Source organism: Lutra lutra, chromosome 12, assembly GCF_902655055.1.
Source record: "Lutra lutra chromosome 12, mLutLut1.2, whole genome shotgun sequence".
Classification (NCBI taxonomy): Eukaryota; Metazoa; Chordata; class Mammalia; order Carnivora; family Mustelidae; genus Lutra; species Lutra lutra.
Window position 1 is genome coordinate 20409301 of NC_062289.1, and position 288358 is coordinate 20697658.

Consider the following 288358-nt stretch of genomic DNA (forward strand, 5'->3'; position numbering starts at 1 on the left):
GAACTTCCATCCTAGTGGAGGAGAAGATGTAATAATCAACAAATATATTAAGTGAGGGATATGATAGGCTGAAAGGTGGTACACAACATTGGAAAGAGAGAAAAAGTAGAGTAAGGAAAGGGGCATTTGGTAGTGCCACAGGGAAGGTGGGGGGCAGTTAGAGTTTCAAGGTGAGACTCAGAAGTGAGTGATAGGTGAAGTGGGAGGAGATCTAAGGGAGAGGGTCCAAGCAGCTGCTATAGCAAAGGCCCTCCATGGTCTCTTGCCAATGGGTAAAGAGCAGCAAGAGGCCATGGTGACTGGGAATGAGCTGGAGGTTGAAGAGCAGTAAGAAGAGGTCAGAGAGGTAGTAGGAGGCAACACTGTTCAAGTTTCAAAGGCCATTATAAGAACTTTGCTGTATTTGGGGGAACAAATGGGAGCTCTTGGAGGGTGGTGAGCTTAAAGTTGTTCATAATCAGACTCAGCCAACAGCTAGGTGAGGCCAGACGCTCATGGGGGTTGGGGGGCACAGAACACCCGTTAGGCACCTGCTGCAAGAATCCTAGTGATGGCTGGTGGCCTGGCTCAGTGCCGGCAGACAGCGTGAGAAGAAGAGGGTAGATTCTTGGTATATATTAAAGGTAGAGCCAGAAGGATTTGTTGGTGGATGGGATGTAACATGGGAGAGGAGATGGAGTCAGTATGACTGTAAGGCTTTGGCCCTGAGAAACTGAAAGGATGGGGTTGCCCTTACTTGAACTGGAAAGACTTGTGAGAAGGATGGAGTTAGTTCCATTTTGGGAAGTTAGGGTTGAACCTTCTGCTAGCCCTTCAGGTAGAAATATGCTGTCCCAGGCAAAACCAGATCTAGCTTTCTGGATTCAGTGGAAAAACTAGATTCACTCTCTAATTATTTAAGCAAACCCAGAAACCCATAGATTTCTGATATTCTAGAAGGATGGTGATTTTCAATATCTGTTTACTTTCATTTATCTTTTAAATGACATTTCCATTGTATTGACCCAAACTCTGCATACATGGTGTGATTGTTTCTCATCTTGATGGACTCAGTTATTTGCTTCCAAATTATGAATTTTGTTTGGGGACACAAATGACCAATCAATACAAAATCTTTCAAAGTACCCCCTACATCATCGTTTCAACTGCAGGGTAACAACAGAGTTGAAGAAATCAATTTACTGTCAAATTGTACAGTTAGGTTCATAATTTTAGATATACTAAACTTATTTTATCTACCCAGCAAACATTTCCTGAGTAAATACTGTGAGCCTGGCAATGTGCTAAGTACCAGAGGGTCCAGAGATTTTTTTTTTTAATGCCATTTCTTGCTTTTAGATACCTGTATGAGGCAGCGGTGGGAGTGATGGAGGCAAGTTAAGAGGTTAGTGAATAGACTGAAATATTCAATAGAATATAACCAAATCCTGTAAAGTAAAGCTCTGGACAAGTGTTGGGGGGGCGCAGAAGTCATCTGTCTCCTTTGCTTGACATGCAAATTCCATCTCCAGTGTTTCAGACAATTCCTTGTTTACTAGGTCTGAGATTCAACACTTCCTCACTTCTGAGAGCATGAGAGGGGAGAAGGTCAGAGGGAGAAGCAGACTCCCCCACAGAGCAGGAAGCCCAATGTGGGACTCGATTCTGGGATCTGGGATCATGACCTGAGCCGAAGGCAGTTGCCCAACCGACTGAGCCACCCAGGCACCCCTCACTTCCTCACTTCTAACCCAGCAAGAGGTGCTGGTTAGGCTCAGAAACGACAAGCAGAAATGGGTTAACTGGTCACATATCCACAGCTTCTGGGTTACTGTCCCAGATAACAGTGTTTTAGCCCTTAAAAAGTGGATTTGAATTCACTCAAATTTGAATTCTGGCAGCGGACCGTGCTCTGTCTGGTGGGAGTAGGGAGGGAGTGGGCTTCCTCATTCCAACACAGGAGACATGTGGCTTGGGGTCCTCTTGTTTCCTTTTTTGGAAGCCGAGCTACTTCAAGTATCATATACATTCAATAAAGAGTGTGAAGTTAGCCCCCAAGATGCCATGTTTTATCAAATTAGGTCCAGTCTCCTTCATTTGCTTATGATAACTGAGTCACACAATGACCTGGGCTTTGCATTCAAACCACAGCTCCACAGCTTGGGACCAGGTGCTTGGGGGAGTCACTTACTTTTATGCACTGATTTCTTATTCTGTAAAAAGAGGATTTAGAATAGTAACGGGGCTGCTGTAACGATGATAAGAGATAATCTAGGCAAATCTTTGCACAAAGAAGGTGCTCAAAAAACGTTAGGCATTTCTCTCATCCGACTTTGATTCTCAACTTTACAATTCAAATTCTGATGAATCTGGAGTCGAAGGTGATGGTGTCAAACAAGAAGGTTGTCTAGAATCGTGTCGAAGTTCCCCACAAACCCAACATTTTATGATCCTAAGTAACTGTGTTGGGGAACCGGATGTCTGGAAATTTTATGAAATGTCCACTAGGTGGCGACATGTTGTCATATTTACCGTCCTCGCTGCATAAATTTGTAACTGGAATCCTGAGAGACTATGTTCACCTTACATATAATTAAGAATGTTGTTGCCACAAACAAAGATGGACTGGCTACAGTTATTATTTGAAGGGAAAATGCTCCACTAGTGGCTTCTTGTTTTAAAAAGAACATATTTTTAATTCATGTTTGAATTGATTATCCTTGTATCGTAAGAGGAATTTAATGTTAACTATTATACTCTAGGATTTACCTATTTCCTATTCTTAGGCTCTTATTTATTTGATCTTTAAGTGTTCTAACTTGTTGGCTGCCTGACAAAGGATGAAGAATTTGGATGTTTATCTCTGTGATTCAAAAAATTTCATTTGCATGCCCTTCTGTTCATTTGCCCTGACATTAGCAACTCAGAGAGACAAAGGGAGAAAAGTTTCTTCGCTTGTGGATTTTATGTTTAGATCCAAGTATTGATGCAGACCCAAAAAGTCAGCAACAGCACATGGGATTGACTGGGTGGTAAAACAGGCTGGCATTTTTCACAACTATCAAAGTAATCTCTCTAAAATGAACTTCCATTTTACTTTCTTTTGCTATTTCTTTGTCTCATGTTTAGTTGGAGAGGCAGAGGAAAGGAAGGGGCAAGGAAGAAGTTGGCGAATATAATCTCAGTGAGGCTTTGGAAGCAGCTATCAGTGAGAGAGGGGTGGGTAAACGGAAACAAGATTTTGTCAGTGAGGGAGAAAACATTCCCAGTGATGGGAACCGGCATCAAAGAACTCCATCCTGAGGACGGACTTCAGGTCTTATGTGCAACACAATTACACAACCAAACCATTATAAGGACACAATTTAGGAAATCCTTGTATGATGGAATGTTCTATTACTTTCAATAATGCATATTTGAATACATTCCCGAGTCCTTTGGGTGCCATGCACACTGGATCGCTTCCTTACATTTACTGTAAAGCCTTCAATGGATGGAGGATGGTTGATATTAACCAGGAAGATCCTGAATGAGTGCTGTCTGTGGGCGTTGCTTCTGAAATCCCCCTGCCTGGAATAAAATAATCATATATCCTTGATCTATACATACGCCAAGTCTTCTCTTTTTAATTGAAATAGTCATGAATTATCTGACTATTGCCTCAAGGAAATTAACCTCCAGCCTATTATCAAATTAGCATTCTCAAACTCAAATTTTTAAGCAACATTTACAATTGCTTGTTATGCCCAAGTTTTCGCGTCCGAGAGACCACCAAGGAGGCAAGCACCAATGCTATCACAAGAGGGTTTATCTGACAAGCTTAAGCTTGGGCCCAATTATACCCGGCACAGTGGAGTAGGGACTTGGAGCCTGAACCAGATTACAGTCAGTGTTTTTAAAGGCAGAGTAGGGGTGAACTTGGCGGTGGGTCAGGACGAAGGGGATTAGGGATGGCATAAGTCTCTAAGGAATTTTGGAAGCAAGGTCTCCAGGACCTTGAGGGGCTAGCTATTGTTGGGAGAAAGGTTATTTATTGCCAATAATAAAAATCTTCTCGTGAGACCCTTTAGATGTATATCAGTGGGCCATATACTTGGGAATGATTCTTGACACTACCTTGGCAGTTTAGAGATAAAGTTTCCTAAGGTAGACTTACAGGATCCTGGTTGGACCTGTTGGAGCAGGGTGTTGGTCAGGCTAGGATTGTCCTTAGCAAAACCTTAAGGTGAGGGCAGTTGAGTCCTCAGGGGTGAACCACTCTGTCTGTTTCAAGGACTTGTCAGTAGGTGAGGAATTTTAATGATTTTCTTCTGCCACTGTTTCCCACTTCAGCTAAACTTGAGGTGGGATGGCCTTAATTTTCTCGGCCTCCACATGCTTTTGCTGTTGTTAGTGATGGTGCTGCGATCCATGGTGGAAAAGGAGATATATTGATTACAATACATACTATTGAGGGAGAGTCATCGATCATAACCCTCCAGTTATATTGTAAGTCACTTGTGATAATATATTAATATTTTCTAATGGTATATAGTGGGGGTTTATCTGTTTGTTTGGCAAAGAGCACAGGGTCTGTACATGAATGGTTTAGAAGTTATTTAAAGTTGTAATTGGGGGCGCCTGGGTGGCTCAGTGGGTTAAAGCCTCGGCCTTCAGCTCAGGTCATGATCCCAGGGTCCTGGGATCAAGCCCTGCATAGGGCTCTCTGCTCAGCAGGGAGCTGTTTCCTCCTCTCTCTCTGCCTGCCTCTCTGCCTACTTGTGATCTCTGTCTGCCAAATAAATAAATAAAATTGTTTAAAAAATTAGGTTGTAATTTCAGAGAGCTGGAAACTTAGCCTTAGCGAGAACAAGGCATATCATTGTTCGTTAAACAAATATGTATTGACTTCCTGGGAAAGGCCTTAGGAATTCAGTGGTGATCCGAACAGACATTGTCTCTGCCCTCACGATTGCTCATAGATTCTAGTAGGAAAACAGACAATGAACAAACAATCGTAATACATTTAGCAATGTTGGGAAAGCAAGCTAGTGGAAATCGGAAATAAAAGTTTACCCATAGTACCCACCGGAATTTTACTCTACTAAATAAAGGGCTTGTGCATGTAAAACAAAACAAACAAACCCCACATTGTTTAATAACTAATTAATGACCGACCTTTCAAATCATCAGTGAACATGTGGCACTACCATCTTGTTGATAACCTTCAGGCCAGCACAGAATCTGCACAGAAATTCTTTATCTGATCCTCACCTAATGACTCCCAGAATTAAACCTTTCAGGTCCATTCTATTGGTAAACTCTAGGAGTCATGCTCGCTGCCTCTGGATACTGGCAGCTGGGGAGGGAACTCTCTAGAACTTGGAGACACTCTGCTCATGCTAGTGAATTGCACGATTATTAAGTATTACATTTTTTCCCAAACCTGTTTATGTCAGTTCTATTCTACATGTTGGTTTTGTAATTTATTTAAGTATTTTACAAACTGATGTAGTACCAAAAAAATGAGTAGTTTTTTTTTACGAAAAATAAGCTGAATGCTTTGAAAAGACTCAAGTGAGCTGCTTAAAAAAAAAAAAAAATGTAGGTGATGAGAGAACAGAAGGCAAGCAGAGGACAAAGGAGAAGCTGACATCCAGCAACCACCCGGGCCCCATGGGATATATATGGCATTCCTCAGGCACTCCTGGCTGCCCTAAAGGAAAAACAAATAGCTTGTCGAGATCACAATTCTGCGGGACCTGAGTCTCCCTCAGTTTACAGATGTCCTAGTGATTTACAAGGAAGAAGCTTTCTTATCAGTAGCCTGACTTCCAAAGACTTATAACTCAGTTCTTGAAGCCCTGGCCTCATCCCCCTCTCCATAAAATTGAGGGAGGCTGAGGCAGAGGGAAATGTAAATAAAGCCAAATTTCTTCTAAACCTAAAACTTATCGATAAGGGTCTGTGATAGCAGGAACGTGACATTCCTCTAGGATACTCCCAACTATCTTACTGTAATGCCTTACTAAAAGGAAAAGCAACCTTAACTTGACAATGGCAAGGCCTATGGTACACTGTAGGTCCTCTTTAGCGTAAGAGAGTTCTTTCAAACCCTCCCTTTTCCTTGCCTCCCCCAACCCCATAGTATATAATCAGCCACCCCTCACAACCACGGGGTGGCTACTCTTTCTGCCCCTGGGTCCTGTCCCCGTGCTTTAATAAACCACCATTTTGCACCAAGAATTCTTGGTCATCGGCTCCAGACTCTACCCCACTGAACCTCACTTATATTCTAAAACTTCGTCATTGGTAAGAAAACGTTTCCTCTCAAAAAAGGTATAGGTAAGAAAATTAATGCATCAGCAGCAACAGTTAAAGTCTAGAAGATCCTACACTGAGATTGTCTCAAAAGTCTGTTTAAGTCCTTGCTTTTCTTTAAAAGATCTGAATTTGCACATTTTAGACGATGCCCATTTGAGTGTATTTTTTTAGAGCTGAGATGTCCCAAATGATTCATCAGAGGTCAGCCACCTACCAAAGACTTGAGCCTTGCCTCACCTCAAAATATTGATGAATAAACATACACTTAACATTTTAAGTTGAAGTAAAATGTTTAAAGAATCTACATATTATTGTTTTGTGATTTTGCCACTTTAGGCAACTTGTTGGACCCCACTACCAATATTTTCACCAAAAAAATTCTTTAAAGAGTAGTCAAACATTTCCTGCCTCGATATCTTTACTCTTCTCACTCCTGAATGCTTTGAGTCAAGACTTCAGTGATCACTAGTGATTCCCCCCACAGCCCAACGCCCACAGCTAATGGCAGTCTCGCCTGTCTTCTGTTTCTCCCCAGTCCCTTCCCACTTCATCCCCATTTCCTGTTCAGTCCAAGTTCAGGCTCTTCCATTTTGCAGAAACCTCCCAGCTAGCCCACTGCCTCCAATCTGCTATATCCATTGCTGCCAGATTAGTCTTCCTAAACTACAGTCTTACTCAGGTTGTCCAGTTCATACTTGAAGATCTGTGGGACCGGGGCACCTGGGTGGCTCAGTGGGTTAAAGCCTCTGCCTTCGGCTCAGGTCATGATCCCAGGGTCCTGGGATCGAGCCCCACATCGGGCTCTCTGCTAGGCGGGGAGCCTGCTTCCCTTCCATTCTCTCTGCCTACTTGTGATCTCTCTCTCTCTCTCTCTGTCAAATAAATAAACAAAATCTTTAAAAAAAAAAAATCTGTGGGACCTGGTAGGAGTAGGTTTGATAAAGAGGGTGAGCAAGGGGGAGGATGATGGGAATGGGGGTGCATGGAGGGTTTCCTGAACCAAACTGTATGAACCATGTAGATCCTGTCAGCTGAATTCACAAAAATAATCCATACTGTTGTCAAGGGGGAGCCGGGAAAATTGTGCCACATATGAGTGCTGAGGGTAAGATTGAAGGGAAAAACCATAAGAGGAAATAGGATTAGAAGACAGAAAGATAGGGCTATATTATTGAGCACAGTCGTAGTAACAAGAAGGCCCTAAATGGCAAGAAGGAGTGTTGGGGCTGGCTTTCCCTGAACTGGTTGGCATGTGATTTGGGATTGGCGTTGAGTTGCGGAGCTGGGGCACCTTCCCAAGTCTTCTGCCTGTCAGTGGGCTATGTGACAGGACTGCTGACTGAGATGCTCTTCCCAACGCTGGCCAAATGATGAACCACGGATACATAGAGATCAGAGTACTCTTTCTCTTAGAAATTTGAACCTTGAGTGGAGAAAACCAAAAACATCCTTAGATGACTGACAGTAACATCAGTGCCTTGGAGAGGCTTCCAGGGGTTCCTGCTCCTAGATCCCTAGGAGAGCTCTCTGGGTTTCTCTTCTTCCTGAAACCTGGTTGTCCAGCTTTTCCTTTGACTCCATGATCTTTTCCCAATTCATTAATCCAGTCAGCTCTGCTTAGGGCACAGTTACTTTTTCATGCTACCTGATTCTCCAGCTTAAAGAATTATCCTGGCCAAAGACAATGGGGGTCTTGCTCTCCGAACATTCAGTGTTCACCTCTGATCTGGTGAATGATGTGTACATTCCTCACCATGGAGTTTTAGGCCTCCCAAATGTCACAGCAGTCTACTTCTTCAGTTTTAATTCTTACTATTTCCTTACTGACATCCTGCTCTCTAGTCAATAAATTACCACCTGGGGCAAATCACTCTAGTAAAGGCTGACCGTGAATCTTCACTCTTGGTACTCATGCCTCTGTGGAGGCCCTCCTGCATTGACCTTGGGCTTGATCTTGTGATTTTCTTGACGAAGGGGGCATTAGTAAATATGACAGAAGCAGAGGCTTGAAAAAAGCTTCTCCACTGGGACCTGCCCCTCTTAGAACATTGCTGCCACCATGTGACGAAACCGGGTCTAGAGTTTTAGAGGGTGAAAGCTGACCAGGAAAGAGGCCAGCTCTCCCAGCCCTCAGCAAGCCTCCAGCTGAAGTCCTAATGAGTGACCTAAAGAATTAAATCATGAGAATTGTTATTTGAAGCTACTAAATGTTCGGGTAGTTTGTCGGAGAACCGAGACAGAAATTGTTCCCATCTCCTTAATCAGAGCAGTAAGTTCATTAGACACATGTTTTATCCTCCAAGCTGTCTTCCAGGACCGGGTTGCCCACCTGTTTAACTGCCACAAAACATGGGTCTGGGCAGCATCCTGCCAGCTTCCTACAGCTGTTTCCCCCCTGCTCTTCCAGACCCTGCCATCAGCCTCCTTGCTGCTCTGCTAGCCCCTGCCTGCTGTCTGGGCACAAAGTCAATGCCCCATGTTTTTTCCCATTTTTTTTGCTATGGCAACACCTGCATAGCCAATTGTCTCTTGCAAAATATCACGATCATATTTTTTAAGGTAATACAACTTTTTTGTAAAAAGATGACTCTAAATGCCACCTTCTCCATGAACATTTCCTCCCATACCACATGTAGTTTCTCCTTTTTTGGAGATTTGCACAGTACTTTGAACCACTTTCATGGTACTTAAGATTTGCATCATATTCTCCTCTGCTTTGCATGGTCTTGTGGCATTTTAACAGATGTCAGGACACTCATCTCTGCAATCCCTATCTCGTACTCCCCAAAATGTGCTCCCCAGACCAGAAGCAACAGTGTCACCTGGGAATTCGTTAAAAATGCCCAACATCAGGCCCCACCCCCAAAATTACTGAATCAGAATCTGCATTTTTCCAACACCTCCAGATGATCTGAATGTATGTAGAAGTTTAAAAAGCGTTATTTTAATGCCGTCTTATGCAGCTGCACATTACAATAATTTGAGGACTTCAATGCTTGGGTACCACACCAGATGAATTTAATTCATTTACAGTCTGGGTTGAGACCCACTGTTCTAACATAGAATTGGCAGATGTAGCAAACAAAAATGCAGAACACCCAGTGAAATTAGAATTTCAGATCAATAGTAAAGAATTTTTTTGTATGTGTCTCAACTATTGCATGAGACATACTTATATGAAAAAAATCCTTGCTGTTGATCTGAAATTCTAATTTCACTGTGCATCCTAGATTTTATCTGGCAGCCCCACTTTAATGTTAGTCCAGAGCAGTGAGTGGTTTTCAAACATTAGACTCACTTGGAGGGATTCATCAACACAAAGTCCTAGGCCACAATGCTCAAAATTTAATTTCTGATTCAGTGGAGCTGGGATGAGGCACAAGAATTCGTATTTCTGATAAGTTTCTGGATGAAACCGTTGATCTGGGAACCACATTTAGAACCGTTATCTACCCTTGGATTTGTCTGAATGTGTGCTTTAAATGTGCACAAATCGGTGATTGAAAGCAAACTTCTGAGTAGAGACCATGGCTATCTTCATCAGCAATAGTGAACATGAAAATAAACCTTATAAGGGAGGTGGGAATTGTAGGAAGGCCAGGTGCATGGGCAGGAAAATAAGTTCCTCATTGGACATAATGAGTTTCAGGTATCTACAGGACCCCACTGTGTACCCGTTCTTCTAGGGGCAGTTAGAAGCTTGGCTTATCTCTGTCTAAGAATATGGCTCTAAACCAAAGCTCTCCCAAGAATGTAATGTGAGCCACAGACATAACTTACAGAATTTTTTGAGTTACAGAAAATGACTTAAAGAAACAGATGAATACATTTTCATAATAGATTTAATTCAACATGCCCAAAATCGCATTATTTTAATCTATAATCACTACAATTAATCAATGAGACCATTTACAGGATTTTTCCCCCCCACACTAAGTCTTTGAAATCTGGCGTGTGTTTTATGCTTGTGTCTCATTACAGTCAGGCTGGCCACATCCCAAATGCTTGGTAGACACACGTGGCTAGTGGCTGCCCTATTGCACAGCACTGCTTGGAACTATTGGCTGACGCTGAGCTTGAGGACAGGGTCCAACCTTGGAGTGATCAACAGGTCCAAGCACTTCACTCTTCCCTAACCAGAGGCTGGGGCTAGTTCTCAGGCCAATTGTACCCTGTGAGTTTTCCTTTTCCTGATTTCCTAGCCTTGCCCTTCCCCTCCTTTCTCCTGAGCCTTGGCTCAAGGGGAAACCACATGAATGGAAATCTCAATGTCAAAAATAAGTAGCCAGGCTTACGGCGACCTTGTCGCCCATCCAATGTAACGTAAAGTGCCTGAAATGTTGCACGAGTTCACTGAACCTTGGGTTTGGACCTGTTTTTCCATCACACGGGAGACTTAACCAGAGTCTCAGACCAAGAAGCCCTATTGAGGTCTTGTTTAGTCAATCTACTTTTAAAATCACAGGTGTCGGTGAGACTAACACTTTTCTAGGATAGCTTGAATCCCATAGCTTTCATTTTCAAAGAAATTGGCTTCATATAAATAACACAAGTAAAAGCAGAGAAAAGTCACCACAAAGTAATGGGCCGAAAGTCTTAAGTTCTTGGGTAAAAAATAAACAGGGTACAATTGAAACCCTCATTTATATTTTTTCACAGGTCGGTGGTATATTTATCTCTTATTTGAAATGTATTGATATAAATGTGTCAAACAGTTTAGTGTTTTTACATTTAAAAATCAAAAAGAAATTATTTATCAGATGCATTACTCTATAAGACAGAAAAAATATGTACAGATTGTATATTATTTCTATTTTCATAGCCAAGGAAGGTTCAGATAAGTCTCCATTGTAGGCCTGAAGCTTTGTGGAATCTGAAACTTGCTTACAAGTTAGTAGAGAAACAAATAGGCACGTAAGGCATTCTAAAACCATGATCACTGCTGTGATCTGGAATTATGTTTGAGGTCCTGAGACACGGGTTAAATTTAACTTAGATCATTAACTAGATGAATTTTCGGCTAGGATTTCAGCTGTAAACAATCTGACAGGGTGATTGGCAGCCTCTCATTATAGAGGCGTAGTGATTAATTAACACAGAGCTTAATTAATTTTGTAAGGCAAGAAACAGTATTTCTTTGCAGTGAAAATCAATATTTGAATATTTGGCGCCCCTTCTCTCAGTTAATTTCACTCAGATATTTAGCTCACTTTAAATTCTCAGTTCTTAGTTAATATCATATGCTCCTAACTATTAAGGTAATTGGGAATATTTATGATATTCTACCCAAAGCTATTTTTGGAAGAAGGTGAAATATAAATAAATATATTCTTTTATTCTTGTTTCAGTTTCAAAAGCATATTTCTTTTTTAAAATTTTTTAAATTTATTTATTTGACAACGATCACAAGTAGGCAGAGAGGCAGGCAGAGAGGAAGGGAAGCAGGCTCCCCGCTGAGCAGAGAGCCTAATGCGGGGCTTGATCCCAGGACCCTGAGATCATGACCTGAGCTGAAGGCAGAGGCTTTAGCCCACTGAGCCACCCAGGCGCCCCCAAAAACGTATTTCTATTACTATATTCATAAGGATGTTAAACTACATTGTTGAAGGCAAAGCTGAATATAGAAACTGTGGAAAAGTATCTTTCCTCCTGCCTTGCTTTTAGTCGGAATGACTTGAATGTCATGCTCAATGCCCATTTAAATCATTTCACCATTGTCAAAGCCTGAGAAGTATTTCCTTGAGTGCTGGAGTGAATCGTAGGGACTCCACAAAAAGGAGTTCATTCCTTTGCCATGTGACTTAGCAGTAATCTCCATTCTGCAAAGAAACCAAGAATGGGGTGTTGTCTTCAGCCTGGGAAAGTAGTTTACTGGGAGGGTCTGAGGAGAACCAGAGGCTGGAAACTAGAAGGGCTGGGATTGTCCCTCGTGTCTGGGAAAGAGATATGCCCACCAAGAAGTTCAAGGTGAAGACTGAGCTACATGGCAGTCTCAGGGACCATCCAAAGTCTGGGCTCAGGAAACAAAAGAAGAGGCTCACTTTCCTGAGGAAGGCAGTGATGTCTGTGGCGTTGACCAGCTGTATAGCACAGAGATGCAGAGAGAGATGAAACAAGGGGTAGGGGGTTGCCTCATGGGAAAAAGGACTTGAAGACATTCCTGGAGCGGGGGGGGGGGGGGGGGGGGGGAGGGGGGGGGAAGAAATTGCTACAAGGCCAGAAGCCCAGGGAAGTCTTGGTAGTGTCTTCTTTCTCTTTCTACTACACCAAGAACTGGTGCCAGCTTGAGGGACACTAGAAAGGCTGAGTGAAGTGAGCAGAAGGGCAATGACTCTGCTCTGAAAGGGCCAGAGAGGCCCATGGGAAACAGTATAAGACAACACATCCCAGGACTCACAGAGCAACAGAAACACACCTCAAACCCATGGCGCTGGAACTCTACATCTGTGAGAACTGTATTTGACTTCAGGTTGTGAAAAAACTTCTCCCCAAAGTAATGTAGTAGTTGTTTGGTTCAGCTAAGTTTTTAAGTAACTATCACTCCTTCAGAGTCTCTTTAAAGTCTTAGGGGTGCAGTGTCTCCTCAGGAGTCAAGTGTGGACGTGCCAAGGAACCCAAAAGCCAAGGGAGACTCAGTGCTGCAGGACAGGAGATGAGGCACCAGAGAGAAGATTATTCTTATTTCACTGTTCAAAATAATGAAAACACACAAGTAAGCTTTAAATGGTTAGGTACCAGTCATAGTGCTTAAAAGGTCAAGCTGACTTTCAATTGAATACTCTCATTGTCACCATGTCATGAAATTTACCAAAAAAACTGGCTCTTCAAAACTATGTAAATCTAGTTTTTTTTCCCAGCTGAGCAGTTTCGTCTCAATCTTTGCTACAAGCTCCTCCGGCTCTGTCGTCTCAATGTTTCTTCTCCGGATTCGTTCCCTTGATACTTCGTTCAGTTCTATATCTTTCCTGTGCCTTTAATAATTCATATATGCTCATTTTCTGTATTTAAGGAAACACAGTCTTGAATTCTAGATTCGTATATTCAACTACCTAATTGTCATCTCCCTCCGTTGGGTAGCTAACAGGCATGTTAGTTGTAAAAGTTTGAAAATAAAACACTCAACTCTCTGAAACTCCCTCTTTCTTCTATTAACCCAATTTCATAAATTAGTTTATTCAACAAATATCATTGAGTACATCTGATCTGCCAGATATTGCTTAAGATTAACCTATGAACAAAAAAAGAGGAGGCAGAAATGAAGCATCAAATAAAACACCCCAACGAATCCCCAGTGTGTTAGCGGGTAGGAAGTGTTTCTTAAAAATAAAAAAGGAAATTAAATCAGGGCGCACTGGAAAAAGGCCTGCATCGTTACACCAGGTGGCCAGGGAAATGTCACCAAGAAGGTGGCATCTGAGCAAAGACTAAAAGTTGGTAAGGGAGTTCGGCATCAGGAGCCTGTTTAAGAAAGAGAAAAGAGTGGGGCGCCTGGGTGACTCAGTGGGTTAAAGCCTCTGCCATCAGCTCAGGTTATGATCCCAGGGTCCTGGGATCAAGCCTCTAATCGAGCCCCTAATCAAGCCCGGCATCGAGCCCCACATCGAGGCTCTCTGCTCAGCAGGGAGCCTGCTTTCCTTCCTCTGCCTACTTGTGGTCTCTGTCTGTCAAATAAATAAATAAAGTCTTTAAATTAAAAAAAGAAAAGAAAAGAAAAGAGCAATTGGAGGTAATAACTTTTTTTTTCCAAGTAAAATTATTTTTTAAAGTTTTTATTTTTTTATTTTTTTATTTAAGTGAGAGAGAGAGAGAAAAAGCACAGAAGTAGAGTGGGAGGGAGAAGCAGACTCTGCACTGAGTGGAGAGCCCAATGTGGGGCTCGATCCCAGGACCCTGAGACCATGACTCCCAAGACTCCTGTAGTAGTCTTGTTACATTTTCCCTGACCTGAGTGCCAGCCATCTCCTGGTGGTACCAAGCCAGCTAGCAGTAGCATGCTATCTTCTGCTGACAGGGGCTACTTTTCTGTTTTTAGTCCCCCCCATTTGGACCAAAGATAAACAATGTTAGACCGCAGGGCATTCATCTTGGATATGCATCTTTTTACTGTTGCCTCAATTTTGCTGATCAGGAGGATGTCCTGAGTATGTTGCCTGTAGCTGGAGAAGGTTTAGTGTTTCCTGCTCTTTTTACTCCTGAATGAGTTATTCAAACCCATTGAGGGAGCATTTAAGAATATGAAAAAGATATATCAGCCATCTGCAACCCAGGTGATTACCAGAAGCAACCTGTCCATCGCTTCTTGTATTAGACTCTCAAACAGGGACCTAGATGATCATCTCAGGAAATGAAAATATGTACCGAAGGCTAGCTGGTCTTCGCTAGATACCTGGATGTTTTACTCATCCTTATAATACAGAGGGAAAGGACACTTATTACTCTAGCTATTACTAAGGCAGCGCAAACCAAGCTTATCACAGAAAGAAAGAATGTAACAATCAAAATTGATTAGGTCCAAAGGAATATACCCAACTGTGTGCTTTCAAAGGGAATTTTTAAAAGAAAGTAAAAGAACATCTAGTTATGCTAAGATAGCATAATTGTTTTAAAAAAGGTCTGTTTCAGCTGGTCAGATAGGTTCGTCCCCACAAGTCATTATGACTGGAGCTTTTCTGACTGGTCGGTGCCACGCCTCAATCAGTAGGCACATATTTTGAACATTACCCTTGCTTATGTTATGGTTTCTGTGTCCATTATGTGAAAGGAGTCTTAGAAAAAGATCTACCTGTTTAGACAGAGGTGTATATACAAGCAGACACTCATTTATTGTTCATAAATATTTGTTAAGTGCTTTACTGATGAACTCAGAACAATAATCCGGGTTTCATTTCCCACCATGATTTTTCCTTCTTTTCTTAGAAGAGAGGGACAAGAAAAATAAATTATTACCTGAACCTTTTGTATTTTACACATGATTTGCTCCCACCTCTCTGTTTTGTCTCCTATGAATCTCTTCGGGTCCAGCTGGACTGGTCTTCTTGATAGCTCACAAACCTGCCTGAACTTTTGCTTTCTTTGTGCCTTTGCCCGTGCCTGAGCTCAAAAGGCTCCTATGCTCTCCCACGTAACATGGTACTGATGTGGGAAACAAAGGCAAAAGAAAAATTTAATTTGCTTACTACCCATAGGCCACTGACAAGTCCTTGAAACAGGCAGAGTGACATTCCTCTAGAAGCTCAGCTGTCTTGATGTTAATACTTTGCTAAGGGCAAAAGGCAATCTTAACCCAACCCCCAGGATCCTGTAAATTTACTTTAACATATAAAAACTCCTTTGGAAAAATCTACTTTAACATATAAAAACTCCTTTGGAAACTTCCTTTATCTCTAACCCCCAAGATATCTGGTAGCAATCATCCCCCAAGCATATGGCCCACCCATATAGATCTGAAGGGTCTCATGACTAAGGTTTTATTAGATGACCTTTCCCTAATAGTAGCTAGCTCCCTCAAGGTCCTGGGTCCTCCCAAATCCTACTACCTATTGAGGAGTTCTCTGGGGCACTGACTAAAGTCAGTACTTTCTCTTTGTCATCTAGTACTGGTTAGATGTCCTACTAGTCAGTGATAGTTTTTTGTTTGGTAATATTTTAATTTACTATGTAATTGTATTTATAGTTATTTTCCTTTTTTTTTTTTTAAGATTTATTTATTTATTTATTTATTTATTTATTTATTTATTTGACAGAGAGAGAGAGATCAGAAGTAGGCAGAGAGGTAGGCAGAGAGAGAGGGGGAAGCAGGCTCCCCACTGAGCAGAGAGCCCGATGCGGGGCTCCATCCCAGGACCCTGAGATCATGACCCGAGCTAAAAGGGAGAGGCTTAACCTACTGAGCCACCCAGGCACTCCTATAGTTATTTTCCATGTGTGTATGTGACTTACCCATTTCGAGGGCAAACTCATTGAAATTTAAAATAATAACAATTGACCCCAACAAGGCAAGGTAGCTTGCATGCAGTGGACAGATGGTGATCCCGAGCTGGTGAGAGATATTTAGGTACAGTGAATTTTCTCTGGCTCAGAGTTTGATCTGTAAGACTCCAGGGGACCAGAGAGTTCATTTCTCTTAAGATCAAATGTCTTAATTTCCACCTTTGCATTCTCTTCATCAATCAACAAGTCCAGAAAGCCCAGGAAGACTGTAGGTATGAGGAGGGAGAAAAAACTTGAAAACCTTCCAACATCAGGTACTCCTTCCGGTGGGGATAGAGGGGTGCCATGGGAAGGGGAGAGAGAATAAGGGAAAGGCAGACAGAGGCATCACTAAAAAGGAATGGGAGCATGCCTCAAGAATGGTGCCATGCCTTCTTGATTTTGTGGCATAAAAAATGAAATATTTAATAACAAAATTCAACGTTTGAGTCATAAAGTGATTTAGCAGCACAGCTGTGCCAAGCAGAGTAATGGCCCCTCCAAGAGGTCCAGGCCCTAATCTCTGGGACCCGTGCATATGTAATCTTCCAAGGCACAACACACTTTGCAGATGGGATTAAGATAAAAATCTTAAAATGGAGGAGATTATCCTGGATTATCCAGTTGTATGCAATGTAATCCCAAGAGTTTTTGCAAGCGAAACAGGGAGAGTCGGAGTCAGAGAGAGATTATGTTGCTGGTTTTGAAGACAGAGAAAGGGGCCAAGAACCAAGAAATGCAGGCAGCCTCTAGAAAGGATGCAGAAAGCAAGAGAACAGATTCACAGCAACACAGCCTCCTGATGTATTGATTTTATTTTATTTTTTTAAAAAGACTTTATTTATTTGACAGACAGAGATCACAAGTAGGCAGAGAGGCAGGCAGAGGGTGGGAGAAAGCAGGCTCCCTGCCCAGGAGAGAACCAGATGAGGGGGTGGATCCCAGGACTCTGGGATCATGACCTGAGCCGAAGGCAGAGGCTTAACCCACTGAGCCACCCAGGCGCCCCTGAGGTATTGATTTTAGTTTAGTGAGCCCTGTATCGGACTTCTAACCCACAGAATTGTAGGATAATAAACGTGTGGTTTTTTTAAAGCAACCAAGTTCAAGGCGATTTGTTACCGCAGCCATGAAAAACTAAAACAATCTAACAAATGCAATATATGGAGCATTTTGAGGGAAGACCTAAGGGAGCTGCTCAGTGTCAGTGGGGGATCTCAAGGGAAGGTTTCCCGGCACATACCGGGGAAAGTGAGCAGGAATTTCCAGGTAAAGAAGAGGGGAAAGGACATTCTCGTTTATGGGGGGGGGGGGGCGGCAGTGGGTGAGGGTGTGCTTGAGTGGGGAACTAAGGCAAAATGGAATATAAAGTGAGAAGCAAGAGAGGGTTTGGAACAGTACAAGCCATTTCACCTGACTGGCAGACAATGTAGTGATCCGGCAAGAGAGGAAGCAGGAGGTATGGAGGTGGCGACTCTTCTGCTGGGGGCTGGGGGTGGGGGTGTGGTGGGAGGGTGGTTTAGGCTTTAAACCCAAGGTCATGAGGGGGTTTTAATGAATGGTAGTGGTGGTGGGGTGTGGGTGTGGGGGTGTGGATGTGTGTATTGGGAGAGGGGGAAGAGCTGAAATGACATGGTAGGATTTGCATTTAAAAATACATATTACAAAAAAACCCGTATTATATGCAATTTCCTTTTAACAAATAACCCCCAGACAGAAATAAAGAACAGTGATTTCAAATATGAGCCCCGGTCTGAATGCCACAAGGCAGAGGCTCTGAATGTGGGCACCTGATTTACGGTCAGATCCACTTTTAGCCAGGACAACAACGTGTAGTGTGCTCCAAGGGGCAGAATGCACCTGCTACTTTGTTCCCTGCCCCACCCCCCATCCTCCCTTTTTAGTGAACCCCCGACACAGGGTCAGGGTATTTATTCAGGGAGGGTGCTGAGGCGGGTTTGAGGTGCTCTAGTCCCTACAACCCAAGCCATTCCAAAAAATACATAATACTAAAATACCAATACATTTTTTGAAATGTGGATAACCATAGGTAAAATGTGAAGAAAAGCGGTTTTAGAATATATGGTATTTAAAATGATTTATGTATTTTTCTGACATAAAAATAGCAATCAAATGCTACAGCTATAAGAGAAATCCATAAATATTGATCTGCTTTTCCTCTATTTTCACCCTCTGAGACATCCCCCTGGAGTTTTAAATTTAAGGATGGTTTATGGATTTTCCTGAGCAACCCTATGCAGGTTGTTTTTTTATATTTCCGTATTCTCCCTAATTCTGAGTGGTTCCCTGCTCTCCCCCCCAGAAAGTTATTAAAATTATTGTGTTAACAGTACTTTTGCAGGACTATGAAATACAGTCAGTACTTGATACTGACCAGAATGATCAGTTTCCATTAAAGTCCTCTCTCTCCCTCCAGGAAAGTGCACAGAAGTCTTACCTTCACCTCTGATCTTCTCAGTTTCTCTGGGATATGGTGGGACTTAAATACAAAATGGAAAATGTTTAGTTTTCCAAAACGGAAAAGCACTTAAGTATTATTACTTTTAGTAACTTTGTCAAAAATGTTTAAAGAGTAGAAAATCTCTTCACTCCGTGTCCTGGATTACTCACTGGGGTATCCGTCCTGTGTTTACCTGGCAGAACTGGGACTAGTGGAGTAGGTTTCCCTCTCTGAGAAAGGTTAAGGTCTGAGAGAGAGGTGAGGGTCACGGAACGCAAGGCAGTATCCCAGATTCCAGCTCAGAAGGAGGAAATGTAGTGTTTAGGGGACCATGTTATGCTTATGCAAACACAAGCAATCGAAACCCACATAACAAAGGATTTCTTCAATGAATAACAAATAACAAAGCTGGATTTCTTCAATGTTTAATGTCATTATAAACACCCATGGCTAACTTTGGAACGTGATTTGTCTATAAATACACATATATCTATTATTAATAGACCCACAAGGATTAGTTAACCAAAATTTTTCTAAAGAAACATCAACTTTCACTTCTCCAGTTGGGTAGCAATCTACAAGCTCATCTGTTAGGAAAACAAACGAAGAGACAAAATATTTCTTTCCTTTTTTTTTTTTTTTTTAAATGGGGCTGGAAACACAGTAATCATAGGATTCCCAGGAAGATTCAGAATAGTCCTCAGATATTAGGGGGCCAAGGTTTCAGTTTTCTGTATCTGTTAAATGTGAGAGGGGCAGAGCCAATAATTAGTGAGGTTTTTATCCGCAGCCCCTATATGTTTTCGAACTTTCAAAGGCACACAGGACCCAACCCGAAAGAGCTCCCAGGAGCACTTTGTTCCCAGCTAGAACAATCTGAACAACATCATGCATAACATGATATTGAATTATAGCTCAAAGTATAAAATGAATGTATATGAATCCATGCTGATGTAATAAGTGATCAAATAGATAAATAAATGGGAGAACAGGAATAAATCCTCTTTACAGAAAAATTCCGATAATATACGCAGATACTCCCTCCCACACCCAGGTGGAATTTCATTGAGTTGAGTTGAACTTAGTGACTCCCATCCAAAGAAAAGAATATGGAAAAAAGAAAACCAGTAACTGTGCAGTGGAGAAAGCTGGCAAATAGTACTGTAACCAGGCGATAAAGATTAATGTCACCAGCAGTTAAGTCATGTTGCTTTCATGTACCCTGATAGGATGCTGTGAGGAGAAAGGCACTTTCCCATCATGGTCTTCTTCCACCAAACCCATAACCATAGTCTCGTCTTGAGGAAAGCAACAGACAAAACCAAAATGAGAGATATCCACAAGATAGCTTAATGGAATTCTTTAAAACGATCAAGAAAAGATCAAGACTTAAGAAACTGTTACAGACCAGAAGAGAGTAAAGAGACATGACAGTATGCAGCGCGGAACCCTGGATGGGATCCTGATACAGAAAGATATTTAGCGGAAAACTAGTGAAATCTGTAAAAGGTTGAATTTAGTTAATAGCAGGGGCCCAGTGTTAATTTCTTAATTTTGACAAATGTACTATGCACAGGTGCACATGCACACGTACAGAGACGTAGGACGGGGGGCACTGGCTGAAGGGTTTAGGGAACTCTGTACTATCTCTGCAACTTTTCCTTAGACCTAAAATTACTCCAAAATAAAAAGTTTTATTATAAACAACAAAGACAAAAGTTCATGAACTGAGAGCGCAAACAGAACCTTCTTCAAGATCAGCAACAACTGCCACCGACTGGAGCGCAGCGTTCAAGACCGGGGGCGGGGGGGGTGTGCAGGGAGTGCACCCCCGGGTGCGTGGAGCAGGGCGTGTGCGTCCCCGCCGGAGCGCGGGCTCCTCCCCGGAGTCGTCCAGGCGCCGGACTCTGCCCCGGGCGCACCCTGGGGGGCGGAGCCCAATGTGACGGCTGCGGAGCCACCCACGCCCGACGGAGCCGACCCGGGGCGGGAGGCGGGAGAGCGAGGCCGGGATCCCACGCTCGCTCAGCGCGCTCCAAGGTAGGCGAGCCCCGGCGACCCGCGAGCTCAGCCCCCGGGTGAGGGGGCGCCCGGGTCCCCGGAGCGGGTTCCCCCAGCACGGCGCCCTGACGGCAGAAACAGGCTCTCGGTGGGGAGGGGATTCCTCCCTGGATTCCTCTCTCCGCTCTGGGCGGGAAGTTTCCGATTCCCCGGGCGGGAAGTCTGTGCTCCTCTCGCAAGAGAAACAGTTGCCTTTCCCCGAGAAAGAACAACCTTCCTTTGGGCCGCAGCACATCTGGTTATTTATTTAGGTGACTGTTTTGCAGTCCCTTTGCCCGGGGTCCCCGAGAGTGAGAGGACCGGAAGACTTGATGTCACCTTGTGGCCGCTCTGACAGGTCACTGGGCCCTCAATTTTTAAGAGCACAAATGAATGAATAAAGGTGGTTGTCTTAACCTTCCTTCCTTCCTGCTGGCTTCTGCAGCGGCAGGTGCATGTAGCAAAAGGCGAACAGCCCACTGGCTGACAGTTTTCTACTGCCTTGGGATTTTAGAGCTGGAAGTTACAGAGCTCTTGGCAGGTGTGCAAAGAAGCTTTATTATCTGACTGAAGAATATAGTACAGGAGAGTGCAAGGATAGTTGTTAGACTGAGTGAAGACGTGGCTGTAAATTTTTCACCTTTTTTCAAAGAGGGGGAATATATATATGTAATGCATATAAAGATATCTATAAATACATATTATATGTGATATATAATATATAAATGCATTGTGTATATTAAATATATAATATATAGATATACAAATATATAAAAATATTATATATAAATATGTGAAACATATATAAACATATGTAAGTATATATTATATATATAAAATAAGGATCAGAAGAAGCAATAAGCCCCAAACATAACTGAGCTGGGTCTGTCTTCCATTATACTGTAGTTGTTTTATTTTAGGAATCAAAACTTTCTTTACTGTCTTGGTATATATAGACTAGATGAAATATCAAAGGGAGTTATTCTGCATTTGCAGTAAGGAAAAGATAATCTGCCCTTTTGATTTTACCTAATGATATTAAATATTCAGTTCTGCAGAAGTCTGGTTTTTCAGAAATATGATCTGAGCCAGAGTCTCAGGTACCCTGGCAGACACAGTTGGTGCTTTGTTTCCTGTTACTGGCCTGTCCCTTTCCCTCTCAGTACACTGAGAGTTTTAGAGCAAAGGTCCCTGACACAGAGCAATTTGTGCCTAAGGCAGGGTGTATACGCTGGTGGCTCCTCAGCTACTTACAGAAAGAATGAAAACAGCTTGTACTTCCTGCAAATTTCTTAAGGTTCCGATCTTTGTGATTTGCTATATAAATTCGGTAACTAAACAGGCACTAATGAAAAAAACTTTTGAAATAAATACAGACACTATTTCTGTTTTGTCATTCACCTATATGATTCCATGAATTAAGAACAGGCACGTTCTTTGCTAGCTGACTGATTTACAGTGTGCTGGACAGCAAGTGGGCTTAGGTGTCGTCCAAGTTCTAGCTGAAGCTGAAAAATTAGGCGTATATTTATTCATTTGGGATCAAGACTGAAAAAGGAAAGAACTATAAGTTTTGAACAGAATCTAAAAATCTTTCAAAGTCCTGGTTTCAAATGTTTTGAACTGAGATATTTATATCAAAATTATAGGCCATTTATGAATAGAAAATAAATTCATAATGGCAAAGTGTTACTATCAACTTAATAACATGTTTAGGTGAATTTGCATTTTACTAAGCATGAAAACAGCCAGCTACATGGGTTTAGAAAGCAAAAGCATGAGTGTGTGCACACTGAGTTTTAGAAAATATTTGGTGCACACGCGGATTTGTGGACCCTATCCACACGCTTGCTGAGTACCTGTTGGTTAGGGCACTTTGTTCTGAGTTCAAACTGGGAGGGCGGGGTGGATACAGCTTTGTGTAAATAAGTCACATCCCTGTCCTCCTGGAATTTGCACAATGCTGGACACCTCCAGGACATCTTCAGATCATAGATAAGAACCACATCAATAATCATCTATCAGTTTTGACAGTGATTAGAACTAGAGTATCTTCAAATCACATACTCTCTTTCACCATTTTAAATAGTCAACTCTAAAATTGTAAAGGAACTTACATATTATTCAGGTCCGTGTTTTTCTCCTTTGCTTGGATTGGGGAAGAATTTAGGAATCACGTGTTGCGGGTTAAATATTATGAAAAATAGAGATGTGAAGCCTGAAATAGCTAAATAGCAATTTCATGCAAATTAAATAAAAACTAAATTGTGGTAGTGGGTGCCAGTAATTTAGTATATAAATCAGTGAGTGAAAAACTTCAAATTGAGAAAATTCTACCCATCACATTATTTTTTCCCGTAAATTAGGAAACTATGACTACAATTATATTTTACCGCAGATGAAAAGATTTACTTTGTCCAAGGCATTCTTGCATATTGTTGTTGTTGTTGTTGTCATTGTTGCTGTTTTCAAAAAACAGCTTTTCTGGGGCACCTGGGTGGCTCAGTTGGTTTAGCGACTGGTTTCAGCTCAGGTCATCATCCCAGAGTCCTGGGATTGAGCTCCTCATCAGGCTCCCTGCTCAACGGGAAGCCTTCCCGCTTCTCCCACTCCCCTGCTTGTGTTCCCTCTCTCATTGTGTTTCTCTCTTTCTGTCAAATAAATAAAATCTTTGAAAAAAAATAGCTTTTTTTGGAGGTATAATTTACATACCACAAAATATATCCAAATGGACGATTTAGTGATTTTTTAGTAAGTTTCTGGAATTGTGCAACCATCACCACAATCCAGTTTTAAAGCATTCTCAGCATCCCCAAAAGACCCCACTTTCCTATTTGTCACCCCTAGACAACCACTAATCTACTTTCCTCTCTCTTTTTAGATTTGACTTTCTGGACATTGCACACAAATGGGATCAAACAATAGATGGTCTTTCGCATCTGGCTCCCTTTGCCTAGCCTAGAACAATGGTTTTGAGTTCATTCAGGATGTAGCATGCATGGATCAGTAGCTGGTTCCTTTTTCTTGCTAACTGCTATCCATTCCATTCTCTGGCTGGTCCACATTTTGTTCACCAGCTGGTGGATATTTCTGCATTTACATTTAAGTGGTAAGACAGATACTTTGGTCTGGCTTCCATGGTAGCATAATTCAAAAATAATTGATAGGAGCCAACCTCTTATTTATATTTGTGAAAAATATATTCCCGATATGGATTACTGCTATTTTCCATGATCTTTCTGTGATACTCCCACGAAAATAGTAAATAGTTAACCCTGTGCAAGTAGCAAAAGACATCAATTATTTGGGATTCTAGGTTGGACTTGGAAGATGTTTCGCTCTTGACATTCCTATTTGCAAAGAGAATTCGTATCTCCTTTGGTATATTTTCTTCACAAATAATGCGTTTAGAGTGGGTGAATTTTGATGATTGTTTGACCTAACAGTGAGGACTGAAGTATTCTCAAAAATCTGAGTGCTTCCTAATAACATATTTAAGTGGCACACTTAACGTAAAGCATGAGGCATGTATAGCCCTAAGCCTTAAAAAGTTGAAGGGAGTGCATATGAATTTATGTGCTTTTAGTTTTATTAGTCTATGGTTTCTATGACTGCTTTAAAAAAATGAAACAGATACAACTGTTTATTTACAAAATCAGGCACTAGGTTGTGTTCTTAGATGAGTGAAAATCTGAAACAGAAAAAAAAAATGCCACTTCGTTTTTCTCTAGGACCTTTTTAAGGAGCTAGAGCAAAATTGTAAATTATTCCAGGTTCCTATTAAGTGGTGGTGTTTTTCTGTGTTTCGTCCTGAGAATAAACCAAATTGGAACTTTCTAACATTGCAAGAACATTGACCTTTGAATTCCTTAGGAATCAGGAACCTTGAGCAACAGTTCCGTTAGAGTTGTTCCCTTGCCATTCACCCGGCTTTCTGCCAACTACGACAGTAAATGCATTCTTAGGAGGTTACGCTTGGCAACTTATGCTTAAAGATCCTCTTAGAAGGATTTCTCTGGTTGAGTAGAAACCCTTCGAGAAAAAGTTGGCAAATTCCGTGAAACTAAAGAGAAGACAATATGTCTCTTCACGCCTGCAAGTTACTGCTAGAAATTACACTTTCCTGCTGGGGAAAAAAGAGCATTAATATAACTTGAAGGTCTGTTTTATTGACAACTTAGAATGTGAAGGATTTTATTTTTAAAATTCTAAAATTTGAAAACAAGATAGTCTAGATTAAATAATGTAGTTTTCCAAAGCTGAATGTGCTCATTTGGAACTCAGTTTTTTCTGTTTGAAATATCAGAACAACTTGCTAAAATCCTGGGTGGGAACATTGTGCTTTTGATGGTCTGTGATTGGATGAATTAATCAGTCTCTATGGCTAATGTCTTTTTTTTTTTTCTAACCTGGTTAGGATTTAAAAATCTCTAGAACAGGTACATTTTTCTAGACTTCCACTGACAGTGTCATTCCAAATGTCTCTTAAGAGTCATATACCATTGACAGGAATCTGTCTCCATCATTCCCACTTTTATATGCTCTGAAATTGGCGGGGACACATTCCCCCTGTGTTGTGTCTATTCACAGGAGGAAGGCTGGATCAGCATTGAGGTCTGAGAGTCTTTGAATTATTTTGATGAGCTCACTCATTCATCACTCATGACGACATGATCTGTTATGAGAAGCTAGGTTTTACCCAGAGCCAGAAGCCATGCTCACACTGGTATCTTTCTGTGAGCTCTCAGATCTCGCATCTTGGGAGGATGCTGCCCTATGGGTACCCATCAGTATGACACCTTCCTGTCTGCTGGACAGGAAGACTGCCATCCTGGACAGACTTTGAAGTCACTGACCTAGTTGTCTCCCTGTAAATGGGCTGCGGTGAAGAGTGGAAACATGTTATGCGTCTAGAAAACAAGAAGAGGATGTGTAGATGAGATGAGGAGTTCTAGGTTCATGAATTCAATGTAAATCTTGTCATAGCAAATATTATTTACTTCCTGTATACTTCTATAGATTTCCTCCTACTTTTCCATGTTAGTCAATAATAAATGTAGTGAACTTTCTTAAGATGTTGAAGATTTCCCTGGGCCTCCTCTGTCACCATATTGAATGTCAGACTCCCCTGGCTCTTCTGGCCGGCAACAACGGTTCTGCTTTACCTTTTAACAATCCTCATTCCATCACTGTTTTATTTTGTTTTGTTTTGTTTTGCCATTTATATTGTTTGGGGTCAACACTTTGAAAAGGGAAACAAATCCAGCTAATTGTGGTTTCCAGTTAGTTCTGATAAAATCAGCGAAGGTCCTTGGCTTTTGAAATCTCAGTTGTTCTTTGCTTTCTCTAGGCTGCTGTTGCATGATTATTATTTTTAAAATAAAAGTACAGAAGTTCACCTTTTTTAGCACAGAGTTCTGTGAGTTTTGACAAATGGTTACAGTCAAGGAACCACCATCACCATCAGGATGTAGAGCAGTGATGGGGCACTGGGGTGGCTGAGTCAGTTAAGTGTCTGCCTTTGGCTTGGGTCATGATCTCAGGGTCATGATCTTGGGATTCTGGGATTGAACCCCATGTCAGGCTCCCGGCTCAGTGGGGAGTCTCCTTCTCCCTCTCACTCTGCCTCCACCCTTACCCTTCCATAGATTCGCTCTCTCTCTTTCTCAAATAAGTAAATAAAATCTTTTTAAAAAGTTATAGAACAATTATGTTCTATGTATTATTCCCCCCCAAAAAAAAAAATTCCCCTGTGTCCCCTTGGTAGTCAGTCCCTTCCCCACTTCCAGTCCCCAGGTAACCACTGATCTGTTTTCTGTGCCCATAATTTCGAATTATCTAAATCTCATACAAATGGAACTATGGTACGTAGCCTCTGGGATTTGACTCTTTTTGGCCGGGAAAATGCTCTGCTTCAGTACTTCATTCGTCTTACTGATGAGTAGGATTGGGCTGTGGAGGAATATTTGAATTTTTTCCAGTGTTTGGCAATTAGAGACACTTGGGTTTATGGAACATAGACCTTCATTTCGTTTTGGTAAATACCTAGAAGTGGGATTGCTGGGTTGTACAGTGAGTGCTTAACTTAATAGGAACCGGCCTTAGGGTTGTCCAGCGTGGCTGCCCATCCCCATCAGCTTCCCACAGGCATTCCCACTACTCTGCATCGTCGTTCATGCTCACTATTGTCTGTCTTTCCCCTCCCTTACTGGATAATTGTTTAAATGAAATAAATTATGTCAGAGCTAACATATTCCAGGATGAGTTTAGGAAGCTATAAGGACATTTTGTAGATTCCTGAGCTCTTTTACTCTTAAAATATTTTATAAAGTCACAAGAGAAATTTTCCAAAAGGGTACCTTCCTTTTAAATGTTACAAATGACTAAGATACATGCCATTGACATATGCAATTCTCTTCACTGACAAATCCTAGGTGGTTTTTTGAGTTGGTTGTTAACTGAGGTCAGTTGTTAACTGGAGGAATAGTTGATGGAGGGGGGTGGCAGGGGGTGGATAGTGAGGGGACAGCTGGGCTTAGGCTTTGACATTTTCAAACGATGTCCTATAAGCAGATGTCCTCAATGGGTTGTGGATGTCAATGTGATTATTTAATAGTCTTTGAATTCACGATGGGTCAGACATTCACAAGGCACTTTCTATGCACTGTCCCATTTAATCCTCATAGAACTCCATGACGAATTCAACAGTTGCATCTGAAATTTTCAGCTGGGGAAGCTGAAGCCTAGGAAGTCTGAAAATGGTTAGGAGGCCACCTGGCTAGTGAGAAGTAGAACAGCCTTATGGACGGCACCAACCAAGTCTGAGGCCACCATTTTTAAGCCATAAGGCCATACTGCTCTTGTCCACAGAATAAATCTGTTGGGACAAAAACATATGCTCATACTCCTGAAGGACACATGGGGAGCTTGCAGCAGGAGTCACTTGGCTGTTACTTAGTGACCTGACTACTAACCAAGCTCGGGCCCAAGAAAGTAGGCTTAGAAATCCACTCAGAATGCAGCAGAAGGCATGGTGGTAACCTGGAAAGAGCCAGTAGACTCGGGCTTGAGATCCACGACCATCATTAACCAGTGTTTAGCTTCATCTTGCATAGACTCATTTCCTCATCTGTAAAGTGGAAATAATAATGCCGAGTTCTTAGGGTGTATGTGAGGATTATTAAAAGTAGCTAAGCTTAGCATGCATGCAGTAGGTGCTCAGCAGACTCTGGTCCCTTCTCTCTAGTCTTCCCCCAAATGGGAATGGATTCATGTGATTTGTTCCTTTTATTTATTTATTTATTTATTATTTATTTATTTATTTATTTATTTTAAATTTTATTTTTATAAACATATAATATATTTTTATCTGCAGGGGTACAGGTCTGTGAATCGCCAGATTTACACACTTCACAGCACTCATCATAGCACATACCCTCCCCAATATCCATAACCCCACCCCCCCCAACCCCCCTCCCCCCATCAACCCTCAGTTTGTTTTGTGAGATTAAGAGTCACTTATGGTTTGTCTCCCTCCCAATCCCATCTTGTTTCATTTACTCTTCTCCTACCCCCTTAACCTCCCATGTTGCATCTCCTCTCCCTCATATCAGGGAGATCATATGATAGTTGTCTTTCTCCGATTGACTTATTTCGCTAAGCATGATACCCTCTAGTTCCATCCACGTCATTGCAAATGGCAAGATTTCATTTCTTTTGATGGCTGCATAGGATTCCATTGTGTATATATACCACATCTTCTTTATCCATTCGTCTGTTGATGGACATCTAGGTTCTTTCCATAGTTTGGCTATTGTAGACATTGTTGCTATAAACATTCGGGTGCACGTGCCCCTTCGGATCACTACGTTTGTATCTTTAGGGTAAATACCCAGCAGCGCAATTTCTGGGTCATAGGGTAGTTCTATTTTCAACATTTTGAGGAACCTCCATGCTGTTTTTCAGAGTGGTTGCACCAGCTTGCATTCCCACCAACAGTGTAGGAGGATTCCCCTTTCTCCACATCCTCGCCAGCATCTGTTATTTCCTGACTTGTTAATTTTAGCCATTCTGACTGGTGTGAGGTGATATCTCATTGTGGTTTTGATTTGTATTTCCTTGATGCCGAGTGATATGGAGCACTTTTTCATGTGTCTGTTGGCCATCTGGATGTCTTCTTTGCAGAAATGTCTGTTCACGTCCTCTGCCCATTTCTTGATTGGATTATTTGTTCTTTGGGTGTTGAGTTTGATAAGTTCTTTATAGATTTTGGACACTAGCCCTTTATCTGATATGTCGTTTGCAAATTACTTCTCCCATTCTGTCGGTTGTCTTTTGGTTTTGTTAACTGTTTCCTTTGCTGTGCAAAAGCTTTTGATCTTGATAAAATCCCAATAGTTCATTTTTGCCCTTGCTTCCCTTGTCTTTGGCGATGTTCCTAGGAAGATGTTGCTGCGGCTGAGGTCGAAGAGGTTGCTGCCTGTGTTCTCCTCAAGGATTTTGATGGATTCCTTTCTCACATTGAGATCCTTCATCCATTTTGAGTCTATTTTCGTATGTGGTGTAAGGAAATGATCCAATTTCATTTTTCTGCATGTGGCTGTCCAATTTTCCCAACACCATTTATTGAAGAGGCTGTCTTTTTTCCATTGGACATTCTTTCCTGCTTTGTTGAAGATGAGTTGACCATAGAGTTGAGGGTCCATTTCTGGGCTCTCTATTCTGTTCCGTTGATCTATGTGTCTGTTTTTGTGCCAGTACCATGCTGTTTGGATGATGACAGCTTTGTAATAGAGCTTGAGGTCCGGAATTGTGATACCACCGACTTTGGCTTTCTTTTTCAATATTCCTTTGGCTATTCGAGGTCTTTTCTGGTTCCATATAAATTTTAGGATTATTTGTTCCATTTCTTTGAAAAAAAATGGATGGTACTTTGATAGGAATTGCATTAAATGTGTAGATTGCTTTAGGTAGCATAGACATTTTCACAATATTTATTCTTCCAATCCAGGAGCATGGAACATTTTTCCATTTCTTTGTGTCTTCCTCAATTTCTTTCATGAGTACTTTATAGTTTTCTGTGTATAGATTCTTTGTCTCTTTGGTTAGGTTTATTCCTAGGTATCTTATAGTTTTGGGTGCAATTGTAAAAGGGATTGACTCCTTAATTTCTCTTTCTTCTGTCTTGTTGTTGGTGTAGAGAAATGCAACTGATTTCTGTGCATTGATTTTATATCCTGACAGTTTACTGAATTCCTGTACAAGTTCTAGCAGTTTTGGAATGGAGTCTTTTGGGTTTTCCACATATAGTATCATATCATCTGCAAAGAGTGTTAGTTTGACTTCTTCTTTGCTGATTTGGATGCCTTTAATTTCCTTTTGTTGTCTGATTGCTGAGGCTAGGACTTCTAGTACTATGTTGAATAGCAGTGGTGATAACGGACATCCCTGTCGTGTTCCTGACCTTAGCAGAAAAGCTTTCAGTTTTTCTCCATTGAGAATGATATTTGCGGTGGGTTTTTCATAGATGGCTTTGATAATATTGAGGTATGTGCCGTCTATCCCTACACTTTGAAGAGTTTGATCAGGAAGGGATGCTGTACTTTGTCAAATGCTTTCTCAGCATCTATGGAGAGTATCATATGGTTCTTGTTCTTTCTTTTATTAATGTGTTGTATCACATTGATTGATTTGCGGATGTTGAACCAACCTTGCAGCCCTGGAATAAATCCCACTTGGTCGTGGTGAATAATCCTTTTAATGTACTGTTGAATCCTATTGGCTAGTATTTTGGCGAGAATTTTTGCATCTGTGTTCATCAAGGATGTTGGTCTGTAGTTCTCTTTTTTGATGGGATCCTTGTCTGGTTTTGGGATCAAGGTGATGCTGGCCTCATAAAATGAGTGTGGAAGTTTTCCTTCCATTTCTATTTTTTGGAACAGTTTCAGGAGAATAGGAATTAGTTCTTCTTTAAATGTTTGGTAGAATTCCCCTGGGAAGCCATCTGGCCCCGGGCTTTTGTTTGTTTGGAGATTTTTGATGACTCTTTCAATCTCCTTACTGGTTATGGGTCTGTTGAGGCTTTCTATTTCTTCCTGGTTCAGTTGTGGTAGTTTATGTCTCTAGGAATGCATCCATTTCTTCCAGATTGTCAAATTTGTTGGCATAGAGTTGCTCATAGTATGTTCTTATAATTGTCTGTATTTCTTTGGTGTTCGTTGTGATCTCTCCTCTTTCATTCATGATTTTATTTATTTGGGTCCTTTCTCTTTTCTTTTTGATAAGTCTGGCCAGGGTTTTATCCATCTTATTAATTCTTTCAAAGTGTCAGCTCCTAGTTTTGTTGATTTGTTCTATTGTTTTTTTTGTTTCTATTTCATTGATTTCTGCTCTGATCTTTATGATTTCTCTTCTCCTGCTGGGTTTAGGGTTTCTTTTTGTTCTTTCTCCAGCTCCTTTAGGTGTAGGGTTAGGTTGTGTACCTGAGACCTTTCTTGTTTCTTGAGGAAGGCTTGTACCGCTATATATTTTCCTCTCAGGACTGCCTTTGTTGTGTCCCACAGATTTTGAACCATTGTGTTTTCATTATCATTTGTTTCCATGAATTTTTTCAATTCTTCTTTAATTTCCTGGTTGACCCATCCATTCTTTAGAAGGATTGTGTTTAGTCTCCATGTATTTGGGTTCTTTCCAAATTTCCTCTTGTGATTGAGTTCTAGCTTCAGAGCATTGTGGTCTGAAAATAAGCAGGGAATGATCCCAATCTTTTGATACCGGTTGAGACCTGATTTAGGATCGAGGATGTGATCTATTCTGGAGAATGTTCCATGTGCACTAGAGAAGAATGTGTATTCTGTTGCTTTGGGATGAAATGTTCTGAATATATCTGTGATGTCCATCTGGTCCAGTGTGTCATTTAAGGCCTTTATTTCCTTGTTGATCTTTTGTTTGGATGATCTGTCCATTTCCGTGAGGGGAGTGTTAGAGTCCCCTACTATTATTGTATTATTGTCGATGTGTATCTTTGATTTTGTTATTAATTGGTTTATATAGTTGGCTGCTCCCACGTTAGGGCCATAGATATTTAAAATCGTTAGATCTTCTTGTTGGACAGATCCTTTGAGTATGATATAGTGTCCTTCCTCATGTCTTATTATAGTCTTTGGCTTAAAATCTAATTGATCTGATATAAGGATTGCCACTCCTGCTTTCTTCTGATGTCCATTAGCATGGTAAATTCTTTTCTACCCCCTCACTTTAAATCTGGAGGTGTCTTCGGGTTTAAAATGAGTTTCTTGTAGGCAACATATAGATGGGTTTTGTTTTTTTATCCATTCTGATACCCTGTGTCTTTTGATTGGGGCATTTAGCCCATTAACATTCAGGGTAACTATTGAGAGATATGAGTTTAGTGCCATTGTATTGCCTGTAAGGTGACTGTTATTGTATATTATCTCTGTTCCTTTCTGATCTACTACTTTTAGGGTCTCTCTTGCTTAGAGGACCCCTTTCAATATTTCCTGTAGAGCTGGTTTGGTGTTTGCAAATTCTTTCAGGTTTTGTTTGTCCTGGAAGCTTTTAATCTCTCCTTCTATTTTCAATGATAGCCTAGCTGGCTATAGTATTCTTGGCTGCATGTTTTTCTCATTTAGTGCTCTGAATATATCATGCCAGCTCTTTCTGGCCTGCCAGGTCTCTGTGGATAAGTCTGCTGCCAATCTAATATTTTCACCATTGTACGTTACAGACTTCTTTTCCCGGGCTGCTTTCAGGATTTTCTCTTTGTCACTAAGACTTGTAAATTTTACTATTAGGTGACGGGGTGTGGACCTATTCTTATTGATTTTGAGGGGGGTTCTCCAAAACTCCTGGATTTTGATGCTTGTTCCCTTTGCCATATTGGGGAAATTCTCTCCAATAATTCTCTCCAATATACCTTCTGCTCCCCTTTCTTCTTCTTCTGGAATTCCAATTATTCTAATGTTGTTTCATCTTATCGTGTCACTTATCTCTCAAATTCTCCCCTCGTGGTCCAGTAGCTCTTTGTCCCTCTTTTGCTCAGCTTCTTTATTCTCTGTCATTTGGTCTTCTATATTGCTCATTCTTTCTTCTGCCTCATTTATCCTAGCAGTGAGAGCCTCCATTTTTGATTGCACCTCATTAATAGCTTTTTTGATTTCAACTTGGTTCGATTTTAGTTCTTTTATTTTTCCAGAAAGGGCTTTTATTTCTCCAGACAGGTTTTCTCTAATATCTTCCATGCCTTTTTCGAGCCCGGCTAGAACCTTGAGAATCGTCATTCTGAACTCTAGATCTGACATATTACCAATGTCTGTATTGATTAGGTCCCTAGCCTTTGGTACTGCCTCTTGTTCTTTTTTTTGTGGTGAATTTTTCCGCCTTGTCATTTTGCCCAGATAAGAGTATATGAAGGAGCAAGTAAAATACTAAAAGGGTGGCAACAACCCCAGGAAAATATGCTTTAACCAAATCAGAAGAGATCCCAAATCGTGAGGGGGGAGAAAGTGGATAAAAAGAGTTTCCGAAAGAAAAAAAAAAAGAAAAGAAAAGAAACAATTAAAAAAAAACGAATAAAGAAAAAATATAAAAAAGAAAAAATATATATATATATTAGATACACTAGTTTAAAAACGTTAAAAAAGAAAAGGGTAAAAGTTAAAAAAATTTGGCAGAAGAAGAGAAAAAAAATGAAAAAGAAAAAAAAATTAAATTAACTACAAGGCTAAAGAATCATGGGGAGAAAGCCATGAGCTCCGTGCTTTGCTTTGTCCTCCTCTGGAATTCCGTTGCTCTCCTTGGTATTGAAACTGCACCCCTTGGTAGGTGAACTTGGTCCCGGCTGGGTTTCTTGTTGATCTTCTGGGGGAGGGGCCTGTTGTAGTGATTCTCAAGCGTCTTTGCCGCAGGCGGAGTTGCACCGCCCTTACCCGGGGCTGGGCTGAGTAATCCGCTCGGGTTCGCTTTCGGGAGCTTTTGTTCCCTGAGAGCTTTCCGTAGAGTTCTGGAAGACGGGAATGAAGATGGCGGCCTCCCGGTGTCCAGCCCAGAGGAGCCGAGAGCCTGGGGTCCCACTCCTCAGTGCGCCCCCAGAGAACAGCACCCAATGTCTCCCGTCACCCTGGCCTCCGGCCGCACTCCGAGCTGACCGAGCCTGTGACCGGTTCAAGGTAACCCCGAGCTTAGAGCTCACTCCACGGCTCTGTCTCTGTAGCCGGCTTCCCCGTTCTAATACCTGTAAGCTCTGCGACACTCAGACACCCCCGATCCTTCTGTGACCCTGGGGGACCTGAGGCCACGCTAACCCCGCGTGGGCTTCACCCCGGTTAGGCCTCTGGAGCGATGTCCCTCAGCGGAACAGACTTTTAAATGTCCTGATTTTGTGCTCCGTTGCTCCGCCGCTCGCCAGAAGCCGGCCCCTCCCCCCGCGGTCTATCTTCCAGTCGCTTTGGATTCACTTCTCCGCCAGTTCTACCTTTCAGAAAGTGGTTGATTTTCTGTTTCTAGAATTTCTGTTCTTCTTCTCTTCTATCTCCCGCTGGATTTGTAGGTGTTTGCAATCTTTAAATAAGCTATCTAGCTGATCTCCCGCTACCCTAAGTAGTCTCAGCTGCTACTTCTCCGCCATCTTGACTCCTCCCCCTGATTTATTCCTTTTTGCAATCCAGTTGCTATACCTGGCACTGGGTGAAATCTTCAGCTGTTTTCAAAATTTCAAATTATGCCAATGAACAATGAAGATAGATTATGTCACGACAAAGACACCTCGATCTGAGGTCAGCCTATCTGGGTTCAGGTGGAGAGGTCAATTGATGACCTTGAAAAACTTGTATCACTGTTCTGTGACTTGGTTCCATTATCCCTACATACATGGATGGGTTTAGATATAGCTATAGATAACCTGGCGATTCGCAGACCTGTACCCCTGGGGATAAAAATTTATGTTTATAAAGCTGTAAAAAAAAAAAAAAAAAAAAAAGAAAGGATGAATCCCCAAGTTTTGTAGCAACATGGACGGGACTGGAAGAGATTATGCTGAGTGAAATAAGTCAAGCAGAGAGAGTCAATTATCATATGGTTTCACTTATTTGTGGAGCATAACAAATAGCATGGAGGACAAGGGGAGATGGAGAGGAGAAGGGAGTTGAGGGAAATTGGAAGGGGAGGTGAACCATGAGAGACTATGGACTCTGTAAAACGATCTGAGAATTTTGAAGGGGTGGGGGGTGGGAGGTTGGGGGCACCAGGTGGTGGGTATTGTAGAGGGCACGGATTGCATGGAGCACTGGGTGTGGTGCAAAAATAATGAATACTGTTATGCTGAAAAAAAATAAAAAAAAATTAGATATAGCTATAGATATATAGATAATAGGTATAATGGTACAGAATGTAATGGTAATTTTGACAATATATAGAAAACGATTTTTCGGTAAATGGCCCAGTATCTGTCAATCCCATTTATTTATATGCTGTGTGTGTGCCAGTATTTCAATTCTTTTTTCAAAATGGAATAATTTTTATTTCCTATCTAAGAGCTTTCTATAACATTGGCTATGTTGTAAATATCTGTTTGTATATAAATGAGTATCACAAATGAATAAAATTAATTCTACTTAAAAAATCTTAATTACTACTTGAAAACAATGTCATATTACTGGAGCTAAGAGTTCACAAGCATGTCTTCTGATACAGTGTGTGTCATTTTCAGGTAAAATGCATAGTCACCTGAGATTTAGCTGTCTGACACTGGATGTCACCATTGTGCTGTAGAATGTAGTTGCAGAACAGGTGTGCTATTTAATATTCAAGACACGGTCAGTCACTTCAAGGGTTTGGAGATCTGTTAATGTTCTTTCCCTCATATAACCTAATTACCCTGGTTCACTTTTCTTGCAACTTACTTTTTCAGCTTCTGATATCTAAGCTTTCTAGAAGAGTGACCAAGAATGATGATGAAATGATATTCAGTCTTGTTGGCTCAGAACTCAGAAACTGTGCTAACACTATTCAGGGCTCTTGGTTGCAAACCAGTCAGTTAAGTTCATTGACTCTGGAGAACTTCAGCTGAAAAGGAATTTCCTGGTTTGGAAATGGGAGAATCCCGTGTACTGGTACCTCAGCAAAGATTGGGGTTTCACAAGAGTAGGAGAGAGTCCTGGCATTGCCACTGGTTACTAGGTGCCTCCACTGGTGTTCCTGCCATCCAGACACAAGACAACTCCTTTGGCAAACTAGAAGTCTTAGCAAGTTTCAATATATTAGAAAAAACAAAAAATCCCTGGGACATTAAAAGAAAAAGAAAGTGGTAAGCTATACTCTGTAAACTACTGTTCTTAGAACAGGACTCTAAGCAAATTGCAGCCTCTTCTTTTGCTGCCCCCTTTGCTGGATCCCTCTTCTCCCAGGTGGCCACACAGCACCACGTCCTTTCATTCAAGTCTTTTGCTAAATGCCGCCTCTTCAGAATGGCCTTCCCTCACCACCCATCCAGAACCATCCAGAACAGCACCTCGTTTTACTCTGTTACCCTTCTCTATTTTTCTTCTTCACGCTAGTCCTCACCTCTCAGAACATTCCCTCTGTATTCACTGTTTTGGGTGATGTCTGTCTCCCCTTCGCACTAAAAGTCCCATGAAGGCAGGGTGTCTGGCGCCCCTCTGTGGTCCCAGCACCTAACATAGCTATATTCCGTAAATGGTCTATGGATGAATCAATCAAAGATTAAATAACAGAAGAAAATACCTTTGTTGGGAACCCTCCTGCACCATCGGTGGGAATGCAAGCTGGTGCAGCCACTCTGGAAAACAGCATGGAGGTTCCTCAAAAAGTTGAAAATAGAGCTACCTTACGACCCAGCAATCGCACTATCAAGTATTTATGCTAAAGGTACAAATGTAGTGATCCGAAGGGGCATGTGCACCTGAGTGTTTATAGCAGCAATGTCCACAATAGCCAAACTCGGGAAAGAACCTAGATGTCCATCAACAGATGAATGAATAATGAAGATGTGGCATAGATATACAATGGAATCCTATGCAGCCATCAAAAGAAATAAAATTTGCCATTTGCGACAATGTGGATGGAGCTAGAGGGTATTACGCTGAATGAAATAAGTCGATCAGAGAAAGACAATTATCATATGATCTCCCTGATATGAGGAAGTTGAGAGGCAATGTGGGGGGTTTGGGGGGTAGGGAAGGAAAAAATGGAACAAGATGGGATCGGGAGGGAGACAAACCATAAGAGACTCTTGATCTCACAAAACAAACTGAGGGTTGCTGGCGGTAGGGGGGTAGGGAGAGGGTGGTTGGGATATGGACATTGGGGAAGGTATGTGCAATGGTGAGTGCTGTGATATGTTAATAAAAAATTAAAAATTAAAGAAAAGAAAATACCTTTGTTAGAAGCCCTAGAATATAAACCATACCCGTATTCATTTCCTAGGATGGCTGTAATAAGGTACCACAGGCTAAGTGACTTACACATAGTAATTGGTTTCTTCCAGTTCTGGAGGCCAGAAGTCCGAGATCAAGGTGTGGGCAGGGTTGGGCTTTTCTGAGGCTGTAAGGAAGGGTCTGTTCCATGCTTTTCCTCCAGCTTCTTTGACTTGCTTGCCATTTGGGATGTTCCTAGGCAGGCAGAAGCATCACTTTGATCTCTACCTTCAACTTTACATGGCATTCGTCTGTGTGCATCTGTGTCCAAATATTTATAAAACACCAGTCATGTTGGATTAGGGGACCCACCTCCTCCAGGATGGCTTTATCTTAACTAATTACATCTGTAATGATCCTGTTTCCTAAAAAGATCACATTCTGAGATATGGGGGGGGTGTTTAGAACTTCAGCTTATGAATGGAGAGGGACCAAAATTCAACCCCGTAACAGTGCCTTGTATGTGTTTATAGTATAACGGATAAGCCATTCTTACGTCATTAAACAGAGGAGTACATTATCCTTGGTGCCCAAAGATGTGTTGGTTTTTTGCTCAGATTACAAATAATGTGTATGAATTGCTTTGTAAATCGGAAGCTATTCATTAGATGTTAGAATAATCAGTCGGGGATGTGGATGAATTATTGATGTGTTACTGGAAAAGATTTGTTAGTCTTAAAATTCCAGAAGCAGATTTTCCTTTATAAGCTAGCTCTGTCTGCAGACTGTTTAAAATATTACCTGGTTCTTCTCTACTATTCAGACCGCTTACCAGCAATAATTGTGGATAATGGATTCATATTTTATTTACATATTAGGCAAACAGATACACATCACTTATTATATGCTGTGCTCTGTCTTAGGTGCTGGGAAAATGTTAACTCACAAGCAATCCCATGTTGTTTGTTATTTCTATCATTATTAATCATTAATCTTATCTGAATTTAACTGATAAGGGATCTGAGGCACAGAGAGGTTAAGAAACTTGCCTGTGGTCACACAGCTCCGAGTGGCAGAGTCGGGCCATGAAACAAGGCAGTCTGGCTCCAAACCTTCTCATTTGTAGAATGTTCTTTCTTCACAGAGTCTCATGGAGAAATTCAGTGTGTGAAAGAACAAAGCAGAACTGCTTTGGTTCAAGTTGAGATGGCAAAGCCCTGTCTGCTTCGCACCGCCCCTTCCTTTGGGAGCCCTGTTGGCAAAGCCCTGATCCAGGAAATAACACCTCTTGGCATGATGCCACTTATAAGCTGTCTTCAATCCACTCTAGCATAAAACAAATACAATTCTCTTCTCACTTTAATTAACTGATTGTGTTTTATTTTGAAAATTTTATCTGCCTAATCTGCTTCTGGCAGAAATGAAATGCTAAGATGGATTTTCCCCAGGATGGTAAAGCCATATGGCAATTTGGACTTTGCTGGCTTAAGTTCCCCTTGGGTTTCTTTATACAAATCAAGGACTGTGATCACAAAAATTTCCTGAATCAAAGAGAGAAATGGAATTTGATTTCGTTTGAATACAGTGGGGTATAAACTTTGCAACCAGGTCGGCATAAACCGCCCCCTCTGTTACAGGCTGCGTGTCTTCTGTGGTTATTAATAATACAAAATAATAGAGTGACAGTATTAACCATTACCGTCCACTGAGTGCCTGCTGCAACCAAAAAACAAAAACTAAAACCCTAAGTTTTACAACTCTAGATGTTTTATCCCTATTTTACAGATATGGGTAAGTTGAGGCTAAAATCTTACGTTAACTTGTTTAAGATGGCCAAAACAGTGAGTAGAAGAGATACGATGTTTTGAGAAATACAAGTGACTAAGGAGCAGATTTTCTTGATATTAAGCATAAAAGGCACAGAAGAGAAAATGTTTAGGAAATACAACGTGGGTCCCGAGGTGATTTTCAAATTATGAAAGATTGTGAAATGCATTCTGAAGGTGATTCATTCCTGTGCTGAAATGTCTCTTACCATTTGTTAATGTATACGGTGTGTAACATACTAAAAAGAAAAAAAAAAAGAAGGCAAATCAATCAAATGGGCATGGGTGGGGTGGGTGAGGGGATGGAACTGGAGAACCAAACAGAATTCAGACCAAATTGATTGTTTTCCTCGCCTCCTTTTACCCCCAGATTTTGCTCCCACTCTCTGCCACCCCCTAACCCAAGGGTCAGCAAACTTTTTCTGTAAAGGGCTAGATAGTAAATATTTGAGACATAGCTTGCCGCGTATTTTCTCTGCTGCAACCTCTCAACTCTACTGTTCCAAAGCAAAAGCGGCATAAATGGATGTAAATGAGCGGCTCTGGTTATTGTAGAGCCAACCTTCATGTAGGAGCACAAAATGTGAACTTCATATAATTTTCATGCAGTGTGTGTTTTGATTTTGGTTTTGTGGATGGGCGCACACGTTCATGCTGGACCATTAAAAATCGTTAGAAACATTGTTAGTTCACAGGCTGTGCACATAGGTGGGTAGCCAGATGGGGCTCCCGTGGTTTGCTGACCACCACTCAAGCTTGACCGTCCCCCTCTGGTTTTCAGGCACATGGCTTCTTGTCTCTATGGGTGTTTCTTTTATTCCGGATTACATTTAAACGCTGTTTGGGACCAAGGACTTCATCCCGGAAGAGACTTCCTAGGATCAAGTAGCAGAGACACATGCAGGCACATTTTATAAAAGCAGACTTGCTGAATTGCAGCTGCCAAGTTGACTGCAGGCGACACAAAGAGAAGCCATTGTGGCTGTCTAGAAGGATTTATAATAAAATGGAAAATTCTTGGCGTCCTCTGTCAATTTCATTGAAGATTAAAAGATAAATGCAGGACTTAGAGTTATCTCAGTAGCTATCTAGTTTTAAAGTGATGTTAGCAAATATGAAAATTCTTTGCATGTTTTACCAGCCCAGGTCATTGCTAAATTTTATTTATTTATTTATTTTTTTTTTTTCTCACTAGGGAAGCCAGCTTTAATGTGATACAAACACCCTTGAACTTGTCCTAAAGACAAAGGCTTAAGTTTCAGCTCTGTTAGTTTTGCGGTGACATTGGGTAAGTTACCACCTACGGGAGTCCTGGTTGGCTTCCTTATCAGTAAGATGAGACGGATAACCCTACCTCGCAGGGCTTTTCATTTTATTTATTTTATCTTTTCAGTTCTTTACTATTTGTTACGGAAATTTCAAACAGAACCGGAATAGACAGGAGTCTTGTGAACCCTGCGTGCCCTTGATCCGCTTCAATGATTCCCTGCATTTCACTAAAGTTCTTTCATCTTTATCCCACCGCATTTTTTCTCTCTGCTAGGACATTCTATAATAATTCCAAATGTAATATTTTACTGTGTATGACTAAGGGAGAAGCTCTTTCTAAAGAATATCATAATTCTAATATCATACCTAATGAAATTACAATAATTCTTTAACATCATTTGTTACCCAGTCAGATTTAAAGTTTCCCCAGCTGTCTCAACAATGTCTTTATATAACTGGCTTATTTGAATCAAGAGCCAAAGAAGATTTCTGTCTTCCATTTGGTCATGTTTCTTAAGACCCTTCATTTATGGCAATTTTCCTTCTCTTCTTCCCATCTTTCTTCATGTCATTTGTGGAAGGAACTAGTTATTTGTCCCACAGATGTCACATAATTTGGAAGTGGCTAATTGCAACCTTCACCCTTGTAGAGCCTTGAACATTTTCGTCTTGTTCAGATACTTAACCATCCTTGGATACAGAGGCTTGATGAGGTTCAAGTTCACTTCTTCTTCTTTTTTAAAGCAAACTTTGTAGGTGATGCTTTCTACTTGTAGTTGTACCACACCTAGAGGACAAAATGTCTGGGTGTCTCTTTCTACTTGTGTCAACATTGATTAGTGAGGTTCCCCAGGTTAGTGCATTCTGCATCAGCCTCTCACCTAGTGATTTTAGCCCTGGTTGATGACTGTTGTTCAGATCCATTACCTCATAAGTGGTTGCAAAATGTATGTCTTCCATCAATCCACTTGGATTTATTAGCAAGAATTCTTTAGAAAGAAGAATCAACTGTCTGGTCACCTTGAAATATAATACACACAAGAAAGGCAAGACAAATGCTTGTTGGTGACCCCTCACTCCCTTTTTTGAGCTCATGTTCATATAATGGTGGCCTCTTTCCATTGAGTTGGATGATGATGGTTGCTGGTGGTGGTGGTTTTTCTCCTTCACTGTGACATCAGTAATTTCAAAAGCCTTTATATTTTTCAATCCTTCGTGGTCATTTCTCTGTCAGGTTGGTTTTTGTGTCTTATCTTAGTAGTATTTGATCACTTTTTGCCTTCTGGCAGAACAAGATATCTCGAGCTTACCTTGTACATTTCTTGTCCTGGACCTAAATCACTCAAGAAGCTGTGGTTTCCTTTTAATAGAAAATGGTGTACTGCGACGACAGTCTGGACACTGAGAGCATTACTTGCTTATATTTCTAAATTTTTGAGTTGCTGAACCTAGAATATGCATTTTTAAGGAAAGATGAATAATTATTTTCTACTCGTCATTTCAGTTTGAATTATAAGGTTTTTACAGAATATTTTTTGTTCTAACTGTAAGGACTTTTTCTTTATGTTCAGAATCTTGTTCTTAATGATGTTAAGACAGTGGCTTTATTCTAGATCATGCATTTCTGTGGGTGCATGCATGTGTATGCATGTACACATATCCTAGTTTCGAAGTAGCCACATCACTATTTCCATATTACTATAATACTAACAATATTATTAGTGAGTATAGCTTACGGTTGTTTTACAATTCTTTTTGTTCCTAGGGCATAGCACACCTGGGATAAGTAGTCCCTGGCATGTGTTTTAAAGTCACATCAAATAATTCATGTGGATATGTCACCAACTTGGTGTACAGATACAGTCATTTGTTTTATTTCTTATCTTGAAGAATTCCATTTTTTCTTTTTAATTTAATTTAATTTTATAATGAGGTAAAATAATTACATTGTTCAGTGTCACAAAAAACTTAGATCACAGATTTTCCCCTTCTATCCACATCTCCCTTCTTTTAGAAATTATGATGCTATAGATCCTTTATAAATACTTTTCTGTACCATTTTTTTAAATTGAATAATGCATCCTAGAGAAGATATTTAACCAGTCATCTTTTTGTGGGTATTTGTCTTTTCCCAACATTTTTCTATTTCAAATAATTCTCCAGTAAGTGACCTTTATAGGATATTGAGAGTTAGATAAAGTGATATATATATATATATATATATATATATATATTTGTTTATATACGTATATATGTGATGTGCACATATGATTTTGTTATAATATGTTGTTTTAGTTCCACAATCATTTATTAAGCACTTATGATGTGCTGGAATATAAAGAGGAATAAAATGTGGTCCCTGGCCTTGAGGTTTTACAGTCCAATATGATGTGGAATAAAAAGAAACATTTTATGTGTTTCCTTCTCAGATAATTTGATTTTTATGCTTCTAATCAATGAATGCTGGTACTGTTTTTATATTAAATTATATTTTTATATTATATATTTTATATTAATATTAACATATCAATATTATTAATAAATTATTAATTGTATTATATCATTGTATTATTATTTATATTATTAATAAATATTCTTAATAAAATATTAATATGTATTAATATTTTTACATTAAATTAATTATTTATGAACTATACAGCTATCAATAATTTATAATATTTCTACTATTTTAATTACAGTGCTAATATAGACTTCTTTTAGTTTATGAGCTTATTTTAGTTTATTTTAGTTCTTTTGGTTATCATATCATCAAAAAGAAGTTAGTTTTGTCTAACCCATTTATGTTTCCCCAGAGCCAGAATTCACAATGACAACAGTAACAAGGACCACAGAAGTCCCCCCAAGGGGTAAAAGAGAAGATAATTCTGCCTTGTATGAGTCCACATCAGCTCACGTTATTGAAGAAACTGAATATGTGAAAAAGGTATGCAGGTGCATGGGATCATATTAGTGTGATATGATTTTTTGAAATGCAATCTAATATGGATCCGTGGGCTTTGTTTCTCCCTCCATAGAACCTATGAGGTACATTTGGCAAAGGACAATCCCAATAGCTGAAATTTCAACACGTGTTTAGTAACTTCTCTAGAGGACACGAACCTTCGTTCCCCCACGTGGAGTAAACTTGAATAATGGGCGAGAAAGGTTCAGAACACCTGTCAGCACTTAATTTTTCCCACAACATTCACCACTGCACTTCCTACCATTTTATATCATTTCTCAGTTGTTTCATGAGTGTTGATACTGTGTTCCCAAGTAGATGTTTACAAGTCTTGCTGAGTTTCTCTCTCTCCTTAGCCACTTCCTTTTCACAGTTCTGGGTTGCTCTCCCCAGTGACCCATGGTGGCATGATACTTCATTAAAAATGTGAAATCTTATGAGAATCCAGGGATAATGGCTGACAAAAGTATATATTCTTAGGAACTGTTTCTTAGAACAGAGAGAAGCATTTGGACAGAGATAGTTGGTAACTTATTCAGATCAATTAATTCATCTTTGAGTGTTTTGCAATTCTAGAGGTCAGTAAGACATGGGGCTTATATTTCCTGCATAAATTTGTATCATCTCCTCTTAGCAATTATTCTATAGTAATTACTAAATAGTAATTATTCTCTAGTAATTACTAGCTAGTCATTATTTTGTAGTGATTACTAAATAGTAATTGTTTTATAGTAATTACTAAATAGTAAATTAGTACTAAATTACTACATAGGAAAAATAGAATTAAATAGTATTAAATACTAATTACTAAGTGGTAATTATTTTCTGGTATAATATTCACTTAGGTTATATTTTGGGTTTGACTAAGAAAGAATTATAAAGACCAAATGTTCATTTTCTGCAATCTAAACGATATTAGCCCAAATCCAACTCGGGTTGATGGCAGTTATTTAAATCTGAGATCAGTATTTATGTATTACATTCCAGATAAATCAGGTATACTATAGCTTATATAAAGAAAATAAGTATTTGGCATTAAATGCCTTTGAAAGAAAATAAATATTTTTTTCTTCTAGATCCGAGCTACTCTGGAAAAGATCCGAAACCAAGTTTTTAAAGATGAAGTAGGACATAAGCATACAAATGACAAACTAGAAACAAAGGTAATAAATTGATCAAAATGTACCACTTTCTTCCTTCATTAAATAAACATAATACAGTATAAACCTTATTTTAATAACTTTTCTAAGATATAATTATTAAATTATCCTTTGAAGCTTTGAATGATGAATGTTAAATATTGTCAGTATCTAAAGATGTTAATGGGCATGTGTATGAAATATTTAACCACAGATGTTATTAGTAGGCTCAGATTGGAATGACTAGACCCTACTTGAATATTTTATTTTAATTTTTTTTAAGATTTTATTTACTTATTTGAGAGAGAGAGAGAGAGAGATCACAGGTAGAGAGAGAGGCAGGCAGAGAGAGAGGGGGAAGCAGACTCCCTGCTGAGCAGAGAGCCCGACACAGGTCTCAATCCCAGGACCCTGAGATCATGACCTGAGCCGAAGGCAGAGGCTTAACCCACTGAGCCACCCAGGCGACTCAAGACCGTACTTGAATATTTTCAATGGAGCTTACTTATCTAAAGTATATGGGAAGTGTCAGCCTAGCCAGGATATATGGCAGTGAAGTTTCCCAAAGATAGATGGAGGTACAACCTTTTAGACTCATCTGGGTCACACCAGTGGACACAGAGTTGAAGCTGTTAGGATTTTAGGTCAATTGATCAGATTATTGATAAACTTAAATTTCTCTCTCCTCTTCAACTGGCCTTATATTCTTTACATCAAGCAATCTACATGTAGCCTTGTCTGGTTTATGCAGATTAGAGCTCATCTCAGCCAAGTGCACCTCATCAATGTCAATGTTGTCCTCTATATAGTATGGCCACCGAGAATGCAGCACATAGGATATGAGGCATAAACATTGTTCCCTTTATCATCCTCACCCGAACTGACACAACTAGCTCCAAATATTTTCTTATATTAAGTGCTCAGAAACTAGGGGAAAAAAAGTTAATGTTTGTGAATGGTAAGAAAGATACAAAATTCCATTTTGGTTCTATTGAGTTATTAGACCTCTAAGTGGAGGTTTCTAATGAGTCCTGCATGTCTGATTCTGGGGTTGAAGGGTCTGGGCTCGAAGGTTCAGGCTATAGGGCAGAGATTTGGGGAATAAGGATAGCGTTTAAAGTTCCAAAATTAGAGGAGATCACCAAACAAATGAGTGTCAGTAGAAATGACAGGGGCACCTGGGTGGCTCAGTCACCTGAGCATCTGTGACTCTTGGTTTTGGCTCAGGTCATCATCTTCTGGGTCCTAAGATTGAGACCCGCCTCTGCTCTGTGCCCAGTGGGGAGTCTGCTTGAGGATTCTCTCCCTCCGCCCCCCAACTCATGCGCACAGGAGCACTCTCTCTCTCTCTCTCTCTCAAAAATAAATAAGTAAATCTTAAAAACCAAAAGAAAGGACAGAATATTTGAGCACTGAGTTCTGAGATACCCAGTACTTAGGAGAAAGAAGAAGAATCACCATGCCAGGCTGCGGAAAGAAGCTATAGTGAATTAGAAGGAAAACCAGGAGAGACTGGAGTCACTGAAGACGAGTGAAAAAGGGTTTCAGAAACGGGAGGAGGAGCGACTGTGCGAAATGGTGCCTATGGGCCAAATAAGTTGAGGAGTGAACCTTGACCACTGCATACAACAATGGGGAGGTTGTTGGTGACCTTGATAGGAGGAGCTTCTTGGGAATAGAGATGAATTGTGCAGCTAGTGGGTCTGCCTTGGTCATCTCAAACCTCAGATGACTGGCAGACAAATAACAGCCTCCAAGTACCTGCCCCTTCCCCCACAATATCTGAACAACGTCCATGTAGGAATTTTGTGGTCATGATCTCGGGCTTTGCTGCTCTCCAGGTGTGGGCTGCAGTCCCTGATACTTCAGGGAGCTCTTTAGAAATGCAGCATCTGGGAAAGAAGAGCCCAAAGCAGATACTGTTTGGGGGGCAGGTGAAATTTACTGGAAAAAATTGTATAATTGCTTCTAATTCCACTCTCTGGAGATAATCATTATTAACATTTGCTAGGTACATCCTTCCGGGTTTTTTTTCCTATGCATGATTTTGCATATATGGCTATTTTTCTTTCTATAAAATGGTATTACTGGATATATTGTTTTATATCCTGCATATTTCATGTAGAATTATATTGTTCACATTTTCCCATGTCGACAAATATTCTTCTATGGCTTAAAAAAAAAAAAAAAAGAAAGAAAGAAATGCAACATCTAGAGCCCCACCCCAGACCTCTTGAATCAGAATCTGTGTTTTCACCAGATCTATCACCAAGTGACTCATAAGCACATTAAAGTTCAACATGCACTCATCCATGACCTTTGTAGCTATCTCTTGCTGCCAGCAACCCGCCTTCTACAAGTCTCTCCATCAAGCATTCTTTAACAAATTAAAAAACAAAATAACTTCTATATACAGAGAGTGAGAGTATATAGTAGGATCTGGAGTAGAGAAAATAAAACCCTGTTGGAATTATAGTGACTATATGATTTACATGCAGTATATTCTCTCTCTCTCTCTTTTTTTTTTTTTTTCTGTAAACGTAGTCCATTTTTTTGTAATGAAAAGAATTTTGGCTTTGTAAAACAAATTTGGATTCTAATTCTGGCTCTGGTAGTTATTTCAGGTATAACCTCAGGCTTGTTAGTGAAATACTCTCCTCTTCAATTTTCTCCTCTGTATAACAGGGGCATAGTGCCTTCTAGTGTTTTAAGTATTCAGACAAAGTGGTGTTTATCAAACATCTGAAAGATTATGTGGCACATGATAGATGCTTCCTAAAGAGAAGCTGTTATTTTTTAATTGTTTCACGTAGGGTATGTAGAATTGTGTAATTCCTTAGTCTGTCTTGAAATAATTTGGAAGAGCAGAAAGCATAAGACGGATACTCGAGTGGCTGTTTCATGAGCTCCCCACTTACTGCATAAACCTGGGCTCAGTACCTCACTTTTCATATCTGTAAAATGGATGTAGTTGAATTAGATAATTTCAGATTTCCTTTCCACTGCCACGTGTCCTTGATTCCAGATGAAAATTATCTTATGCTCTAAGTGTATTTTCAGTGGGCTAGAGTTTATACTGAGTTTATACTGGTAATAACATTCAGTTCTGACATCTCTGGAAATTTTATATGGGGTGATTACAGTGGAGCACCATTGAATGTTGAATATTACATATGGTAACTATTAAGCCTGCTTATATTAGCTTATAATACAATGTAATCAAAATGTACTTATGTCTGCAATTTAAATTAAAAAGGAAAAAAATTGGTCCAGTAGATATTATTTATCTCCTAAAAAGACTTAATGGTATATATAAATTATAGGAAATATAATAGTATAAAATATGTACCAATACCTTTTTTTTTAAAGATTTTATTTATTTATTTGACAAACAGAGATCACAGTAGGCAGAGAGGCAGCAGAAAGAGAGAGGGGGAAGCAGTTTCCCTCTGAGCAGAGAGCCCGATGTGGGGCTCTATCCCAGGACCCTGAGATCCTGGCTTTAACCCACTGAGCCACCAGGTGCCCCTACCTTTTTTTTTTTTTTTTTTGATATAATAATCTAATCAATTTTTGAGCAAATACAGAGGAAGCTACTTCATCTAGAATTCCCCATTGATATTTGAAATTCAAAATACAGTATTTTCCTTGTGTTGAGCTGAATCTTTTTTGGTATATGTAATAGTGAGTGATAATTAATTGTTGTCAAATTTGTAGAGGAAAGGAATAGTCAGATTGAGGATTTTCGTGTTTTTCATTTCAGCACTGTCGAAACATTGGAAATGGCTCTGATTCTGAAATGGACCCCTCTTGTGGCCATTTAGATCTGCTCATGGAAAGGATGAAAGGAAAGGAAGAGCAGCTCTTAGAAATGAACAAAGAAAATGAAATATTGAAAATCAAGGTATGGTTATCAGGAGAAATTTTTTTTTTTTTAGATTTTATTTATTTTTTATTTTGGGAGAGAATGAGGAGGGGCAAGAGGAAAGGGAGGACACACTCTCAAGCAGATTCCTTGCTGAACGTGGAACCTGATGTGGGACTTAATCTCACAACCCTGATACCACAACCTGAGCCAAAACCAGGAGTTGGATGCTTCACTGACTGAGCCACCCAGTTGCCCCATTAGGAGAAATTTCTAATTTTGGATTTTTGAGCCAATAAGATAGTTTCATGGATGTGTAAAAGCAGACAAACTTCCTTATACATCCACAGATACACACAGATGCTCATCTACATAGAGAAACATTTTCCATTTCATAAATTAAAATCTCACTGTTTTATTTTGGAGATGATGTTTACTATTGAAAAGATTTTACAAAAGTTCAGTGGATACAGTTTCAGTTGTGCAAGATGAATCCGTTCCAGAGATCTCTGTTGTGCCTACAGTTAATGCCATGTCTTACACTGAATAATGTGTTAGAAGGGTCAGTTAACTGTTCTTACTAAATAATTTTAAGTCTTTCATGTTTAATTAATATTAATGAGAGCACTCAACATCAAATGTCTCATCATTTTATTTAATTAATCTATTCTTGGATGCTTTATTTTTTGTTTGTTTGTTTGTTATGTAGGCAGTCCTGCAATGAATAGCTCTGTAGGTAAATCTTTGTGGCCATTCTTGATTATTTCTTTAGGTTAAGTCCTTTGAGAAATTCATGACACTTGCCCTTAATCTTCACATCTTGTCCCATGGCTAATTTAGGAAAATACATCTCTTAGTACTGTTGCGGATATCAATGATACAACGCAAATAAGTGTATAAGCTGAGAAGGCACTGTGCTGTCTTTGAAGGGTGCAGTTTATAAACGCAGGGCATTGACTCGGAGCTGTGGGTTGGCCTGGTCAGTCGTCGTGCAAATCCTTCTGCACAACAGTTTTCCTAAATAGGGCATTTCTCATTGTACCTTTTCCTCTTACCAGATCATTTCTCTGCTCTATGGTCTAGGAGGGTGCAAATGGTACAGTTACAACCTGTTTTCTACCCCTTATCAAACTGTTCTGTCCTTAACCCATTTTTGCTGTAAATGTCAAAACATTCATGACCTCTCTTCCCAGCTGGAAGCCTCCAGACAAGCAGGAGCAGCAGCTCTGAGAAACATGGCCCACAGGTTATTTGAAATCTACCAGACACAGTCTGAAGAAGTTAGAAAGAACCATGAGGCTGGTAAACACTTACTGGAGGTAGGGAGCTAGCCCCATGTCAATGGGAAAACAAACATGTAACCATTCTAGGAATACTAATATCTCATTAATTCTACATGGCTTCAGTGTTGTTGTAGCCCATCGGGTTTGTTTTGAATGAAACCCAAAATTCAAAAGGGTAATTTCAATCAAGGTGAATTATTAAATTTTTTTTTGGCTACTCAGCATTATAGAGCAAGAAAATATCTGTGTAAATTTAATAAAAGCAAGAGTTTGACAGTTGTTTTTCTGACCAAAGGTTAACAAACTTGAAAAGGAACAGCAATTGAAACAACATGTTGAAAATCTGAATCAAATTGCTGAAAAGCTTGAAGAAAAACATAAGCAAATCACAGAGCTGGAGAACCTTGTAGAGAGGATGGAAAAGGTGAGCTCCTGGGGATATAAAGGAATTTCTTCTGGATAGAGTTAGGGAGAGAATGAAAGAAAGTAATGCTAAAATAAATAAGATATATGTGTGTGTGTGTATATATATGTGTATACACATATACATGTGTATATACACATATATATGTGTATACACATATATATACACACACACACATATATATACATTTATAGTTATATCTATATATATTTATATATGTTATATATGTTATATGTATGTTATATGTGTTATTTATATAGCATATAAATATAATTTATAAATTTATATAATTAAATATATTTGTATAATTATATATATATTTTTTAAAGATTTTTAAAATTTATTTGACAGAGAGAGACACAGTGAGAGAGGGAACACAAGCAGGGGGAGTGGAAGAGGGAGAAGCCGACCCCCCACCAAGCAGGGAGCCTGATATGGGGCTCGATCCTAGGACCCTGGGATCATGACCTGAGCCAAAGGTGGACTCTTAATGACTGAGCCACCAAGAGCCCCATAATTATATATATTTTAGAGAGAAATTATGTATGCTAAAGCGAGCAGTGGGAGGGGAGGGGTGGGGCAGAAGGAGAGGGAGAGGGAGAATCTCAAGCAGGCCCTCTGCTGACTGTAGAACCCAACAGGGGGCTTGATTTCATGACCCTGAGATCATGATCTGAGCCAAAATCAAGAGCAGGATGCCCAACCAATGAGCCACCCGGGCACCCCTAGAATAAGTGAGATATTAATTGAAAGTAAGTATTCTTTGCAACTACTAAGACTGCAGGAAGTACTCAATAATGTTATTTCCTCCTCTTACACACTTAGAATGATCTGAATAGTCACTGATTGACTGCTCTACAAATACTGCGGTCATATCATCCTCTGTCACTTTCTCTAGTGCATGTCTGCCTTAGAAAGGGGAAGCGGATGAGGCTGCGAGTAGAAACAATGGGAACCATCACAAGCCCACCTATTACTAGCCATCATATAGTGGATCCCTGTAATCACAGCAGTCCTACGTATTAGAGTCAGGGACATAGTCATACAGTGGCTGCCCGAGTTCACTTTAGGGTTGTGAATACCTATGGCGCATTAGAACAGATATAATTCACATTAAGAAAAGCAATCCTGGGGGCACCTGGGTGGCTCTGTGGGTTGGGCCTCTGCCTTCAGCTCAGGTCATGATCTCAGGGTCCTGGGATGGAGCCCCCACATCAGGCTCCCTGCTCGGTGGGGAGCCTGCTTCCCCCTTTCTCTCTGCCTGCCTCTCTGCCTACTTGTGATCTCTCTTTCTCTGTCAAATAAATAAATATAATCTTAAAAAAAAAAAAAAGAAAGAAAAGAAAAGAAAAGACCTCCTGTAGGAATTAGAACTTCCATAAGAGACAATTTAGAGAAGAGTTGGGACAGAGCAAAAAATTCTTAAAAACTTCATGCAGTGTGCCTTTGAGGGGCTGACACTCCAAATATATGCAAAAGGTGAGCCCATCCATTAAATAACGCATCCCTTAGAATTTAGAATACAGACAAACCAAGGAATACTGGGGTTTTAGTGGCAAAACAAACTAATAGAGAACTGGGCTCTCTGAAACTGAATTTGGGGTAGATAAGAATATAGGCTTTGGAGGTGCCTGGATGCCTGGCTCATTCAATGGAGCAGAAGACTCTTATTCTCAGGGTTGTAAGTTCGAGCCTCACATTGGGTGTGGAGATTACTTAAAAATAAAATCTTAAAGAATATAGGCTTTGACTGCTGCCTGTCAATAAATTTTTATATTTATTATAGTAATTCCCTGATTTGCCTCTTCCCTTCTCAGCCTTATTCTGCTTTATGTCTCCTTGAGTTGATGCCATTTGAGAAATGTCACTTCAAAAGCGTCACATTTCAATATTCATGTTTCTTGCCAAAGGAATTTGGTTAATTTTTTACATATTTCCCAGTCACTTAATTTGTAACATTGAGTTTGGTTGAATTTGTAGAGCCAATGAAGATCCTATGAGGAAATTACAAAAATTAAATAAGCCCAAATTTAACTGAATCTAGTAATAATAATATATAGCTACCTCTATGTTGTGTATGTTGTGTGGTGGGTCACTGAATGTGTTACTGTCCCCAGAATCTCTGGGCTAGAATATCCTTAAGCAGCTGGTTTGCTGCAGTGCAGACAGTTTATAGTTAGGATATTTTGGACAAACTGTAACATTTGGATGACTACTTTGTAGTATTAGAATATTTATCCTGTAATAAATAGTTTCACAATCTCAGCACAAAGAACATTTGCCTTTAGGAAAGGAAGACAATTCCGGAATGCAAATAGGGCTGATTAACCAGCTTTCATTTGAATTTAGACTAGTGATCACCTCCAACCCAAACCCAGTAACAATAGGCCAGATTTAATAGCCAGCTGTGGAGTATCATTTCTATTTCTTAGAAATCCTGCGAAGTCTGTACTGAATGTGAGTTCATCTCAGAATTGTGGCTTACAGTCACTTGACTGTTTACTCAACAAATGCTCGAGTACCATGTACCAGTCAAAGCTAGAGGCTGGGTATCTGTTTGTGAATGGACCAGGTGTAGTGTCTTTGTGGAAATTGCAATGTAGGATATCTGGGTTCCGTGGTACTCCAGGAACTTCTCCTACTTCTTTTCATTCATTCTCCTAGGGAAGCAAACAACCATACTGAAGGTAGGGGAAAGTACCCCAGAATAAAGCTGACTGGCTTAGATACTGGTAAGCATTTTTGAGAAGAAATAGCTTAGCATTTATCTTTTTTGTGTGTTTTTTTTTTTTTTTTTGGCCTTTATTTTGATATTGACCCATAATGGTGGGCTGTCTCTAGGTGCTCTGTGACAAAGTAAGTGGATAGGATGCCCATGGTTCATGGCCATGCAGGAACCTTCCAGAATATTCTAGTTCAGTAATTTCCTGGAGTGGGGCTTATTGGAACCTCAGGGAGGTGGAGGTGGAGGTAGGTGGGAATGGATGGAAGGACACTGTGCAGGAGTTTTTTTAAAAGGGATGTTGCATCTGTAAAACAAACAAATTAAACTATAAGGAGCAAAACTTGGCAATACCTTCTTATTTTAGGGTAATACCAAGAATACTTTTAAGGCTGTGATGAATGTTTCCTCAGGTAGGGGGTGTGTATCAGAATGAGAGGAGGGGTAACTCTAGATTTCTGCCTTAGTAGGAGAAAGATAGAAGTTCAGAAAGAAAATGAAAATGAAAAGTGAACACCCACACAGAAGTTGATAAATATTGCCCTGGTAGTGGGTGGCCCCTGGAGAAGGATTCATTTTCTACTCACTTGAACAAACCACTGCTCCAGTAAATAGCCATTAGTGGTATGAGGTCTGGTAATGAACACATTACTTAAAACCTTCACCATCTGTCCCACTTTAATCAGGAATGCAGTGAAAATGAATTCCGTAAACACAGTGATAAGCCAGCAAAACCGCCCAATAAGAGCGTTTTAATACGGCATATGTTCCTTTTGCTAGCAGTGCAATTCTTTTGCTTCATATTTGTTTTCCAGTGTCATTGATTTAGCTCTATTAGAATTTTAGAGCTCAGAGGTGCTTTTGAGACCACCTAGTTTCCTCATCACCATTTTATAAATGAGGATAGTGGGAACCAGGAACGATTCCACTGTCCTCCAGTTACCGGTTCAACATGCTTTCCATGATGCCCCCATCTTCTCTGGCATCAGATAACAATGATATACTTGGTTCCTAAATCATTTAGAAGTTAACAAAAGGCAATTATTTAAATTGGTGTCTACTCCACTTTGATCACTAGGGGGAGGGAGCGCTTGAGCTCCCCAGAGGGGCAGTTTTGGGAAGAGTGTTTTGCCCACTGGGTGGTGCTGTGAACTCCTTTCCTTTCCCACAAGACGCTGTCCCTGAGAACAAGTGCCAGCACACACTGTGTGATTATCCGTGTTGTCAGAGAGGAAGCATTAAGAGTCCAGGCTCCGTGCTGAAACCTTGGCCAGAGTCAAATGTTTACTTGTCCAGTTGTCCAGTCTGCTTGAACCCTGGTTATGAAGATCCATTCATGGATAGTAAGTCCATTAGGAGGGATGTTAAACACCATTTTCCTCCCTACAAAGTCAAAATATATTACCAGTGATGTATTTCTTGGATGATCCAAGTATCATAATAAGCTTACAAGGCATACCCATGATCCCTCAAAAATAAGTTGAACACAGCTAGGGAACACAAGTTAGATTCCTATATGTGACAAGAATGCTAGAGAAAAAAATTGAAAGAATTTAATATAAACTTAAAAAATGATAGCACGTAAGACAGGAAGTGTTTGGCACCTTATATTATTATAAATTATTATAAATCTTAATATGTACAAGAGAAGCATTTGGGGCTTTCACATATAGTATCTCCAACCATCCCAACCGTTTCAATATAGGTAGCATTATCCCTATTTTAGGGATGTTCGAAAAGTCATGACTTTAAAAGACCATGACTTAAAAACATATAGAATGAATACATGTCAGATATTTTACTCAACTCATTCATTAATAAGGGAAGCAGTAAGATGGTAAAACCGGTTTAAATAGAAGATTTGGAGAAACTGGCTATGTATAGGCATTTTGAAAAAAGAAATATAGGATCAGATTACTAGATTAGATACAAAACTGGTTAATATTTTTGAAGGCAATCAAACTGTAACCTGTGGGATTATCTTTTCTACCAGGCAGAAATCTACAAATGAACATACAACTTCACAGAGTCAGGGCTCTAATCAAATCGTAAACAATAAAGTCAAACACAGACATTCTGCATGAGGATTGGTTATTCAACAGTGACCCAGTAGGACATTACATTCATAGATGATTTCGATTTCCAAGTTTTGGCTAATTTAACAAACATAAGGCCCAGAGAGGTTAAAGCCTTGGCAAAAATTATTACAGTCCCAGTTTCAAAACTAGGTCAGTCCATGTCCAAAGAGATTCCCATATTTTCGCTCTATAACACCGCATTTCGTAATTTACCCGCATAAATACTGCAGCAGGAGTGGTTTTAAACGGCATTGTAAACAGTGTCAAAACATCTCTTGCCATCAAATATTAAAAACAACAACAACAACAACCACCCACAATCATCCCAGCTTGGTTTTTCATGGATTACTATTTTTCTTTTAACTGGAAAGAATTTGGTTTAATAATGATATTTAGGTATTTTTTAGGTTTTCTCTTTCCGTGTCAAAATATCTCTTCTATTCTAACTAGGAAGTGACTTTATTACCTGTGGCCTTGCTCCTTCACTAAAAATTCATTTGCTACTTTTCTACTTTCTGGCAGATGCCATGTGAGCAGGTAGGGGAATAGTGTCCTTGGATACCAGCGACTTGGTCTCTGTGGAGGAAGCAGGTGGGAAGGAGGGAGAGCGGATGCCTAGAGAGATGAACTGCCAGTTTGGATCTGGGTGGGGTGGAGAGAGGCAGAGTTTGACTGAGCAAGATATACTTCTGTTGTTGGCTGGACAAGGAGAAAAACCTCTCCAGGCAAGTGAGGGGAGTGAGGACAGCTCGTCTTGACCTGTCACTGAGCTACTTGGAAACCACACAAGAGGATGCTGGCTGGGTCTCCCTGGGGTGGATGGTAACAGTGCCATCTGAAATGAGCTCTTTAGCTTAAAAATATTTCTAATATTATAAGAAGTGCTTTTTGCCAACAGTTTGCAAGAGTGACTTAGCAAACACACGCACACATGCACAGAAATAAATAAAATTGTATTTTATTTCCTTCTAGGAAAAGAAAACACTGCTAGAAAAAAAACTGTCTTTGGAAAACAAGCTGCTGCAACTGAAATCCAATGCTACGTATGCTAAAAGGTTTGCAAATCTCCCTCCTTACGAAAGCGGTTCCTGACACCTTTCCTCTCTGCTGTCTACTGGCCAGTGGACAGCAGGCTAGTACACTCCAAGGAGACAGGAGGGCTGAAAGAGCAGGACAAAGGAAGATTTCTTAATATGAACAGCCACATGCCTCCCCTCCCTCCCACTGGGCAGAGTTCCCTGGAGGTACTGGGGAACTAGGGCAAGGTCAATCCTCCTGAAGAATGAATGAGCCTGTCCCTTCCCTGTTGACGGGGGTGTTGAAGAGGATGCTTCATTCCCTCCTAATGCTTCTGATTTTGTTAAAGGGTCTCAGCTGTAGCCTGCAGCAAAGTGGCTAGCCCTCAAGCAGAACTGTCAGACCCTTTCACAGTGCTCCCCAACTTTGCAGAGTATGAAGGAACTACTCTGAATGCATTCTTAGTTCTTTGGATTTATTTCCGAATACTCGTAATTTACAAGCTGTTACAGTCCCGAGTACTTGGGGTACCACCCAAGTGTTGGATTACTTCACGGCACTTAGAAAAATTCTGTGGAACATCATGTAATGCTCATCACATATAAAATTTCCTCACTCCCCCCCCCTTCCCTTCCCTTCTCATTCTGAACCTGGTACTGTCGCTATAGGTCCTGATATAATGTTCAAAGTCAAGCCCATTTTGAGGTCTTATTGTATCCATCTGGAACTATTGCTTCCTAGGATATCAAGCACTCTGATGAGCCTCAGAAATTACAAATTCTTATTCTCACTTATTCAATCATATATACTCAGATATCCCTCTCTCTTGGTCTTTGATTTTTTTTTTTTCCTGTTTCTCTTTCCTTTCCAATGATCTCTCTTTCTCTTCTCATCTCTCAAAAGCTTCAGCTTTCTGTCTGGGTCATGTTCATGTAGTGGACCACATATGCCAAAGTCCAGACCTGGGCTGACCCCAACAATTGCATTTCCATATTCAGAACATGCTGGAATACCACTGATGTTCATTTACCCACATTCTTCCTTGTAAACAAACATATAGCCCCAGGAGGTGGCTTTCTAAGAGGGCATCTCTGTAGAAGATGAAGGAAGTACTGTGGACGACATCCATAGGTCTTCAGAATCACTTGCATATACTCCTAACTTAACTCTAAGTAAATCTGTGGATTATGTTTTGTTTTCTTTTTGTCTTTCTGAAAAACATCCTGTCCATGCAGCAGAACTACTGGCTGGTACAATATGCATTCCATCAAAAGCCCAGACAATCTGAGTCTGCTTTTTTTTCTTTAAAAGTGATTTTTATTGATAATAGGGTTTTTGTCAGTCTTTGAGCCAAAAACATAACCATTTTAAAAACCAAACTGAACTATTCTTTCTGTTCTATTATATATGAGCAGCTGTTATAGGGAATTCTCAGAAAGCTCTTAGGGAGGATTTAGAAATGTCTTAAGGGAAATGGATGTTTTGTGTTTCTAGAAAGGTGTTTGAACATCCAGGCTTATGTAATTTTCATAGATTGTAGGCATCACAAATATTATCTTACTTATTATTTGTCTGTGTGTAGAGGTATTCACTTTGTGAAGTGACAAGAAAATGGAATCAGTAGGAGTCAGGCTCTTTTGGTTAAAGCAATAGAGAGTTGGTTAAGCTACCATAAATAAGAAGATTCCTGGGTAGATGAAGATTGAACAGATATGGCCATAAAGAAGATGCATCTCCTGGGAAGGCAGGAGGACCACCCTTCAGCACCTAATGGGTTTTAAAAAAAACACACAATTTTGTTGTTCCTATTCAGTTATGTGTATTTGTACAGTTTCACTCCTCCTTGTTCCTTGTTTTTCCTGTGTGATTTATTAACTTTTCTCAGTGGTTTTCTCCAGCTGGCTTATATTCTTCATTTTCCTTTCCAATTGCAGAGGAAAGAGTCTATGGGCCTAATACTACTTCCTGTATTGGGCAGTTGGCTTGTGTTCGTCAGACTCCTACATCCTCATCAAACCAACGGCCTTTTGGCAGGCACCAATGCCCGGTCCTACAAGTGGACTTCCCTTACCCCCAAAATAACCTGGAGCTGCTCCTCTGAGCAGGGGGTTCTGGGTGACTAAATTTCCCTTGGGCAAGATGGCGGGTTTGAAAGGTGCCATTACTCTGCCATTTTGATGAAAAGATTTAATATGTTCTAACCTGGCATTTCTAATATTAAAAAGCATCTCTAAAAATGACTTTTTTTTTTAAAGATTTTATTTATTTATTTGACAGACAGAGATCACAAGTAGGCAGAGAGACAGGCAGAGAGAGAGAGAAGAGGAAGCAGGCTCCCTACAGAGCAGACAGCCCGATGCGGGGCTCAATCCCAGGACCCTGGGATCATGACCTGGGCCAAAGGCAGAGGCTTTAACCCACTGAGCCACCCAGGCACCCCTAAAAATGATGACTTTTAAGTGTTCTATAATTCAGGAGAAAATGACAGTTTTTTTGCATATGGATATGAATATATAATTATATTATGCTAATCTCCACAATTACTTTTAACGACAGTTAAGATACTTGGCAGAAGCATCTCATGAAAAACGAGGTTGACTCTGTATTTGTACTACCATCGCTACTAACCAACACATGTATTGTGCCTTGCTGTTTATGGAGTAACCCCAGGCACCTTATTGAATTTAATCCTTTCATCAACTTTTCGGGGAGGAAACTGAGCTTCTAGATGGTGAAGCGATTATACAGCCTTTCAGAAGTTGTAAGAGCTGGGAGTTTGGGCTCCAGAAATCTCACAGCAGTCTGTGCTCATTTGCTATAAAAGAGGTTTGACCTTCTTTGATTTCTGGAGACCTCCGGAGCTTTTCCTCAGACTGGTTTCCTAATTCCCTGAGTGTCTATGAGCAGAAGGCAGTTTCCCAGCTTGTCTCTCTGTCCTGTGATATCACGGACAAACACAAAGGTCCATTTTAGAGTTACTCTTTTGGAGAAACACAGGAGCTGTCCTTCAGAAAAATCCTTTTAAAAAGGATAGCCTGATGCCAGAAAACAATGAAGTCAAAGCCATTAGAACAGCGCAGAGCAGAGGGTAAGGTATGGTGTGGGTGAATAATGCTGCACTCTGATGGTGTAAGTTACCCAAAGATCATTGTTAGAGTATCCTGATGAATGGATAGAGAGAGAACCCTCCCTTAATTCAATTTCCTTTGACTAAGTGTTTGGCAGACATTGGTCATCAGAGTGATTGAGGGTAGGTTTCTTGCCAAGTACTTATGCTACGATCATCCCATGTTACTAAAGGCTAAGCCATTTGTTTTCCCATGTCTGCAAGTTAAAGATAGGATAGACTTTCTCTCTTGAGCATTAAGGAATCTCAGAGGAAGAATATCAGAAATGGTGCTCTGTGCCCTCTCCCTCAGTGCCGAATGGAGAGAGGATCCTCGATTCCCTTCCTCTGAATAGGGCCAAGATTTTCCTCTCTTGTTGATGGGGCTTTTCTTGTTCGCTCTCTTTGGCATTCCCAGACTACAGACGTTTTCAGCTCCAACTCTGGGGTACATGAGGCAAAAAGAAAACCCAGGGAACTCACCATTGTGTTGTGCCTTGGGTTCCAAGGTCCTGAACTGGTCTGCTTTCTCTCCACCTGTCAGAGCCTTCTTGTGTTTGTTTGCATATAATCTCTAGGTTTTTTAGTTGTACTCAATACGAAGGATAGGAAAAACACAGCTATGTCTTCCCAAAGTATAAGATTTTCAATTCTCTTCTGATTTCAGCATGTACTGTGTATTTATATGGAGACATTGGGAGGCAGAGCATGAATTAGACATCTGTTAGAAGAGCTCCGTGCCCTTTTCTATGCCTGACCTTTATAATGTTTTCTTCCTGCTGGTTTTGCTTTAGTACCTCTTTATTAAGACAGAGTTGCTTTAACAGAAAGATAAAGAGCAGAGACGAAGGGAGCTCAAGTGGTGATTTATTTCAGGATAGTCTCACATTTAAAGACCTTAAATGGGTGACTAGGTTCGTATTTATTGAACAATCCTAGGAGAGAACCTCTGTAACGTCTGTCAGTCCCCGTTCTAGTGTACTAATACAGATAAGTCTGACAGCCGTGTTTTCAAGAGTACTTCTAGAAATTATTTTCTTCCATCTTGAGACCTATTTCAGATTTCTGTTTTTCTACAGTGACTTCTATGGTCATACCATCACAGACTATGCGGGGAAATATCTAGAGCTCTGTATTTTGAGGAGCATAACATCTACCCACCCCATCTTTTTTTCTTTTTTTTTTTTTTTTAAGATTTTTTTATTTATTTGATGGAGAGAGACACAGCAAGAGAGGGCTCACAAGCAGGGAGAGTGGCAAAGTGAGAAGCAGGCTTCTTGCCGAGCAGGGAGCTTGATGAGGGGCTCGATCCCAGGACCCTGAGATCATGACCTGAGCTGAGCAGAAGGCAGAGGCTTAAGGACTGAGCCGGCCAGGCGCCCCCAATCCATCTTTCTAAAGCCACCTTTTTTTCGCCTCTGGTCTGAGTTCTGGGTCATCATAGGACACAACAAGACCATTAGGAATATTCATCTTTAACATTTTTATAAATTAAAACATTTTCTTATGGGCTCATGAACAGTCGATGAGTATTCAAAGCCAGCTTGCCTCTGCAAGGCATCCTGAGTTCTTTCTCCTTACCTCCCAGGGCAGTCCCAGTGTGGCTGCCCCCTCCCTACTGCTCTCCTCCTACTTTCTCTCCTCCCTGGGGCAGTCTCAGCACCAGCAGCTGTGGGCACACTTCTCTTTGCTTTCTCTGCTGTTCTGATCCGTACGTCCTCAACTCATCTTGTGTATGTGTGCGGGATCTCTAGTCCCTTTCTAATTTTCCTACGGGGGTATCTGTCATATCGATCGGTAGATGTATCCTTAGATATTCTGGGCACGATGCCTTTATTAATCATGTGAGCTACCGATGTTCTGAGGCTATCCAGTTCTCTCTTATTTGATGACTCCAGTCTTTCCCTTTGTGTTTAATACTGTTTTGAGTTCGATGTTAAAAAATCTTCACCTATTGCCCATTTGTGAGGATGTTCTTTTACATTATTTTCTGGAAGTCTGTTGGACTCCAGCTTTATTTACAATCTACATGGAATTTAATTCTCCTATGAGGTGAGTGTAGGATTAATTTTCATATTCTTTCTTTTAGATGAATGTAGAGTCGTCTCAGTACCATTTGTTGAAAGGGTCATCCTTTTTTATAACATTCTGCAGAATCATCTTTGATACAAATCAAGTCTGTTGGCCTATCCTTGTGATATATATGCATATGTACAATCAAAGTGGTACAGATAGAGCATAATTCGTTTAGTTAGTTCTATTTGATGACCATTTAGAGTGTTCTAATTTTTATGCTATGAACAATAATGAACTACATTTTACTTATATTCTGTGTAATTGCACAGTATTTTTATAGTATGACTTATTTCATTCCATAGGGTAAGTAAATAATAATGGTTATTGTTATACAATATATGTAGTTGTGCAAGAATTTCTATGGTTTCGTAGAGATTAATTTTTTTCTATAGTAAAACAAACCATTTTTAAAGCTCTGTCGTACAAAGCCAAAAGAGGGGAAAAAATTAAAAGACCTTCTTAAATATTGCAAGTTACCTGCAAATTACTTGGCTTTGAGAGAGAATATTACCTATGTTATTGAGCCAACTTTAGTGGTTCGGTGCTGGGCTACACAAAGCACGGGCTACGGTATTCACTGGCAACACCTGGGCGCCTATTGGAAATGCAGAATCTTAAGCCCCATCCCAGCCTCCTGGATCAGCTGTGCATTTTAACAAGATCCCTCATGACTTCATAAGACCCTCCAATGCATATTAAGTTTGAGAAGCAGTGTTTCAGTACATGATGTGAAACAAAATGAGACTCTCTTTTCTTTCCAATGAGAACATGTTCTGTAATGTCACATGAGTAGCCAAGGCCTTTGCAAAATTTGCAGAGACTATAAAAATCAGAATTGCAATTGCATTGGACGTTGCCTACTGATTCTAAAACCTTAATAGTTAAAGAAATATTAACACATTGTTCTGTAAAAAAGCTTATTTTCCAAAAGCATATTCTCTTACCTCCTTAAGCCCACAGTATATCCCTGCAAAGTAATACAAGTAGAATTGTTCTATCTGTTACATTGAGGCTGAGGAAGCTTGTGTGAATCCAGTCACAACGCTCCCAAGTTTGGGGAGCTTGCCACAATGCACGCCGCCTCAGAACTCCAGTAGTATTGGCAAGAAGAAAATCTTGGCCAATCAAAAGCTGTATAATCAATCCAGTTACCTAAAAGGAGTTCCGGGAAAGTATGAGTAATCTAAATTCAAACTTCATCTATCTTTTTTCACTGTGGTCAACGTGAGCTCCAACCATTAGCTAGTTTAATTTTTTTTAATAAAATAAATTAAAATTTATTTATATTTAAATATTAAATTTATTATTTATAAAACAAATTTATTTAATAAATTAAATTAAATTTTAATTTCATTTCCTTTTTTTTCTTTTTTTTAATGCCCTAGTTAGAGATAGTAGAATTACCCAAAGCAGGAAGCCAAAATAATAATAGTGATCATAATCATAAAAGACAAACACAGGCAATCCACAACATATATTAACTCTGTATCATTGAAAATTGTTTTCCCATTATATGTAAAATCTCTGTTCCTAGCCCCCCCCCATCCTGGCCCCACTATCCTTCTGTAATTACCTGGGCATTCTGTTGAGTGCTGGGGGTGTGGGTGCTTCTAGGCAAGATTGTTGAGTTCCGTGAGTGCTTTATCTGCTCAGTACAGTTTGACTCAAGCCTCTCCTGGAAGGAGGGAAGGCACAGCTGGGCTGGAGGGAGCTTTTGACATGAATGGGTATACTCATTCAAGACCTGTCTGAGCTCATCAGAGGCTGCTCTGTGCCTGTTGATCTTCCGCATCTTTTTTTTTTTTTTTTAAGATTTTATTTGTTTGACAGAGGGAGACACAGAGAGAGGGAACACAAGCAGGGGGAGTGGGAGAAGGAGAAGCAGGCTTCCTGCTGAGCAGGGAGCCAGATGCAGGGCTCGAGCCCAGGACCCTGGGACCATGACCTGAGCTGAAGGCAGATGCTTCACGACCGAGCCACCCAGGCGCCCCGATCTTCTGTGTCTTGCATGGCACATGGGGCCCCCAGCATCTCTCCCACTTGATGCCCAGTAACAGGGTCCTGTGTGGGGAGAGCCTGGCAGCCTGGATATAATCAACGGCTCCAGCACATCTTTATGTCTCTTTTTCCTTTTGTGTTTCCAGTTGCCACAATCTTCAAATGGAGATTTCCCTTCTCCAGGAGCAGATCTCGCATCTGCAGTTCGTGATTCATTCCCAACATCAGAACCTGCGCGGTGTCATCCAGGAGGTCAGATGAGTCAAGTGTGTTTCTCTGGTAGACAGTGTGTTTACAGGGAGAAGACTGGATACAGGCGTCTTGTCTGGACTTCACGAGCAGTGAGATTTTTCTCCCCACTGACATTTCCTTTTTATTCCTGTGCAACCTGACTCTGTTTTCAATGCCTTCTTCAGTCTGTATGCCAACACCTATAGTGTTCTCAATGAAGATATTTGGAAAATTGTATTTAACTGCTCTTTAGCTGTTTTAGTGATTTTTTTTTTTAAGTGTTCTGAGCCAGAGAATGTACACTGTTCTTTAGAAGATTTGGAGATTAGAAGATTCAGCCCTTTCTGAGGAAGCAATGATCTGTTTTTATAATCTCACAAACAGTACATTTACTTAGTAGGTGTGTGGGACAGCACTGTCGCCTGGCCATTCTTCTCTGGGACATCCTGGCAGGTGAAAGAGAGGAGGTCATGGTGGTGGCAGCCGGCTGGATGGTGGGTTGTAAACTCATATGATTTACTTCAAGAAATCTATTGATCTGGTTTGGGCTGTGTCCTTTAGACCTAAAATCAGATCTTCACTAATTTTTTTACTACTGAGTATTTGTTTCCAAAAGGAATCATTTCGAATAACTCCAATGCCTTCTTGATACAAATGTAACATTTGGCTAGGACCTCACCAAAAGGCCGGAGAATTGAGTCATGGCTCTTGGGAGCCAGGAAGGACTTAGAGCGCATCCCACATTCTCGTTTTGCAAAGGAGAAAATGGAGGCTCACAGTAGATTAATGACAGAGCTCGAAATGGCAGAATCAGTCTTAGAATCCACAGGTTTCCTCTCTTTCCACTATCTTCTGGTCATCACTTTACCTCCCCAGTTCGATGTTGCTTTTTAGCAGATGCTTTTCTTCCCCAGCAAAGCAGGCTCACCTCATTATGCCGCGGTTGACCAGATCTCTGCATTGGGGCGCTTCCCCATGCTGGGTGATGGCTCCAGCCTCTGCATCTGCTGTATGAAAGCATTCATTGCATGCTGAAAACATAGAAGGACGGCCAAGGCTGCTTTCCACAGGAGGCATGCCCGCTGAATTTGGTTTAAACAGGTTTTCCAAAGATTACAACATCTACTAGGACTGCCTGCATGCTCTCATCCCCAGGGGCCACTTTGCCCTGCTATTTTCTATAACCTGCTGAATCCGCCAATGCTTTGGAATTTAATTTTTTTGTTTGATGGATGTGAGTGGACTACAGAAACTTGTGCAGGTTCTGACTTAAGGAACATCCCTGTTGTCTGACAAGATTTTTCCAATTGTGTTTCCTTAGATGGAAGGATTAAAAAATAACTTAAAAGAACAAGATAAGAGAATTGAAAACCTGAAGGAAAAAGTTAACATCCTTGAAGCCCAGGTAAGGAGGGAATCTGTTGTATATTTCAGTGTGAATGTGAATGTGTGTGAATGGGTGTGTATGTGTATGTGTGTGTGCTCAGTGTACCTGTGAGCCTGTGTATGAATGTGTCTGCTGGTGTACCAGGGTGACGTGGTGTATCTGTAGGTGGGCGGGTGTGTGTGTCTGTGTGTGATCGTGCCTGAGTATCTATGTATGAGTGCACATGTGTCTGTGTGTGTCTATGAGTGTCTTTTTGTGAATGTGTGTGCCTGTGCATCTTCTATGCATAAGAAATTATAGATTTGTAGAGAGGTACTCCTAAAAATTATTGAAGTATTAAACATTATTTTATAATATTAAATTATTAATATTAAATAACTGTTAAAAGTTCACCCAAATTTTCCAGAATGCTTGCTCTCCTGGGAGGGTGGGGGCAGGTAAGAACATCTCTCCATGTGGACTTGAATTAGAAGCTGGGTCGAGACCATCTTGGGTGAATTCAGCTCTGGCCAGGTAGCTGGTTTTGCTGTCTTACGTCTTTGTTTCCTTCCCGCCCTGACTTGTCCTCTTTCCCCCTCTTTTACCACTCACCCCCATCATCGCTGGCACACTTTGCCTCAGGGCTCAACCCCTTTAAGAAGCCTCTTGTAATTTTCTTATTTTTCGATGTTTTGAAATGTAACATAACACTTCATAATTTACTGTGATAAGATGGACTTTTCTTCCTGCCCACTCCTTCCCCTCTACACTAGGGAAGCCCTTTACAGGCTTTCAGCTGTAGACCGAGGCTTGGCAGAGCCCCCCCCCCCCCCCAGGAAGTGCAGCGAAGCCCACTGAGGCTGCAGGGTCCGAGGACGCCACCGCCCCCTCCCCCTGGGCTCAAGACTCAGTTCTGGCCCCGCGGCCTCCATCAGAGACTCCCCACTGACCCCCTGGACCTGGTCGCCTTTCTACTTCATCCTGCAGTATTTTGACTTCCTGCTTGTCTCCCTGCCGCGTTGTCCTGTCCCGTGGAATCAGAGATGCTCTGACTGCCCCCAGACACCCCACCGTCCTTGGGGGCTTTTCTCGGCCGGGATAGACCACGCCCCCAGCACACGACCACACCTTTTCTCTCACCACCATGTTCTCAGCTTTCCCCAAACAGAAGGAACCAATCATCAAAACATAACGAGGTTGTAAATCGTTTTACGTCTTACATTTTGTAACCATAGCCATAGTGAGCCATTTCTCCCTTCCCAGAGGACCACCGTTGTCTCTGTTCTGGAGGGTGAGCCCTTTGAGCCTCCTTAGACGTTCACCTTCTTTAGCTTACACACAGCTGTTTGAGAAAGACAATGCTTGCAACTCTGTGCAGCAGAGATGGGGGAATGATTGGCTCAAAACTTGTGTCCACTCAAGTGCCCAGTAATAGCTGGTCATTTTAATGGAGGGGTTCAGATGATGGGATTCAGACCACATTAGAGCCTCTTCCTCCCCCAAAAAATGTCCCTATGGGGATTTCTTCACTGCTTTTTGTACTTAGTGCCTTTCTTTTGGTAGCAGATGTTACTTGATAAAATATTATTTTCATGTAACTAATATATATTCATTCATTCTGTACCAATTAGGAAATACGGATAAGCACATATAAAAAGAAAACCATGCAAACTTGTTGTCCGTGGGTAATCACTGTGCATAGTTGTGTCCATCTTTATTTCTGTGGGATTTGATTTGCCTGTTACATACCTATGTGTATGTATTAAAGATATAGACTATACTGGCATGATATTATGCCCATTTCATTGTATTTTTAAGCTTCACTCATTTGTTCACATCATCAATTTTGTTGTTAATTCTATAAGTACTTACTGAGTGGCTACTGTGACATGGAAGTTGGAACTGGCTAAGGTGGAGAAGTCGCTAAGTTTGGGAAAATAATATTGAACAAAAGAGACATGGACCCCGTACTGTGGAACTGACTGTCTAGAGGGGGAGAGAGATACATAAATGAACATGTAACTAGCAATATTATAGAAGCACTCGGCAGGGAAAGAAGATGATGACAGATAACACCTGGATCGAGGACTTAGCGTGGTGGGTGGGAAGAAGCTCTCTAAGGAAATGAATTTTAATCTGAGTTTAGTGAACAGTTGGGTGGTAGGGCTTGTCAGGAAGAGGGACAGAGAGCCATTAGGAGTGCTCCTAATCAAGTTGAATGAAATAGCATGGGATGACAATGGAAATGTAGGAAGGCACTAGATCATAAACTGTGCCAAAGAGTTGGGTTTTTTTTTCTATATATAACAATATAACAAGAAGTCTTTGCTTGCCAATCAGATTAGATTTATGTTATCTCTTAAAATAGCCACTGTATTGATATTCAGTAATTTAATGAACTCAGTCCTTATTATTGGACATTAGATTGTTTTTCAGTATTGCTTTTGTAAAAAACACTGAATTCAACATATTTATACAAACATCACTGATCATTTGATCACTGATACAAACATCACTGATCATTCCTGAAGATAAATTTTTAGAAGTGGAATTGGTAACTCAAAGTATATCCATTTTTCAGATTTTTGGTAATGTGTTCTCTGGCTCTCAGGGTTCTCTTGATTAGTCATCTCCCTCAGCAGCCACAGCCCCACCTGCAGCTGCCTCCACAGTCAATTTTTTGCACACTTTCAGTCCTTCAGTCCTGATATTTCTGGTCTGCTCATAGTCTGATATTTTTCCCTCTTCATCACTAAGGGATTGACATACATAGAAATCCTTTGTTATTATTTTAATAAAATTGAAGAAGGGAGAGATGACGAACACATGTGCTCAGATTCCCTTTCTGGACTGGGAATCTCATTTAAATCTAAGTTTATGTATAAATCAGGAAGTTTGGTGTGAGGTAGGGATCTAACTTCATAGTTGTCTCACTTTATTGAGAAGTCTGGCCTTTCTTCATGAATTTGAAGTGCCCGTTATCCTAGACTGAATTTTTATGTTGGAAATCTCTTCCAGTGGTGTATCTGCCTATTTGGGCTCCAGTGCCCTTACTGCTTTACACGTTGCACTTTGGTGGCACATTTTAATTGGAGAGATTGTTATCTGTCTCTGAGCTTTCCCTTCATTGTATTCTGGCTAGATATAATTAAGTGCCAGCTGTCATCACAGGATCAAGGTATCATGGTACTGCTGCTTTTAATCCAATTTTATGTCCTTTAGATGTGTCTGTTTGTTTATATCATTCCCAAAACAATTGTTACAGTCCTAAATAGGCTGCCAGCTTAACTCAGATTGCCCAGGTGCAATACATTACCCAATTGGTCTTTTGGTTAATAGCTAGACTGGAACAATGTTTTTATTATGTTGTTTTTATTGTGCTCTGTTTCTATATTTCCAAATGTAACAAATAATTGCTGATTAGCCACTCAGTGTTATATGTAAGAAAGCAACAGATTTGTTACCTTCATGGGAACTCCTTGGTTGGCTGCAGACTGGGCAGCGATGTGTAAACACCTCTCAATACTGTCTCAGATTCTCTGTACATAGCTTGATTCAAGCGTCTGTTTTTTTTTTTTAATGCTTTCTTTTATAAAAGAGTCTTCAAACAAAGCAGTATCTTATGAATGTCTTTATATTCTCAAAATTTCTTATCTTCAGTAGATAAATCTTTTCCTTCACAGCAAGGAGTTTGACAGTGACCCTTTCAGATTTAAAAAGTTCAAGCCGCATTAATTTAATTGATTCGTGAAATAGTTTTATGTGTTTAGGATATGCCAGGAAATGTTTCAAGTGCTGGGCGTATAGGTAATGCACAGAACAGACTGTCCCTGATCTCCTCTAGCTTATCCTTTAATTGAAGATACAGACAATAAACATAAGCAAGTAAATAAACAACTTAATTAGGGACAGACAAGGGCTCCGAAAAGTACAGAATGTGACAATGTGATAGTTATAGAGTAATGGTAGTCAGCAAGGGCATCTCTGAACCTGTGATATTTGACCAGGTACTTGAACTTAGTGAGTATTAGAGCCAAGGTTAACCTACTTCTGGTCTGGTCCTAATCGGTGCTTTATTATGAAGTTCTTAAATGATTTATGCAGGGATATACTATCTTGCACTGCAGATTTAAGACCACTGCCTATTTTGGAATCTATTAAATCACAGGCTAAATTGATTCCATTTATGGTAAATGGTTACCCAAGATTGAATGACCCATTTAAACACATCACCTATGTTTCTAAACCACACAGACAGCACCATCCATACCAAAAAACATTCATCTCTTTTTTAGGCATGCTACATGCTTCATTTTATTTAATCCTCAAAACTATACTGGGAGAAAGTTATTACTTATTGCATTTTGTAAGTGATTAAATTGAGTTCCAAAGAAGTTAAGAAACTTGTTCAAAATCACTTATTTGAATCTTACTGTCTTGAAAGCACATGCTCCCTTTCCCCCATCAACAACACAAAATCTATTTATTGGAGTGATTAAATAAGTGTGTGTTGGGGGGGTAAGTGTGTATGTGCATGTGCATAAAAACATGTGTGAAATAAGTGTGTGTATATGATATGTATTTAGAAATGAAGAGTTGTTAAATTTGTCTATATTTATTTTTGTCATTTTCATAGTCACTAAATTACAGTGTTTTCCATTTTCCAATTTCTTGAGTCATGGTAACAAATAGTTTTTTTCCTGTGGCTCTTTCTATCCTAGCAGGTTTTTTTTCCCTCTCCAGAAGGGAGATATAATCACTCAAATAACAATATCCTTTAAAACGACAATAGCAAAAATAACTTTAAGGCTTTTAAAACTTCTAAAAACTATCACTGGAACATTTCTGCCTAACTCTACCAAAATTATTTACTTTCTTTTCTATTTTTGCCATATCTTTATCGCCTTCATTTTCATCTCTAACTTTCCCTCTCACATCTCATGCATTTCTAGCTTCCTCACTAATGATCTGCTGATATGGAAATGCATCTTCAGAAATTCCTCCATTTTCTGAACATTGAAGATTATCTTGTTTTATATATTCACTGTGATCCCTAAAATTAAATTTAACAAGAATGTGTTGACAGAAAGGGTACAAAAATTAGGTTCTTTTGGAAAACCACATCAAGAAAATATCCTTGGATACAGTCATCATAATGGCAGACATATTCTGGTCAGTGATTTGTAGTTTTGTAAAGAAATGATGTAATAAAACTCAGATATGGCTGTTCTTTTTTTTTTAAGATTTTATTTACTTATTTGACAGAGATCACAAGTAGGCAGAGAGGCAGGCAGAGAGAGAGGGGGAAGCAGACTCCCTGCTGAGCAGACAGCCCAATGTGGGGTTCGATCCCAGGACCCCAAGATCATGACCCGAGCCGAAGGCAGTGGCTTAACCCACTGAGACACCCAGGCGCCCCAGATATGGCTGTTCTAATTAAAGGAAGTGCTATGAACGCCATGAATCAAAAATAAATACCTAAATCTAGCAGCTGAAATAAATCAGCAAGGAAGTTGAGATAAATGAACATAAAGACAGTCTAACATGATACCTCTTATGCTTCTGTATTATTTGATACTCAGCAACTTGAGAAGTTTATTTTGGAAAAACTCTCAATAGCCTTTAAATAATTGTCCAGCCTGGATTATTTTTTATCCCTGTATTCATTGTCATCATGATGTTGTGATTCCTATCCCTTCCTAACCTGTAGAGTACTGTACAGAGAGGAGTTTTTCTCAGCAACGTCCTTGGCCTGTGATACGTGCCTACACTTGTTAGGAGTGCATATTAGCTTGATCTGCACTGTACAAGGAACATAACATCTTCATCATCAATTTATGAAATCTGAAGTACATTTCCTATGTGAGACTTAAGTGCTTAACTCTTGAAACATCGCAGTGAAATGATCATTGTGTGTCAAGATTTTTGCTCCATTTTCGAGTTACTCTGCAGTACAAATGCTGAGGGATAAGAAGGGGCAAAATCCACATCTTGTCTCTGCTCTCCTTATTCCAGTCACCCTTCATCTTAGCGGTGCATTAGAATCACCGGCAGAGTCTTGGAAACTTTTTTTGTTAAGGTTTTATTTATTTTATTTTATTTATTTATTTATTTTTAAAGATTTTATTTATTTATTTGTCAGAGACAGAGGGAGAGAGAGTGAGCGAGCACAGGCAGACAGAGAGGCAGGCAGAAGCAGAGGGAGAAGCAGGCTCCCCGCCGAGCAAGGAGCCCGATGTGGGACTCGATCCCAGGACGCTGGGATCATGACCCAAGCCGAAGGCAGCTGCCCAACCAACTGAGCCACCCAGGTGTCCCTATTTATTTCATTTTAGAGAAAAGACGGTGTGGGGGGGAGGGGCAGAGGTGTCAAGCAGATTCTCAGCTGAGTGGAGAGCCAGAAGCAGGGCTCGATCCCACAATCCTACAATCGTGACCTGAGCTGAAACCAAGAGTCTGATGCTTAACTGACAGCTGCCCAGGCGCCCCATGAGTTTTGAAAACTCTTGAACCCAGACTACAACCAAGTTAAATAGATTCTCTGGTGTGAAACTCTAACATGAGTAGATTTTAAATCTCCCCATTAGAGGGATGCCTGGGTGGCTCAGACCTTTAAGCATCTGCCTTCAGCTTACGTCATGATCCCAGGGTTCTAGGATTAAGTCCCACATCAAGCTTCCTGCTCAGTGGGAAGCCTGCTTCTCCCTCCCCCTCTGCTGTTCCCCCTGCTTGCGCTCTCTCCCTCTCTCTCTCTGACAAATAAATAGATAAAATCTTAAAAAACAAATAAACAAACAAAAAACAGAAGTTTTGGGCTCCTGGTGGCTCAGGGGGTTAAAGCCTCTGCCTTCAGCTCAGATCATGATCTCAGGGTTCTGGGATCGAGCCCCGCATGGGGGCTCTCTGCTCAGCAGGGAGCCTGCTTCTCTCTCTCCCTCTCTGCCTGCCTCTCTGCTTTCTTGTGATCTTTGTCAAATAAATAAATAAAATCTTAAAAAAAAAAAAAGCTTTAAGTCTCCCCACATAATTCCAATATACAACCAACACTGAAAACGAGTACTTTAGTCCAATGGCTCTCAAACTTGAGCAGATGTCAGAACCTTCTGGTGAGCTTCTACAAACCCATCCCTTGACCACCTCGGGTTTCTCAGTAGATCTCGCTGGAGACTGAGGATCGGTAATTCTAGCCGATTCCCAGGTGATACTGATACTGTTGATATCCCAAGATCACACTTGAAGAACTGTTGCCTTAGTCTTTTCTCCTCTTCTTTTCTGCCTAGGCCATTTCACTTTGTCATCACGATCCAGGTGAAATCTCCTTGTGTATGAAAATGTGACAAATGATTCTTGTCACACTGATTTCTGTTATACCTTCTATTTGGTCATTAATTACCTAATGCCTATGGCCTCTCCTGACCTGCCTTTATTTATTCACATTTTTTATGTCCACGTGTTTATCACTCCCACTCTACCATGCGTCCTGTGTACTGGAGGGAGAGATGCACGTTTTCTTGTGCTTCTTCCCACTCACTCTGCTCCTGGCTTGGTGCCATAGACATGGCAGAGATGGATGGATGGATGGACGGTGGCAGTAGACTAGTTGTTGATTAATTTCCTGACAGTTTATTTTTTTTCTGTTTCATATTTATTAGATCTGAAATCCCTCTGGAAATCATTGAATCTCTATTCCTCCTGAGGCTCACCATTTACTTACTTGTAATATAAGGAGGCTGAGCTAATTCCTCTGGTTACAGAAAAATAACATCTTGCGGGGAAGAGAGCATGGGATTTGGAGGCAGGCCTGCATAAAGCCTGCACATTTCTACAGAATGGGTCATCAGAAACAAGTTAACCTGAACAATTTGAGATTTGCCGCCCTTATTTAATATGGCAAAGAGTAAAAGTTATCAAGGAAAAGTTGTATGGAAAGCACCTGGTAAAGGTCTTGACATTTGCTTGGCACTCATAACTGTTTCCATCAAAATGCATTTTGGTGTTGGCTTACTTCAAATCATCTGGTGGACTTTTAGGAAGTACCTTTTAAACTTCAATTATATGACAGTTTAACTCCTTAGTTTCCTACTAGGGATCGGAGCTGGTGTGTTACTGTTCTTTTTGAAGCCTTAGCTCTACCTGTTAGCTTCCCACCCAGCTACCTTCCAGCCCTAGCCCCTGCTACGCTGGTGTATCATTTAAACACCTCTGACCTGCAGTGTGGCCCACTGACATCCCTACCTTGGGAATGACCCTTTGCTGGTTTAAGTCTCATGTTCCTGATCTGTGAAATGAATGTGCTTGGTGTGGCCATGCTATAGGGGAAGCATTGGCTCTGGACTGGGAGGACCCGACTCTGAACCTGAGTTCTGCCATGAACAAGGTGTGGAACACTTAAGCTCTTTGGATCTCAGTTTTTAGCTATAAAAATTGTACTTGGACTAGAAAATCATTACTAACTGTCTTTAAGTCTTAAAATCTGGGCCATACACTGAGTTGAGAACAAACTGATACCTCATTTCAGAATCTGTGAAGTAGAGACTATGATTCTATCCTACAGATAAGGAAATTGGGCCCAGAGAGTTTAAGTAACTAAATGAGGTCACGTAGCTACTGAGTGGCTAGGATTTGTACTTGGGAACTTTAAACTCTTGCCTTCCTCATTATCAGCTATTGAATTGTCTCCTGGAATTATGAGAGTGCTCCCAGATTCAAAATATTTATGGTCATATGAGATTTGTTTCCTCCAACAACCAATACATGATAGACAAGATGTGTATCATTGATCACTAGTATAGAGATCAAGACTCTGAGGTTTCAGTGGGAGAATGGAGGCTAAAAATGCCATGAACTCTATAGTAAAGAACAGATGGTGTTATTTTCTTGGAGTTTATAATCAAGAGATTGCCCAAGACTGACAAATGTAATCAATATCATGGGTGTCTTTAACAAGGTTCTTTAACAAAGTATTTTATGAAGTTTTTTTTTTTTTTTTTTTTTTTTTTTTTGCATCTGTCTATGTGAAATAGAACATATTTCAGCTGTTAAATTTCGGAAGCTCACGTAGACTACTCCATTTTAATCTCTTGGAGAATTATGCACTTTTCAAGATGTGTTTGTAATTTCAGAGATCATAAGGGACTCTCAATTGGCTACATTCTGTGTTCTAATAGCGTTTCTGAAACAACAAGCTCAGTGCCAAGGAAGGACGTCGGTGGTGGGATGATCAGAAGCATTAAGCATGTGGCTAATGAATGTGCTACCTTTGTGATCTCTGTACATTTTTTTTTTTTCAACTGTAGAATAAAGAACTAAAAACCAAAGTGGCCCTTTGGTCTGAAACGCCTAGGACAACTGTATCTAAGTCTGTCTCTACAAGGTAAGGTTTTCCTTCCCCCATTGCCATCTGCCTTCACAGCTTCTGTTGGACATACATTCAAGAATGTTGACGTTTATCCCATTGGAGAAATATTCCAATCTATTAATACTTATGTAGTCGTTGGTTTACTGTGTTTCCCAGTTCTTGAGAAGAAGACCTGTGTTACTTGTTCATCATTGAACCCTCAAAGCCTAATATAGAAATACTTACTGAAAAAATGAGTGAATAAATTTAGATATCTTTTTTTTTAAAGATTTTATTTATTTATTTGACAGAGAGATCACAAGTAGGCAGAGAGGCAGGCAGAGAGAGAGGCTCCCCACTGAGCAAAGAGCCTGATGTGGGGCTCGATCCCAGGATGCTGAGATCATAACCTGAGCCGAAGGCAGAGGCTTAACCCACTGAGCCACCCAGGCGCCCGTAGATATCTTTTCTTGCTTTGTGCCATTTAACAAGCCTAGTCTTGGCTCCAACACTTTCTCTAAGCAGCGCACATCATTTCTTTTCTATTGTCCTTGTTTCTCCATTAACTCCTGTGCTCTGTAGCATCAATGCCCACGTCTGTATCTCAAACCAGGTAGATTATCAATGCTAAGAGGGCAGGAATAGTTCCTTTATTTCCCGCATTGCTAAGGGCAAATGTCTCAGTAACTACTTAATAATGACTGAATCAAGCAATGATAATGGCCCAGGACAGCAATCAAAATGATGGTTGAAACCATGAAACTCACTTTCTAGTGGTAAAATAACAAGTTAAAAAAAAGAAAAACGACGTCTGGGCTCCAATGTTATTTCCATAATATTCTATGAAATTATCACTTAAAAGAAAACATAGTCTGTAATTACATGAGTCATTTAAAAAGTGATTAAAAACTTCCTGTTCTAGCAGCTTTTGAATTCCCAGTCTAATCCCTCTAGGGCAAAAGCCTGTTTTCTGAAACTCTCCTGGTTGCAGTGCCTGAGGTAGAAAATCAGGCCTGCTGTGTTTAGCATCCGTCCAGGAAACCAGGTAGATCCATCTCCCTCTTCAGGATTCCCCGCAGGCCTGCTTCACTTTGCTAATGATATATGTAATTAGAGATGAGATGAAGCCATTCTGAATCGAGTCTTCTAGAATTGGGCTCCCAGATGTTAAGTTATCAACTGTTTGGCCACTGGCCCTGCAACTTCCAATAAAGAAAAGAAATTAAGCCCCAGGAAGATTAAAGGATGAAGTGAAATACCCATGATTCAGAAACAGTGAGAGAAGTATTCACTTCAGTGCGGGAAGAAATGGAGAGTCCAGAGTAGAAGAGTAAGCATGACTTTCCAAGGGAAAGGAAGGTGATTGCTTTTTTTGTTCCCTTACCAGATACCAGTCCCCTTGGGAGTGGTGAGGCATGGTGGCCATTCTCAGCTGTTCTGACCCTGTAGGGAATGCACCCAGAGTGCAGTAGAGGAGGGAGAAGCTGGTGGTTTCTATGCTGTAACTACTCCAGTACGGAATGCAGATACTCTAGCTGGTACAGAGGGAAGGTGCTGGAAAGAATGACTTCTACCGCCAATGCTTTAGCTATAGTAAATTAATTGTCAAAGTTCTTTTAGTTTTAGAGATTTTTTTTTCTTCCTGTGACTTGGTAGATCTCATCTTTGTAAGATGAAATATATCCAATCAGCTGCTTTGAGAATGTAAGCGGTAGCATTGTTTGGGAAGTCTGGGTTCTCCCGTAGGCAATGGAATTATAACTCAAGGGAAAGACTAGAGTAGAAAAGTAGCTGTTAAGGGGGGAAAAATCATGTACATTTAAAGAGTAATCCGGGCAAATCTCTTTAATCATCCATAAAATGTAGTTCTATATATCTAGTAAGTACTAAAAAGCAAGGTGTTTCCCTTGAGCATTAGAACATAGAGATACTTCTCGAACACCAAAAGAAGTGTTTGCTGGGGATTCAGGGTCATGTTCTTAGATAACAACAGCAGAACACACATAGAAGCATGCGTGTGTGTGTGTGTGTGTGTGTGTGTGTACATATATACATACATATATATTTTAAATACTAGACTCACATAGTTTAAGAGAGAAGCTCAGACTGAGAAGCCCACGGAACTAAAAATGTCCTGGAAGAAGGGTTGATTTACTTATTGTCTCCAAGTCACAGCAGTGCCTGTCTTCACTGTGTGGAATGGCAGATACAGGCTCTCGTTCTCTCTCCCCTCCCCTCCCTCTTCCTCACTCTTGTTCTCATACTGGGTAGTAGAGCGGTGGTGGAGACGGTAATGGTGGTGATATAGCACTTACATCACTAAAATTTAAAAGTGCTCAGTTTTGGTAATTGTATGGTCTTTTCTAAAGCGAATTGGAGACTGTCGACATGACGCCCTATGTGATGTTGATTAAGCTCCGGAAATGAGCTGACTGGCTGAAGATCTGAATGAGAAAGATTGCTTACGTGAGTCTTATTTATTCCTTGAAACAGAGCGTAAACTTTCATGTTGAAATGGCTCACTTCCAGCATTCAGTGGAATTTACTATACATCAACAGCTTTGCAGGAAGATGACATTCCAGAAAATCAAGCAAATGTATATTCAAGGGAAGGAACTCTTTCTTCAAAACTTACTAAATGGGTGAAGACACCAGGGGCTTTCGATGGAAGAGGAATTTTGCTTTAAACTTAAAAAAAGATCTGAATCTTTCTTGCAGATTTTTGCTGAAGGGAGTGGTTTAAGGTTGTCAACGATGACTTTCTGATAGTGGTTTTTATGTATAAAAATGGAAGAGTATATGTGTGTTTGAGTAAATGATACATTTTAAAGTTAGCTTTGGATAATAAAATTTCTCAACATGAATTTATAAATTCATCTCCTGACCCAGTGTTCATGGGAGAGTTACTCTCTACTGCATTATGGACAGGAGAAGGAGTAGGTTCTTTTTAGCGAATTCCCCAACCCACATAACCCTCCAAAGCTGAGAATCATGGCATCCCACCACACCTTAGAAAGCCATTGTTCTTCAATTGGGATTGAAAATTGGTTGCTGGAGACAACCCACAAATAAGTACAAAGAAATGGAGCTTGAGACTCTGGCTTCGTGACTAATTTTCTTTTCAAGATTCATTATATTATCTACGCAAATATTTGGAGGGAAGAATAGAAACACAATGCTGTCAGCTCATACCTCCATAAAAATGTGTATGTTCTGGGTTTAGAGTAACAGTGGCTCCTGTCTGCAGCCAGGAAGATGCTGAATTCATGAATTGGAATTAAATGTCCAGTGCTTTTGTGAAAGTGTATTTACATTTTGATACAGGCATTCATCACAGGTGAAGTTTGTAATTGCTATGAGGAAAACCAGACTCTGATTTGCAGAAATGCAAAAATGCTGACACTCAGAAGAGAAAACCCTTGAACTAAAGGAATAATGGGCAGCCTTAGCCCCCACTGAAGGGTGAATGACTTGTAAGCCTTTTGATCATCCTTTCAGACATATGTCTGTAAACATTTTCTCAGGGAAGATGCTGGAAGCCTTTCAATGTAGAATGTGAAATAGCAGTATTATCTATGAAATATTTAAAAATACATACAAGTGAGATAAAGTAATGTATTTATAAATTCATCAAAGTACTGTAATCCTTGAAATGTTGCATTACTATATGTGTGCAATTCATGCTTCACGTTTTCATTGCTTGCTGGTTTTTCAGGTGTAGTTATTAAGTAACATTTATGGCACAGTTCTTATACCAGGAACAATTCTAAGTACTTAACCTGTCTTAATTACTCCAATCTTCCCAACAGGCCTCATATTATTACCCCATCTTCCAAGGGTGGATCGTGTGAGGTCCAGGACTTTTCCCTGCTGCTAATGATGGAGCAAGGATTTGGACCTCTGACCTGGCTATCAGTAGTCCTTCTAGCTGCCCACAATGTGGTCCAAGGTATTGCCACACAATGGAAATACCTCTCTTTTTGCTACTTTTAACAAGCACAGCTTCCTTGTTCGCTGTATGCATTATCCCATGAATGACAGTCAGAAACAACCTTGACTCATAAAGTAAATATTTTGCTGCATTTAAGTTGGCCTTTCACCTGTTGGATTGCCCTCATGAGAACTTAGTTCAGAAAAATGTCCCTGCTAAAAATCTTCTAATTCTATATTTATCATCATGACCTATGCCACATGGAAGATTTTTTGGTAGTGTGTTTTCAGGCACATTTGTAGGGGCATTGGGGTCATGAACTCTGTCAAGTATTTGTGGTATGGTAAGCAAATTCACCTTTCACCTGAAGACCACTTTGGGTTCCTTTTATACTCTAATCACCATGCTGGATGGTAATAAATATGAGAGTTTGGAATGGATCCATATGACTGACCTAACAACTAGAATGATTCTCATTAGAATAATGTATTCTAGAGTCAAAAATGGGAAGACACTGTTGGATTTAATTTAGGTTTAACTCTGCTCACTTTTGAACATGGGAGTACAGTTGGATGTGATAGGACTGGTCATGGGTTCTCCATGTTCACCCTGGAATGGTCTTTGGATTTCCTAAGAATAAGAACAAACAGTTTCAGAAGCTTAAAAAATGTCTGGACTCTTCAAATACAAAAGTATCTTTTTAGTAACATCAGCAGTATCATTTATTTGTCATACGTGGATTATGTCCTATATCTTTATTGTTTTAGTCGTTATCATTTGGAATGTTTTTTGAATACATATTTCTGAGCAATAAAACAAATGATCACAGTGGGGAATAAAAAACATTAACCTAAAAGTAGTACCACACAAGATATACAGGAAAAGGAACACCAGTTCAGTTGTAGTCTAAATAATTGTACTAATAATTACACTAATCTATTTATTAAATAAGAAGGTCTGGGGTGGACCTGGAAGTGAATACAGGAAGGTGGGAGATAAAAAGAAACTTAGTTCCCTTTGATTATATATTGTTACAAATTATCATTAAGAAATGTTTAAGCAACAACAAAAAGAAATGTCTAAACAATTGGTATAATACATATATCTTTTGAATAATTGCTTATGGTATGCCTTACATATGGTAAAGAAATTGATACCATATTTTTCTTATTTCTTTTTACATTAAAACTATTATGCATAAGTGGATTAAGTCATTTTTATTTGATTGTTCATGACATTACAACCCCTCATAAATGAATTGTTTTTGCCAATGAATAGATGAAATTTAGATAGCTCCCTGAATTTTTCTCTTGATTTTCCCTGGATCCAAATTGATGGAAAAAGTAATCTATTAAGTTTTTATTCTGAATCTGAAAAAATAGCAGCATTATTATAAAATTACACACACTCGTCAAACATTTTCTTATTTCTTTATTTTGAAAATCTTCACCTCTCCTCTGAGCTGGGAATAATTATAGAATCCTCATCAATATTGAAGTAGGGACCCAGTCCATCAAGAACTGAAAATTCCCAGGGCACCTGGGTGGCTCAGTGGGTTAAAGCCTCTTCCTTCGGCTCGGGTCATGATCTCAGGGTCCTGGGATAGAGCCCCACATCGGGCTCTCTGCTCAGCAGGGAGCCTGCTTCCTCCTCTCTCTCTCTCTGCCTCCCTCTCTGCCTACTTGTGATCTCTATCTGTCAAATAAATACATAAAATCTTTAAAAAAAAAAAAAAGGACTGAAAATTCCTTCAACTAATGTCATCATTATCATTCTCCTCACTTCCTCCCTTTTTTACTTCCTCACTTCATTAATTTTTTTAGTGGGAAATACTAAAGATGCAATAAATATTTAAATAATCATATCTAATTGCTTTGTTATTATTAAAATATATACTTATAAGTGATAAAAATTGAACTAGAATGACAAAAAATTGGGATTTACCCTAGGCATGCAAGGTTGGTTTGTCACTTGAAAATCAATCAGTATAATTAACCATATACACATAACAAAGAATAAAAGCTATGTAATTGTATTAATAAGTGAAGGAAAGTATTTGACAAAATTCAGCATTCATTCATAATAAAAACTTAGCAATCTGGGAATAAGAAATTTTACCATTCTGATAAAGAGCATTTACAAAAAAGCCTTTGGTAAATATAACTAATGATGAAAAACTAATGGTAAGACGCTTGCTCTCACCACTTTTCTTAAACATTATATTGTAAGTACTAGCCATTGGAATATGTCAAAAAGAAAAGGGGAGAAAAGCACACAGATTGGAAAGGAAAAGTAAAACTGTCCATTGTTGTTGTTCATATAACTGTTGATGTAGAAAACGTCAATGAATCTGCCAAGCAGCTACTAGAACTAATAAGTAAAAACAACAAGGTCACAGATCACAAAGTTAAAATACAAAACTCAACATATTAACAGTTTGGGATTGGTGAAAACATAGACCGATATATAAGTGAACAGAAAGGAGAATCCATAAATAGACTCATCTACGTGATTGATTTTTGACCAAGGTTACAAGGCCATTGAAAGGAGGCAGGAAATTCTTCTAAATGGTGCTGAAGAAAATAGTACAGGTTTTGATGTGAAATAAAATTAGTATCAATTCTTATCTCACACAATATATAATAATTAACCTAAATGGACAATATGCTTAAATATAAAGCTAAAACTATAAAATTTCTAGGAGAAGATAAGGTAGGCAAGATACTTAAATAGTACACAAAGAGTACACGATAAAAGAAAAAAATTGATCATTGGACTTGATTAAAATTCAAATACTTTGCTCTTTGAAAGACACCACTAAACAAATTTTTAAAAAAACAACCTACAGAATGGGTGAAAATATGCACATGTATAGGATTTGTATTCCAAATATTTAAAAAACTTTTAAAACATAATGAGAAGACAAACCAATAAAAAATATTGGCAAAAATGTTTGGAAAGTCACTTCATAAAACAAGATAGGCAAATTACAAAGACACACATAAAAAGATGCTTAATCCATTAGTTATCAGGGGAATACAAATGAAAAGCTCTAAGAAATAAGCACAAAACCACCACTAGAATAGCTAAAATAAAAAGACTGGCCTTATGGAGTATGTGGAGCAACCAAATCATATGCTAAAGGTGGGAACGCAAAAATGGTATAAGTACTTCGGGAAATACGTAATTTCTTTAGAAGTTAAGTATACGCCTGCCATACGACTTAGCCACTCCATTCTTCGGGGTTTTTTTACCCAAGAGAAATAATAGCTTTTGTCCACGTAACAACATGTATCTGAATTTTCATAGCACCTTTTTTTGTAGTACCCAAAAAGTAAAAACAAAACATATCCATTAATCGGTGAGCAGGTAAACAAAATGTACATCTATGTGTTGGAATATAACTCAATAAAAAGAAACAAAAAGCACAAGCAAATATATACAACAGTGGATAAACTTCAAATCTTTAGACTTAGTGGAAGAATCTAGAGGAAAAAGAGAGCGGACATACTGTGTGTTTCCGCAGTGACAGCAAATCAGTATATGCCTGGGGACACAAGTAGAAAGATTGCATGGGAGTACAGAGAAACAGAGTAGACACGTTTGGTGTGTTGATATTGGCAATGTCATGGATGTGTTCCATGACAAAAACCAATACCTTGTACAATTTAAATATTTACTTCAATAAAGTAGTAAAAATATTAGTAAAAAGTAAGTAATAAAAAATTTAAGTTAATTATATAATTATATAATTAACATTAGATAATTATAATTATATATTAGATATATTATATTAGATATAGTAATATAGTAATATTAGATATTACTATATTATAATTAGATAATTATAATTATATAACATATAATTATAATTATATGTTATATAATATAATAATAATATATTATATATTTTATATAATATATAACATAATATATATTATATATAATGTATATATTAATATATTATTATACAATGTAATTATATAATAATATATAATTAATAACTATGTTATTCTTTAACCACCCCGTCAGGTTCTCACATAAGATTCATTCATTCTTTTTCTTTCAACAGATATTTATTGAGTGCCCTCTATTTGCCAGGCACTGTTCTAGATGCCAGGGCTACGACAGTAGAGAAAGAAGAGGACATGCATGTGTCAGGGACGAAAGAAAAAGGAAAAATCTCTACCTTCATGTAAATATATTATAGGGACAAAAGAACATAATAAAGTCCGAGACATCCTATGGACAGTAAAGAAAAATAAAGCAGAACACAGGAGTCGGGAGTTACCAGGGGGTTGCAATTTTAAACTGGGTGATAATTTTAAATGTAACTATGGATTGGTAATTTAAATAGGAGAGTCATTTTTTTTAAAGATTCTATTTATTTGTCAGAGAGAAAGCACAAACCGGGGGGAGCAGCAGGCAGAGAGAGAAGCAGACTCCCCGCTTGAGCAAGGCACCCATTTCGAGGCTCGATCCCTGTACCCTGGGATCATGACCTGAGCCAAAGGCAGATGATTAACAGACTGAGCCACCCAGGAGTCCCAGGATAGTTATTGTAAATAAAACCTCTCTCTTTAAAGATAACATTTAAGGGGCGCCTGGGTGGCTCAGTGGGTTAAGCCGCTGCCTTCGGCTCAGGTCATGATCTCAGGGTCCTGGGATCGAGTCCCACATTGGGCTCTCTGCTCAGCAAGAAGCCTGCTTCCCTCTCTCTCTCTCTGCCTGCCTCTCCGTCTACTTGTGATCTCTCTCTGTCAAATAAATAAATAAAATCTTTAAAAAAAAAAAATAAGATAACATTTAAGCAAAAACAGGAAGAAGGCTAGGAAAGTGACCAAAGGTCGTGTTATTTGGTGGAGGAGGGGTCCAGGAAGAAGCAAGCACAGGTGCACTGGCTCCAGAGGACAGGCAGACCAGGTGTCCCGGAATAGCCGGGACATCAGCGCAGCTGGACTGGCAGCTGGAGAATAAGTTCCAATATTGTCTAAATCATTTTCCATGCAACATGTTCTTTCACGTGTCCTTTGTATAAATCATTCCTCTTATTTGAATAATAAATTATCCTTCCAGTTCTTTGAATTCTGAGCAGTGGTAAGCTAATGAGTTTTAGGAATCCGTATCTCGGTTCTTGTTTGTCTATGTTTTCCTAACATACTGAGAAAGCCCGTGTTTTCTGGAAGGCACAGTGAAGGGAACACTCTCATGAGGTTCAGCCAAGTGGCCTTATTTTGACTTTACGCTCTTGGCCTAGAGGACTCATGAGGAAGTGCTCTTGGAGTCAAGGGAAGAGAAGAGGGTCCATGAAGTTAGGTAATATGTATTCATAATCTAATAACTAGCACGACTCCAAATCATTCCTTCTGCTGCTGCTTCTTTTTTTTTTTTTTTTTTTAATCAGTGAATGAGTCAGGATATAAATTTCTCTGGAGACTAAAGCAAACAGATTGAAGTTGTCTGCTGTTAATCAGGCTGCTGCTTTTTTTTTTTTTTTAATCTTTTTGGTAAAGAAGAGTCATTTTCTCAGAGACCTACACAAATAATTTCAAGCTTTGATAATTTCAACAATCTGATTATTATCACAAAACATTTCTAATACCTATACTATCACCTTAGTCAAATTCTAATTTGCCTGTTGGCTTTGTAAAGCATAAGTCACCTAAATGAGTTTCTAACAGAAGAACAATGCTCACATTCTTAGAATTATACTTTTATTTATTTTTAATTTTAATTTTAAATTTTTTCAGGTTTTTTTTTTCAAGATATTATTTATTTATTTGACAGAACACAAGTAGGCAGAGCGGCGGGGAGAGGGAGAGGGAGAAACAGGCTCTCTGCTGAGCAGGGAGCCCGATGTGGGCTCCATCCAAGGATCCTGGGATCGTGACCTCAGCCGAAGGCAGCTTTTTAATCAACTGAGCGACCCAGGTGCCCCTTTATTTTTTTTAAATATTTATTTATTTGAGAGAGAGAGATACCATGAGCATGGGAAGTGGCAGAGGGAGAGGGAAAGGGGAAGCAGATTCCCTGGTGAGCAGAACACGATGTGGGGCTCCAGGACCCTGGTCATGACCTGAGTCAAAACCAAGTGTGGACACTTAACCAACTGAGCCCCGCAGGCACCCCCAGAATTAGAATTTTATATTAGAAATGAAATTGTTCTTGGTATGAGAGAGTAAATAATCCAATACCTTACATACAGTTTTTTTTTTTTTAAGATTTTATTTATTTGACAGACACAGGGAAAGAGGGAACACAAGCAGGGGGAGTAGGAGAGGAAGAAGCAGGCTTCCCACGGAGCAGGGAGCCCCATGTGGGGATCAATTCATGTGATCATGACCTGATCGAAGGCAGACACTTAACAACTGAGTCACCCAGGCGCCCCTACATACAGTTTTTTAAAAGTTTCTCTTTTCCTCGTTAAAGACAATGAATGTCAAGATCAACTTTTTTCCCCCAACTCAAGATGGAGCATGCTATGACTATTTGAAAATCCTATAAGACCATTAGGAAAAGCAAGTCCTTAATGACTTGCCATAAATTATTTAAGATGAAGCCAGGGGTGGAGGGCAAAGTTTCTGCCTCTGTGAAACAGCATTATTGCTACCAGGGAGTCAAGTGGAAAGCATGGGGCCAAGGATTTATTTGCTTGCAGTGGGAGAGTTGTTTATCTTTAAATTAAAAACTCATCATTATCTTGGCAAGGACTATCTAACATATGGAATGAGAACAACACTGGGAACAAGGCAGCTTTTGCAAAGGAACATTTAAAAGGAAGCTGTATGGCCGTGGTCTTCAACTGGCCTTGAACATCAGTCCTTTCACCAGCCTGGGACTAAGGAAGTTACCATCACCAGCCTCAGCATTTTATGATGAGGAAGAAACAGGCTATAATATACCGAGGTGCTTATGCATCATAGAATACTTCAACATGTTAACTGCTAATTTTACACATGGATCCCTCAAAATTACTAGAACATTTTCCTTGCAAAACCCAGTCTTTAAAAAAATAATAAATGAAAAATTTTAGACAGATGGATAAAAATCACTTGACTAAATCCAAGTCACTTCTTATTTCCAAGTTCCTAAAGGATACCATTTTATTTTATTTTTAATTTTATTTATTTGACAGACAGAAATCACAAGTAGGCAGAGAGGCAGGCAGAGAGAGAGAGAGATGAAGGGAAGCAGGCTCCCTGCTGAGCAGAGAGCCCGATGCAGGGCTCGATCCCAGGACCCTGAGATCATAACCTGAGCTGAAGGCAGAGGCTTAACCCACTGAACCACCCAGGCGCTCCCTAAAGGATACCATTTTAAATGAGAAACAAGTTCCGTGTTGAAACCGATTTAACATTCAGCTTCAGCACAAAAATAAGTTTGCTTTGAGTCTACAAAATAATTGATAAAAATGCATTTTTATTATTGAAAAATGTGCAGAAACAATCACTGAATACAGTTCGCCACGACAGTATTCAAACCCAGACACCACAAAATCATTGGATGCTATGATTTCTGAAGCCACTAGAACTTTGGTACAACAAAATAATGATCTAATGGTATTTGTCAGGCACCACAGTCTACTCGGGGACACATAGAATAAAAAATCCATGTTGAAGGTTTTAATTTACATTCATGGCACTAGACAAAATAGACCCATGGAGACGACAGACAAAAAAATCCAAAGTGCTTAGCCTAAAAATGAGAATAATATCACTTAAAGGTAGACCGTTGGAATACAGTGAAGCACTTCAGTGTTATATTAGAACATTGTCTATATTTAACACATTAAGCAGGATAACTGATTTCTCTTAGGCAATTTCAGATGCAGTCGGTATCTTTTACAAGGCGATGGACACAAAAGCCCTACTTGTACAAGGAGGATTTGACCAAGATGTAATTAACATACTATCTAGAATGCAATTGGACTCCTTGGAAGAAATGCCAGATGACATATAAAATAAAATAGAACTCATATTTTTTCAATAACTTGAGATATGTTAAACATTTTTAATCAAATACAATGATCTCAAGCTGCTTAACCATTGATTGCTTCCAGCACCCACTACTAAAATTAGCGTTTCCTCCCTGCTATGTCATTTCTTCTCACAAGTGGTTTTAATTACTGTAATTTTTTATTATGCTTAGCTTATGATAATAGTGCCTGTTTATGAAATGGAACATAATTTACAAACCGATTTCTTAGATTCTTCTTGGAGCCTGACATGAACCCTCTGAGAAGTCACTATGCTATTCAATGACATGCTCATGGTCCCCAAATTGTTCTTTCTGGCCACTTTCCTTTCTATAATACTGAGCCTCCTCTTAAAGAGCATTTGGAAAAATAACCCGAGAATAAAAGAGTAAATATAAGAATATGTTAATACTTTACTAAGGACAGATACCATTTTGAGGTTCCAGCGGACATATGGACAAGAGCCATTGATTAAATAAAGGATCCATTAGGTGAAAGACAGACATGCCTGCTTCTACAAAATTTGCTAATGAGGCTTAAAGACTAAGTCAGCTGAGGGATATTAGCCATGATTTCCAAGACCTGTTGGAAAGAAAAAGAACCAGGAAACAAGTTCAAATGGCGCAATCCAAAGATGATTCCTTTCTATATTTTTTTCTTCAAAAGCTGACACCCTTTTAAATAACCCCACTATTTTGTTGCTAATGTTTTTGCTTGTTTTTTGTTCTTTCTCTGTGGGAAGCTAGAAAATATCCCAACCAACACACTATTGGTAAAAGGAGATCTGTAGAGAAGCATCTTTGAGATTCTTCTCCTTGAAAAATTAGTCAAAGAGCAATTTATGAGAAAATTAAATTCAAATTGAGCAAACAACATGTTTCAAAGTTTCCTACATTTTGATGCCACTAATGAAATACTTGGTGTTTAAGTGTGTTTATTAGCTTAGTTCTAAGGGCATGAACTTCCACTTGATAGATTAAAATGACAGATAAAATTTGCCTTGGATCGAGGTACAAAAACTCCTCTGGTTACTAATTCTTTTTCATTGTCTACCTAAAAATCAGACTCGAAGTACATGGTCTTCTCTGTGTCTCCACTATTTAAGAACACTCATCAGACAACATTGAATTCTAACCTCTCTGTATAGTTCTTCCTCAACAATGTCATCATGGTTAGATCTCCACCCAATAATTCTAAGGCAATACATTCCTAAAGTTCCGTAGATTTCTAACAATGATTTTTATCAGTCTTACTTTATGAGACAAATATCTTCATGGGTTTATAAAGCATTGAAACAACATTCATCTCAGATAAAACTCTATTTCTACTTGCCATGTTTAAGAACTCTGCACTCTCCCCAGAAATAAGTTTATATCATATTGGTCAAAGAGCAAGAAGAGAATATAGTTTTTGGTCAATTCTCAGACAGCTTTTTCAGATATAGACAGCATCTTGACATCTTTAGAGATCATAAAGTTTTCCCTAAAATATTCACATACACTAGCCTTTTTTTTTTTTTTTTAGTGCTTTAAAGCTTGGTGGTACAGAGTGAAAGACAACTTTTCCCTCCCTTTGGCTAACATCAGCTCTCAGATCTCTCTTTTAAAGAGTTAATATCTTAGGAAAACAGAAACTTCAATATTATTTTTTAGTTTAAGTTTGAGATTATGACTCCAAGATTCTTTGTTGATGAGAATTTTCCCTCAATGTTTTAGTATGGTACACACTGAGGAAAGTATATGTACCCTTCTTTTAAAGCGAACAGAGATACAGAACAGTGAATAATCTTGTGTCGTGGACACTGGTTCTGGGTTTCCAGTAGACCTATTCACTGTGACACATATTGCTTCTCTTTCTAGCTGATGAGTGTAAATATGAGCTTCATCAAACTTGTTGATTTCCAGGCAATTCAATTTACAGTTTATAGAATATTTTGGCTGTAATAATTTATTGTTTAATATAGTCATGTGCTTCTCTATGGTCAAGCTTCTCTCTCTTACAGAGGAGATAAGAAAGGTCTGATTAAAACTCTTGCCCAGTTCATTTTACCTGTACAGGTTGGCAGAGCATACGTATGCTAAAGCATAACAAAGACACCTACTGATACATCGAATGGCCCTTCTGGTGCGAAACAACAGATGAAATATTTACTTCAGAAAATGCTGGTTTTGAGTTTTTTGCAGTGTGTCGGTAATACTATGGAAATGATAGCAAATCAACTTGAGTGGTGACTTGCAAGAATTCTAAAACTTATGTAGAGACCCACAAGCTCAGTTCCTACCATTTTCTGCCAATTCGTGACTTGTGACCCTTGTCATATCAAGACAAACATGTTTTCTCAGCTATTTTTTTGGTACATTTTTCAAAGGATTTTTCTTTTTTTGTATCAAAAGGTAACCTCGTACCCACTCACAGTGGAGTTTCAAGCAATGCCCACTTCAACTCTGTGAGAGGCTTAGGAGACTAGGAGATGGTAGTAATTATCTCCAGATTCTAATAACATCCTGTCCCCTTGCTGAAGATACAGAGTGCCTTTAGCTGCATTAGTGTCTCGCTGAGGCCCTCCTCAAATAGGATATAATAGGAAATGAGCTGTGTGGCTGGAGACAAATTTGGTCATAGAGGTATTCGAGGCACTGTGTTAGAGCAATGTAAACATCAAACTAGTGTAAGCACTCCAGAAATGATTTCTATATCAGAGAGGAATTTCATGTACATTTTAAATATTTCCCCCCAATACAATATAGTTTACCAAAGCATTTGGGAGGTAACAAATAACAGGATACATCTTGGCTAAAAATTCATGCTGTTTTGGGCTAAAGGAGGTATGCCATTCTTTAAACCTGTCTGTATACTTCATGTTCCCAACTCAGCTTGAACCTGTAAAATGAATTCTACATAATAATTAATTCTGTAATAATAAGTAAAGGAATTTCTTGTAATGGTGACATAGAATTTGGGATCAGATGTCAAACTTGACAGAGAAAATATTTTCTCAGATCAAGTATTTATTTATTAGTAGAATACAACTTTAAATTAGTTTTCTTGTCTTCTTTAAATTTCATGCCTCTTAAGATTGTTGCCCAATAATTGTTATTTTTATAGGCAGAATTCTATAATTAAAGGCATCATCACTCTCTGCTGCATGCTACGGCTATCAAGTAACGATCTTAAAATAGACCCTGAAATAAATGCCTGTCAAATAACTAGCAATGACAGAATCTTGGCAAAAGTCAGTCAGTCAGTCATAGAACTGGAAAAAGAGCAGAAACAAAAAAATCCAAAATAGAATACCTTTAGGATTTCATAAAGGCTCAACATTTCCTTATCATGGGAATGCCAGAGACATCACAGTTTGAATCCAAAGGCGAGTTGATTAAATAGCCATAGAAGTTTACCAGATTTTGCCACAGCATTGATTAGAGTGTTTCTGCTCACTTTCCTTTCAGTCAAAATATCTCAGGTATTAGCTGAAAGCTTTTTATCCTCATGGCTCAGGCACTGAGGTCATGAAGCACATCACAGAGAAAAACAGCCTTGGAGGGAATACCCAAGTACGATGGAACTTAGAAGCTGGCATCATGCTTCCAAAGTCAGAGGAACTGAACAGTTCACACTGAGAATTTTGTAAGAACACTGTAGACAATCCCTTGGGTCTGTGTTCCTAATATGAATTCTATACCAGATGTAGACTATACAGAGAGGTTCAAGGGTAAGGGAGAATGGGACCTTGGGTTTTGGTTTTCTAATGTTTATAATTTAAAAATATGCCCAGAGTATGGAAAAATGAAGTTTAATTGGCAAAATTTCATAGAAAGAAGAACCATCTTATCAAAATTATATAGTCATGATAAAAAGAAAAATTGAAGCATGATGCCTTTGTTATTGATGAAACGGAAATATTTAAAGAACAATTTAATAGGAGTTGCTTATGCTTATCAAAAACAAAGATTAAGAAAACAATGTAATATCAGTTTAGGCACTGTAATAAGATCCAGCCAATGGAAAATACTTTTGTGATGATTTTTTAAAAAGAAAAGGCAGTTTTATATGAAAAAATAAAGCGATTAACCAAATTTTTGGAGAAAAGATACAGTTCCACTCCTGCCCTGTCCCCAAATATAGTTCAGATGTGGGTATTCTGCCTCAGGCAGATGAAAACAAATGTGAAATATATTGTAATATGTCACGAGGTATCATTAATTTTTATGTGATGAATGACATGAAAACTCAAGAGTGACCATAAAATCAATCCATCATCCTGAAGTTGTTGATCTACAAAGTGACACACCTATAATTTTTGCAATTGATTCAAAAGTCAGGGTGGGTGTGGAGAGTAGAAGTGTGATTTAGAGTTTCCAGTGCTTTTGTAAATTAAAAAGAAACCCACAATTATTTGTCACTTTTGTTTTCATATCACCAACATATTTTATCTAAAAACAATTAAGGCTAAATACTTTTTCTCGACTGCATTTTTAAAGACATATTTAATAAATGGCAATCTTTCATTTCCCCATGGGACCATTTACTAAGAAAAATGAAATGTGAAACTGAACACTGAACCGATTTCCAAAATTTTGTTGGAAAGGGAAACCTCTGGAGATTCTCTTAATCCCAACTGATAATGTCAAACTTCTAATTAGCTTGAGGGAAATTTGGCTAAATGATTCTTCCAGACTTCTGTAACAGACACATTTAATTTCATTTGTCCAAATGCCATATTTTCATACTTTCCTTTTTCTCTTAGGCCATCTCTCTTGTACTTTGTCATTCACAGTCCTGTTCTTGTCTATCAGCCATTTATTAAGAATAGAAAAATGACATTAATGCACAATCTCCCACATTTTAACAGAAGTCTGATTTACAATCTCATAACCTTACCAGTGCTTGAGTCACCCTAGGACAGCTTGTTGGATGGACATGGTAATGTCATTATTAGTTATCCATTTAGAATTGTTCATTGTATACCCATTTTTAGCTAATATGTTCCACGAATGCAAAACTAAAAGTACAAATCAAATTCTACTTAAGAAGTAAATCCAATCTTAAAAAAAAAATCGTCTTTCTATATTCTCCCTTTTGTGGCCTATTTCTTTCTCCCACGTGACATGGTCATTTTTGTTGTGATTTAAAACTCACTGATACCATCTTGAATACTTTCTTATATACTCATCTTCTTCACAAAAAAAAAAAAAAAAAAAAAAAAAAAAAAAAAAAAAAAAACACCAAAATTGTGCATCCATGACCGTGAGAGCACATTAGGAAATCTCTGATCTTGTTTGAATTCTTTTGAACACCGTTGACTATTCTGGTTTCTTAAAATAGATTTTTCTGGCAGAAAAAGAAAGACATGCCATTATGCATGGTCTACTCAAAAACAATTTTGTGGTTTGTTGCTGTTTTTTGGAAGTAATATTTGGGTGGGGTTTTTGATGATCAGTTCCTACAAAGTGTCTAGCAGCTGCATTTCTTCTCTGCTGGTTTTTCTCCATCTAGCTTTCCAGAGTCTCCACCATTGACTGTGTCGGGAACTTGCGTCTTCTCTACACACTGTTCCATTCGCTTCATGATTAAGTCCAGAAGGGTTTCCACAGCTTTCTCCACATTCTGGCCAGTTGCAGCACTCGTTTCAAAATATGGTATACTTGCATCGAAGAGGTGATGCGTTATTTTTGAGAGGAAGAAATCAGAAAAGACACAAGAAGATGTGCAAATGAGGAACACGGGCAAAAACATGGCTGGCTGAGAGATGATGAAATAATCATGGTTTTGCCCACAGAGTTGGAAAAAGCACCTTTTTCTCTCAGTGAGTAAAAATGGGTGGGCTGCTTTCTCATGTGGGTATAACAATTTTATGGACAAGGAAATAGGAGGTACTTGGGAATTTGAAGCTAGGGCATTATCACCATGTCACGAAAAAATTAAGAGGGTAGAAATACCTAAACTGGAGATAAATCTTACCATTGAGGTATCACTTCCTTTCCAATCAATTATCTGGAAATTTGACTTAGAAATTAAGCAGGCACTGAATAGGAGATGCATGTAAATAAACAGTCTGTATTTATATGGAATCAAAAGTTATACATTTTTAAAGCTCTCATGGAAAATTCTTCAGCAAAAAATTGGCAGGTATGATGAAACTCCTTTAAATTTAAAGTTGGGGGGGTGGTGCCTGGGGGGCTCAGATGGTTAGGCATCTGCCTTTGGCTCAGGTCATGATCTCAGGGTCCTAGGATCAAGCCCCCCCTCAGGCTTTCTGCACAGCAGGGAGCCTGCTTCTCCTCTCTCTCTGCCTGCTTCTCTGCCTACTTGTGATCTCTCTCTCTGTCAAATAAGTAAATAAAATCTTTAAAAAAATCTAAAGCCTGGGGGGTGCCTGGGTGGCTCAGTTGGTTAAGTGACTGCCTTTGGCTCAGGTCATGATCCTGGAGTCCCAGGATCGAGTCCCGCATTGGGCTCCCTGCTCAGTGGGGAGTCTGCTTCTCCCTCTGACCCTCCCCTCTTATTCTCTCTCTCTCTCTCTCTTTCTCTCTCATTCTCTTATTCTCTCTCCTTCAAATAAATAAAATCTTTAAAAAAAAAAATCCAAAAATGTAAAGACTATGTTGGAAGTCAACTTATCATTGTAGGGGGTTTTTAATTCTTTTTTTAATTTGCCATTTAGGCTCAGCTAGGATAAGGATTACAATATTGTGTCCTGGTCAGGTGTTATTTCTTAGAGTTTTAGAGCTATTAGTGGGAAGGCCGTAGACTATCGTGTTGAAGATCATGAGCTCTGATCTCAGACTGCCCGGGTTGAATTCAAGCTCTGCTACTTACTAGCTACCTGGCCTTCCATCAGTTACTTAATCCTTCTATGCCTGAATTCTTCATATATAAAATGGGATGATTCTAGATACCCTATGTATGCTTACGAGGGGTTAAATGAGTTAAAGTCTAGGGACAGTTGTTAGCACATACTAAGTATCCGGCAAATGTTAGCTGCTATTACTAGCAAGGACTTGATTTGAAAGATCACATACATTCCCCTGAATGATCTTTTTCATTCATGGGCCATTACTGATTCAAGGGGATTCCTCCCAGTATCAACCTCATGTTCCTGCTCCATTACTAAGCAGCAGTGGGCAAGGTCAGATGACACGTCTTTGTCAATGACTTACCCGTATTTGTCAGCCAGCTCCCGGGCTTGCCTTTCATTGACTTCCCTCTGGTCTGGCAGGTCTGCTTTGTTGCCAATTAATACTATATCTGGATTTTCACAATAAGCATTAGCTTGCAGTTGGCCTTAGAAAGAAAGCAGACGGACCCAGCACATTAGTTATAAACAAGTAATGTCGGATGATTGCTCGTACTCTGAAATCCTTTTCTTTTTTTCCTACTTCAAATTCCTAATTTAATTGTTCACCTCCAATTTGGCTGCTTGCTAGTTAGATCATATTAGCCAAGCTACTTAACTTCACTCAACTGCAGCTTCCTTGTCTATAAAACGAACAGAGATGACGCCTCAAAAATTGCACATTGTGAATATGCATAATGATGGCTATGAACGACCTATGATCACTTATCAGTGCCTTTGTGTACCTGGGGAAATGTTATCCAAGATGGACATACTGCTTCAGACTATTCATTCCTCAGATATAAGTAGAGATAATAGAACGGGAATTTTAAGTGCATAAAGTCTGCTCTTTCCTCTAAGAGGCTGCTCCTTTTTCTTTTTTAAAGTGGGCTCCACACCCAACATAGAGCCCAGTGCAGAGCTTGAACTCATGAACCTGACAAAAAGACTTGAGCTGAGATCAAGAGTCAGATGCTAAATTGACTGACATCCAGGCACCCCTAGGCAGCTACATTTCTATCTCCTGAAGTCCAAGGTGATGATCTATTAGAACAGAACATTTCTGAACCACCACAAATTCATGGAGAAACCATTTTTTAAAAAAAGATTATTATTATTATTTTTTTTGACACAGAGAGAGAGAAAGGTAGCTAGAGAGGGAACACAAGCAGGGGGAGTGGGAGAGGGAGAATCAGGCCTCCTGCCGAGCAGGGAGCCCAATGCTGGGCTTGATCCCAGGGCCCTACAATCATGACCTGAGCTGAAGGCAAATGTTTAGCAACTGAGCCATCCAGGCGTCCCTCATGTAGAAACAATTTTAAGACACATGGCTTGCTTTTCCTTTTCTCCAGGACACACTGTGCAAAAGAGAGAAGAAGGAGGGAGGGAGAATGGGAAGGAGGGAAGAAAAAAAGGAAGGACCGAAGAAGGGTTGAGGGAGGGAGGGAACAGGAAGGAAGAAAAGAAGGAAAGAAATGATAAGAAATCTGTGAACCTACGTTTCTGAAGTTACGAGGATTACTTTAGTTTCTCTCTCAAGGTGTGCTGTATGCAACTCTGCCGAGGAGGAAGACAAGGCTTACCTATAATACTGATTATTCGGGTGTTAAAAATTAAAGTGTCATGAGACATGCCAATTAATTATCTTAAATCCCAGTAGTATCCTTCTGGATTTTTTTTTTTAAATAAGGAAGAATTTTATATGCCTTGTAAAAGGATGAACAAATCATTCTCTGAAAGACTCTAATAATCTTATTATCTCTTTATCTCCTCAGAATCTAATAATACCACCAAAATTTAGAGAAAGAAATACAATAATAAAAGGAAATAGAGACAAATCCCAGGATAAACACTCAGTTGGAGAAGCAATGAAGGAAGTCAGAATTTGTGGTATTTGTCCCCATGGTAGCAACCATATTACTGAACTCACATTGAAAGCAGTTATAGGTATTTATTATAAATAATATATAATAGAAATGCATATTTTTGGAATATTCTGTGCCAGACACTAATCCCAGCTTGGGGTTACTGTAATGGAACAAAGCCAACAAAGTCTGCACTTTCATAGAGCTCACATTCTAGTGGCAAAGAGTCAAAAGGACAAGTAAACAAAGAAATACGTAATATAATGTCACATTGTGGCATGACAAAAGAGAACATAAAGTGTACTGAGGAGACACAAAGTAGCCAAACATACTAATTTACTTATTTTTTGAAGATTTTATTTATTTATTTAAGAGAGAGCACGAGCAGGGGGCAGGGGCAGAGGGAGACAGAGAAGTAGGCTTCCCACTGAGCCTGATGTGGAACTCGAACCCAGGACCCAGGATCATGACCTGAGCTGAAGGCTGATGTTTAACCAACTGAGCTGCCCAGGTGCCCTGAAGCATACTGGTTTAGACGGGTAGTCAGGGAAGGCTTCTTCCAAGAGATAAAGTTTGAACAAACCCTGGAAGGAGATGAGAGAACTATCACACTCCATAAATGGGAGAAGAGACATCAAGGCAGAGAAAGTTGGAATGTACCAAAGCCACAAAGTAGGGAATGTACTTTTTGTCCTGGGAAGAGCAGGAGAGACGTTTGGTGGGAGGCCAGTGAGCTGGGACAGAATAAGCATAAATTACACAGGAATCTAAGTCCTGATCACCAAGGCCTTACAGCAGAGTGAAGGATTCTGGATTGCATTCCAAGTGAGTTGGGAGGTCCCAGAAGGGCTTTGAGAAGGGGAGTAACATGATCCAGTGTTTTTTTTGTTTGTTTGTTTTGTTTTTTAAGATTTATTTATTTGGGGGGGGAGGGGCAGAAGGAGAGGGAATCTTAAGCAGACTCTCCACTGAGCGAGGAGCCTGACTTGGGGCTCAATCCCACGACCCCAAGTTTATGACCTGAGTTGAAATCAAGAGTCAGATGTCCAACTGACTGAGCCACCCAGGTGCCCCAATATTTATAAAAAAAATATCCCTCTGGCCACAGATAGCCCCAACAAATCTAGAAATGATAAACCATCACCAGTTCATAGAATTGCTTGTATATCCCATTAGGATTAAAATTCTTATTTGTAATAAAAATGCAAATGAAATATTTCCTTTAGTGCTACATCAATTTTTGGAAAAGAAGAATCAAATACTACTTTCCAAATACTATCGATCTGTCTTTAATAACTGATTAGGCTACTTTTACCTTATGTCTAAATTGTGCAGATTTTTCATTTCAAGTCTTCCTTACATCTGAATGGTTCCCCCCCCCCCCAAAATGTAACATTTCAGTGTGAATTGATCAACACACCGTACCTTATTTCATGTGGCTGGTCTGCTCTGGAGCAGTTTCCCACCCAATTAACCCATCCATTAATTCATCCATTAGTTAACCCGTGTGTAAAGGTATAATTTTTGGAGACAGCGAACCCCTCAGAAAACACTGCTGCTTTTCTCTGTCTCTTTTCTGGATTAGATGTGGCAACTCACATAGCTGTAACAAGTCCTTTAAGACTTTTTGGATAAGTGGAATTAATAGCCTTTCAATTGCAATAATAAAGACCTTGATACACACACACACACACACACACACACTCATAGGTGGTGCTATGCAGGGTTCTTCTAAGAGTGTCAAAGGAAAGTTCCATGCCAAACCACCTTTGATGAGCCACATACAGCCCATCACTTTGAAGGCGACACAGGAAATGCTAATCGCATGGATCCCAAGGTTAATCTGTGGAACCTAATCTGGTTCCATGTTGGAAGACAAAGCAGCAAATAGAGCTGTTGGGGCCCAAAGTGGACAACGAAAGTGACTTGGTCCCACTTACTCATCCAGTTTCTGACATTTAAGAAGCTCTGTTGACTGGTGAGGTCAAACATTAATAAGAAACCCATGGCATCTCTGAAAAATGCAGTGGTGAGGCTCCGGAATCTGCCAAGAAAACACAATGGACAGTTCTGGAAGTTAGCCCACAGCCATTATGAAAGCAGTATATACGACACTATTTTCCTTTGAAATGTGAAATCCCCATGGCATCCCATGGATTCTCCTACAGAATTAGAGAGTGAGCAGAAAGATGGCTGAAAGGTGAGGGAAAGGCATCTGGCTGTAGACCTTTCTTAGGACCACATCCTGGCTTTATGGCCTAGAGCATTTATGCACACAGTTTATAACATTCAATCACATGATGGCTTGCACACTCCCTTGGACTCTTTCTCTTGTTGGTTCACAGATTTCTTGTGGTCCATAATTGAAATGGAAGCTACTTTCAAATGGATACTTTAACTTATATTCTTCAATCTCCCTTGTCTGTGCCTAGAAGAAAGCTCAGCTCTTGGTAGCCTAAAAATGAATGCCTGTGATTACATGCAGAAAACCACAACTTTGGAAAACGGTGTGGAGATTCCTTAAGAAATTAAAAATAGAGCTACCCTATGACCCTGCAATTGTACTACTGGGAATTTACCCCAAAGATACAGATATAGTGAAAAGAAGGGCCATCTGTACCCCAATGTTCATAGCAGCAATGGCCACAGTCGCCAAACTGTGGAAGGAACCAAGATGCCCTTCAATGGATGAATGGATAAAGAAGATATGGTCCATGTATACAATGGAGTATTATGCCCCCATCAGAAAGGACGAATACCCAAATTTTGTATCAACATGGACAGGACTCGAGGAGATTATGCTGAGTGAAATAAGTTAAGCAGAGAGAGTCAATTATCATATGGTTTTGCTTATTTGTGGAGCATAAGAAGTAATACAGAGGACATGGGGAGATGGAGAGGAGAAGGGAGTTGGGGGAAATTGGAGGGGGAGACGAACCATGAGAGACTATGGACTCTGAAAAACAATCTGAGGGTTTGGGAGGGGAGGGGAGTGGGGGGTTGGGTGAGCCTGGTGGTAGGTATTAAGGAGGACACATATTGCATGGAGCACTGGGTGTGGTGCATAAACAATGAATTTTGGAACACACACACAAAATTAAATTTTTTTTAAAAAGTAAACCACAACTTGTTAGTAACTGGAACTGGGATTCTTTTGCAGGGAAAAAAACAACATTGGTGGGAAGATACTTTCATAAACACTGTGGGGATAAGGCTGAATTTTAGTCTGGCACCTATGTCTCATGAGGAAGAGGAAAAACACTGGAGAAAGGAGGAAGGAGAGGATGATTAGGGGAAACAAGACAAGGTCAGAGAGACGTAGTAGTTGGAGACAGAAAGCAAGAACATTCATCTCTACTGGAGGATTTTAAAGAATATACTCTGTCATGTGTTGTATAAAGACTTCTTCTCCTCTGCTCTAACCTCCTCCACCCCAAACTCTTCAGTAGAATTGAAGGTGTGCTGAGATCCACTCAATGGCAGGAATGGACAAAACCAGAGACCCCACATAGGCACCAGAGAAGGCTTGGGTTATGCTAATAACAGAAATGAATTTGGAAATGGGTTTTTAGAAAAGCACATAACTTTGAAATACAGACGATCACTTCCTATCCTCAATGTGCTCCTAATGTTTGGTCTTCCACTTTAGCCCATTTGTGGATTCTTTGGTTTCTGTGGCATTCTATTCTCAACCCCTTACTCTACGTATGTTCACTGAGTAATCTCATCTACTTCTCTGGCTCAGTTGTCACCTATATGTTGAATGAATATGTGTAGATTTGTCCTGTTCTTCATGCTGTGTCCAGTTGGAGGAAACTGAGGCATCTCTAACTTCACGAGTTTAAAACCAACCGGCCCCTCCTCCTGATCTCTTCTTCTCTCAGAGCATCACCATCATTGGGTTGACCACGGCTTCTCCTTCACCTGCTGTATACAATCACCAAGCATCTCCTGACCTTCTCATTTCTGTCCATCTACTCTAGTTTTGAGCCCATCCTCTTTCCTCTTAGTATCTTTAACAATCGTCTTAACAGGCTTCCTGTCTCCAGTTTTGCTTGGGACCCTCCCCTTCACTGATGCCTTCTTGCTGACTATATAAACTCTCTGATAAAAACATCTAAATGGTGATGCATGGCTGGATTGCTCTTAAGATAATGACTGACCTCTTCAATACACTGTCAGGCTCTGCGTGAACTGACCCTTGCTCGTCTATCCAGCTTTATCCCCTGAATACCCACAGGCATGCTGATCTTCTCTTAGTTCTTAGAAAGTTCACTCTCTCCCCTGGGCTCTCACACATGCTGTTCTTTCTGTGGGTAACCTGGCCTTCATGCTTCCTCTACCTCCTACCTCTTTAACCTGAATAAGACTCACTCACTCATACATTGTGTATGAGTATATATATCTAGTCTCAGAGGAAATAACACTTTCCCAAGCAGCCTTCCTACCACCCCCATCCAGGTTATAGGCTCCTCCTGGTGTACCTGCCCCTCACCTTTTGTTTTCCTAACACTGTCCTAAGACTTTATTGCAATTTGTTTGTTATCTGTTCAAATTCCACTCTAGACTGGTGAGCTCCAACAGGAAAGGAGTTATGTTTCTAATTTGTTATCCTTTATATTTTCATGGTCCTGAACATAGTATTTGCTTGCAAAATGTTTGTCAAATTAAGAGAAAGAAAAAAGAAAGAATAGCGAAGGATATACAATTATTAAAGATTTCAATGACTTTAGTAGAGAATGATTCTTTTAATACCAAAGCAAAGAGAATAGATATTTTAATGACTATTTCCAAATTTGATTTCTTTGGTAAGGCATTAATCATGATAATTATGAAGTACCAATAATTTTACTCAATTTTCTTCTTGTGGAATTGCCCCTACCTACCAGTTGCTGGAAGCTCACAGAGATTATAGCGCTTTTACTGAAGTTTTCTTTCTCTTTGGGGACTAGCTGTATTCACAAAATTGTCTCCCACTCAGCTACAATAGTGTGGCTAAGCCAAATGCTCTCTGTTCTCTCCCAAAAAGAGAGAGAGAGAAAGAGTGAGTGTGTGTATTTGTGGGACATATGTGTGTGTGTGTGTTTGTGTGTCTCATTTAAGGACAAGACCGTGTCCTATCCTCCTCTCATTGCCCATTGCACATGACGAAGTTTTTCTTTTATGTTAATGGTCTTTTTATTGGGGGTCAGGGGGAAAAGGCTAGCATTTATAACTTTAAATGGATATAAGTTGTAATTTTTCAAACAGCAGTGCTGAAGGTCGTGCCGAAGTCCACAACCACAGCCTACTTTCCTGGGTCCAAGTCATGGCACAAGAGGTTTTGAAAACAGAGTCCAAAGATGCTCCCTTGGTAAAGGTTTCTTTTTAAAAAATTTGTGTTATTGGTAACAGACTGATATGCATTTCACCGCAGTGCAATGCTGACAATGCTAAATCAACACACGCGGCATGGGATGAGTGTCATTGTCACCATGGGGGGGCATGGAAGTACAAGAGGGCCATTCTGTTTAGTGGGGCTACATTATTTTTAAAACATGCTTGTGTGGATCTCACAGGGTAAGCATTTCTGCATCCACAGCAACACAGACAGGACATTCTTTTTCTAGAACAGGCTCATATCCTAGACCATCCTGCTCAGCACCCTTGTTATTCCCCTTCTTCCCAAGGTGACTCCAGAGGAAAGGTAATTGATTTCCAGCTTTACTCAGCAATTTCATTCTGTCCAGTGAGTTAGTAGGGTGGGGAAAGCTGGGACCACATTTAAAAAAAAAAAAAAATACAGATCCCAGATTCACATTATTACTTTCTCCCTCACTAGGAACTAAGGCTATACCCTGTAGCCTTGAGGTTTGCATAAAGGGTTCAATTTTTAGCTCGTTCCCATGATACCAATTTAATCAATAACCATAATCTTATACAGGTTATACTGCCAGGTGTTTTTAGGCACAAGGCTGAGGTGTGAGAAACTTTATCTTGTTGCCTGGCTACACCTTGTATGTATACAGAATGCAAAATTATCAAGGGATGAATAACTTCAGTGTTACCAAGACTGTCCCTAGTTTTCCTCACTTCCCTCAGGGAGCAGCCTTTTTAGGGGGGCAGAGCAGAGAAGCCTACCATCCTGCTAGGCTGACATATCATGTGTGAGGACATATGGGAACCACATTTTCTCATATTACTTCTTCAAAAATGAATTAAATTGGTCTATAAAACATACATCTTTGTGACAACAAAACTGACATATGAACAGAAATTCTTGTGAGGAATGACTTCAGAAGAACTAGCAGTGTTGAAGAATGTGTGTAAATGGAATTCACAGTCAAAAGAGCTAACGGAGAGGGCCCGGCACCTCTCCTGGCGTTTACACTCACTGAAAGCGAGAACACTTTGGATGCATTTCAAAAACTTAAGTGTTTACAAGCATAAACATTCTAAGACATGTGATGCAGAATTTGGAGGTATGTGCTTTCTAAACATCTTCTCTGACAATCTACTGCCAATTTTTATTTAATCTGATATTGTAAAGCTTCACTAGCTTGTGGTCTTTAGTACTTTGAAACCTTGGATCTCAAAGAAACATCTTTTCATCAAATAATGCATCAGCACCTCCAGCTCTAACAAACAACCCTCTTGTCTGCTGAGCTTCTCTTGCCTTGGACATCGTACCAGAGAAGATGCTAGAAAACCGAGCACGGTCTCTGTCCCTGTAATGTTGACAATTTTGTTGGGGTAAGAAGGCCACAGGTACATCGAAGAACCACAGTTAGAGACAAAAACCGAAGATTTGCCTTCTTACAAGGTGGTACATAATTAACTGAGTAGGTTAAGGATGGTGGGATAGGTGTAGGAGTTCACAGAAAGAGGGAGTTTGTTCCAGATGGGCATTTAGAAAGGCCCCACAGAGGAGGTGGTCCATGAGCCAGGCCTCATGAAAGGAGAGGATTGCGAAAGGTAGGGAAGGAGGAAAACATTCCAGCCAGAAAGCGATGGCGTGGCACAAATCTTAGAAAATTAAGAGATACAGGACAGACAGTCTGTGCAGAAGAATGGCAAGAAATGGGAAAGGTCTTACCACCCTTTTTTCAATTCCCTCTCCAGGCTGTACTCGTAATCATGTTAACTTCCCACTTTAATTAAATTCTAGAGAAGGTTTTTTTCCCCCCATTAGAAAGTACAAAGACAACACAAAACAAGGATCTCCAGAGATAGCCAAAGATCTGATTTTTGAAATCTGTACCAAATCCGCAATGCTAGTTATTGTTAATTAACTATAAATAATTTATTTTTATTTCTTTGCATAAATGTCTATTTTGGAACAAGGAGAAGAGTTGTACAACATTTGCTTCTCAAGTCCACATAACAACATTCACTTGACAAGAAGTTTTTGTCAGCTGTTTGTAGCTAGAAACAAAGTAATTTACTATTACCGCTCTTGTCCGGCAGTGTCCCAGAGCTGAAGATGCACTTTAAATGCTTTCCCTGATGATCCATTTGGTCCTTGGGTGTTATAAACCTAAAAGATACAATTTCCATCAGTTCATATCGCTTTGGATTTTGTCAACATTCAAATTCTCTGGGTTCACTCAGCATGTTTTTTCTCAATTACTATAATCAAAGTTCATAGTGCAGAATAAATATTTGCTCTGTTTTTTCCAGAAGTATCACATATACTCTCACTTTTAAATGTCAAGTACAAGTATGATTTTCAACACAATTTAGGCATACTGCAAACTTAAATTAGACACCTTCTGTCATTTCCTCACGGAGGGAGCAAACATTAGATTTAGGACCCAAGTTCTAAGTTCGAGTATCAACCCTTCATTTCACTTCTTTTGAATCTTATTTTCTTACAGCAAACTGAGACCCACAATTTCTTCCTTCTTTACAGAGTTACTGCAAAAGAACATGACATAATGGACGTGAATGTACTTTTAAAATGGTAAAATGCTTTACTAATACCTGAATATCTTTTGCTGTGACGTGGGCTTCCAAAGTGACCTACCCAGGAAATGCACACAGAATTCCTCAATAAATTTTAACAAGATATTTCGAGTCTTCTTTTACTTGCCATTTTTTTTTAAATGCTCTTTTTCTTAATGTTTACATTTTCAAAATTATGGCCTTTTGGCTTCTAATTTAAGCGAAGCCTAACAACTTTAATACTTCATCAGCGCCCCAAAGTATGGTTTAATAGAAATGTTTATAGCGTGGTTTAGCATAAGCATGGTTTAGTAAAAATGTTCAAAGGGAAAACTTCGCAAGGACTTATCTACCTAGGTGAGTGGAGGCATTTCGGAGGGGTGAGTCACAGGAAAACACTGGAGGGGTTGCAAGCAAGGGTGCTAAGAAGACCCTAAAATATATTGATCTTCAGATGAGGTACAGGATGTATACGGAACCATGATTTAACTTCTCAACCGCGATTTCCCTTTCTTCCCCCCCAAGTCTCGAGCAAAGAGTAGATTTGAGACATCAACTAGAAGCCACAGCCATGTTGGCAATCAAGAATACCTTGGGTGGCAGTAAATCTGGCCCAGCTCATGTGTCTATGCTACGCGTCTCACATGTCACAATATCCTTACTCCTGTCATTAGCGTCTAGCATAGGAGAAGAAAGCAGTTGTAATTCTCACTTAAACTCCCTTATCTTGGAAAATAGCATGGACTGGTCTCACATTCTGTTCATAATAAGCTAGTGATTGATAGCTGAGTCTACACATAAATAAAAATGCAGCAAGCACTTACAAAGCTCATTTTCCAGCTATTTGCCAATCATTCTTTTAACTTCTCTCTGAAGAGCTGAGAAATGAACACTAGTTCTTATGGAGAAACTTAGATCAAGAGTTAAGGGTTTTGCAACCCGGATCATTCAAGTTTTGAAAGACTCCTAGAGAATTCATAGAAAACACGCCATATAAACCTGTAAATTATTTCTTTGTCCTATACGCTTTTGGAGACAGGTGATAGTGTCACTTCACATTTTTCTTGGCAAAATATTATTGATAGTTGACAACATTAAGAATATTCTCAATTGAATTAAAGTGACAGGTTATAAGTTCCCTGTGATAAAAGACAGACACCTTGTGGTGCAATAAACATAGGTTCTTAATTCTATTTTTTATGGGTGGAGGGGGGGAAGAGAAATCAGCAACAAAGTTAACATAACAGTATGGTTAAAAACTCACCACACGTTTTTCCCGAAAGTCTATTCCTACTGTTGTGATGAACTTGGGATTGAATTTATTGTCCGTGTATCGATAAAGAAATGTCGTCTTCCCCACGCCCGAATCTCCGAGGGCCAGGAGTTTGATCAGATAATCATAGTCCCCATCGGTCATAGTGATGGTCTTGGTGGGCCTGTGTAGGAGAGGAAAAATAGTAGGTTATGATAAAACTCAGTTTCCCTCTACCTTCCTTCAAAACACAACATAAATGTACATTTCAAGGTTAAAATAGTTGGATACTTCTATTTTGTCAAATTCTGAATTAACTTGCTCAAAGCAGCCTTGGGAGTAAGAGTACCTCCATTATTTCACTCAGTACATATCTTTTTACATCCTGTCAGTTCATATGGGACAAAAACTATCTGGAACCCACAATAGTCATTGCCACAATAGTAGTAGAAAGTAGCCATGGCTTTTAGTTTACAGCCAGTGCCCTTTGGGGCCAGGAAGAGGAGGATGTCACAAGAAACCAAAAAGCCGACCCAAGATGATGCAGGTAGGCTAGGGAAACATTGAAACTACATATGGGTAAGTGGAAGAGAAAAGCCGAGGGAAACATTTTGCATCTAATCATGTATAATGAGCTTTCTATTATGTGCATGCAAAATATTCCTTTTTAATTTAAAAAATTTAACAACTGAGATGACAACCTTTAAAAACATTGATTTGAAATCATTTCAAAAGCAGTGTCTAAAAATCTTCTGTTTTGAAATACCAAAGCCTCTGTTCTCCAATGGCAAATCTGTTGTATTTGGCAAACCTGCTGAATATTTTCCAGACCTTGAAAAAGGAGAAAAGCTAGTAAGAAACATGACTATGGTAATTCTGCTAGTATTTCTCCTGCCTGAAAGAATGCCATTCGCCATTTTTCCCATTGTGCTGACCTCTTATGCCTCAGTCTTAATTTCTTCTGTTGTTACAAGGACTATGGGTAAGGCCAGGGGCTAATGCCTAGAATTCCTGCACTGGTGATTACCTTTGAATTACACTATCACCTATAGAATATTTAATGAGGTTTCCACTCTGGAGGTCAGCAAAATGATTTGCCATTTGATAAAATTTTCTGGTTCGTGAGCTGTAGAAACAGGTTCATGATAGTCCCACGTAGAGGAAGGCCTGCAAAGAAGTTCTTAGAAAAGTATCTCTCCTATTATATGAAAGGGCAGAACATTTTTCCACTTCTACAGATCCAGAAAACATCATACTCCCCAGTTCTGGGGCAATTAAAATTAAATTTCAATAAGTTATCCCACAGATATATCTAAAAATTGCTAGATAAGGGGCGCCTGGGTGGCTCAGTGGGTTAAGGCCTTCTGCCTTTGGCTCAGATCGAGCCCCACATTGAGCTCTCTGCTTAACAGGGAGCCTGCTTCCTGTCCTCTCTTTCTGCCTGCCTCTCTGCCTATTTGTGATCTCTCTCTGTCAAATGGATAAATAAAATCTTATTTAAAAATTGCAAGATAATTTTAATCATTTTTTACCTGTAAGAAAATGATGTACATATTCATCACTTCAAATAAAACTTTATTTTTTACACAGTCACTTTAGTTAGTGATCAAAACTAAAAAGTTTCATGTCTTTGGATAAATAATGATGAAAATCATAATTAGGTACTTAGCAAATCAGTATCATTACATCATTTGGAAGACTGACAAATTTTTTACATTAGAATTCTTTAAAATTTGAGCTACCCTGCCACTAAATCCTGTTAAATATATTATGGATGTATGTTTCTTTAATTAATGAAGTGTTTTGAGAGCTGCCAATACATAACTTCTATGCTAAACCTCTCCTCTTCTATAGTATGCTTTCCTCACTGAGTACGACTCTCAAGGTGAATGTTTGCTGAAATGTTCTTCTATTGTCGTTGCTTTTGTTTAGTAGCTATAAAAAGTATAGTCATTGCTCAGGAAGAGTTGCTTAGCTTCCATCAACAACCAGTGTTCTTCAATACAAGGATGCAGATAGCTCAGGTACTGACCTGAAATTCTTCTTGGAAAATGTCTTCATTGACTAACTACCTAGCAGTGACTAGTTCTGAGTTCAGAAGGTTCTAAATATCCTACCAGGACTTTTTAGTTGAAGATGTTGCTGTTCCTAGTCTCTGAGTTAAATTGGTTGCTAGAGGAGATGGCTATCAATTCCCCCCACTTGGCTCTATCTGGGCCACCATCACTTGACCTTCTTCTCTCTTTGCCTCCCAAACTTGCTCATATGCAACTCCTCTGAAGGGTGATAATGTCTGTCATTTCACTAATAGAACTGGATGAAACTGCTAATTCTCTTGGGAAAGAAGGATTAAACTTATCCTGAGATGTGTGACAAAAGCTAAATTCTTCCCTGAGCACAAGTCTTGATCAGGGGGAGGAAATTAAAGGTACTGGCTGCCTAAATACAAGATAAAGTTGGGGGATACTGTGGCCCCCTGGCCTGGAAAAATGAAAATAATAAAGTCAAGAAGATATATCAGCATACTTCCAATTTTTGCTTAAAGTTAACTATGTTTTTGCAATATTTTTTGTGACAGAGTTAAGACAAGCTAAGCCTTGAGCAAATCCAATTAAATACCTCCAATATACAGTATCAGGTCCAAAAATGAAAATTTTTAAAATTAATTATCTTAGTATCTGGAGTACATACACTTAAAGCTTAAAGATGAAAAAAAAAAAAAAAGACCTAGCTTCACAAGAGGAAATATCATTGACAGATGAGTCAAATAGTTGTGTTTTTAGTTCAAACAAATCAGTAATTTCACGGGCTGTAGTGGTCTGTGAAGATTTTGTAGAGGAAGATGAACTTGTATTTAATCTTATAACCAAGGGAGGAATTACCTATGTGGAGAGAAGATACAGGACCACTGCATCGGCTAGGACTTCCCACTTGTACAATGAAACTATCACCACTTGCCAGCGACATGACCTACCAGGTATTCCAGATCTGCAATTTGTTCTCTGTTGTTGGTACATAAACTTGCCTGAGGCAATACTGACTTGCCTCCCAGTCAGGCTCTAATCCAGAGTGAACAACTGACTAACCATGGATCAGTTTCACGGTGGCTCACACTGGCTCTCTTCTATAAATGAAGGATTATGGATACTGAACAAAAATTCCACCTGAAATCAGTACAAAACTTGACACCATAGAAAACCTTTATTTAGTGTCTCCAGTAGACTCATTAAAGAAATTGACAAAGTAAACTCGGTATGAGACAGTTTGTCTTTTAAGTTGCTTTCGAAAATGAATTTTCTCATTTTTGTATCACCACTTATATATAATTATTTCGTTAGGTTCCGCTTTTACTACCATGTGATTTTCTAAGTCCTAAAATCATATGACCTTGATATTCTATCCTTGGCCTGGCAAATATGACACCACAAAGAAAAATAAAAGCCTTGGCAAAGTTTCCTTTTCCAAGAACCGAGCTAAAAAAAAAAAAAAAGATCTGGGAAGGATCAAAAAGCTGACAAGTTTAGCAGTATTTATTCCTGCACAATGATTGATGGTCTTGTCACTTCTTCCTTCTATGGATCTAAAAGTAAAGAAAAAGCCAGAAGATTGCTGTACTTCAGGAAGTATGTCTGACTCTCTCCCATTATCACTGTGTCACAAGCTAAACCACAAGAGTCAAAGGTCTTCTAGATATCAAACCCAAAGCACCATCCTCCGAGCCCTTCATGGAAGGTAAGGCGCTGGAAGAGAAGGAAAAAGAATCCAAAAACACTTGTGAGGCTCTACTCAAAGAAGAGTCTCAAAGGCAGAAGGAACTTTAAATAACCCTCCTCAGCTTACAGAGGAGAAGTCATGTGCACAAAAGTTGTGTGACTTGTGGGATGACAGTTTCTAACAACAACAACAATAAAATCCAAGACTGTTGTTCATTATAATTTGAAATGAAAAGTGGGTTAGATAGGTAGAAAGTAGAAATATTTTCATTCTATGGGGGAAGGGAATTTTCTCTGGTTATTGCCAGGAACATGATTTTCATTGTTAGACTATCTCAAATGAGGCTGCCCAGAGTTTCTTTCTTTTTCCCCCACTGCTATGCCTCATTCTTGTTCAACATAAATCTCATTTGCTCAGAAACTTAATATCCCTTGTCCACTGCTGGATCCAGAGTCCAGAACAGTTGCTGGCATGATTAGGAGAACAGTACATGTGTGTTGAGCATCGGAGCCATGCAAATGTCATAATTAATGAAATTAATCTTTGAGCAGTTGGTGGAAGTAGAGTCCCTCCAAGTTCAGGACTTACATTCTCCTTCTTTCCTCAATTGTGAAGGGAATATTTAGATTAAATGATCACTGTGGGACCTTCCAGGTCTCGCTTCCTGAGCTCATTTTTCTATTTCTATAAAAACCTTCTCAAAATAGAATACTTGTATCTTCAGAGAAGCAGTTTCAAAGAACCTAGGAAAAGAGAAAGCACAGAAGGACTGTAATTTTGGATGTGAGATCTGTATCGGCGGAGAATACATAAACTTGTCAGTTGAATAGTTCAGGGCTCAGAACTGGGCTTCTCCATAAAAGTACCCATTCACCCATCTGACACATACTCACTGGCACCTTGGAATTCGCATGATATTCTGCATGACTCCAAGGATACACACTGTTTTCTCTAGAGAGGAGCTTAACAAATGCTACAGATATGTATGGATGGCTACTCTACAGGCAGACTTCCCCACGTGATCTTAAGATATTCTTTGTGAGCTCTCCAAGTAACAATCCTAAAAATGCCGTAACAAGCTATGACCTTGTGACTTGAACTTATTAAATTGATAAAAACCAAGTTAAATTCTTTTTTTAAAAGATTTTATTTGTGGGGTGCCTGGGTCGCTCAGTTGGTTGGGCGTCTGCCTTCAGCTCGGGTCATGATCCCAGAGTCCTGGGATCAAGTTCCGCTGGGCTCCTTGCTCAGTGGGAAGCCTGCTCCTCCCTCTGCTTGCTGCCTTCCCTGCTTGTGCTCTCTCTGTGTCTCTGACAAATAAATAAATAAAATCTTTAAACAAAAAAATCTTTTAAAAAAAAGAATTTATTTATTTGAGAGCGGGAAAGAGCATGATCAGGGAGAGGGGCAGAGGGACAAGCAGACTCCCCGCTGAGCACAAAGCCCAACACAGGGCTCAATCCCAGGACCCTGAGATCATGACCTGAGCTGAAGGCACCCAAGGGCCCCCAAACCAACTTAATATCTTAAGGTACTTTAGAAAGTTTAAAATAGTAGACAAAGTATCAGTGATATTACTTCGTGGTGCTCTACATAAAACAATGCTGTCAAACATAAAATGGACAGATGCTTAATATTTTCCCATTTATCTTTATTGGACTGGTTTGTATTGGGCTCCACTAGGTACATTTTGAGATCTGGAATTCCCACAGCAAAATGTCATTGAGTGATCGATCGCTTGAGGGTGGTTCTCATGGACTGACCTTGGAATTCTGCTTCCCATAGCCACGTCTATGTCCTAGAGGAACTGGGGCACATGGGTGGCACAGCTGGTGAACTGTCTGACTCTTGATTTTGGCTCGGGTCATGATCTCCAGGTCATGAGACTGGGCCCTGCATCGGACTCCATGCTCACGAAAGAGTCTACTTGAGATTCTCTCTCTCCCTCCCACTCTACCCCCCCCCAAATAAATAAATCTTTTCTAACAATAAATAAATTATGGATGGTACTCAAAGGACCTATGGATGGTACTCAAAGAGGCATCTTGTGAAAGGAAGGGAGATGGGGGGGTAATTAAAGAAAAAACAACTTTGTATTCAATAGCATTTTCTTCTGTTAAGAAGGTTTTGATTTTCATTTTGATTCTTCTTAAAGGCTATTTATAATTAATGGAAGTGAGCCTATGTGGAAAATTCAAACCCAATTATAAATATAAATCAATATCAAGTTAATCAAGCAACCTTTACTTAAGCTGACAATGGTCAATGTGTCTCTTACAGCAATCAAATCTATTTTAAAAGATAAAAGTATCCATTTTGCTTCATTCTGTGATCAAGGGATCTAATGTAACAGAGATAAAGCAAGAAGTTATTGAACTCTGAAGTTCAGCTTACTTGGTCTGAAAATAAGGCATAAAAACTCTAACACAAGTCATCTTTAAATTGATTTATTTCCATTGATATATTATTCTCACATATTTTTAAAATTAGTCTCACATATTAAACTCACTTCTAAGCCAATGAATAATTTCATCTAAATATTTTTTTTCTTAAAAGTAACATTTTTTCCCATTGGCTTCATTTTGTGGCAACTTTTGAAACTATGAAAGGGTTTTTTTTTTCCTTTTTTTCTTTACTTTTTATACAAGAAATTTCTAATGTATACACAATTTGAGGGAATAGAAGTATCTTCCCATAGATCATTCAGCCAGCTTCTAAATGATCACTACACCTAGGTCTATACCCAAAAGAAATGCAAACATATATCTACACAAAAACTTGTACATAGTGCTCATAACTGTCCCCAAAAGGAAATAACCCAAATGTCCATTAATGGATGAACACCGTAAGTGAAAGAAGCCAGATGTAAAAGGCCACAGGTTTTATGATTCAATACACATGTAATGCCCAGAATAGGCAAACTCATGGAGACAGAATATAAGTTAGCATTTGCCAGGGGATGCAGAGAGAAGGAATGGAGAGTGACTGCTAATGGGGAAGAGGCTTTTTGGGAAGGATGATGAAAATATTTTGGATCTAGATAATAATGGGACCACATTTTTTGTGAATGTACTATAAACCACTGAATTGTATACTTTCGAAGGGTAGGTTTTATGATATATGAATTATACTCCATGGAGTTATTTTAAAAGCCTAAAGAAGTAAAAATAATATATTTTATTTAAAAAAAATTTTTTTTTTTTAGCTGAGCTCCACTTTCTGGGTGTTAATTAATACTTGTTTACCATGAAGTCAATTATTAGCAAGAATCATGTGTATTCAGATAATATTATCTTCCTGAACCCCAATGGAAAGTACCTGTAGAATATACTTTATGAGCCTGATTCTCACATTTACATCAATTTCTTTTTTATAAAAATATTTCATATGGAGTGCCTGGGTGGCTCAGTTGGTTAAGCATCTATGACTCTTGATTTTGGCTCAGGTCATGATCTCAGGGTCTGAGATCAAGCCCCACTTCAGGCTCCATGTTCAGCATGTGGAGTCTGCTTGAAATTCTCTCTCTTCTTCCCTCTCCCTCTGGTGTGCAACCCGTCCACCCCCCATAAATAAATAAATAATCTTTTTAAAAATTCTTTATTTGATAGGGTCCTGATAGCCAGTCTACTGAGCAAATGTGCTCACAAATCAGGAGTAATTGAAAATCACTGAAGAATAGGGAAGACTGGTCTTCAGGACCCCGTGGAACAGCACTGGACAAGAACGTAGCTGTGTATATCATCCAGGGTCCCCACACTAGGGGATCATCAGTATTCCCTTGAAGGTTTGCAAGGACAAACTCTGAGACCTTTCCAGAAGGGCTAAATCAGAATCTCTCCAGCCAGGTCCTGGGACATAAGAGTTCACAAATTCAACTAAAATATGACAATAGAACAGCCAGATTTAGGAACTGTTTTTCTCTTTTTTTTCACCTTGAGGCTTGTCTACAGGAAATTCTTCCAGAAGGTTAGACTCTTAATCTCTTTCAGCAACTCATTCCAGAGTAGGAAAAAACCCATTGGTCAAGAAAAGAGTCAGCTGATCTGATTTGATCTTGTTACTGTCAAGAGCAATTTCCCCTTGTTGATTGCCATCAGCCACAGAGTTGCTGGAGTCCTGCTGCTGCTGATACACGCTAGTGCAGTGCCCTTAACATGCTTCCCTAGCTCTGTATCATTTTGTTTCCTCACATATTCTAAATTTTGTTTCCCTAACAATTAGGAGTATTCCTCAAAACATTATTTACTCACTCGAAACATGGAAGACATCGCATAAATGTTGCAATTAAGTAAATTAAGTGTTAAGAATTTTTTGAAAGATTTAGTAGCTGACTTGGAAAGGTTTTATGCTTGTCTTCATAAGTGAGCCACATGATCTACTTTTCATTAGAGAGCCTACTTTAAAAGAAAAACAAAATGCTTTTGTAGGGCCTTTCACCTAGGACTTTAACTACAGAGCAAGAAAAATAAATGTAAATTCCTTGCAATTCAGCAAAGCTTCATATGGGAAGACCTGTATCTTTCCCAGGACTGAAAAAAACCTTTGCGGCGATACAACACATTAGGAAGTATGCACACATCGGTTGACACCTTCCCTGAAGCCAGTCAGCAAGACCAGAAAACGGGTTTTCCTAACTTAGTGATTTCTCAAATGTGGCAGTTTTTAAAACTCCCTGATGCCCAGACCATACCTTAAATCATGTAAATCTGACTCCTGATGGTGAGACAAAAACATTAATATTCCAACCTACCGTCAAGTTTGAGAACCGCCACACTGCCCTTTAAAGATTTTGAGAGAGAAAGTGTGTGCACCTAGGAGTACACAAGTGGGGGAGGGGGAAATAAGGGGTAGGAGCAGAGGGAGAGAGAGGATCTTAGGCAGACTTCCTGATGAGCACCCAGCTGACTCCATCTCACAAGCCTGAGATCATGACCTGAGCCAAAACCACCTAACGGACTATGCCACCCAGGTGCCCCAAGAACCATCATACTAACTTTCAGCACAGAGACTCCTCACAGCCAGCGAATTACTTCTAATTTCAACAGCAAAAATAACTCCTAGCTTCATATTATGGCTAACAGGAGAGTTGAACAGACCATTCATGAAGACATATTGTTTCCTAAGACAGTGGTTGGATGGGAAGATGGTACATTTCCCACCACAGGTGCCTGCCTCAGTGGGCCCACCAGCACCGGCCATGGGAGCTGCTTTCCCTCACCATGACAAGGGCATGCGTCCTCTACGATGACAGTCAATCTATCTCTTTTTTCTGTAGAGTTATGTGACATATGCAAAACACTGAGTAGAAGCTTCAACCCTTAACGTCTCCACAGAGAAGAACAATATGAGTTTAAGCTAAAGAGATGAGCATTTAATAAGATGTTCTCCTAAGTTTTCAGACATTGCTCTAATAATCTTGCAAAACTGTGATCATTTTCCAGCTGGCTGCTGCTTTGAGAAGTCTTGCCAAACTTCCACTGCTTTCCCTCATTATCTGAGAAAGGGCATATTAATCAAAATATCTGCCCATAAATTTTGCATCTCTCAAATGTGAGGAAGCCAAGTTAGATAGCATCTGTGGGCTCACATATCTAGAGAAAAACAAAAAGATGAGTTCCATATTCTTACAATTTTCTCACTTAAACATAATTCTAGTAACTCATAGAGCCATATAATTCCAAAAATAAAAAAGACAAAAAATCCATGACCTCTTTAGGAAAAGAATGTTGGCTAGCTGCTGTTTTAGCTGATAATTAACAGGAAGCATTTTAAGAGCTTAATAAATGCTGAAAAAGAGAGATTATATCTACAAAGAATGGAATTTGTCCAAAGAAAGTGCTTATTTATCTCAAGGGTTCTTTCTATATTCGGCAGATGCTTATGCTAATTGAAATTTCTGGATCAGAATTTTATTTCTGCAATATGTATGAGGCTTAGTGGAAAATACAGAATGCTATTACAAGTGGAGAGAAAATAAGTAAATGTTAAGTTTCTTCATCTAATAAGTTATTTGAAATGAGCTCTATACCAGAAAATCTATGGCTCTAAATCTAAAAGGTATTCAGAGAGTGAAAAACTCATAAAGCCCCAAAACCAAATAATCCGGTTAAAAAATGGGCAGAAGACATGAATAGACATTTTTCCGAAGAAGGCATCTAGATGCCTAACAGACACATGCAAAGATGCTCAACATCACTCATCATCAGGAAAATGAAAACCAAAACCACGATGAGATACCACCTCACACCTGTTAGAATGGTCAAAATCAACAACACAGGAAACAACAGGTGTTAGAGAGAATGTGGAGAAAGGGGAACCCTCCTGCACTGTTGGTGGGAATGCAGCTGGTGCAGCCACTCCGGCAAACAGTGTGGAGGTTCCTCAAAAAGTTGAAAATAAAATTACCCTATGATCCAGTAATTGCACTACTAGGCATTTGCCCAAAAGGTACAAAAATACTGATTCAAAGGGATACATGCACCTCCATGTTTATAGCAGTGTTATCAACAATAGCCAAACTTATAGAAAAAGCCCAATGTCCATCAACTGATGAATGGATAAATATGTGGTATTCATCTATCTATCTATCTATATACACACACATAAATATATATGTCTATGTATCTATATATGTATATCTGTGTATACATATATAATCTTTATGAATACCATATATATGGAATTATATACATATTCATAATTCCATATATATAATTCCATTATATGGAATATTATATATTATATGGAATTATTGGAATATTATATATTCCATATAATGAAATACACACACACAATGTAATATTACTTAGCTATAAAAAAGAATGAACTCGGGGCGCCTGGGTTAAGCCGCTGCCTTCGGCTCAGGTTATGATCTCGGAGTCCTGGGATTGAGTCCCGCATCGGGCTCTCTGCTCAGCAGGGAGCCTGCTTCCTCCTGTCTCTCTGCCTGCCTCTCTCCCTGCTTGTGATCTCTCTCTGTCAAATAAATAAATAAAATCTTTAAAAAAAAAAAAAAGAATGAACTCTTAACATTCACAACAATGTAGATGGAGCTAGAGAGTATTATGCTAAGTGAAATAAGTGAGACAAAGACAAATACCATATGATCTCAATCATATGTGGAATTTAAGAAACAAGGGAACATAGAGGGGAATAAAAGAGAGGCAAGCCAAGAAACAGACTCTTAACTCCAGAGAACAGACTGCTGGTTCCTGGAGGGGAGGTAGACAAGTACTATGAACTAGGCAATGAGGATGAAGGACCCCATTTGCTGTGATGAGCACTGGGTGTTGTAGGTAAGTGAGGACGCACTAAATTCTACACCTGAAACTAACGTTACACTGTCCATTACCTAACCAGAACTTAAATAAAAATTTGGAGGAAAAAAGAAAAAGAAAAACTCATTAAATGATGCAGGAGCGGGGGCAGAAAAAATAAGGAGGGCTTTATGGAGGAGGTGAGATGAGAGCTGGAGTTCGATGTGGGAAGAGCAAAGGATGGGGGTGAGCAGAGCGCTCGTGTCCTGGAGTCAGCAGGTATACCCTGTGTCAGAGGCTACAGCCAATACGGCTCAGGTGGAAGCAGAAGCAGCACTCTGGGGGGCCTTGGTTGGAGAAATTGGATCTGCAGGATAAGGGTCAACGGTGGTGTGATGTAAGAAGCAGCAGTTGGAGGACACAGCCCTGGGTTTAGAAGTTCAGTTTCAGCCATTTAGCCCCTATGTGGCCATGGGCAAACTATGGAACCCTTGATTCCTACAGTCTTTTTGTTGTTGTTGTTTTAATTTTATTTATTTATTTGACAGAGAGAGAGAGAGACAATGAGAGCAGGAACACAAGCAGGGGGAGTGGGAGAGGGAAAGCAGTCTCCCCCGCCCCCAGCAGAGCAGGAAGCAGGATGCGGGGCTCCATCCCAGGACCCTGGGATCATGACCTGAGCCGAAGGCAGACGCTTAATGAATGAGTCACCCAGGCACCCCTATTCCTACAGTCTTTACCTGCAGTCGTAGGTACGTAAAGTAGGTAAAGTACGTGGCTCCAATGCATTCCATCATCCTATATTCCCCCCTTCTACGCTTAACTCGCCAAAACATAGCGAACCATTAAAAACAACAACACCACATTATGATCAATGACACAATGTAAGAAAACCACAAAATAATTAATCAATTCCTACAAGTTACTTTGTAACTTAAAATGAAGTCACCCACTTTCTCAGAACAAAGGTCGTGTAGAAATCCCAAGAAAAGGGGCACCTGGGTGGCTCAGTGGGTTAAGCTGCTGTCTTCGGCTCAGGTCATGATCTCAGGGTCCTGGGATCGAGTCCCACATCGGGCTCTCTGCTCAGCAAGAAGCCTGCTTCCCTCTCTCTCTCTCTCTCTCTGCCTGCCTCTCCGTCTACTTGTGATCTCTCTCTGTCAAATAAATAAATAAAATCTTAAAAAAAAAAAAAAAGAAATCCCAAGAAAAAGGCCTAGCTACATTTTGAAAAGCTGGTTTTACTTCCACTTGACGAAGCACTAGATTATTTCAGTTACTTTATCCCCTGCTGAAGCTCTGATTAAAAATACAGTAGGTCCAGGGCGCCTGGGTGGCTCAGTGGGTTAAAGCCTCTGCCTTCGGCTCAGGTCATGATCCCGGGGTCCTGGGATCGAGCCCCGCATCGGGCTCTCTGCTCAGCAGGGAGCCTGCTTCCTCCTCTCTCTCTCTGCCTGCCTCTCTGCCTACTTGTGATCTCCGTCTGTCAAATAAATAAATAAAATCTTTAAAAAAAAATACAGTAGGTCCACAAGGCCTAATTACAGCTTTAATAAGCCTATTGTTTACTTCTTGGCAGTAACCTAATCAACTGACCATGTCTTAGACTCACCTAGCATTTTCCAATATAAAACATTTATGATTTTGTCTTTGATGACTTTTACCCCCAGCTGTTACTGGTGGAAAAAAGAAAAGTCCTCATTAGCGCAAAGATATTTACAGTTAATGCGCTCTTGTCCTGCTGTTTGGTGCATTTTCAAGTCTCATCAGAGCAGAGCAGAAGGCAGCTGGGTGCCTTGCTCAGCACCCTCGCTGGCCAGGGTAGCGCTTCATTCTATAATATTTATTAACTTAAGAGTTGGTGAACATTTTTGGTTAATAACAATTTGAGATGGAGAAAAGTCATGAAATATTCAAAAATGTGAGTGGTTTGCTAAAATTATACTTCCTAAAAAGGTTGCTACTCAGAATTTTGCATTATGCTTTTGTCCGATCTTTTTTTAAACTGAGAAAGGGACCTTCCTGTAGGAACACCCTCTCTTGACTGTTCATATCCGCCGGGACTGAGCTCACTGATAAAGAACCATGAGCTCAGCAAAGAAATGCCAAAGAGTTGGGAGTTTTTCTAAACTAAGATTTGTTATAAGACAGTTCTTATGAAGTTAGCTTTGCCTCTATTTGCCAGATGGGGTCTAAGAGGAGAGGAAACTCTGTAGCGTGCTACAGGAATATAGACTGGGTCATGTTCTATCTCATCTCTGCAAACATCACCGCCCACAAGTCCCCTCCTGCCCAGGAAAAACCTGATCACATTTTCCATCAAAGATTTATATTTTACTTTCCGGTATTTTTTTTTTAAACAAAAGGACAAGTATCATAATTTACTACATTAAATCAAAACATTGAAAGGAAAAGTTTAACATCTGAGTGGGAAAAATAATCACAGCGAGCTATACGCCACAAAGAATATATTTGTTATATCTGACACATTCCAGTTTATGGAAAGTCTGCATCTCAAAGAAATTTGGGGGACTCCATCTATCTCCCCAACATCAAAGAGTGGTCTTCCTATATCATTCCCACTACTTTTTATTTATTTACTTATTTTTATGATTTTATTTCTTTATTTGAGAGAGTGAGAGAGTTGAGTGCGAGAGCTCATGTAGGGGGAGTTGCAGAGGGAGAAGGAGAAGCAGGCATTCTGCTGAGTAGGGAGCCTGGTGCACGGCTTGATCCCAGGACCCTGAGACTATGACCTGAGCTGAAGACAGATGCTTAACAGACTGAGCCACCCAGATGCCCCTCCACTGCTTTTTTTAAAAAGGAAAATCCAAATATCTTCCTTTACTGTCTGTTTCCTAAGGTTCTAGCAATAAGCAAACCATTTCTTTTAGCAAGCTACATTATCATAGTTAAAGTAAAGGTTTTCCTGCCGCAAGTTGAGCCCACGTGGATAGGTATTATTACAATAAAAGGAAAAAATATGGAAGTTAAATGCTTGTCTATTAAATTTCAGAAGTAAAACCTCTAGTTGCATTTAATAACAAAATAGAGAAGTTTCAGATTTGTTCTATCTATATATTTCTGTTGAACACATCAAGGTGAATGTACCATTGTACAGGACTGTGGCAGGGATTATAATTCAGAAGAAAGTTGGCTCTGTTCTTCCCTGACAATGTGACTCAGCAGCTAATCTTCTTGCTCATATATACACAATGATAGATGCAGACTCATGCCCCCCCCAGTCCACCCCACCCCCATTGTCTTTCCCCTAATTAAGCTAAGGGTGGGACTCTAGTATTATTCCTTCAACAGCATGTACAAGAGCAGACTTTTCCTCAGATCTAAAACAGAAACTAGTTTTATAAACCCAGCAATAGGTGAGGTTTACTTATTGAATAATCATAAATATTAGTAAATGATACACTGTATCTCGTGGCAGATAGGTTTACATTGTCCTAAGCAAAACAAGTGAGTAGGATAAAATACGAGGAAGGAGTATGAGAATGCAAGCTGGGACATTTTTCTCCAGCCCAGCATGGACTAGGTCCCATCAGCTATTTATTGATAATGAGCACACATGCGTGAGTGCACACACACACACACACACACACACACACACACACAGGCTTATCAAGCATGAAAACATCAGGAGGCCTGTGCATACCACTTCCTAAAAGCCAGTCCTCTACTGAAGCTGATCTTGTTGAAAGATAAATCTGCTTTGAATGTTTATAGAAGAAGCCAGAAATATGTACAATTTACAATACAAATTATATAAAATATACAAATCTGAACTTTCTTCTAGGCCTATAATTCAAAGTAGGAGAGTGAGATCATCTTTTGCATCAAGAATTTGATGCAATCTATCCAACAGGCAGGGGCTACTCTGCCTAGAACAAGTGTACTGGGTTCTAGGTTTCCTCGCTGGAAGTAAGGTGGTACCGGTTTGTTGGATGAGCAGAAGAGGACAGAGGAGGGGGTCATTTGTATAAAGGGGCGAGGGGAACATGAAGGCATGCCCATCATCAGTCTTTTTAATTATCCCTGACAGATTGCCCAGGTGGAGGCCTCAGGGTGCTTCAAAGGAAAGATCAGAAAGTTGCCTGGGGCCCTGACACTGTCAATGGCCAGTCTGATCCCTGCCTTTGATGAAAACTGGTACAGCAAACACATTTACAGAACTTCTGTGTGTAGAACAGTAACCCCAGGAGCTGGGAGAAAATGAAGGAGGAAAACGGAAATACATGTGAGATGATCCAGAAATGCTTAAGAAGCAACAAGAATGAGGCATTCAGTAAGAAACTGAGGAAAGAGGATGGTTTTATAGTTAAAATTCAGCTTCACCACATACTTGTAGCACCGCTCCATTTCTCAAGCAAGGATACTAGTCACCCCCACATTCACTCCTTCGCTCACCCAACAAACATTTATTGGGCACCTATCTTGTACCAGGCACACCAAGCTTATTGTAGAGATTAAATGAAATGGCATGAAGTCTCCACTACGTTACCAAGACAAATGTGACGGCTCAAGGGACTGCGTGTTCCGACCACATACCCACCTGCCACACCTACTCACTCTCAGAAGGGTCTCATTTGAACAAAGGGCATGATCACTGCAGCTACTAAGAGTCTCCTAACTTCTCTTCATGTCTGTGGCTTTGCCTTTTCTTCTGTCCTTCTCCAGCGAACAAGCAGATTTTCCCCCAGAATTATAGTCAGCCAACATCACTGTCCTGGTTCACATTTCCCAGTGGCATTCATCAAACTGCAAATAAAACCCAGAGTCCTTTCTCCTGCCTTAAAAAGGACTGCATGACCCGGCTGATGGTGCTCTACCAGTTCTCTTTTCCTTCAAGGAGCTGCGTTTCGTCCTGTGTTAGAACCATGGCATGGGCTGTTCCCTCGGCCTACACTCTTCCCCCCTCCTGTCTCACAAATGGCCTTCTTACTATCATTCACTTCTCCATTTAAATGTGTCTTCATCAGGGGGATCTGGTAGGGACCCCAAATCTAACAAAGGCTCCCATTCACTTTCTCTGGCATCAGTCTAATTTTGTGTGGCCCTTCTTCCCAGCTGATGTGGGTCTTCTTGTTTATTATCACTCGCTTTCCCATCTAGGCTGCAAGCTCGAGTGGGTTGAATCCTTGCATGCTTTGTTCACTCCGGAGTCTAGCTAAAAATAGGTGTTCAACAAATATTTGCTGGAGACACAAATACATGCTCTGTTAGATTGAATTTGTGTGGTTCTGTAATGCAGAGACAGCTGGTCTCCGAGAAGTCCAGCCTGTGCATGAAAACCCTGAACACTCTTCATAAGAAACAGTGTCTTTACCATCAAAGTTATCTGATATGTTGAATCAAAGAAGAAGCTAATCTGAAACTCACAAGTTCAGGATAAAGCTATAAAATTAAAGAACCCTAGTGGTTGAGTATATAGTTTCCAACTCTACTATTTGCAGTTTTTAATACCTACCTCGGCTCCTTTGGTATTCAGAACCATGTCCAGTTAAAATACAGAAGATTTTGATGAGATGCTAGAAAGGGTTTTAGTTAAGTGTTTGAGGGTGGGATGACTGAAGAGGAAACCTCCTTTGGATTCCTGGACCATTTCCACTGTGTGTGTGTGTGTAGGCTTCCCCAAACCATGGGTAAAGACCTCAGGCCCACAAGATGGCCCTCCACTCTAGGCATCAGCAGGAAGCCCATGTTGTTACCTGTGCTTCAAACTGACCAGTTACCAAATTGGAGATTCCAACAAGCCCTCCAATACAGATGCCAATTGTCGCTCAGAAGTGACCTGTATGTAGTTCTAACCAACAGGCTGCAAACCAGAGGTTCCCACAACCCTCTCCTTAAGTTCTATTAATTTGCTCACAGAACTCAGGAAACCTGTTTCCTCCCTAGATTACAGATATATATTATAAAGATTGTTAAAGGTTACAAATCAACAGCTAGATGAAGAGACACATAGGGCAAAGCAGCAAACAAAGGAGCTTCTGTCCTCATAGAATTTGGGGCCCAGCATGGTTGCCTATGGAAATATTCCAGGTTCCCCAACCTAGAAACTCTCAGAATCCCCTCCTTTTGGGGGGTTTTATGGAGGCATCATTACTTAGGCATGTTGATCAACTCATTGGCCATTGGTGATTGATTCAACCTCCAGCTCCCCTCCCCTACCCTGAAATCAGCAGGTGGGACTGAAAGTTCCAACCCTCTTTCTGGTTGGTTCCCTCAACCCTTGGCCTTTTCCCAAAAGTTGTTTCATTTCATAGACCTGGTTGTAACGGAAAGGAATTTGTTATGAATACGAGACATCCAGGTCACCTTGATGGCTCTGAAGCTATGTCAGAAACTGAGAAGGGGAGACCAGATATTATGACAGAGATGTTCCACTGCTCTTATCCCTCAGGAAATTCCAAGGGTTTCCAGAGCTATGAGCCAGGAAGTGAAGATAAAGACCAAATATATTTGAGAAATACATTTTGGTCATCTGAGTGGTCAAATACATATATTTCTTATAAATCACAATATCATAGAATCTCATGCGAGCAAATCATGGGCTCAAATCCTCATTTCTACCATCTCCCATGTAAAGTTTTTTTTATGAAGCAACATATTATCTTAGATCTCAAACTCTGAGGGTACAAAATAAAAATAACCTGTACTTCAAGAAAAAGCAAGGATCCTATTTCAAATGTATGAAAATGGCTATTGTTGCAAGAAAATTGAAGAAAACATTATCACTACAGAATGCAAATAACTCACATCATATGTAACCTGAAGGAAGAAGTGTACCACTGATCTCCTGTCTGTGACTCTTTTCACTGTGAACCGGATATCTGGACAGAGCATACAGTAACTGCTCAGTAAGGAACTGGAATCTTAAGGCAGTTCTGTCTGGGAACAAATTTCAGCTAGTGCTGAGTTTTCAGAACCTATATTATAAAGATTTTACAGAGGATTACAAACTTTTTTACTTAATTCACTTGCTTTATTTCAGCCTCTACATCTTAAAAAAAAAAAAAAAGTTATGGCTGATCTTCCCTCATGTGGTACAAAGGCCAACTACCTGAAAACCTCCTGTGTTTCCCCATATGTACTTTTTGGTAGCTGCTCTCTAACGGTGGCCTCTGTAGCCAGTATTTTGAGGTGTCCTGAAAGACCTCCCTGAACCCCAGCATCTGCCCAGCCACTGTGCCTAAAATCCTCATGAATTCTTTATGAAACAGATAATCCTAAGGATCTAGTGGAAGGATATTAACTGTATTAGAGCAAGAGGTCACCAAGGAGGCGATATTTTAACTAATTTGCTCATTAGTGTTGATGAGGTTGACACATTAAACTCATTACCTCCCACAGTCACCTAAACTGTGTCTTCCAAGGCAAATGTTGATTAACAGAGTATCTGGTAAAAAGAGACATGACATATTTTGTTGAATGAATAATGAAAATGAGGCAAAAGTAGACTAAGGCAAAGCTGTATCAGTGAAATTCCTGAATGGGAAAATAGGGAAGAAATTTAGTAAAATAAAGTCAATGGGCTGCTAGAGGGACACTTTAAAAAAGGGGGGGCATATAGAATCAAGCCCCTCTCCCCCCTCCCTCAAAATTTTGTTCCTAGCTGGCCCTAAAAATGTCAAACCCATTCTAAATGCCCTTATTATAATTGGTTGGGCTTCTCAGATTCTAAAAGCTATTGTCATAATTAACTTAAGAAAACCACTCTGCCCTTTACCAGTGGCATTTAATTGAATCGATAATAATCTGCACTTTGCCTAATAATACATTAAGTCTGCAGCTATGTGTTGAAAAAAAGACATAAGGAGGACAATAAAAATTGTCAATAAAAAGAGACAATAAAAAGGTGAGCAGGAAAGGGGACATTCCAAATTGTTGAGCCATAATTTATAAAGATATTTTTGCATTACTGGATTCTGGATGTGAAAAAAGTCACAGGCAAAAGGCTACCGAAGAATTCAAATGAGTGGTCTGAGAAGCAAAGATGAAGGGAGGTGAAAACATTAGAAGTAGGATAATTAAAGACCTGGGCTGGACAAAGGGAAATTTTAGAAACTCCCACCAAGAGCTAAATATCATTCTGAGCTTATAAAGGTTAGTCCCTCCACCTAGACAAGGCGCACTAGCAGTAATGCAGAGCAAGGGAACCCACTATGTGGCAAGGCATACGTGATTGTCATACTTCTAAAAAAGACAAAGTCAACAAACTTCAGACCAATTCATAAAATGAACAAATCACTAAGAAAATTAATGAGATATTAAGAAGTTGACCTGGTTTCCATTTTTCCCCCTTCTTTCATAGTCCTTCGAGAAAACTTAAAATTTCTTTGTTGCTGTCGCAGCATTATTCTTTGGATGCTGGACCAAAACCCAATTCCAAACTACTGGAATCACTCCAATGGTGGTTTCTTTCTTTTATTTTTATTGATGTATTTATTTTTAGCATCTCACTCTGCGCTGTCAGGCATCACATGCTCTCCGAAATTCACCGGACCTTAAGGAATTCTTTCGCATCTACTCTTGGCTGAATGTTAAGATTTCAAGGCTGGTTGATCCTCTAAAGATGCTTCTAGGTGAGTTGAAATGACCAAATTCAGAGAACTTAAGACCCCAGTGCAGATCTGCAGGTTTCTGGGTCCATGATAACAGTGCCCAGGTTCAGCCCCACTCATATCCCTGCATTGCCAAACTACCCAGAACACAGTCTATTCTCAATTTTAAAAGAGAATATCAAGACAGCTCAACTAACATTTACTGAACATCACCTGTATGCAAGACTATCATAAGTGCTGTAAATACAGAAACAGATGAAAGGAGCAAAGCCGGGAATGGCATTCAGTTTCATCTCTCCTCCCTGAATCTCTGCGTCAAATTCACCGGAAAATATCATTATCAGGAAGTGACCTTGACACAGATACTCACATTGTGTGCTCTGCTACAAAAACCAGAATGGTTTTGTGGTCTGTTTCTACATCATAAAACATGTCATAAAACATGTCCACAAAGGATGAGAAAGAAAATACTTGGCATGTGTAGGTATAGGATATGCACCCCTCCATTTTAATCCAGTTCCTTCATTTTAGTTACACATTAAGACATGGGTACGATACACACACACACTCTGAGCACAATGATCAAGGTCCTGACCAAAAACCACTGCTTCCTTTCCCACTAAGTCACAGCTCGTCATTATGGCTGTTCGACCCTTTTTTTCATAAGCCCTTCATGCCCAGGTGACTCAAGGCAGGTGAACCAACAAACACAAAATCCAGAACTACCTTGCAAAGGATTTACAGAGACGAAAGAAACTTGAATGCCAAGGAATTTTACCTGTTCGGTTTCTGTCTGTCAGGGCTCTCCAGAAGGCATTTTAACGGAGACAGTCATCCGCTGAGAACCAGAAACAGCTGTTCGGAATTGTTTTTCAAATTAAAAACAAGCTGTTTCTGAATAGCGTTAAGAAAAAGGGAATCTCAGAATTAGGTCAGATCAGGGTGTGACCCCAACAAGACTTTGGGGCCAGACACGGCTCTAATTCTTGTCCCTCAAATGACTAGATGTGTGGCATGAACAAATTAGTTAACCTCGCTCTCAGATCCCTCCTGCGTAAACGGGGTCCTACAGCATTTGTAAAACACCTGGTTTGCCACTTAGTCAATGGGGAGACCCTGAGTAGGTGAAAATAATCTTGGTATAAAGAACTATCAGGAACAATTTCTTTGTAATCTTTGCATTTCTTTGTAATTAGTGTTGCAACTGCAAACACATTAATAACATTTCTCATTCTGTGATTGCAATAAAGAACTCTTTCTCAGTGAAAGACCATCACTGGGCCAGGGAGGGGAGAAGGTACTGTTGCCTAAGTACAACCCTGAATATTCAGATTAGAGAAACCTAAAACCGGATCAGATGATTCTCACGTGAAAAAAAAAAAAAATCGAAAGCAGACAAAAAAGATGCTAAACAGCATGACTAACAATTTAGGGATGGCACAGTTAGCAAATAAAATTCAGGACACTCAGTTAAATTGGAAGTTTGGATAAAAAGACCAATTTATTTTTTAGCATAATCGTGTCACAAATACTGTTCCTTTAACTGGAGTCATGTATTTCATCTGGCAACCCTAACCAGTGTGATAACCTGTGCAAAAAAAAAGGAGAAAGGAAAAAAAAAAAAAGTGGGGAAAAAGAACATGTGTAGCTAACTGTTTAATTATACATGTATGAAATGGAGTTTGAAGATTTGCTTCTGGGCGGGGAGCTAGACAGGAGGCACTTTTTGGCCCTTTTCAATTTTGAACCACATGAAAGTATTACATATTTTTAAAACAAATGGCATTATAAAAATTAAAAATAATTGTAATGGGAGGGAAGAATCACTATAGAGAGGACATAACTAATACAGACAATACACCTGGAAAACAAAACTGAGAGGAATCTGTCAAAACATCTTATTCTATTACCCTCTGGTTTTTCAGTGTAGACGTAAATAGAATTAATATTAACAATCACTTGTTGAGCTGCCAGATTATAATTGGAATTAATATTAGCAGCCTCCTGCGGAGTTGCTATTACGCTAAGCACTTTATATACTTTAGTTAATTTAATCCTCAATAACCCTTGGGGGTTTTGCAAACGAAAAGGCTGAAACTTAGAAAGATTAATTAATTTGCCCAAATCACACAACTAATGATTGGCAGGCCTGGGGTTTAAATCTAGGTCAGTCAGAATCCACAGCTTGTTGCTTTTAAACACAAGACAATGCTGGACTGTCTTTCAGCATGTGGATTCCCAAAGTCAGGAAATTTGTATTTGAGCATGAAAAGCAATACAGGAAGAACAATGAATGCACATGTTCATTTTAGGCCAGCATCAGTCACCGAGCTATGAAACATGACACCCCTGTGATTTTTTGATAAGTAAATATATAAGTATACCTTGCTTTATGCAATGCCTATGTTCCAGGACAGTTGTTTATAAATGACATTTATGCAATTGTAATCATATTTAGAGTAAAACCAGAAGTCTGCTTTTTAAACAAAGTGTGTTAAATTTGGAAGATAAATATGAGCTCAGTTTCACTGTTTTGGGGCAGGGCACAAAACGAGATCATCTAGGAATATGTTAATTGTCCTTCAGAGTTGGGGGTCTTAATATAAAATATTACTGGTATTTTATGTATGGAGAGGATACTTTGCTAAATTACAAAGGATTTAATCAGCTAAATTAAATTTATACCTTGAGCCTACCTTTGGCTAGTTTATTGTTTAAAAAGCATGAGTAAATATTTGCTATAGAGAAGCAGAATGTCACTTACCTTACCAAACCAGTATTATTTTCATAGCTTATCAGAGACAGGAATATGTTACAGGACTCTTTAGTTTTCTACTGTAAATGGTTTTTAAAAGATTTCTCCAAAATCTATTTTTGGCTACACATCTTATACATGTCCCCCAATGATCTGCCTTCTTTAGATGGCAATGTGTGGGGAAGGGCAAGTAGGGGTTTATCTATTGGAGTTGACGATCAAAGGCTAATAATATTTCAAGAGTCTTTAAAATTAGTAATTTTATAAACAGTTGACCAAAAGTTATCATCCCATTGAGAAGAGAGCCACAGACTCCCTGAATAGTTGCCAGGATTTCTGTCAGAGGTCGGGATATGAGTGGCTGAAGGCAGGTAAGTGTCCCCTCCAGCCCATCGGCTACTAGAGCAGCATGCTGAGGTTAAGGCAAGACTTGATTTCCCCATGTTCAAACTTTGTGCCTTCTATACTATCAACTCTTCTGAACAGCCAGTATCACGATTGTGAATTCAGTAAAAATCATTTCAGAAATGATCATTTAAAACCATGCCCAAAGATGCTATTGGCCTGGCAATGGCTCAATTTGTCAAAGGCAGCTGCCTTCTTGGTAGAGCAGTATTTTTATCTTTATCTAAATATTCTATTTATTTTCCTCTTTATTCCTTATAAAAGGGAGCATTTTCTTTGAAAGTATATAATACTAAAGAATACGTATTAAATGCTAGATCAACATTATCAAAGATTTTATCTAAATAGCCAAGAGTAATGGAGGATTTTTTATTACTTTGAGCTCTCTGGAAACAGACAGCCCTCCACCTCCCCACCTCCCCACCTCTTATCACCCATACCATACCATGAAATGTATTTATTTTTTGTATTTACACATATTTGATTCAGTAGGTATTTTCCAGAATGCATTATGTTCTGGTAAAGTACTGCCAGTAGTCAATCTGCATAAAACTCATATTATTTCCAATAAATCAAACTGTATCTCCATTTAATTGGATTTATTATGTGTAACTAAATTGAGTTTTTTTATTTACCCTTCATTTTAAAAATAGGGAAACTGAATTGTTTATATCGTTTATAAACTATGATGGTTAAAAAATGTTTTCCTTCAGTTTTCTGAAGTTCTTGTTTTTTCCTCTCTGTAGGTCAACAGCCTACACTTTTTCTTTTTTTTTTTTTTTTACATGTAATGTATTATTTACGTCAGGGGTACAGGTCTGTGAATCATTGGTCTTTCACAATTCACAGCATTCAACATAGCACATACTCTCCCCAATGTTCATAACCCAGCCACCCTATCCCTTCCCTCCACTCCCAGCAACCCTCAGTTTTTTTCCTGAGATTAAGAGTCTCTTATGGTTTGTTTCCCTCCTGATTTCATCTTGTTCATTTTTTCCCTCCCAAACCCCCCACGACCCTCCCCCAACCCTGCTCTCAAATTCCTCATATCAGAGAGATCATATGATAATCAACAGCCTAGTCTTACTTAATATATTCTTATCTAGAGTCTGGGGAAATATATGTACATTTGAATAACTGTTTTTGGGGAGGAGTCAAGATGGCGGAGAAGTAGCAGGCTGAGACTACTTCAGGTAGCGGGAGATCAGCTAAATAGCTTATCTAAAGATTGCAAACACCTACAAATCCAACGGGAGATTGAAGAGAAGAAGAACAGCAATTCTAGAAACAGAAAATCAACCACTATCTGAAAGAACTCTAAGGAAAGCGCTCAGGGAACAAAAGCTCCCGAAAGCAAACCCAGCAAACCCAAGCGGATTACTCAGCCCGGCCCCGGGTAATGGCGGTGCAACTCCGCCTGGGGCAAAGACGCTTGAGAATCACTACAACAGGCCCCTCCCCCAGAAGATCAACGAGAAACCCAGCCAGGACCAAGTTCACCTACCAAGGAGTGCAGTTTCAATACCAAGGAGAGTGGCGGAATTCCAGAGGAGAAGAAAGCAAAGCACGGAACTCATGGCTTTCTCCCCATGATTCTTTAGCCTTGCAGTTAATTTATTTTTTTTTTCTTTTTCAATTTTTTTCTCTTCTTCTGCTAAATTTATTTAACTTTTACCATTTTCTTTTTTAACATTTTTTAAATAGTTTATCTAATATATATATATATATATATTTTTCCTTTTTATATTTTTTCTTTATCGGTTTTCTTTTTTAAATAGTTTATTTTTTTTTTATCTGAACCCCTTTTTATCCCCTTTCTCTCCCCTCACGATTTGGGATCTCTTCTGATTTGGCTAAAGCATATTTTCCTGGGGTTGTTGCCACCCTTTTAGTATTTTACTTGCTCCTTCATATACTCTTATCTGGACAAAATGACAAGGCGGAAAAATTCACAACAAAAAAAAAGAACAAGAAGCAGTACCAAAGGCTAGGGACCTAATCAATACAGACGTTGGTAATATGTCAGATATAGAGTTCAGAATGACGATTCTCAAGGTTCTAGCCGGGCTTGAAAAAGGCATGGAAGATATTAAAGCAACCCTCTCAGGAGATATAAAAGCCCTTTCTGGAGAAATAAAAGAACTAAAATCTAAGCAAGTTGAAATCAAAAAACTATTAATGAGGTGCAATCAAAAATGGAGGCTCTCACTGCTAGGATAAATGAGGCAGAAGAAAAAATTAGCGATATAGAAGACCAATGACAGAGAATAAAGAAGCTGAGCAAAAGAGGGACAAACAGCTACTGGACCACGAGGGGAGAATTCGAGAGATAAGTGACACCATAAGACGAAACAACATTAGAATAATTGGGATTCCAGAAGAAGAGGAAACAGAGAGGGGAGCAGAAGGTATGTTGGAGAGAATTATTGGAGAGAATTTGCCCAATATGGTAAAGGGAACCAGCATCAAAATCCAGGAGGTTCAGAGAACCCCCCTCAAAATCAATAAGAATAGGTCCACACCACGTCACCTAATAGTAAAATTTACAAGTCTTAGTGACAAAGAAAAGATCCTGAAAGCAGCCTGGGAAAAGAAGTCTGTAACGTACAACGGTAAAAATATTAGATTGGCAGCAGACTTATCCACAGAGACCTGGCAGGCCAGAAAGAGCTGGCATGATATATTCAGAGTACTAAATGAGAAAAACATGCAGCCAAGAATACTATATCCAGCTAGGCTGTCATTGAAAATAGAAGGAGAGATTAAAAGCTTCCAGGAGAAACAAACACTGAAAGAATTTGCAAATACCAAACCAGCTCTACAGGAAATATTGAAAGGGGTCCTCTAAGCAAAGAGAGACCCTAAAAGTAGTAGATCAGAAAGAAACAGAGACAATATACAATAACAGTCACCTTACAGGCAATACAATGGCACTAAATTCATATCTCTCAATACTTACCCTGAATGTTAATGGGCTAAATGCCCCAATCAAAAGACACAGAGTATCAGAATGGATAAAAAAACAAAACCCATCTATCTATATGTTGCCTACAAGAAACTCATCTTAAACCCGAAGACACCTCCAGGTTTAAAGTGAGGGGGTGGAAAAGAATTTACCATGCTAATGGACATTGGAAGAAAGCAAGAGTGGCAATCCTTATACCAGATCAATTAGATTTTAAGCCAAAGACTATAATAAGAGATGAGGAAGGACACTTATATCATACTCAAAGGAACTATCCAACAAGAAGATCTAACGATTTTAAATATCTATGCCCCTAACGTGGGAGCAGCCAACTATATAAACCAATTAATAACAAAATCAAAGAAACACATCGACAATAATACAATAATAGTAGGGGATTTTAACACTCCCCTCACGGAAATGGACAGATCATCCAAGCAAAAGATCAACAAGGAAATAAAGGCCTTAAATGACACACTGGACCAGATGGACATCACAGATATATTCAGAACATTTCATCCCAAAACAACAGAATACACATTCTTCTCTAGTGCACATGGAACATTCTCCAGAATAGATCACATTCTTGGTCCTAAATCAAGTCTCAACCGGTATCAAAAGATTGGGATCATTCCCTGCATATTTTCAGACCACAATGCTCTAAAGCTAGAACTCAATCACAAGAGGAAATTTGGAAAGAACCCAAATACATGGAGACTAAACAGCATCCTTCTAAAGAATGAATGGGTCAACCAGGAAATTAAAGAAGAATTGAAAAAATTTATGGAAACAAATGATAATGAAAACACAATGGTTCAGAATCTGTGGGACACAACAAAGGCAGTCCTGAGAGGAAAATATATAGCGGTACAAGCCTTTCTCAAGAAACAAGAAAGGTCTCAGGTACACAACCTAACCCTAAACCTAAAGAGGCTGGAGAAAGAACAAGAAAGAAACCCTAAACCCAGCAGGAGAAGAGAAATCATAAAGATCAGAGCAGAAATCAATGAAATAGAAACCAAAAAAATGATAGAAAAAATCAACGAAACTAGGAGCTGGTTCTTTGAAAGAATTAATAAGATCGATAAACCCCTGGCCAGACTTATCAAAAAGAAAAGAGAAAGGACGCAAATAAATAAAATCATGAATGAAAGAGGAGAGATCACAACGAACACCAAAGAAATACAGACAATTATAAGAACATACTATGAGCAACTCTACGCCAACAAATTTGACAATCTGGAAGAAATGGATGCATTCCTAGAGACATATAAACTACCACAACTGAACCAGGAAGAAATAGAAAGCCTAAACAGACCCATAACTAGTAAGGAGATTGAAACAGTCATCAAAAATCTCCAAACAAACAAAAGCCCAGGGCCAGATGGCTTCCCGGGGGAATTCTACCAAACATTTAAAGAAGAACTAATTCTTATTCTCCTGAAACTGTTCCAAAAAATAGAAATAGAAGGAAAACTTCCAAACTCATTCTATGAGGCCAGCATCACCTTGATCCCAAAACTAGACAAGGATCCCATCAAAAAAGAGAACTACAGACCAATATCCTTGATGAACACAGATGCAAAAATTCTCGCCAAAATACTAGCCAATAGGATTCAACAGTACATTAAAAGGATTATTCACCACGACCAAGTGGGATTTATTCCAGGGCTGCAAGGTTGGTTCAACATCTGCAAATCAATCAATGTGATACAACACATTAATAAAAGAAAGAACAAGAACCATATGATACTCTCCATAGATGCTGAAAAAAAGTACAGCATCCCTTCCTGATCAAAACTCTTCCAAGTGTAGGGATAGACGGCACATACCGCAATATTATCAAAGCCATCTACGAAAAACCCACGGCAAATATCATTCTCAATGGAGAAAAACTGAAAGCTTTTCCGCTAAGGTCAGAAACACGACAGGGATGTGAGTTATCACCACTGCTATTCAACATAGTACTAGAAGTCCTAGCCTCAGCAATCAGACAACAAAAGGAAATTAAAGGCATCCAAATTGGCAAAGAAGAAGTCAAACTATCACTCTTTGCAGATGATATGATACTATATGTGGAAAACCCAAAAGACTCCACTCCAAAACTGCTAGAACTTGTACAGGAATTCAGTAAAGTGTCAGGATATAAAATCAATGCACAGAAATCAGTTGCATTTCTCTACACCAACAACAAGACAGAAGAAAGAGAAATTAAGGAGTCCATCCCATTTACAATTGCACCCAAAACTATAAGATACCTAGGAATAAACCTAACCAAAGAGACTAAGAATCTATACTCAGAAAACTATAAAGTACTCATGAAAGAAATTGAGGAAGACACAAAGAAATGGAAAAATGTTCCATGCTCCTGGATTGGAAGAATAAATATTGTGAAAATGTCTATGCTACCTAAAGCAATCTACACATTTAATGCAATTCCTATCAAAGTACCATCCATTTTTTTTCAAAGAAATGGAACAAATAATCCTAAAATTCATATGGAACCAGAAAAGACCTCGAATAGCCAAAGGAATATTGAAAAAGAAAGCCAAAGTCGGTGGCATCACAATTCCAGACTTCAAGCTCTATTACAAAGCTGTCATCATCAAGACAGCATGGTACTGGCACAAAAACAGACACATAGATCAATGGAATGGAATAGAGAGCCCAGAAATGGACCCTCAACTCTATGGTCAACTCATCTTCGACAAAGCAGGAAAGAATGTCCAATGGAAAAAAGACAGCCTCTTCAATAAATGGTGTTGGGAAAATTGGACAGCCACATGCAGAAAAATGAAATTGGATCATTTCCTTACACCACACACGAAAATAGACTCAAAATGGATGAAGGATCTCAATGTGAGGAAGGAATCCATCAAAATCCTTGAGGAGAACACACGCAGCAACCTCTTCGACCTCAGCCGCAGCAACATCTTCCTAGGAACATCACCAAAGGCAAGGGAAGCAAGGGCAAAAATGAACTATTGGGATTTTATCAAGATCAAAAGCTTTTGCACAGCAAAGGAAACAGTTAACAAAACCAAAAGACAACTGACAGAATGGGAGAAGATATTTGCAAATGACATATCAGATAAAGGGCTAGTGTCCAAAATCTATAAAGAACTTAGCAAACTCAACACCCAAAGAACAAATAATCCAATCAAGAAATGGGCAGAGGACATGAACAGACATTTCTGCAAAGAAGACATCCAGATGGCCAACAGACACATGAAAAAGTGCTCCACATCCCTCGGCATCAGGGAAATACAAATCAAAACCACAATGAGATATCACCTCACAGCAGTCAGAATGGCTAAAATTAACAAGTCAGGAAATGACAGATGCTGGCGAGGATGCGGAGAAAGGGGAACCCTCCTACACTGTTGGTGGGAATGCAAGCTGGTGCAACCACTCTGGAAAACAGCATGGAGGTTCCTCAAAATGTTGAAAATAGAACTACCCTATGACCCAGAAATTGCGCTGCTGGGTATTTACCCTAAAGATACAAACGTAGTGATCCAAAGGGGCACGTGCACCCGAATGTTTATAGCAGCAATGTCTACAATAGCCAAACTATGGAAAGAACCTAGATGTCCATCAACAGACGAATGGATAAAGAAGATGTGGTATATATACACAATGGAATACTATGCAGCCATCAAAAGAAATGAAATCTTGGGGTGCCTGGGTGGCTCAGTGGGTTAAGCCGCTGCCTTCAGCTCAGGTCATAATCTCAGGGTCCTGGGATCGAGCCCCGCATCGGGCTCTCTGCTCAGCAGGGAGCCTGCTTCCTCCTCTCTCTCTGACTGCCTCTCTGCCTGCTTGTGATCTCTCTCTATCAAATAAATAAATAAAATCTTTAAAAAAAAAAAAAAGAAATGAAATCTTGCCATTTGCGACGACGTGGATGGAACTAGAGGGTATCATGCTTAGTGAAATAAGTCAATCGGAGAAAGACAACTATCATATGATCTCCCTGATATGAGGGAGAGGAGATGCAACATGGGGGGTTAAGGGGGTAGGAGAAGAGTAAATGAAACAAGATGGGATTGGGAGGGAGACAAACCATAAGTGACTCTTAATCTCACAAAACAAACTGAGGGTTGATGGGGGCAGGGGGGTTAGGAGAGGGGGGGTGGGGTTATGGATATTGGGGAGGGTATGTGCTATGGTGAGTGCTGAGAAGTGTGTAAACCTTGCGATTCGCAGACCTGTACCCCTGAGGATAAAAATATATGTTTATAAAAAATAAAATTTAAAAATTTGAATAACTGTTTTTTTTCTTTATATTTTTTTCTCAGCATAGCACATACCCTCCCCCAATGTCCATCACCCAGCCACCCCATCCCTCCCACCACCACCCCCATCCCTCCCACCACCCTCCCCTCCAACACCCGTCAGTTTGTTTTTATCTTAACATTTCTTTACTCACTATTTTAGTTTATACTTTATGACTCTTCTCAAATTGTGTCAGAAAATTCTTAGCACCAGTGGTAAGATGAATTCAAAAATAAAAATGAGGACAGATATTTAAAAGAGACAGGCTTGGTGGAGTCAGTTTCTGGTATATCTCACCTCATAATCAACACAATAATTCTAATTAACACAGTGTTCTAAACTGGAGTAGTCTCTGGTGTTGGTTGGGGGCCATAGCTTTCCTTATCTTTCTGGGATGCTCCATGTTGACTCTCCAACCCACAAACAAATTCACATGTCCTCTTTCTACAGTGATTTTGGAAGCACCAAAACCCCCTCCCATTTACCAGAAAACTGGATAATTCCACCACTATAATAATTTCATCTGAAGCTCTTTAAAAATGTAAATGTCAGGGCGCCTGGGTGGCTCAGTAGGTTAAAGCCTCTGCCTTCGACTCAGGTCCTGATCCCGGGATCCTGGGATTGAGCCCCGCATCGGGCTCTCTGCTCAGTGAGGAGCCTGCTTCTCCCTCTCTCTCTGCATCTCTGCCTACATGTGATCTCTGTCTATCAAATAAATAAATAAAATCTTTAAAAAAATGTAAATGTCAGCATAACCTGTGTGATAGTATCATATTTCACTTCAGCATTCTGGAAACATATAGAAAAGTTCAGATCCCCATGGAAATGCTTCATAGAACAATGAGATAAGATTAAGTGTCTTGGGCTTTCTTATAGTCAATATAAAAGCAATCATACAAGGTCCGTTTCTACATTATTTATAAAACTACAACTAAAAACATTATCCATGATGGACTTTTTGCCATGAAGTTACTATTAATATGTAACAATAGAAAAAGAAATGTGTCTCTCCCAATAAATTGATATACTTTCTTTAATCTGATAAGAAAAGCTATGGTCCTCATTATTTTTGTTTGCTTTTGTTGCCTGGAAGATCAGAATTCCATTTTATTTCCTTAATGTTTTAGTGATTAAAGGATCCCTGGATAAACTACTTTACATCTCTCTACTTCTGGACTACATGACTCTGTTTTTGCTTGTTTTTTTCTCATTCCTTTAGCTACCTGACTGTGTTTTTATCTCTAAATTATCACAAACGTTTCTGTGGGAGAAAGTAAACAGCTGATTTTTTTTTAAAGAATTCATTTATTTATTTGACAGACAGAGATCACAAGTAGGCAGAGAGGCAGGTGGGCGGGGAGGAAGCAGGCTCCCCACTGAGCAGAGAGCCCGATGCAGGGGTCAATCCCAGGACCCTGGGACCATGACCTGAGCCAAACCAGAGGCTTTAACCCACTGAGCCACCCAGGCGCCCCTAAACAGCTGATTCTTGTTAATCATGGTAGTTTTGTTCTGTAAAGTCACCACAAATACTGAATTAGCGAAGATGGAGCCATTGTTCCTAGGAGAAATACAGGATTAAGTCCCTGTGAGCTTCTGGTCACCAACTGTTCAATATAAACCTTATTTTATGTGTATTTCTGTTAAGGACACCTTGTTTAATATTATCATTGATTCACAAACTTCGAACTCATGGCCAATAGCACCATAACTCATGCCTCAATGAAGCTTATCTGACACGTATTTTCTTCATAAGGCACATCACAGCCTTCTTGCACTTAAGAACACTAAACACTTCAGTGATATGCTTGGGGGCATTTTAAACAGAAAACTACCAGCTAAAAGCACAAAAATGGGAAACATTTGGCATTAAATAAACCATGAAAAGGACACTCATGAGAAACTGAAAGGTAAGAAACTGAAACAAAACAGCATCAACTTGTTTGACCTCAGCTGGGAACATGCACATCAGGAGACTCACAATTTTCCCCATGTCTATGCATGTTTGCGAATGACCACAAAGATACCAGAAATATTGATCTTGGAGTTACAAATAAAGTTTAACTAATAGGCAAATGCATAAATCTACAACTGGCAAATTATGTGGATTTGTTGTATGACTTCCCAAAACTAACACTATTATATTTTGGCCAATTAGCATGTTAGCCACAATTAGAATATCAGATTATGGAGTGGAAAGGAGGGGCTTAAGGGAATAGGACCAGGGACAGGTACACTTTGATTCTCTTGTGGAAATGAGAGAAAGGTTACAGCAAAGGCAAGAGGAGCAGATCCCAGGGGAGCTGCCAGGGAGTTGGATAAGGGACTTAGGTCCCTGGGACAAGGATAGGAGAAGCAAGGTGAGCCTAAAATGGACACAGCATTAACCAATTTCACAACTATACTTTTTCCTATTGTGGTGACCCTTTTATTATAACCATTATCACTTAACTAGGGGAATTCAGGGGAACTTTTTTTCTTCCCCAATAGATTCCTACCCTAAAATTAGAAAAAATATATCAGCCTATATGACCCAGTATTGAAAAGGTAGTATGTCTCAGGGAAAAGAAGCCTGATACATAATGTGTTGATTTTGGCCAAGTTGTTAGCAAAAGTAGTAAGGGAGACTCTTCTTTCTAGTTGATGATGAAATATGTTATTAAACTAGAACAGCTACTCTTACGTCCCCCACACCTCTATCTTCAGTGACACCAACATAAAAACACACACTAGGTAAAAGCTGGTAAAAAGGTAAGTTGAGACAGACACATGTGAATTTTGTAGGACTAATCGCAAAGCTGATCAGTCTGTTCAGTTAGGATGCTGCACACAGTAGGTGCTCCAGAAATCAACTATATTAGCATCAGCTCTCTATAAAAACAGATTAGTTCATGAAGTGAAAATTCCATTTGTTTTCCCTCTCTGTTTGGCTCATCACTAACACTAATAAAGCCTCCGCGATCTTTCACTCAGCAAAAATCACTGGGACTATTAGCACATGGAGCTCCAGAGATATTTCAGCTCATGGCTATCTGTCATGGTTCATGGCTAATTCAATGTCTTTTTCCACAAGGTTATTTCTCATGGAAGATACTGATATATAGAAAAACCATAATGGTACCTGTGTTTTATGCATGAACTTGGCTTGGTTCTTTAAGTCACACCCTTGTTATTTCAGACCCCACCCTGATTACTATGATAGAAGCCATCTCATGGTTATGGAATGGCTTTCCTTCTAGTTCTGTGCTAGTCGCACTTCTGTCCTTCATTTGGACTGTGATCCTAAACCTATCTGAAGGAGCAACAGACATACAGACTCTAGCATACGAGGGATGGCTGCTCTCATAGTCATGGTTTTAAAGATTATTTTGATCTTGATGATCTGAAATGGAGGAAAAATGTATAGCTCCAGTTTGGCCGACGTTTATAAAATCTGAAGAAATTTTTTAGGGAAGACTTCGTCATTTACATTTATATTTCAGAAGAATAGAAATAATCCCCCCCCCTTACCATATGACATTTTAACATGTTGGGATCAAGTAGACTGAGATGAAGGTTAGGATATGTCTCATTTGCAAGGAAGCCAGTTTCCTCTGCTTTACTGTGTAATAGTTTAACATTGGTCCCCTGGCCCACCTGGTATGTAGCAGGCACACACCAGTGTGTCTTAAATGCTCCTTTATTCTTACTGGTCAGCAGGTGCCATGCTAGTTTTTCAACATCTCTACTATTACCCATAGTCCCTGGGGAACAAGGAGAGGAAACAGGAGAGATGAGTTCCAATTACACCCTTGATGCTATTTTTAAAACCACTTCAAGTGCAAGTTCTCCCATTGAAAGCACCTTGTTATTATAGGGTAGCTTAGCACTACTAAAACAACTAAAAAAATACATTTTATTAAAAATCTAAAGTTAGGGGGCGCCTGGGTGGCTCAGTGGATTAAGCCCCTGCCTTTGGCTCGGGTCATGATCTCAGGGTCCTGGGATCGAGCCCCACATCGGGCTCTCTGCTCAGCAGGGAGTCTGCTTCCTCCTCTCTCTCTGCCTGCCTCTCTGCCTACTTGTGATCTCTCTCTCTGTCATAAATAAATAAAAATCTTTAAAAAAAAAAATAAAATAAATAAAAAATAAATAAAAATCTAAAGTTAGGGGCACCTGGGTGGCTCAGTGGGTTAAAGCCTCTGCCTTTGGCTCAGGTCGTGATCCCAGGGTCCTGGGACTAAACCCCACATCGGGCTCTCTGCTCAGCAGGGAGCCTGCTTCCCCCCCCCCTCTCTGCCTGCCTCTCCGCCTGCTTGTAATGTCTGTCAAATAAATAAAATAAAATCTTTTTTAAAAAATCTAAAATTATAGATATACAATTACCACAAAGCTTTAATACATATTAAATATTAAATATTTAACTATATTAAATAGAAGTATTAAATAAATGTATTAAATACTAAATAGGAAAATTAAATATTAAAATATAAAATATTTAAGAAATATTTAAACGTTGCATATGGTGCTAATTTATTTTAATGCCTTTCTGAACCTCAATCATCAGAAAAAGTTGTGGCACAAACCCCACTCAGATTATGCTACTCGCTGACACAAATGTGACAAATGGTATACATAAATTTGAAGGACAGTGATTGACTTTATAGAGTTTTAGAGTCTCTGTTCATTAAAAAAATAATAGAAAGCCAAAAAATTACAAAAGCATGAATTGAAGATATTTACAACACATATTTCTGTCTGAAACTAGCATTTCTAAGGTAAAATGGTTGCGGCAACCCCCAGACTAAGAATATTTTTTTTTTAAAGATTTTATCTATTTATTTGACAGACAGAGATCACAAGCAGACAGAGAGGCAGGCAGAGAGAGAGAGGGAAGCAGGCTCCCTGCTGAGCAGAGAGCCCGATGTGGGACTCGATCCCAGGACCCTGAGATCATGACCTGAGCCGAAGGCAGCGGCTTAACCCACTGAGCCACCCAGGCGCCCAAGAATATTTTTTAAATAGGCATTTTTTCTCTTAAAAGTAAAAGATAAAACCTAACACCAATAAATATCTTAAACTATATTATAACCAATGTTTTGATTCCTGCTTTGACCCATACGATAGTAAAAAAGGATTTCTACCTAACCTCTTTATGTGCTCCTAATGGTTATTTATTTATTTATTTTTGTCTTTCTTGATATTGCCATCTAAGCTTTGATGGGCTTCAGACTGTCCAGACACATCACATTATACTTAAAGATTAGTTGAAAATATCTGTCTAAATTTCTGTTCAAACATAAAGCTTTATAGAACTCTTTTTCTGAAAAATAGCTCAAAATCTCACATCTTTGAAAAGAGACTGGAAGTGAAATCAGTACATTTGATTAAGTATTCTAGTAGTTCTGCAAAAAAAAAATTAAAATTAAAATTAAAAATCCCATAGAACCCTCTTAAAAATTCCTGTAGTTACCTGGCCCAGGTTTTTCCTACAGTGGAATAAATAGACAACATCTTACATAACCCTTCTTATAAACAAGTGGGTCAACTACTTCCATGTCAGTTTTATATATTTCAGTGACTTGAGATTATTATTTGGAGATAAGCCAAGTACAGATAGAAACCCAGGTCCAAATTTTCCCATGATGAACTCATTAGTTCACTTTGGGCTATTTCTTACAAAGCAGTCTTCTGCTATCAGACACTTGACCTACCTTGTTGCTTGACAACACTTCCGAGTAAGTTAATGTGGCAAACACAGGACTCTGTTTTACTTACTGTAATCAGTAAGGTATATTTTTAACTCGAAGGGAAGTCAAACTATTTAATCTTTGTGATTCCTGTGAATTGTTTAAGTCCTCAATTTGAACCATTTTCTTTTATGTAGTAAGTTGGCTTTTCTAGAGTGACAGGTTAGAAATTGGGCTGAATAGTGTACTGGTGTCTATTTCTGAAGATAACAACTCAAAGGGCAGTAATGGTTTTAAAGATCACTCTAAATTTACCCAGATGCAACCAACCAAGAGATCTTTGGTGTCATGTATCTAAAAGGTTGGCCATTTAGTTTGTAATTGTGGGCCTGGACCCATTGAGAGGTTATGGAGCCATTTACAAGCCCATCTCTTATGCTAGTGGTTGGCTGAGGTTGGCTCAGAAAAATGCTACCATTCCTGATGGAAAAAAGGCTTCTGCTGATTAATCAATTACAATTATGTCCATCTGCAGACTAACCACAGTGTCTGGTAGTTTACCACCTGAGTCTACTTACATATATTTGTAATGTTTATCCATGAGACAGGACGTGGAGAACTTACTGTCAAGAATATATAGTTAAGTGTTATGGACAGTAATGGTGAGCAAACCTCAAACTATCAGAGGGCCTATTCCCTTCCTGAGGACTGACTTAAGAGATTCTACAGAAGGACACCAATGACCCTTCCTATAATGGGATGTGACAATATTTTCAGAACGAGGGATTTGAACACGCATCTAGCCCAGGATCTGCCCTTAATAATGGAAGATTTTATCCGAGAGCTGCTCAAGAATTTTCAGGCCATAGTATCACCAATAACATGCACCACATTAACTTTTATTTATAAAGTTCTTTTTTGCCACAAATTGTTCCCCTACAGTTCTATTCATACACCTGCAACTTCTAACATTATGCATGTCTTTGGATTTTTGCTACATAAAGTAAATATGCTCACTGGGAAGAGTAATTCATGAGCTGTTTTCAGTCATAGCTACTTAGGAGAGTTTAACTCGTTAGAAAGAATAGTCAACAAGCCACTAATTTCCCCATCTTAGAAGCAACAAAATACTAAAAAGAGAGAGAAAATTGGGCTCTGAGATAAAGTTCTGAAAAAGAACAATTTTCTCTTGACAAGTACTAAATAGGAAGTTCTTTGCTCCACTTTCAATGAATGTCAAAGAAAAAAAGACTCAAGGAGACAATTTTACCTCCATGACAATATGGACTATGTAATACATTTTTTTGTTCTGGCAGGAGTTTAGGGGTATAGGGAATGCTTGACCTTACAAGAAGCTAACTTACTCCCAATTATGTAGGAGAAGCTGAGGGTATATCAGTTCTCTAAAATGTCTGCAAAAAAAAATCTTTTCTTCCTTAATAAAGCCTTAGGACAAAAGCAATTACTCTTAAGAATGTTAGGGATTTACTTATAGATACCATTGCTAGAGTATAAATGTACTTCTGGAAACTTGACACTGGAGTGATTATCATAAAAATATTTATTCTCCTCTTTAGTTCTAGTCTCAATTCATTTCAGATCCAGTTAAGTAGGGTAATTTCAAAGTAATGGAAATAAAATTATATTTGCTGCTTAAAAAAATGAAAAAATGTGGAAGCAACCCAGTGTTCATCACATGAATGGATTAAGAAGATGCAGTGTATATATATACAACGGAATATTACTCAGCCATTAAAAAGAATGAAATTTTCAGGCACCTGGGTGGCTCAGTGGGTTAAAGCCTCTGCCTTCAGCTCGGGTCATGATCCCAGGGTCCTGGGATCGAGGCCCACATTGGGCTCTCTGCTCTGCAGGGAGCCTGTTTCCTTCTCTCTCTCTCTGCCCGCTTCTCTGCCTACTTGTGATCTCTGTCAAATAAATAAATAAAATCTTAAAAAAAAAAACAAAAACAGAATGAAATCTTGACATTTGAGACAACATGGATGGACGTAGAGGGTATAGACCTAAGTGAAATAAGTCAGTCAGAGAAAGATAAATACCATATGATTTAACACATATGTGGAATTTAAGCGGGGGAAAACCTAATGAACAAAAAAGAGAGAGACAAACAAAAAATAGATTCTGAAATACAGAGACCAAACTAATGGCTGCTAGAGGGATGGTTGTTGGGGGAACAGCTGAAATAAAGGGGATTAAGAGTATACTTATCTTGATGAGCACCGAGAAATATGAAGAATTGTTGAATCATTATGTTGTGCACCTGAAACTAAACTGTATATTAAATAAACGTGAAAATAAAATGAAGAATTAAAAAAAGATATTATTCAAGATTCAGTCTACTTCTTAGACTTTTCTTAATTAGTGCTGGATTTGGTATATGTTCTCAGGATCTTGGAGGGCTAGGGAGCATATCAGGCCAAGTGAAAAACCTTAAATAGATAAAAACTTTTACTTCTGCCCTTAAATGCCCTTTTCCTCAAGACCCTGTGGTTTGGAGAAGACCTCACTGTCACCCACATCACTCAATTCAATTCTGCCTTTAAATCATTCCTTGGGCTGATTTTGGCAATAATGTTAAAAGAAACTAGACTCATAAAGATCATGGCTAGAAGACATGTGAGACATACTTAATTTAAACTTCTTTCATCCTTTTCATAGCTTGGCATAAATGTCTGAAACCTCAACAGAATATATGTAAAAAAAAACTTACCCAAACAGAAAGTGGTAGTAAGAAAAGGTAGAATTTGTAAAACTGTGCTCATTAAAATGAAAATGACCAAACTATTGATGTTCTTACACAGTGACTGAGATTTAAAAACTGGTGCATTAAATGAATGCATTCTTTTGGTGGTAACATTTCAAAGCTGAAAATGATGGTGGTTGTTGTCAGTCTTTAATCAAGGACTTGTTATCAATGCAAAGTTTCATCCCTGACAACTGTATCAAAGAGCTATAATAGATCGTGATCTACACAGGTTCATCGTAAGTCACAGCTTTTATGAAAAACACATTTGTGCAGAACAAGATGTCGGAAATGATGTATCTGTAACAAATAATGCTTCACACACCTGGAATCCAGAAGGGAAAGAGAGAACACCTCAATCTGACAAGTGGGCATGCAGAATGTTCTCATACTAGTTACTTAATAATCAGAAATATGTTTCTGATCAGAAATAATCAGAAAAATCAGAATGTTTTTAAATGTAATGAACTATTTCCAGGACTTTTTCAAATAGTGAACTAGAAAGCATATTGTCATGGGGCTAGAGATGGGATGGGAAAGAAGAGGTAGGAGAGAGAGAGAATGTCTCCCTAAACTTGTCAATCACTTGACATATATTTATATTTGACAATATTTTACATATTGTTGGAAATTGCAAAAGTAATCGTTATTAGAGAATTATTCTTTAACTCTTAGAACATCAAGATACTTACTATGTTTTGGTAAGTAGATGTTGTGATTAAAAGTGACACGAAGTCAGTCATAGCAGAGCTAGAACAAAGCTACTGAAGAAAATAAAGAAAATGGGAGGGAACTGGTTTTTTAATTGATGCTGGCTGGGTGTCAGTATGGCATGGTATTAAGAAGCCCAAACCAGTAGATTCAGTCCCTCTCGGAATCTGTTAGGTTTTCCATTCCATGGCACTAGAACACATTCTTAACTGAGATACTTGCCATTTTTCACAAGTGGGGGCTGAGAGAGAATACAGACCAGAATCCTAGAGAAAGGAAGTATTACTCAAAGCGACTGCCCTACAGAAAGGGATAAATGATGTCTTATTTATAAATGAAGAGTAAAGAGATCCTTAATATATTCTTCCAATTTACGATAATGATAATAATAATGACCATGAATATATATAATTAGACATAACCTTACATTTCCCCTCTTCTCAGAATTTAAATGTCTTCATTAGCCAAACCAGATCAGTGCTGACAGAAGAAGAAGAAAATCAAGAGTCTAATGTTCCGACTACTACTTCTCCCTGAGAGACGACACTTGGTCTTGTGGATTTAGCCAGCATATCTCAGTCGCCGGCACCAGCCTGACCTCTTCTAGGAGGTACGGATTCCAGAATCTATTACCCTGGACACATACAACTGAATGAGCACAGACAGCCCACGTGCAGTGTATCTTTGTCCCCTAACTCGCTTCACCATTTTTTATACCTAATTTCAATTTGGGGGACCACTTTCCACCCACCTATTGCCTCCTGAAAAACCAGCTATTGAAACTTTATAAAAATTTCTTCTTTCTCCTGCTATCTGGTCAATGCCATTCTTTTTTTTTTTTTTTAAGGTTTTATTTATTTATTTGACAGAGAGAGAGATCATGATTAGGCAGAGAGGCAGGCAGAGAGAGGAAGGGAAGCAGGCTCCCTGAGAGCCTGATGCGGGGCTCGATCCCAGGACCCCAAGATCATGACCTGAGCCAAAGGCAGAGGCTTAACCCACTGAGCCACCCAGGCACCCCTGGTCAATGCCATTCTTGTTCATTATTTCTCTAATCTGACTTCTCTTCTCCAAGCTTACAATCACTGAGCTAACTTCAGATGTTATTTCCCACTCCTAACTGATCTCTCTACAGTTTTTAACCCCCTTAAATTTATCTTCCTGTTTCTTATCACAATACTGCATTGAAACCACTAACTTAAACCTTAGCTAGTGACACTAAAATGATCTTTTCATGGATCTCTCTAATACACCAGATTCTAAGTTCTTCAAGAGCAGGAATTGCTTTATTCAGCCTTTTACAACCAAAATACCAAATATGCTGCTGACACATCAAAGGCACTTTATGTCTTTTTTCAATAAAAAATTCAGATATACAAAAATTATGCCAGAGGTTACATTGCTATAATCAGTTTTACTATCGTAAGCAGATCTTTTATTGCAGTGAATACCACTGTCAACTTTGAGATAACTAATGCCATTTTCTTTAAAGTTTATGCTTTCCAGTAGAATCTGTGCTCTCCAAAGAGTGTCAATAATTCTTTGAGTCCTTTGAGTCCTTTTCATTTTCTGGATCAAGTTATCATGCACAATAACATGCTTACTGTAAAAAAAAAAAAAGACTAATCTGAAAGCAGTTTTGAACTATTTTTTTCATCTACACACTTATAAAAAACATAGTTCCTGTTGGGGTGCCTGGGTGGTTCAGTGGGTTAAAGCCTCTGCCTTCGGCTCAGGTCATGATCCCAGGGTCCTGGGATCGAGCGCCACATTGGGCTCTCTGCTTGGCAGGGAGCCTGCTTCTCCCTCTCTCTCTGCCTGCCTCTCTGCCTACTTGTGATCTCTGTCTGTCAAATAAATAAATAAAATCTTTAAAAAAAAATAGAACCTTTCTTAAAAAGCAAACAAACAAACAAAAAACACAGTTCCTAAAAAATAAGACAAATAAAAATGTTTCTACTGGTTATAAAATAGTATGATGCAAACATGGCATCTTTCTTTAAATAGATAGTCAACATTTATGAATTTGAATTGTTTCTTTTCTCTTGAAATAATTCTCTGTTCTCAAGCTGCCAAGACTCTCCCTGCATGTGGATATTTACTATATTGATTTTAAGAATCAACATTACTACTTTAGAACAAAGGCACCAGACTTCAAGACTTTATTCACAAAAATCACCCGAATTCAACACTTTCCAGGAACTGAGAGGAAACTAACTTCTGGTTTCCTTGGCCTCATGCATGGGTTTATTTTGAATGTCAAAGTGTCCTTTGAGAGAATGACAAACTGTAAGAAGTGAGAACCACGCAGACCACACTTGATTAGAAACGCTGCTGGGAATGAGAAAGAAACATTCGTGATTCAAGGGCATTCCATCTTTGCAACAACTCAGTTATCATCACACACTCGTTTTACAGAGAAAACCACAGCACAGAATTCAAAGACTTCCTCCCAGTTTGTTCCGGAAACAGATGCACACCAGGCCTTCTCCAAGTGTGCAGAGGAGACCGAGTCTGGGCCTTGAGGCAACTTTCCCCATCCGAGGACAGCACACACCCATCCTTACTCTCCACTTTTCCTCTCGCCCTCACATTTCTCTAGAGATGCCCTTATCCCCATATAGCAGAGATTAGATCAAGATATCAAGGATAATAAAGGTCATTTGGTGCAGCCTCCCAGCACAGGCCATCTCTTCAACAAAGAATTCTCGGAGTGGAACATTCCTTGGTCTTCTTTGGTTGTATTCAGTCCCTGCCATGACTTCCTGAGTGGTCTTTTCAACCCCTCTTGACCCCCTGCCTTCCACTTAAACCCTCTGTCAGCTCACTGAAGGCACCACACTCTTTCCCAGGTGGAGATCTCAGCAGGTTCTTCGGCTCCATCTGGATTGTTCTGTTCTGACTGCCCACTTGAGTGGCACCCAAATATCCTTCAGTCTCCACTGAAACACAAGTTTCCTCAGACAGGTCTTCTTGACCAAACCCAGCATTATTCTTGCCCATTTAAAGAAGTTACTCATGGTCACAATAACTTCTCAACTTCCTCTGACTTAAATTTTCTTTTGGTGTTATCAATTCCTTCCCATTTTGGAACACTATTTTCTTTTTTGTAGAAATTAGAAGGAAACACAATAGAAACTGAGTAATTCTACTTTCACTCACATCCATTAACTTCCTTATTCACTGCTTCACTTTAAACAATGCTAGAAGAATCTTTGGTTCTCCTGAGCATTCTTCCCAGGCTTCAGCCCACTCTGGGTTTTACTCCTCTTCATTCTCTCTCGACAGCTCACAACACATTTGTCAGGATTTCTAATTATGTGCCCCTTTGTTCATCTGTTCTATAAGCCAGTATTTTTTTTTAAGATTTTATTTATTTATTTGATAGAGAGAAATCACAAGCAGGCAGAGAGGCAGGCAGAGAGAGAGGAGGAAGCAGGCTCCCTGCTGAGCAGAAAGCCCGATGCGGGGCTTGAACCCAGGACTTGGGATCATGACCTGAGCCGAAGGCAGCGGCTTAACCCACTGAGCCACCCAGGCGCCCCTAAGCCAGTATTTTTAAATGGCTTTTACTAGAGCCTCTATGTAGCCTCATGAATTTCTCTAGTGGTCTCTCTTTGGGGGTTTTGCGAAATGCTCTTTCCAGCATTTGTTAAAGTTAGTTTATGTGAATTCCTTATTTTTAAGAACTCTGTCTTCTGTCAAGGTTGCCAGTGATTCCAAGTTGCCACAGGCAATTATCACCTCCTGGTCCTCATCTCACTCTGCATCTTTGCAATGTCTGACTCAAGTGACCATTGCCTGTTTTTGGAAACACTTATTGGCTTGGGTTCTGTGACAACACTCTTTTATGTGTGTATGGGGGTGGGGGTTTACTGACTCTTCTGCAAGATCCCTCGATGTTAGAATAAGCCAGAGTGTGGTCCTTTGGTGATATCCTCAAGACCAAGGGTCTAATATCTCCCACAGAATCTCTATTTCCAAATTTCTATGAGCAGCTATGACTTCTTCCAAGTGCTCCAAGTTCTATATCCAAAGCCCAATTGGACATTTCCACATGGATATCTAAGAGTATCTCAAAAGGCTGAAAATGAATTCTGCATTTCCCTTCCAATTTTGTTTTTTCTCTTGGCTTCATCCACCTTAGGAAAGAGCTCCACCACCTGTCTTATAACTCCGTACAAAACCTGATGATCATTTTGATTCTCCCTTTTCTTCAACCCACCCGTGATCTGATTTGTCAGTAAGTTCTGTTGGCTCTGTCTTCAAAGAGGTCCTTAATCTCTTTCTTTCTCTCCAGGACAACTATTCCCAATCTATGCTACTGTCATCTGCTGGCATAACCCCCTACCTAGTCTCCTGGTAACTTCTCTGCTCACCCTACACCACCTTCTCTTCGAGGAGGTCAGGGGGATCTTTCAGAAAGATGGCCTTCTCTGAGGCTTTGCTTCCAAATCATACAGCATCCTCCTAACCCTCCCAGGTCACTCTCCTTATTTCACATTACATTTTTTTAAATAGCCCTGAAACTTGTATGATTGCTAATCTGTATATTGATTTAAGTGTCTATCTCTAAGTTTGAATGTAATTTCCATGATATTAACCTCTATTATCCACTGGCTTAGAAAAATACCAAGGCTCAGAGTATGATTAGTCTCTTGAATGAATTTTCAATGGACAGTATCTAAATCATAGTGTCTTCTCACTTCATTCAGAAAAAAAAAATCAAAAGTCAACATGTTTTTCAGGACTTTCAAAGCCCTCTGTGACCTGGCCCCATTATCACCCCACCCCCATTTTTTGCTACCCCAGCCCCCCTCCAGGTGTTGCAGCCTGCTTTGTTTCCTGGAAGATGCCAGGCAAAGCCCTGCTTGTTATCCTTTCTGTCTGGAAAACTCTTCCTACTCAAAATCGCACTGCTCACTCTCTGACTTCCTTCAGACCAATATTCAAATATCATCTTCACACGAAGGCTTTCCTGGGGCGCCTGATCTAAAATTTCAACACCTGCTGGGCCATGCCTCCACTGCTTTATATTTTCTCCCAGCATTTATCTCTCATGAAGTATAGATTCAGCTTCTGTGTATCTTGTTTATTCTCTATCTCACCAGTAAAAGGCAAACTCTATGGGGCCGGGATGTTCGTCTGTTGTCTGTTTTGTCCAGTGCTGTTCACACAGAGCCCAGAAGAGTGCTTGGCAGTAATAAATACTTGTTAAATTAGTGAACAAGAAACTTAAATTATTTTTCTTGATACATGGAAGTTGTTCACGTAAAAAGATTTTAGATGGTTTTTTGTGATTATGTGTTAAACAGAGTTTTAGTATCATTACTGGTCATCTAGAAAAGTTTCCTTCATTCAAGGAGGACCTACGAAAGAAGGTTAGTATTTGGAGAACATGAATAATGATTGTGTGAAACAAATTAAGTAAAACTCTCAACTCCATGTATGGGGTGTATAATAAGCTTTTATTATGCTTAGTGATGTTGCTACGTTCTACTACTATATCATAAACTTCAGCTCAAGTACACCTAATAATGAGTAAAAAATCATTCTCCTTTAGACACCAACTCTAGAAAGTGACATACTCTCCAATGGGAAACACCTGGTTTGTCCTGTCTATTTTTACGTAATTGTTTTCCTGCATATCGACATTACAATTACTTGCTTAAGAGCTGAACTATTGGTTAAGCTACCTTGATGAATCAACTCAAGAAACTAGATTAATTGCGAGGTGAGCTTTATGTGAATAGTCTATGTTTCATGCTCTGCTGATCTGAAAGACTGAAAACCCAACTTGAAACTTCTCAGAGTGAGGGTGGGAAAAGAGCAGATTTCTGCTCTGAACAACCTGGGGTTTTGGCTGACTTCCACTTTTCCAGAAAAAAAAAACAAACACAAACACAAACAAACAAACAAACAAAAAAACAGTTAACTAAATGAAAAGCAACTCAGAAACCAGTCGATAATTTTAGAATAAGCTGGTGTCTCAAGGAGCTGAGAGGACGGATGTATGAGGTTACCTTCGTTATCAGGTCAAATATTCCTGTTCCAGAAATGGCCCGTGAGAGCTGCCATTGCTCACATTTGACAGATTCCCTTTATTACTTCTTGGCAACTATGAGAACAGGCTCATCCAGTTTCATCTGAAATGTTTGTTTTCCTTTCGAAAGCAATGATGGTAACAACTTAGGAAAGGCCCATAATCCTTAAGCAGAAAAGCCTCACTAATATAAAACTGTCAAGATGACCCTTTTTTGGTCACCCATAAGAATCCCCTCTTGCCTTCAAGAAAGGCCGATCCCATCTGGGTAGAGGATCATGCTAAGAAACTATGAAAAATAACTCTTTAGGGGGAATGGCATAAGGCGAGTATGGTTCTCATTTAATACTACAATGTGGACTTTATAATAACTTGAAAATTCAACAAACTTAAATGCCTAACTCTGTAATGCCAAAGTCCATCTTTTCTGTTAACTTCTCAAATTTAGAACTATACAACCATGCATATAAATATGTATATTTATTAATAACATCACTGAATATGCTTGACTGTAACTAAATATTAAGAATAGTACACATTTCAAAAAATAGAAACATATCAAAATTCATGGATACTGTTATGTTAAGTAATAAATTTGTTGTTGATAACTCTGGAACCACATTTATTAATTTGGACTTAATTTGGTAATGTACCATTTAATCAACCGGAACCTTATATCCTTAATTTTAGATTTTGAAATAAAAAGCCAGTAAGCATGATAGAGGGGAGGTGACTTTAACCAAACATGGCTCTTCCCTCGTAAGACAGCCTGCAGCTTTTGCCAGTCACCTGCCTCAGTATTTTTCGAATAATTAAATTATGTTGTATTGGGTGGGAAGCTCTTGGAAGCTAAGGTACCGTGGCCACGTGAACAAGCACCCATGCAAACACCCTAGCAGCTGCCATGCGAGGATCAGGGTTTGGAAATAACTGAGCAAAAATACCGGAAGACAGAAATTACTTTTGATTTCTCTGTGGCCACCACACCTGAGGAAGCGGGAAAAAAAAAAAAAAAAACGTCCTGTCATTTAGCTGGCTCAGATCACTCAAATACTTGCCCTCTCTAAACACATCATCACCATCATCATCATCATCATCATCAATTATTTTAGCTGTTTGGGGATACAGACGGAAGGAAGCTGGCATTGCTGTGACTTGTTTTGGGGCGGGGGGGGGGGGGGGGCGGTGGTGTTTGTTTAATCCTAACCAGCTGTTTGCTACGGAAATACCCAGACAGGTTTCCCGGGGCTCCGGGGCCGACCCCACCGCGGTGCCCCGGGAGCGCTGCGGCCGCGCGCGCTCGCGCCCCGCACCGGCCCCCGCAGGGCACCCGCTCCGCTGGGCTCGGCTCGCCCCCCTCCCGGCCCGCCGCTCCCAGTCCACGTCTCACTTCCTTCTCGCAGGCCCGCGGCTGAGAGCACCCGGAGCGGGCGGGAACGCATTCCCGCCTGGCAGCCCGGCTGCCCCAACTCACCAGCCGGCGAAGTTTCCTCTGCGGGAGCGCCGGGGGTCGGTTTCAGAGGTCTCCGTCCGCTCTCCCAAAGCCCGGACTGCGGGGCGCCCACGCCTGCGACCGCACGGGATCTGCTCGACAGGGCGCCACTCGTGGGGACAGCTCCTTGTTTCCCCACCGGCCGCTCGGGATCGGTCCCCAGCCCCTGCCCGTCGGGACTGCCAGGGGCAGGACTTGGAGAACCACCCCCGGGTGGGCCGCCGAGCCGCCGGGATCTGGAAGGTCTGTGTGAGAAGAAGGCGTGTCTCCCCGTCCTAACCCTAACGCGGACGTGCCGAGCTCACCTCGGGCAGTCTTGCTGGTGACTCAAAGGCGCTGGGCTCCTGTAAATCCTCCCCACTGCGGGGCTGGAAGCCCGAGCAGCCGGCTCATTGTTATTCCTCTATTTTCCCGTGTCGCTTTTGCAACCTCTTATTCAAAGAGCCCGGGGCACTGTGCGAGCTGCTTTCAAGGCACTGCATTCTCTCCTCCCAGGGGATGTCTCCTGAACGGCGGGGAGAGCAAGGAACTGCCCTGGGAAATAAGAGGGGACCTAACGAAATTAGTGCTTTGGAAGTTGGGACCTGGTCATTTGAATGCGTTAAGCAGTATACACCATCCCAATTTTTTTGGCCTCCTAATGTCACTTCAGAGAGCGGTAGGGTAGTAAGTAAAGCTCATGTCTATGAGAGCAAAGAAAATCTAGAGCGTCCACATGCACTGAACAAATAATTATAAAGTATCTACTACGTGGCAGACCCTGCTCTAGGCACGCTGGCTCCTTCTGTCCGCAACACAGATCCTGGCTGGCTCTCTTGAGGGAACAGTTCAGACTGACTCCGGCATCCCAAGTTTATGGGCTGATGGTTGCATATGTATAATAACAATGGAATTATTCCTCGGAGAAGAACATTTAAATGTTCCAAACCATTGTTGGGAAACGATGAGATGCTATTTAAATTTTAATTGTTTGACCCAGTTCTGGCAGGGGGCTTTCGGGACCATCTGGGAGGCACTGCTGTTTCCAGCTGGGAGCATCTCCCTGAGAATGCTGTGGGTGGAGAAGATGAAGGAAGAGCCCCAAACCAAAACCCAATGTCACACCTGGTAGTGAAAGAGTGAAGAAGAGGACAATGGAAGAAAGCATTGGGTCCCACAAGACTCTATTCTATTAGAAAATATGGACGTTCTGTTTCTTTTGCCTCAAGGTTCTTGTCTTGAAAACTGGGATGATAAAATGCCTAGATAGGGTTATTGTGAGCAAAAGAGTTCACATCACCAAAGTGCATAGAATGGTGCCTAGCACTGTAAATTCTATATACGCACGTGTTGTCCATACATGTTATTTTGGTAGCTCTGATCTACTTCATTATCCTAAAGTAAGGTCCAATTAATAAAAATTATTCTGAAGTACTAGGAGAAAGTATAGGAGGTTTGAATTGTAGATTTTCAAAATATACTGGGAATCTGTATTAATGGCAAATCTGTTTTGTATCCATTAGCAACATCTGAGTATATAATAAGCGTGTGTGTCCCTGGGCCTAGAGAAAGATAAAAGAAAGAGCATAACTCTGAATTTATTCTACCATAGGCAGCACATTAATTTCAAATGATTCTCAAAAAATATTTAAAAAATGATTTTCTATGCTCATCAGTGATAATCTGTATTCTTCCCCCCCGTGTATGTGTTTACATTAATCCAAATAGCTATTATTCAAGCCCTGCCCGTAGATCATCTCATTTGATGTTCATCACACTGCTTTGAAAAAGGCAAGGAATCTATTATTTTTACTGTCCCCACTTTAAGGAAGAAGAGTTGGAGACTGAGAAAGTCTCAACAACGTGCCCAGAATCACGAGGATCATAAAGGTAGAACTCAGGTTTGCTGACCCCAAAGGCAGGGCTCAGGGTGGTCACTACACTCTGCTGCTTCCCTTTTTCTAGAAAAATACCTGGAATAAGAAAGTCTAACGCAGACATTTCTCATCTGCTCCCAGATAAGAGGGCCAGCTCCCTCATAGGGCCCACTTCCACGTGGACGGCCCTCCTGGTGTCACCTGCCACGGAAGTCCCGTCTTTGGGTTCTGAGGCTCAGAGGCATTAACATTACACAGTGATGCTACTCAGCTGCTGGAAAGTGGTGGAAGTTTTCCTTCCCTGGGGGAAGAGGTGTCCCAAGGAGAATGGTGGCAGAACAGGAGAGAAGTGATTCTGGGCCACCTCAGGAAGGCCACATTGACCAAAGGTAGAGCAGAATAAAAGACCCTACAAAACCAATGAAAACAGGGGGCAGTACCATGCGTCATAGTCAAAATAAATGCCTTCCTGTACCCTGAGTTTCTGCAGCACAGATTAAAGAGACATAATTTGTCAATGGGTTTATCAACCAATAAACAGAGCACTGAAATAAACAGATACATGTATGTACATAGGAGACTTCATCGTCCCCCTTCCCAAACCCTCTAACATGAGAAGAAGAGGATTTTTAAATGTTATTAAATAATAGAAACAGATAGAAAGAAGAAGAGACCTCAAAAGACAAAATAAACAGCAAGAGATGGTTGGAAGAGTGTAAATCAGATGGAGGCTTGTAACTGACTTGGAAGAGAAGAGTTTACACTCTGCATGCCTGTAGGAGGAGTTATGGATAAGAAGCAAGATGATTCTCTGTGCTTTAGCCTGGGAGGCTTGGACCTAGGAGGCAGAAATACCACCATAGAAGGAGGCCAGGTGGTAGGGTGAACACAGGGGCTTGGCTAGACTTCTGTCTACAGAATGCTTGGACCCAAAACTTCCTTCCCCACTGCCGTGCAATCAACCAACCATAAGTTCCTCCATCTGCTCATCCCAGCCTCCAGGAGTGTGGAAGTTTATTTTCTGGAGAAAGTAAACTAGAGTAATTTGTGGTTTAACACATGAACACATATTTTTATTCTGCTCCTATAGAAAAAGAATTAAAAAGAAATTTATATGCAAGACAGGAAAAAAACTCTCAAAGTTGAAAATTTACTCAAAATTTTAAAAATTTGACAGATGGGTTGTTAAGATTCTGATAAAAAAATCTTCAGGGAAATAGAACAAAAAGTTAGGAAAATTTAAAAAAGTTAGAAAAAGGGGGAAATTTTCTGACTAAAGAGAATTCCAGAAAGTTCCAGAAAAGAGTTCTTTCTACCCAGAAAGGGTTGAAAAAGTAATTAAATGAGTAGTGCAAAAATGATTCCAGAAATTACGACCATGAATCTTTGGGATCAAAATTTCCACTAAATGTCCAACAGAAGAATTTTTAAAACCAATTGATTAAATAAACCAAGATATATCATTCTGAAAATTATAAGCCCAAATAAAAAGAATATGAAATATCTTCCAGAAACATAAAGTAGATCACATAAAAGGAAAAGAATAAAAACTGCATTAGGTTTCTCAAGAGCAGTAACAGACCCAGAAGATTCTTTAAATGCCTTCACATTTAAAAATGAGATTATTTTGAACCTAGAATTCTGTACCCCGATACGATGTCAGTAAAGTGTGATTGAAGATATTTTCAGATCTGCCAGGATAGAAAAATGGACTTCTTGTACTGTTTTTAAAGAAGGATCTCGAAAACAAGCTTATAAATCAAGAAAGAGAAAGAGATTGGACCCAAGAAATTCAGGTCCAACATAGGAGACATAAAAATGAATTCTCCAGAACAATTGTGAAGCAGGCCTGGGAAGAAAGCAGAAGGATGAATTAGAGTAGGAAAAGACTCCAGGGGAAGGAAGGAAGGGAGGGAGGGAGGGGAAGGGAAGGGAAGGAAGGAAGAAAGGAAGGAAGGAAGGAAGGAAGAGAAGGAAGGAAGGAAGGAAGGAAGGAAGGAAGGAAGGAAGGAAGGAAGGAAGGAAGGAAGGAAGATGTGGGGAGGGAGGGAGAAAGAAAGGGAGGGAGCTGAGTAACATTTGCTAATATTGAGAACATTGCACATATTTTCAATAACTTAAAAGTAAATTCTCCTCAGGGAGTTGAGGGAAATTGGAAGGGGAGGTGAACCATGAGAGACTATGGACTCTGAAAAACGATCTGAGAATTTTGAAGGGGTGGGGGGTGGGAGGTTGGGGGCACCAGGTGGTGGGTATTGTAGAGGGCACAGATTGCATGGAGCACTGGGTGTGGTGCAAAAATAATGAATACTGTTATGCTGAAAAAATAAAAAAAAAATTAAAAAAAAAAAAAAAGTAAATTCTCCTCTTCCTATCTTCACTTCTTTTTACTAGGTTTAAGTAAATCCAAATATTTACTCATGGTAAGAGATTCTGGCATTAACTATGAGTTTAACAGAAATACAGAAAACCATAAAGATTATCAAGCATTCACAAATGATCAGGTATAGCAATTCCTCAGAAGCCCTCAATGAGAAAGGCTGTTCTCCACTTTCTAATAGCACCTAAGGTTTGCTGCATAATGTAATTCAACAGAACAGCACTCTGACCAATGATAAACTTATATGAAATTCTTTCGCCTATTCAAGGTTTCATTATAAAGCTACTATATTTGACCAATACTAAAAATCTTAAAACTCCATTATATTGCCATTTCCATTATGTATTACCTTAGCAACGAGTTATCTTTACGAAGCCATTTATTCAACTGGAAAAAAAAAAAAAGATGGTACATTGTGGTTTTCACCTGTTATAGATTTAATTCAATAATTTGATTTCTCACTATATCAAAACCACATTTTATTTCTCAGTGCTGGACAGCACTAAAGTGAAAGCAGCTTTCATAGTCCCTGACTTCCCTTTAAATGAAAACATTATGGAATTTTCAGCAGTGAACATTATCTGGTTCCTACTTTGAACCCCATCTCCAAGGAAATGAGAAAATCTAAGGTAAAAGTCCTGTTCAAGGCAAAAAGTTTCCAATCCTAAATATTTCACTCCAATAACCTGTGTTCCATCATTGAGTAGTAAATGATCAGTGACAAACTAATGATGGTAACAGTACCTTCACTGACATCATTATTAAAATGATGGGGAGGGGGAGGGAGTGAGGGGGATGAAGGAAAAAATTAGAATTATTTGATGTACATATGCATTTGAAAAATTGATAAATGTGTGTGTGCTGAGACTGGAAATGCTCATCTGAGACCATGTGCTCTTTCTCCTGAGCACCCCCACCAGATTTCATTTCTTAACCTTCTGCAGGTAGAGAAACATGTAATTGAGTTCTAACCCCTGGCATGTGGGTAACCGTGATATCCACTATTTGCAGGCCTTTCCCATAAAGTAACTTAGGAGATCCTCTATGCTTTCCCTTTTCCTTGGTATCCAGACACAATACTCAGTAAAGAGTTCTGAGGCTTTAGAAGACATGAGAGCCCCAAGATAGTAGAAGAACTGTGTAGCTCTGAATGATTGTGTGGCATAGTAGGCCTCACTGGCACACATTGGACCATGACATGACCAAGAAATCAACGTACACCATATAAAGCCACTGAGACTTGGAGGCTCATTTGTTACAGCAGTTAGACTGTTGTGATTGTTACTGAAAGATCATTTGGGGACATTTGTGAATAACTTACAGTAGATACAGTTTACTAAACACATTTGAAAAAGGATATGACTAACTCCAGTGGGGAGAAAAGGCTATGAGAGAAAAGAAACGTGATAATATACAACTCTGTTCAGATGTGGATATAATCAGAAAAATGGGAATGCTGACAAGAGAGGAACTGTAAACTATGATGTGAGCAATAATAAACAATTATTAACAATTAAATCTTTCTTGGTTTCCTTTGACTGCCTTTTAACCAATTATCAGGTAATTTCCCAAGCATCCAAACTAACATTGATTGATGTCATTTCAGGAAAACATGCATTTCCTCCCAAAATATATGTAGAGGGTGGAGATAAGGAAAGACGATCTATGTACATATATAAGACAACTAAATCTTCAACCATTATAACAGCCCGTCAGTAAACAATGTGTAAAATTGCTAAGTAAAGAAATAGCAGAATAAGAAAACCATTCGGAAATATGTAAGTACAATGAAAAAGGTGACTAAAATGTTTTACTGTGGGGATTGAGACTGGGTGCTTAGGGGGAGATCTATGCTGGTTTATAAGGAGTTACCACCGTTTTTTAAGAAAACTATGTGTGAATACTGTTATGCTGAAAAAATAAAAAAAAAAATTTAAAAAAAAAAAGTTAAAAAAAATTATGTGATGCAGTGGCTAGCAACATAATTTAAAAAACCTATAAGATATATCATCTCAATCAAAATAAAATTAATATTGAAGTAGTCTTAAAATAAACAGAAGGAAACAAAACATTTTAATAAAGGCAACATTACAAATTACTAAAGTATGTGTATATATTTTTGCATAAAAACTTTTAGCAGTGGAGAAAGTAAATTTAGGGTACAGCCTGACAGAGTTGAGAGGGTCTCACAGTCATTAAGTTAGGTGTGCCTGATACTCTGCTAGGCCTGGGGGAATAAAGTGAAGAATACGAAAGAAAAATATAAGGTACTCTAAGAGAAAATGAGGATTTTAAAGCTGTAAACAACAAATAGCTTTGGTTTTTTCTCTCTTGCCGTTGGTAACATGAGCCACTGATTAAACTTTCTGGGCAAGATACTGACTTTCATTCCTTCTCAGTACCCTTAAAAATTGGCATCGTGTCTATGCACTTGAACCTCACACTGATAGATCAGAAGTTACCTAACTCACCTTTCTGTTGAAGGGTGAGTTAGGTAACTTATGAAGGGTGGCAGAGTAGGCTTTGCCAAGGAGTCATGCACGGGTTTGCCTCCTCCCTCTGCTGGTTTTCAGTTCATATAAAGTCTGTCTAATCACAAATAAAAATCAACCCCTCCCCAGTTTGAGGAAATCCCACGGCATGACTAACAGTCACAAGACTGGACACCCAGGTCATGCTAGTTTTGCTAACTACTTTTAAAGATGCAAGTTCAAGAAGTACATGTGCTTAAGTGAATTTCTACTAGCAAATAAGTCTACAGACATAACACATGAAGACCTATATTAGGCATCAAAGTGGACTTGTTCACATAATTATCGGTAGCACATTTACTCTCCATGGTGTTCTTTTTTTTTTTTTTTTAAGGATTTTATTTAGTTATTTATTTGACAGAGAGAAATCACAAGTAGGCAGAGAGGCAGGCAGAGACAGAGGAGGAAGCAGGCTCCCCGCTGAGCAGAAAGCCTGAACCCAGGACCCGGGATCATGACCTGAGCCGAAGGCAGCAGCCCAACCCACTGAGCCACCCAGGCGCCCCTCTCCATGGTGTTCTTAACCTTCCACTTCTAACTTCATTTGGTCTCAGTTTCTTAGGATGTGGGGGACCTTACATAGAAATTACTGTAACTCAGTCTAGTTCTTTCTTTCTATGTTAAAGGACTCTTGAATGAGAAAGGACCAAATGGTTTCATGAGTAATGCTTTCATATAGCCTTTAAGCATGCCTTGACGTGCAAAGAAGCCACAATAGAGTGGGTAAGCCATATTTCTGTATATAAATAGTATCAGGTCCCTTTATTAACAAAAAAATGCTGTAAGTATAATTATGAACAGAGCTATGATTACAAAATTATTTAATTCATGTATCAAATTGATTAAGGACAAACAAATCCATTTTAATAAAACAAATAGGAAAGAATGTAACAACACATATATACACATAAATATAGTCATATATCAATATATATAATTATATGTATAAACATAAGTATAGTCTTATACATGCACATGTATAGACACATATTTGCTTAATGTTAGCTTTATAATGAGCTACAAAATAAAAGGCTTTATGTGCCTACCATGTAAGTATAAGCAAATATACGATGATTTCTTCATTTTCCCCAAACATGTGATCAAAAAACAGTGTTTTTCTTCACAACCTTTGCTATTTTTTATCTGCAAACAGTTCAAATAATGATGTCATATACTCAGGAATAATTGAATCTTTCTTAATTTTTTTTGCCAGCCTTTTAACCAATTATCAGGTAATTTTTCCAAGCGTCCAGACTAAAATTAATCAACGTAATTTCAGGCAAAAATATTCTTCCCCCAAAATACTCTTTTGATCAAATTACTTTCATGAATGTTCCATTATAAGAGATTTATAATGACACCAGTGTAAGATAAACATCTCTTTTTTAACGTATAATTTGGGAAATGATGTTGCCTTATACTTGATCAATTATGATATTAAAAAGATAATTTGCAAAAATAACAACTAGCACATGAAGATTTGGTCACAGCAAAGAATCCCATGTTAAGTGATTACTTTTTAAAACTGTATTTTCAAGAAATAGTATGATTGTCTTAATAGATAACTTTATTTTATAACAAAAGGAAATATGATCTATTTTTATCATCATTATGGTAAAACTTTCTAGGACCATAATAAATTTTTATTATATTTCTAATATATATTTAAATGTTCTATTTCCAAACTGATTGGAACATTCTCAGTACCATAGCCATCAAACTACCTCCCAAAATATGCATTGCCACCATAACCACTAAGTTCCTGTTCTGTGAAATTTTTAGCTACAGATTTCATTACTACTGCAGACTGAGAGAATGGAAGAAAGTCCCTGCATACTTCATATAAAATGTAGGCTTTTGTTAGAACTACTCAGCCTATCTTAAATAAACTAGACACTATTTATTTTTATAGTCACATTTTTGGTGACAGTCTTGAGAGAGAAGTCGTTTTAAAGGAACTGATAAAAACACACATGACCAGAATGAAGATACAAAGTTAATAAGAACTTCCCATTTGCTTGAATTTCTCCACCTATAAAATGTGGTAAATATTAGTCATCTTCTGGGTATAAGGCATTCAATCTAATGCATGTCTTGGTGGGAGTCCCCTATAAAAGCCAAACGGGTCAGATGCTCCTGAGGGGGGCAATACACAGGGTCTAGATGCAGTAGTTTTGAGTGACTCCAAGGGTAGAGTTCCAATCACATAACAGAAGGCGATTAGGCTTATAGCTCTGGTCCTAAACCAGCTTGCCCTAGAGTGGGGGGTAACACAGTATCAAACCTGGGAAAAGCAATTTTACAACTGAAAGAAATATGGAACTTGCTAAATTATATAATATTATATATATATAATATTATATATATAAATTATATTTATATATAAATATAAATTATATAAGCAAGAGAGAGGGGAAGAGATGAATGGGAATGGATTCCAAGGAAGAAAGAACACAATTTTAGAACAGGATGAATTGATTAATATGGGTGTCCAAGATAAAATGCAACTCTAGGGGCGCCTGGGTGGCTCAGTGGGTTAAAGCCTCTGCCTTCGGCTCAGGTCGTGATCCAGGGTCCTGGGATCGAGCCCCGCATCGGGCTCTCTGCTTGTCAGGGAGCCTGCTTCCCCTCCTCTCTCTCTGCCTGCCTCTCTACCTACTTGTGATCTCTGTCTGTCAAATAAATAAAAATAAATTTTAAAAAAATGCAATTCTATTGAGAGTGCTGATCATTGTTTTCTCAGTTTGATAAAATTCAAACCTAGAGTTAGTCCTGTCTTAATTCAAAGAAGCGCCTAAAAAAAAAGAAGAAGAAGAAGAAGAAGCACCTTGCTCTCTAGGAAGGATACTGCAACATTACAGATACATCGAGAATGTTTTCTTTCTACATTTTCATGAAAGATCGTGCAATTATTTTGCAAGATAACTGGCACTGGGGAACAAGAAACTTTCCAGAATAGAACGCTGACTCTGAAGTGTCACTAATGACTGAATAACAGGAAAGTCACTGCAATTCAAAGATTAGAGTCAGAACTTATGGCTTGATCCAATCTACTTTACAGGAGGTTCAACAAGAGTCTCAAATCCATCCCGTTTGCCACTTTTTCCTTAACCTATAGGTTAAGGGTCAGTGTGATCAAAAGGTTAATTTCTGAGTCTCTGATATTGAACTTATGCCAAACAAACCTAGAAAACATATCCAAAGGGGGGGGGCACCTGGGTGGCTCCATGGGTTAAAGCCTCTGCTTTCAGCTCGGGTCATGATCCCAGGGTCCTGGGATTGAGCCCCACGTCGGTTTCTCTGCTCAGCAGGGAGCCTGCTTTCCCCTCTCTCTCTCTCTGCCTGCCTCTCTGCCTACTTGTGATCTCTGTCTGTCAAATAAAAAAATAAAATCTTTTAAAAAAATTAAAAAAATATCAAAAGGGACAAGTATTCCTGGAACTCATTGCAGATATTAGTGTCACTTTGCCATTAAGATCTTGAATGATGTAAAGAAAGTAATTCCTATCACATTTCCACCTGCTTTTCTACATTGACCTGGGTAGAAAGAGAATGGGTCTTCAAGAATGACAATGAATATCTAAAAGCCTAATCAGATGATGATGTCAACTCCAGTAATGCAACTATCCGAATGGATATAGATCCTAACATCCTTGGCAAATGTGGCAGGTGGCTCTAAGTCATATATACACTGAATTTTACCTGCATTTGATTCAGATTTTAGACAAAAACAGGTCTGCTTCTTATACTCCATGGCCAGGGGATTCATGAGACAAGATTTATCTGTAGTAGGATAGGATGTTCTATAGAGACTTTTGCATTTCAAAGTTGCAGGATCATTTTGGAAGCTTCTATGTATAAAATTATGGAAGTAGGGATTTTCCCAAGTTCTGGATAGAGTAAAATAAGCAAGAATTCTAAATCAAAGGCTTAGGTTTGACTTCGAGTTCTCCCAAAAGCTATTTGTAATGACTTCATCTTTGATCTTACATGTTAAATCCACAGGGGTTTAAAATAATTTGCTTATAAAAATTTCACACGTCTTATAAAAATTTCACGGGTCTGACATCACCATAGGTGTCCCAAGAATGAATGTTTGCTGAATGAGTCAATAAATAAAGGAATGTCTTCACTACTTTGACAGCCTGAGCAAGGAAGTTTCAAGGAAATGGACAGGAGTCTTTTGTCTTTTGTGCTTCATATTTTAGCAAACCTTTTTTGTTTCATAATTAAAATATTGGAAGTTGGAAAAAATATTTGTGACAACGATTCAAAGCAGGAAATATTGCACTCTTGAAGTGAATGTGATTCACAATAGAATTGCCAGTAGCAAATTAAGGAAAGTCCTTGAGGCATAATGGTACAAATGTGGTTTTTTTCTCAATGAAAATTGCAACAAGAAACTTTGACTTCCTCACTATAGTTACTATAATCTTATGTCACAACTAAAGGTAAACATATTGGCAACTCTCTCTCCTACTAGTTAAGGAGATGAGTAAGACACGGAAATGCCTTGTCTATTGCTGGACACCGTCAGTCTTGCCTCAGCTCATTAGTGGCAAAACCGGATTTGTAACAACCAGAAAATACATGGCCCAAACTTGCACTTTTGAATCTGCAATCCTTTAATAAGAAGTAGGTGGAATACAGACAGGAGTAAAGAAAACCCTTTCAAGGACATTCTCGCCACAGCGACAGACAAGAACCACAGAGCCCTGGAGGAAGGAGCCACAACCGACAGCAACACGAGGACAAGGTATTAGCATTTTCTAAGCCATGACATCTGGTTTCTTCTCTGAATTATGCCAATGAAGGCCATAATTGCGGAGATTTAACAGAGGACCTAAGCTTCTTCATCCTATACCCCATGATGAAACTTAGAATTCTCATTTGTATCAAGAAGATAGTATATCATAAATGATTAGTTTTATTTGCCATTATTCCATATATGTTTGTTGTATGTATATATACATATGTGTGTATGTATATTTTGTATGTATATATATACATACATATATGTGTATGCACTTTTCCCCTTACACCAAAGGTTCAATTCTTCTTCATTTTTCCTTTAAACCACTAGAAATAAGAAAGTTATTAAAGTAATTCCTAAAATGTCTGTTACTTAGTTTGGAATCACAGAAACTCAAATTTTAAAAGCAATCATTAGGTCAAGTTCTCTTCTAAGGAACATTACATCTAGAGATATTAATAACCGTTGTGCATTAGAAGGGTTCCGCTGTCAGACTAATTAATATTGCTTCTGCTACCACCTCTTAAAATTCACACTAAGAAGGGTGCCTGGCTAGCTCAGTCAGTAGAGCATGTGATTTTTGATTTCAGGGTCGTGAGTTCAAGCCCCATGTTAGGTGTAGAGCTCACTAAATAAAATTCGTGAGGCACCTGGGTGGCTCAGTCAGTTGGGTATTTAGTGAGCACTTACAGATGTTATGAGGTCCTATGTTTAGATTTCAGAACCAATTCCATCATCTCTCTCCAATCCCTTATTTCTTCCTTTAAATAAAAAGGCTAATAACAGCGATAGTCACCTCATAGAGGTGCATGCCTGAAAATCACTTTGATAGTTATTTTTGATAGATATGTACATAAGAAAGCACAGTATTCCCTGGAATTGAATATTGTTCCATCAAATTTATTGGGAGCCTGCTAAGTGAGATCCCTGAGAATTTACAATGGAACCTGAAAGTTTCATTTTACCAAGAGAGAATGAGGTATGTGGAAGGGATTACAAATGTGCAGGAGAAAGCCTTGGGGATGACAAATATGGTCATTGTCTTGACTATGGAGATGGTCTCTTCAGTATATCCACATGTCAAAATGTATCATATTGTGCACTATGATTATGTGCAGTTTATTTTATGTCAGGTAAAGTTTAATAAATCCATCTAAAATAAGGAACCTAAACATAACACTAGGCTTATTTTTCAACCATTTAAAGAAACACAGTCATTGCCTTATTTAACTCCTCCCCCTTCAACTCAAACCCCTCAATGTGGGGTACACTGTGAACATGTGATCTTCTGTTGTATGTTTTGAAGATGTTTATTTGTTTTCAACAATATTTTCAGATCAATATTCTCAATACTTCAACTTATACAAATGCTGAAAAACAAGAATTAGAAGAATAAAATTATGCTGATTTAGATTCTTAACTAACAGTTAAACCTGGTGCACATGGGTGGCTCAGTCAGTTGGGCATCCAACTTTTGATTTAGGCTCAGGTCATGATTTCAGGGTCCTGAGATCAAGTCCTATGTCAGGGGTCCACCCTGGGCATGCAGCCTGCTTGGGATGCTTTCTCTCCCTCTCTCCCATCCCTCTTCCTCCCTAACTCTCTTTAAAAAAAAAAAAAAGCAAGAAAACAAAAAGTAAAAAAAATTAAAACCTAACTTTTTAAGCTGTTTAAAAATCAGCTAAATAGGTGATGGGGCTTAAGGGGTACACTTGTCATGATGAGCATAGGGTGATGTATGGAAGTGTATATTATACACCTGAAACTAGTATCACACTGTACATTAACTAACTAGAATTAAAAAATAACTTTTTAAAAATCAGTATGACATATTATTACCTGCACATGAATGGGCATGAATGTACTTTACAAAGCATTAAAGAAAAATAACCCATTTTTTAAAGAAATTAATGTCAGATCTGTTTAATAATGTTCATTTTTGAATCATGAATAGTATCTTATGTGGCATGTAGGTAGATGGTCAATAGATATTCAGAGGTGAATAATTATTTTATAATCAACTACTATCTACTTAACTAAAGCATGTTTAGCATGTTTGCTCCCAAACAATTGGCTTTGACTCTTGTACTAGTTAAGCTTTTATGCAATAATGTACTGTAATAAATCACTCCAAACTTCAGTGGCTTCAACCAATGTTCTTTTCTTTCTTTTTTTTTTTTTTGTTAAAGATTTTATTTATGTATTTGACAGAGAGATCACAAGTAGGCAGAGGCAGGCAGAGAGAGAGGGAGGAAACAGGCTCCCCACTGAGCAGAGAGTCCGATGTGGGGCTCCATCCCAAGACCCTGAGATCATGACCTGAGCTGAAGGCAGAGGCTTTAACCCACTGAGCCACCCAGGCGCCCCAACCAATGTTATTTTCTAATTGGGAAAACTTCCCTCAAAAGTTTTTATCACGTACTAATTTCTCTCATAACTATCTTTCCTTAGGCAAAGTTCCCAGTGGACCCTGGGTTGCATCTTTTCATTGGGACCTCATTTTGACATCATTGCTTTCCTTTCACTTTCTTTTAGCAATTTTTCAGAGTCCTGGTCTAGTAAGACTTCTCATTTTTGAGGACAGCTAGATATTTAATGACTGCTTTTTTTTGTTATTCTAATTATTATATCAATTCTGTTATTTAGTAAGATGGGGTATTAGCTCTGTATTCCATTTGAAAATTGGGAGCTTTTCAAGGTATGTGTTGTACGTGTACACATGATAACTGTTTTACATTTTTGACTATAGATTGGAAAAAATAAATTGATTCAGTGTGGGCAGTCAAGAACTGCATGATCAATCATAAATTAATATATTGAAAAAACATAATCCACTAGCATATTGGCTTTGTTGGAACAGGGGTGGCACGTGCATTATTTGTGGATGACTGGTGGAGGTTTCCAATGTTCCCAAGTTTCTAGCTCTTCTCTACTTCTGTGTCAATGAAGGTTTGTACTCTTGTCCTCTGAAGTGTGCTTTGGTTATGTGACTGGTTTTGGCAAATGAAATATGAACAGAAATGATGTGTGCCACTTCCGGAAGGAAACTTTTTTTTTTTCATTTATTTATTAAATTCAACTAGTTTCAGATGTAGTATTTAATAGTTTATAAATTTGCTTATAACACCCAGTGCTAACCGGGCAGAAGGAAATATTTCTGAGCTGGCTCACCTCAGTGATCATGGAATCACTGGTCAAAACGGAGATGTATGAGAACTTCAGGAGCCTAGAATGCTGGGCCACTGTGCGGATAAGAACTGCTCTGAAGGGTTGCCTAGACTCTATGTGACCGAGACATAAGCTATTTAGGTATGGCTTCTTGTTTCCACAGCATTCCTGAGCTCATCCAGATGAGTACAGAAGATGAACAGGATCTTATGTAGTAAACAATGAACAAAATGTAAATATTTATAATGGCATAATATGTAACCAATTTTGTTTGTTCTTACAGGACATTATTCTAATTATGATAGAAACTCCTCTGGCTTCTGGCTGGTTTTTGTTTTTTTTTTTTTTAATATCAATGCTTAGCATGTAACTAGTGCAAAATTAACTCTATTTTGAAAGATACAAACAGACTGGGGTCAAGAAAAAGATGTGAAAGACCAAGAATGAGTACTAGGTACTCCTGTATTCAGAGATAGATGATATTCCCGGAGGTGAGAAAGCAATAAGGTGAATTTAAAGGTCTTTTCTTTTCTGAACTTGTTCTCTGGGTGAGGTGTGGGTAGTTTTTCACAGTGTATCCTTTGCCAGCATGAAGATGTCCCATTTCCAGAACTCACCTGTGAGTGTGGGTGTAGGTACACTTGGTCAGTTCTCCACTGAGTACTCAAGAACAAAACTATTAAAACATCACTAACAAACATTGCAGGTGGTACTTAAACCCCACAAAGGTATCATAACTGATACACACTAACCATGAATAAGACAGGCTTATTTCCATCGGGCTATCAAACAATATGTATATTGAGAGAGTTAGCTTATCTTGTCAAAGGTTGGAGGCTTGGTGGGGTGAGTCAAATTGTTGTAGTCACCCCTATAAAGCTCCAAGTTCCTGTCGGGTTTATGTTCTCAGGGCAAAAGTGACCACTTACACAAAATCTGGCTCTTGTCGACCTCTACAAGAAAACTCTAACCCGCAGGAAAGGCTTCTCAAATTCAGTACCCATCAAAACATTCGGAGATTTTTTTTCTGCATACTGACATTTAACATGATGGGTGATATCTCAAAGCAGGAAAAGAAAAGCTAAATTAAAACTAAATGCCAGTTAATTTTATTAAACCTCATAAAGTGCTTCAACATTTCAGAATGAGCTCAATATCTTCTAATCAATCCAATCGGCCCAAACCTACCCATGTGTGCTTTTAGGGGATTTAGAATACTTCTGACACCAAGCAGGTTGGTATTGATGTAATTCTTTATTTTTTTGAATGTTATTTTTGTTAGTCCTTAACAGTTTAAAGATAGTGTTAATGATTTATGTTTCCTAGCTACCTAACCATCCCAGCTTGATAGTAACTAACAAAACATCCTGAAAGCTAATCTAATAAGGCTAACAAAGACATTGTAAAATCACACATATATATCTTCAGACATGTATTTATATGCCACATACTATCTCCTTTGATAGGTCTGAAAATTTCAAAGTTTTTTTTTAAAGATTTTATTTATTTGACAGACAGAGATCACAAGTAGGCAGAGAGGCAGGCAGAGAGAGAGAGAGAGAGAGGAGGAAGCAGGCTCCCTGCAGAGCAGAGAGCCCTGTATGGGGCTTGATCCCAGGACCCTGGGATCATGACCTGAGCCGAAGGCAGAGGCTTTAACACACTGAGTCACCCAAGAGCCCCTCAAAGTTTTTGATTAATAGATTGGAGCAATAAATTTTAACAATTCTTCCATTTGTTCCTGTCAACATTCATCCCCATTTTAACCCACATTTGTCCTTAAAAAAGTTTTTTTCTAAATTTTAAGAGCATATGATAGAGATAGCAAAATTCATATTTTTAGTGTGTGAGTCTGCAAGTTTGGTAAATGTATGCTATTTAGTCCACATGACAATCAAGATAGAGAATAGTTCCATCATTTCAAAAAAATTCCTCCATTCCCCTGGAGCCCAGTCTCCCAACCATTACTTATCTGTTTTCTCTCCCTATGGTTTTGCCTTTTCAAGAATATCAAATCATATAGTATATAACCTTTTCAGTATCATTTCTTTAAGTTAGTTTAATATATAAGTGTGGCTTTTTTAACATGCCCTCCATTTCTCAAAATTTGGTTTATTAATTCCTATAGCATTAAATATGCATTTCTGCCTCACTTCCATAATCTGATATTTCATATTTAATAACTTCTAATGTAAGTTCTTCACACCAATCAGTTTGATTTCCTTCAAGTCTGTTAGAGCAAATTCTTTTCCACTTCAATATCTCTGTTCAGGTTGCTTTCTCCTCCTAGAGTACCAAATCCATCACATTTACTAATTTAAATCCTTCACATATTCCTATAACCTGCTTCCTCAAATAGTTTTCTCTGGAAAAAGAAAAAGCTAATAATATATCTATATTGATCTCGTTGAACTGATTGATCATGTAAGACCTGCATTGTTTCAGGTTTATTTGAGTTTCGTCACCTACCGTATTGTAAGGATACTGAGAGCAAGATGCGGTCCTAGCATGATAAGGGTTACATATAGATGCTCAGAGGTAACTTGAGAATTCCTACAAAGAGTTTTGAAAAAAGAGCATAGGATTTGTATACCTTTGTAAACTTGATTACTGGTGTGCAGGTGAAGTGAGATATTAAACCAACTCCTTGATGAATTGCAAAATAAGGATGCTAGGGGGTTTTGTTGTTTTTTTAATAAATGGTATATTTAACTGGCATGGCTTTGGGTAAGATTGGCATGACCCGTGTTCGTGGATTCATTGATTGCATGAATAATCTTGGTGACTTCTTGTTTTCCCTAGATTTCACAACTAGAGGGAGAATGCCAAGATCCTACCTGAGGAGCAGGTGACTGCAAAAAAAGTTGTTAAATGATACTACTTCTTGATGTAAAGACTACAAAATGGAACATGAAATTTCCTTTGAGACTCATGAGATGCCAGCATCTGATGTAGCTAATCCAAGAAAAAGTCCCAGGTCAGTATTGGTTGTCAATGGTTCCCTCAGATTCCAGGGAAATTCATATTTACTTCCCAGTAGCTAAGAGCTAAGGGTATCCAAAACGAAATACACTGGAACAGCTATGTAAGAGTCACACATTTCTTATTTTAAGAATTTTCAATCTACAGGTAATTTGCATTAGTATTAGCAGTTATATAAATCTACCATTAAAGAGCCATAGAGTCTTAAAATAAATATTTTAATGCCTTTATTTCAGTTGAAAATAGTAACATCTAGTGGTTTTTTTATACTATTTTATTAAGTAAGCAGTTTTAGAAACATTTAGGTTAAACAGACTGAATTTTTTTTTCAAAATACATTGAATAAGCAGAGACTGTCAAGGACTAATAAGGGTATAACCTCCCCCCACCAGGCAGTGCTTGGTTTCTCTCATAACTTTCCCCCTGCTTGATAGAAGTCTTAGAGACGCATTTGTTTTTCTTCCGTCCCCTGCAGGGGAATGCAACCAACTCCCTAACACGTGCTCTGTGCCTAGGTCATGCTGAAAGTGAGAAACATTTTAAGTGACCGAGGGTGTTAAGAAAATCCGCTTTCTTAACACCCGGGTTACTTAAACCTAACACAAAAGAAAGAGCTTAAACTAAAGAATCATTATTAAGAGAATTTTCATCATGATAATTCCTGTAATAATAACTTTTGAATTAGGCACACATTTAAGCTCTTAAAAAATAGGCATCGGGAAAGAAGTGCCTGAGAATGTTGGGAAGACTACATTTTTTAATTTTTCCTTTGGATATGTATCCTTGTATACACTTGATATCAAAGTGAATAGCAAAGCAAGGAGCTTAAAAGAGATACTGCTCTTCCAAGCAAAGGTAAGCCCCCCACAAGGTAACACACAATAGCTCCATGCTACCTCCGGCTTCATCTCCCTAAGAGGTATGTTCTGAGTGAAGCGGATGATTCAGATACTGGTACGTTTTCCAGTCCTTGACCTAAGGCCCAGTACATTGCTTATCTGTGAGGGCTGTCAACATATTTCAAAAATGGACTTTCCACAGAGCACAGAGTGTGGGCGTCAGAAACAAAAAAGGAAGCAAAAGCAAAGTGTCTCATATCTCTCAAGGAAATCCCATAGCTTGAGAACAAATCAAATGGACTCAATACATCATTCACTTTTATCACAATGGGTCTCGATTAAGCAGCTAAATCAGGTGTTCTATAATAAAACAATTTTGGGGAAATGAGCACATGATTTCCCATGAAATGGGCTTGTCCCAACCTACAAGCAATAAATGCATGATTTTCAGGGAACTGTATTTACTTATTCAATCTGCATCTGGGGACCTAATTATATTTTCCAATGAAGAAAAAAATAAACACTTTCCTGAAGCATTCTTACTACTCAACATGAAATCCAAGTTCTTGAAACCTGATCTTTGATGTAGGAACTTAAGTTTCAAACAATAATTAAAGATACTTGGTTGGTGAATGTTGAGTTAACCTTGAGATTCAGTCAACTCTATGAATATTTTCTAAGACTTCTCTGCCCTTCATTTTCAGGGCATGATAGCACCTCATCTCTAAACTTACAAATTACCTATGCTAGGATCCGTAGGTCAACACTACTGGATTAAGGTCTTTTCAGTGAGGGAAATCTTCAACCACTTCAGGATAAAGACAAACCTGCTCATGGATTCTCCAACATATAGAGCAAATCATTACCATTTATGGCTGCGAAAATTGTATTTGTATTTCAGAGACAGAACTAGTGTAGTATCTTGACAATTTTAAATAAAAAGACAAAAATTTCCACAAGTACAGGAGGACAAGTATAAAGTTTTTAACGTTATACAATCATCGATGGAAAAAATTGACAGGAAGGAAAAGAGATCCAGAGTTACAAAGGTCTCTATGGTGTTTTCTTGTAGCCTTTTCAGGACTGAACGCCATGGTGAGCTCCAGGTTTACCTAAGTTTTTTCTCTTGGGAGACTTGAGAATTCCCCTTCTCAGCCTGTGATCCCACTCAGAGTAAAACATGTGTGAGGCCAACAGAGCACCTTGTGAGCCTGTAAGATTTCAGCACCCACTATAGATTTGAAGGAAGGCATTGTTGGATTGAAGTGAGGCTGTCAGAAATCCCACCACCACCACCGCCACCACCACCACGACCACCAATTCTATCTCAACACTGCAGCAAATGGCCCATCCCAGTCAAAATTACAAACAAAGCAGAACAAAACCAAAGCAACCCAAAACAAAACAAAATTAAAAAAAAAAACACAAAACCTTCAAACATATATTAAAAAAGTAGCCGCCTTTTTTAGTAAGAACTCCTATATACCCTTAACCCAGAAACCCCATTCAAACTCAGTCACCTATCTCAAGAATATCTTTTAAAGCAAAAGAATCCAACTCCAACCCAGGACCATGAGTTTCACTTAATTATCATGTCTATTTATTTTTCTTTAATCTAGAACAGCTCTAGCCCTTTGACCTTCATGACCTTGATTTTTTGAAGATTACAGACAAGGTGTTTTGTAGAATGTCTCTCAGGTTGGATTTGTCTGATGTTTTCTCATGATTAGATTCAGTTACTTCTTCCTAGTACACATCACTGCGTAGGAATCTCATAGGGAACTTTTTAAAATGCAGATTCTTAATAATTAGGACTACAGAGAAATCCATATATGTTTCCTACAAGGCTGAGGGCATCGATGGGTCTGACCACACTTTGCTTTAAAAAGACACCAGTCAAGAAGAGGAAGATATAATTAGTCCTACATTAGGACCAATCCCTCCATCCTTCATGGCTGTTTAACATAGTCCCATCCAGAAGTCTAAAAGAATTATTGATTTCACCACCAGACACCCCAAACTTTTGGAACTATTGATTTCCCCCATCCCTACCTGAACCCCAAACCCAACCGCCATCTTGGTAAATAGCTCTATGATCCACAGAGTTGAACTCCAAAACCGAGGAGACACTCTTGATCCTTCTCTCTTGCTCATCTTCCACAACCAACCTGGCAACACAGTCTAATTCCAGCATGTCCCAAATCTATTCACTTCCACTTGTCTTTTTTCCTCCCTAGGCATCCCCTCTTCCTTGTACCACTAAACTTGTTTCCTAACTGGTCTCACAGCTTCCATTCTTCTCCCCTACACACAGCCACCCTGGACATCTTTTCAAAATAATGTAAGCACTTTGTTAGCTTGAAAACCTCTAATGGCTACTTATTACAGTAGGGGAATAAAATCTAAACTCCCTTCTTTGCAAGGACATGTGTGACTTCTCACATCCTACTCTTGCCTGCAAGCTTGTTTTTTCTCTCACCAGCCAAGCTCCATGGTCCTTCTCTCTGGATATACTTCTTTCCGAACTTTGCATAGCTTGCTACTTCATATCATTTGGACCTCTGCTCAAAAGCCATCTAACTTGAGGACCTCCAACTGCCCTATCTAAAAAAGCCCCCTTCCCCAGTTTCTGTACTTCTCTACCGCCTTTCTTTATTTTTCATGATAGGCATCATCACTATGTAAATTTGTTATTTAATTATTTTCTTGCTTGCTTTGTGTTTCTTTCCCCTTCTAGATATAAGTTTGTAGAAGAAGGAACATTGTATTTTTTATTGATGTATTTCAGCTACGGTGTCAGGAATAACATAAATACTCGTAAACATGAACAGAATAACTAAATGAAAAGGTGAATAAATGAATCCTACCCTACCTAAATCAAAATATTTCCATAAGCGAAGAACTGCCCATGAAGAATTATTAAAGCTACCACTTCTCCCATGATTGCTCACCACCACCGTCTCCTTTCCAAATCTGCAAATGCTCAATCAGCTTAGACTTTAGACTAGAATGACACTGAAAGATGTGTAGCCCCTGGACTACTCCTCTTGCTACATTGAAGATCTTAATAAAAGTTTTGCAGGATGATACTAGTCCAACTGGACTTTATAATCCTCAGAGAATGCATTCCAATGTCCCCCATTCCAGTCAGGGAATTTCTCCTGGCAAATTGAGCCTACACATTGAAACTTCTTTTGCCACATATTCTATTGAAATAACTAAAGAACTTTAAAATAAGAAAATAGGGATGCCTGGGTGGCTCAGTAGGTTAAAGCCTCTGCCTTCAGCTCGCGTCATGATCCCAGGGTCCTGGGATGGAGCCCCGCATCGGACTGTCTGCTCAGCGGGGAGCCTGCTTCCTCCTCTCTCTCTGCCTGCTTCTCTGCCTACTTGTGATCTGTCTGTCAAATAAATAAATAAAATATTTTTTAAAAAACATAAGAAAATATCTGTAGCCATTTAGATAAATAGGAAAAGACAAAATCACTCAGCAAGAAACTTTAAAAGTGTCAAGAGGTTATTAAAATAATGGACATGATCCAAAAGAGAATCTGATTCATGCTAACCAGTTTACACATCCAGTCAAGAAAAGAAAGGACAGGCCTTGAACACACATGGAGAGGTTTCCTTTGAGTTGGATCTGGAATGACCACATAGCAGATGCAAGAGCAGGTACTAAGATGGTGGAGGAAGGCCAAAAGAAAGACTAAAGGAACAATGACCGTGCCCCCAGCACCCGCTCACTTCAGTCTGCCACAGCAAAGAAGCAAACAGAGAAACTCAGCCCAGCCCAGGAGTCAAACCTTAGTGTTCTCCCTCTCTGAGACTTTCTTCTGTACTTCTTACTGGTTGAGTACTGCTGGAGGGAAAGCACACTCTCCAGTGACACTGCTGGGAAGGCCTGGAGCAAAGGCAAGGCAGCTGTGAACTATGGTATGACCTGGCTTCCCTGAACCTTCAGTAACTGACTTCTGGCTCTACTCCTTCCAGTCATCCCACTGACAGAAATGGCGGCTTCGCTGTTTGGGAAATCCCGTGGTCAGTATCTACTCAATGGGAAGGGAAAGGGGCCAGGACACCCAACTGTGGACTGCTCTTGGCCTCTGTATTCTGAAGGACAGTCCACCACGTTCCATCTCCTTGTCCTCACACGTCCCAGATTCAAGCTTCCTCTCCATTTCTGCAGTCATCTCCCACACTCAACAAATGAGGGGACAGTTTCAACAGGGAATGGCACAAAGTGACCTGCCCATTTGTGGACTGAGCCCATATCTTCTACACTTTTAAACAATCTAGATCTGCTAAACTCAGGCAGTGGTTCTCACAAAGAGGCTATGTTTGATTTTTTTCCTTATGCAAGTGATCCTGGAATGACTGAATGAAACTGAAAAACTGCAATTTGATCTTTGCCTGAATCTCCACTCCTCTTGATGATGGTAATTTTTTTTTTAATTTACAAGACTTGGAGACACATTACATTAATATTGAATACCATGAGTGAAAACAACAGTCATAAACAATATTATTTAGTGTTCAAACAACTAGTAACTCTTGGATATTAAGTTTGGACCATGAAATACTAACAGATAACTGAATGGTAGCAACTTAGAAGTTTCAAAACTTACAAGACCTATCCTTTTCAAAGTAAGTAGTACTTTGAAATGTTTCCACTCCTGGCAACAATTTCCCTATTTTCTTTGAAGGCCTAACACCTAGAGAAACTTTGGAGGTGGTAGGTTGACTTAGAATGTGATTTTCCTCTGCCTTGTTGCTTATCTGGAGGGACTCATTACTCTCCTATAACAGGGATGGCATCAGGATGGAGCAGAGACAGAGCGAGTCTAGATGCCCCATGACATCTGGTTCTCATCTGGGCTCTGCTATCATGAGTTCTTTGATTCCTACACCTTCCTACTCCTGTTCCATCATCTGCAAAATGGAATAGTTCTGTAACACAGTACCTAAGGTCCCTTCAAATCCTAACCCACCATGAGTCTATGAGCAGATCGAGAAATATGCTTTAATCCTGAATTCCTGAGGGTTTTCTCTCAGCGTCTCTCCGTCTTTGCAGAAGGGTGTCCAGAGGTTCAACCTGTTCAGAGGTTCCCAGGTAACCAATTGCTAAACAACAGGAAGGGGAAATGAGCTCTCAGTATGAAACATTAAAGGGAAAGAGAAGTCATTCAGGTTACAGAATAGACCAGTGATTTTCACAGTAGAGCCACCTACGGAGTTTTGAACAAAATACTCAGCTTCATTGCAATCAGTTAAATCAGACTCTCCCCAGGTAGAGTTGATACCAGATATTTAAACAAGAACTAAGATAATAAAACTCCGGATATTTCTCTTGCGCAGTTAGAATTGAGAATCCCAAGACAAGATGATGGTGAGAGTATCATTTGAGAAAGAGAGGGAATAGATCAGAAATACCCTTATGCAAGTGGAAATTATTTTTTTAAATCTGCACACCTAAAAATGTTAACTGTTCTTGGTTTAGAGAGATACCACAAATCACTCTGTTTCATGAGTCTGTTGGGCAGCCAGAGTGGAGAGCCACCAGAGCACATTTTAATATTTACTCCTTATTAATTCCTTGGAAAGTTAGTTAGGTCACTGGGAAAGAGAGATGAAGAGTTGTTATTTGGTCTCTTACCATAAATGAGTAAGGCTATAATTTAGGCTCAACTATTCTGAATAAAGAAGGAATGAATGAACAGTATTGCAATTTTTTAAAAAGCTGCGGCTCCCTATAGCTAATTACAAATTCTTAAAGCCACATATTTGCACACTCAAATGCCTGCTTGTCTTTTCTTTATACATAATTCATCCACACATAGTTGGATAGGGTTGGAAATAATATTTTCTTGATGTCAACAAAGTTAGAAATGAACCATATCAGAAATGCACAGAAGAGGTAAAACTCTGCCTCCCTATTTCTGACACAGGGCAAAGACTTGCAAAGATGCCTCTGAAACTCTGATGTTTTAGAACCTCACTGTCTGCTCAGACCTAACTACCTTGTGGCACAGCTCCTTGTCCTATCACACACACTATCCCACAGCCAACTCTGTCTTTCAGATCTACTAGAATGAGTGCTTCCCTCCTGGGTACAGTTTGTCTAATTTGTAGGTCTAAACTGGAAGAGTCAATGAAGAGAACGTATTCTCACAAAACGCTAACCTCTGATTATTTAAAACTGGGAAAAAAGATCAGACCTCAAACTTAACTACCTTTCATTTATCAATTGATCAATCAGCATCCATATGTTCCCCTTAGAAGTTGGGGTGGCCACATTTGGATGATGATGATGATGATATGAAAAGTAATAAAGGCAAGAATTTAACTAATAATTTTGAACTGAGGACCAGATTTTGAAGCATTAGTCTTAGAGCTAGGGATCTTGAAGCTGTATTTCAATTTGACTGACTTGGGCATGTTACCAGCAGACAAGGATCAGCATGGCAACACCACACATTCTGTAGCATTAACCTGAAGTGGAAAATCAAAATTTCCTTAAAAATCTCTCTGGGAGCCTTCAAAAGAAATGAGATCTTGCCATTTGCAATGATGTGGGTGGAACTAGAGGGTATTATGCTTAGCGAAATAAGTCAATCAGAGAAAGACAACTATCATATGATCTCCCTGATATGAGGAAGTGGAGATGCAATGTGGGGGGTTAAGGGGGTAGGAAAAGAATAAATGAAACAAGATGGGATCGGGAGGGAGACAAACCATAAGAGACTCTTAATATCACAAAACAAACTGAGGGTTGCTGGGGGGAGGGGGTTAGGGAGAGGGTGGTGGGGTTATGGGCATTGGGGTGGGTATGTGCTATGGTGAGTGCTGTGAAGTGTGTAAACCTGGCAATTCACAGACCTGTACCCCTGGGGCTAAAAATACATTATATGTTTATAAGAAAATTTAAAAAAAAATTTTTTTAAATCTCTCTGGGGCACCTGGGTAGCTCAGTAGATGAGCCTTCAGCTCAGGTCATGATCCCAGGGTCCTGGCATGCAGTCCCACATCAGGCTCCTTGCTCAGCGGGGGAGTCTGCGTCTCCCTCTGCCTCTGCCCCTACCCTGCTCGTGCTCTCGATCTCTCAAGTAAATATTTTAAAATAATAAATAAAAATACAAAAAAAAATTTTAAATCCCTCTAAAGCTCAACTTCCTCTAAAGCTCATCTAAGGATGAGAAATTTGGGAAGTTGGTGACACGATCAGCCTGCCATACCATTAGGAACCAAGGGCCTCACTTTGGAATAGAATGCCTATAGTCTCTGCAGTAGATAGAACCACCAAGAAAGCAACAAACATATCTAATAACCAGCCATGTCATTCAGAGGAAATCACCATTTGTGTGTCACATAACAGGCTGGCTCCTCACTTGTTTTTGTTTGCCTTGTTCATGATTTCATATTATTTTTTTTAAAGATTTTATTTATTTATTTGACAGAGAGATCACAAGCAGGCAGAGAGGCAGGCAGAGAGAGGAGGAAGCAGGCTCCCTGCTGAGCAGAGAGCCCGATGCGGGGCTCGATCCCAGGACTCTGAGATCATGACCTGAGCCGAAGGCAGCGGCTTAACCCACTGAGCCACCCAGGCGCCCCATGATTTCATATTAAAAGAAGGAACCACAAACAGAAACATATTTGGGGAGACTCTCGTCCAAATGCTAGATGTCAAGTGATAGGGAATGCTAAGGACTGGGGCATTCTGGTCACTGCTCCTCCACTATCGAGGGCGTACCTCTGCTCACACCAGCTGGTCACTGTACCTAGGACATATTGCCAGGTCTTCCCTTTTTTCGGAAGAAGTGGGCATTTAAGGTATTTATGTGAATTACCATTTAAAAAATAGTAACTGTTATTACAGTAATTTTTAAACATTTTATGGATCAATTGGTTTGTGACTTCTGTCATAAAATTATTTCAATATTCCTAGCCCAAGAATTATCCTACATGTAAGGCTCAAATCTCATTTTTTGGAAAACGTGAAGATTTTTTACTCAATAGAGTTCATGCCAGGGTTGATGGCATTTCACTAGTCCTGCTTAACAAAGTGCAAAAGGCATACCTCTGGACGAGATAGTGGAGCTCATTTGATTGTTTTCAATGCTATATTAAATGAAAATTCAATCTGACTTAAATGTCAGTGATAAAGCACTCAGAAAAGTATGCCTAGAGTGTGCACTGAAGATGAACACTTATAGCATGTTCTCTGGGTCCCACGTTCTAAGTACTTTGCATACTTTATATAACTATATATATAACTATATATATATATATATGTATATATATACATATATAGTACTTGGTTTTCTCAACCGAGGGGAGTTTGGACTAGACGACCTCTATGATCTGTCCCTTCTAATTTTCATTCCTTAGCATATTATGAAGTATTTGAAATGACAAGTGAGCAAATCCAATGGAAACCAGGTAAGAATTAGACATCTCTCTTTCCACTGACCACTAAAACTGAATCAGGGGTGCCTGGGTGCCTCAGTGGGTTAAAGCCTCTGCCTTTGGCTCAGGTCATGAACTCAGGGTCCTGGGATGGAGCCCCACATTGGGGCAGGCTCTCTGCTCAGCAGGGAACCTGCTTCCAACCCCTACCCCCACCTGCCTCTCTGCCTACTTGTGATCTCTGTCAAATAAATAAATAAAATCTTTAAAACTGAATCAGGATATATGGAATCCTTTCCCTTCATCACTAATGTGGGCTCTTTTCTTTCTTTCTACTACAAACCATGTGAAAGAGGATGCCCTTTCCTGAGAGGGAAGGATTCTCAGGGAAGGAAAATGAGGAGTCAGACCAAGTGACTTTTTCCAAACTAGTGGTTAAGTAGTGAAGTTGAATATTTTAAATCCAAAAGATTCTCCTTCTATTTTCATTCTGAGTTTTTATTCAAAGATCCAGGAAATTTCAACTGTCCATTAATTTACCAAACACACCTACTGCATTTACACCAGGAACTGTGATAGTCTCAATTTTCACGTAATAATATCAGAAGCTGGCTGTTATGTTGCTGTCAATAAAAAATACAACCATTACACTATTCACCCTGGTGATGGTATTACAAACCTCTTAAGTCAAAATATTTTCCCTTTTATGACTACTGCCTTAGAATACCTCCTGTTTGCTAGAAATCTGTAAAGCAAATTTTCTCCTGGCACTACTCTAGAGGACTTCATGAGCTCCTTATTACAAGAGACTGTGTGATGTATTGGAGCCCCGAAGAAAAATTATTTTTTACTTTGCATATAAATGAGTATAGTAGTGTCAATTATGGTAATAACTAGCAAAAACAGATGAAATGATTATTTAGAATACCATGGTCTTATTCCATTTATCATTTGTCTTATGTGTGTAAATATATTTATTTTTGCTCATTAACACAAGTGTTCTTCTGACATCCTACCTCTTACCTGCAGTCATCTGTGCAATGCAGTAAAGGGTTTAGATTGTTATTTATCTGGCCTCACTCTTGCATCTGTGATGACATAAATAGCCACGCAGAGAAACGAATTAGTAGAGAGCATGACCAAAACGAGTTTGTGAATCTGATGTTCTTGGTCTATATGGAGTTAAGGTTTCCTTTCTGTGCTTTATCTTATTTTGATTATTTTTATCCCCCCTTATTATGTTGTAGGGCTATAAATTAATGAGAGGGATCTAAACATTGCTTCAAATTCTAACATCTAAATGACAAATGATTAGTCACCTAAGGTCACGTTCTTATGGCAAAGTTCTTGTTTAAGATGTTTCTCAAAATTCCACCTGTAAAATTGCTTTAAGTGTCTCTGAAATACATCTTAGCAATAAAAAATCTTGGTACTTTGGTGCTGAATTTGATATTTGGAAAGAGCCAAAAACTCATTCTGAATCAGGTGTGGTACAGAGGAGCTGGAGTTGAGCCATATCATTCTCTGTGTGGGTCAACAGGAGCCTTGAAAATATTCTACAAGTGTTAGAATGTTTCACAGAAATTTGGTATTATTAAAAAATAGCATAACTTTCCAGGACAACACTTTACGGATAACATTATATGCCTCCGTAAAAGATTTAAAAAAAAATTACTACAAATAGCTATTCTGAAATAATAAATGTTACAGTCATCTCTAGATAGTCTTTCAAGACTCTGGGCACATTACACAAAACATCTCCAAGAAATGATGAGTTTTTTCTTTGTTGAAAAAATATACCTCAGGAGCTGGGTGGCTCAGTGGGTTAAGCCTCTGCCTTCGGCTCAGGTCAGGATCCCGGGGTCCTGGGATCTAGCCCCGCATCAGGCTCTCTGCTCGGCAGGGAGCCTGCTTCCTCCTCTTTGTCTGCCTCTGCCTGCTTGTGATCTCTCTGTGTGTCAAAAAATAAATAAAATTTTTTTAAAAAAGAAAAATACACCTCTAAGAATATATGCTAATTACCTGACTCTTTGATAATCTAGCTTTCCAGTGAATTTTTCATTTTTCTCCTCTATATGTTAACATGAAAGACAATCTTAATGTGTTTGCTAGCATCCTGCAAGATTAAATCACAGGTGACCTTTATGTAGTCAAAATCCAAAATAAATTCAGGTATGGTAATGGCAGTGGCCATTGAAGATTATTCAGAGTATTTGGAAAGGAATAGTTAGTCACAAATGTACTTATTTTTTTGGAAAAATGTTTCACATGTCTTTTGGATACTGTCTTTAAACACTGTAGTTAAATTTCACTCTGGTTTATATACCTACCTGTCTTGTCTTTTTTTTTTTTTTTCCTTTGAAATAAGCCATACTTAGTTTAAAAGAGTTCATCTACGGAGATGACCTTTCATAATATCAACAAATGGCATATGTATTTCTTTAATAAAATGAAGGTATCTTTAAATACTATCTTTCCTCTCCTGACAAACACGAGTGACCAGATGTCAATGGTTCATATTTCTATTTCATTAACTTTCCTTCAATAAGAAGTTGATTTCATGATAAGCTATGTCTAAAAAGAGCTATGAAATCCAGCATTTGATTGAATTGATGGGTCAAACAATTTAGTCAAAAAAATTTACAAAAAACCCAAATCCAACAACAATTTACAGCAATAGATCTCAAATTTAATCAAAATAGTCCACGGCTTGAACGTAAAAGCAAATCTTAGTAAATGTAGAATAGACTGTGGTGGGATTGGAATGTCAACATGAAAAAAATTCTAGTAACAGATTGTTTCCTTGTATTTAATTTCAATTCTGCTAATGAAATAGGAAGCAAGCAGAAGGTAATTTGAATTTAAACATGGCCAGTCCTTCTTATATGCTAATTACATTATAGAAACTATTTGATATAAAAATCCATGCAAAAAATATGAAAACCACTTGTAGTGTGTTTTTTTTTAACAGAAGACATTTGTAACATCTTATTAAGTTCAAATATAAAACTTTACTGTAGCATCCTACTAAGTTCAAATCTAAAACATAATTCCCTGGTGAAAAACAGAAAAAAGTGTTTTGAGATAGGCTATCCAAAAACTATATCTGGGAAATAATATAATCAAAGGAATATGTAAATATAGGACAATGGATTTTTTTATGACTTTTCAAATATCCATCATTTATAAATTTTTGGTGCAGGAATATCTAAACAGTTTTCTGTATTTTATTGACTTATAATTAAAAGAGAAATAATTGTTATTTAAACAGTTTTATATACCAATTTAGAAAAATATTCATCAGTTTGACTGAAAGCATATCATAAAATGCCCAAATTAATGATACTGATAGGCTAACAAAACATAAATTAAAGTCATTGGTATGAATAGAAGCATAAAATATTTCATACTTGATGTGCTTTTAGTTCATAATAGTATTTGAAAGATGCCATGCATATCACCGTAAACAGGAATTGAACATTTTCTTATAGTTCTAGTCCAGATGGTCTATCGTCTTTCAACCTCAAAGTTGGAATTAAAATTAACCTTTTTCGGGGCGCCTGGGTGGCTCAGTGGGTTAAGCCACTGCCTTCGGCTCAGGTCATGATTTCAGGGTCCTGGGATCGAGTCCCGCATCGGGCTCTCTGCTCAGCAGGGAGGCTGCTTCCCTCTCTCTCTCTCTCTGCCTGCCTCTCTGTCTACTTGTGATCTCTGTCTGTCAAATAAATAAATAAAATCTTTAAAAAAAAAATAAAAAAAATAAAATTAACCTTTTTCAGGGCCACCTAAGTGGCTCAGTCAGTTAAGTGTCTGCCTTCGGCTTAGGTCATAATCCCAGGTTCCTGGGATCTAGCCCCACATCGGGCTCTCTGCTCAGTGGAAAGCCTGCTTCTCCCTTTCCCTCTGCCTATGGCTCTGCCTACTTGGGCTCTCTCTCTATCTCTCTGTCAAATAAATAAATAAAATCTTTTTAAAAAATAAAATTAACCTCTTTTTGCCAAAGGGCTAAAATCTAAAATCGCAAGATGATCAGTCCCAATATTTAGAATAAAAATTGTTAGGAAAAAATGTCACAATTACTTACAACCATGAATTAAATAGTAGTTGCAGATTTCATAGTCTGCAGTTTCAGTGACTTCTTGTATGTACTGTGAAAAACCAGCCCACACTTTTCAGGGGACCTCTCCTGCGCTAAGTTCCTTGGGATGTAAGCCTCAAGCAAAGGGGCAAGATGCTGACCAACTCTATGTTTTATTCCCTGATACATAGTCAGGGAATAAAACAGAGGTCCCTCCCTACTGAAAAATGGCTCCTTTCCACATGATACCATTGGGAGATATCACTGAGTTCCTGGGCTCTTTTTTTTTTTTTTTTTTTTTTTTAATTTGACAGAGAGATCACAAGCAGGCAGAGAGGCAGGCAGAGAGAGAGGAGGAAGCAGGCTCCCCGAGAGAGCAGAGAGCCCGATGCGGGGCTCGATCCCAGGACTCCGAGATCATGACCTGAGCCAAAGGCAGCGGCTTAACCCACTGAGCCACCCAGGCGCCCCAGTTCCTGGGCTCTTAAATGCAAATTCCGTTGTGAAGTTTATTCCTTTTGCTTAGTTCCCATTTGCTGTTAATTCCAAGGGAAGGGGGAGAATACTAGTTGGGATAGGATTTTGCTTTTGAATGATGAGGATACTAAAGGTCAGAGCTGGAAAAAGAAGAAACTGTGGACAGCCCCCAGAGTAGTAAGAAACATCTAAGAGTCAGGGTAGGAGACAAGAAGAAAAAAAATATGTGTTTTCTTTCGTGGTTTTTTTTTCCTTCCTAATGTTGTTTTAAGATTGAGAAAGATAGCCTGAGTAAAATTATCAGATTTCCAAGGGTCACCATTGTAAACTCAGTGCTCTTAAAAATCAGCTGAACCACCACATTTTAGCACCATGACCCATCAGCAGTGATGCATGCAAATATTGAAATATTTGGGGAGTTTAGGGGTCTCTCTAAAGCTGCATTGCTTCCAATTAACCCCAAGAGATATACTGAATTGTCCACAGATGTGGACAATAAGGGCAAGACACTCAAAGTTGGTCTCTTCATGAATTCCAGCCTAGTGACTTCTGGGTGACAAATGGTGATCATCTAGATTTAGTCCTTTTTAGTTCAACATTGCTTGAATGGAAACTTTCACTGGAACTTTAGACCAATTAAATTGATTTTTAAAGAATCAGTGTGAGTAGATTATATGGCACAAGTTAAGACTTAACTGAGGTATGTACTTATAGGGGTAAAACCATTATTTAGCTCTAAACCTGGTTTTCATCAACTCGTGAGGGAGTGGCAAGCTTTCAGCAGTTTTCTAGCCAGTTAATATTTTCTTCTGGAATCTTACACTGATGAACTTTCTTTACATTTTATTGCATTTCCTGAAGTTTGACTCAGCTACTACCATTCTTAGATTTTACTTTCTTTATATCTTATCTCTGCCTCCGTGTATGTGTGTGTGTGTGTGTGTGTGTGTGTGTGTGTGTGTGAGTGTGGGTGGGCCCACGCACACACGGGCCCACTCATGTGCACTGAGAAGCCAACATTTCTGTCTGTTAAGCAAGAGCTAATGCTTTCTCTCTGAACAGGAAGCAATGTGATCTCCTCCCTCTCTGCCCACCACAGAGTTATGTAGAAGTCCCCATGTGGTAGTAAGGGTAATGTTGTTTTTGTTCTCTCACAGCTCCCTCCCCTTTTGAAAATAATAACACTGCAGTTACACTTGGAGAATCACTCTCAGACCATGTACTGCTTGTAGGAAAAGAACCTTCCCCAGAAGCAGGGATGGGCACATGACCCAGTGCCAAAGGCTCAAAGGCAATGAGACACGATTCCAGAATAATTTTGTGTTTGCAGATGATAAACCTGAAACAGCTGGTAGCCACCTTGTCCCGACAAGCCAGGAAACTGCCCATGAACAGAGCGACCCAGAAGAACTGAGCCAAGATATGAAGAGAGATCGAGTAGGCCCTGATGACAATTTTGGATGGCGACTCCATCCCTCTTTGCAACTCACTCTTCTCCTAAACCTTCAGGGCTCTTGCTTTTGTGAGAAATGCTAGACTATTCAGACAATATTTTGATGCTATCTAATGAAGGCAACTCTTGGTGTCACTTTCAGAGAGTAAAATTAAAGGGAAGATATTTTTTCTGAGGTATTCTAACACTGGACTAGAGAAAAACTTTTAACTCTTTTCTGTTCATTATTCTTCTATTAAGTATTAATTTTACATACCTCCTACCTCATCTTCAATATTGGGACCAAGTTCTTGGGCTTTACCACTCAACACATTCACTCTATCTTGAAATATTAAATTGCCTTGGACATGATAAATTAAGCAAAGTAAATAAACTTGAATCATTTTCTAATTAATCAATGCAGATGAGCACAGCAGAACTTTATTAATCTCTCTTGATGCAGAGAGATGTATTTAAATGTTATTATTCAGCATACAAACATGTTGCAATAAATCATACCACTTTTTCATAGCTGAATAACGTTATTTAATTTAATTCACTTATGACACACATCCTTCAGTTGTAGCTGTCAAACTTCAAATACTTCACTTTTAGATAAATATGTTTCAGGAATGCTAAAAAATTTAGTTGAAAAATTCAGTTTCATAATGACTTTGAATCTCTCAAGCTTTTACCACATTAATATTTCAAATGGCATTGGTCTGTAATCTAAAGACTATTCTCACACACTTTTATTGTATATGTGACAGATGTACTATGCGAGTCTAGATGTGTGTCTAAATGTTTTTTAATCAAGTACTGAAAGATATTATCTAATCTAACCTGGTATTTCAGTGGTGTTTCAGATGGGACATTCTTCAGACAGATGTAGCCTATTGCAGATTTGTATATGAAACTGAGTAGTTGTGTATTAGAGCATCACCAGGACTCTGGCAGAAATGAAGGTTGGGTCCTGGCTGCTCTCACTGGACTTTCCTCCTCACTAGACTGAGATTTACTTACAGACAGAAAGACAAGTGAGAACAGGTCTGGAGGGCAGGAAGTGTTGTCAAAGGCATTTTGCTCTTGATATTACTTTTTTTTTCCCCAAAAAACTTTGAATCAGTTAGAGTAATCCTGAAAAGACTCAAGGAAAGGAATTTTATCTTTTTTTTTTTTGTAAAGTTGAGAGAAAAGATCACGTTATCCAAGGAAGGAGGAAATATTTTGCAGAAGACAAAAATGATGAAAAGGTGAAGGAAGAAGAGGAGTAGAAAATCTTTAAAGGGAGAAGAGAAAGTAGAAAAAGAAGAGAAGAAAGAGGCAGATGAGCCACAGGAAAAAAAAAGTCGGGGGGGGGGGAAATAATGTGTTTTCGAAAAGTGTCAGTCCAATTGGCATAGGTTTATACCCCTTATGCATAACTGACAGTACCCTGGTTTCTGGGAACTGGTTACCCCCACTCTTTCTTTCTCATATTTTTATGGGCAAGCATATTTAGATAACATGACTCTACCTTTGGTCACAACTGATTGGTTCAGGGACACAAGCTCAAGCTGGACCAACAGGCTGCTCCCCAAGGGTATGTGGAATTCAGAGAGTACAGAGTCTGGCTATCCTTTTGAGGCATGGAGGTGCAAGCTTGAAACTTATTGTTGGTATCCATTGGATCTTCAATCCAATGAAGATTGAAGTGGAAGAACTTGGTTTCAAGAAAAAAGGAAGAAGAAAACCAATGCCCAGAGGGAAGAAAGGAGATGAAAGACAGAGAGAGCAGTCATACTTACTTCCAGGACATTTCTGTGGCCCAGCTTCCCTGACTTCCATGAGACACCCTTCTATCCTGACAATAAACTGCCTTTCACTTACTGTGAGCTAGAGGTAGTTACAGCTATATGTAATCAAAAAATTCTTAATCTAAGAACGTGGTGTAACAACTGGAGATCTAACAGTACAATAATCGCTGTGTGTATATGCATATATAAATATGTAAATATATATTTATACATCTCCACAGGCTCCACAATTAACATTTGAAAGCTGAAAGCAAAATATTTACTAATTCAGCCACTACATTCAAAATACTTTTTAAAAATGGGTATCAGAGTTGCAAAATCACAGTAGGGGAGGTGATAAAACACTTTCTTCAAACTCTAAAAGAATTGTGATAATGATCATCACCAGCTTGGTGCGTTCCCAAATGCAGTTTAAAATGTTATCGTAAGAATCTTGTCAATGTTATCCTAAGAAATTCATAATGACCCTGTCATTGTCTCAGCTGCACATTTAGTTCTAGTTTTCATACAGGATTCTGATACTCTATCTCATCAATGGAACCATGTTAAGAACTGCAAGGCATATTTCCAGTTTTAAAAACTATGTTGCCCTTGCTGTTATTTACTGATTTGTTTCTATGGTTTTCTGGAGTAGCACAAGGGTCAACATCACTACTGTTCAGAAAATGGGGCATGTACGGGCAGTCTATGCTTTACAATCAAATTTGAACAATCATTAGAGATTTAATAATAATTTTGAAAATTACGTAAAGGTTTCCTTGGAATTTATATGACCGTCCATGACAAATATATGTCATAGGGCCATAAAGTTATATCTTAGAGGGGCGCCTGGATGGCTCAGTTGTTGGGCATCTGCTTTCAGCTCGGGTTGTGATTCCAGGGTCCTGGGATTGAGCACCACATTGGGTTCCTTGCTCAGTGGGAAACCTGCTTCTCCCTCTCCCACTCCCCCTGCTTGTGTTCCCTCTCTTGCTGTGTCTCTCTCTGTCTCTTTCTCTGTCTCTTAAAATCTTTAAAAAAACAAAGTTATGCCTTAGAGTCATTTTATACAGGAGAAGTAGGAAGGGGTAAGGATAGGAAGAGAAGTTTATTAGAGTATTTAAAGTATATTAAATTGTTGTAAAAAAGCATCTTCTTATATCTCTTAGCATGGAGGATGGAGAAAGGCTGCATACTGTGGCTCATGAGTTAGTACACTTAGACTAAATTTATATTTGTGTTGTGGGTATGGCAAGGGAATGAAAAAAAGTTAATATACAAAAGGATTATTTTTTCTTTCTTTTGAGTTAGTGTGTATCAGGGCTGAAACCCTCCATCTATGTTCATTATAGTGAAGATTTTTTTAATGTCTACAATCCTAAAAAAGATGTTGAAGAAAGATGCTGAGAGATGTGGAAAGGTCTTCAAAGAATAAGAGCAATGCAGTGAGCGTTCGGTTGTGATGCAGCAGGAAATGGGAGACCTGGGAACCCTGAGCAGCAGCAACTGTGGTTCAAGCCAAGTCGCCATTTTGGAGAAAGGGGATGAGTATGGCTTTGAGGATGTTTGGTGACAGGTGATGGCAGGACACTCAAGTGCAAACTCAAGAAGCACCTAAGATTTAGCAAGAGAGCATAGGACTTACTGGCCAAAAGGAACCTGCCAGGACTTTCAACACTGTACAGAAAGTTCTTGAGAGCAAATCTACACACAAGGTTATGATTCTGAAAAGTTGTAAATTGTTACAGCAGGTGGGCGAGGGAGGGACTTCTCCCTTGTACGTGGACTTCTGTCATAACTTGACTTCTTAAAAATTTTCCTTGTCTGACACAGTCTTGTTATTTTACATTTTCACCAGACTTGATAAGTGAAAGGGAGAGCTAGTCTGGGAGCAAAAGAGAAGGAGGCGGGTGGGAGGGAACAAATGTCCCTCTATTATATCCAAAGAAGTACATAAAAACCAAATAGTCAATGCTTAATTAAATTTATGAGGACTCTTGTTTTTTTTATTATATCATGAAGGAAATCAGGAAATACAGTTTGCCATTTAAATCTATCCTTAAGGAGGTAAAAGGGAAAATGAAGACAAATAGCAAACAAATTAAAGGTAATACTTCATGTTAACTATAGTCTCCCTAAAGAACTATAGCTAAGAACATGGAGAATATACTTCTTGAGTACACAAACTCCATCCGTATTTTGGTTCTCTCATTACTGAAACTAAAGGTAAGTTGTCTCCAAGCTGCTGACTGCATTTCTCCTCTATCCTTCCAGGGTTTATGTGAGGACTTCCCACCAAACTGAAATGCAACTGAAGAACCATCGGCCTCGCAGGCAGCCTGGGCTGTGGAAATACTGCCCTTGTTTCTACCTTTGTAGAAATCAGTCTTCACATCAGTGCATTTCTAGAACATTTTTCTCATTCACTGCCAGCTCCCATCCCAACCCCAGTTGATCCTGTGAGTATTTTGAGTGTGATCTCTCCTTTCTCATGATTCACCATCTACATTCTTGACACCTGTACCTTTGCTGGCCCAGCTCAAATTCTCCCATGCTGTAAGAACGCTTCTCCTTATGAAAGGTTGCAAATGGAAGTATTTCTCTCACTTCTCCCAAAATGTATTCATAAGGATCTCCCCAAAACACTTCTCTCCCGAAACTGAGTAAGGAAGGCTTCTAAGCACCCTACTTTTATATATAAACCTATGCTATTGTGATCAGTTTCTCTCATTCACCAAACAGTCCATGTGTGACTGACCGGGAGCTGGGGGTATTCTAGGCACCATGGGCACAAAGATGAACAGGACCCTAGAGGCACTTAAGTCCAAGAGACAGGCACATAAACCAGCGATGGCAGCCCAGGGTTGAAGAGGCCTACATAGAAATCTGCACCTGGCGTCATGGCAATACCCACAGAATCTATCCTCCAGGACAGTAAGGAAGTCATCTATTTCACTCACTGTTTGTCTTACAATCTCCCAAAAAAGAACAATGACACCTCTCTTCTGGGTTGTACAGCAAGAACAACCTGTGATTGTGTGCTGTGATTCATTCAACCACAGGAGATGGAGGCTTCCAGAAATGAAGGGACAGAGAGCAGCTACTTGAGCTTTACCAAGTCTTCCTGCCTACAACTACCAGGGCCCAGTAATACACACAGAGGACCCTGGCTGCTCCTGCTCTCTGAAAGTGGGGGTGGGGGGGGCTGATCTTATGAATGGTCAAGGCCATGGAGAAGGGCCAGTTCACTTGCTCTTTGGGGTGGAATACAAAGGTGTGTGGGGAGTAGCAGGTGAGGGGCTCTGCCCGTAGCCAGGATTGGCCTATCTGAGCAGGAAACTATTCCAAGATGGAAAGGTGTCCTAACCCCCTTCTTTCCTCGCAGCTGAGATGATGAGCCACTTTCTTTCCTCACTGGAAACACTGAAGGGCCAGTTTCTGTCTGTTTCCTAAAAACACTGCAGTTGGGTAATTTCCATTTGCAAACAAACAGGATTTATACCAAGAGGTTTGCAGATACTACATGTTCTGTCTTTGGGCCACATAGAGCCTATTTTCTGATTAAGCGGCACATAAATCTTGGAGTAAATTGCTTAAAGGCTATGATCACAGCATATTAAGTGCAGCATTATTTCCACGAGAACTCATTTGGGGAAATGCCAGAGGGTCGTCCCATTTTCTGACAGTGACCTTATAGCATCACTGTTTTCCTCAGTATCCGGCACTCTGCAAGTACATGATGATGAGTGAGAGCACTGCTCATACCCGAGGCTGGGGGATCAGGGGAGCTGGGAACACTAGGAACTGGCTGGGTCACTAAGAGGAGGGGCACTATGGATATTCAGGAAGAGGAGAACATGTGAGCAAACACAGAGTGGAGGCAGCGTGGCTGACAGAAGCCACTTCATCAGGAAATACACAAGGGCAGGGCACCTGGGTGGCCCAGTCCCTACGCGTCTGCCATTGGCTTGGGTCGTGGTCTCGGCATCCTAGGATAGAGCCCCATGTTGGGCTCCCTGCTCAGCAGGGAGCCTGCTTCTCCGTCTCTAGCTCCCCTGTGCCTGTGTTCCCTCTCTATCTCTCTCTGACATAAATAAATACAATCTTCTTTTTAAAAAAAAGATAGATGAGGGCTAGATTTCAGAGGATACTATGTCCCATTCTATTCACTGGAACAATTATTCTGGGGTCAGATTCCATGTGCCCCACATACATTAGTGGCATCCTGAAGGCCACAATGCAAAAGCTGGCAGTGGAAAGAGGTGGGGGGACTTCCTGGATGCTGAAAGGACCACATCATTGCCTGGGGCAGCAGACTGTTGGAACAAATCTCTGGACACTTTTTCCTTGACAGTAGGATGCCAGGATGACAAACAGTGGGCCAAGAAATTCAGCCTGTTCTCTGGTAGAGTTCTGGATGCAATATTGTTAATTTGGCATCAATTCCAGACTCAAGGAAAAGGTCTAAAGTGCATCTGCTACATCCCATCATCGAGCTAATGGGAGCTTGAGGATTTGCCAGACATCCCTTCTGGACTTCACATGACTTCAGAGCTGATTTTTGTTGACACTGTGGTCATTGCCTCTTCTGGGTCAGGGCCGCATAGAAGGGGAATGGTAGACACACTCCCAAGCTGAGAATGGGTGAAAAGCTGAACTGCTTTCCCCAAGGTCAGGACCTTGGAAGAAGCTGTAGGAAGGACAGAGACCCAGTTCCTCCCAGGATAAAAGAGCAGTGACTGACAGACCCCAAAGCACACAGGCCACTTTTGTGTTGTACACTTCAACCGCTGGGCGATACTTGTCTTGAGCCTCATGTCTCTAAGGAAGGCTCTGGGCTGTGGGGACACAGCAGAGAACAAAAACATAAGGAGCCATGGATGGAGGGAGGGGAGAATGACAACACACAAATCAATATAAAACTGTCAGGTGGAAGTAGGTTCAATTAAAAAGAATAGTAAAGCAGGATAGGGGGATAAAGAGTGACAGGAGAAAATGCTAATTTCGGGTCTTGAACAATTATTGAACAGAGTTTCTTCGTTGTAAATTAGAATTGAATAATCTCGGCCTCTGCAGGTTATAACAAGACTGAAATGCAATGTAGTCACGAAAGACTTCGCCATCTCTCTGAAAGACAGCAAGTAGCTGGCTATCAGCTGAGGGTAAGACCATTCATAATAATTAAGTTCTTTTAGACCTCAGAATGCCATCAACCTTCTGAACCTTCTGAGCACATCAACCTGTGTTCAATTTCTGTTTCATTCCTCAGAATCCATAGAGGCTTTGCCAGTTACCTTTTCTCTCTAGGCCTCTGTTCTCTTGTCTGTAAAATGGGATAATAATAGAACCTTCTTGTTAAGTTGTTAGAAAGGTGACTGAGATGATACACACCAAGTGTTTAGCTCTGAGCCAATCACTTCAAACAGATGTTCAACATAAGCTCTCCATTACAAGGGTAACCTCTTCGAGAAAGTTTTTTCCAGCATGAAAAAAATCAGCCTTCCAGGGCTGCAATTATTTCTGAATGGTAATACAAGATTTTTTTTTTCTTGTAGCATTCACTTTTTTGGGTGGGGAGGGGAAGTAAATTATTGGTTGAGAGCACAAATAAGTGGAAATACCATATGTGTTTTAGCAATTCACATACAGTTTCTGAAAGACATTTCTGTTTAGCATTTGAAGGCAATGATATGTTAGGAAAAAATAGAAGATATATTTCATACTATTCAGAGTTAAATGAATTGCTAATTTCTGGCCTTGGGAAGTGGTATCTATCTTGCTTCATGGCCCGTATTCCCTGCTGGAATATACATTCTCACATAACAAAATCGTCCTTATGGATTCTTCCTTAGTCACCTAAGTCAGTCCCTGGCAGTGTTAAGTGCTTGGAGGATAAGGTTAAATTGACCTGAGTAGCACCATGGAAAGGAATACATAAACAGTCACGGTGACAGAGCAGAGACAATCAAACTAGGTCACACTTGCATGGAATGGAACGGGGGGGCTCACCGTCATGGCAATACCCCCCTTCCCTTTCCTCTACAGAGCCTCCATGGTCTGTTTCCTTTGGGGAAGTTCAGGCCAAGGTCATCTCTACCTTGGGTGCACTCCCCTCCTCTTCCTCTTCAGCCACTGCCCCCAGGCAGCATGCCATGGGAGCTGAGCTTCTATTTAGAAGGTCCATCCAGGGGTATTGAAGAGGATGAACATTGCTACATTGACTCATGGCCCTAAGAACAGGAGTGTATTGATCCCTCTTTTGCTTGACTCATAAAAACATTCATTTTCTTTTGTGGTTTAGAGAATGAAATTTCAAAGCCAATGTCTACTCAATCCAATTAAATTCAGGACAAAATATGGCGTGATCTTTGCCAAATGAACCAAATATGATTGGTGAAGATAAAAAAGGAAATACTGACATGACTATTGGTCTATGGCTTTTTTTTTTTAATTCTGAAAATAAAATACATTGGATTTGTAGTTGCACATAAAAAAGTAATCAAGTACAAAATGCATGAAAAGAGCACGGAATTAAATTTGGAGGAAACTAGTATTATCCTGCCGGACAGAGAAGGGAAAGTTGGATGAAGAAATGAGCAAACAAATGAAAGCAGTAAGAAGCAAATATAAGAAAGTGTATACACTGGGACAGCATCTAGCCTGCTGATTGTATACAGTATATCTTTAATACGTTTGTTTAATAGGTTAATAAGTAAGAAGTATGACTCATTAAAATGCAACAAATTGATTATAAAATACATCGTATTACTTTGCAATAATTAATAAAGGGACTGGGTTTCAAGTAAGAATTTCAACTATCCTAATTCAATGTAATTAGCTCAATGCAAAACATCTCCTGTTCTCATACTGAATGTCTATTTGAAATCTGGATGCATACAACATTTAAAATGAAAGATCTCACATTTTGATTCAAATGGCTGCATGGAAATGTGGGAACAATCAATACGGATAAGCCTAAAGGCCAATGCAGAATTAAGGATGAGCCACCAAAACATCCTCTTTTCTCCAGCAGAGGAAGGAGAGCTCTGATTCCCAGGCTTCATTTGCACATGCTGTTATTCACAGATGAATAAAGCGTGCCACTTTGTTAGTCACCCCCTGGGTCCGTAGCACGTAAGCAGGGAGAGGAAACAGTCCAAGAACCATTGGCATCCAACCCATGCTACATTATGCTACTAAATATCTGGCATGGCAATTGGCTAAACTTCATCAGCCAGCTGCCAAATGTCATTTAACAAAGCAGTCCCCACCCAGGACCTCTATGTGACTGTACTGATAATATTATCATTGGAGGTGAAGAGACACATTCCCTAAAGAAACTCCTCATTAGAAATAAACATGGTAGCTTATCAAAAGCGAAAGCAACATGAAGAAACTGAGAGGAGCTTTTACACACACCGGTGTGTTTGTGTGGGTTTCCATGTGTGCTGGGTGAGTATGTGCAGATGTGAGCTTGTATTTCACCAAGTAATATACATGATATATTTTCCTCTTACTTGCCTTAATGCATCACTAGATGCTCCCAACACCATAAATAAAACAAATGCCTGTTCTGCCAGCAGTCTTCAGATCGCAGTGTCCAAGACTGCTTGAGTTTTCGTGCTTCCTTCTAACTATTTTGGGAAAACTGAGTGAAGACTTCTCCTCGGTCTGGCTTCTTTACAAGTAGAAATATCCTTTGTCACTTGGCCAAGCATGAAGTCAAGTGTGATGTTTCAAATTGAGAGTGGAAGCGTTCCTTTAATGAACTTTAATCTTCTTATTTTGCATGGCCTTTGGGGCAGTATCACCCTTAACCACACAAAGTCACACACATGCACACGCACGCATGCACACGTGCACACGTGTAACTATCACTTCTGATACTCCTCTTCTACTTCTAACCCAGATCTCGCACCTCAGTTCCAAATTCATATCTATTATTAGGCACTTCAAAATGAAATGTGTCCAAGATTGAGCTCTTTGTCTCTTTACTCTTCAAAACGTTTCCCCAGCTTTGACTTCTCTTTATGAACGGCGCCATGAATCCAGTCACAATCCGGTCAATATCCTGAGCCAGTAAATACTCCTATGTCTCCTTCAGTTTCTGAATCAGTTCCCTTAAAAATTAATGTTGAGTTTTACCTGCCGGATAACTATTTTCAATACCCTCTTGACCCACCGGTCACTGTCTTAGCCTGGACTCTGCATTTTCTGGATGATGGCAACCACCACACACTGGTCTTCCTATCCAGTCTTCCTGCAGTCTCATCTGTCCTCCATTCTGCACTGAACCTTTAAAACTATCCACCTGATCATGTCTAGCCCCAGCTAAAGATGCTTCTGTTTAACAGAAAAGGGACAGAACCCAAATGAGGAAAACTATATTGTCTTTGTTCCCAAAATTAATATGTACATTATAATGCAACTCTAATTAGAACCCAATAAGATTTTTCAATAGGATCCAATAATGCTAATATTTATATGGAATACCAAGTACTGGGAAAAATTTGAGAAAGAGTGTTAAAGGAAGGATAAGCTTCATCAAATAGTAGAAAGTACTATGTGGCTACTGTGAAAATGCATGGTATTGGTACAGGGATAGAAAAATAGGTCAAAGAAACAGAATTGAAAATCCAGAAATAGATCTCAGAATATAAAAGAACTTAGTGTATGATAAAGTTATTGTATTTCAATGCAATGAGAAAAAAGTTAATTTAATACATAGTGTTGGCCCAATGGGCTATTAACTGAGAGGAAATGAAATTGGGCCACAGATATGTTGTATACAAAAATAAATACCACAAGGGTTAGAGACTTAACTATAATACATAAAACCACAAAACTGTCAAAGAATATATCCCAGTATATGCATGTGCAATGTTGGAGAAAAGAAGACTCTCTTAACCACAACTAGAAATCCAATGTTATCATTTAAAAGATACCATACAAAAGTTAAATCTTTCATGTGACAAAATATGCTACTCGCAAAGTCACTAGGCAAACAACAGATTTTGAAGAAATATTACTATTGCAGAGGATGGACAAAGAGCTCGCAAAAATTAACAGAAAAAGAATTAGAAACAGTAGAAAGAAGGTAAGTTCAAAAAAGCAAATCCAAATGGTAAAGAAATACAAGACAAGGGGCTCTCGTGTAATAATGTGATGGAGTTTGATATACAATGAACTGTCAAAGCAAGAAAGAACTCTCTTGCCCAATGCTGGAAAAGTTGTGGAATGAAATTCTCTCATATAAATGTGTATTGTTACAGCTTTTGAGGAATGTAATCTGGTAATTTATTAAAATTAGGTCTTTACCCTAGAAAAATAAACACCAGTTTTTAGGAATATATGTATATGTATGGGACTATATTTACCAGAAACAAAGAAAATCATACAAATAGATGGATAGATGAATTACTATATAACGTGGAGACTTAAAAACAGAAGCTGATTTGAAGGAATTTCAAAAAGGCATGAAGTAAGAAAGGCAAGATGCAGAAAAATGTATACAATATGAGCAAACTTTTAGAACACAGTGGCAGCCCCATCTATATGTCTGTGTGTTTTTACATATTTAAATATGATTGTATGAACCATGAGAAAAACCATAAAGGTTAGATGAGATCGTTGATACTGATTGCCCCAAGTGGGCAGTTTGGTGATGAGACTATAGGAGGAAAAGGCAAAATCAAATATAGAAAGACTGTATGTGTTCACTTTTAGGATATATGTACAGATATATAGATAGATAGATACACAGATACATAGATGCATAGATAGATTTGAGTATAGGAAAGAGAATTTTAAAAGTTCTCAATGGCTCTTTATTGGCTTTGGGTAATTTAAAAAAATAAAATTTTAAAAAATAAAAAACATATTTTTCTTAAAGATTTTACTTATTTGAGAGAGAGAAAGAGAGAGAGAGAGAGAGCACAGGAAGGAGAGGGAGAGAGAATCTGAAGCAGAGGGTTGAGTGCAGAGCCCAACGCTGGGCTCGATTCCACAACTGGGAGATCATGACCTGAGCTGAGACCAAGAGTCAGATGCCTAACCGACTGAGCCACCCAGGCACCCCTTCTTTAAAAACATTTTAAGGGGCGCCTGGGTGGCTCAGTGGGTTAAAGCCTCTGCCTTTGGCTCAGATCATGATCCCAGGGTCCTGGGATCAAGCCCCGCATCGGGCTCTCTGCGCAGCGGGGGGCCTGCTTCCTCCTCTCTCTCTGCCTGCCTCTCTGCCTACTTGTGATCTCTGTCTTTCAAATAATTAAATAAATAATCTTTAAAAGGATGTATCTTTAAAACAAACAAACAAACAAACAAAAGAAAAAAACATTTTAAAATTGTTTGCCGAGTGCCTGGGTGGCTCAGTTGGTTAAAAGACTGCCTTCGGCTCAGGTCATCGTGATCCCAGAGTTCTGGGATCGAGTCCCGCATTGGGCTCCCAGCTCCATGGGGAGTCTGCTTCTCCCTCTGACCTTCTCCCCTCTCATGCTCTCTCTCACTGTCTCTCTGTCAAATAAATGAATAAAATCTTTTTAAAAAATTGTTTGCTATTCAAGCCTCTTCACTATTTCACAAATGCCTATTATTCCAACCTCCCATGTCTGCATTTTCATAAATGCCTTCATGCTTTCTCCACAGGGGAACAGTTTTCCATTCCCATACATACCCCATTCTCTAATTTTAGTGGGGTTTTTTGGGGTGGGGTATTTGCTATTAAAAGGATTTCCTCTTTAATTCCCCAGTGAATATCTACTTTCAATATGAGCTCATTCCATCTCCTCTGGTGTGCCAGTCCACGCCTGCTATACCGTCCTTGTCTTTACTCTGCTGTGGCTCCTACTCAGTCACACTGTGATTACTATGCACCTATCTTCTCCACATCTCTATTAGCCTGGGGATTCTCAGAAGAAAGGATGATCTCTTATTTATCATTATATTCCTAATCATCATTGAATCTTCCCACTAAGTCCTTTAATACAGGCATTCCCTGAAATGATCCTAGGTTACTTTTATGGAGCAAAACATTTCTTTACAATCTAATTACTTTATTGGAGATAAAACTGAGCTTCCTGTGTCCACACAATAAGTAAAGCTCAATCATACAATAATAACAATATTCCACACGCAGAGGGTAGTACCTCTGTTATTTTGTGTGATCTTATGTGAACTGTGGGAAACAGGCAAAAGAACCAAGCACAGGGGCGCCTGGGTGGCTCAGTGGGTTAAGCCTCTGCCTTTGGCTCGGGTCATGATCTCAGGGTCCAGGGATCAAGCCCCAAGTCAGGCTCTCTGCTCAGTGGGGAGCCTGCTTCCCCCTCTCTTTCTGCCTCTCTGCCTACTTGTAGTCTCTGTCTGTCAAATGAATAAATAAAATCTAAAAAAAAAAAAACCAAAAACCAAGCACAGTCTGACATCAGCTGGTTGAGGACTGACCATATGAAATGAAATGAATGTATTAAATAAGATAAAAATAGAAGATAAACAATATTCATGGACTTTGTCGTATTTGGGGTCATTGTCTAAAATCGTTCCTATCTCTATTATTTTTTATTGTATCTTGCTTTTAAGAAAGGGCATTGGGGTGCCTGGGTGGCCCGGTGGGTTAAAGCCTCTGCCTTCTGCTCGGGTCATGATTCCAGGGACCTGGGATCAAGCCCCTCATCAGACTCTCTGCTCATCAGGGAGCCTGCTTCCCCCTCCAACCCCCACCCGCCGCCTGCCTCTGCCTACTTGTGATCTCTGTCTGCCAAATAAATAAATAAAATCTTTAAAAAAAAAAAAAGAAAGAAAAAGAAAGAAAGGCCATTACCCAGTCACCATCTTCTGGTGGTTCTTTCAGAAATACAGGGAGCTAAATAACTATCACAATCAAATGCCCCACAGCCATTATCTTTCCAGGGCACCATACTATGAATTCTAACTATTTCACTGTTAGAACAGCTGGGCAACTCCTGTAAAATCAATACTGAGTACTGTACATCAGTGTGAACCACTGAGTAAACCCTGATTATATGTGGAGTTATTTACCCTTCCAGACTGTTTACCCATATGAAAACCTGCTGGGGGAGTCTTAGAGCAAACATTTCCGAAAGGAAATGGAGAAAGTGGTTCAGTGTTTCACTTCCTTTAAGCAATATGTTGAAAGTGCAGGTAAAAGAAAAGAAAATGTTTGGTATTCAGAGTGGGGAAAACCTTCGTCATAGACTAAAGTTTTCCCACCTTCTCTGTTGGAGTCTAGAGTCCAACTTTGTAATCATTCACAAATGAAGTGAGTTGGATGTGTGCCAGCTGTGGCCAAATGCCTACATTCTTCTCATTTGGCACAATTAAAGGAAGAGCTGAAAATGAACCACTAACAACCTTCTAAAGAAGCCATCAGAAAAGTCACATTATGATGCATTAGTGATGATTTAGCTCTGTGATTTATATTGAAAATTCCCCAGGCGATCATTGCTTCTTCACTTCAGAATGCATAACTGAAATGACATTTCAAAACTAAGAGAGTATTTTGTCTCTGGGAAACCGGCACACAAACCACTGGAGAGGATGTGAAACACGAGCCAGTCACCTGCACGTGTCTTACATGGACTTCTAATATTTCATGCACTACGCCTATGCCTTTAGGCACACCTCATGGATTTCTATGTACAGGTAAGTCACAGCTGAAATATAAAGAAGTTGCATACCCCAGACATGGACATTTTGACTTGGGAGGTATTTTAGCACTTACTTAACCTAACCCGCTCATTTTATAAATGAAACCCAAAAAATGGGACCTGAACAAATTCAATGACCAGCATGAATCAAAAGGCAGTTGAGGGCAAAGCCAGAAATGGAACCCAAGTGTCCTAAATCCTAACCTTGTGCTCTCTGTACATGCCTACCAGCTTCTACTCATCCCACCAAACAACCTCTCTGAGCTAAATAGATAGGGTCATCGCTACCCTTTTATTCGTCAGTAATGACCCCATTTATAACATCCCATGCATGCTTTATATTGTTTTTATGATTTGCTTCTTTTGATAATCCCTGCAAGGTATACCACGTAGATGATAAAATGGTGCGATGGAATGAAGCCGTGTGGTACTTTGTGCAGCTATCACAAACCAAGAACTGAACTCCGGTCATTCTTAGGTGTACTGAGATCTAAAACTGGCAATTCCAGAGGCATGATTGTTGAGCACTAAATCCACAAATGTGTCCCAACAAAAACATTTGAGTTTTATCATAAAATAAGTTGGAGAAAGTAGAGTCCCCACTAGAAAAATTCAATGTGTCTATTAGCATATTAAAGATCTGAGAAGTCCTACTGTAAATAAACTAGTTTAACTTGACTTAACCCATTATTTATCAAACATATTTGAATATGGAAGCTCTTTTTGTGTGTGTGCCTAATACCAATTTCTGTCAGAACTAATCATCCATGGAAAAAAACATGAATAAGCTGCCTTATCACAATGGGCAATGGGGTGTAGGCCAGCATCTCAACCTTCAGTACTTCATTTTATTGAAAACTATACAAAAGTTCTTGCAGGCAGTTCATTGTATGGTGGAGGTGGGTAAAGGAAAGAGGAGGGAGAAGAGGATACAGGAAGCTGACAATGACTCTATGATTCCAGACCTCTGGAGTCTATCACCTCATTGTGTATAAGCAAGGCAAGCATACAAGTAAGCAAAATCATAAGGCTGTGAATAATTCAGCATCCAGTATCCCCATAAAGCACAGATGAAGGTATTAGAATTTTAGGCTTGAGCACAACTGGGACAAAGTACATTTGTGCTTTTGTTTTTGTAAAGGTACATTTGTACATAAAAAGTACATTTTAAATTAGACCCTGAAATATGTATGCAGAAAGGAGAGCATCTTGCACAGAGGTGATCAGTCCATGTTTGCTTAACGGACGAAGAACAGGCTGGGCTGGGGAGCATCTTGACATAAAGTTGAATGCAAAATGTTAGTCAAGCATTAAAGAATCTAGATGGCCCAGAGTGGGCCGGGGCGAACATTGTGCTGAAGCAGAAAGGAAGTTAAGACTGAGTTGGCAGGATATATGCAGAATTGAAAAATCTTTATTCTGATGAGAATTCAAAAGTCTTCCTGGAGTTCAGTTCTTTTCTCATTCATCTTTAGCATCTCGCGCACAGCCTGGGCTTGAGATGGGCATTTAAAAGATGCTGGGAATGAAGTGGTGGGGGGTGGGTAAGATGTTGGTTAATTGAAAGAACAGATAAATGTGCATGAATGAAAGAAACACAATAGCAAACGGCTCCAGGATCTCTCGGAAAGTAAGATGATGTAAGCAGTTGTTTTTGAAAATAAATCTGGTTGGTGATGTGTGAAGCAAGTCGTGGTAGTGAGATACCACAGATAGTTGGTATCGGTTGGGGGACAAAGGTAGGAGTTTAGGACAAACTTCTACCCTGGAATGGACAGATTGGAAATGCATTTGGAAGGAAGAATCAATAAGCCTGCAGAGCAACTAAATAAAACAAAGAAGAAGGACAGGAGAAAATGGTAAGCAACTTTAAACCTAAGAGACTGGCAGTGTCGTTAATAGACAAAGGAAGATTCCAAAGAAGAATAGCCTTTGTAGAGGAATTAAGGGTCGAAGCATGATGACAAAAGTTCAGCAAAATGTCCCATCACGGCGCCTGGGTGGCTCAGTGGGTTAAGGCCTCTGCCTTCGGCTCAGGTCATGATCCCAGGGTCCAGGGATCGAGCCCCACATCTGGCTCTCTGCTCAGCAGGAAGCCTGCTTCCTCCTCTCTTTCTGCCTGCTTCTCTGCCTGCTTGTGATCTCTGTCTGTCAAATAAATAAATAAAATCTTAAAAAAAAAATGTCCCATCACCAGGACAGTGACCTAGGGGAGCACAACTGCTGGCAACACATTCACCCATCTTAGCTCATTTTCCAGGGAGGTATGGATACGACGATTATCACCCCTGTTCTGCGGATGAGAAAAGGGAGTAGAAGAGATACCAGATTTTGCTCTAAATATGCAGTCTCAGCAAGGAGCATGGCCAAGACTTTAATCCCCACCTCCTGATTTTATATTCAATGTTCTTTTACAAATATTACATTTCAGGAGACATAGGACTGAAAGAAAATGTCCAGAGATAAAGATTTGAAATTTACTCGCATAGATACGAAAGTCAGAGTGATGAAATAGCATTTATTCTTGGAGAACTGATTTCAGTTTGATGAACTTTAACTGGGTGTCTGGTATGTGCCCAGCTCTGTGACCTCGATGAAGGAATGGAAAGATAATAAGCACAAGAACTTACATCTAGGGAAGGCTAAGCAGAAGAGAGAGGAATCCACAAACAAGCCAAATTAAGTAAAAATCATTACTTACTCTTTCATGGGTACCTACTACATGCAAGACAGGGCATGATTACCAAAGAATGTGCAAATGAAAAAGAGTGATGTTCCAGATGTCAGGACTGGCAAAGAGGATGGTTGAATTAGAGATGACAAATGCCACAACCAAGGAGTGAGAACTTAGAAAACATTCCCTTCTCAGTACTTCTTCCGCTCAGGCTAACCAAGAATGGAAACCAGGCTCAATTAATACCTCTTATTCATTCAACTTCCCCGTTTCTACTAGGACCAGACTCTTTTGGAGTCCTGAGTTGAGTATGAGGCTTTAGTACTTAAAATGGATGGATCAAGGGAGAAGAAACAAATGATGCATAGGGATTTAAGGGCAAAAGACTGAGTCCTAAAGTTTTTCAAATGTATTTGAATGGGACACTCCTCCTATCCCTGTTTCTCTCTCTCCCGAACACAATTAGAAGAATCAAATAAAAACAGTATGATGTGCAAGATACTCCTGCCTATCGCCTGCCTCTCCAGCATTCTCTCCCACTAAAGCCGGACAGACACACTGCACATTTGCCAGATCACTGCATTATTACACAGTGTATTACCACATTATTTGCTCTCTTTGCCATACAGTCTGATAATCTCCATCAACCAAAATCACACATACCCTCATAGTTTTGTTCAAATACTACCTTCCCCAGGACACCCTTCCCAAATACCTTTGCCTAAAATGATCTCTGCTTTTCTGGGCTCTTTACCACTTTGTATTCGTATTGACATTCACTGGTCTGTATTGTGACTTTTCAAAAAACATCATCTATAAAAATATGAATTAAACATTTTAAATGCCCCCAAATAATAGCAGACACAATGTTTGAACCATGGTATTTTTACCTCAGTGCCTTTCCTTTACCTTCATTTATCTATATCTATATCTATACAAAATATATATGATATGATATGATATAATATAATATAACATAATATATACCCTTTTAAGTTTTAAGTTCTCTGATAGCAACGGCCAAGTCTGATGAGTTGTAATAGTCACCAAAGCATTGAGCTTAGAGACTCAATAAATATTTGATGGAGGAATTAATTAATTAGAAAAATAAATGTGAAGTAAAAGAACCTTTAGGTTAAGGATTCATTCATCTATGCCTGGGCATGCTGTGACATTACAGGTGTTGGGGACATGGGTACGAGAGAAACAGTAAAAACCCCCGCCCACACAGCCTACAGAGTAAAGGAGGAGCCATAAAACATGCAAATGAAGTAGTAAAATATTTGCCAAAGAGTAATCAGCACTAGGAAGAATAATAAAGCGAGAAAGAAGGATAAGCAGTGGGCAGGGGAAAGAGAAAGATACGCAATTTTAACTTTCTTTAAGATTTTCTTTCTGCTCTAGGTCTTTATGTTTTTAAATTTTAATTCCAGTATAGTTAACATACAGTGTTATATTAGTTTCAGGTGTGCAATATATCGATTCAAAGGTTCTACGCATTACTCAGTGCTCATCATTAGTGAACTCTTAATCTCTTTCCCTTATTTCACCCATTCCCCCCACTGACCTCCCCTCTGGTAACCATCTATTTGTTCTCTATAGTTTTTTGGTTTGTCTCTTTTTTTTCCCCTTTGCTTGTTTTGTTTCTTAAATTCCACATATGAGTGAAATCATATGGCATTTGTCTTTGACTGACTTATTTGACTTAGCCTTATACTCTTTAGATCTATCCATGTTCTTGCAAATGGGTCATTCTTTTTGATGGCTGAGTAATATTCCTTGTGTATATATGCCACCTCTTCTTTCTCCATTCATCTATCAGTGGGCACTTGGGTTGCTACTATAATTTGGCTATCATAAATAATGCTGCAATAAACATGGGGGTGAATATATCTCTTCAAATAAGTGTTTTTGTATTCCTTGAGTAAATACCCAGTAGTGGAGTTACTAGATCATATGGTAATTCTATTTTTAATTTTTTGAGAAATCTAGATACTGTTTTCCAGAGTGGCTGTACCAGTCTGCATTCTCATCAACAATGATCAGAGTTTCTCTTTCTCTACACTCTCAGCAACACTGGTTATTCGTTGTGTTTTTTATTTTAGCCATTCTGACAGGTATGAAGTGATAGCTCATTGTGGTTTTGATTTACATTTACTTGTTGATGATGTTGAACATCTTTTCATGTGTCTGTTAGCCATCTGTATGTTCTCTTTGGAGAAATGCCTGTTCATGTCTTCTCATTTTTAATGGGATTTTTGGGGGGTTTTGGGGTTGGGTTGGTTTGATGTTTGGTGTTATACAAGTTCTTTATATATTTTGGATACCAATCCTTTATTGGGTGGATATGTCATTTGCAAATATCTTCTCCCATTCAGTAGTTTGTCTTCTGGTTTTGTTGACAGTTTCCTTTGCTGTGCAGAAGCTTTTTATTTTGATTTAGTCCCAATAGTTTATTTTTGCTTTTGTTTCCCTAGTCTGCAACATATCTAGAAAAGTGTTGCTACAGCCGATGTCAGAGAGATTACTGTCTATATCTCCTTCTATGATTTTTATGGTTTCAGGTCTTACATGTAAATCCTTGGGAGATAAGCAATTTTAATAAGACAATCAAGGAAGACCTCAAAGATAAAGTAATCTTTAAAATCTTTCAAAGCACTTAAGGAAATGACTGGACAAGCCATGCACACACCTGAGAGAAGACTGTTCACAGGAAAGAGAATAGCAAGTGTAAAGGCTCAAGACAGAACGATAGGGGTGCCTGGATGGCTCAGTCATTGAGCATCTGCCTTCGACTCAGGCCATGGTCCCAGGGTCCTGGGATTGAGCCCTGCATCCAACTCCCTTCTCGGCGGGAAACCTGCTTCTCCTGCTCCCACTCCCCCTGCTTGTGTTCCCTCTCTCACTGTGTCTCTCTCTGTCAAATAAATAAATAAAATCTTAAAAAAAAAAAGAACTATATTTTGGTTGTTAAAGGATGAGCAAAGAGGCCATTGTGGCTGAAGCAGAGTGAGCAAAGAAGAGTAGAAGGAAATAAGGTCAGACTGTTAGGGAGTATATTAGTTTTTTAGGTCAGCCATAATCAATAATCACAAATTGGGTGGCTTAAAACAACAGAAATTTATCAGAAGTCTAAAGTCAAGGTGTAACCATCTTGTGACTCTTGCCTAGCTTTTAGTGATTGGTGGCAATCCTTGGCACTCCTTAGCTTGTAGATACATGGCTCCAGTATCTACCTCCATCTTCACATTTCCTTCTTCCCTGTGTTTCTGTGTTTTGTCTTTTTCTTTTTCACATAAGGGCACGCTAATTGGATTTAGGACCTACCTTAACCTAGTAGAATCTCATCTCAATCCTCACCTCAATTAATTTTGTGAAGACCTTAGTTCAAATAAGGTCACATTCTGAGGTGGGCATAATTTGGGGGGAGACAATAATTAAACCCATTGCAGGGAACAAGGGAGAATCATCAAGAGTAGCTGGGAGGCCATTCAGACCTCAATAATCCATTTGTGGGATCGTGTGGCTTGAGTTGGTAACACAGAGGTGGTGAGAAGTGGTCCTACGAGATATATTTTTGATAATATGGGATTTATTAACATGTAGGATTATTGATTTATTGAGATTTTCTTCTTCACTGATATATAAATAAGAAAAGCATTGCTATTTGGAATAGAAAGAGTAATGTGGCAACTCAGTAGTTGTTACTACCTAAATAGAGGCATGAACCCAAATTACGATTTACAAACAATTGTATCCAGGCAGAGGAAGTAAGAGCCCTTTTCCACTTTTTAATATTTGGTGTTTCTTATCTGATGTTTTTTATTAAGTTAGCTTATGACAATATATTTTATTGCAATTCAAATAAAGCAAAATTCTAAACAACAAAATTCTTTGAACAACAAAGGGGTTTGGGGCACCAACCCCATTCAGTTGAAAATCCAGGTATAAATTTTGACTTTCCCAAAACTTAATTATTAATAGACTACTGTTGACCAGAAACCTTACTGATAACATGAAGTTGACTAACATGTATTTTGTTTGTTGTATGTATTATATACTGTATTCTTACATAAAGCAAGCAAGAGGGAAAACAATGTCCTTAAGAAAATCATAAGGAAGAAATAATGCATCTAAAGTACGATAATGAATGTATTTATTGAAAAAAGATCTGTGTACAAGTGGACCACGTAGTTCAAACCCACGTTGTCTGAACTGACAAAAGTCAACAGTAAATTGTTCTGAGAACAGGAAATACAGTCACACGACAGGGATAGATAAATGTATTACATTTCTTATGCAAACACTAGAACCAAAACAACCCTGTATTCTGATTCACTGCATCTATTTGCATGGAAATCTTTTTCTTTAGGGAAGAAAACTGATCTCACCCATCTAAGAAGAAAGCAAACTTAACAACTTAAAGAGCCTTAGGAGTTGGGCTTAGCTGGAAAAATAATAATGAGAATCAATATGAACTTCTAAGTGCTTTGGTAACAGTTTCAGCTGAAATCTTGATTTACTTCCCAAGCTATAACCTCAGGGAGACAGGACAGGCAGGGAAAATGAAGGAAATGAAATACTATAAATTATTCCCATTGCAGTATCAGATCCTCAAGCAAATTTCCCAGTACTCAGTACAATATCAAGACCAAGTAAGCCTCTCATTTAATAATTTCCTCTCTTTGGACTTTCCCTATTGATTTAACAATGGTCTCTTGTTATTTATTTATTTCCTAAAGAATATTCCATATCCTGAGATTGGCATCCAAAGACCTCTTGTCTAACACTCAAACTTTGTCCTCCTCTCATAAGAGAACTCAGGGCTCTAGTTAAAGACATTCAATGTCCCTCCAAACATGGTATCCTCCTAATACTTCACCACAGGCATTGTAGTATGGATATCACTTCCTTTCACTGAAAAAAACACTGATCTGACAGCAGCTTGTGAGTAGCTAACTAGAAATATCTTTATTATAAGTCTTTTTTTAAATTGAAGTATAATTGACATAATAAGATATTAATTTCAGGCATATAACATAATGATTCAATATTTGCATACACTGTGAAGCAATCACCATAATAAAGTCTGGTTACCATCTATTACCATCCATACAAAAATTTTTTCTTGTGATGATAAGATTTACTCTCTTGGCAATTTTCGAATATGCACTACAATATTATTAACTGCTGTCACCATCCTGTATAATATATCCCCATAACATTAATTTTACAACTTGAAGTTTTATAACTCTTGACCCCATTCATCCATTTTTCCCAGTCTCCCACCCCCATCCACTCTGGCAACCACCATCTGTTCTCTGTATCTATGAGTTTTATTTTGTTTCTTCATTTGTTTTGTTTTTTTAAACTCCATGTATAAGTGAAATCATATTGTATTTGTCTTCTGTATGACTTATTTCACTTAGCATAATACCCTCAAGGTCCATCCCTGTAAATGGCAAGATTTCGTTCTGTTTCATGACTGAGTAGTATTCTAGTGTGTGTGTGTGTGTCTGTGTGTGTGTGTGTGTATACACACCACATCCTCTTTCTCCACTCAACCTTCAATGGGCTCAGCTTGTTTCCACATTTTGGCTATTGTAAATAATGCTGCAATGAATATAAAGGTATATATGATATTTTTGAATTAGTGTTTTCATTCTTCTTCAGATACATAGAAATTCTGGATCATACGGTAGCTCTATTTTTAATTTTGTGGGAAACTTCCATGTTGTTTTCCATAGTGGCTGCACCAATTGACATTTCTACCCATAGTACACAAGGGTTCCTTTTCTCTGTAGCCTTTTCAATACTTACTATTTCTTGTTTTTTTTATAGTAGCCATTCTAATAGGTATGAGGTGATATCTCATTGTGGTTTTCATTTGCATTTCCCTGAGACGGTGATGTTGAACATCTTTCCATGTGCTCATTTGCCATCTGTATGTCCTTTTTGGGAAAATGCCTATTAAGATCCTCTGTCCATTTTTAAATCAGATTGGCTTTATTTATTTATTTATTTATTTATTTATGCTCTTGAACTGTATGAGCTCTTTATATATCTTGTATATTAGCCCCTTATCAGATATACAATTTGCGAATATTTTCTCCCTTGCAGTGCATTACCTTTCCATTTCATTGATTTTTTTTTTCTTTTGCTGTGCAAAAGCTTTTTAGTCTAATGTACTCCTACTTGTTTATTTTTGCTTTTGCTGTCTTTGATTTTGGAGTCAGATCCAAAAATTCATCACCAATACCAATTAATGTGAAAGAGTTCACTTTCTATGTTTTCTTCTAGGATTTTTGTTTCAGGTCTTACATGCAAGTCTTTAATCCATTTTTAGTTTATTTTTGTATATGGTGTAAGAAAGTGGTCCAGTTTCATTCTTTTGCATGTGACTGTCCCATTTTCCCAAAACCATTTATTCAAGAGACTGTCTTTCCCCATTGCACATTCTTGCCTCCTCTGTCATAGACTAATTGGCCATATGTGCATGGCTTTATTTCGGAGCTCTCCATTCTGTTCTATTAATCTATATGTCTGTTTTATGCCAATTCCATATTGTTTTGATTACTTAGCTTTGCAGCCTAGTTTGAAATCAGGGAGAATGATGCCTTTAGATTTGTTCTTTCTCTAGGTTACTTTGGCTATTTGGGGTCTTCTGTGGCTTTACACAAATTTTAAGATTGTTTGTTCTGTTCCTGGGGAAAAATGCCACTGGAATTTTTATTGGGATTGCATTGACTCTGTAAATTGCTTTGAGTAATATAGACATTTTCACAATATGAATTCTTCCAGTCCATGAACATTACATAACTTTCCATTTTTGTGTGTGTCTTCAATTTCTTTTATCAATGTCTTATAGTTTCCAGAGTACAAGTTTTTCACCTTTTTAGTTAACTTTATTCCTAGGTATTATTTTATGCAACTATAAATGGGATAATTTTCTTAATTTCTTTTTCTGATAGTTTGTTAGTATATAGAAGCACAACAGATTTTTGTATATTGATTTTATACCCTACAGTTTAGTAAATTTATTAGTTTTAACAGTTTTTTGGTAGTGTATTTAGAGTTTTCTATATATAAAATCATGTCTGCAAATAGTGACAGTTTTACTTCTTTTCCAATTTGGATGTCTTTTATTTCATTTGCTTGCCTAATTCCTCTGGCCAGGACTTTTAATACTATGTTGAATAAAAGTGACAAGAGTGGGCATCCTTGTCTTGTTCATGATCTTAAAGGAAGCTCCTTCAGCTTTTCACTCTTGAGTATGATGTTGCTGTGGACCAGTCATATCTGGCTTTTATTATGTTGAGTTACATTCCCTCTTTACCCAAATTTGTTTGGTTTTTGTCATGAATGGATGTTGAATTTTGTCAAATCCTTTTTCTACAACTATGGAGATGATCATATGAAATCCATTTGTTTTGCTAATGTACTGTATCATGATGATGAATTTGCAAAATGTTGAACCATCCATTTAACCCTAAAATAAATCCCAGTTGATCATGGTGTATGATCCCTTTAATGTATTGTTGAATTCCGTTAGCTAAAATTTTGTTGAGGATTTTGACTATCTATCTTCATCAGGGATATTGACCTACAATTTTATTTTGTGGTGTTCTTGTCTGGTTTGGTATCAGTGTATGCTGACTTCATGAAATTACTTTAGAAGTATAATCTTTGAATGTTTGGCAAAATTGATCAGTAAAGCCATCTGCCCCTAGACTTCTGTTTTGTTGGGAGGTTTCAGATTGTGACTCAGTTCCCTACTAATCATCAGTCTTTTTATTTTTTTAACAAATGGGGTTTTTTTTTTTAAGACTTTATTTATTTATTTGATAGAGAGAGAGAGAGAGAGAGCACATGAGCAGGGACAGAGGGAGAAAGAGAAGCAGACTCCTCTGCTGAGCAGGGAGCCTGACATGGAGCTCGATTCCAGGAACCTGGGGTCATGACCTGAGCTGAAGGCAGATGTTTAACCAACTGAGCTACCCAGGCACCCCTAGTAATCAGTCTAATAGGATTTTCTTTTTCTTTCTTTTTTTTTTTAAGATTTATTTATTTATTTGACAGACAGAGATCACAAGTAGGCAGAGAGGCAGGCAGGGTGGGGGGGAAGGAGGCTCCCCGCTGAGCAGAGAGCCCAATGCGGGGCTCAATCCCAGGACCCTGAGATCATGACCCGAGCTGAAGGCAGAGGCTTAACTCACTGAGCCACCCAGGTGCCCCAGGATTTTCTACTTGTTTATAATTCAGTCTTTCTAGATTATCCAATTTATTGGTGTACAATTGTTTATAGTAGTTTCTTATGATCCTTTCTATTTCTGTGATATTAGTTGTAACCTCTCTTTTAACTACTTTTAAGTTCTAAGTTAAAGTAGTAAATAAGTTAAATAGTTAAAAGAGAAGTTCATTCATTGGTTTTTTTCATAGTCTGTTAGTCTCTACTTCATTTATGTCCACTCTGATCTTTGTACTTTCCTTTCTTCTACTATGTACTTCATTTGTTATTCTTTTTCTAGTTCCTTTAGGTTAAAATTAGATTGTTTACTTGAGATTTTTCTTATTTCTTGGTGTAGGACTATATCTTCCCTATTAGAAGTGCTTTTGCTGCATCCTACAGATTTTGATATATTTACATTTGTCTCAAGGGGTTTTTATTTCTTCTTTCATTTTTTGTTATTGTGGACCCATGGGTTGTTCAGTAGCATGTTGTCTAATCTCCACATATTTGTTCCTAGGGGGCACCTCCAGACCAGGTGGTTTACAGTTCAGTGGGATCAGAAGGGTTTACAAGTATAGTCCCACATGATTATACATATTTGCACACTTTAAAAGCTGATCTCTGAGGATCTGGCTTCCAATCAGCATAAAACTGGTGTTAATTGAGATCTCCCCTTTTAGAACACTGACAAGTCTTGGTACACCCTCAACAACTGTGATCTATCAAGAACAAATCAGGCCACTTCAATAATCTCAAAGGTTTGAGAGACAACCAAGAACTAGAGCAAGGTTGAACTATAAGTTTCATCTTCTACACAAGGCCACTCCTTCAAGACTGAAAGAGGTAGCTATTTTGCCTAACACAGACAAAATAAAACACAAAGAGTCAAACAAAATGAGGAAACAGAGGAATATGTTTCAAATGAAAGCCAAAGATACAAACCTTAATGATAAGTAATATACCTGATAAAGAGCTTATTGCCCAACTACTGTGTGCAAAGGTCAGTGCTACTCATTGATAGAATACACAATTTTTTTAAAAAATGAAAAAGAAATATTTGCTTGCCTCTGGTCAGAATATGATAATAGAAACCGGTGCTAGGTTTGTACTTAATTATATAATTCCAGAGCTATAGAGAGAACTTTGAAGTCTTCTGACCCCCTTCCCCCCACAAATTTATTTCACTAACTCATATCACTAACTCCTGTTTGTTGCTTGAATATTTGTCCCTACTTCACATACTATAGAGCACATTAGAATCAACAGCCCAATATCTTCATTTTAGGGACAAGATAAATGAGAATAATTTGTCCAGAGTGATATAGAATGAACTTAGAGAAAAAATTAATATTAGAAAGCAACAGGGTCCCTTAGCTATATTTCCTTCTCTATTTTTTATTTGGTTTTGGTCATTTGCAAGCTCAAGAGAGGTTCCTTGGTATACTAATCTCCCAACCTTTGAGGCCCATCTCAGATGACCCTGTATTCAGGAAGCTTTCCTGATTCTTCCCAAACTTGATATATATATTTTCCCTATTATTTGTTTATAACATATTTCAGTTATTTCTCTTACTGAATTTTGCACTATATTTATTTGGATGCTTATTTAATTTCCTTTACTGAGTTGTCAGTTCCTCAAAGGTAAAACCTTTATCTGTTTTATTTTCAGATTGTCCACAGTTACTAACGTAATACCAAAACATAATGGTTTTCATAAGTATTTGATAAATTGAATGAAATTCCTTAGAAATTATCCACATATGTACCTGTTCTGTAAATTACAGTAAAGACAGTTTCTGAATCAAATGACCAGGGAATTGACAACAATTTTAATTGTCATGCCTCCAACTAGAAACTGGATTTAAGGGGCACCTGGGTGGCTCAGTTGATTAAGCATCTGGGATCAAGCCCCTTGTCAGGTTCCCTGCTCAGTGGGAAGTCTGCTTCTCCCTCTGCCATTCCCCCTGTTTGTGTTCCTTCTCAAATGAATAAATAAATAATCTTAAAAAAGAAAGGAAGAAAGAAAAGAAACTGGATTTAAGAATACTTGAATCCAGTTTCTTTTCTTTCTTTCTTATCTAATAGAGGGCAAAGCACTGCCTGGAAAACACAAGTAAAACTTAGGTTACAAAGACATCCATTAATCTTACACCTAACATTCCCCAGATTCTTCAAAAAGTAGTTCTTTGTTCTAAAAATCCTTCCTCCTTCCCCAGAGAAAAGGAAGACCCTACATTCACTGAGTCACAACTGGTTTCACAAAAGGATTTCTCCCTGTTTCAAAGGAATAACAAAATTAGTGACAGAAAAGTGCAATTCTTGATTTATGCGGGGTTTCCTACAGCATGACATCCTTTCCAAAGAAGATGGCATTGCTATTTCTTTGTAGGGGATAGAGGAGGGCAGAGGAAAATTTGATAAATAACCAAATGAACACTCTGAGGAGAGCATTCAAGAAAGCCAATTGGATGAGTTAGGGAAAGACATAAATCAAAACTATAAAGGAAATTTTGAAAGGATCATCTATGTTTAACTAAAATGCCAGAGGTTTTAGGCACTAAATTTTATTTTGGATCAAATCATTCAAACAGGTGAGCTACATGTAGAAGTTCAGAGCCTTTGCACTAACTGGTGGAACAATTTGAGTTAACACAAAATTTAAATGGATTTTTGGCAGGTACAATAATTTCATTTAAATGTCCAACGGCTTTTAATCTACCGAATATTATGAAAAAGAATCATTTCTTGGTTCAGATGTGCTTTATGTTTTATTCTTGCCTCAGATGTACAGTGTAGATGATATTAATAACCACCTTTATAGATTTTACATGACTTAAAGCAACACTGTTCCATTGGAAATGTGGAAAAAGAGCAAGGCCAGAACTTTAGAGCTTAGTGATAAGAGTCAAGTTTATGTACATAAGCTTTGGGAAAATTGAGATATGAAGAATAAGATTACTAAATAATGACATACTTGCTGCACTTAAAAATAGATAATAGTACCTGAAAAAAGTATCAATTCAATCAAAATCAGTCACTGTTTATTGAGATTCTGCTCCATTTAAGGTATAATCTGGATAGCTATTTGCCAGGGATAGAGCCCAAGGAAGAATCATTCATTCTTTCTGATTCATAGTCCAAATTAGAGTGGACCTCCCTAGGTATAATATGGTGAGTATGAATGGCAAGGTTTAGAGAAATGCCAAATCTGGGGTGAGGAACCATCAAGTTATGGTTGGCTAGTATTTCTTCATCATATCTCAAAACAGGACACATTACTGGTAGTTTGAACCAGTTTCTGTGTCACTCTGAGTATATGTGTGTGAGATAGATGAAAAGCTATAGCTTTTATTTCCTTGTTCTCCAAGTATCTGTTTTTCTCCCCTACTTTTTGTATCAATGTATTTACAAACACTAATGCAGATGTGATTGCTTGCAAAAAAAAAAAAAAAAACAAAAAAAACTTTACAGTATCACCTCTTTCTCATTTGGAAATGATGATTTGTGTGTGTGTGTGCATTACCTAGTGCCATCCAGATTATTAAATAATTGGGTCATATCTCATACTTTCATATGCAGACAAATTGCATATGTGTTATGTTAAGAGTCATCCATAAGAAGATTTGCCACAAATGCAACGAAGCGTAAATTTCAGGCCCCCTTACTTGCCTAGGATAATCAAAACATCATGGATTTTGCTAAAAGTACAAAACTACAGTCTTCGCTGCCACTGGTGAAAAACACTGTCAATTTCCATTATGACTTTTCCTCTGTCATGTTTCCTCTCCTATCAGACATATATAAGTGGCCATGAGTATTGGGGGCACATGACAAGGGAATGTTGAGTTGAAAATTGGCCATTTTAACTACAATTTACAGTCTGGGTATTTACAATATACTGACTTCATATACATGAAAAGCACTTTCTTTAATCTCCTTAACAGCATTTATTAAAGATCTGAGAGAATATTCACATAAACAACTAACTGAAGATTAAACAAAAGTGATAATGAGCATGATGAAATCAATCAAGTATCAAGAAGAGGACTGTAACTAAAAAAATAAAAATAAAAATAAATAAAAATAATTATCACACATTAAAAAAAAAGAAGAGGACTGTAACAAAACATCAGATTAAAAAAATTTTCTGCCAAAAGCAACAATTTATTGAGAAGAAATACCTTTTAGAGAGATGTAATGAATCAATGCTCTTCATAGTTGGATAATTTAATTAATAATGAAGAGGTACAAATCCATCAACCCTGGAAAAAGATTTAAATTTCTTTTTCAGATTTCACACAAAATATGGATGGCAACAAGTATAACACAAAACTCAGAACTCACAAAACTCATTACAACAAGGACATCAATGACAAACTGGTAAATGAATATCACCAATTTTTTTTTTTTTAGATTTACTTATTTGACAGAGAGAGAGAGAGAGAGAGAGCACAAGCAGGGGGAGCAGCAGGCAGAGGGAGAAGCAGGCTCCCCTCTGAGCAGAGAGCCCCATGCACTTGTTCTCAGGATCCCAGGATCATGACCTGAGCAGAAGGCAGACACTTAACCAGCTGAGCCACCCAAGCACCCCCAAAATCAATTTAAACAGCACTTCAGATTTGACTGCACAAGAAAACCTAAAATACCTTAAAAAGTATAGATAAGGAAACCTAGGAGAGGTTTACCAAATTTGTTTACAATTCTATAAATTTGTATCACGCTATCAAAAAAAAGGTGTGAAGCTAAAAAAAAATTCTTTTGACATAACCAGTTACATACATGTGTGTATATATGCCAGCCTGTGCACACACGCAGATTCTGATCAATTATGCTAATAGAGACCAAATTATCTTTCTATTCCTTCCATAAAAAATGATCTTACAGATTTTTATCATATAAAGAACATAAAGCTAAAAAAAACCTCATAGAAGAACAAGGTATTATAGACGTGTCAATTTATTAATAAAAATATTTCTAGATTTTCTGTTTGTTTCTTGTATTTTTCAGATTTTAGAAGACAACATTTCTTGTGGTTTTTTTGTCATTTCAGATAATTATTTGCTTCCATATCTAATTTCGTGTTCATAATTAATTAATTTATAATCAAATGAAAGAGGCTTCCCCCAGAATTATAAGTTTCAGGACACATAAAACCTATTATTTTCCTTTATTACAAGGGTGATTTCAACTACCACTATCTTGTTCTTAAATATTTACAAAGAAAAATAAATATGTAACCCTTTTCCATTTCTATGTCATCAAAACACTCTACCTCAGAAATAGATTACATTTCCCTGCTACCTTTATACAATAGGTTCATATTCAGTTTTTAGTGGGCATACACACGAAAAGATACAGAAATTGATAAAAGTATAAAATTCACAGCTTTCTCAGGAAAGGGTGGATTGAATTTCATACTATCTTTTTTATTATTATACTATCCATTACTTCCTTTCAAATTAAGATGAAAAAGCTTATGGCCAAAAGGTATGACTAACTGCAAATATTACATAAGGAAATAGTCCTTTAATTAATAACCAAGAGACAAGTTGCAGTGGTTAGAACCCACTCAGATGTTCCACAGAAACACCTCCTCTGCTGTCCCCAGGAAGTTCTGATTTTATCTGCTGATTTTGCTTCCAACTTACCCTGATACTAGCTCGGGTTTCCATGGGATCCCAGGATCTCTGTTTTGTTCTGACTCTGGTGTCCTTTGAATACTTGTGATAGGCCTGCTTTCTTACTCTGCTCATGCTTCACGTGTTGATTTTTGTGGATAGCTCTTAACTGAGATTTTGCCTGTTCCTGCTCTGAGACCAGGACTGCTGGGTATGGGTTCCCCTTAAGCTAGCCTAGGAGCTTAATGGCCCTATGCCCATCGGATTCCTGGCTCTATCCTGACCCCTAGCGCCCACTGCAGAAACCACCCTATTGGAAGCCCCTACCGATAGCGGGCCTTATCGGATGGATCTGGTTGAACGATCTAAATGAAGATGACCCCAGTAATTTTTTACTGGTACGAAGTATGAAACAGAAATAAAGAAATTTCTGAAAATTAAGGTGATGGAACAGGAAATTCATCCTCTTTTAAGCAAAAGGAAGTTTCTCAACTGACCTTGGTAATTCATTCCCGTATCTTCACCTTCCTTCTTCATCCGTTCATTTAAAATGAGTATCTGGCAAAGCGCTAAGGTAAACTGGACACATTTCCATCGCAGGGTGGCCTAGAGCTCGCCCTTGTCTGGACTCATAAATACACTCAGCCTGGAAGGCGGCAGAGGAGGTGTCTGTCCAACAACACAGTTCTGGAGTGAAAAGCCATAGCATTCCCTTACTTGTCACATTGAACATGTAGTTCCAAATAAGAGAGTGCTTGGTTCCCATACTAATTTAAAAAAAAAAAAAAAAAACCCTAACATTTTAGAGTCTGGAAAAACTGAACAAGCATTTGGTGTTCTGAATGACTATACGATGTAGAGTCACTGAAATAGCTTTGAGACCTAATCAGTTAGGAGCACTGTGGAATGGAAAGAAAAAAGTTCCAGCTGAAAGAGGACCAGACAGTAGACATAAAGAAAAGGAAGTAACCGTGTCAATGATTGCAAGGAAAAATAAAATGGTACTTTCATGTTGTACTTCTGTTACTTAAAAAAAATATGTCACCAGAGGTTGGTAACTTCTTGATCGTTCTTGTTGAATTTTGTATGGTAGAGGTCATGTTAATTAATTAGTCAGCAGACCAATTATCATCTCACACTTTTGTCAATAGATTGATAACACTACTCAGTTATCATTCTTACTCCTCAGTGGGAGATGTTTTCACTTTCATAAGAAACAAAAGAAATGCAGATAGGCAATACTACTAAATCTGTCTTGAAATGGCCAAGGAAATAAAGTCGCTATTAATGGATTGAGGTCTCTGTGAGTTCACTGTTTTTGATTTCATGCAGGGCTCTGGACACAGAACAGGTTGTAGTGACACTGTTATTTGTTTTCCCTGTAATATTCAGTGTCCCCTTGTATAATATCTTTCTATGACCATTACCCATTGACATCTAGATTACTTGTTTACAAATTCATTTGGCTTAAGGAACTCTGATGGCTCTGCTGGAATAGAGGCATTTGCTATTATTGGCTTTTCCTAGCAGGAACTCACACGGAATGTACATAAAGATGGGGGATGTGGGGTCAGACCAGGCATCTGCACAATAACACCACTGCTGAGTGGTGATCCCATGCAGTCCATCCTGTTTTCTTGGGCTCTCCTTAGATCCAAAGAAGGTAAATGCCAACACACTTAGAAGGATGAAGACACCTGTGAAAGCCTACAGAAATGTTTGTTTTAGAGAAAAACCTAGGGGAGGATATGACAAATAAATAAACAATAAAAATATTTAACAAATAATGTACAGAACTGCTGCGTGACTTTACCCGTTTTCTTCTGGAGCTGACAATCTGTCTAGTACTGTGCTAAGCATTTCAGACGTATTACCTCCTTCAATGTTCACAACCAACTTGGGTACAGAGGAAGAAACAGTTGCCAGAGGAATTAAAATGCCCAAAGCCAAAGGACATCAAGTAACCAAGCCTACAGATCAGAATAAGAGTCTTGGAATGTGTTGCCTGTATGGAGATACACAGATATACAGAGAAAGTGGAGAGGCGAGTGGATAGTTTCGAAAACAGGAGAAGAGCACAAAAATTGCAAGATAAGTAATTATAACTATACATCTGTCGTAGCTGTTCCATCCTTGTGGGTGGGGTGAGTAAAATGTCTGTTACAGCAGGCCTCTCTCTCCTGCTCTGACAGGAAGGCTTTCAGAGACATCTGGCTGCTTGAAGGAACATAGATGTCTCGATTTCTATGCCTGAGTCAGTTCCCCACCCTAAAATAGGTACTTTTTAACGTTAAAGACAACAAACAAAACCAAACCTATTCCATGATCCCTTTTTTTTTTTAAGATTTTATTTATTTATGTGGCAGACAGAGATCACAAGTAGGCAGAGAGGCAGGCAGAGAGAGAGGAGGAAGCAGGCTCTCCGAGGAGCAGAGAGCCCAATGCGGGGCTCGATCCCAGGACCCTGGGATCATGACCTAAGCTGAAGGCAGAGGCTTTAACACACTGAGCCACCCAGGCGCCCTCCATGATCCTTTTTAGAACTTTTTGCTAGTTCATTCCTCAACAGCCACTTAAACAATGTGATTATAGGTTCATATACGTGATTTATTTGTACATAGACAATGGGTTTCTTCCCCCACGACTGATCCGGCAAAGCAGGTTGCCAGCAGGGATTCCCAATGTTGTCTGCACATTAGAGGCACCACATGAATGCCTGGGCGCTAGCCCACCACAAGTGAATCACCATCTCTGAGAGAGTGGGTCAGCGTGTCTTGCTTCATGAAAGTTCCCCAGATGATTCCAGCGGGCTGCCAGTGCTGAGAGTTCCCATGAAGCCTGAATGAAGACAGGTTCATGGCTTAAGTTTACAGAATTATTCAGAAGTGGGCCAACCACACACTATGCTCCCAGCCTCAATTTACATGTGAATTGAACACAGAAAAATTTATAATGGTGTGTTATGAAGTGCTAAGTCAATGCTTGCAAGCAACAAGAACTTCTTCGACTAGAAGAACCATGTCCTCATCCTCACCGCACAATTTAGGTCCTAGAATGTGAGCCAGATGGGGCCACTGAAGACAACTAAAAACCCCTGACTAGTAGGAACTCTTACTTCAAAGCCCCAGAACTGTTAACTTCAGGAAGGATCTTCCCAGCTCAGCATTTTCTCTAATTGCTGTGACTCTTCCCCAGGTGCCTTCTCATAAACCTGATAGATGTAATGCTCGGTTTTTATGGATTTTCTTTATTCTGTGCTTTGTTAATTTCCTTTCATCTTTTATATCTTCCCTTCTGCATTTGGGTAGACTTAACCATCTTGTTAATCATATTTCACGTGATTAGAGAAAATATAAACCACACATTTGCTGCTGGTTTCAATATCTTCTGAATTTTTGGACTTGCTTTCCCCATTTCAGTGGATTCCTGAATTCACTATGCTCAAAATCTGAACTTAGATTTTTTTTTCAACTGCCCCTGTCATCTTATAAGTCCCAAACCTGTATCTCTTGCCTAGATTCCTTTCACCTTCAAATATCTCATCACCTGTGGTGCTCCTCCAGAATGATCCAGGCACCTCAAAAACAAGGTGTCCAAAACCAAGTTGATCATCTTCCTCTTCATGCCTATTTCTTCCCCAAAATTCTGAGTTAGTGTCATAACCACCCATCTAGTTAACTAAGCCAGAACTCAGGGCATCATTCTTGATTTTTCCCTTTATCACTACTTCTCATATCAATCCATCACTAAATGTTACTAATCTCATCTCCTCTGTATTTCTCCTACCATCCTCTTCAACACTCCCCTCTCAGCCCTAGCTAAGGCTCTTTTCTCTCCCAAACAGTATTACTGCGATGCGCAAAGCTGCTGGTATTGTCTTTCTCAGATGCATCAGCCATAAAACAGCCAGAAGATAAAATGTAAGTTTTATACTGTTCTACTGCTCCCTTAACTGACAGTGTCTCCCCAGGATGAATGAAGTCCTGTGTCTTCAGCTGGCCTTGAATCTTTCTGTGGACAGGCACCTGTCTCCCCTGCTGCTCACAGCTTCTAACAGCCTCTGTCTAGGACTCAGTTCTCCAGAAATGATAAATCATTTGCAGTCCCCTCCAACGTGCTTTGTCACCATTGCCTTTAGCCCTCTACCTTTTGTTTGGCTAACTCCGACCTAACACGAAAGACTCGCACCTATGTTACATCCTCTTCCAAGAAACTGTATCTTGTCCCCATTGGCTCCCAAGCTCGTCTTCTAATAATATTTATTTAATAATAATTAATTTAATTAATTAATAATTTAATTAGTTATTTTATAATATTCTATGCAATTCTCTATCATTAAAGTTAATCCTCCTTCTCCTCTTAGTCTACAATGTAAGCTCCTTGAATTCAGCCACTGTCCTCTGTCAGTAGCTAGACAGAATCTGGCACTCAAAGAAACACTGTGAATTATGAATACCTCTGTGGTACTCGGTGTATACTGCTTTCACAGTCCTTATTGCCTTGTATAGTACTTACTGTGTTCTTTCTCTCCCTCTTCAACCAGACTATGACCTCCAGGAGAGCTGTCAAGGACAGTTTTGCGTTCATCTTTGTTCCTTTGGTCTTAACCATATTGCCTGACCATGAATAGTTGCTCTCTCAATGACAACTGAAAGAAAGGAAGAAACGAGGAAGGGAAAGGAAGGTTCTATCTCCACCTGATGGTTCAGAACCATTTGAAAATGTTAAACCTGAAAAATCTAAGTAAAATGTGTGATATTATCCTTCACTTCTCTACTCAAACAAATGAAACAAACCGTCCTGGAACTTTGAGAGAGAGTTCCTATCTTCTCATATCTGAATGGAATAGAATGTTTGTCTTATAATATTTCAGAGTTGAATCATGATTAAGATCCTGAAAGGGATCATCAATTTCTAGTAAAAAACTTAAGGAAGTAGTTCCCTTGACAGGTATGAACGGTCAGAGATATACTTGAAATAATGGCTACTAAGGAAAAATGGAACTTCCGTTGTACATAAATGCAGCATGAGTCGTTTGTCTTTCTAGCTCAAGCACCATGTTGTTGAAAGCACGACACTAATTAATGTAAAATCTCAAATCAATGATTAGGGATTCAAGAATAGTAAGTATCTTTAAGAAGCTTGTCAGTAGGTATTTTAAAACAGTAGATATTTTTTAAAAGCTCAAAGCAAAGGGCATAATTAATAAGTATTAGTTGATTGTAAAAATATAGCCAACATTGTGATAGCTTGCAGGAAAAAAAGTATTGTTTGTGGTGTTGTTGGGGAATGCTACGAATACTTAGTAAAATCTTGTTCTTTTCTTCCTTTCCTGTCATCTTTCTGCACATCCAGAACAGTCACTCATAATTTTAGTTTTTTTGGACTCCCTTATCTCACCTATTTAGTGGCTTTTTAAAAATATTAATATGTTCTTTTTGGAAGTTAAAAAAATTTGTTCTTCAGGTTTTTTTTGTGCTATTATTTGTAGGTAGATGTGAACTGTAATTTACAGAAGCCCTTTACAATCTCTGTTAGTGCATTTGAGGAGGAGGGTGACTCCTATCAGGAACTGGCAGCTGTCAGCACCTGTCAGGGGAGTCAGGAAGTCAGGATTTGTGAGCCAAAACTAGGGACTGAGAACGTACCAGTGAGTGTTAGACTGGAAGCTAGGACAAGGCATTCAAGCTGGAAGGAAGGCATGAGCTCTGTTGGAGACTGGCTGCCGTTGGTGATGTCCAGCCACTGTTTGTGAAAATGTGATCTCTACCCACCTGTGTCAGAGTCCCCTGGGTTGCTGGTTAAAGATCCAGATTTGTGCCTCAACCCAGACCTATGACACCACATTCCTTGAAAGTAGGGCCCAGGAATCTGAATTTGACTAGTCTCCCCAGAGGATTCAGAGGCATGCTAGAATTTGGGAACATCTCTTTTAAACCATATACAAAAAGTCTATACCTACAGCCCCTTTCCCTCCCACTCAAAAGAATCACATTATTTTAGGGAGAGCCTTGATTCTGCTTACATAAGTCTACGTGTTTGGGAAATTTTGCATTTTACTAACGTGAAATTGTGCCATTCCACATTGTGAATCCCAAAGTGTGTCAAAGCACAGATGTGAGAACTGCCACAAAATTCTGGGAGAATCCAGCTCACTGAATTCCCACAACGGTTATTCTGACTTTTCTACTCAAAAGACTTACCCTTCGGAGCCATCCTCACAGAAAATATGTTAATCCTTATGAGAACTGAGATGATTTTGTGGATGTAATATATTGGAACTTTAAATAGGATAGGGTCAACCACTGAGAAAGTCTTAATAAAGAGAATATAAAATACTTGAGCTGGAAATTCTAATTTCACAATCTAATAACTAGCATTAACTATGAAATCCATGAATATTTTGGAATGTCATAATTATTTGGTAGGCAAGGTGTGGGAAGCAAAAAGAATTTAAATGAACTCATACACTGGTGTATGCAGACACCCACACATACACACACAGACATACAAAACAGAAACAGCAAGAACTATCATTCACTTTTGTTTTAAAATCCTCCCACATTCTTTAGACTGAATCATCCACTGTGGTTTTCAATAAGACACCATAAGCTATTACTGGCAATTCATAATTCATGTTCATGGCAAAATGGCAGGGATTTATCCATTTTGATAAGGTTTTTATTTTCTTTACATTTAAAACTAAAACTCCCATCTATGGATTCAAAGGCTTTTGCTGCTTTTAACCACATCACCTGGGAGAAAGAAGCCATGATTATTAGCAACCCCTATTATATTAACTTGTATTTTTTGTAATACAAATTACAAATTTGTAGGTAATACAAAGACTGTGAGATATTGGACTAGCCAACCTTGGTCATTGGTATTGGAAAGAAAAATGAACCTACAGGATGCAGTCTGTCTTTTAGAAGTAAAACTAGAAGACAACTCAGAAGTAGCATAAGCCTATAGAGGAATTGAGATTGGGGGAAGGGGGTCTATGAAATAGACAGCTGGCTGGGAGAGCCAAACCCAAACATGGAAATTTTGTCTTGGCTAGTCTGATGGAATGTTACAGGGGAATATGAAGCAGATGCACATTTCTCAGTTTCATGGAGATCTGAGAAGTGGACAGCTCAAGGAGAGACTGATTTTATTTTATTTACAGGGAAACACTAAAATCTCTGTACTGTGTCTCTTTGCTATTAGGAAGCCATCTGCCTCCTGTCCTCCAAGCCAGGATTCTTAGATAAAGGTTGGTTTATGTAATAATATTGAGAATAAGTTACTTGGAGTAAAATCATTGTGGAAAGACAGGCATACAAAAAGTGAATTGGGGATTGAGCATAACAGTAACTATTATGCAGTAAGCACTTAGTACACATCACCCATTTTGCTAGTGTTTTACATGTACTAATTTCACCTTCTATGTAACCACGGGATGAAGGTACTGCTCTTCTCAGTTGTTCAGATGCCAAAACAAAGGCTAATTCATGTAGCAAGGATAGCAGGTAGGTGATACAGCGAAGGTTTACACTCAGTCTGATTTCTCCAGTCCTCTGTCTCCACTACAAGCTCGAATGCCTCCAAAACAGAGTGTTAATCATGTAAAGAGCAGCAAATGTAAGATTTCTATACCTACAAGCGACTCTGATCTACATAAAATAAATTTATGTTTAAGACTTGCAAAGTTTCAGGAACATTTTCAAAGATTAAGGTATGACCCACGTGGAAATACTTCAAAATAGGTCTTTCAAAATTATCAAGGTCACTGAGGGCTCAGGCCTTCCACAGAGCTTCCCAATAGCAACAGCTATATCGAATAACATTCCTGCTGTCCAGACACCAACGTCAACTTCCTGGTTTTTATCTTATCCAATCGGCAATTAAGATTCTTACCTAATACCTGGGGCCTCACTAAAGGTTATTTTTGCCATCTAATAACCATGCTGTAATCTTCCTTCAAGTTCTCCCCCAGTTGGGGACTATTTCTTTCTTTAGAAGAACCGCTACTAATTTCACTCTTCTCAAAGACCAAAACTACTAATGGACTTCATCGTCCGCCCAATCTCCTTCTAGCTTCATTTCATATTTCAACACCTTCTGAACCTCTCACATCCAGTGAGATACTCCCCTCTCTATGCTCCCACAGCATTCTGCACATAAATGTCCCATGGCTTGTGCCTCATGCTTCTAGACAGCTATGGTCCAGGTGCTACTGCCCCAAAGAGACAGCATCTCCAATTCTGTATCTGTCCTCACCAGCATGGTGGGCAACACATGACCATCTCTCAATAAGTATTTGTCAACTGACTGACTGAATAAACAGCTTCAATGACTCCTTTTGAAATATTATTCTTTATCAGATGACATTGGTCCTGACCTTCTATACAGCCTTCAGTAAAAGGAGACAAGTGACAAGTCTAGATTGTGGGTGATGAGATACAGGGTCACCTATGATCTGTACCTCACAATTCCAGCATTATCGGTAAAGTCCAAATGGTAAAGGAAAAAAATGGCTTTTATGTTATCGTAGATTTCTTGATCACATTTTGAAATAAAAATAACTACAAACCTTGTCCTGAAATGAGGTAGGAAAAGGAAAAGGAATATTAAAGATCTATATCTGTTGATCTTCCTGTCTGGATCCAATATGAGCTGCCATAAAGATGTACATTTAGCCGAGGCTCAAAAACCTTCAAATGAAGGATATCAATCTATTTAATTAACATGACACCTGTTCACTGTTTTAGGCGATACAAATGGTCAAGAGCCCAGATACGGGCACATTGCTTGGCACAAATTCTCTCAAGGGATGTTTACCATATCAATTATGTCAGAATTACTCCTCCACCTACTGGTTTTAATCACTACTCTCTCTCATCTGGATTATTTTGACAGTCTTGGAACTAGTCTCTCTGCTTCTACTCTTGATCCCTTGCCCTCACCACCTCTGCTAATGGCTTCCCATCTCCCTGGGCAGATAGGTCACGGTTCCACAAGATTATTCATGCTATCCACTCTGGTTGTCTCTTGTGTATCTGATGTCACCTCCTATTACCCTCCTCTCTTTTTTCTAGCTATATTTACCTCCTTGCTCTTCTTGAACATGGCAAACACAGTCTCATGCAAGTCCCCAGGGCACTTACCATTTACCAGTTACCATTCTTCTGCCTTCTGGGCTCTTTCCTGCATTTGTCATCTGTGTGGCCCATTCACCCATTAAGCTCGAGTCTCTGCCTAAGGAACACATGCTCAGGGTTTCCTTCCCTCACCACTCTCAGGGCCCCTGCTCTTCATGAATTATCCCATCTGACATACCCTAGATGTATTTGTGTATTTTTGGTGTTCTATCCAGAATTCCAGGATAGCAAGGATTCTATCACCAGTCCCTAACAGAGGACCTGGTTCATAGTAGGCACTCAACAAACAAATAATAAATAATAAATAACAAATAATAATAATAATATATAATGCCTCTGCTTAAAAAGCATATAATTCAGTTTGTTAAGAGGATATAAAGTGTTGAAAACAGATAACAGCTAAGTAGCATGATACTTGAATGATAAGTCACATGGTTGTAGTATATAATGAAGGGTCAGAGGGGTCATAATTTGTACCAAAAATGAGTTTGGGGTGTCTGCATGCTTAAAATTATGCCATATAAGGCCAGGAGGGAAAATTATTCTGTTTCCGCCTAGAGGCTGAGAATCCCTTCCCATACCAAGGAGAGCAGGTTCTCAGAGGCTTCCAAAAGTAATACAGGGTTGGAATATCCTATCAAAACTTGTCCCCATGATTTGACATGAATGCAAAATTGATAGGGTTGTCTTGCACACTTTTGAGGAAATGAGACCTACCATTGACACCTGGGATATGGCCACCAACTGCAGAGGAAACCAGAATGTTATACAATAGGAGTCATTGGCCTTGAGATTCAAGTTGTCAGTCTCCTCCTCTGGCTTGACTCCAGGGATTAGCTGTGCTCCCTCTCTGACAGTCTAGAAACACAGAAAATCGGGAAGCCAGATTGGCTTCCACCTACCACTCAGCTGTCTTCAGGGCACCTGTTTTTATAATTACTTGCTTTATACTCAGAAAATGCAAATAAACTTGATTATTAACAGATGCAAAATACAGAAACGAAGGCAAATCTATTGCAGAAATAGCAGATGAATTCTAGGTAAATGAGTTAAGAATGGGTTAAGCAACCTTATCCTTTTTAATATTTGTGTATTCGACCCTAACTTCTTCCTGCCTTCCATCATTATAAATTCTGATAATTCTGTACATATTCTTGGAGGTTTTTAAAAACAAGCTAGGATGCTTATAAACTCAGAAAGATGAAACTACCTCCAGAAATTTTAGCTACAAAATAAACTGCATTCATAACAGTGACTCCAACCCTGAGCCACCCACCATTCTGACTCAGAGAAGAGCCTCTCCTGTACTTTCCTAGGAGATGTTCCGAGAAGTATATACTTTCCTCCAGGGTGACAATTAAGTCACCTTTACAAGCAATTACCTTGGAAAGGTTTCGTCCTGGGTCATTTGCCCTACTCAGAAAAAGAAGACTGTTTCAGATTCCTTTGTCCTTTCAAGATTTACAGGTGAAAACCTTCACTCTTCAATGAAAAGCTGCATTAACATTTACACTGAAACACCTTTAGTCACATCACAAATCCTGCAAAACTGATTTTGCCAGAAGGAAGGATGTCAAAATTCCCAGAGCTTATTTTCATGGGTAGTTAAACTCTAGAAATGTCTTCAAAATTTGAAGAGGCCTTGAGTTCTTACCAACTGCCACCTTCTGCCTCTAGGCAAGAGGAGAACTAACTCAGCAAGGCTGAGAGGTGGGTCACTTTCTAATTAGCCAAAGGGCTTGCTTTGGCGTATTCAGTAAGGCTGGGACGCTGCATGGAAGCTTCGCCTGGTCACCCTCCAGAGGTGACATGCTCACCCATGTGGCTTGCCAGACATATATATATTATAAGCTAGATGTACAACAGTGTATGTAGTATACAAACTTTTACGTAACCAAAGGGGAGGAACGAATTGAAGTGCGTATGTGTCTGTATTGGCACAGAGAAATACGGAGTGGGTAACAGAACCAGTTAGCTGTAGGGAGCAGAGCTACGGCGAACTTGACAGGTGAGGAGAGCAATGCAGCTCAGTCTTCTTGGTGCAACCCTATTGTTTGAGTTCTGAACCACGAAAATGTATTACTTATTCAAAATTTCACAAAGTCCTGTAGGGAGATACAGCCTCCCTTAATAATATTTAATTTTGTTTTGTCTTTGAAAATAATTGTGATACAGCCTGGCTCTTTGGTTTTGTGTGCCAAGGGTATTATTCAATATTTATCACTTCCAAGGACATGCTTCTTAATGATGAGGGAGCAGGAGGACTGGCTGAAGACAAACACAAGCTGACACTCCCCAACCTCCCCCCCAACCCCCCACCCCCCACTCCTGGGTGGGATTTGTGGGATATTCTTCCAGGAAGCTCCCAAGTGTCTTCCTGTTAATGCCTTGCTAGAGGGGAAAACATCTGAACTTGACAAAGGAGAGGCCTCCAGTATTTTGCAGGTCCTCCTTAAGTTCTTTTGAAAACCTCCCTTTTTCCTTACTTTTTCCTTCCTTCCCCTGACCCCGTAGTATATAATCAGGCGCCCCTCACATCCCAGAGCTGGTCTTTCTGCCCCCAGGTCCTGTCCCCAGGCTTTAATAAAACCACCTTTTTGCACCAAAAATTGCCTCAAGAATTCTTTCTTGGCTGTAGGCTCTGACCTCACCCCACCAAACCTCCCCTACATTCAAAAACTATATTATTAAGAAAGTAGACCACAATTAAATTATTATCTTGACCAAAAACCTACATAGGATTTATGGAAAATAAAATTCAAGTTTTTAATCTTATCATTTTTTTCCTGCTGAATTTCTCAGCTTTCTTCTATTAATAAAAATGCACCAGAAATAGTATCTCTCTCTGCATTTCATCATTTGTATTATTAATTGATTTTTTTTAATTACCATATAGCGAGAGGCTACTATGTTCATGTGTATATATCCTAATCTTTACATTTCACAGACAAGGTAAACTGGCCCAGGACATTTAAGAGACTAAGTCAACACGTACTGAGATCTGCCTGATTAGAAAGCTCTCACTCTTGTCCACAGGATCATTTTATGCCCTCCCAAAGCACTGTATCTACTTGAAAGCAAGTGATACATTGTCTGGAGATGTTTCACTGCTAAGCTGAGGAAATTCAGGCAGGCATCTTATAAATGAAAAATTGGAAGTTCCTTTTTCCTTTCCAGTTCTAACATCCAGATGAGTTATGCTACATTGCAGCCAATAATGAGAATGGGTTCTGGAAATGTGTGTTAAAAAAATGATCTGACTGCTGAAATGTTTATCCAATGGATGGAAAGAATGTCTTATCATTCCTTCCTAACCCTGAGGCTCTATAACTCTATATAGACATTCAAGGACTTGGGAGGACAATGTCTATGAATCATTTCATTATCCAAAGGACTAGTTAATAAAAAAAGGTAAAATCACTCTTACAAAGATCCTCAGTATTGCTGCCTTCTGTAGAATCAATCAAGTAATGAAATTTTCATAATATTAGCCATGGGATGGATTCTTCCTCTAGTCATGAATTTGTCACCAGACCATGCACAAACCATTAAAAAAAAAAAAAAAAAGAAGAAGAAGAAGGTGTTGGGGAAGGTCATCAAGAGGATGTGACTACCAGTTGACCCAAGAGCTAAACCCAGGTGACTGGAGGCTTCTCACCCACTCCCCTGTCCTGGGAATATAGGTTCTGCCCACCATCCCCACACTAGAAGTCAGTTTCAAGGATTCAGCCTGGAGAGAGCAATGTGCTGTTGAGACCATCTGGGCAGTGACTGAACACAACTAAGCCTTTAATATTCTGGTAGGCAGGTGAAGAGGTCTTGCAGCCACAAGAGGAGCCTGGTGTGAAAATTCCCTCACTTGTTGAAACTGCCACCTACCTTATGGAGTGGTCTGCCTATGGTCTCACCTTCTCGCCCTCTGTGTATAGGAGCCCATTTCAGATTTCACCTGGGGAACTCTCAAGGTAAGAAATAACAAAAGGTACTGTGAAGTGTGTAAACCTGGCGATTCATAGACCTGTACCCCCGGGGCTAATAACACATTATATGTTTATAAAAAAAATTTTTTTTAATTATAAAAAATAATAATAATAAAGAAATAACAAAAGGTAAATGACAATATCATTTTGACCATATCAAAATTAAAACTGCTCTCAGTAACTTATAAAAAAGTGAAAAAGAAAAAAAGAAAAAGAAACTATACATACTCTCTCCATACAATTCAGCAATCGTATTCCCTGGTATTTACGCATGTGAACTGAAATTTTATGTTCACACAGAAACCTGCTCATGGATGTTTATAGACACTTTATTCATAACTGTTAAAACTTGGAAGCAACCAAGATGTCCTTCAAATAGATGAATGAATAAATAAAGTGTGCTACATACAGGAAATGGAATATTATTCAGCACTTAAAAAAAAAAGCTATCAAGCCATGAAAAGACATGGAGTAACCTTAAATGCATATTACTAAGTGAAAGAAGCCAATCTGAAAAGTCTACAGACTATCTGATTCCAACTACATGACGTTCTGGAAAAGACAAAACTATGTAGAAAGTAAAAAGATCAGTGGTTGCCAGGGGTTGGAGTGAGGAAGGAGGGATAAAGAGGTAAATAAAGCACAGGGAATTTTAGGACATTGAAAATACTCTGTATGATACCCTAATGGTGGATGCGTGTCATTGTACATTTGTCCAAAGCCAAACAATGTATACACCAACAGAGAAACCTAAGGCAAACTGTGGACTTTGGGTGATTATGATGTGTCAATGTGGGTTCATCAACTGTAACAAATGTACTACTTTGTAGGGGGATGATAGTAATGAGGAAGGATGGGAGCGCCTGGGTGACTTGGTTAGTTGAGTGTTCAACTCATGGTTTTGGCTAAGGTCATTATCATTGGATTGAGCCCTGGGTTGGGCTCTGTGCTCAAAGTCTTCTTGTGGATTCTCTCCCTCTGCCGCTTTCCCCATTCTTTTTCTCTCTCTCGAATAAATAAATCTTTAAAAATAATAATAATGGATTGTGCATAAAGATTGTGCATGTGTCAGGGTATGGGCTATCTGGGAAATCTCTATATCTTCCTCTCCATTTTAAACTACTCTACAAAATAAAGTCTTCAAAAAAAAAAAAAAGACAAGTCAACAAATGAGAGAACATATTTGCAATACAAATATCTTACCAAGGATTTGTATCCAGAATGCATACAGAACCCTTACAACTCTATGAAAAGTAACTTAACACCAAAGTGGGCAAAAGATTCAAACAGATAACCTCCCAGAGGATAAGCAAATGTGTAATAAGCCCATATAAAGATGGTCAACACCATTAGTTTACTGGAGAAATGAACATTAAAATTTATAATGAGATCCCACTACCCACTCGCAGGAAGGACTAAACTTAGAAACATTAATAATACCAGGTGTACATGAGAATGTGGAGAAATTAAAACTTGCATACATTTCTTCTGGACAAGTACAATGAAGCAAATACTTTGGAAAACCATTTACCAGCTTCTTACAACATGAAATGCACACTTACAGAGCTTAGCAATTCCACTCTGAGGTACTCACCAAGAGAAGTAAAAACCTACTTCTACACAAAGACTTGAAATCAAGGTTTACAGCGGGGCACCTGGGTGGCTCAGTCAGTTAAGCTGCTGCCTTTGGCTCAGGTCATGATCCCAAAGTCCCAGGATCTAGCCCCTCATCAAGCTCCCTACTCTGTGGGGAGTCTGATTCTCCCTCTGCCCTCAACCCACTTGCGCTCTCTCTCTCAAATAAATAAATAAAATCTTTAAAAGGTTCAGAGCAATTTTATTCCTAGCAGCCAAAAAAATGGAAAACCACCTTAAATGTCCTTCAAAAGGAGAATGAGTAAATAAACTATAGTATATACATGAGATAGAATACTACTCAGAAATTTAAAAAAAAAATCTGGAACTGCTGATACATGCAAGGACAGAAACCTTGCACTAAGTGAAAGGAGTCAGACACAAAATGAACATACTATATAGTTTCATTTCCATGTAATGTCAGATAAAGCAATGGAATTTATAGTGACAAATGGCACACTGGTGGCAGCCCAAGGCCAGGGTTCACTGCGAAAGGACAACAGGAGACTTTTGGGGGTGATAATATTCTCCATCTTGATTGTGCCCATGTTTCCAGAAGAGTATACAGCTTGTCATGTGCAGAATATAGCACGGCAAAGTTGTTTTATGAAAAAATATCTGTTCCACAAATAGTAAAAGATGCAGATTAAATTTTTTAAAACCTTTTGAACGTGTTTATGTTCTATAAAAGCATTTAAGGTACAAATACATTATGTAAAATCTGTTTCAGTGTCTGGGATATGGTAGGTGATCAACAAATATTAATTTCATTCTTTTCTTTCCAGCTGTTCTTATTTAGAAAATATAAGTAATGTCCTCAAAGGAAGCCAGCTATAAAATGCTGGAAATATATGCAGAAGGACAAAATTATAAGTCAATGTTTGGTCATCTAAGAACAATTGAAGGGGTCTGGTATTACATGGAAATCTTCCCTCATTTGTGGCCTACACTATGACCAGGATTTTGGAATACCCTTATGGTTTGCTTTTCAAACTCTAGTATTTGCCACTTTTTATTGTATTCCTTTGGTGTTTAGTACATATTTTCTATACTAGTCATTGTATTTTTAAGCATACATTCTTGTTTTTCAACTTTATCTCAAATTCCTAGAAGGCTAGAACTGTATCTTCTACCTCTTTTTAAATGGCTGATTTGTATAGAGGAGGCATTCAATAAAAGTTGAACATCTCGTTGATAATGTGGATGTTCTTACCTTTGAAAATTTCTTGACTCATCAATATTATTTAGTCAAATAACTTAGATATTATCAAGTTACTTCCATATCAAATGAAAAAAGAGTTATTTAAGAGATTCAGTCAGGTAATTTAAGGTCTTTTTCTTTCTCTTGGTACATTCCTAATTCTAGGACCATTCATTTATCCACTTGCTTAGTTTCTCAATGAACATTTATGGAACATCTCTCCTTGCAAGTTTATGTTAAGTGCTGGAAACACGGAGATTATTATGGGCTCACATTCTAGAAAGGATGTCAAATATAGAAAAACAAATGTATGACAGGACAGATACATCATGGGAGGTATGTGGAAAGGAAGAAAGATGATGCCAAGATGATATACCATACTACATTCAAATGTAAGATTTTGGGGGGCACCTGGGTAGCTGTTGGTTGAGTGATCAACTCTTGATTTTGGCTCAGGTCATGAGCTCAGAGTTGTGAGATCAAGCCCTACAAAGAGCTCCATGCTGAGTGGGGAGTCTGCTTGAAAGTCTCTCTCCCTCTCCCTCTGCCCCTCCCCGCTGCAGCTCTCAGCACACATACTTTCTAAATAAGTAAATAAATCTTTAAAAAAAAGAAGCTTAACTCTTCCATTTCGGATCTTAGTGGAATTCAAGGTAACTATATGAGACTTTCTCCCACAGAGGGAAATACGGTTGGTAATTTTAAATGAGGAGTGGGGCACTAGGCTTATGTCTACTTACATAATTCCTTGATTGCAGTTTGATATATGAAAGTAATCTGTGCCCTCTTTCTTTTTTGCCACAAAAAGGAAATAATAGCAGTAAAACACAATTCTTTTAAGTCTAAGCTTCATGTGTCAACGTTCACACTGCCTCCTTTGTCAAGACCTCTTACATGCTGTTTCCTTTCTGAAGTTTTCTACCCCACTCCCTTGACAAACCTCCCTTTTCTAGATAATCCCTACTTATCTTCTAGATCCTTGTTTAAATGCTGATTTCTTGGACGTAACTCTCCTGACTCCATCTCACCCCAAATACAGTCAGCCCATATCCCAACAGACTAGGAAAGGATTCCCGACATACGTACTTTTTCACAAAACTTGTAACAGGTGTAATTAATTAGTTATGTTTATTTTCTGTCTTCCTTATCAGTTTGCACGTCCATATGGGTGGACACTGTTTCTATCCTGTTTGCATAACAGGCACCTCATACATATTTGTTTAATAAATGATGAAATTCACAAACTATTAAATTCAGGGAATAAAATCCCTTCATTGTGTTAATGAGAATCCAAGGTAAAATAGTTCTCTATTATAAATTTAATTTTCCAATTTTAAATAGCATCCTATTTGATACATGTTCTATTTTCTTACTGCACTGTTGAGTGTTATTGTAAAACAAAGATTCTGTTTAATGTGGAAGTTACTTTAACAGCAATATGTGCAATTCCATTTTACCATAATTGAGCATGGAAAAATGAAATTCTGTGTGAAGCAAAAAATCTCCTTAGATACCATGGTTGCCATGACTCACATCTTTTCTTTTTTGACCCTGCTCTGTTTCACCAGAACCATTCACATATCCCAACTTCGATGGTTTTTTAGAGAGTTGATTGAATTACCTTGAGTAAACTAAATGATACATGATGTATTTTGGTAGTATTAAACTTTTTAAAAAAGTTATTTGCTCTAAAGCCTTTTTAAAAATAGTAATACCGAAATATATCATGCATCATTTGGTTTACTCATATCCTTTTCCATTCGGGCATGATCACAATACACGTAAAGTTTACTCAAATTGTAGGCATTTACTATCAAATTTTAAATTTTAGATGGTTTTGAATTCTATCACCATTAGAAAAATTCTCCAACCCTTGGACATAAGGCAAAAATGTGGGCAACACACCTTTAATATTCTATAGGATCAATGCCCACCTGAGGATTCTGTAGGTAGGATGTCTAGAACTTTTTGTGAAAATGGCAATGTTGCCCAATATGGTAGCCATGAGGCAAGTGTAGTCACTGAGCGTGTAGAATGTGGACAGTGTGACTGAGAGACTGAAAGTTTTTGTTATATTTCATTTTAATTAATTTAAATTGAAATTCAGACAGCCATATTTAAAAAACTGGTGGCTACCTCACCAGATAGCATAAGTCCAGAAGAATATACTACTTAGTTTGTCTCACTTTTTGTTTTTAATTTAAGACTTAGTAAAATTACTTATTGATTTGTTGAATTTTTCTACTAAATATGCAAACACTTTTTGCCCAGTGAGACAACTCCAAATATTTATGGTCTGTTAGATTTTAGCAAGTTTTAAAATCTGACTCAGTAGTGTTATCCTACCACATCTTTGTTAAATTGCCTATATATACATATTTCTTGTATTTTCCTGGCAGCAGTCATAACATCTAGTTCTCTTATTCACTCATAAGTTATGTGACATTGTTTACGGTTGTGCGTTGTATATTTGCCAGAGTCATGATTGGTAAATTAGACTTCAGCAGTTTGGGAGGTGACCCCCAATGACCCTTAAAATTAACTCCTAAATTTATTTTTGAGATTTTTCAGAAATCTCAGAAATCACGAAGATTTGTTATTTTACTTTATAAAAGTAAAAAAAGAGAGAGAGAGAGAAAAGATGCAAGAAGCAATTAGGTTTGTTCAGCTCTCCACAGTTACTCAATACTCAATTGAGTTAGCTCAATACTATTGGAAGAGCTACAGGGAAGAATTATCAAGTCAGGAGACAGGCTCAGACTTCCTTAGGCTAATCTGCATAAGTAAAAGATAATTGATATAAATACTTCAGAAATTAGAAGCTTTTGGGGGAAAGCCCTGGAGATTCTTCAGTGCCTTCCATAATATGTTCTTACCCTCAGGGAAAACACTGGTCAAACCATTATGAGAACCTATTAGAAAACTTTACTCCCCTCAATTCTGATATCATTGGTTATTGTTATAAATTAACCACAGTCAGTTTCATCAACAAACAGCTGCCTCAGATCTCTGCTATAAGCTGTAGGGCTAAAATTGGTGTTTTCAACAAAAAAGTACAGTCTGAGAGCCTTGTCAAAAAGACAGCACCAAGTATAGACTCTTCAAAGAGTAGACAGACTCCCAAGGATAGCTTCTAAACTCACATGGCCTGGACAACTTTTAGGCCATTACCAGTGCAGTAAGTTAGGATTTGCTGGATTCTTCCTAGCCCAGAAGCAGACATATTACATGAAAGCAGACTGCTGGCCCAGGGCAACGAGGGCTTATCACCAGAACCAAATGAGCTCATGAGGAATATTTAATTGTGATTATTTGTTGGGAATGTGGTTGGCATTATTTTAACTTCCTACTTTTTTTTATAAATGTGTAAGGAAACCCTTTCTCTTTCTTAAACTATCCCTAATCCTGATCTTAGAAGATTATTAAATTGATGTTCTAAATGGTATCTGAGTCCCACTGACCCACTAGGAATTCAGAAGCAAATATTTTTACTGCATCTCTTTACTTTCCATGGCAATAGGTTATTTGCATAGGATCAAGGCCAATGTGTCCCCATTTTTACCAGGAAATAACTGCACAAATCAATATTGCAACAAAGTCTACGCTTGGTGTGCCATATCTGGGAAGGATTCTTATTAAATCATATATGGTGGCTCATCTTTAAGGAACACATGTGGACTGGATGCCCATGAAACCGTTTTAAGAAGCTGATCTAGTACCTAAGTCCCTGCCTTTCAGGCAATAAAAAGGTTACTTCCAAAAGACTAAGGACCAGAACAAATTAGAGGATGCTCTAGAAGGGAAGATTTCATGTAAACTTATAGGAACAGCAGGTGAAAGCTAGTGGAGAGAGTTGTTTGGCGGTTGGTTTCCCAGACTTAGGATAGAAGAGGTACTAAAAGAGAATTTAAAAGTCTGACTCAAGACTATTAGAATTTCCAGACAGATGTTAATTTTGTGGTCTTACTGTACTTACAGTACAGTAATACTGTAAGACCCTAGATTCACAGAGCAAACTCCAGGAAGTCTATTTGGTTAATTAACACTCTTGATGCCTCCGTGCAAAGAATCAGGTCAAAGCTGTGCTTGGGTAAGACTTCCCTTACAGACCAGGCAATGGGCTGGATTTGGCACACAGGTTAGCTGGTCAATCCCTGATCTAGGCTGCAGAAATAAGGCACAAAGAGGCGCAGAAAGTACTTTCCATAACACATGGGGACAAAGACAACCCTAGGATTGTCTAAGAGAAGATATTTAGTTCATCTCATTGTTTATTATTGATTAAAAGTCCCAGATGCAGTGAAGTGACTTGTTAACTTGTAGGCTTCTGTCCTGTAGAAATGCAAATAATTTTTGCCTGATGGAACAGATAACCCCAAAGATTAATCTTCAAAAAAAAATTCACCATCTTATCCTAACGCTTCTTTTTAAACTTGCCCGCATGCATATATAGGAACCTATATAGTTTCTTAGGTGTTTTTCAAACTGCTCATTACATCTGACTGATAATCCTTCATTAATTAATGAATTATATTCCTTTACACATGTTCATTTTCTACATGCCTAAGAGCTATGATTTTACATTTTGAAATTGCACTTTACAAACTATATGCTTTTATATAATAAAGCCAAGGTGAAAATCATAAGACAAGATTCTCCTCTCATATCCAGTACAACATGACCTGACCACTGGGACCTTCAGGATCTTCATCTCTAAAAGGGAGGAGGTTTCAAAAGTCCCTTCTAAGCTTTACTTCAATTATTCTAAAACTGAATGTTTTAATACATTAATGGAGGCAGAATATTATTGAGAGAAAGAAATTTTAACATTCCGAAAAGGACTCAAACAGACTTGGAGTACATGAAGCATTTTTATTGCAGTAATAACTAAAGGGATCCATTCAGAATGAAAAAGCACCATTCAAGAGATCACTTTGCCAGGAGCAATCGCTCTTTAATTGAGCCATTTGTTGGTAAGATAGATAATTTTTGACATACACATAGAATGATATAAAATTTATAGCTTTCCTAGAGTTTTTGCTTGTCAAGGCTTGAAATAGGGTCATTCTTTTTCAGAGAGCATATGCAATCCTCAGAGAGAAAGTCTCCACGCCCTTTTCATACTGAGTGCAAAGTAGCTATAGATCTCAAATGGAAATTTTTTTGATTCATCAAAATATTTATTGAGCCCCTAGGGACATACAAAGGTGATTAAAACATTATCAAAGAGGGGAGGCAAATGCACACATCATAGAAAGCAAAGTGTAAGGGGTCCCTGAATCACAGCGGTCGAAGAAAAGTACTTTAGGAGATCAAGAATGAGATTGCTTCCAGTCAAATGGAATTCTGATCCAGTTTGAGCTTAAATGAATGGGAACTTGCAGATAACTAAAATTTTTCCAAAAGGGCATTGCGGTCTATCATGAAAAATTTCTATATGCTAAGGCTTTTAGAAAATAGTTTATAAAAGAAGTGAAAGGAAAGATAATAATTAATAATTAAATTATAATAATAATTAAAATAATAATAAAAATAAAAACAACATTGATACAAGTATAACACCTACAATATTCACAATGCAGATAAATCATTTTGGGATTCCATGAAGAACGGACTTGGTTGGTATTTGTTTACAGTGATTGGAATATTTTCTGCATTAAGAAAATACAGGATATTGCAATATAGACCATCCAAAATCAAGTCAGAGGTTAATTCTAACCTTGAAAACAAGCATTTACCAACAGGACATGATCGTTATGGAGTGGGCGCAGTAGAAATTTGGCCTTAGAATCAAAATCATGGATTTCTTATAAACCAGTCACATTTTTGGTCATCATGCAGAAGTGGCTGGTTGGGAACATTTCAAGAGTGTTCAGTTCAGAGCACTTTTATCTAAGCCCCTACATAGTACCCTGGGGGAAAAGGGGGAAAAATGTGCCTCGTTAGAAATAATCTCAATGAGATGCATGGATAAAAGTGAAATTTGTTAATGGAGTCAAATGTGATTTAATAGCTTTTTTTAAGCCTAGACATTATTTTCTACATTTTCAAGTCAGCCTAGACATTATTTTCTACATTTTCAAGTCGGATTATATTACCTTTTATATAGTATATCGTTAGCTTGAACTGTGTAAGTTTCTGATACAAAAACATTAGTTAAATTGTGATCAAATGACATTAACTGTATGGTACTGATCTTTGTCATTTGTTGATACTTGCTTTGTATTTTGTTAGTAAATTTTTATGCATTAAAAAGATTGTTTATGGGGACGCCTGGGTGGCTCAGTTGGGTAAACGGCTGCCTTTGGCTCAGGTCATCATTTCAGAGTCCTGGGATAGAGCCCTGCAGAAGGCTCCTGCTCAGCGGGGAGCCTGCTTCTCCCTCTGCTTCCTGCTCCCCCTGCTTGTGCTCTCTCTCTCTCTGTGTCAAATAAATAAATAAAATATTTTTTTTAAAAAGACTTTTTAAGTATGCTTAGAATAACTTTATTGGTCGCAGTTTCCATATATGCCCATTAGATTGAAATTATAAATTGTATTGCTCAAATTCTCTATCCTCACTAATTTTCGCCCAGTTTCTGAGTGAATTTTAGTACAATCTCACTGTGACTGTGGATTCATCCATTTCTCTGCTTTATATACTTTGTTTAAATTATTTTAGGTTATGTTATTAGTTGCTTACAGGCTCAGGATAGATATATCTTATTGGTGAATTGTAGGTTTAATCATTATTTAACAGCCCTTTTAGGGACACCTGGGTCACTTGGTCATTAGGCATCTGCCTTTGGCTCAGATCATGATCCTGGAGTCCTGGGATCCAGCCACGTATCCTGTGGAACAGAGAGCCTGCTTCTCCCTCTCCCACTCCCCCTACTTATGTTCCCTCTCTCACTGTGTCTCTCCTGTCAAATAAATAAATTAAATCTTAAAAAAAAAAAAAACAACTTTTAAGTCTTAATTATGCCTTTTTTTTTTTTTTAAAGAGTTACAAATGGGCAAGTGGCAGAGGGAGAGGAAGAGGAAGAATCCTAAGCAGGCTCCATACCCAGCACAGAGCCCAGCTCGGGACTCGATCTCACAACCCTGAGATCATGACCTGAGCCAAAATCACAAGTTGGACACTTAACCAACCAGGCTACCCAGGTGCCCCTTAATCATGTTTTCTGCTTTAAAATGTAATTTAGTAATTATCTGTCTATTAGATATTTATGTATTACCCTCTTCCCTCACTTAGTGATATTAATTCACTACTAAAATTCAAGAGATTGCCATAAAGAAACTAAGACCAAAATAGTTAAAGTTATGTTTTCAAGGACACACTAATGGAGTGTGACAGAGCTACAGACAGATTTAAATATTAGCAGTGCAAGACCTCATGAACTTGAATTCTACTTCCTTTCCTGACCCTCTGGGCTCCTTTTCACCCTCAGAAAGGGCCTTTGCTTTTTTTTTGGTCCTGCCGATCTGTCTGTGGCTGCCGCATCCAATCTTGATATGTCAGGGAACTTCTCCCCCTAACAATGCTTCTTTTCAGTGTGAGCCTCTTTCAGGCTTCTCCTTTAGTTTAGTTTTCTATTTTGGATTCTGTCTGATAAAGTAGCTTCACCTACGTCTAACTGATAACACCCAGGATTAATGTTTTTCTTTGAAAGGACTCAGTGAAAATATTGTTGAACAATTTTGCCACTCTACCTAGTTGTGTCATCAATAGCAATAGGGGAGGAAATACTTAAAAATCACCGCATAGCAATTTTCCACATAATATATATATACTGCAACATACAAATACGTGTCAGTGTTCTAATATGGATATATATTTGGAATACGTGTGGTTGTGTGCAAGTATATATTTTCTAGGTGTGCGCTGATGAGATGACAAAACTCCAAATTGTTCAGACGTGAGTCCCTCCAAGTAGTAATAAACCACCTTCTTCATCAATGTACTGACTTCTTGAACTTGAGCCTGGGCCCTGTGCCCTGTGCTATGTTCATCCACTGAACTTCTCAAGAAGTTGTGTTTAAAGACCATGCCCAGTAAGCACAGTCCTGCCAGGGGACCCATGCCAACCTCCTTGGAGGTGGTCCTCTCCCTCCAGCATTCCCTGGGAGGAAAAGCACCTTAATTAATCCCCATCAACCACTATGCTGGAGGTTTCTGAGGAGACAATCACAAATGTACCACAACTGCAGCTCACAAAGCTCTTAATTGAGACTTGGTTTCTTTAGAAGATTCAGGAATAAGGTTCTCTCTTTCTGCTGTCCATGGGAGTGACCATCTTTTCTCCCTCCACTGTGTAAATAGAATCACCACAAAACTCTAAGGAAAGGGACACAGGAGTGATCAAATGGTCCAGTACTTGTTTATTTGACTAGGTATTTAAAGGAGTGAATTCATGAAGTTGTAATGGCACTTTAGAAGTCATAATGGAAATTCAATTTGCCCCAGATATTGTCATGGGCTCTTAATGTATGTTCTCTTATTTTTCTGAAAACTCTACGAAGTTTTATCAAGGGGGTAAAATGCTCAAGTTTTCAAGACTTAAAGAGTGACCTAGAATCAATTTAAATTGCAGCATGAAGTCTGCCCTCTTTCTGCTCATTGCTTGGCTGTCTCTTTCACTCAGATCCCTGATGATCTACCAGTTTTTCAGGGAGTTTTCCAGACAACCACACCTTAAAAAAACCACCAAGTCTTTCTTTATCATAATACTCTCTTCTAATTTTCAAGTTAGTGCCTATTAGATATAGTCTGGTTTACTTTTTCACAAGTTATAATAATTTTAAAAGAATTTTAATAATAATGTATTTGGTTTATAATATTTGGTTTTTTTGGCCAATTTCTCTCCACAGGATGATGAAGCCCATGAATGGTGGGACATATCTTATTTACAGGTCTGACCTCATACCCAGCATGCAGTGAGGAATTGACAAATATCTAATAAATAAATATAATCCAAAAATATTAAATGCTGTGTCCATAAAATCTTATACTGATTCTAAAATGTAAACTGTAATTATTACAGTATATTTAGGGGAATAGCAAAGCTCATTTGTTACTTAAACATGTACGGAATCATGATTAATATTTCTCAAGTTTCCTTAAGAAGAAGGTTTAACTTCTTCCCTATTAAATAAAAGACATAAGGAAGGAAGCAAGAGTGTATGAGTGGTGTCCTACATCCCCATCAGTTATAAATGCATGAACTGGGAAGGATAATTGAAACAATGCTTTGGATAAAACTGCTTATCAGCAATCCATGGTATACCTTTCACTTTGCTAATTGGTCTTTTACACCTAAAGGCTAATTCTCATTTACTTAAAAGCTTCCTGCTGTACCTACAAATTTAGTTCTTTATAAGTAAAATCAATTTTGGAAACAAAACCTTTGCTTTTGAGAAAAGCTTATTCCCAAAACTATATGGATAGTAGCTTCTCCCTTTTGCCAAACTCCCACAAAATATGTCCCCTCCCTCCTGGTTCACACAGGCGTATGCGAGGTGGACCCCACATGCTACTAACATGCTCTTGTTCCATTTCTTCTAACTCTTTCATTTAACAAGAAAAAATATCACAATTAGAGACGCAAATAGGGAATTTCAAGGAAAATCATCAAGGAAATTCTCGAGTCACATATAATTCCTAGTCACGGTGGCTTGTATATGTGGTCAACAGGTTTGTAAACATTCATGTTAACATTGTAATCACCTCTCAGAGCTTCTTTCTATTTGTTTCTTTTCCCTTCAACACTCGGTGTTTCCCGCAGGGCTGACCATTAGAAGTCAACCTCCAACTAATTTTTTGCATTTTCTGTGGCTTCTACCAGGAGACATCTTTTCTTACTCCATGCAGAAAACTAAAATCAATGTAAATTGAAATGACACAAGTTTCGCTGACATTCTTCTCCTATTACATTAGCTCCTTCTGGGTAGTTTAATCATATAAAAGCTAATTTTTTTCATTTCTTTCTTAAATGTCTTACTATGCACCCACTTAGCATGAAAATCCCTGTTTCAGAATCTATTATGTTCTTTAGGAAAAAAAGCACTGCGGAGGGCAAAATCAGTGTATCCAGATTTGTTATTTGCTGAGCCTCTTTTAAAGAAAAATTTGTATGTTAAAAGTAATCTTTTAGAAATATCTACCTCACTGCCCCACTATTATCTAGTAAATCTAGATAATGTTGATATTCATGTGGATCTCCTGGGAAGCCAGACTTCTCAAGGCCTAAAGAGATTATCCTCTGGGATAAAAATCACCAGATAATCACTACTTTCACACTTTAACAAATTAGTTTTAGCTTTTGCATTTTATTCTGCAGCTTAAGCCCCACTTGTTTGCCAGCAAGTCTGTACTTCCACTGAGCACTGAGGCCTTGTCTAAAGTCAGGTCTGGCTGGTGGACTTAATTTCAGGACTTAAATTCAGAAACAAAATTCATGTTCTGCAAAGAGTAGCAAATTCTGAACAAGATCTCTATTCTCTGTTTTTCCCCCCCTATCATTATTGAATTCAATGAATCTTTAGACCCAACATATAATTAAATTATTTTTAGATTATTTATGATAAGGCATGAATAACGTGTATGACATAAAACTAAAGTTTAAGGCTGCAAATCATATGTTGGGCAAGAATTTTTAAAACTAAGTTCTAATTTGAAAGAACTGAGTCATCTTTCCAGACTGAGAATATAGAAACTTTTTTTTTTATTTTAAAAGGGAAAAAGGAGAAAATTTATTAATACAAAGCTCATGGAGTTATATAGTATTTTGTTATACCAACTAAAAATAAATGTAAAAAATTTCCTTTGCTTCACAAAATACCGAAAGCCTATTACCACCCCCAATCTGACTTCCCTAACTTTGTCTAGAAGTAACACATTGTTTTCAAAAGATTTTCCCTGTTTAAAGAAATATTATAGAGCAATATTAACATGTTACTTTTATATGATTATAGTCATTTGCATTTAAGGATATTGCAAGTTAATTGCTACAACCATTTGTAATTTCTGTTACATTAAAAAATATACAGGTAGTTGGAGCGCCTGGGTGGCTCAGTGGGTTAAAGCCTCTGCCTTCGCTCAGGTCATGATCCCAGAGTCCTGGGATCGACCCCACATCGGGCTCTCTGCTCGGCAGGGAGCCTGCTTCCTCCTCTCTCTCTGCCTGCCTCTCTGCATACTTGTGATCTCTGTCTGTCAAATAAATAAATAAAATCTTTAAAAAAAAATACAGGTAGCATATTTATATAGTAAACATTCAATCAGAATGTTCAAATAGAAAGAAGTACAGAACAATAAAATAAGACTCCATCCCTCCCTCCCTCGTATGCTCTGTACCTCTCTTTTTGTACCAAATAAAGAGTTTTAGGAGAATTATAGGTATATTTTCAAAAGCTTAATACTTCAACAATTTTAAACCTCATTTATGGTATTCAAAGTGTCAAATATAAGCATTTAAAGGACATAATTATTGCACTATTAAATGTATTTTAAACTCTTAAAAATGCTTTTCATTAAAGTCACCTTTTCAATATTGATGCCTTGCTGTGAGACTCAGTTTGATATTTTCTTTCCTGAAATAAATTTAATACCACAGTTTATCTTAAAATTTCCCATGAATTAACCATTAATATGACTCAACATTTTATTCATTCATAAATATGTTTACCTGTTTCATTTTGGTACAAGACACCTACATATGATCTGATTTCTAAGGTAATAATCTAACATCAATTTGACAAGGCTTTAAAGTTTCCAAAAAGCTTTTAATGCATGGAAATGGCATCAAGGCCCTACAAAAGCATCTTCAACTGTTTGTAAGATACTTAAAGAGAATGTCCAATTTTCTCTGTAGAGTGATATTCATTTGGGTTTCCTAGTAGCAAAGTACTCCCTTATCACACATAACCAGATGTATTGTTGAACAGGAGAGGGAATCTTAGATAGCCATTTTTTTTTAAGTTTCTGTGTGTCATCTACTAATTGTAGTATTGTGAGGAGTATGGTCCAAGAAAAAGCAAACTCAGTTTCTCCTCAATGGCTTTATACTGAGAGGTGCAGAATGGTGTAGCAGCTTTCTGGCAGCCCACATCTATGAGGAGTATTTGGAATGCAGAAATAAAGCATAAAAAGACTCCTACATTGCACCACGGCAGTGATTAGAAAGGACAATCTTTGAGCTTTGAAAACAGAAAGCAGAAAGCCAGCAAGCCTTCTGCAGCCCTGAGCAAAATCTCTTTCCCATCCAAACTCTGTTGCAAATCCAGCTTCTGCTCTTGCAAACCCACAGGCTGGGAGGGGGAACCACAGCCACTCCAAAGTGGAGCTGCAGGGCCATCATTAGTGGTTTCTGTCACCGTCTTGGTGTTTTTCCTTCATGAATGAAATATGCAGATGGCATTTTACATGGGCTCTTTCCGTGAGGAAGAAGGTCAAGAGGTACAACCAACACAGCCAGGGCATTAGAGATCTGTGACCAATGTACTTACACCTTCAAATGTCTCCAGATTTCAGCCTCTGGAAATATCTAGCCCATTTCTTTATGGCACTGTTGCTTCCATCAGCTGTGGAAATTAACATAAAATCATATAGTAACCCGACGAGTGCTGGACAGCCTGCCAGAGCATCAGACTAGGTGAACACTAAAGGCACACTGACGGTCTACAAAATCTGAATGATAAATAGCAAGTAAATACCTTCCAACAGGCCAGAAGGGGGAAGGATGCCGAGCTGCTACTGCTGCTGTGGGCTCTCTTGTGTAACAGCAAAGGCGGTTCAGTCCCGCTGACACGCTGTGAAGCGCGGCTGCCTATCGGCGTCGGGGCGGTCCTAGTGCCTGCGCCCCTTTACACACGCCCGGGAATCCTGAAGAGCTTCCCTGCGTCTTGTGATGCCTCCAGAGGGTCTCCCCAAGGGCTCTCTGGGACTTCAGCTTGTTAAGCACCCAAGGCAGTGGGCTTGGGGTTTGGCAAAAGTGATTAAGACTAAAGAGATCTGCTAACATTTCCAGACCCCGCTGCTGATCCCAAAAAGGATTACAGATAATCTTGTCTGTTAACTAAACGGTGTTCTTGAAAATATTAAATCTGGAGGGCTTTTTAAAGGAAACCTAATTTGCACCTATACTATATGGACTGTATCTGTCTATTTTGCTTTTGCTATCTATTTATTTTATGTTTAAAATGTAAAGGAAACATGAATAAAGAAGTAGGGGAGGGGCGCCTGGGTGGCTCAGTGGGTTAAGACGCTGCCTTCGGCTCAGGTCATGATCTCAGGGTGTTGGGATCGAGTCCCACATCGGGCTCTCTGCTCAGCAAGAAGCCTGCTTCCCCCTCTCTCTCTCTCTGCCTGCCTCTCCGTCTACTTGTGATCTCTCTCTGTCAAAAAAAAAAAAAAATCTTTAAAAAAAAGAAGTAGGGGATTTTTTTTTTAAGTTTGAGGTCTTTCCTTACCATTTGCTGAAAGTGTTTGTTAAAGGCCTAAAAACTCCGTGCTTAACAGCACATTCAGTTCTAAAGCCTAAACAGTACATTCAGTTCTAAAACCTAAACTAAAACTAAAAACTAAAATAAACGCAAGAATAAAAAAGTAAAGACTTCCAGAAGCTTGCTTTCGAAGAAGCAAATTATCTAAGGGCCACTCCATAAAATACCACCCCTGTTCTATTCTGTGCCCCATCTCTTCCTCTTTGCAGCACCTTTTTACCCAACAAGTTCTCTCTACTTTGATAAAGTAGCCTCGGAGATCACTCAGCAGATAGTAGGTCCTCAGTAAATATTTGTGGAAACAATAAACGGAGCAGTAAGCTGAGACGTTATACTACAGAAAGCATGTACAGAAGTCAATCCCCTAACTAATTAAATTCAACTAGCACATCTCTCCAAGCAACTATTTTATTTAAGATCTGTGTTAAGTCTACATTTACCTTGAAGAAGCTTATAATTTAAAGGTAGAGAAAAGATACTAATATATGTGTGTAGTCAAGCAGTTATGTGTCCATATACTATTTGCAGTAAGAGAATGAATAATACTAAATCAGGATGTGCTATATCTGGTATGAGTTTCTGTGTTTTGATATTATGTGAATGGTGTTGAGCCAGGGAATTGGGTCTGAGAAATCAACACTGATTTCTTTTCTGCCTCCCCAAGTATAATAGTTATAGTTTGGTTGGTTTTAGGCGGGTTGGTTCAGGATGGAACAGAATCTGGAAAGTTATGTAAGATTATTAAAAATAACTAGAGATATATAATCATTAAAATACTATATAGGAGGCTCTGAAAGCGTACTTAAATTTATAGTCTCAATTTCTTATATCAGCAAATAAAAAAGAAAATTAAGGTAAGACATCATAAATACTAGAGAATAGATCAATGAAATAGAAAACAAATCTATACTAGAGAGAAGTATAAAACATCAAGAATCAACAAAACCAAAAGGAAATTTTTGAAAAAGTTAATGAAATAGATAAGTATTTGGCTAGAGTAGTTAAAGATAAAAGAGGGAGGGCACAAAACTCATTAAGAAGCACTTTAAAAAACAGTGTTTTCATTTCTGAAAAAGTTAAACATGCACATATCATATAACCCAGTCATTTCCCTCCAAGGCGTTTGTCCAGAAAAGATGACGACAGTACAAAGGCTTAGAAGGCTTATATGAATTTTCATAGAGTTTTACTTGTACTAATAGAAAATAGGAAAGAACTCAAGTGTCTGTCAAGAGATGAATGGTTAAATTGCGGTATCAGCAAGGTATCACTCCACAATAATAAGGAATTAACTATTGCTACATTCGACAACATATATGAATCTCAAAATAATTACACTGAATTTGTCAAAAGCCAGACAAAGGTACATATTATGGCTTCATTTATATAAACTACTGGAGGATGCAAATCAGTTATGGTTTCCGAAATCAGATCAGTGGCTGCGTGGAAGCAAGGTAGAGGGAAGGATGATGGTGGCTGGTGGGTTCGTAGGTTCATTACCTTGGCCGCAGTGATGGTTTCACAGTGTTGACTTAGGTCAAAACCACTCTGTTAGGCCCAGTCCTCAAGAAGCAGGTACCATGACAGGATCATACTACATGAGGACTACTGGGGAGAAAACCTGTGAGGGAAAGTGGGGAAGGAGTCAGAGGAGGCTAGGAGAGCCATGGGACCCCGGGGGAGGACTGACCAGATATGGGAGACTTTAGGGTAAGGAAAGCAGAATGGAAAACAGGAAGGTCTTGGACTAGAGTGTCATTCTAAGATATTTAGCAAGGCTGACACAGTGCTCTGGGCCCATGAGTGGAGTCCTGTGTCTCAAAGGAATGAACCTCCCTTAGTTCCTTGCCCTTTGTAGTCACTAGATAGGAATGGCCTGTGCAAAGCATGGCCTGGGCCCAAAATGCTGTGTAGTCCGGACTGTTAGCCAATTGCTCTTCTAGCACTAGGATATCTGAGAAGGACATTGCCACAGCTGCCCCCTCACCAGATTTGACACCTTAAATATGTATATTCATACGTCAGTTATGCCTCAATAAAATATTAAAACAAGAAAGACAATAGCAGATAAAGCAGAGGTTAAACATAACAAAAGAACACAATGGACAACTTTACACCAGTAGATTTGGAAACTTGGAAATGGACAAATTCCTAGAAAAATTTAATCTAGTGAAAATGATTCAAAATAAACTGAATATCTCATTAATCCTAACAGTATGAAAGAAATTAAAAGAACAAGTACCTTACAATAAAGTAATACTATTCATGGGATGACACCCAAGACACACACACACACACACACACATATATATAAGAATGCTCATGGTAGCAATGTTTGTGTAATGAAAACTTGAAACATTTAAATAGTCATGAAAAGGAGACTAGATAAACCAGCTGTGCTCTATTTATACAGCAGTAAAAATGTATAATCTTAAACTACATACACCCGAATTTTAGAATATAGTATTAACTAAAAGGGTCAATCCCAAAAAACTAACCATGAAACATTAAGTTTTTATAGAGATAAAAAAAACAACAGAATTAAACTATATTGTTGAATCATACACGCGAATGTAACAAAACAATATATTTTAAACAATAAGGAATTCATAATAAGGTTAGTGACCATTTCTAAGGTAAAAGGTTGAAACATGACAAACATTCTATTGGTAATGACCTAATTCTTGTGTTTATGGGCATTCATTATATTACAATCCTTTTTACCTTAATATATATCCTCTATTAATCATTTGTATGTAGCAAATAATACATATCTTTTTTTTAAGATTTTATCTATTTATTTGACAAAGAGAGAGAGTGCACAAGCAGGGGGAGCAGCAGGCAGAGGGAGAAGCAGGCTGCCAGGAGTCGGGGACCACGACCTGAGACAGAGGCAGATGGACGCTTAACCGACTGAGTCACCCATGCGCCCCAATAATGCATATCTTCTTAAAAGAACAACAAAAGCAAGACAAAATCCTATTCCACATGGAGGAAACAGTCCATGCAGAGATATCAGGGCAGGCAGCAAGTTGGGAAAATAAAATCAAATGAATGAAAAACAGGACAGCACAACAACTGAAGCTGGATGAGTTTGGTAGGTGGGGAGAAGCGTGGCTCATGGGCACCCATGCTATACCTGTACTGGCCCTGTCACAGCCAACATCTTCTCCCCTTGTTAAGAAGATGGTCTTTGCAAACAGACCTTGCTTCTCTTAGCAAGTGCTGATTAGTCATTTTATGACTGCAGATTTCCAAACAGGCATAACTTACAAGAAAGGCCTTTTAGATTATGCACAATTAACTCAGAAGTTATGTATCAGTGGAATTTTCCAATTCCTCATGAAGACCTGCCACATTTTTAGCTTGGAAACATGACTTAGTAAACCATGTCAATTTCTTATTTTATCTCACTTCTCTCACTACAAAATTTCATGTAAAAATACCCTTTTACCCCCGGTTACAGAAAGAAGTAATATATAATTACTATAGAAAATGTGAAAATACAGATAAGCACCAAATAGATAATAAAATTCACTGGGATGCCCAGACTCAAGATTATGACCTATTTAAAGATTGGTGTACATACACATACACAAACATACTATTTTGCACAAAATTGGAAATGTTGTAGGTATCATTTTAAAGCCGTCATTTCTCATATTATTAATTACTTATGTTACTAATGTCATATTGTCTCTAATTCATTACATGATATTCAAATACAGGGGTAGGCAAACTATGACCTATACACCAAATCGAGTCTGCTACCTGTTTTTGTAAATAAAGTTTTACTGGAACACAGTCGTGCTCATTGGTTTACATATTGTCTGTGGCTATAACAGCAGAATTGAGTAGGCATGACAGAGACTGTCTGTACCGTAAAATTATTTGGACCTTTGCAGAAAAGGTGCCAACTCTTGCCAAAACACACACCTTTAATGGCCATATAGTTCCATTTTATGGATGTATCATAAATTAACTAATTTCTCATTAGTACCTATTTTGACTATTTTCAATTTTTTTCCTATACTGGTTACCTGGGCTTACCAATCTTTTCAGGCATCCTAAAAATTAAATCACTGGTTAAAAGTGCATGTATTATATAAGGCTTTTGAAGATATGGCCAAATTTTCTTCCAGAGTATTACACCAATTGACATCACTACTACTCACAAAGAAATTTCTGGAAAGAATATTTACCCCCACTGCATATACATTCTTACCACCTACTGTTGATCATTTACTCTTGGTCACTATTAAGGATCTCTTGGTCACAATATTAGTGCCTCGTTTTCCATCTATCTTGCTTGACCTCCCTCAGGCTCTATTTTCTCTCAACATCTGTATTCAATCTCTTCTCTCACCCCAGGCTTTGTAATATCTGGCCATCAGTGAGCACCTTCATTTTGGTATATTTTACTTCTACCCTGGAATGCTGAAGCAGTCTTTTTACTAGTCTACTCCTTATAGTTACAGCTTCCTTTATTTTTTTTTTTTATATATACTCCTGTTAGATTAAGTCTACTTTTTAAAGTTTTAATTATATTAATTTCCTGCTCAAACCTCTGCAATGAATTTATATCATTTACAGAATAAAGTTAAAATTCCTTTCATTGGTAATGAATACTCTTCAAATTGGCCCCAACTTGCCTTTTAGACCTTAATTCCTTAAGTTGCTTCTTTTGTCAAACTGTGAGCTTGAAATAATTCAACAATTCCCTATTCTCTAATCCTGAATTTTTAAACCCTCATATATTTTTGGTGAGTTCTATATAAATAATATGTGTGTTTACCATTGACCTTAATGCCCTCGGCCCAACCCATCAAATCATACCCATTCTTCAAAGCCTAGGTTTAATGTAGTTTCTCTCATTATGTTTTTGCTTCATTCCATCAACCAAAAAATATATCCTCCTCCTATGGACTCTCCATGGTAACTATGTATTTATTTGTACCTGTTGTATGTTGTTTACTTTGTACATAATGACCTCCCAAAGTATTTTATTTTACTATTTGTTTTACCCTAAATTGCTGCATTCTTGAGCCTTTTTTTCCCTTTGCGTCCTCATTGTGCTGTGGCTTCCACAAGATAGAGAAGTTATTATCATTGAGTGAGTGACTAAATGAATGAATTGCTCATTTATTTAATGGAGGATAGACCTGAAGTAGTCCAATACCTTGTGAGTCACCCAGCACTGGGATAAAAATCAGAGCATCATGGATTCAGGCCATCTAAGAGTATTATCTAATCTAGTACAACAACACTACTGCTCCTTAGTCACCTAAAATGTGGGACTTGCTAGATGCAATTCATATACCTCATAATGCATCATGATAAAATACTATACATCAAGCCAACCAGGGATGAATCTGGGCTTTTCTAATTAGAGGTCATGAGCGTAGTTACTGTTGATCCACTTCACTGAATGGGCGGTGCCAGGCGCAGGGCTTAACCCAACTTGAGAAGCAGAGGAGAAGCGGTTCTTTTCCTTGAGGACATTTCCCAAATTGAGAAGCAGTGAGGACTTACTCTATTCTTAATAGGTTCATTACGTTAGACACAAACTAGACGGTGGGCTTTGTTTTGTCATCTCTCCTTGGCATTAAAGATTTGTTTACTCCTAAAATTCCAGATGACAGATGCACAAGCAAAGTATACTATTCATCATTACTATTATCTATAGAATGTAAGTAACCCCAATGACAAAGAAGCATTTGTTATGAGAAGAAGTAGGGGGGAAAAAAAAGCCTCCAACATGGTGTATTAGCATGTGGTCCTTCACTGTCCGGCAGTATATAACCTTGGGAAAATTGTATCAGTTCTCTAGGCTTCTTTCTCCTACCAGTCAGGGGGCTCAGCTAGGTGACATCAGAGCCTATCTCTACCTCTGAGCATCTGGGTTCCATCACCAGGCGCAGAGAGCCAGGACAGCCCCTCAGATAGACAAACTGGGTCTGCCAGGAAGAAGCCCACATTGTGTTGTGTTGTGTTGTGTTGTGTTGTGTGACAGCCCCTGGGAGTGTCTGTGTTACAAGACCTCCCTGGACATCTCCCTCTTTACCCAAAACTGAACTCACACTGCATTTAAAAAAAAAAAAAAAAATATATATATATATATATATAGGCATCCTGGTATTCCACAGTGAAGTAGATGAAATGTCCTGGTCTGGGGCATGAATTCATGGATTTACGAAGCTCTCCTTGTTTCGATGACTCTGTCGGCAACAGTCATGTGTTTTGCAGGAGTGTTTGCTTTCTTCTTCACATTAACGTTTACAATAGTGCAATTTCAGCATCATTTATGAGAACACAATTGAGTCATCTCCCCTTTAGTAGTTATCCGATGAAGACAGCACTTTTTACAAATATCTGTTCTCTCTAGTTTGCTTTAGCTTATTTTCTTTATACTTCCAAAAATCCCAACTGTGCTACCAAGGTCAGCATTCTACCATACTTCCTTGTTCAAAAATTTTAGTGATTAAATTATAATAATAGCATGCCAGAACTTAAAAGGATCATAGAAATAATTTAGTCCAATCTCCTCATTTTACTGTTATTAAAATTGAAGAGCATGGAGATGTAATAGTTTAAGGTCACTGGATTAGCCTGGGTTTCTTAGGAAATGGAGCCGAAGGCAAGGCTTAAATTGTAATGCTTTCTGGGGAGGGAAAACCCAGGTTGCTAAGAGTAAGGGAAAGAGAGAGAAGGGAAGGAAGGCTGGAAAGTAAATGTCATGGATGTATTGTTCTGCTGACCATGGATTCATTCAGAAACTCAGAGAGACCAAGCTGATTTCTCTGCAGATACCAGTCTGGCAAGACAGCTCCAGAAATCTGTACCATGCCTCAACATAGTCTGTCAGAGAGAGAAAGAGGAGAGAATTTACCTGCTAGAACCCAAGAATAGTTCTATCACTCCTGAGAGCTTCCTGATAGGAAGTTAACTCACTGCCCTGCCCTCCCAGGTTGTACCACCTGGCCTCTTTGGCATCTCCTGGGAAGTCAAATCCCATGGCCCCTCGTAGCATGTTGCCGGAAGTGTCTGTAAGCGTCAGAGACTCTGGGTGAGGTGCCCGTAAGCTTCAGGGGGGGTAGAAACGAACCCAAAAATGAGTTGGTTGCTGCTACAGTCGTCAAAGCAGAGCAAGTGGCTCAGTATTTGGGATACAAGTAAGCCTGACAGAAAACTGAAGGTGGGTCCAATATTGTCACATAGCTTCGCAGTAGCAAATTCGCGACGACAAGCTGATATCCTTAAACTAAACTTAACACTCACATGACAAATTTGTTGTCCAAGATTCTCCACAATCTAAATTTACGTTATTTATTCAGCTTGTTGCCAACTAAACTACTTTATGAGAATTAACATCATCTGCATCTAAACCAGTCAACTGTTGGGATTGAGAACAGAGAATACTTGGGTCAACATAACTTGCCTGCGTTTTCTAGGAAATTCTTGCCCAGATAGATAAGAATATAAACAATTTTTAAAAAGTAAAAAAAAAAAAAAAAAAAAAAAGTTTGCTTTAGAAAATTCTTGCAAACCCATTTATCCAGGAAAACAGTTGCTCATCTGGACAAAGAGCTTGCTTATCAAACAACAGTTTGCTTATTGACATTATCTTCAAGATCTTTCAAGATTGTGTCCATCAATCTTAGACTTTTATTTCACAGACTTTGCCCAGTTCCAATCATTTACTTTGAAGGACCTGCCTTAAATTGATGAGTCTGGGTCTTTAGCTTTTGAAATAAGTATTGAATTTACTTTGTAACCCCCCAAAAAACCCACAGGAGATAGGCAATTAATTTACTTCATTGCGGTTTAGGTAAAAATGACCAATTAACTCTCCCAGATAAGGTAATCATTGTCTGACTCCCCCCCAAATAAAATCAGAAAAGACCCCACACAAAAAGAATAAGATAAATTATCTATTTAATTCAAAATATTCAAAATTCCACCATAAAAGTAAAAGAAAACATATCTACTTAAAATTACATGAATATCACCCAATTTCATTGTGCATAGTCCCCATTTTATCATATAAATTCATATTTTTTACACTACATGCCTATCTGTAAAATAGTGTAAAATTTTTCCTCAAAAGTGGATTGAATGTGAGTGTCAGCTAATTCTATGGGACTGTTAGGCTTGGAATTATCCTATCATAGCTGCAGGTTAATTTAACACTGACCCTGCCATGGATAATTTAATAATCACAGAAGTATTGGAAGCATCTTCTCTGACAGATCTTCAGCCTTGCCTTCTAAAGAATCAGACCACCCTATCAAGAAGCATCTTTTCCCCAACAACACTCCTCTGGCTGCTGAGAGGCACACGTACTATTATGACAACAAAACAGCCTTGAAGAACATGGCTTTAAAATAGCTAAAGGAGGTGGGAATTACGATGGGTGACCTAGGGGGTGTGGTATGCTAATTGCAGCAGGAGGCAGGATTGTTCCTTCATTAGATCTACTTTTTTCAGGTTCCATTCATCGTTATTCTAAGAAAGTTCAGAAGAATTTTGCAACAATAATAACAGAAGATTTATTATAGCTATTTCTTCCTTAAGTTATATTTTTTAAGTCATGCCACTTAGTGATGTGCTAAATATAAAACCAATGGATCTGGTGTGAATGCAACATTGATTCCAACAGTCCTGGAAGAGAACAACAGGCTAGTCTAAGAGGGGTGGATGGGGAAAGTGGAGATCAGGAGCAGCTCGGCTTGAACAATGTCTACAGTCAGGTAAGTGGTAAGTGAGGGGGCCCTGAAGTCCAACTCACATGGGATGGCTAAGTAAAGGGAGGAATGAGGGGATTCTATGCATTCAGAAGATACCTAAATGAGACCATAAACTTATAAGCAATGAAATAAAAATATTATGGAAGATGGAGGAAGGTGCCAGTTAATAAACTGCCAGTTAATAAAATAAGTAAATGCTAGGGCTGGGCACGTGGGTGGCTCGGTGGGTGAGGCACCACCCACATGGCCTTCAGTTCAGGTCGTGATCTCTGGGTCCTAGGATCGAGCCCCGCATTGGGTTCCCAGCTCAGCAGAGAGTCTGTTTCTCCCTCTCCCTGTGCCCCTCCTCGCTACTTGTGCTCTTGAGCTCTCACTCTTTCTCTCTTCCTCAAATTAATATATAAAATCTTAAAAAAAAAAAGAAGTAGGTGCTGGGGCTGTGATGTAGATGATGACTAAAGTGAACACTGCTGTATAACATACAGGAAGGCTATTAGGCAAGTAAATCCTAAGAGTTCTCCTTACAAGGAGAGATTTTTTTCCTTTATTTCTCTTTTCTTCTTATTGTACCTGTATCAGAAGATGGATGTTAGTTGAACCTATTATGGTAATCGTTTCACAATATATGTAAATCAAACCATCATGCTGTATGCCTTAAATTTATACAACGATGTGTCCATTATTTCCTCAGTAAAACTGGAAAAAAAAATTCAGCCATATGGACAAATCCCTGGAAGGGACTACAATGTAATGAAAATGCTTGTTTTGTTGAGGTCGTGAAATTGTGAATTACAAAATGTTTTTTTCTAAAATTACCATTATTTTGTAATTAAAGAAGATAATTTGCAAAGCAAAAAAGGCTATCCATAAGAGCACCAGTACTATATAAAACACCAACATATAAACCCAACTAGAAATGAACAAAAACTACAGAACTGCACAAAGAAAACTACAGATCTTTACTAAAGAACATAAAAGATTTATTTAAGACAGAGAGAGAGAGAGCCTAAGTTCCTGCATTGTAGGAATTTAATATTGGAGACAAGAAGTCTCACTAAATTCATCTATAAATGTAATGCTAATGAATATCACCAAAAGAATTTTTGTAAGAATTAACAACCTGATTTGGAAAAGAATAATTAGCTTTCTCTGCCCTGTTAGCTATCAAAACATACCATAAAACTAGATTAACTTTGAAAATTGTGGCATTGATGCAGAAATCTACACACTTAACAATGAACCATTAAGCATGAAACAGAAACAGGTATTTATGAAAATGTAGTTTATGACAAAAGTAAAGTTTAAAATCAGTAGGGAAAGTTGGGCTCTCTGCTCAGCGGGGAGCCTGCTTCCTCCTCTCTCTCTGCCTGCCTCTCTGCCTGCTTGTGATCTCTGTTTGTCAAAAATAAATAAATAATAAAAATTCAGTAGGGAAAGGATAGACTACTCCACAAATAGTATTGAAACAATTGGCTATCATTTTGGGGAAAAGATGTCAGACACTTTCATCACTCCATACGCAAAAAGAAATTCAAATGTAATTTGAGTAATTATAATTATTTTTTTAAGATTTTTATTTATTTATTTGACAGAGAGATCACAAGTAGGCAGAGAGGCAGGCAGAGAAAGGGGGAAGTAGGCTCCCTGCTGAGCAGAGAGCCCAATGCCAGGCTCGATCCAAGGACCCTGAGATCGTGACTTCAATCCCAGGCCCTTGAGACTATGACCTGAGTTGAAGGCAGAGGCTTACCCTGCTGAGCCACCCAGGCTCCCCAAGTAATTATAATTCTTAAAATGAATTTTAAAAGAAAGTATAATGTAATATTTTTATATTCTGAAGAGTTTTTCTAAGCAACACACTAAACCTAGAAGTCATTAAGTGATATATAAAACTGTTTAAATAATGTAAAAATTTAAATATAAACTAAATCTCAAAATAAAGAGTAACATCTATAACGAATAGAGAGCATTATCAAATAAAAGAAAGTAAGAATAAGCCACCTAAGAGAAAAATGGCCAGGTTAGATGAGCAGCAAATTTCCAAAGGAGATCTAAAATAAGGTAAATGCAAAGATTTTCAACCTCATTACAAATCTGGGGCATTACTAACTGGAATGGATTTTGCCCATCCCATTGGCAAAAACTGAAAAGATTGATTCTATACATAAGTGACAAAAGGATAGGGAAATTCACTCATTGTTATACTTTATTTGTGGCATTATATACTGCTAAATATATTAAAGAGCAAGTTGATGTTATTGATTAAGGAGCAATACATGAAATATAAGGCAAGGCCCAAAGGGCACCTGGGTGGCTCAGTGGGTTAAGCAACTGCCTTCAGCTCAGGTCATGATCCCAGGGTCCTGAGATCGAGCCCTGCATCTGGCTCCCTGCTCAGCGGGGAAGCCTGCTTCTCCCTCTGCTACTCCCTCTTCATGTGTTTCCTCTCTCGCTGTCTCTCTCTGTGTCAAACAAATAAAAATCTTAAAAAAAAAAAATAAGAATCTACCTACTAGAGAGGGACAGAGATATTTTGTGATGTTTTATCTTCTCTGATTTTTGAAAAGCAATAAAAATACAAAAGATTAGTAAAATCTTTCTTATTAGTAACTCCTAAAATTAGAGTGCTGACCATCAGTAGCATTTCTTTCTTTTTTTTTTTTTAAAGATCTTATTTATGTGTTTGACAGAGAGAGAGAGAGATCACAAGCAGGCAGAGAAGCAGGCAGAGAGAGAAGGGGAAGGAGGCTCCCTGCTGAGCAGAGTGCCCAATGCACTGCTTGATCCCAGGACCCTGGGATCATGACCCGAGCTGAAGGCAGAGGCTTTAACCCACTGAGCCACCCAGGTGCCCCCATCAGTAGCATTTGTTAATGAAAGTCAGTATTTTCATTGCAATGATCTTGTTGGGAGGGAGGAGATCAGTCCCGTTTGGCATTATGAAGTTTCATTCCACTTCAGTATTTGTAAATGAAATGCATGGCCACTTGACTATAAAACTGTTGACTGCAGTAAATAGCCATATGCAGAAAAAATAATACCTTAGGGTACCTTCAGATTAATATTCATTATCTCGACAACCAGGGAGACAGACTCTTCACCATGTAACATATGAAAAAGGAGTCAAAAATACCTTGTGACTTCAGTGTTAAACTGAAAATGGTCATTGAACTTAGCCAGCATAAACTCATTCTCTATCTTCTTTTAAGCACTCCTTCTTGGGGCGCCTGGGTGGCTCAGTCATTAAGAGTCTGCTCAGGTCATGATCCCGGGTCCTGGGACCGAGTCCCTGTCAGGCTCTCTGCTCAGCTGGAAGCCTGCTTCTCCTTCTCCCACTGCCCCCGCTTGTGTTCCCTCTCTCGCTGTGTCTCTCTATTCAAATCGATAAATAAAATCTTTTCTTAAAAAAGCATTCCTCCTTTATATCTTCTTATAAACTTCGCTTTCTTGTTTTCTTGGATTAACAAAAGGAATTTGATTAAAGATGAACTTTACTACAAGAAATCAAGGTTTTCTCTTGTTCTTTTGTTTCTTTTCTTTCTAATTGCTGATATTTTTTAGAGTTTCATAGGCTTATAGAGCTCAAGGAGATTCTAAGGTCTTATCCTATCCATCCTTCAAAAAAACCCAAACCATATGAGACCCAGTCCTGATCATGTGAGTTTGCCAAGACTTCAGCTCCATATAGGAAGCATAATCATCTGGTTCTGTTTTTTAGTTTGACTAAATAAAATATGAAGACTATAAACAATACATAAAACACACCAAGATAAGCTAGAAAAATTGCTTTATTCAATGTCCTTTTTTTAATAATTCCTTTTACTACTCCAAGTTATTAAGTGATGATTATGAAGTGTTACAGGATTAAATATGTTTAGCATCTTAATGAAGAAGATGGGTTCCATTATTCTCCTAAGGGCTTAGAAAGAAATGTTATTGATTTGATTGATTTCTCATGTATGTTTTCCCTTGTATGTATACTCTTTTAAAAAAAAAATCTACTTTCACCATTTAAATCTGAAATTCAGGGGCACCTGGGTAGCTCAGTGGGTTAAAGCCTCTGCCTTCGGCTCAGGTCATGATCCTGGGGTCCTGGGATCGAGCCCTGAATCAGGCTCTCTGCTCAGTGGGGTACCTGCTTCCCCCTCTCTTTCTGCCTGCCTCTCTGCCTACTTGTGATCTCCATCTGTCAAATAAATAAAATCTTAAAAAATAAATAAAATAAAATATACCTGAAATTCACCACTTGTTACTTGTCATTGAAATAGCTCCCCACTGTTCTTCTCAATTTACCCATTTTTCATGTTGCTTCCCTTTGCTCGTTTCCCTTCAGCGGCTCCCCATTATTGAGCGAATAAAACTCAAAATGTTTAAATCGAACATCAAAGGTCTTTTAAAAACTGGCCTGACCCTACCTTCCCAACCACTATTCACAAGATTCCCTTATACAAACCCTAACAGCTACATCTCTGGTCTTTAAGTGTCACAAACACATGTACATATCCCTAATTTGCCTTTATAATCAAATAATTTTATCTCTTTCTGGAATATTCACCTATCTTTTTTCCCTGTCTAGCTCTTTCAAAGTTAACATCAGGTCCTCCACTTTCTATGACGCTTTATTAACCACTCTTCTCCGTGAATAAGAACTGCTTTGGAATATGTTGGTTTTGTCATGCACTGAAGACAACCAAACACTGAAACACTGTCTGTCCGTCCATCCATTCATGCAGCCATTTATTAATGAACATGTGTTAGAACCAACTATTACTAAACATTAACTAGGCAATAAATAAGCAAATTCCTGCTCTTATGAAGTTTATTTCTATTCTGGAGAGAAAGAAAGTTAACAAATGTGTGTGTGTGCACGTCTGTATGTGTGTGTATTTCAGACGATAGTAAGCACTGTGAAAAACAAAACAGAGTAAGAGCATTAGTAAAAGTGATAATGTAGGTATGTGATCTATTTTATAAGTGATGATTAGGGAAGACTTCTCCACTGAGGCAATATTTGAGAAATGAATGTATTCTAAGCAAAGTAGTTTGACATACAGTAAAAAAGTATCTGTGAGTTTCTCCTAAAAGAAAATATCATATGTAAATCTCCAGCAAGATATTCTGTTGACTAGGAACCCTACAGAATTATTTCACTGAAGTATGTATCTATCAGATTTCTATAAGGGAGACTGGTGCCTTTTTCTCCAAATGAAGTAACAGATCTAGCAGAATTTCACCTGAGTGGAGGTCCTAGACCTGGGATATTATAACACTGGATCAGAGGGTCTCCTGGGATTGCTGTAAGGTAATGTTAACCTCTAGGGATTTAGTTTTGGGCAAATGGGCAAGTTCTTGGTGTTCCTCTGAATACCGTGAGAAATCTATGTCAGTTCTAGTGCCCAAGAAGATCCAAATGCATGAAGTTTCCTACCTTCAAGTAAAGGCCAGATAACAATACCTAACTATCTCTAGGTCATTGCTCTTAAATGAGAATAAGGGGAGGCTGACACATTTTGAATATTATTTGTCTGAAATTTTCTTCTTGTTGTGATAAAAAGAACCAAGATGCTCTCTAGCCAACAGGTGGAAGAATCCCAATTTTGGCAGATACTAAAATCCCAATAAATTAACATGTAACTGTTGCATGAATAAGTGAGATAGCCCATCATCTTCCTAGTGCTTTAATATCAGAAAGGAACTAATATATGCCAAGATGTGCCGTCCAATTTATGAATAAGAAAATAAGAATGGAAACTAAGGCATGAAGCTAATCAATGCCATGGTTTCAAGCTAGTCTTGTAGCTTGTATTGGTTCTACATTCAGTACTTTTTATTTGGCCACATTACAAAGGTGCTACAATGAGAAATATTCATTTTTATATTTAAAATCAGTCTTTTAGTTTTGTAGTATAAAATGTTTTTACAGGTCTTTATTGCAAGTAAATCTAAAATAACTTAATTTAATCTTCAAAAGTAATTTTCTGTATAATACTTCATGAAACTTGAGATCACTTTCTATTGGATCAAGATGTTTAAAAACTAACAATTTCCAAAATTACATCATTAGAAGTCATTGAAATGAGAGTCTGAGGCAATTTGAGAGAGTTTTTTGAAATCAGAGGCATTTTTTGGTATCTCCTATATTTCCTCTGGTTTCTTTCATTTTAATATTGAGTCACCAGCCTTGCGCACATCTGGAATTAATTTCTTTTCATCTCTCTTCCCTGTTGAAGTTATCTGTATAATTGTTAGTACGTCATTACTCCATCTTCACTTCTCAGATGACTAAACTGAGGGTGAATGATCTGGTTTGGGACCAAGTTGTTAGCCTGGGTATACTTTGAGCTCTCAGCTGGAAAAGCACTACCAATGTAATACATTGTAATTACAATTTATAGCCTCTGATTCTGTAGCACGTTGCTTAGCTACTAACTCACCTTCCTTGTACTCTGATCTATACTTCCCCTTTTAAGCTATTTCTCTTCTTACAAAAGCTATGAATACACCTCACTGTTACTCTTCTCTTCTGCATGTGTGAAAATGAATAATTTTGATCACAACTTTGTTTCCTGAAAAGGGGAAGATTCCATGGAGAAAAGTGTCAGATCATTTTTTGGAGCCCTTTATTTTCAAAACTGCATGTCTGCTGCATCTTTGGTATTTGCGCAGTGCTATAAAATGTTCCCCATAAAGTGATGCATGTACAGGCTTGGGCTCATTCTTGTGAGGGAAGCTTTAAGTGCTTTTAGAACATGTCCATAATGCATTGACCATCTGTCTTCTAGATTGCGTTTTCTAGTCACTGACTCATAAGAAGAAATTCTTCTCAAATTCAGCAAATGTGTAAATAACATTTGATAATATTTTTATTTCTGAAAAGTGTTAAAATATAAAATATGTTACGGTCTTTTCTATTTTCCCTTATAGTCTGAATGATTAATATAAAAAATCAGAGAATTTTATGTAATCAACTTTGTGTTGTATAGGAAACAGACTAGACCTCTCATTTGAAAAAAAAAATAATGATGATCTAACTGGGGAAATAAGATTTAAAGATGTTCTATAAAAATGTGTGCTGTTATGTTATTAAGTGAATAATACAATGATTCAGATCCTCAGTGGTATGAAGCAATCAACATTAGGAATGGGTTCTATGAGATCAGGCTAATCTGGTAAGGCTTCAGAAAGTAGGGAAATATAAAAGTTGATGTGAAACAGACATAAGATAAGGAATGGGAGAAAGTAATGACAGTAGAAAGCTGATTTTTACATAGCAGAACAAGACAGAAATAGATCAAGAATGGTAAAGAGATAACTTATGTCACTTGAAGGTCGTGCACCAGGATGATAAATGAGATGAGGTCAACTAATGGAGAAGATTAGCTGTCAGGAAGATCAAAGAATTTGGATTTAATTAATTAAAAAGGTAAAGGTCAAAGTAAACTACTAGGAAAATGTAGGCGTTATAACATTGCAAAAGTGGACGTTATTTTTGCATGGGCATTTTAAGTGGCATCTAGTACGGGATAATGGAAAATGTTTTCTATTCATTTTAGTGAGCTGTAGATATGGGGGTTTCTAGGATACAGTAAGCATAAAATACATTTTATAAGGCAGTAAAACTACCAAATAATTTAAGCAAGGGAATGAATTGAATTCTATCTTTCACCTTAATTCGATTTACTATAGTTGGTCTCTAGTCATTAGTTTTACAGTAATACTTGGGCGGAGAGTTTTCTGCAGTTATGTGCATCCAGTTGTACAAGGAAGAACAAACAAATAGAAACACAAAACTTGAGATTTTTGATTGAGGGTCATAAAGATAAATTACTGGCCACTGTTTGCTTTAATACTGTGGCACAGATTGTTGCTACTGCAGACCACATGGTTTGGGACCACATCTACTGCCCTGTATTCCCCAATTTGCCACGTAATTAGCTTAGACTAGTTCTAGCGAATGGGTTGTAAAAAGGAATGTATCATCTGTGCCACTCCTGGGTCAAGACCGATAAGAGGATGTGTTGTCCACGCATTCTTCCTTTCTCCTTGCTATGGCAACCTTAGAGGTCACATGCTGAGATGGGGCATGGCAAGAGGAAGAAAGAGTGGATCTCTGTAAGAAAGCCCCCCTGAAACTTTGTAAGAGGTAAACTCTTGTACTAAACAAAGAATTCACACTCTATGACCCATTGGTGAAATCTGGCCTGAAGCCTCCCTTTATAGCTCTTGCAAGCTAGGAATTTATTTATTTATTTTTTTTTACATTTTGAAATGTTGGGGGTGGGGAGCAAAGGAAGAATAATATATTGTGATCCATGATTCAGCTTCAATGTCCATAACGTTTTATTGGCATACATGTGCTCTCATTTATTTATTTATACATATTTATACATATATACATACATATATATTTATATATATATATCAATATCTATATCATAGATAGATAGATAGATAGATCGATAGATAGATAGATATGGGGTATGGCTGCTTTGGTGTTGTACCAGGAGTTGAGCATTTGTGACAGAGATCATCTGGCCCACAAACTCCAAAATGTTTACTATCCGGCCCTTTATTGACATATTCTGGTATCAATGATCCCCAAATCCTAGGCACCTATGAAATGAATCCCTAACATTGTGTTTTTACTAGCTGATTCCTGCTTTTCCCCCCAACAATAGCTGATTACATGAAAGTTAAAAACTGGCCCAAACTGAACAAATAAAATGATCTCTGCCAGGATATTGGGATAAAATTTAGAATTAAAGAGATTAGGAAAGATAGATGGCAGGTATTTCTAATTGCTGGAAGTGAGCACAAGGGAAACTGAGAGCTAAGTACGCCCTTGTCTAACGTGTGTTTGGAGATGCAGGGATGCGTCGGGCGATCCCAAGAAGGAAAGGGAAAGAGAACCGCCCTTGCTAGCTCTTCTGTTCCAAGTGTTCCATGAACTATCCCTTTATCTCTATTTTTTTTAAACTCTTGAACTTATTAAAATATTTATCTACTTGAGCTAGTATGAGTGATTTTTTTTTTACTTGAGAATGGAAAAAACATTCATTCAGGTACTGACCTCATGAAAACTTTAATTAAAATTTCCAGAAAGACTTCATCAATATTTAATAGTGAAAACTCTACTGAGAGAGGCAATCTGTCATGGAGACAGCAATAACATCCTAGAGATATCCTAGAGCCCTTCTGCGAAGTTTCTAATCCATTTCTATAAGGTTTACTATAATTTTTATAAGTAAGTTTCGTACGTCATATTTCCTTTTATAGTTTGGTTAACTACAGATATTTCCTATATGAAATGGATGAGGTGTTTGATCCCAAATGCATTATTGTAGTATGACTTTAGAGTAAACATGCAAACTTATATGGGTAGGTTTTATTCTTAATTAAATGAGGAGCAATGCATAAGTCTCCATTTCTTATTTGAAGTCAATGGATGAAACTCAAAGTTCTAAAATCACCTGAATATTATAAGCATAATGTTATATATACACACACATATAGGTGTGTGTGTGTGTATATATATATATATAGTGTGTATATACATATATAAAATATATACACAGTTTCATTTTTTTCTATAGGAGGTCAACACCTTTCATCAGATCTACAAATGAGTCCATGATGCAAAACAAAGAAACATTAACTTAAAGAATCATTATCAAGATCAATGGAAAAAACATATGAAGTTATTAACATACATAGAACATACTACACACATAAGACAGAATATTCATAGTAGATGGAACACTTGATAAATGTTTGTTTGCTTACTTCTCTTTCTTCTTTCTCATTTATTCAAACCTCCCACCTATTTGGGCCTTATTCCCCCAATTATGTTAACAATTGTCTTGAGGACAGAGACTACATTTTAATTCATTATAAGGCTTCCACTCAATTAGGTATGGTAGGAAATTTCTCCAGATTAAATATTTGTGTCTCCTCAAACTCGTATGTTGAAACCTAATCCCCAGTACTGTGGTATTTGCGGGTCGGGGGTTGGGGGGAGGCTTGGGAGGTGCTTGGCTCATGAGGATAGAGCCCTCCAGAATGGAATTCATACCCTGTCAAAGAGGCCTCAGACAGCATCCTCACCCTTCTGGTAGGAGAGGATATATGGAAAAGACAGCAGTCTAGGAACCAATAAGTGGCCCTGATAAGACACCAAAACTGCCAGCATCTTTTGGGCATCTTTGTTTGTTTGCTTTTTCAGTCGTATCATGCATTCTTAAATAGGTAGCACATTCACATGGAACAAAATTCAAGAGTGCACTGTGTTCTATCATTGAAATTTGTAAAAATAATAGAACGTAAATGTTCTCCCCCTACAAAAAAAAAAAAAAGACAAATATGTAAAGTGATGGATGTGTTAATTAACCAGATCTTGGACTTGCCTGATTCTAGAACCGCAAGTAATGTCTGTCGTACATAAGCTAGCAGTTTATGGTATTCGTGATAACAGCCTAAAGGGATTAAGACAGAAACTATTATTTAGGGCGCCTGGGTGGCTCAGTGGGTTAAGCCTCTGCCTTCGGCTCAGGTCATGATCCCAGGGTCCTGGGATCAAGCCCCGCATCGGGCTCTCTGCTCAGCAGGGAGCCTGCTTCCCTTCCTCTCCCTCTGCCTGCCTCTCTGCCTATTTGTGATCTCTGTCAAATAAATTAAAATCTTTTAAAAAAAAAAGAAACTATTATTTATTGGATAACTTGTGAAAACGTGATCCTGGATGTGTGTGAAAGGGTGTGTATGCGTGTGTGTGTGTGTGTGTGTGTGTGTGTAAAAGATTATTTTCAGTATCATATGGTTCTCTTCCTTTATATCATTTTTTTTTCTCTTGCGGCTTTTAAGACGTGGGATACAATGCTCATTTAAGACTGGAACCAGGGCGCCTGGGTGGCTCAGTGGGTTAAGCCACTGCCTTCGGCTCAGGTCATGATCTCAGGGTCCTGGGATCGAGTCCCGCATCGGGCTCCCTGCTGAGCAGAGAGCCTGCTTCCCTCTCTCTCTCTCTCTGCCTGCCTCTCTGCCTACTTGTGATCTCTCTCTGTCAAATAAATAAATAAAATCTTTAAAAAAAAAAAATAATAAAAATAAAAAAAATAAAAAAAATAAAAAAAAAAAGACTGGAACCAAAATCCCTCACTGGGCCCGTCTGCTCTTCGTCTGCCTTATAATATTTCAAAAATACTTGTGTTCTAGGAGTAATAAGCATCACCTTACCCAAATAATCCCATAACCTACTTTTCCCCTAAACGATGAACCTTCTCTGGAAATGTAGAAATAAAAGTTTCAGCAGCTAGATCTCTTTGATTTGAAATCTGTAATTGTATTCCCCTTTCAAACTCCGGGAATCTTCCTATGGAGTTATTTTGCTCAGAAATGCTGACGCTACCCTGTGGTTGCCGATTTCCCTTGCTGCTCCGCTGCCACTGACCTGCTTCCTTCCCAGCGTAGACTTTTCCAGCTACCACATCCCTGTTGGTTGCTATGCAACCAGCCCTGGGAGGCAGTCTTTCTGTGCTTTCTCTCAGATGAATGGCTGGTCACCATCCTCACTATGTTTCCAACAATCCCAAGTGTGGCTCTAATCTGGGGTTTATAGCACACAAGACTTAAAATCTTTTACTTTTTATTTATATCTGATTTCTTCTCTAAAAAGCCTTCTTTTGATGTCTCTCGTGATTTTCCTTCTTTCTCATTAAACATTGACATAAGTGTCACCGCCAACCAGTCAAGACTTCTCAAATTTACACTCTATCACTGTGGATTGTCCTTTTTTTTTTTTACCTTGGTTATTGAACTGTAAATTACATTGTAAACACTAAAACAGTTACATGGAAGAATCACGCATTAGATTTTACATTATATTCTGGAATTTTTCTGGGCTTAGAATCAAAATGTCAATGACAAAATTTCATTTGTGAGTTAATTCTTTTTCCTCTAAAGATTTATAGAACTAGCTACAAAATATGTATGGTCACTTGAGAGACTATTAAACAACTGAATATGTTAAAAGTAAAATTATTTTAGTCCCCTCCAAATTAATTAACATTAAAACCTAATTAAATGTAATAAAATTAGGTGAATCATTAGCGCAGTATGTAGCGCGTCAGTCTCATAAATGTAATAAAATTATTTATTTTAAAATCTGATACTTTGCTGAATATGTAAAAATAAATCCCAGGGGCGCCTGGGTGGCTCAGTGGGTTAAGGCCTCTACCTTCAGCTCAGGTCATGATCTCGGGGTCCTGGGATCGAGCCCCTCATCGGACTCTCTGCTTGGCAGGGAGCCTGCTTCCTCCTCTCTCTCTGCCTGCCTCTCTGCCTACTTGTGATTTCTCTCTGTCAAATAAATAAATAAAATCTTAAAATAAATAAATAAATAAATAAATAAATCCCATATTATTAAAAAGAAATCTGAAAAAAGTTTAAAGAAATTTTTGGTTGTCTTAAATTATATTTTAGATTATTATATGCTAGCCCTAAAGCAAATAACAAAGGGATATTACTTCTAGCCTAACAAACTGCCAAATCTTTTTGAAAGGGAAGTAACTCAGGTTGAAAGAAGACAATGAAGTTGTTGTTTGTATATTTTGAAGCTTGTAAATTAGTAGGGCCTTTAAGGGAACAATTATTATAATGACATGAGTTTGAAAGTATACTTTCATTCTACTTTCCAACTTCTTGACCCCAACAAACTCACTATTAATATCCAACCTATTGACATTTAGGCAAGGAATTAAGTTCAAGGGTGTTCGTCACAAAGCTATGAAAACAAAGGTTATAATTATGAAATTTATCTCCCCAACAAGTTTCCCTCTCTTCACGCCTCTGCTCCCACCATTCCTCTTGGGTGCACATGATCCATGCCTTCTGGAATTTTTTTTTTGGAAGATTATTTGAGGGTTTTTTTCCTATGTTTTGTTAGTCACAATACAGTACATCAATAGTTTTTGATGTAGTGTTCCATGATTTTATTTGTGTATAACACCCAGTGCTCATTAAATATGTGCCCTCCTTCACTGGGCTAACCCATACCCTCACCCTGAAACCTTCAGATTGTTTCCTGGAGTTCATAGTCTCTCATGGTTGCCTCCCCCTCTGACTTTCCCCTCCCCCACCTTCAGTTTTCCCAGATTACTTGAATTTGGGGGAAAAAAGTATGGTACACAGTGATGAATAATAATTGGAGAGAGTCTTGTGATGGCCACTGAGCTCTTTCTACTGTGATTCCTTCAGCTGCCCTAGTTCCTGTCTTTCCCTAGACTTGAGCACTTAGTTCTTTGTCCTTTTTGTAGTTTTCCTGGTGAGCTACTTATTAGTCTTCCTCTTCCTTATTTATTATGGTATGAATTCAATAGACTCAATTTCTTTGGCTTAAAAAAGAATCTTGGGGCGCCTGGGTGGCTCAGTGGGTTAAGCCTCTGCCTTCAGCTCAGGTCATGATCTCAGTGTCCTGGGATTGAGCCCCGCATCGGACTCTCTGCTTAGCAGGGAGCCTGCTTCCCCCTCTCTCTCTCTGCCTGTCTCCTGCCTACTTGTGATCTCTCTGTCAAATAAATAAAATCTTTAAAAAAAAAAAAAAGAATCTTAATTGATACACATATCAGGACCGTAATGTGTTATAAGTACATATGCTTGAGGGATTATGGCATATTTAGGATGTGCTACAGAATCAAAATGGGGCTAATAACAGAAAAAGTTTGGCTATGCTCCAGGAAAGGAAAATGGCACCCTTAGGTGAGCAGTGGATAAATAACAAATCATGTGATCTATCGTCATTTAAGACCACTTAACAGCCCAGCAGGGAGCTCTGGGAAGGTCAAACAATATCAAAATGATTAGGAATGTCAAAACTGGGGTGGGAAGGGGGAATAAGACAAAACAAGGCAGTCTAATCTCAAAATTCAAAATTCTTCACTGTAGTACACAAAAAACTCAGGAATACTATGTGCCCTGGTGTGAGGAGAACTCCTTTCTGTTCGTCACTGCTTTGGCCATGACATTGAAAGGAAGGTTAGATTTTATTTTAGGGAATGATCTCTAATTCAGAAGCTACTAAAAGGACAACCTTGCAGATCTCTCACCTCAAGATTAGGGGAGGATGCAGAAAGCGTGGGATCCCAGCAACTAAAATGAAGATAGCTGGGAGTCTCTAGATTCTGAAATGCTACCCGGTGCTCTTTTTAAAATTGAGATACAATTCACACATAAAACTCACCACTTATAATTCAGTGGTTTTTAGTGTGTTCACAAGGTTGTTCAACCAAGGCCACTATTAAATTCTATAATATTTTCATCACCCGGAAAGAAACTCCAAATTCATTAGCAGCCACTCCCATTACCTTCTCCCACAAGCCCTGGCAAACATTAATCCACTTTCTTCCTTTATGGATTTGCCAGTTCTGGAGATTTTACATAAATTGTATCACACGATACATGTTCTTTTCCTTCTGGATTCTTTCCCCTAGCATAACACTTTCAAAATTCATCCATGTTAGAGCATGTATTGCTACTCTATCCATTTTTACAGCTGAATGACATCCCATTATCTGGATACAACACTTCTGTTTATTCTCATCAGTTGCTGGACACCATTCTTTGACTACTATGAATAATGTTACTATGAAAATTCTTATACATGTTTTTACCTATGTGTGTTTTTAATTCTTTTGTGTATATACCTGAGAGGAGAATTCCTGGGCCGTATGGTAATTTTATGTTTAACTTTTTGAGAAACTGACACACCATTTTCCATAGCAATTGTACCACTTTACAAACCTACTGTAAGAAAAGTATATGATTTCCGATTTTTCCACTTCTTTGCCTACAATTTTTATTTTATGATTTTAAAAATTACTGTTGTAATCATCCTAGGGAGTGTAGAGTGGCATCTTACTACAGTTTCAAGTCTCATTTTCCTAATGGCCTTTGAAACATGTCCAGGGTTCAAACTGAATGTGCTCTCAATGGGGAAATACAAACTAGCATAGAAAAGCAAGCAAGCAAGCAAGCAAGCAACAGAAAAATCCTTAGGGAAGATATTAGAGAACTTTGCTACAGTCATTGTCAAATATATGGGGAAATGATCTGATAATTGTTGAGCTTGTGTGGTAGGTTACAACCTGCTGCCTTTTGAATGTATTTGAAGGTTTTTATAATAAAAAGTTAAAGACATTTATTTGTTATTATTTTTATTTTTTTTTCAAGCTGAAGTAAATCTATGGGCACAGAATTTGGGAGTGTCTAAGAAAACTCTTTCTTAAAGGCTGGAGACTTGCCTCTATTCAAGGACTCAGCTCTTAAAATTAGACAAGAGGCTGAGAATCTCCAGTATAGCCGTTCTGGTCGAGACAGGATTCACCAAACCTCAATTTTGGGGGGCTTTAAAATTCAGATTGAACCCTCTGTCATTGTTTCTAAATCGGGCCACTACTGACATTTTGGGCAAGGCAAATCTCCCTTGCTACCATCATGGCCACCTTATTCATGATTCCAGTCCACGAGCCCTGGAGTGGCAAAGGAAGGATGCCCATTATCTACAAAGTGGATCCTTCTTCCTGCCTGATTTTTAATTTCGTCTGTTGCACTAGAAATCTTTTAGGAGTATGCTCAAGGGAACACAAATATTCTCAGGCTCTGAGCCCGTTCTGAGAATTCCAGCCACATCCCTGTTCTTCAAATTTCCCAAGTCACCTCTGGATTTGGTATCCAGACACGACTCCGAATAAGAGGTGAATGTGTGTCAGGATTTATGTGGGATGGCACTATTATGTTGGGCTCCCGTAGCTCTGGTGAGACAGAGGGAGTATTGCATAAAACTGGAAGATGAAAAGACAAACTACAAACGGGGAGACAATATTTGCAAACCACATACCTAACAACTAGGGACTGGTATCTAAAATATAAGAAATTCTCAAAACTCATGGTAAAACAAAACAAAACACAACAAAAAAAAATATCCAGTTAGAAAATGGACAAAAGACACAAACAGGCATTTCATCAGAGGTTGTATATGGAGCAAATATGTATACGAAAAGATGTTCAACCATCATTAGCTGTTAGGGAAATGGAATTAAAAATGTAATGAGTTATTAGTATATATCTACCAGAATAACTAAAATTTTAAAAAGTGATAATACCAAATGCTGGCAAAGATGCAGAGAAACTAAATCTCTCATATACTGTAGGTAGGAACTAAAAATGGTACACTCTTGAAAACAGTTTAGATAGTAGCATAAAAGTTAAACATACCGTATGACCAAGAAATTGCACTCCTGAGCATTAATCACAGAGAAATGAATATTTGTGTTCACACAAAAATCTCTATATGAATTTTGTGGCAACTTTATTTGTAATAGTGAAATACTAGGATCTAATCAAATGTTCTTCAGCAGGTGAATAACTACTCACCTTTAACTAGGTAAACAGATACATACATATCTCAGAAAGCGACTCAGTAATAAAAGAAACAAACTGCTTGTACACTAAGCAATTTGCATGAATATCCAGGGATTTAGGTAGGATAAAAATGCCAATCCCAAAAGGTTGCATACTGTATGATTCCACTTATTTAACATCTGAGAAACAAAAATCTGTAGACACACAGGATAGATTAATGACTGTCAGGATTTGGGACCCTGAGGGACCTGCTGAGAAGGGGGCTAGAGGGAAGTGGGTATAATTATAAAGGGAAATTACTCAAGATCCTGTAACTTTGACTCTGTTTCGTATCTCAAGTGTGGTGGTAGACACAAATTTACACATGTGGTAAAACTGTGTCAGACTGAATACACAGACACAGATAAATAGACACAAAAGGGAAAATTTGTATAAGGTTGGTAGATTGCATCAATATCAATATCTTGCTTGTGATATTACAGTTTTGTCAAATGGTCTATTGGAGAAAACCATGCAAATTGTATGCCAGATCTCTCTTATTTCTTATACTTGCATGTGAATCTATAATCATCCCAATAAAAATTTTAACTTAAAAACTTGATTAAAAGATTCGTACTTACAGAAAAGACATATTATGGAAATTCTTATTTAAAAGGTTTTAATCTCACAAGAGGATTGTCACAGGAATTCTTTAACTAAACAAATATTTTTCTATAGTAAATTCATAAAGAAAAAAATGAATTCTCTATCTAATATCAAGCAGGAGAATGTTTGAAAGGTAACACAGATGAGAAGCATGAGCTCACAGTGGCCCCCAGAATCTCCCCAGGTTGTTGTTATCTGTCCTGTCCATGGGCTCCTTATATAATGTCCCATTTCCTTCCAGACTGTCCCTTCCCCTGTTACTCAAGGACTGGAATTGCTGAGTAGGAAATAATATGTTTTTTTCTCCAGACATCTTTCCCGTGGACATATACTTCTGAAATTACAAATATGATCATTTTGCAAAAAAAAAATTGTTCAACATTTCATAACTGCTCATCTTTTAAGTAAAACATACTTTTGGGGGGATTGTTTTTAAGATGAGATCAGAAGGGCAGATGTTAATGGCAAGGTTTATATTTAGATCATACAGAAAACTTATTGCTGGAGACTTCGGTATATTTCTAAGGCACTTGGGGCCTTCCCCGACCTGTGCAAAATAAAAGGTGCAAATCTTATCGGTGCATTTCTGAACCCACAGACAACAGTGCTAAGCATCCAAGAACATGACTGACTGAACTGCAGCGCCACAGAGACATCTACTGGCTGGCTTCTTTGCTTCTGGTCTGGCTTTTAAAAGATGACGTGTCATAGGGAATTGTCACTCGCCAGCACCACTCAGCACTGCACGTAAGCCCTGTATGTATGGCTGTGCTGAAAATTATATCGCCCCATATCCTGGGACAATTAATTGCAAGTCTGAAGGGAATGACAGGCTCACAGTCCATTCTTCTCATCACATGCACTCCACCAGCTTTTATAAGGCCTCTGATAGCCAAGATGGCAAAGAGCCAACACTGTCCAACCCGATGAGTGAGGCCGAGGCGGAACACCAACAAGGCAATTCACAAATATGACCCAACTGAAAAAATACGTGTGGCCACTCTCAGCTTTTCACAGATTCTTTCCTATAGCTCAGTGCATGGGCAGTAATTAGGAAAATAGCTAAGGGTTAGAAGTATTTGTTTGGGACATATTCTTATAGGGACATTGGAAGCCCAGAACGTGAGGTACATTTTTAAGAGGAAAGACCAAAAAACACATCAGTAAGTCCATCAAGCTGTGTGCCCCCAGAGGGCACCTGACCACTTGGACAAGAAAGGATAGAGTCTTCCATATCCCCACCTCATGATCTGCTGACACTTTATAACCCTACTTTCATGTTTCTAGAATTTTTCAACTCTTGTTCTGGACTTGCTTCATAGTCATCTTTGGAGGCCTGCTTGTTTTAGCTCTCAGTATCGAGAACATGTTACCTCAAATACAATTGTGGGGGACAATGTTACAAGCTGAGCTGTATAATATTTGATGGAATTTTGATTATAGAACCAATCTGGCACGTATGAGGTGACCCAGGGATCTTAAGTCACAAAAGACCCAAATGTTTGACACAAAGAGTTATGATTTATCCCTGTGGCTGTCCTCCCTTGCTTTCTGTATGAGGAAAAAGCACAAGTTTATGCCAGAAACAAAGACAAAAAGATTACCCGTCTAGCAAATTTCATATAAAATGTATCTCCATTAGTATCTGACAGAACTATATTGATATCGATTTGTAGAAGAGAAATAAAGAGGCACATTTCCTTTGGTTTATTAAAATCGACTTGGAGATTGATCATATTGTCATAAGCATTAGCTATGAGAGAGGATTCCTATTGTTTTTACTAATTGTGAAAACAGTCCATACTCATTGTAAAAATTGAAACCCTTTATTATCCCATCATGTCCCACATTAAAAAAAAAAAAAAAGCTGCCAGGAGTTTTGCTGGTTATCCTTTTGGTGTCTCTATGCGTATACAAATATGCCCATATACACACAAGAATGAGTATGAAAACATATCATAGTACTCTTTGTCACCCATTTGCTACTTCTTTTCTAAATTGATTGTTTCAAACTTCATCCCTTTAAAATGCATTTCTATATTTATCCAGATACTAGGTCTTCCCTAATATCCCCTTTGAAAAAACAGCGTTCTTTGACCCACGGTGGTAATCAGAAGGCTTGATTTTCCTGTTGAGGGTCTTTCCCCATTTCTCCTAGCTCATCTATAGGCCTTTTTCTCTTGTTATCTGTTGTCTCCTGTAAGTTTTCCTCTCATCCATCAACTTGGAGGGCAATCCTCTTTTCTTCTCATAATGCCATGAGCCATTGTTCCCCCCTCGTCTTACTCAGAGTCACTCAGCAAACAGCAAATAAAGCACCTCCTATATTTCAAGCATTACGTAGACATGAATCAGCAAAATAAATATGAGTCCTGCCTTCTGGAAGCTTATAATGGTGCTTCTATTTCTTGATTAAAAGAATGTATGAGGAAATCAGGAAACAATGACATCTAAGGGGAATCAGGCACTTGCCCAGAGTAACTCAGCTAGTAAGTGGCAGAGCTGTCACTGGAACCACTTTCATAATCCACTGATTTAAACACTCATCTCCTTTGGGAAAAAACTCAAAGGGAGAGTTGCTTCTTTCTGATTTTCCTGAATACCTTAAACCTGAATTTTCTTTCCACAACCCATGGGTTTTACTCATCTGTACAGGAAGACTGGTGGCCACTTACATCTCCCAGAATAGCTGGAAAGAAGAGAAATACAGTGGGAAAGGGGAAGGCCTATGTCTTTATGTTCAATGTGCAAGGATAGTAGTAGAGTCCTCTGATGCTTTATTTTTAATATAAAAATGTTCTTTTATATATATATATATATATATATATTCTTTTAAGAATGCAATTTCCTTTTCATAGTGGGCTTCTAATACCAAGCACATGTAACTCTTTTATTTAAAAAAAACAACACATTAATTTCAGAAATATTGCCTAAACCTATTTTTAAAATCTCACTTTTCTTGTAGTTTCTATGTACTTCATTATTAGTGAAGTTAAGTGTCTTTCCCCCACTTACAGGCATTACTTATAGTTTACTTCTGTGATAAGCACATTCACATCCTTCATCCATCTTTTTGTGAATCTAAAAATACATTATGAATTTGAAAGTACTCAGTATATGTAAAGAATATTTTTTAAAGATTTATATTTATTTGAGAGAGAGGAGAGGGGGAGAGAATGAGCAGGGGGAGGGGCAGAGGGAGAGGGAGAATCTACAAGTAGACTCCTCGCTAAGCATGGAGCCCAACCCACGGCTCTATCCTATGACCTTGGGATCATGACCTGAGCCAAAACCAAGAGTCAGGCACTTAATCGACTAAACCACCCAGGTGTCCCTGTAAACAATGTTTTTTTGTTTTTTATTCTATTTTTTTAAAATATATTTTTATTTATTTATTTATTTGATAGGCAGAAGTCACAAGTAGGCAGAGAGGCAGGCAGAGAGAGAGGGGGGAAGCAGGTTTCCCGCTGAGCAGAGATCCCGATGTGGGGCTCAATCCCAGGACCCTGAGATCATGACCTGAGCCGAAGGCAGAGGCTTTAACCCACTGAGCCACCCAGGCACCCAACAATGTTTTTTAAATTGCCCTATATGTTGAAAATATTTTTCCAGTTTGTTGTCGATTTTGAGTTATTATCCCTTTTCTGTGCAGAAATTTAAGGACTTTCATGCAGTGCTAAATATGAATATTTATCTTAATAGCTTGTGAGTTTTAATATGGGATATACAGCACCTCTATATAAATATAAATTTAATTTTGTCCCCAATTTTTAGTGAAGAAAGATGACGTAACAGTCAGCATATTTTTACACCATAGCAATTACAGTGCTTAGAAACTGCTGAGCAAATTTCACTTCAATTCTTTCCTTAAATTCATACAGAGTTGAATTTGGGGCACAGCCTTAGATCTAAAGAATATAGAAAGAACTTCTTGGAGGTCTAGTGCACAGTATGATGACTATAATTAACAACACTGAATTGTATACTTGAAATTCGCTAAGAGATTGGATCTTAAGTATTTTCAGCATACACACACAATATAGTAACTATGGGAAATGATGGATATGTTAATTAGCTTGATTGTGATTATAATTTCACAGCATATGCATACACTGAATTATTATGTTGTATACCTTAAATATTTCTAAATTTTATTTGTCAATTATACCCTAATAAAGCTTAGAGAAAGCTAAAAGAAAACAAGGCAACTGTAGAAATATGCAGAAAATGTAAGAGATGTTACTCTCTCCTACTTTCTCAGATGGCCTTGTTTGTGTGACGCACAAACGCAGCCCCTGTGTGTGGCCAGTGACTTCTCCCAAGGCCTACCGGGGTCTGTGTTGTCAGCCATTTTTATGGCTGATTTACTGCACAATTGATTGGATTAAGCATGCAGTCATCCAAATTAGACTTTCAGTAATCTGACTGACCATGTGAGACCCTGTGTGACAGAGGTCCCTCAAGCTGATGCTAAGGGCGTAGAAAGGAGAAAAGAGGCTGTGCCCTAGCAACAGTCTTTAATGGGACAAACCAAACTAACAAATATGGACAGCAAAGCCCCTTAGGATGGACAGGGTCATGGAACAAGGATTTTACTCAAAGCCCAATTACACCCCTTGCTGTCCAGGCGACTTTAGACAAGTTATTTATTTATTTATTTATCCCCTAAGATTTTATTTATTTATTTGAGAGAGAAAGAGAGTGAAAGAAGAAGGTCAGAGGGAGAAGTAGACTCCCCATGGAGCTAGGAGCCCACCACAGGACTCTATCAATCCCAGGATTCCAGTCTCTTGGCGTGAGCCGAAGGCAGTCACTTAACCAACTGAGCCATCCAGGCACCTTAGACAAGTTATTTAAATCCTTAAGCCTTAACATCCTCCTAGATGTAATGGACAAATTAATATCTCTATTTCAGGGTTGTTTTGATCAAATTAAGCAATAATATCTAAAGTACACTGAGATGATAACCAAATGTGAAGCAATTCCTTGCAAGCCTCCTTCATGAGCTTCTCTTTCTTCTTTTCATGTTTCATAATCTCAAGACCTCGTAATTTTGCTATCCATTCAAAAATTATTTTTGAGTGTTTATTTCTGCATAACACACCATGCTATGGGCTACCAGACTAGGATACTATTGAATAAAACATGAGTTTTGCTCTTCAAAAAAGCTTATAGATTAATTAGAGAGATAATGATAATGGAAGGCAATATTCATCAAGAAATCATTCTGTGCTAGATGCTTAATCATGTAATTCTCACAGATACCCTACAAACTATGTGCTCTCTTTATCCCCATTTTACAGATTAACAAACAGAATTAGGAAACATCCAAAGCCACACAGCCTGTAAGTGTTAGAACAAAGATTCAAACCCAGATGTCTATGGCTTTAGAGCCTACATTTTTAACTAGGTTTAAGGACTGTGTTATATGAAAAGCAATAATATAACTACAACATGGTAAGTGACATGAGAAATACAGATATAATTTGCAGGGAAATTTACAGGAAGGCGGAGCCACATTTGGCTGACGCATCAGGAGAGACCTTATATCGAAGATACTGGAGATATAACTTCAAAAGCCACAATGTATTCATCTGTGCTGAGCCAAGGTAATAGTTTTCCTTTCTGCAGAAATGATTTCAAGTGATAGTGGGGGCCTCGCTGATGACAAGCCCACGTGAGTAAAACACAGGCTTCAAAGTTAAGTGCCCACGGCTGTGAAATAAAAGATCTTGTCTGAGGCCTCCAAATGGCAAGCCTGGGAAGTGGAAATTTCCCACAGAAAACACTATTTCATCCTTGACTAATCATTGGTGGGGGCCAATCTGTGATCTTGCTCAATGTGTCACGGGCCGTGCCTGTACTTGGGCGGGGGAGGGGGAGAATGTGACAGCCTAAAAACTATGACAGCAAATACAAGGGCTGCTCCTGGAACCATACAAATAATCTCTTTAAAACCAGGATTCCCTATCAAGCCGGGAATTACATGATCTATTCCAGGGAAAGGAGAAGAACAAAGATTTCTTTAACCAGTTATAGGCTAATGTTTTTTGGGAAAAGTACATATCACAAGATTTTTTTGTCATCATCACTAAAAACAAAACACGGTCAGGACATCTGGGTGGCTCAGTGGGCTAAAGCACCTGACTCTTGATTTCAGCTCAAGTCATGATCTCAGGGTTGTGAGATCGAGCCCCAAGTTGGGCTCTAAGCTCAGCACAAAGTCTGCTTAAGATTCTCTCTCTCTCTCCCTCTGCTCATGCTTTCTCTTCCTTTAAAAAATAAAGGGGCGCCTGGGTGGCTCAGTGGGTTAAGCCGCTGCCTTCGGCTCAGGTCATGATCTCAGGGTCCTGGGATCGAGTCCCACATCGGGCTCTCTGCTCAGCAAGAAGCCTGCTTCCCTCTCTCTCTCTCTCTGCCTGCCTCTCTGTCTACTTGTGATCTCTCTCTGTCAAATAAATAAATAAAATCTTTAAAAAAAAAAAAAATAAAATAAAATAAAATAAGGAGGGCATGTGATGTGATGAGCACTGGGTATTATATGCAACTGATGAGATATCAAACACTATGTCTGAAACTAATGATGGCTAATTGAATTTAAATAAAAATAAAAACAGTGCATTGTGGGTTTTTTTTTAATTAAATGTACTACATTTTAGGTCCTATCAAGCAACTGATAGAATATCAGTCCTATTTCTGCCTCTTCTTGTCCTATTCTTGCTCCACCGTGAGTTGTAAACTTTTAGTATCAGCCAGGGACCATGCCAGGATATCCCTAGCCTCTGATTTTCCCTTTTCTACCCTAGTCATGTCCTGTGGACATATCAGTTAAATTTGCTGAAGATGGACCCTTAAAAGGGCCCAACGTGGGGTGTCTGGGTGACTCAGTCAGTTAAACATCTACCTTCAGCTCAGATTATGATCTCAGAGTCCTGGGATGGAACCCCACATTGGGCTCCCTGCTCAGCAGACAGCCTGCTTCTCCCTCTGCCTGTCCCTCCCCCTCCTTGTACTCTCTCTATCCATCTGTCAAATAAGTAAATAAAAAATCTTTTAAAAAAAGGGTGGGGGGTGGGAGGTCCCAGGTGAGAATTAGGTAAAACTCTTCTCTAATTGCCAGCTCTCCCATTCCTTGAGGCCCTTAACCTTGCTGATTTGAAGCAGACATATTTGTTCCCCTAACATCTGACCTCCTCGAAGGCCACACACCCATGTCTTGTTCAGCCCTGCATCATTTTCTTCTTTTGTTTGTGGAATCCCTTATGTGGCTTCGGATTCCCATGCTCCTACCGTGCTTTTTCTTAGAGCCCAGATTTCCCACCCCTGCTTCTGTTTGTCCCACCAGCCAGTCCTAGTAGGACAACCATGAATGGAGAAGCCTACTCATCTATGTTGAAATCAAAGTTGACTTCAGGGCAAATAATAATATTTTCAAGTTACATGTTTATAACTTCTATGTTGTGGCAAACACTACACATGTAACGGGCATAATTTTGCAAATACAGATGCAGTTGAGTAAGAAATATAAATAAAATAAAATGTAAATGATAACATTTCATCCAAAGTCCTTTTAGCACTTGACTGCTGGAGAATTTTTTCACATCATCGGTGGTCTTTCTTGCCTTTGTGCCTCTTTCTACACCAAAATCTGAAGGAAATAAGTGAGAAAGTTCTTAGTTGTGGTTTAAACAAAATAATTTAACTGAGTATGAGAAGATATATAGTAATATACAGAAGAAAAAAATCCCAAGACCAGCTTCTTAGCCAGGTTGTTAACCATGGACACTAAGGCCCATTTTGGGGGTAGAACACAGAGGAAAAGGTAAGAGGGTCCTAGATGTCAAGTGTAGACATTCAAACAGCATCCTGGAGGTCTTGCAAGTTAGACCTAGGGTATTTTTGGAGAAGCAGATGACTGAGACCAATATCCAGAGGTTCTGATACGATAGGTCTGAGGTTTCATCCAAGAATCAACATTACTAACATGCATCTTAGGTGATTTGTCCACGGGCCATGGAATGAGGAATGCAACTTTGGACTAAGGACTGATCTGAGAAAGCTGTCTCCTAGAAGATCAAAAAGTGTGTTGCAGAAGAGTCAGAGCAAGATAGAAGAAAAAATTAAATACAATAAAAAGAATTTAGTCTACATGTGATGGAGGGCTGGATGAGGCTAGTAGCAGAAGTGTCTTTAAAATCTTGTTTTCGGGGCACCTGGGTGGCTCAGTCGTTAGGCATCTGCCTTCAGCTCAGGTCATGATCCCAGGGTCCTGGGATCAAGCTCCATGTCCGGCTTCCTGTTCAGCAGGAAACCTGATTCTCCCTCTCATGCTCCCCCTGCTTGTGTTTCCTCTCTCTCCCTGTCTCTTTCTCTCTCTATGTGTCAAATAAATAAATAAAATCTTTTTAAAAAAATAAAATAAACACATGAAATAAAATTTTGTTTTCCACTAACATGATCTAGATCTTTCTAGCCATCACTGTTCTACTGTTGCTGTATTACCAAATACATGATAAACCATTCAGTGTTTAGGGACAGGCTAGCTTCAAAGAGTCTCTTTACATTTTACGAGTAAAACTGAGGGTTGCTGGAGGCAAGGTGGGTGGGGAATGGGCTAGATGGGTGAGAGGGATTAGGGAGGGCACATGATGTGATGAGCATTGGATGTTGTATGGAAGTGACAAATCACTAAATTATACTCCTGAAACCAATATTACACTATGTTAATTAACTAGAATTTAAATAAAATTTTAAAACAAAAAAAATTTATGTGTAAAAATCTTTTATATAACTTTATTACACATCATCATTTTTATTTTTTTTTAATATTTTCATTTATTTATTTGACAGAGAGAGACAGTGAGAGAGGGAACACAAGCAGGGGGCGTGGGAGAGGGAGAAGCAGGCTCCCCGCTGAGCAGGGAGCCCGATGTAGGGCTCGATCCCAGGACTCTGGGATCATGACCTGAGCGGAAGGCAGACAGTAACCAACTGAGCCACCCAGGCACCCCTCAGCGTGTTTCCTTAAAGGGAAAAGTAAAACATTATTTTTCCTCTCCCAAACTATCAGCCTTTCATTTCTTTTTTGTACTTAAAAATGATTTTTGATTCAGAACTAATTTTAGACTTATAGAAAAGTTGCAAAAAATAACACAGAGAGATTCCAAATATCCCTTACCCAGCGGGAAACAGAAAAAGGGCATTAGTGGAAAAACTAGTAAAGTTCAAATAAGATCTTCAGTTAAGAATATGGTATTCATGTTAACTCCTGGCTTATCACTTAGACACTTTTATCTTCTATTAATTAATGTAAACAAAAGCTACTGAGAGGTCGTAGAGTAACTTGCAAACCTTGCCTCTTCCTTAACAGAAACAAATGTTATTTGTATGCATTAAGTTCATGCCATAAGTATATGCCTTCATTTTATCTTTATGCCAGGTGTTGATGGAAAATTACAAGAAGTGTGACTCCTTAAATTACTCAGTTGTAAGATTATTAAAATAATCTCTATGACTATTGCCATTTAAAAATTGGGGGAAGGTGTGCCTGGGTGGCTCAGTCGGTTGAGCATCTGGCTCTTGATCTTGGCTCAGGTCATGATCTTAGGGTCATGAGATTGAGCCTTGCTCCAGGCTCTGCGTGCATATAGTCTGCTTGTCCCTCATCTTCTGCTCCTCCACCCATTTGCACTCTCTCTTTCATATAAATAAATAAAATCTCTTAAAAATTGGGGGGGGGAAGAGGCACAGAAAAGTTAAGTAACTTGCTTAAGATCACACATGGTAAGTGGAGCAGAGAGTCATTCAGACCTGCTACCTGGCCCCTGGGCCCCCAGTCTGTGCTCCAAGATCATCATGTTGTACTGCCTCTATATAAAAATCCACAAGATGCAGTAATGCCGAATGTAGAATTCTTCTAAGTCCACACTCTAATAACCCAGGGAGACAAAGGACATCTTGGTCTTCCATTTGTATAACCATGAGTCTCACCCTCTACAATAGATTGAAAACACCAATAAACATTCTGTCAGTGAAGGAAAATTACAGTATTTCTTCAGAGATATATTGAGAAATTATAACATCATTATGATAAAATCTCTAGTCTGAAATGTTGGGTCAGCAAATTTCTCACGAAACTTCTTTCTATTACACTGGAAAACCATAATCAATTATCCTCCTATGCTTTGACCTGACTTATTGGAGACGGCACCAAAGTAATCTCTTCAACACTGACAAATACCAGTAACTGTAGATATCACTGTATTGGTATTATAAGTGGGGTGTCAGTCAAGGTTTTCCGCTTCAAGCAATGAAACGGACCCTGATGATCTTAGGCAGGAATAGGATTCATTGGAAGCATAATAGCAGCTCCCAGAATTAATGAGAGCCTGCCAAACCAGGCTGGTAAAATATAAGAGACCAAAGAGCAGAAAGGACATCAACTTTTGGTAGGACCAGCCTGCACAGGGCCCCTTCTCTGCTAAATGTCTCCAGGTATCATCACCTTTATGAAGAGCAGTTGTCCCTTCTTTCTTCTATCATTTTTCCATGACTTTGAGCCCCAGGGAAAAGTATCTGATTGACCAAGCATTGGTCTTTTGCTGGGGTCAGTTTGAGTAATAGGAGCCTTGACCTACACAAAGATAGTTCCCAGGAATCAGAAAGGGGTTTAGTTTCCTGGAAACCCAGATGACGACAATGTCATCTTTTATGTCCATTGTCAATGCCAACTGTTAACGACAATGCCAATTCTGACGCACCAGGGGAATTTTACATTCATTTCTTAGAGATGGAAAGAATGCAAGGTCATAATATTTCTTCTGTCTGTGAGAAAAAGTTCTTTTATAGAAACATGGAATGTTAGAATTTCAAAGGTATTCTAGAGCCTTCTAATTGAACCACACACATAATACCAGAAATTCATTTACAATGAAGTAAGATGAACAAATGGCATCAAAACCCATTTATAATTGTTGCAATTAGTAACAGAGCAAAATTAAAAACAAAACCAGACAGACTTGGGTTCAAATCCTTCTAATACCCCTGACTAGCTGTGTGACCTTCAACAGGTTGCTTAACCACGCTGCAACTTTTTCCCCTGTTCTATAAAATGGGAAAACTGATAATACCCATTCACATGTTTGGGAGAAGAGTAATTAATATAATTTATGAAAATCAATGAGAACACTTGTTGGTACACAGCAAGCATCCAACGGCAGTTTTGTTAGGATGCCGTGATACAGTCCCTATCATTGTCACATCCCTACCATCATTGCCACATCCCTACCGTCATTGCCATCCAGCTAAGTTTGCAAACATCCAGTGCAAGACCTATACCTCACAAGACCATGCATCTCACAGTTGCACGGGTCTCATTATCACCAAACTTTTGTCAGTTAAGGAAAGAAGAAAATGTCAGATTGGAAAGGCACATGAGCTCTAGTTTTCTGTATCCTTCCCTGCTGTCACCTGCGCTCGTGCACTGCCATCCTTGACAAAAATGTGTGTCTTCCATCTTCATTTATTTCATTCCACCCACATATTCATTCCATTCGATAGAAAATGTTGAAATGATATTCAACAAATAATGTTGACCAACTACGTACACATATATTCCACATTAAACTACAAATGTGATGACTTTTAAAAAAAAGTACTGTTTATAGGGTGCCTGGGTGGCTCCACTGGTTAAGAAGCCAACTCGGTTTGGTTTCGACTCGGGTCATGATCTCAGGGTCATGGGACTGAGTCCCGTCAGCGGGGAGTCTGCTTATGGATTCTCTTTCCCTCTCCCTCTGCCCCTTCTGTTGCTTGCACTCTCTCTCTCTCTCTGTCTCTAAAATAGATAAAATTTAAAAAGAATATATTGCTTAATAATGGCAGAATATACCCTGAAATTTTGTTTCTGAAACTAACAAAGAGAAAAATTTTACAGAACTAACACTATGAATGTTATGCTAAAATATGCTAGGTTATTTCCCTAAAAATAGTTATTCGTAGTAAATCATATGCTCTCCAAACTAAGTAATTTTGTAAGAAATTATGTTCTTGTTATTAACACTCCTACACTTAACGGCAATATCAAATCACTTCTTCTGAATAGCATAATTTAAATTTTTTGATTAATGAGAAATATGTGTTGTAGAATTTTAAATTAGTCTTGAGAACTTTAATTTTTGCAATAAAAGAGAGTGATTATAAACTATTTGGGAAATCTCTAACATATTTCTTAGCTAATTAAAAACTAGTTATTTCGTGCAATAGTAAATAATTTTAGAATTTGTTGGCTCTATTACATCCTAATTTATAAAACCTGAGATTCAAGCAATATACATTCAGTAGCATCACAAACAAAATAAGATGCAAACAAGCCTTTTTGCTAAACAAGATTTTTAGAGTTTTTGTTCGCAACAAACTACCCGCTAGATGGCACTAAATAACTGTTAAAAAATTTTTTTTTAACAGGGCCAGTCTATCTGGTCAAGGAAACAGAGAATCCTATTAATTGAGGGGACAGTTGTTTCAAACAGCCAGCCCTAGTGTCAAAGTCCATGGATTACATGTAAGATGATATTTAAAGTACCATTAAGAGATATTTACTCAAGAAATATTACTGCCAACAGTTATTAGATAGAAACAGAGCTAGATAGTAAGAATTCAACACACATGCTAAAATACAATGATAAAATAAAATGATTTTTACAATTAAATTGCACTCATTTGAATTCCACCAAAGAAGATTTCACTAATGAAGGCCTGAATTTTGTGTGTTTATAAAGAAACAACAACAGGAACAAAAGAATACTGGAAAGGAATTTGAGGTGCAGCAGTTCATATATAATTTGGACTGAGAATTATAATTACTTTTAACCAAGCTCTGGTAGGTAAAAGGTGAATATCAAAACATTTTCACTTATGGATATCCTATCATTTAGACAGATTTTTGTCCAAGGTACTGAGGTAATAATCCATAACATTAGAAATATTATATCCTATCCACACAAAGCCAAGACTTCAGAGGAGAGCTCAAAGTTCCCAATAATGACCCAGATATTTGCCAGTATGGAGATACGTGTCCTCCTGTAGAACTATCCCAATCTCATTTAGAGGCTGGTCTACACGATGTCACAAAATGCATCATCAAACATTAGCTGGCTTTGAAGGCACAGCACTTACCTATCTTGCCCCCATTTTGTTGTCTAGAAATGGGATGAAGTTAATGGTAGTAACTTTAATTCAATTCGTTCCCCCCTCCCTGCCCTGTTATTCTTGTAGGACCTTAGTCCCCAAATTGTGTACGCTCCTAAAGGATTTATGAAGATCCCAAAGGTCTGTTACCTGTTCAGTAACTATAGTGTCCTCTACATTTTAATTTCTTCCCTAAGCTCCATCTCTGCTCAGCTCCTAGAAGGTCCCCCAGGCACTTCTGCTACTTTTGCCAAGTGCCACCTTTGGTACAAGGCACTGTGGTTCGCCATGACAGCTGAGCAGCTGAGGCCACAGAGACACAAAGACCACATGGTTTCCTGGCAGGTCCTTTGCACCTGGCACTGGGTTAACTGCTGGTGGGCACACTGGTGAACCAGACAAACATGCGTCTTTTCTCATAGAATACACCCACAGTTCTCATTCCTTTCTCTACCTTTCTTGCTATCTGTTTTACCAATTATGAACATAATTCCTAAGAGTGCAGTAACTCCCATTAAATTCTCTCACTTGTATTGCAAGCAGAAATACAATTAAGGGGTAAATGGTGTGTTTTGGATCCAGACTTAAGTTATGACTATTTATATAATTTTTACTGTATTGTTTCTAATTAGTATATAAAACTATATCTATTCATAGTATAAATTTGGGAAAATCACTTAAAAATACAAAGGAACATTAACAACCCCTCATAATTCTACCTCCCATTGAGGATTGTTATTAATATTTGATAAACAGCCTTAAGTTCTGTGCATATATTTGCATGTATTTTTTACTCGTATTTGTATATTTCCACCCCAGATCATTCTGAATTTGTGAGGGTACAATCATGAAGTGGCTTATTTTTCTTCCGTTTTCAACCATTTCAAGGACACTCGCAAATCTCTTCCTTTACTCCTTAACACATAAAAAGATTCTATCCTATACTGAGCTCACCTGCCTGTCACTGAAAATTGTGTAACCTCAGGAAAGTTGATTAAATCTCTCGGTTCTCAGTTTCCTTAGTATAAAATCATGATAGAAACAGTGGTGACTTTATCGACTCTTGTGAGTTGAATGAATTAACGTGGGTAAAGCAATTTGGCCAGAGCCTGCTGCAAAACAAGCAGATCTCATTTGAGTCGTTATAGGAATTATTCTCCCCCCTAAGCTCAGAGCACAGGTTTTCCCTCATCCCCAGCTCCAGAGTGGACCTGGTGTGGCAAGGGGCTCCCATCTGCTCGTCATTCCTCCCTCTTCCTTGTCAGGTCTACCTCCTCAGCTCTTGAGCCAGAGGGATGGAGGAGGGGATGAGATTGGGGGGAAGGCCCAAAGGATCTTGCTTAGCAAGGTGAGAGGCTGCCAAATCATCTGTGGGGTGTTGCAGTTTCTCCGGGTGACACCTCCTGGTGGCAGGTGCCACCCTAAAAAAACAGCTCTCAAATCATTAGCAGCCACCACTCTTTCTCCCATCCCCAACTCTCCCACCCAACGGAATAAGTAACCTATTTTCTGTCTTTATAGAATTGCCTGTTCAGATGTAGAGCCATGCCAAACAGTTCCTGTGCATTATTCTAAAAGAGAGAGAAGAAAAAAACTTAGAAGCATTAAGGAACTATAAGCCCTATATGCCCAGTTCCAATTAATGAGAAAAAGAGCTAACGAATGGCACTTAGAGCAAGCAGCCCAGAATGCAAAATCTGCTCTCATCCATCACTGGGTATTTTGTATTTTCATGGCACTGACAACTTTAGATCTTGTATCTTTTACTCGCTAATACAGGTGTTACTCACAGTCCTTCCTGAAGACGTAACACTCTGTTGAACAGACTTGGGCAAAAATCACAAAATGCTACCAATGTAGTTGAATTTTAGCTAAGACTACAGAGTGTCTTCTGCTTATGAAGGACATTCATTATGGAACAAGGAAATGGGATCATTTGGTCCCACCAAAGACTGCTCTTACCTTCTGCCGTGAAGACCTGTTGGATATGGTGTTTGATGTTCCTTCTGTGGGCTTCCAGAGCCCCAGCTGTGAAACAGAAGAAATAATCTCACTAAAGGAAGGGAAGAACAGGGAGGCTTTTAAGAGCTCACGTTCTATACAAAGCCAGGCTTAGTGTACTCAGTTCATCTCCAACTCCTTTTCCATTGTTTCTCTGCTCCAGTTTTAGGATTTGATTCTGTGGCAGGTTTAGATAAAATGTAATGCTAGGGATTTTTTTTCCCATAGGTTTTAATTTTTTTAAAAAATGTAGAAAAATATACAAAATATAAATGTACAGTTCAATGAATTATCACAAAACAAACACACTGTAACTTCCTAGGTCAAGAAGTAGAATATTACCAGCATCTCTGAAGTTCTATCTTTTTCAAAATCATCACTCCCCCTTTTCTCCCAAAGATGACTAGTTATCTTAGCTCAGTTCCCTAGAAAATAGAGTAAGAGGCAAAGACGAAGCATTAATGCTTTATTTGACAGTTCAACCTCAAGCCAATAGGAGGGAAAAGAAATACAAGGATGGAAAGAGGGGGAGCAAATGCAAGGTGGGGCGCCCCCAAGCTTGCTATAGTTTGCCTCCGACATTACACATCTGGTTGCTCAAACACATGGAATATTTTTGTGAATTTTGTGTGACAATGATGCCTGAGCTTTTCAATGGATACCACAGAGGATAGCCAGGCATGAATCTAGAAATGGGGACTCAGGCATATGGGAGGGACCCAGGCATGCTTCTAGATAAAGGGACTCCAGCAGCGAGAGGCTGGCAAGGATGAAAGGCTAGTGGTGAAATGGACTGAATTTGAGAAAGCCAGAATTCCCATGCTAAGGGTTTGCCAAATATTCCCAGGCACATGGCAAGACTCACTTCTTGTCCTATTCATGGTGGGGTGAGGGAATGAATAAGTCTTATTCAGGCCTGAGAGTTGTGAGCAGAAGTTACATCTCTCTCTTCTGTTCTAAAGCATTCATTACAGGAGTCCTACCCACCAGAACTCTGTGTGATGGAGACCATTTTGAGATACCATCAGCGAGGGTCAGTGAGCAGGTTTAGAGTAGAAGCCCTACCTTCTGTGCAAGATATGTGTGATAGACATATACCATGCCCCCCCCAAATTCTCATTTTTTTTTAAGATTTTTTTTTTTTTTTTTTTTTTTTTTTTTTTGTCAGAGAGAGAGGAGAGCGAGCGAGCACAGGCAGACAGAATGGCAGGCAGAGGCAGAGGGAGAAGCAGGCTCCCCGCCAAGCAAGGAGCCCGATGTGGGACTCGATCCCAGGACGCTGGGATCATGACCTGAACCGAAGGCAGCTGCTTAACCAACTGAGCCACCCAGGCGTCCCCCAAATTCTCATTTTTAAACCACTAATTTTACGGGGTTGTTTGTGCTATAGAATAAGCTAGCCTGTCCCAGTGGCTATAACACGGAATATTGTGATGTTCCCTGAAGTCCTACCCATGCCCCATGAGGGAGCCAACATTTGGACATGTGCCAAAGAGTGGATACAAATTAAAGCTAATTCGACAATAATAATCACAGCCTACACATTTCATACCCAGGGAAATAAAGAAATAAATATTTGTTGTGGTGGCCACCCCCTGTTCCTCCCTGTTCTAAACCTCTGGTGTCTGGAAAACCTAGAACAAGAAGGAGGGAAGGTGACCCAGAAGAACAGACTACCGTTTACTGTCCCTTTCATTTCCCCAAAGCTATGGATCAAATCTGAGCTGAAAAAAGATAAAATCAGGGTTTTCAACTGAATTATTCTATTTTGGAGAATGATCAAAAAACCATAGATCACCTGAGGTGTCCTGAGGCAAAAAAGAGATTCCAACAGAGCTTTGCAGTAGACAGTAATTTTCACTCCTAATATACGTGTTTGGTGAAGGAGTCAAGTCTAGTATCATCCAAGGATATTCTGGAACTCAGAGCCTATAAGAAGAGTGATCTCAAGCTTCCTCATTGTTGTTGAGGAGAAAGTGTTCCCCAGGCCGTATACACTATGACTTGTCTATGCCCCATTCACATGATGATAGACACAGACATATAACCATAACATTTTTGCTCTATCTTCAAATACTAATTGGTTAAATATGATGAATAGAAATCTTTCTAAAATACTTTTCCAAAAGCATTAATAATTATGGAATAATTTTTGCATTGTCTCCATGGCTTTATGACAATAAAACCACCATTTTCTCCTTCCACAGAAAGGAGCTACATATATATATATATATATATAATATATATATATATATGTAAAATATATGCAATTATATATAAAATATCATGCTATATATTATTATGTAATATATTAATGCATTATAGAAATATATTAGTTACATATAAAACATTTTAGAGATATAATTCACACTTCACTCCATTTGAACTGATCCATCTGAAATGTACACGTCAATGGTCTTTATTCACAAAATTGTGCAACCTTTTTCAGAACCTACTTTTGAACATTTCCACACCCTAGTAAGAAGTCTTGTATTCATGAGCAGTCCCTACCCCTTATGACCCCAACTTTCCCATTTCCAGCCCTAAGAACAATTCTTTAATATAATTTCTGTTTTTTTTTTTTAAGATTTATTTATTTATTTGGCAGAGAGAGAAAGCGTAAGTGGGGGAGAAGAGCAGGCAGAGGGAGAGGGAGAAGCAGGCTTCCCAATGCAATGGGAGGCTTGATCCCAGAACCCTGGGATCATGACCTGAGTTGAAGGCAGACGCTTAACTGACTGAGCCACCCAGACACCCCAATCTACTTTCTGTCTTTATAGAATTGCCTATTCTGGACAGTTAATAAAAGTGGAATCATAGAGACACCTGGGCAGCTCAGAGGGTTAAAGCCTCTGCCTTCAGCTCAGGTCATGATCTCAGGGTCCTGGGATTGGGTCCCGCATCGGGCTCCCTGCTCACTGGGGAACCTGCTTCCCTTCCTCTCTCTCTGCCTGCCTCTCTGCCTACTTGTGATCTCTGTCAAATAAATAAATAAAATCTTTTTTTAAAAAGTGGAATCATAAAACATTCTTTTGTAAGGGACTTTTACTCACTTAGCATAACATTTTCAAGGTACCTCTGTGATGTCACATGAGTTAGTACTACACTGATTTTTATGGCCAAATAACATTCCATTGTATGGCTATTTCAAATTTTGTGTCTTCATTTATCAATTGATGGACATTTGAGTAGTTTCCACTTGGGGCTATTGTTAATAATGCTGCTTAAATGATACCAAGTTTTTGTATGGGTACATGTTTCCATTTCTCTTGGGTATATACCTAAGAGTGGGATTTCAGGTCATGCAATATCTCTTTGTTTTCCCTTTTTAGGAACTTCCAGACTGTTTTCCAAGCATCTGCATCATTTTACATTCTCACCAGCAGTGTAGGAAGGTTCCAAATTCAACACTGTCTTTTAATGAAGAAAAAGAAATGGAAATGCTGCAGGTGTATTTATTAACTCCTGTAAATGAGGCAAGCTTTTTCTACTTGCAATGAGAGAAGGTACTGGAATTCTCTCAGTTCATCAAGAAAACGATTGCACCATCCTAAAGTTCCTAGATTGCTATCAGGGAGCAGTTTAGATCCAAAAACAATCTGGCTCAGATGCAGGAAAAAACTAATGCTTTCACCTGTTTTCATTTGTGATTTAATTTTCACTTCTATTGAGCAGCTTTGGTTAAATAAAAACATGAGAACTATTTTTATGGGGATAACAATTATCATCTAAGTTTGCATAATGGTAAAAAAAAATCAAGGTATCAGAAGGTATGACTTCCCTTTGAAGTTAAAACTGGAAAAAAAATTAAGTCTTC

At 38.8% G+C, this 288358-nt stretch overlaps 2 protein-coding genes and 2 long non-coding RNA genes across 16 annotated transcripts; 3 read left to right on the forward strand and 1 right to left on the reverse strand.

Moving 5' to 3' along the window:
• The first annotated feature begins 20618 nt into the window (after positions 1-20618).
• CCDC68 (coiled-coil domain containing 68) lies at positions 20619-79670 on the forward strand. Of its 7 annotated transcripts, XM_047698054.1 has the most exons (14): positions 20716-20752; positions 23634-23861; positions 35478-35557; positions 40165-40257; positions 43052-43182; positions 44277-44363; positions 48103-48243; positions 49398-49523; positions 49783-49911; positions 55684-55766; positions 63055-63160; positions 64461-64544; positions 73802-73878; positions 76212-79664. In XM_047698054.1, the coding sequence occupies exons 5-14, from the start codon at positions 43066-43068 to the stop codon at positions 76267-76269; spliced, it is 1008 nt and encodes a 335-aa protein (XP_047554010.1). In that variant the 5' UTR covers positions 20716-20752; positions 23634-23861; positions 35478-35557; positions 40165-40257; positions 43052-43065; the 3' UTR covers positions 76270-79664. The 7 variants fall into 7 exon arrangements, 6 of the variants coding, with proteins under 6 accessions (XP_047554007.1, XP_047554006.1, XP_047554005.1 ...); XR_007121966.1 differs by lacking the exons at positions 23634-23861; positions 35478-35557 and having other exon boundaries at positions 20626-20752; positions 76212-78305; positions 78342-79662; XM_047698050.1 differs by lacking the exons at positions 23634-23861; positions 35478-35557 and having other exon boundaries at positions 20626-20752; positions 76212-76305; positions 77165-79670.
• A 7514-nt stretch (positions 79671-87184) lies between these two features.
• On the reverse strand, positions 87185-242843 carry RAB27B (RAB27B, member RAS oncogene family). 7 transcript variants are annotated; one of them, XM_047697920.1, is made up of 8 exons: positions 242762-242843; positions 242555-242629; positions 212673-212753; positions 103636-103807; positions 101879-101964; positions 96389-96492; positions 92909-93032; positions 87185-91392 (listed from the first exon to the last, which is right to left on the reverse strand). In XM_047697920.1, exons 3-8 carry the CDS (start codon positions 212705-212707, stop codon positions 91203-91205), a joined length of 711 nt encoding a protein of 236 aa, XP_047553876.1. In that variant the 5' UTR covers positions 212708-212753; positions 242555-242629; positions 242762-242843; the 3' UTR covers positions 87185-91202. The 7 variants fall into 7 exon arrangements, with proteins under 7 accessions (XP_047553876.1, XP_047553880.1, XP_047553877.1 ...); XM_047697924.1 differs by lacking the exon at positions 212673-212753; XM_047697921.1 differs by lacking the exon at positions 242555-242629 and having other exon boundaries at positions 242762-242798.
• LOC125082368 (uncharacterized) lies at positions 89369-93967 on the forward strand. The gene is made up of 3 exons (XR_007121958.1): positions 89369-89460; positions 91245-91554; positions 93936-93967. It is a non-coding gene; the product is annotated as an uncharacterized LOC125082368 (long non-coding RNA).
• On the forward strand, positions 161572-188856 carry LOC125082369 (uncharacterized). The gene is made up of 6 exons (XR_007121959.1): positions 161572-161774; positions 164903-165080; positions 166083-166173; positions 167742-167916; positions 187200-187384; positions 187705-188856. It is a non-coding gene; the product is annotated as an uncharacterized LOC125082369 (long non-coding RNA).
• Positions 242844-288358: the final 45515 nt, after the last annotated feature.

Bases quoted from the DNA above. Each gene is read 5' to 3' on its own strand.
- CCDC68 (XM_047698051.1), top strand. From the start codon at position 43,066: ATGACAACAGTAACAAGGACCACAGAAGTCCCCCCAAGGGGTAAAAGA. The intron at 43,183-44,276 runs GTATGCAGGTGC...TTTTTCTTCTAG, and splicing joins AAACTGAATATGTGAAAAAG to ATCCGAGCTACTCTGGAAAA. The intron at 63,161-64,460 runs GTCAGATGAGTC...GTGTTTCCTTAG, and splicing joins TGCGCGGTGTCATCCAGGAG to ATGGAAGGATTAAAAAATAA.
- RAB27B (XM_047697920.1), bottom strand. From the start codon at position 212,707: ATGAAGAGCATTGATTCATTACATCTCTCTAAAAG. The intron at 101,965-103,635 runs GTGAGTTTTTAA...TGTATCTTTTAG, and splicing joins ACTTTCGGGAAAAACGTGTG to GTTTATAACACCCAAGGACC. The intron at 91,393-92,908 runs GTAAGTCATTGA...CTTCGATGCAAG, and splicing joins GAGCTGGCTGACAAATACGG to TATACCATATTTTGAAACGA.